Source organism: Onychomys torridus, chromosome 3 (genome assembly GCF_903995425.1).
Source record: "Onychomys torridus chromosome 3, mOncTor1.1, whole genome shotgun sequence".
Lineage (NCBI taxonomy): Eukaryota > Metazoa > Chordata > Mammalia > Rodentia > Cricetidae > Onychomys > Onychomys torridus.
This window is the reverse complement of record NC_050445.1, coordinates 135912450-136186089: the sequence shown is the minus strand read 5'-3', so window position 1 is coordinate 136186089 and position 273640 is coordinate 135912450. Positions and strand designations below refer to the sequence as shown.

The 273640-nt window shown below is 49.2% G+C and overlaps 1 protein-coding gene, 1 non-coding gene and 1 pseudogene across 9 annotated transcripts; 2 read left to right on the top strand and 1 right to left on the bottom strand.

The window, feature by feature from the left end:
* The first annotated feature begins 27717 nt into the window (after positions 1–27717).
* Positions 27718–27826, top strand: LOC118580940. Its single transcript, XR_004944597.1, has one exon. It is a non-coding gene; the product is annotated as a U6 spliceosomal RNA (small nuclear RNA).
* A 27806-nt stretch (positions 27827–55632) lies between these two features.
* On the top strand, positions 55633–260658 carry Mical3 (microtubule associated monooxygenase, calponin and LIM domain containing 3). Of its 8 annotated transcripts, none has more exons than XM_036180672.1 (33): positions 55633–56127; positions 102029–102082; positions 145200–145531; positions 147761–147968; positions 149776–149892; positions 150268–150369; positions 150785–150940; positions 151833–151933; positions 154233–154490; positions 154675–154790; positions 158140–158266; positions 159783–159879; positions 162896–163043; positions 165121–165317; positions 167382–167494; positions 167595–167657; positions 168564–168737; positions 182116–182302; positions 188599–188687; positions 189542–189629; positions 212335–212530; positions 219695–219945; positions 223362–223499; positions 227943–228053; positions 228853–228999; positions 229541–229623; positions 230630–232421; positions 232851–232945; positions 238400–238510; positions 239638–239731; positions 257192–257291; positions 257424–257497; positions 257580–260658. In XM_036180672.1, the coding sequence occupies exons 3-33, from the start codon at positions 145268–145270 to the stop codon at positions 257762–257764; spliced, it is 5982 nt and encodes a 1993-aa protein (XP_036036565.1). In that variant the 5' UTR covers positions 55633–56127; positions 102029–102082; positions 145200–145267; the 3' UTR covers positions 257765–260658. The 8 variants fall into 8 exon arrangements, with proteins under 8 accessions (XP_036036565.1, XP_036036568.1, XP_036036561.1 ...); XM_036180673.1 differs by lacking the exon at positions 55633–56127 and adding an exon at positions 57015–57190; XM_036180670.1 differs by lacking the exon at positions 55633–56127 and adding an exon at positions 71507–71602.
* LOC118580262 lies at positions 64788–66549 on the bottom strand (annotated as a pseudogene).
* Positions 260659–273640: the final 12982 nt, after the last annotated feature.

Genomic DNA, 273640 nt, shown 5'->3' with positions numbered 1-273640 from the left:
AGTATTGCAGGCAGTGGTGGCATATTACAGGTAAGCTCACCACACCCTCCTCTAATCCCTCAGGACAAAGGTTGATTATGGGGGCAATGTGAATGTGTGGGCAAGTTCAGCGTCCTCTTCTCTGGCAGCCAGGATCCAAGGGACCACAAAGAATAGAGGTAGAAAAACAGGAATCCCATGTTACCATAGCAAACAAGGAAATGCATGTGTACACAGGCTCCGACTGAAACCACCGTGTTATCACAGCCCGTGAAGCAAACAGGAGTGGGGGAAGGGCACACACTGTACCCCACCCCTGCTCTAGGGATGTCTAGAAGGGCCCCCATCTCTCTCTCATTTTCTGTCATTATGAACTTCTCCAGCTCCCCCTTGATCCCAGAGACACCATTTTCCTTTCCTAGGGAAGCGTTCTGTAGGCTTAAAGGAGCACACAGGCCTCTTCCTTACATCCTTTCCACCTGAGACCTAGCAGTCTAGAAACTGCTGTCTTCTATCTTTTCATCATTTTTGTTGCAATGAAATATACCCAAAGTAAATATAACAACTCTATCAAGATCCCTCCGGTGCAAAGAGAGTAATAACACGAAATCTCACCATTCAAAGTGAGTTTTAACATTTAATGACTGCACAGTCTATCTGTGAAATTATGTATAATTATGCCATGACCCCCCCCCCCACATACCTACCCGCAGCGTGTCATGGGAGTCTTTGTTAGCACTCTGTTGGATATTAGTAGTACCTACTACCTAAAACAAGAAATCAAGAATGCTGTTGTGTACACCATGATTTATGATTTCTGTGTTAGTGGTTCTCTGTAGCTAAGTGACAGTTGGAGACTCTTGGGCCTTGTGACCATGAAACTAGAAGGAAAATTCCAGAACTCTTCTCCTCTTCCGTTGAATGCTGATGGCCCCACTCATTTGTGCAGTACTTTCCAAATTAAGAAGCACTTTAACCTTTTTTTTTTTTTAAACAAGAAAGTTTCTCTAATTTTTTAAAACGTATTTATACTTTGTGTATGAGTACTCTGTATGTATACTAGCATGCCAGAAGAGGGCATCAGATCCTGTTATAGATGGTTGTCAGCCACCATGTGGTTGCTGGAAACTGAAGCCAGGTCCTCTGGAAGAGCAGTCAGTGCTCTTAACTGCTGAGCCATCTCTCCAGCCCCCATCTTATTTTACTTGATTGTCACCAAGTAAGTTGACCAACGGTAAAGTATGTAATCAACATTGCAATGATAGAATCATCGCTGGGTTAGTGTAGCGTGAGTGTGCACGAAGGTCTGTGTGTGCACCAGGGCCTGTTCACTGCACACTTACTCTCAGTTACGTCTTAAAGATGATATAATTTAGTCTCAAGTAGACTCAGTGATTTTATCAGATTTCTGTAGATAAGCCAAAGGGAATTTCATTCCAGTGTATCTGACTTTAAAGTCCCTGCTAGTGGGTGGGGATGTTGCTCAGTTTGTATCCTTTGCCTAGCATGTATGAAGCCCTGGACTTGATCTCCAGCATAGCATAAATCAGGCATGGTGATATACACCAGCACCCCAGCCCTGGGAAAATAGAGGCACAGGAAGACCCAGGAGTTCAAGGTCATCCTCAGCTACATAAAGAGTTTGAGGCTAGCCTGGGCTACATGAGAATTAATCTTTTTTTTTTTTTTTTTTTTTTTTTTGTCCCTTCTGTTCACCACTGCACCTTACCAACCATACAACCTCTTACACAACTTTGGGCAGCATCTTGCAAAACATTTTGCTATATACATATTGTGACATCACTTTTACAGGCACAGAAACAGAGGCCAGAGAGGTCTCCATAGAGGTCTCCTGAAGTCTCCAAGCCAGGATTCTAAGCATTCAGATTCTGTCCACTGCTGTCCCACCACACCATGCCAGCCTCCAGCCTGGAGTCAAAACTCATGTTCCCCGGATAGGCTAACTCTCCTCAGATCTTCAGAAATCCCTGGGACTGTGGTAGCATCTTCCTCTCCCATAGCTGCTGAGCACTTCATCATTAGCTAGAAAGGAGGCTGACGCCAGCGGCTCCCAAAGCAGATGCGTGTCCTCTTTCGTAGAGACTTTGCTGCGCTTCTCTCCCAGAACAGACTTGCTCTTCTTGCTTTTCCTAGAGGAAGGAGAGCTTGTTCTTAAGGACACGAAACTGGAGCTGGTGGAAGAAGATTGAACGAGAGGCAGGAGAACCATTTAAATACAGGGTGGGTGGAAGACACAGCAGGGATTAAACCGCGTCTTCCTGATGTGTAGGCAGGTTTGGTTTGTGGAGGTCATTAGGCAATCAAAATTAATATTTTCCCCTATAGAGATAACAATTTTCCTTTATAAGGTACTCCTTGCTGGAATGAGCTCAAAGGACTTCACGATGCTGGTTAATTACCCTACCCAACGAACAATTTGAAAAGCAGGAGGAAAAGGGAGAGGTAATTATTCCCATTTTACAGGTTAGGAGACTGAGCTATGCGAGAGTGCTACCTTGCTCAAAACCAGAGCTGAAAAGAGCAGGCCAGCCTCCTACAAGTACCCTTCCATCTCCCATGTGGACGCAGGTTTCCTGTTGGTACATATCCTCTTGAGGAAGGACAGCCCACTTACTGGTCAAAAGAACTACAGCTCCCAGCAGACACTGAGAGGGGCCAGGGCTGTGCCCCGAGTGCCCATTCCAGATTCCCAAATATGGAGAAGGACTGGGCTTTGGACAAGGAGCAGCACCATCACCCTTGAGAAAGGGGGGAGGATGAGGTAAGTTTGAAATATTTAACTCTATCTCTTCGGTGTCTGCCCGGTGTTTGGAATGTAGCAGCCTGAATCCTGATGCTGTAAATCTTTTGGGAAGATCTCCCTTGAGTCAAGCAGTCCCTTCCATTGCAATTTTCTCTGGGGAGATGTGTGAGGAGAGGGCCCCTTGCAGGACATCAGATGCCCGATGTGAGCAGCTCAGAAAGGAAACCCCAGGAAGACCTGCCTGCCTCACAGGAGAATTCCAGAGGCGGGGGCTGCTGGTACCCAGTCTGATCCAAAGACTAGGCCAGGGAGGGCCAGGGTTACTCATTTACTGCCTGGGAGGCTGTGGAGCCTGCCTGGTGGGAAAGGTTCAAAAGCACTATTTCTCCCACTGCCATGCGCATGCTGTGAGCAAACACTAAGGAACACACTCACCTGGCATGGATGCACTGGCGCCTACCAGCAGGCGGCAAACAGAAACCAGAGCTCTGCCTTCCTTCAGGAGGCTTAGTAGAGTCTGGGACAAGAGGGTGGATGGAACAGAGGGAAGGAAAAGACAGTGCGTGGCGGTGTGGCATGTGTGCCTTCCAGCCACTGTGTATCGACCAAGCACCTACCATGAGCCAGGCACTCTGCTAAGCCACTTGGGACATAGTAGAGTAGGCGTCAAAAGGAAAGGCTCCTCCTGTGCCTATAGCTGTCTTCTGGCAACCCTGACGGCTGGGGCAGAGCTCTGGAGTGGAAGCACCAGTTAGCAGTGCAGAGCCCGGGGTGAAGGTGAACAAGGAGAGTCCGATGCTGCTGAGAAAGAGTTTGGGGTCAAGTGGCACATGGCCTCAGAGTGACAAGGACCTTTCCTCTGGGTGCCGTAGGAAGCCACGGTTGTTTCTGTTTGATTGGGTTTGTGGTGTCCGACCCAGCCTTGCGAGGGCCAGGCTTCCTCACCAGCCTTTGAGTGTGTCACACGGCTTCTCAATATCTAGCCGAGGCTGGCCACAAACTCACAGTCCTCCTGCCTCCGACTCCCCAACACTGGGATTACAGATGTGTGCTGTGCTGTCCTCACTGAGTTCATTGTTCTGAAGCAGCGGTTCAGGGTCACCTGTGCTGGCTGAGTAAAGGCGACTTTCAAAGGAGCTCAGAGAAAGGATGTGCGGTGTCTCAGAGCTGGGCTGGCAAGGAAGGCCTAGCTGCAGTCCAGTGGGCATGGCGCTAAAGATCAGTGGTCCTTGACCTTCCTAACGCTGCGACCCTCTAATACAGTTCCTCGTGTTGTGGTGACCCCAACCATAAAGTTATTTTCGTTGTTACTTCATAACTGTAATTGCGCTACTGTAATGAATTGAAATGTAAATATCGGATATTTCCAATGATCTCAGGTGACCCCTGTGAAAAGGCCATTCAGCCCCCCGAAGGATCACAACTCATAAATTGAGAACTACTGCTCTAAGAGAGATATTCCAGTTAGGAGGAACTTCTGAAGCAAGGGGTAAAGTCAGGATGGCATAAGACATTTCCAGGTCTTTCATCTGCTCATGGTGGGGGTAGTGGATGTTAAGCTTGAAAAAGAGAAGATAAGAAACGTTTTTGAAGCCTTTATATTGAAAGACCCTGGGTCCCAGGCCCATAATAATAAGACTTGAAAGGTCAGGGGCATTTTTTTTTTCATTAATTCAAATGTCTAGTCTGAGAACCTGGTCTCCAGCTGGCATTCGACCTTGTCCCCAAGAGATCTGTTGCTTTGTTTTTGAGTCTCAGAGCAAAACCAAGGTGTCCACATTGCACAGCTCCCGGGACTACCATTTGCTTTGCACAGGAAAGGCCGTTCCTGTGCATGCTAGAATCCACAAGGTGAGTGGCACCACTGTGTGAGATAAAGTATCATTCCTGCCAAAGCACAGAGTGTGGCTGGAGAGATGGCTCATCGATTAAGAACACTTACTGCTCTTGCAGAGGATCCAGGTTGGGTTACCAGCACCCATATCAGGTGTCTTACAACCACCTACAGCTCCAGTGCCAGGAGATCTGACACATTCTGACCTCCTCCGGCACCCATATGCATGTGCTGCACACAAACTACTGCAGGCACGTATACACACAAATAATAAATCTTTTTTTTAAAAAGCACATCGTGCTTTCATAGCCTGTTCTTCACCCCCAGATTAAAGTCCAACCAACAGGACGTAAAACGAGGAATCAGGCCCACGATGGAATGGGAGATAAGCGAAAGGGAGCCGGAAAGCTTCGGAGTCAGATGATGACCCTGAACCAGAGAAAGACATATCTTGGGTCCCCCAGCCCCTGGTGGTGTGGATAAACTGAAGTCCACATTAAGCACTTCGCCAAATGTTTCTCCTTTTAGCTGAATTCTGGGAAACAAAGGTGCCACTCCAACAGGCCCAAGCAGTCCACATCCAAAAACAAATGACCATCTTCTCTGTGCCTTCCTTTTCTCCTAACCCTCAGCGTGCCGAGAAAGGAGCATTTATGGATAAGGACAGCATGTTTCCCCAGGAAAAGGCCGGCACGGAGAGCTGGTATTTACACGTTCATGGCCAAACTGGATCCCATGCAAATTCTCAATAACAGGAAGTAGCAGTGGGACAGACATTCCCTCGGATTATCATACTGAGGTTCCTATTCCCTCCAACATGGTAGAGAGAGCCATGATGTTTAGCAGTGGGTACGCCCAACTTCTACTTCCCTTACAGTCACTACATTTAGAAGGTGCTGCCCTTCACTTCATGCACCAAATACTACTGGCATATAGACAAGCCCTACCCGCTTACAGATGCCTGTCTTTTGTTTTGTTTTGTTTTTCAAGACAGGGTTTCTCTGTGTAGTTTGGGTGCCTGTCCTGAATCTCGCTCTGTAGACCAGGTTGACCTCGAACTCACAGAGATCCGCCTGGCTCTGCCTTCTGAGTACTGGGATTAAAGGCGTGCGCCACCGCCGCCTGTCTTTTAAGAACTGGTGACCACCTCCCTGACCTGAAGAACACAGAATCCTGGGTCTTCTGATCTTCCTGAGGGACAGAGTACGTGTCTCATGACCGCTGAGCATCTCTGCCCACCTGCCTTCTCCCAGCCCCAGTACCACGCCCTGAAGCTCAGTCTTGGGCCGGGGTTCTAGGATGTCAGACATCTTCCATCAAGGAAAGCAGCCACGGGTTAGTGACGGGTTAGTGATGTCACTGGTTAGTGACAGTCTTTCAAGGACAGTCTTTCCTCCTGTTCTGAAGGCAGCTTGTCTGTCTTATTCCTGCACCTTCCGGTCTTATTTCTCGCCACTCCTCCTCCTCCTCATACCCAAGGTCTAGTCTTGAAGCTCACTGTGTTTTCCCAATGGCCCACTCTGATTTCTCTGAACGTAGGACTTTGAGTGAATTGTTTCTTCTTCCTGGAAGACTTCCCTGCTTCCTAGAACACTTCCTTAGACCTTCCTGTTATGCTCTGAATCTGAAGTGTCCCCCAAAGCCCCAAGTGTTCACAGATCTGTGGTGCCCTTGGGACATGGTGGAATCTTCAGGAAGGGGACTCTCCTTGGAGAAAGTTACGTCATTAGAGATTGTCTTAGTTAGGGTTGCTATTGCTGTGGCAAAACACCGTGACCAATGCAACTTGGGCAGGAAAGGGTTTATTCAGCTTATGCCTCCACATCACAGTTCATCATCAAAGGAAGCCAGGACAGGAACTTAAGCGGGACAGGAACCTGGAGGCAGGAGCTGCTGCAGGCGAGCTGCTTATTGATTTGCTCCTCGTGCCTTGCTCAGCCTGCTTTCTTATAGAACCCAGAACCACCAATCCAGGGATGCCACCACCCACAATGGGTTGGGCCCTCCCTGACCAATCACCAATTAAAAAAAAATGCCTATAGCTGGGCCTTAGGAAGGCATTTTCTCAATTGAGGTTGCCAGTGGGTCAATTTGACATAAAACTAGCCGGCACAGGGGGATGTACTTTGAAGGGGCTGTTGGAGACCCAGGCCTTTCCTCCTCTTCCCCTCTGGGTTTGTTGGCCTCCAGAGGGTGAGCAGTTTTCTTCCACATGTATCTACCATGATGTTCTGCTTCGCCACAGGCCTAAAGGCAATGGATGAGTAACCATTCATTCATGAAAGAAACCATGAACCAAAATAAATCTTTCCTCCACTTGTGTAAGGGAGGGGCACATGCGTATGCACACACACGTAAAAGCGAGAGGTCTGCACTGTGTGGCTTTCGAAACCACTCTCCACTTTATTTTCCAATACAGAGTCTCTTCACTAAAGGTGGAGTTCAGTCACTCAGCTGGACTGGCTGCCCAGCAAGTCCTCGGGATCTTCTGTCTCCGCTGCCCATGCTTTCGGCGTTTGCTTGGCTGGGTTTTTGACGTGGGTGCTGGGCCTGGGACCCAGGTCCTCACGCTTACATGGCAAACACTTTCCTGACAAAGTCTCCCCACTAAGCCCTTTCCTTCCTTGTTTTAAAGGAAAGGAACTGTTTACCTCAGGGATAGTGTCATGTTAACAAGAACCTGACCAGCATGTGTCCAGAGTTCCACTCAGTTATCACTTGCAGGGGGAGTTCCCGGATGTCTCCCGCCGCTGCCGTCCCACGTGGATTAGGTGCTCTCGGGTCTGTGTTCCTTTTTGCTTTTCTGTTCAGGTCTTTGTTGCTTGTTGTTTTGTCTTGTTTGTCTCACTGGTTTATTGCTGTTGCTCTTGTTTCTTCTTCCTCCTCCTCCTTTTAGAGGACTTATTATGTTTGGAGACATGGCCTCATAGCCCAGGCTGACCTGGAACACACATCCTTCTGCTCTACTTACTGAGGGCCTGGGATTAAAGGCATGTGTGATGATTTACAAGAAAATGGCCCCTAAAGGGAGACCATTTTTATTAGGAGGTGTGGCTTTGTTGGAGTAGGTGTGGTCTTGTTGGAGGAAGTGTGTCACTGTGGAAATGGGCTTTTTTTTTTTTTTTTTTTTTTTTTTGGGTTTTTCGAGACAGGGTTTCTCTGTAGCTTTGGAGCCCCTCCTGGACTAGCTCTGTAGACCAGGCTGGCCTCAAACTCACAGAGATCCACCTGCCTCTGCCTCCCGAGTGCTGGGATTACAGGCATGCGCCACCACCGCCTGGCTGGGAAGTGGGCTTTGAGGTCTCACATATGCTCAAGCCATGCCCAGTGAGATGTAAAATTCTCAGCTACTTCTCCAGCACCATGTCTGCCTGCATGCCACCATACTCCCAACTGCCATGTTCCCTGCTATGATGATAATGGACTGAACCTCTGAAACTGTTTTCCTTTATAAGAATTGCTGTGGTCATAGTGTCTCTTCACAGCAATAGAAACCCTAAGTAAGACAGCATGTGTCACCAGGCCCACTCTGTACACCTAGAGCACCCCCTACTTAATTATATCGCAGTAACCACCAATTCTTAAGTGAATTTTTACTAAACTATTAACTCCTTTGGGGTTCAGCTGTACATGTTATTTCTGTATTTCTAACTTCTGACCCATAGAGGGAGTATGTGAATATGGTTTTTTTTTTAAGCTTTTATTTTATAAGTATGGGTGTTTTGCCTGTGTGTGTTGGTACACTGTATGCATGCCTGGTAACCAAAGAGACCAGGAGAGGGAGTCTGATTCCCCTACAACTGGAGTTATAGACTGTTATGAGCTGCCATATGGGTGCTGGGAATTGAACCCTGGTCTTCCAGAAGAGCAGTCAGTGCTTTTAACCTCTGAGCCCTCTCTCCAGACCCTAGGTCTGTGGGTGTTTATTGAATGAATGAGAAGAATCGCCTGGCTTGATGCGTAACCAGGCCTCTTGAAGCAGAGAAATATCGTGGTGTGGATTCCAGCCTGTCACCTGACTCAAAACACCTAGAAACTTACCTTCTCCACACATGCTCTCCAGCCCCTCTACTTCCCTCAACTCCTTCCCTTCCTCATCCACATCCTGTCTATCCCAGGCTCCTCCTGGGTTCTTATTTGGCTAAGAGAACCTACCAAAGTAGCCTTTCGAAGAGAGAGCACACTGTGTTCTTGGATGCAGCTTCCTTTCAGCCTCTTCCTAAGGCAGGAGGATGTGGGTGGCCTGCATTCTCTCTAAACCTCAGATCAGCCTCCTCCCTCAACCTCAGGAAGGGAGCAGAGGTGAAAACTTGATTCAGTTTGAAACACAGGGCCAGGGCCGGTGTCAACAAAACAGAGAGGAGGAGAATTGGTACTTAGCTGGGAGGCCTGAGGACAGACAACCAAGGCTGAGACTAAGAAGAACCTCCTGTGATTCCGGCAGTGTTTAAATAGATTTCCACAGCAGAGAATGTCTGCTTGAAGCTAATGTGCGACCCCCAAGAATCACTTCCTGCCCTGGAATTCTACGCCGGAGGCCAGATGTGGCCTTCCTGAGACCCAGCTTCCATTGGCGCTATTTGGATCTGCAGTGAATTAGCTAGCCCGAAAGGAGGAGAAAGCAAGGCTCCCAAAGGCAGCCATTCACTAGGTCAGGACGACCTGCAGCACCTCCTCAGCCCTAGGCAGCACAGAACAATGGTCTCCAGTGTGCAGAGTGGCCTAGGTTAAGTGGGCAGTCTCAGTGGTCCAGGACTCTCAGCAGACGGGCACATCAGGACTCAGAGGAGCCGAGGCTCCCAATGCCTTTGTGCCAGCTGCTCCATCTTCGATGCTAACCCTGACTACTACTCACTGAACTATGGGCCACCCTTAATCACTTTGTTTTTCTTGTTTGTTGTCCTTTTTTTGTTGTTTTTTTTTGGGGGGGGGTGTTTGTTTGTTTTTTGTTTTTGAGACAGGGTTTCTCTGTAGCTTTTGGAGCCCATCCTGGACTAGCTCTGTAGACCAAGCTGGCCTCGAACTCACAGAGATCCACCTGCCTCTGCCTCCCGAGTGCTGGGATTACAGGTGTGTGCCACCACTGCCAGGCATGTTTTCCTCTTTTGAGATAGGGGCTTGCTATGCTCTTGCCCTAGCTGATCCTGACCCCCTGAGCTGAAACAATCCTTCCGGCAGCCCCAGCAGTCAGAGGCTCAATGGGCTTCTCCTTCTAAAAATGTTAGAGATAGTCTGGACTGAGCTTCATTCAGAGAGGACCAAATTCTTCTTCTTTTTTTTCCAAGACAGGGTTTCTCTGTAGCTTTGGAGGCTGTCCTGGAACGCACTTTGTAGACCAGGCTGGCCTCGAACTCACAGAAATCCACCTGCCTCTGCCTCCCAAGTGCTGGGATTACAGGCGTGTGCCACCACTGCCCAGCAGGACCAAATTCTTGATGTCCGTCAGACACACAGATACGGCACATACTGTGCTCCCTCTGCAGACCCACATATGAGGATCTCAAGGTGTCCTTTCTTCTGGCTAGGCCAGGAGCAAGTAAGGGCTGGCAGGGCTAGGCAAAGAAAACGGGCTTGGAGGGGAGAATGTGGGGGTGGTGTAGAGAGCCCTAGGTCTGGGGCCAGAGCATCCAGGTTCTTTTTCTACTTCGCATTGATCAAACTACTGACACTGTAATTCTCAGGTTCTTTATTTGAAGAAAAGGAAGGGCTGGGACCTGGGACTACGGGGTTGGAACAGAGCTTTGAGGATGTCACTGACCACTCTTAACTTCACTGGGTTACAAGGATAAAATGTAGCCACTGCTCAAATAGAACCTTGATAATATAGAGTGCCATCCATATACAGAAAAGTTGCATAAAATCTTTAAGTTTTCGTATAATTGAATCTCCAAACCAATCAGCATGTTTTATGGATATTCACACCACCACCACCACCACCACCACCCATTTTCTCTTCCTCTCCTGTCTCTATCTCAGAGATTCTCAACTTGTGGGTCGTGACCCCTCTGAGGAGTAGAACCACCCTTTCACAGGGGTCACCTAAGACCATCGGAAAACACAAATATTTACACTACAATTTATTACAGTAGCAAAATTACAGTTATGAAGTAGCAACAAAAATAATTTTATGGTTGGGGGGTCACCACAACATGAGGAACTGTATTAAAGGGTCACAGCATCAGGAAGGTTGGGAACCACTGCTCTATCTGGAGTGGGACTAGAATCCAGGGCCTCTTTCGTGTTAGGTAAATGCTGTACCAACTTTATAGGTCTTCTCAAGGTATACACTTTTTGCTACTTAAATGGCCCAGCCTGAGGTTTCCTATGATTCTCCTTGGTCAAATCACTCAGCCTCTTCAAAACTCTGACAAGATTCCCATCTAATCCCTACCTGCCTCAGTGGCTGCCTACCACTGAGTTCTAGGTGTGTGATGGGAACAACCTCAGACCCATTTTTTTTTTTTTTAATAAGTCCAATTCTTCCTGGACCTTTGCAAACAAACTCCAAGTCCCAGACTGAGAATGCTCAGCACGACCTCTCCTACCCAGCCCTTAGGCCGGCGTGCCAAAAGCACATGGACTCTGCCATGTCCTCAGCAGGCCACTGCTACGCAGAACGCAGGAGGCGCCAGAGGAATGCAGATGGTCCCCTGCCTGCCCCCCCCATTTATTTTTCTCTGCAATTCACAAGCTGACTGGCCTGACCTCACCCTGTGAGATGCCATAGAGATTAGCTAACTAATGATAGTGACTCCGTGGGGACATTGGTTTGTTAATATTTAACAGATACAGCGGAGAGGGCAGTGACCCTGGAAGGCAGTGACAAAAGGCTCTGAACATCCTGGACCGTCAGGTATCCTGTTGCACACCCTGGGTGGGAGGCCTGCCCTCCATTCGCTGAGCTTCCCCAACCCTGCACTCCACTCTTGGCAAGGCACAACCCAGCATGCAGCCTGGAGGCTCAGCCCCACCCTACCATCCAATACACATATTGCCCCTCTACTGGGGATTCTAGACCGCTGAGGATTCTGGGAGAGCTAGAGGCCACCATCACTGCTTTGGATCCTACTCCCCATTCCCAGAGCCTGGGAATATGGAAGATATAGGAAAATGGCGAGCAATGGTCACTGGCAATGAATAAATCAATGCAAAAGACCTATGCCAGCTGCAGCCCACTCGGAGAGTCAGCATAGCCTTGAATTATTCTGTTTATACTGAATACAAATGGATAGTTTGAACTTAATTTAGTAGCTTGGGCTGCAGTTGCAGGCCATTCATGAGGACAAATGCATGGCGCAGTTTTTGCCCCTCAAGATTCTTTCAAAGCCTTGGCACTACTCCACACCAAGCTTTGCTATTTCCCTGGATAGCCTCACTGTCTAAACAGACCAATTATTCACAAACTATGGAACACAACCCATTAGTGTGTTATGAAGCTAGAGGGTTGTAGCAGCACTGTTTATTAAAGAAACAGAATAGGAATATGTCAGAGTACTTCACCTAAAAGAAGTGTGGTTTGGATCTAAATTATTTACTTAAATGATACGCATTGTGTAACACACGCTAGTATCATTTCAATGATATATACACATGTAATAGATCATAATGTAAACTACATTTTTTATTGTGCATCATAATAAAAATTTCAAGTATATATAATGAGATTGTTTGCCTTACAAGGGAAGAAAATTCTGACACTTGGGGACATTATAGTAAGTGAAATCAGTCAGCTACAAAAAGTAAATATTATTCAATACTATTTATATGAGACTCCTAGAATAGCCGAATCATCAAGAAATTCATAGAATTCCATGGGCTGGGGGTGGTGTCGGGAGCAGAGTTTCAAGGTTTTTGTTTTTTGTGTTTTGTTTTTGTTTGTTTGATTTTTGGGGTTTGTTGTTGTTGTTGTTGTTGTTGTTTTTGGCTTTTCGAGACAGGGTTTCTCTGTAGCTTTTGAGGCTGTCCTAGAACTTGCTTTGTAGACCAGGCTGGCCTTGAACTCACAGAGATCCACCTGCCTCTGCCTCCCGAGTGCTGGGATTACAGGCGTGCACCGCCGCCTCCACCACCACCCGGCTGAGTTTCAGGTTTTATGAGGAAAGAACTCTATGGTGGATGGTGATAATGGTCACACTGGTGATGGTGGGAATACTTTTTTTGTGGTGAGTGGGGAACAGAATCCTATCGTATTGACCAAACTCAACTTGAGCTCACTATGTAGTTCAGGCTGGCCTTGAACTTGTTCTCCTCCTGCCTCTGGCTCCCAAGTGCTCAGACTATAAGCACCTGCCGCAACACTCAGCCCCACATTTTTTTATTCCAGCACCCCAGGTCTGAGGCTGTGTAGAAAACAGTGAACACTGTATCTGAGGAGCCATCTCTCCACCACACACTTAATATTCTTAATGCCCTTAATACAGTGGACTGTTTCACTCTTAAAGGTTAAGACGGCAAAATGTCACGTGCTTTATTGTTGTTTTGTCGAGATGGAGTCTCATTACATAGCCTTGACTGGCCTGCAGCAGAGAGAGATCAGTCTTCCTCGGCCTCCTGAGTACTGGGATTAAAGGTGTGTGCCACCACGCCTGGCTGCTAGGTGCATTTTACCACAATTTAAGTGTAGGAGAAGCCTCCAGGGACTTTAATGTCATTTAAACTGACCTTCATCTCCCCTCACACCCATTCTCCAGTCTAATCCTAGGCCTGCTCATTGGCAGGAACTCTCTCCCAGTGCTCTCTCTCTCTCTCTCTCTCTCTCTCTCTCTCTCTCTCGCTCTCTCTCTCTCTCTCTCTCTCTCTCTCTCTCTCTCTCTCTCTCTCTCTCTCTCTCTCTCACACACACACTCTCTCTCTCTCACACACACACTCTCTCTCTCTCTCTCACACACACACACTCTCTCTCTCTCACACACACACACTCTCTCTCTCTCACACACACACACTCTCTCTCTCACACACACACACACACTCTCTCTCTCTCTCTCTCTCACACACACACACACACACACACACTCACACACACAGAGCAGCATTTCTGCTCTTTCCCTGCTCTCTAGGTCAGCTCCCCTCCACAACTCTGAGTCTTGCCCCTCTAGCCCCCTCTGAATTGGGAGGGACATTCCTAAAACTCCAATCTGACCTTAACACTGAACAAGGCAGGCATGGCGATGTGGCTTCCCGTTGCTATGCCTCCCCTCCCTGTCCTCCTGAGTGGGGGACACATACCCCAAACTTACTTCTCGCAATCCGTTAAGCTGTAGACCTGAGCATGGTGGTGAACACCTGTAATCCCAGCACTTGGGAGGGAGGTCAGCGCCACGCAGCAGACCTAGAGCAGTGGGAGGCTGGTAGACAGACAGGAGGCTGCTGTCTGAATGGGTCGATTTCACAGGTTTTGAGACTCAAACCTGCAAACAGTTCTCAACAGCACGTCTCAATCAGAGCTTGAAGGAGGGTCTATCCAGGGGGTCAGACTGCATGTGTTCGCATAAGACACAACGGTTTATAGCCCCTTGGCGTATTTATTTCTTACTTGGCAAACTCCGTGGCGAGAAAAGTAAGCAGGAAAACCATCTACAGTATCAATGGGGAAAGTGTGCTTTGCGCAGAGTCTGAAAGTTAGCAAGTGTGCATGTCTCTCTCACACTCATTTGACCTCTCTCTCATACTCCATCTAACCCACTGGATGGGAAGTATCAGAATAATTAAACCTAAGATCAAAACATGTCAGAAACCAGCAAGCCCATACATTTCCTGACTTCTGCAGTGCCCGACTAAGGTCCTGGGTCACAGGTCCTTTATAAATTCTTATTTATTTATTTATTTGTTTGTTTGTTTGTTTGTTTGTTTATTATGTATACAGTGCTCTGTCTGCATGTGTCCCTGCAGGCCAAAAGAGGGCACCAGATCTCATTACAGATGGTTGTGAACCACCATGTGATTGTTGGGAATTGAACTCAGGACCTCTGGAAGAGCAGTCGGTGCTCTTAACCACTGAGCCGTCTCCAGCCCCCTTTGTAAATTTAACTAGCTCCATTACAGCTCTATTCTCTCTATGCCACAGTTTCTAGTAAAAGAAAGAAAATGAAATAACTTGAAAGACCAGGGCTTAACAAGACATCCCAATCGATACCTTCTTACGTTGACCCTGAGTCTCTGGAGTTGAGCACAAAGCCCAGTTTGCTTTGTATTTGCCTCTCGATAGAGATTAAAAAAAAAAAAAAAAAAAAAAAAAGCAAAAAAATCCATGAGTACCATGTATATCCCTTCTGCATCTAAAAACGCAGAGGAAAAGACGAATTTTTTCCCATCCCCTGTCTGCCCTCCTGACTGCATTTTGAAAAAGATCTCTTCCTAGTATTCAGCCACTTGTCACTGTTGCTTGTTTACAGACTGTCTCCAGTAGTTCCCAATCACTTTTTTTTTTAACCTTTAAAGCCCAAGTTGGATGCGGGTCAGCACCAGAAAGATTCTGGATCAAAACCAAGCGTAGAGGAAGGTGACTTGTCCAGGAGCTCATTTCAATGCATCCCAGGCACAGCCCAGCACGAGGGGCATGTTCACAGAGCTGGTGCCCTGGGGCCGTGGGCTACTGCATACGGGAAAGTGCTCCGGGTGCCCCTCCTCAGCCCACACACCACCTACACTTGCTCCCATCTCCATCTGGATCAGCGAGGTGTTGACAGTAGCCTCTGGGGAAGGTGAAGCTGGCCCAAGCCTAAAGCTCTGACTTCAGAGACACAGACAAAGCCCATGTACTCACAAGTCCTGGCCTTTCTAGAACTCTCCAGACCCCAAAACTCTGTTCTCCTTTGCCATAAAATCACCAAACTTGGGTTGGGGATTGCTCTCTGGGAAAAAAAAAAAAAAAAAAAAACACCAAACTACTCACGTCTCCAAATCATAATAAAAGTTCTTTTTTTTTTTTTTTTTTTTTTTTCGAGACAGGGTTTCTCTGTGTAGCTTTCGCACCTTTCCTGGAACTCACTCTGTAGACCAGGCTGGCCTCGAACTCACAGAGATCCGCCTGCCTCTGTCTCCCGAGTGCTGGGATTAAAGGCGTGCGCCACCAACGCCTGTTTTTTTTTTTTTTTTTTTTAAGATTTATTTATTTATTATTATGTATATAGTGTTCTGTCTGCACATATCGCTGCATGCCAGAAGAGGGCGCCAGATCTCATTACAGATGGTTGTGAGCCACCATGTGGTTGCTGGGAATTGAACTTAGGACCTTTGGAAGAGCAGCCAGTGCTCTTAACCTCTGAGCTATTTCTCCATCCCCAATAAAAGATCTTTTGACAGGTGCCATGTCCAAATTTTTTTATTTTAAAACTGTGACCAGTGAATTCACGCTTTCCAGCCAGCAGTGGCCCCCCTGCTTGCTTCAACCTGCAATCCTAGCTTGTGCCTCCTCCCTTCCTACCTTATGATGTCATCGTGCTCATTAGTGGACAAATACCCCACTGAGCTCTTAGCACATGTTTCTAACTTAGTGGGCATGTGTGTTAGCTTCTTCACTCAGAGCAAAGATTCAGTGAATGGCTCATGCAAGTGCACGGACAGCCACCTAGTGAGTTCCTTGACTGCCCTGTCATCATCATAAGCATTTTAGCATCTTCCTGATCATTACTCTGTATATATGTGTGTAAAGTCTATGTCCATCAGCGCTTTGTGTACAAACGTGATGTTTTCCAGCCTCCCAAAAATGTGCCTCACAGCCAGGCAGTGGTGGTGCGAGCCTTTAATCCAGCACTCAGGAGGCAGAGGTCGGTGACATCGGTGAGTTCGAGGCTAGCCTGGCCTACATAGCAAGTTCCAGGACAGCCTAGAGGCACCATAGTCAGCTTCTCTCTGTTTGAGGAGCCTGTCTTTAGCGTCTCTTTCTGATGACCATGGCACCTTTTTCTGCACCCTTGACAAACATTCCCAGGTGGCAGGAGCCAACACTGTAGGAGGAAGTTGGGCATGAGTCTAAGGGCCCATGGGAACAGTACCTGCTTCCTACCCAGGGATGGTACCAAGGATGGCCTAGCATCTGAAGCATTTGACTGGTAGGAAAGGGAGAAATAATTACTAAATTCCATCCTATGGAAAGAGGCATTGCTAAGAAAAATCAGTGCTGGGCTGGAGCCAAGGGGTCCTTCTTTTTCTACCTCTCCTTCTTCTTTTTAAATAGTACTAGTTAGTGCCTTGGTGACTGGAGATTACAGACTGTTTGACTTGACAAGAGCCTGCAGATGAAAGCTAAGGGAAGCAAACACAAGACTTGGAAATCCAGCACGGCTAGAAGGCATAGATAAAAAGCTGCTCCCCACAAATGCAGCCCCAGATGAAGAGAAGGTAAACAGATGATGCCAGCCAGGATCGTCCAAGGAAACAAGAAAGAGTTCTATAAATATAACCAGAAAGAAAATATTTGTCTTAGCTGATGAGATCACCACTCGTGGCTCATAAGAGGGATCTTTTGTTGCTCCCTTAATTGAAGCTTGGAAAAGAGCAGAAATCAGACAACTAGCCCACAAGGTTCCAGTGAGTCGGCCCAGGTTAAATTAGATGCAGATGGAGTCATTCAGGCTCGATACCATCAATCTGGACTTTGGCCTGTGTTTGTGTGGACATGTTGGCTCCCATTCTTCCCATCTACTCCTTCCCAGCACCCACCTGGCTAGTATCTCACACTAGGAAATGGGGACAAAAACAGGAAGAGGCAGATGGCCATGGGCTGGACACAGACCTAGGGGAGGGGAAAGGCCTCACATTCTCCACAACTTCCTCGATGGGTACTTACCACAGCACACGAGTCAGGAGTGTTGGAGGTGCCCACAAATATTCAGTGCCTGCCATGTGCCAAGTTAGAGTCCTGGACAGTGGTAATAGACAGAACCCAGCTTCAAGAACCTTGCATTCAAGAGTTCAAGGTGCGGGCCCAGGGTGTTGCTGGAGAGAGATGACGTACATAATGACTACATGAGGTAATCTTATGCTGATAAATGCTGCACAGAGAATTAAGTACAGATAAGTGACTGGGGATCCTCTAGCTCAGAAGTCAGGGCCAGCTGCCGGAACATCTGGCACCTGAAAGCTGAAGATGCAACAGGGTAAGATCGGGACCACAGATAAGGCAACCACACAGGGGACCAAGAGGGCAGAGAGAAGCGCCGCAAACAGGAAGGGCCTGTTTTATAGGGCCTTGTGGGCCATGGGAAAGAGTCTGTTGGATGTCCTTAGGGGAAGAATGCGATGATGCAAGAGCTGCTTTAGAAACACAGGAGCTGGGTGCTGTAGAGAATGACAGCAACCCCAGCATTCCAGATGACGAGGTGGAAAAATCGAAAGTTCAAGACCAGCCTGGGCTAGACACTGTGAAGAAGAAGGTGGAGGAGGAGGGAAGGGGAAGAGGAGGAGGAGGAAGAGGAAGAAGAAAAAGAAAGAGAAGGAGAAATAATAATAATAATAATAATAATAATAATAATAATAATAATAATAAAGGAAAGCTTCCTTCCCTTAGCCTGCTTTGTATTGGATGCAAGACTAGACGCTGGAATCCCTGGAAAGGGCCCTGGTCCAAGGAAGAAGGTCGGAGGGGTAGGTAGGAGTGCAGTCACAGCCCATCAGTAAATAAATGCAGAATGGGAGTAAAATGAAGACTCAAAATAGAGCTCTGTGAGAGTTAAGAGGGGCGGAAGCTTCCGGGTTGATGTTTGTGTGTTTGCTTCACAGCGCCCTTCTACCTCCAGACATTCCACAATTTCAGTTACCTGTGGTTGGAAATTACTAAATGGAAGATGCCCGAAGTCAATAATTCATAAGTTTGTAATTGCTGGCCACTCTGAGCAGCATGATGAGATCTCATACAGGCTCCCCTGTCCCTCCCAGGAAGTAGGGCTGCCCTTGGGGTGGGACACCTATGGGTGGCCTTCTACAGAGGCTAGTGGGAGCCAGGATTGCCACTGCGATTGGAAGAGCAGGCTCTGGGAACCCATCCATCCCACCACCGGGAGCCACCGTCACCTGTATCCTCTGACCCGTCTCCATCACGTGTCCTACCCCAGGGTTGCTTTCATGAGCCACCTGCTCTATCTGAAGAGAGTCCATCTATGTCTTCGGTGGAAAGAGCAGCTAGAGCCCTCAGGAGGCTTCCTTTCTCTGGGAGTACCAGCAGTTCACAGACCTGCCTCTTCCTAGCATCATAGAGCTACAGCAAAGAGCTAAAGGAGATGTTCTGGCAGAAACATAAGCAAAAAGAACATGGTGATCTGGCCACATCTTTTCTCCACTCAGGATAAGCCCATTCTTTTTTTTTTTTTTTTAACTTTTTTGTTTGATGTTGTTGCTTTTCTAGACAGGGTTTCTCTGCACAACCCTGGCTGTCCTGGAACTCACTTTGTAGACCAGGCTGGCCTCACAGAGATCCAACCGCCTCTGCCTCCCACTACTCACTTGGTAAGAAAAGAAATTCTGTAGGAGTGCTGGGATTAAAATGTGAGCCCCCCTCCCATGCCCGGTAAAGAGTTTTACTTTTGGGGGTGGGGGGTGGGGAGGGGCGGGATAAGCCCATTCTTACTCCTTCCATAGCAGAACAGTCTGTTTGGTTACTAATAATTATCCCTCATATACAACTCTGAGGCTTCTTCCTCTGAGGCCTTGGGGACCCACCCCAGCAGGAGACCTGTGTGTGGCAGGCTGAGGAGAGGGACTCCAAACACGAGCTCTTCAGGACACACTGGAAAGAAGGAGCCAAGGCTTGAACTGAACTGGCAAAGTGAATTCCAAGCCCGGAACTGCTGGTGCAGCTACTTCCCTAAAAGGCAACTCAAACCCTGTCCTGCCTGCCTTTCTTGGGATCTGGCCCCCTGCCATCACGCTGCTGCTACCAAGACCTCTTCCTACTCGGTGGGGGCGGGATTCCTCTCATCCCCTCTCTCAGTTCAGTCCCTCGACTCCCCCTTGACTGCTCGCCACCCACTCATGATAAGACAGAATCAGAAAACCCTTCCAGTCAAACTCTAGAAAGGAAAAAAATGTGCCCTGTTGCATCCAGTATGAAGCCCATGGCTTCAGGCTCTGTGTTAGTCTCCTGGACTCAGCTCCCCAAAGCTTCATTCCAGCCCAGGACACTTCAGAAGCTAAACTGCAGTGGTGGGGTGTGATCTCAGGATGTCCTCGGTCATTCCTGGACTCTCAGATCTCTTGGATGTGAGATGAATTGAGGCTGAGTCTTTAGAGCAGTCCATCAGAGCCCTAAAGGAAAAAGCGGCTCCAAGGCACTGTAGGTCTCAAAGTCCATGCCCCTCTGAAAAGCGGACTCACAAGCAGGAAAAGGAGAGATGAAGGGCAGCGCTGCCATGGCTGAGGCCTCTGGAGACACGGGGGGGGGGGGGGAGAGGGCTGGGGGGGGATAAGGACATGAACCCCATAAAAGTGAACCGATGATGACTGCCTGGGATGTGAGAGGGGACTGGAGGGGAAGTCTGTTACAGGACAGATAAAAATTGGGTCTTTGAGAAAGCTACGTGAGGAGCAGCCAGCTAACAGCGGCAGTGAGCTGGGCCTGGCCTGCTGAGCCACCTACAGAGCCGTGTGTGTGTGTGTGTGTGTGTGTGTGTGTGTGTGTGTATGTGTGTGTGTGTGTGTATGTGTGTGTGTGTATATGTGTGTATGTGTGTGTATGTGTGTGTATGTGTGTGTGCGCGCGCGCACACTTTTAAACAGGAGAATTCTCCCCTGATCAGGAACTGCTCTAGTTTTGGGGTGTCTGCAGAAAAAAACTGTGCTCTTGGGCCCTCCTGGATCTGACCTAGAACTTGCTTCCTAAGTCTTTTTCTTTTCTTTCTTTTTAAAAATGACCTTTTTATTCTTTGAGAATTTCATACAATGTATTTTGATAATATTCATTCCCTCTGCCAACTCCTCCCGGATCCACCCCCACTTCCCTACCCACCCAACTCCATGTTCTCCTTTTCTTTTCCTTTTTAAGCTCACCAAGTCCAATTTATGCTGTCCAATTTTTTTTTCTGGCTCTTTACAGTTTATTGCATGAAGGAGTTATACTAGTCTCAACTATAAGTGAATCCCGAATGGTCCAATTATACAATCTGTGAAGTTTTTGACTTGTTTTTAAGCATATGACAAGACAGAGGGAATTGCAAGAAACCCTCTGAGGCTTCAGCATGCCACCAGCGGTGGTGGCGCACACCTGTAAACCCAGCACTCGGGAGGCAGAGGCAGGTGGATCTCTGTGAGTTCAAGGCCAGCCTGGTCTACAAAGCGAGTTTCAGGACAGCCTCCAAAGCTACAGAGAAACCCTGTCTCGAAAAACCACACAGAAAAAAACCGAACCATGAGCCTTCAGCGGGTGGTCCAAATTCTACCAGGAGCTAGCATGTTTAAGACCAGGCTGGGCAGCCTGTAGCCGGACTGTCTCTGTATCTTGGATGCTCAGTGGCAAGACCATGGTGGGCAGACTTCTTACACACCTTCACTGCTGGCTTTGTGTCACAGTCACCCCGATCCCTGGGCACTAGTCGGGCAGCTGCCATGTCTCTGTTGAATCCTCAGTGCCAGCAGGAAGCAGGTCCTTCCTCCCCATTACTGGCTTCCACAAGGGGGTTGGAAGATAAGTTAGAGGTTCGAAATGGCAAGCACACACTCTGATTCCCTTCCCTTGGTGGAAAGACTTGGTAGGAACAGGCAGGATGGGGATGTCAGACTGAAGTGAGGGGCTCCAGGAAGAGGCTGCTGAGCTTGGCAGCACCTCAGTCATGGGGCTCCCTGGATTCCTAAATGCATTCACTACTACACAGTAGAGATCTGAGATCTATATTTATTCCATACTCTGAGGCCCTGACGGAAACGTCGCTTGTTTATCCTCAAGAGTGTATTTACAGTTCAAACACACACACACACACACACACACACACACACACACACACACACACACACTTTCTCTTTAATAAAATCAACACGAGATGTGACCAACAGAGCAAAGAAAGAACAAGGGATACATGGCTATTAATACCATGGAAAATAAATGTTCTTTTTGTCTTTTGTTAGTATATTTCAGTTATACATGATGAGTTTCATCATGACCTGTCCATACATGTGTACAATGAACTCTGATCACATTTGCTCACCCCACACCTTCTTGTGTCCCCTCCCACTTCTTTCTTCTCAGTTAGTCCCCCTGAAATGAAGGTTCTTTATTTCAAAGAGCTGGGGGTGTTGTTATGTTTGCAGTGCTAGGGATTGAACATATGGTCTCACACTTGCTAGACAAGGTTTTACCACTGGGGAATACGGAAGCCCCATTGCAACATGTTGTGAAGCCTTGTTCCCTGAGGACCCTTGAAGTAAATTCATCTCCTTTTCATTGTAGGAATGTTTATCTAATTATGACCCAATTGCAAGCCTTCCTAAAGGCAACTGAGATATATCTTCAGTTCAGTTTGCTCTTTTTTAAAAATTTTAATTGTGTATGTGTGTGTATGAGTTCAGAGGTCAAGAGCGTGTAGCTCAGTTGTAGAACTAACATATGTGAGGGATTTGCTTTGCAAAATAAATACATAATAAGAGTTGAGTGATTATGCATAAATTTGACTATAAAAACAGGGCATACAAATGATTTTGAAAGCTAGTATGGTGTTGCCCATCTTGGGAGGTGGAGGCAGAAGGATCAGAAATCCAAGGCCATCCTCAGCTACATAATGAGTTCAAGGCTAGCCTGGGCTACAGAAGACGCTATCTCAGAAAACAAAGGCAAACAAAAATGGTAATTTTGAGGTTTGTTCACTTTCTCACCTCTGAATAAAGGACAAAAAGGGGGAGGTGGCTGTTTCTTTGCAAGCACAAGAACCTAACTCGATCTCCAGGACCCACGTACTGCAGCCACAAGCCAGACATGGGCACACACCACTAATCCCAGTACTTGGGAGGCAGAGGCAGGCAGATTCTGTGAGTTTGAGACAGCCTGGTCTACATAGCAAGTTCCAAAGGTAGACAGACACTTGGTGGCAATAGCAGCATGGGGAACGGCTACAAGTATCTTCTTGGTCCTCAAGGGCCAGGTAGCTCTGCCTGTCTCAAGCAAAAGTAGGACAAAGATTGTCCTCTAATCTACACAGACAGACAGACAGACACACACACACACACACACACACACACACACACACCACAAAGTTTGTCCCCCAGAAAAGTGACTTTGGACATTGTCATGCCTGGGGTGTGGTTCTGTTGTAGAGGGCTCACTTAGCACTTTTTGGTACTGTGTCCCCCCACCCCACTACTGCAAATAATAAAATGCACCAAGTATCATGACATCTGACAAGTAATAGGGGTGGAAAATGGGTGTCTTCCAGGAAGACAAGCACCATCTACCACTTTAAAAATAGTCATCAATGTGTTACATCTGTACTGACTGGTTTCTGTGAACTTCACACAAACCTAGACATATCGGAAGAGGGGATTTTAACTGAGCAAATGCCCCCACTGGATTGGCTTGTAGGGAAGTCTTTGGGGGCACTTTCTTGGTTCATGATTGAAGTGGGAGGATCCAGCTCACTGCAGGTGCTGCCATCCCTGGGCAGGTGGTCCTGGGTTGTAGGAGAGCAGGCCCAGCAAGCCAGGAAGCAGCATGCCTCCACTGGTCTCTGCTTCAGTCCCTGCCTTGACTTCCCTCAATAGACTGTGATTCGGGATAAAAAAGTTAAATAAAGCCTTTCTTCCTCAAGTTGCTTTTGGTCACAGTGTTTCTCACAGCAACAGGAGCCCTAACTAAGACAACATCTGCCACTTAATTTATATAATAACACTTCATAGTGGGTTTTTGTTTTTGTGTAGGCCAGGCCTGCCCCTCACTATGTAGCCTAGGATAACCTTGAACTCCTGATCCTCCCGCCTCCACCAAGAGCTGGTCCCCCTCTCTCAGGCAGGAGGAGTATTTTGTAGAGAAGTAGGAACGAACTTTCAGGAAGGGATTAGCCCTGACCCCAGCCAGCCGGAGAGTCCTCAAACTGTGCTGGCCCGTGGCTCTGGCATGCACACCTTGTTGAACTTCCCTTGAAGAGACCCTCTTCCCATCCCTCTCCTGTACCCCAAACCGCGAACCCCCCTAGCAGTCCCCACAAAGGAACGAGTGGATCGCCCCCCAGGATGCCCAGTCTGGCTCCTGGCTGTGAGAATAGGAGAGCCGGAAGGAGGGCTGGCTGCTGAGGAGAGGGCCCAGGGACCACATCTGGGGACGGGCGTCCTGGCAGCGGGCTTTGGTCCTGTCCTTGGCCTCCATTCCACCATGCTCTTCTCCTTGGCACAGTCACAGGCTTTCAGTGTCCTAGGACCAAATCTTCGCACGGCTGACTCAGGGAAGAGAGTGAGGGAGAGGCTGAGACAGAGCAGCTGCTCGGCTCTTACCATATTTGAAGCTGAATGATTCTCCTGGGCATGACTAAAACCTGTCACACAGAGCTAGAGTGTGGTCCGTGGGACTGTGCTTGCCTAACATGCAAGAAGCCCTGGCCCAAAAGCCCCGGCCCACGGGTAGCACCAGAAAGAAAGGCCAACTTTGGAGCACTCTTTGTCTGATGTGTTCTCAAGGAACACAATAAACTACCTCCCCCCCCCCCACACACACACACACACACACTCCTGGACTGTTGACACCCACAGCATCCTCTGTGGTCCACACACATGCTTCTGTTTGCTTGGTCGTCAAAACCTCAGCTTTCACCTCGAAAGGAATAAGAAAGAGTTTATTCTGGAGCCAAATTTCAGTGACTGTGACCCAGCAACACGTTTAGGTCTCTGCAAACACAGTGTTCCAACATGAGGGCAGTTTCTTGGAGTTGTTTTTTTTTTTTTTTTTTTTTTTTTGTTTAAAGATTTATTTAGTTATATATTTTATGTATGAGTACTCTGTCTGCATGTACATCTGCGCGACAGTGGAGGGCATTGGAATCCCATTATAGATGGTTGTGAGCTACCAGGTGAGTGTTGGGAATTGAACTCAGGTCCTCAGAAGAGTAGACAGTGCTCTTACCTGCCAAATCATCTCTCCAGCCACACATGGAGTTTTTATAGTAACAACAAAGACAGTTATAAATCAAGGCATTTTAAAAATACATCAGTGGAGGCTGGAGAGATAGCTCATCAGTTAAGAGGGGACCTGGGTTCAATTCCTAGCATCTACAGGCAGCTCACAGTTGTCTGTAACTCCAGTTCCGGGGAATCTGATGCCTTCACATTGACATACATGTAAGCAAAACACCAATGCACATGAAATAAAAACAAAATTTAAAATGCACTGGTGGAAGAATTAGGTGGGCGGTTCCCAGGGGATGAGGGCATCTTGTCCACAAGCTTCTCATGTCACCCAACAGTGTGACATGACTTCCAACAGTAGAGGATAGGTTTTCTTAAGTTAATGTATTTTAAAGGTTTTTAATCTGTTTATCAGGATGTTAGGGCTGACACAGAGATGGACAAGAAATTATTCTTTGGGGCTAAAGATGCCCAGGAAAAATTGAAATTAGGATATCAGGTAAGCAACATTCCCAAATCTTCCATCATCATTGAAAGTTTTATCAGTTGATCAGCCTGTGTAAATAGTTTCTTTCCTGGGGGTTCTCATTCACAGTTGATTGGTTGGTTGTTGTTTAGTTTAATTTCTTTTCTTTTAAAAAATATATTGATTTTTTAATGATGTGTATGAATGTGTGTGTATGTGTGCGTGTGCGTGTGCGTGTGTGTGTGTGTGTGTGTGTGTGTGTGTGTGTGTGTGTGTGTGTGTAACCATGTATGAATATGTACAAGTGAGTGCAGATACAAGAAAGAGCCAGAAGAGGGCACCAGAGTCTCTAGAACAGTGGTTCTCAACCTGTGGGTCAAGACCCCTTTGAAGGTTTCATATCAGATATTTACAATATGATTCATAACAGTAGTAAAATTATAGTTATGAAGTAGTAACTAAATCATTTATTTGTGGTGGGGGTCACCACAACATAAGGAACTGTATCAAAGGGTCAAGCAGTATTAGAGCTAGTTACAAGTGCTTGTGAGCTGCAGGAAGTAGGTGCTGGGGACTGAGCCTAGGTCCTCTGGAAGAGCAGTGCTTGATCATAACCAATGAACTGTCCCTCCAGCATTTGGTTTGATTTTTTGAAGTAGGGTCTTGTTGTACCTTGGCCTCTCTCCATCTTTCTTCCTCTACCTCCTCATTGCTGAGCTTAACCAGTCTATGTGTTTCCCTGAATTGTCCGAAACAACACACCCCCCCCCACCATGCCCAAACACAAAACAAGTGTGTCTACACTATCACAATTCCTGAAAGAACCATGAGCATTTTAACCAAATAAGTAGTGTACAAGATGTTAGATGCATACATTAACACCACCACCACCCAGAAACAATCCGAGGCTCTAGAAGTGATTACAGCCTCTGTCTCTGCTCTCAACTTCAATTCCATCCTCCTGTCTTCCCATAATGTGTGCGTTTCTCAAGAGGAAAGTTACCCACTAAGATCAAACTTCACACACCATAACTTTTAAAAAGCTTGGGGATGTAGCTGAATGGTACAGAGAAAGGAAGGGGGGGCTGAAGTCTCTCTAACCTTCCACACCCCAGGGTAAAATCTTCCTCAGCCCTTCCCATAGAGCCCTGATGCCTGCTTAGTTGTTCCCAGCGGTTCCTCCCACCCACAGAGCCATCTCAGCTAATGTGGTAAGAGTCATTGTCTGCCCATATTGCCCCAGACTACCTCAGCTGTACTTCATCATCAAGAGGTCCATAGAAATGCGGCCTTACAAAGACTAGATTGTTTGTGGCCTTGGGTTTGTTTTGGGGTTTTGTTGTTGTTGTTTGTTTTGTTTTTTGGAGGGGTGGTATTTGTTTGTTTGTTTATAACATGTATGCCTACAGGCCAGAAGAGGGCACCAGATCTCATTACAGATGCTTGTGAGCCACCATGTGATTGCTGGGAATTGAACTCAGGACCTCTGGAAGAGCAGCCAGTGCTCTTAACCTCTGAGCCATCTCTCCAGCCCTTGTTTGTTTGTTTTAAAGCAAACAGGAGCTGGGGAAAGAGCTCAGCAGTGGCGCACTTGACCAACCTGTAAAAGATTACCCATCTCAGCACTGCAAAACTAAGAACAACAAAGGGCCAGTCTTAAATGTCCAAATGAAGCCTTGGGTAATAGTGAGGGGGGAGAGGCACTGAGTCTATTATTTCTCAAGGGCACCAGTGGGAAGGCAGCATTCATTAAGATGTGGATATTTGGGTGTAACGTAAAAACTAGTGGCCTTACATTGCAGACATCTAAGATGGTTTTGAAATATAGAAGCAGCAGGGCCTGGCAGAACAGGTCTGTAATCAAAGCCACTCAGGAGGCTGAGGTGGGAGGTTTGAAAGTTCAAGGCCAATCTAGGGTACAGAGTAAGCTGAAGGCTAGCCCAGGCAGCTTAGTGAGACCCTGTCTCAAAAGTTCAAAGAGCTGGTAATGTAGCTCCATGGTTTTGCTCGGCCTATGCAAGACCCTGGACTCAGTTCCCAGTACCACAAAAGAGCGAGTGATGGGAGAGGTGAGGTGGGGCAGAAGCGGGAGGAAAAAAGGCAAAAAGAAAGAAAGTGAAAAAGAAGCATACGAACAACAACAAACGAACAATAAAGGCGCCATTGCTCGATCCTTGCTTGATCCCCGAGGAGCTGTATTCTATATAATGTTGGTTAGCAAACTCCAGCCATGGCCAAATCCTGGTTTAGTGTGGTCTGCAAGTTTCTGCTTAAAAAGTCAAAAGCAGAGTAGTATTTCATGACATGTGAAAATTATAGCAATTCCCAATTTCAGTGTGAATATGTAATATTTTAGTGGAGCACAGCCACGCCCCTTTATTTACAGTTCCGTGGTCCCTTGTGCAAGATGCAAGTGTCAGGTGGTGGTAACAGAGGCTGTACACCTCTCAAAGCCTAAAATAGTCACTGTCTGGCCCCTTACCAGGACTATTTCCTAACTCTGCTCCCAAACACTGCTTTTTAGGCCTTTAATATCTTTAGGATGGGTGTGTATCATTCTTGCCTTTCTAGAAACAGAAGCCTGAAACCAGAGGACCTATTCCACAGAGGGGGCTTAATGTTCTCTCACACAAAAGAAGTATGGTGCACTTGCTTCGGCAGCACATGTATTCAAAGGGGAACAGTACAGAGAAAATTAGCATGGCCCCTGTGCAAGGAAGACAGCAGCAAAAGAAGTATGGCTCTGGATGGTGGCACATGCTTTGGATCCCAGCACTTGGGAAGCAGAGGCATGAAGAGCTCTGAGTTTGATACCAGTTTGGTCGACATATGGAGTTCCAGGCCAGCAAAAGCTACATGATGAAACTCTATCTTATAGAAGAAGAAGAAGAAGAAGAAGAAGAAGAAGAAGAAGAAGAAGAAGAAGACGAAGGAAGGAAGGAAGGAAGGAAGGAAGGAAGGAAAGAAGGAAGGAAGGAAGAAAAGAAGGAAGGAAGGAAGGAAGGAAGGAAGGAAGGAAGGAAGAAAAGAAGGAAGGAAGAAAGGAAGGAAGGAAGGAAGGAAGGAAGGTGGATGAGCTAGGGAGCTGGCTTCCTTGGGAAAGTTGTTGCTGGTCAAGCATGAGGACTTTAGTTCGATCCACAGTGCCCACATAAAAAGCCAGTGATATCAGTGTACCCACAGTCCCACTCTGGGGTGGGCTGGCCAACTGGTCTGGTCAAATTGGTGAGTTCCAGGTTCAGTGAGAGGTCTAATCTCAGAGCGTAAAGTGTAGGTGGCTCAGAGGTAGAAATATTTGCCATGCAAGCAAGCCTGATGCCCTGAATTTGATCTCACAATAAAAAAAAAAAATGCATCGGGATGGTGCATGCCTGTCATCACTGTACTGAAGAGGCAGAGATAGGCAGAACTCTGGGGCTTACTGCCAGCCAGCCTAGTCTATTTGGCAAACTCCAGGCCAGTAGGAGACACTATCTCAAAAAAAAAAAAAAAAAAAAAAAAAGGCCAACATCCTAGGTTTACATTTAGCCTCCACACACTCACATGATCAAAAAGGGGTAAAAGGAAAAAGAAAAAAGAAAGAAAGAAACTAGTTTATGGTAGGATGCCTATTTATTTATTTATTATTTTATTATTTATTTATTTATTTATTTATTTATTTATTTATTTGTCGGAGCTGAGGACGGAACCCAGGGCCTTGCACTTGCTAGGCAAGCGCTCTACCACTGAGCTAAAATCCCTAATCCCTATGTATTTATTTAGATTTCCACCTAAATAAAACCAGGGTCCCATTAGGAAGGCAGAGAAAACAGTAGGTGAGAATTAGGAAACCAGCTGTCCACACCCTGAGACATAGCCTTTCCACTGCACATTGTGCAGTAGTTTATAGGTGGAGATTTTTGTCTGGACCTCCAGTCAACTCTATCCCTCCAGCCACTCCCAAATAACCATAGAGAGTTATTATTATTATTAAAAATGCTTGGCCAGTAGCTTAGGCTTGTTACTGACTTAGCTCTTGCAACTTAAATTAACCCATATTTTTTATCTACCCTCTGCCATGTGGCAGTACCTTCTTCCAGCACGGCATGTTCATCTCCTGCTTCATCTTCATCTCGCTCGTGACTCCCCAGACTCTGCCCTTCTTCTCCCCAGAGTCCTCCTAGTCCAGCTCTCCCGCCCAATCTCTTCCTGCCCAGCCACAGGCCAGTCGGTTCTTTACTAACCAGTGAGAGTAATACATATTTACAGGGTACAAAGACTGTTCCACAGCAATAGTTTCCTTTAAACACAGGAGCTCTGTCAAGTACCATTTGCCCTTTTCCAGCCTAGGTCTCACTCAGCTTCCTCAAGTGTAGCACTTGACAGAGCAGGTTTGGTGTCGAGTGAGGCCTGTAGGCTCCACAGCTTCCCCGTGGAACCATGAGGAAATTGGAATTCGGCGGCCCACAAGCTCATGCTCGTTTCCGGCAGAAGTGGCAGAACTCAGGCCCAGATCTCTAGCCCCAGGTCCCTCTGCTTCCCTCTCACATACAATACCAGAACAGCCCATTTGGACCACAATATTCACTTCTGTGGGGAACAGCACCATCCTTCCCCTTCATAAAAACTAATAGCAGAGAGTCGGGGTGGAGAAACCAAGGTGGTCTATAGTCTTGTCAGGTCAGGTGCCAACCCAGACAATGGTGGTAGCACTGAGCAGGCTCGGGACTGTCATTCTTAACTGCAAATGTTTTATTTTCTTTTATGTATCTGAGAGCTTTGCCTGTGTGTATGTAAGTGCACCGTGCGTATGCAGTGCCTGTGGGGGCCAGAAGACAATATTGGATCCCTAGAAGTGGAGTCACAGGGATAGAAACCACCTGGCGTGAGGGCTGGGAACTGAACCCAGGTCTTCTGGAAGAGCAACAGTGCTCTTAACCAGGGAGCCATCTTTCCCCACCTGAAATTGAACTGCAGTCTCCTGTGTGACAGGAAGGGACACTAACTTCTGTGCCACTAAGGAGTGAGCTCTAACATACTTGTGTATTGAAAATGGACCATCATAACTTTATTCTCACAATTTTCTTTTTCTTTTATCCACATTGGATATATTTTTTATAATTAAGTTAACCTTTTAAGTCAATCTAAAATTTCTTCACTATTTTCATCATGGGCCTTTTGATCTGATTTAGCATCTAGAAGCATCACATTATTTTGTTGATATGTCACAGGCATTTGTTTATTAATTGTTGCTGTGGAATAATCCTTCTGTACACTGTGTGAATATAGGTTTGGTTTAATAAACAAGCTGACTGGCCAATAGATGAACAGGATAAAGTTAGTCAGGGAAGCCAAACTGAGAATGATGGGAGGAAGACGGATGGAGTCAGAGGAGTCATCAGCCAGACAAAGAATGAGTCAGACACACAAAATGGGATAGAAGTAAATGCCACAATCTTCGGGACAGCACATAGATTAATAGAAGTGGGTTAAGTTGTAAGAGCTGGTTAGAAACAAGCCTGAGCTATTGGCTGAGCATTTATAATTAATATTAATGCTCAGTGTAGTTATTAGGAAGTGGCTGCTGGGACACAGAGAAACTCTGCCTACAAATTGCTGCCTTGATGAGCCCTTGGGTTAACCCTCTCATGCAGAGAATGAACCAGCTGTGGTTAGGATCCCTGCCACAATGATGGGAAAAGGCGAAAGCCATTATATCTTTTCATTTTCCAAAGCACCCTTCTAACCAATAGGTAAATGGGTGATCTATTCCTTGAGTTTTCTGCTAACTCACTGGCAAGGGTAGTCAGTACGTGAATGGATAACATAATTGTCCCATCAAGAGCAGTAGTCTTAGCCAGGTGGTGGTGGCACACACCTTTAATCCCAGCACTCAGGAGGCAGAAGCAGGTAGATCTGGTCTATATAGTGAGTTCCAGGACAGCCAGAGCTACACAGAGAGAAACCCTATCTCAAAACATCTCCCTCACCACCCCTAAAAAAAAGAGGTAATCTTGGGCTGGAGAGATGGCTCAATGGTTAAGAACACTGGCTGTTCTTCCAGAGGACCTGGGCTCAATTCCCAGCACCCACATAGCAGCTCATAATTGTCTGTAACTCCAGTTCCAGGAGATTCGACACCCTCACACAGACATACATGCAGGCAAAACACCAATGCACATAAAATTAAAAAAAAAAAAAAAAAAAAAAAGAGCAGTAGTCTTGGGAATAAACGTGTGACATTTCTCTGTAGCAGGAATCTTAAAAGTTCTTATTAATGAAATCAAACCTGAGGCCAGTTATTGGGGTGAATGCTGGAAGATCAGAGAGACAGAACAAGCCACAACTACCTCACCTTGCCAGTTTCTCAGCTGATCCTATTTCCTCAGACTGGAAACCTCTGTGTCCTCCTCCGGAATCAATCTCAGCTGAACTGTGCTGCTCAAAGCCTGAAAGCTTAACCAGCCAAATGCTTCTAGTTTCTGGTCTTCACGCCTTATATGTCTTTTCTGGTTTCTGCCATCACTCCCTGGGATTAAAGGCTCATTTTCTGGGATTAAAGGTGTGAGTCACCATACCTGGCTATTTCCAATGTGACCTTGAACTCACAGAGATCCGCCTGGCTCTGCCTCCCGAGTGCTGGAATTAAAGGTGTGTGCCACCACTGCCCAGCCCTTATTTGGTTTTTATGAGATAGGGGTTTCTCTGAGTAACTTCCCTAGACTAGGCTGACCTTGAACTCACAGAGATCTGTCTGCCTCTGCCTCCAGAGTGCTGGGATTAAAGGTGTGTGCCCACCACTGCTCAGCTGAAGAAACAATTGTAAACTGACCGATATGTGTACTGGAAACCAAACTCGGATCCTCTGGAAGAACAGCTGGCCATCTCTTCAGCTTCCCAATCTACATTTTGGTTTATTGTTGGCCACCAGAACCAACTGCTGATTCAAATCTAGCAGCTATTTGGTTTCTTGCCCTAAATTAATTGGGAACCTCTGGAGACTCCTATAGAATCAATGTAGACATGAGAGTTGAAGGAACCAGATATGAACCTCTTAATTCAGTAATTAGTCTTTCTAAAGGGCGGGAAATTAAAGACCAGAGTAATCAAGCCACTGCACAGGTCCTGCGCCAGCTGGGCTGTATGCCTGAGTCAAGGTTTCCATCAACAGTACCACCATATGCCAGCTTGGGAGACCCTGAGCACAGAGTAATTGCCATTTGTTCCTTGTCAATTGAGACATTCTGGACATGGGCAGAGGCCCCAAGATCCCTAACTGGGTGAGAAAAAAATCCATCTCTCTGTCACGTGAGATGCAAGGACTAATTCACTCTAGGCTAAGAAAGGAGGAAGTTCAGGTTGGCCAGGCTGCATTGTTGCAAACAAGATTAATGGAACCTAGCAAGTCTCACTGTTCCATGTGCCCTTATCCTGAAACAAGACCAGCATGCAACACTCCCGTGTGCCTCCCATCCGAGGGGAAAGGGTATCGCTTGATCTGGGGGTGTCCTGACATATAGCATAACAACCACTCTAACCCAGCGCCTGTCATGTGAATTTAACCCGTTCTGCTGAAGCATTTAACTCTCCATATCCAAATTCTACTTCTAAGATGGGTCTTAAATCCTTGATCTCTACCATTTCTACTGTCTTTGGGTCTTTTCCAGGAGTCTCTTTGTGCTTCTCTGTGGCCCTCTAGGGACCTTCAGTAGTGGTTCAGTTAGGAGGGGCTGCAGATCAAACAAAGATAGAGCCAGCCTACCAGATGGATCCAGATATGTCCATTCCCAGTCCTTAATGCCTGGGGCTGGGGCTTAGTTCAGAGGTAGAGCACTTGCCTGGCAAGTGTAAATCCCTGGATTTGCTCCTTAGCTCTGGAAGACAAAACCCATCGTAAGTCTTGTTTGAAAGGACCTCGAAGTTGCCACAAGACACTCCAAGGCCAAGTTCTCAACACAGAGGGCAGGGATAAGCGAAAAAGACGGAGACAGAATGAGGGAGAAGGGAAGAGAAACACAGACAGGGAAGAAAAGGGGACCAGGAGTGGGGGAGGAGTATTTGCCCCAGAGGGACAGAGGACTGCCTCTGGATAGAGAGGAGACAGACGTGGTTAATAGGAAAATGGCGGTTCATAAAGGAAAAAGAGGAAACCCCATGTTAGGATGTGTTTAATTTTGACTGGACATGTTAATCAGGGTAGTCAGAAGGGGGCTTTGATTGCAGGACTTGAATACTTTGACAGCTGGACCTTGGTGTCAGCCTCAGGAGGAGGAAGTGGCCAAATAAGGGAACAGACCTTAGTGGCTAGCTTAGGAATGTGCTCTATTGGTTTTTAGCAAGGCCAGGGGGATGGGGGAAGGGCAAGGCCTGCCAGAACCACGTTTGCCATGCTTGGGCTTGCTAGAGTCCCTTGACTGTTGACTCCATCTGCTTTAACTATGGTTCTGGGGAGAGGGTTACATTGTTGGCAATCTTGTCTCAGGTCTACAGACCCTTTTCGGAGAGATACCTACAGAATAAGGCATTGTCTATCAATTGTAGGCTATGGTCCATCCCACATAAGACTACCCAGGGTCTGGGCTCCCCAGTAGGTAGGACTTGGAACAGAGATATTTGTCTGAACTGCTAAGAGCCTCCTGTTTATAGATGTTCTCACAGTTTTAAAGTAAACAGGTGTCTACTTTAACAGTCTGAGGCTCATTCTTGGGTAGTGTTTATCCAGCTCATCACTGGGTATCCTTTACCTCTTATCCATTTGTTCAGCTCCCTAATGTTCCATGCCTAGTTACTCAAACTCAGAACGTTTGTTATCACCATAATTAAGAGGTTCATGGCTCTTTCAGTTTTAGGGTTTCCCAGATACCCTTATCACTTTCCAATTGCTTTATCCCTCCTTCCCTTGGTTCATGTTGACCAATCTATGGTGGTTTGAAAGAAAAGGGAGTGGCACTATTAGGAGGTGTGGCTTTGTTGGAGTGGGGTGTGGCCTTGTTGGAGGAAGTGTGTCACTATGAAGGGGGACTTTAAGGTCTCATATATGCTCAAGTCACACCCAGTATCACAGATCACTTCCTGTTGTCTGCCAATCAAGATGGAGGACTCTCAGCTCCAGCCAATGTCTGCCTGCATACCATCATGTCCCATCATGATGATAATGGACTCAACCTCTGAAACTGTAAGACAGCCACTCCATTAAATGTTTTCCTTTATAAGAGTTGCCATGATCATGGTGTCTCTTCACAGCAATAGAAACTGTCCTTTAACTCGAGCATAATGGGTCCTGCCTTTATTCTGCAGTTCATATGGCAGTCTCAGTGGTCAGGAACACTTGACAGGAGTTTTCTCTGCTAAGCTGAAGCTTGTCCAGATCTTCTGGTTGGTACTGATAGACCTTGAACTTCAAGGGTAGGACCCAAGTAAAAAGTCCCCTAAATATGATGACAAAGTGGGAGATATGGCCAGCATACAGTTTTTCAAGAATCAGTCTATACATTTCATTGTGGGAGGTACAGTTCCTCTACCTATATTTTGTAGACTACATAATATCTCATAATTGGGATGATCCCATGTCCCTTCCAGAAGCTGTTCTAATCCTGAGAAGGGCTACAAGGAGACATTTGGTCCAGGGGAGGCAGGTCTCTAAGACGAGCATTGTTATGTGTGCCTTAAGGTTTGATTCATTCTTTCTACTCCCCCAGGTGAAGGGGGGATGCCATGGAGTATGACCACATCACATTTAAACTTCCTGTGGTTCCCTGTAATGTCTTAGAAGTAAAATGGCTGCCATTGTGTAAATCTGTCTTTTTTACAAGAACAAATTGTTGTACTGTTATTTTTTTAAGCAGCACAATGTTATTCATTAAGCGACACTATTTACTGTGAGAGAAAAGCCATGAGGTACAACAAAACCCACTATAAGAGTTTATTAGGGGAAGGGGAACAGAAGGGGCCTTCTGTTAGGCCTATGGAAAGGTTGTGCAGGAAGAGAGAGTAGGGATAGACGGAACCTGCTTTTTATAGGTTCCCTCTGCACATGTGCATATGCGCTTACGTAGCTACGCTATGCATGTGCATAGATTGAGTGATCACACTGCACGCAAATTATGTGATCATGCAGCGCACCAATTACATAGGATGTAAGGCCCTGGGATGACTAAGCCTATTGCTTGGCTACTGGACAGTGCATGTGTGGTCATGTAACTGGGAGAGTAGCTAAGAATTCTAACAGGTACCCTCTATTCTAAGGTTACCTAGGTGATTTTGCCAGCAGTAGCAGTTGGGAGAGAGTCCTCTTTAGAGTCTGTATTTGGAAATTTTCGTTTTTTGGGGGAAACTCCTTCCCAAAAGAGTTCTATTTCTCAAATAATCAAAACTGCCCTTGTAATTACCCCCCTTCCTTCCCAAGGGGACCTCATCTCAGCCCAGGTATAGAAGCTAGGACTCAGAAACTGGCTCTTCCAAGGGCTTCATGTCTTCCTTGGAGTTCCTCACTCCAACACTAGTGAGTAGACCGTCTGCAGATCTAATCACCCCTTGTCCTACCGGAATTTTTAAAGGAGTAGAAACCTTTTGGGGACTGCTGTTTAGAGGGGAGGGGAATTTGTCTATGTCCTTTGTACACTGTTCTAATTCCTTCCTGAAGCCAGAAGAGGGATTGAAAGGGGTTGTGAGTCTTGCCTCCTCTTCATTCCAGTTTCTTGTGATCTGACCTCTCAGCCTTAAGTGAATTCTAACGTGAGTTCAGAGGAAGTTCAAGAGTCCCTAGATCTTTCTGCCCTCCATTTTGTGGAACATAAAAAGGTGGCAAACAAGACAGAGGCTCCCAGGACCTTTTATCTGGATCTTCTTTGTCCTTTTAAAGATGGGGTGCATAGGTTCTGTTGCTGTGACAAAACACGATGAGCAAAGCAATTTATGGAAGACAGAGCTTTAATCCTGGCTTATGGCTGCAGAGGGAAAAGAGTCCATCAGTGGATAGACAAGGCAGCAAGTGGCAGGCACGGGAGCCAGAGCAGTAAGCAGAGAATCACATCCTCAACTACAAGCTTGAAGCAGAAAGCATATCGGAAGTGGGACAAGGCTGTAAACACCCAAAGCCTGGCCCCAGTGACGTACTTCCTCCAAACAAGGCTCTACCTCCCAAAGGTTCCACAACCTCCCCAGTGTTGCCAACTAGGGACCAAGTGTTCAAACATCTTAGCCTGTGGAGGACATTTCTCAAATTAGCACACAGGATCTCACTATGTAGCTCTGGCTGGTCCCAGCTGCCGCTGCCTCCCGTTTACTGTTTTTTTTTTTTTAATATTTATTTATTATGAATACAGAAGAGAGCACCAGATCTCATTACAGGTGGTTGTGAGCCACCATGTGGTTGCTGGGAATTGAACTCAGGACCTCTGGTAGAACAGTCAGTGCTCTTAACCTCTAAGCCATCTCTCCAGCCTCCGTGTGCTGTTATTGAAGATGTACACCTCCACATCAGACTCTCCCAGGTCACTTTTTGAAAGGGAAGGGTATTAACTCCTTCATCACACAGAGCATACTGTTTCTCCCTGAGAGGATGGGATTTTATCACTAACAGAAAGAATTGGGTATGCCTGGCGTACCCAGTCTTCTGAACCAGCATAGCCCCCATGCTCCACCAAAGCTGTCCCATCTCCTGTTGCCTCTAAGTAAGTGTTGCTAACTCTTACTCACTGTAAGCCCCTAGAGCTAGTGCCAGAGTTACCATTAGGAACCTAAAGAATGTGCAAGGCCAGCATTCGGTCCCCAGGGTAGGAGAAAAAAAGGAACTAAATAAACATTGACAAGGCTGATTGGAACTCTTGAACTTCCTCTGAACTCACGTTAGAATTCACTTAAGGCTGAGAAGTGAAACGGAACCGTTTCCAGAAATCACAACCCAAGACTCACAGTATGGGGATGGGAGTGTGACACCTGGAAGAGCTGATTGCGCATTCCGAGAGACAGACAGACAGACAAATCCTGGTCAGAAACTGGCAGGTGGAAAAGGGCACAAAGGTCACAGGCCCCAGAGTGCAGGGGTTCCACTGCAGTCCTGGCCTGGCTGTGGACCGAACCATCCCTGTAGCAGACAAAGGACATAATAGAGAAAGAAATGGAAATTGTAATCCCTTTAGTTTAGGTTAGAACTTGATAGACAGAACGTATAGATAGATAGATAGATAGACAGACAGACAGATAGATAGATAGATAGATAGATAGATAAACAGACAGACAGACAGATAGATAGATAGATGGATAGATAGATAGATAGATAAACAAACAAACCAAAACAAAAAAACAAATAAGAAACAGACAAAAACTAGGGAGGGTCTCCTGCAGCCCGGGCTGACTTTGAATGGGCTGTGTGGCTCAGGATAATCTCCTGGGTGCTAGGATCTCCGATGTGTGCCATCACACCCTGCTGAGACAGAGAAATGTCATCTTGCTTACAGCAGTGTCACCATTTATGGAAGAATGAATCAAACACCAGACAATTTGAATATACAAATTTAACTGGGGCCCAGGAATCAGCAGAACTAGGTGTCAGTTTGCTCTTGGACCAGGCTTCCAGGACTGACCAATCCCACTCCTGACACCATCCTTCCTAATCCCTAGGGACCAGTCACAGACAGAGAGCCATGGGCAAGGGGGAGGGCAGCAGGTAGGGGCACAGGCCTAAACTGAACATTTTGTTATCAATTCCTCTGTGTGTCAGAAAAGGACACTGGGCTGGGGTCATCACTCCCTATTAGCAAGCATGGGGCCCTGGGTTCAAACCCAGCCCTGCAACAAAACCAAGTAAATAAAAACAGAGACCCCCTACATACTTCAACCTCCAAAGTTCCAAAACAGCCCGTCCTCCACCCTTTATCTCATCAAGGGAGGAATGCTTTCAACAGTCTGCAAAGCAGAAAACCGGACTCTTGCGCTGATGAGTGGAGCAGAGGCATGAGGCAGATTACAGCTGTGGGCAGCATTGCCTGACAGCTGCTGGACCACGGGTGTCTGCGTCCCAGGATGACCTTCCCAGGAGGGACAGAGAGAAGGCTTGTTAGGAGGGCGGTCACAAAGGGAGGGGTGGAGTGAGAGAGAGGGAACTGCTGGGAAAGGCTGAGGCAGAGGTACAGATAGATGGGAAGAGCGGCTGTGTGTGTGAGGCAGGCGGGGGCCATCAAGCGGGGCTGTAGGGATTTTGTGCTTTCCTTTATATATAAATAAATTTATTTATTTAAAGATGGAGATCTATGTTGCCTAGGATAGCCTTGAGCTCCTCATCTTAAAGCAATCTTGTTGCCTCAGCTTCCAGAATAGCTGAGACTATCAACACATGCCACAATGCTAGGTAATATTTTGTTCTTGATCTTGAGAAAAAAAGGAAGCATCTTAAGTATAGGACCCCACTTAACATAAAAAAAAAAAAATGGACCAACTGTCTTGGTGAGGATGTTGAGAAAATAGGAAGCAGGAGAGAGACCAATGCTCAAGCTCTGAGAGCGTCCTCCTCTTCGTGGGCTTCAGAATTCATCTCAGTCACCTTGTCTAGATAATCCCTCGAAGGTGTGCCCAGAGTCTTCTCTCTTTAGTCTAGGTCTTGGCAAACTAAGGATAACCACTGGTAGCTTTTAAGGCAGCTTCTGGGAAGTGAGGTGAAGGGACAGAGCAGGGGCAGCGCCATGGTCAGAAGCCTGCAGAGGTGGGTGGAAAGGCATGTAAGCCAGACTTCCCAGGCTAGCCAAAAGTCATGGCGCTGATGGAAAGAAGGCGCAGGAGAGGACCTTTAGGACTGACTATTGAAGCACTCAGGAGGCAGAAGCAGCTGTGAGTTCGAGGCCAGCCTGGCCTTCAGAGTGTGTTCCAGCACAGCCAGGGCTGTTACACAGAGAAACCCTGTCTCGAAAAACAACAACAAAAAGAATGATTTGTCAGTCTGCGGGGGAGAGAAAAACCTCAGCTGCACAGCTGGGATAGTGGGGGAAGGTTGGTTAACATGATCTAAATCTGATGGAATTTCAGAAGGCCTTCCTTTAGTCTGCTTTCTTTCTGAGGTGTTTGTCCCCATAATAACCAGAGTTCTCGTAGGGAATGAACCTCATCCCCCACCCCCTCCATATATATATACATACATACATACCACATCCGTACCAGAAATACTGTTTATTGCTAGAGAAAAACCATGCTCAGCCCAAAAATGCAGACACAGAATGCCTCCTCTTCACAAGTACATCAATTTATCACTCTGTGGTGCAGCTGGAGAAACTGAGGCCCTTGCTGTGGAATGGAGGCCTTCTGGCCTGTGGCTTGGGGAGCTAGGTCTTCCTCTGGCTTCAGGAAGCCATAAGGTGGAATGAGCAGGGACCTGCTTCATGCCTCTGAGGAACAGGGCAGCTGCAGCAACAGCAGGAGTCAGCAAGGAGCCCACGGGCCTGTGGGATGAAGTCAGCCTCTGTCCTGGGTCCTGGCTCCCTGCCACCAGCTAGCTCAGTTCTTCCTTCATTAGAATGGGGAGTGTCAACAGCTGGCCAATCAGACAAGGACTGCAGACTGAGGGGAAGGAGAGAAGTGGAAAGAGCTGTCCTGGAACCCTGAGGGGGAGCAAAGACCCTGTGTGCTTAGGCAGAGCCAAAGAAAATACTGGAAGTGGTTGTTCTGTTTGTTCTATGACAACATGCTTCCACCTTTCAGTATCCTAAAAGTAAAGTCCACGAGAGCAGGTATATTAGTTTGTCTATAGACTCACACTCTTATGCTTCTTTGTAAGTACATGTGCCACCTAATTGCATGTGTGTTATCTATATGCACTCATGTATAACAGCGCTGATGCACACCCATACCCACAAGAATGTCCACCAGCCAACAGGCAATGGTACAGATAGATCTGGGTGTGTGTAGATGTGTTAGGGCAGCAGAGGGGTTGGGTGCGGGGGACAAACTACAAGCTGAGCTATGTGTCAGTCCCACCTTGACAGTGTTTGATCCAGACACCACAGGTGACCACAGACTCCTCCTGCTTGTTGGTAGGCTTCCAACTGCCTGGTGACAGCTATAATGCCACCAGCCAGTCTTCCTCATAGTCCCTCACTGTTAATAAAAGGAGGAGGCGAGCCCCATTCGCCATCTGTGGTTGGTTCCTAAGCTCAGAGCTCTGCTCAGAGGAGGCAGTGGGACAGTGCAAAGGTGAAGGCACTGGTAACCTGAGCCACTGCCCCAGAGCTCCCCATTCAGATCTTTGATTTAAGCACTTTTGAAGCAGAGCCAATTTTCCTGCATAGGTCCATTGCAAAGCACACAGCTCTTGCCCACTCCCATTGCTATCTCAAATTCTGTACTGCAATCAAGTTGGCCTGCCATAGTTGGAGAGCCCCTGCTCTATCGCTTGGCTTGCTGGTGCCCTTGTTCCAGAATGCACCTGTCCACCCTGACCATCATTCCAAACAACAATCCCTTTCCTCCAGGTAGCCTTGGCAGATGGAGAGCAGGCTCACCCTCCCTGGTGTCCTGGTTCTGTCAGTGGCAGTAAGGCACCAGCTGAGACACAGTGACCGGATGCCACCCTTTGGTAGCTCTCGGGGAGTTCTTTCCAGAGACTGGGGTGATGCGGGATTCTTGACTCTGCATTAGAAAAGAATTTCACAGCATGAAGTAGAGTTGACTTTTCTTATGAAGAGAATTGCTGTTGTTGGCTTAGTTTCCAACAGATTTAAGCACAGCGGTTAACAGAAACAATTAAAGATAAGTCGCACTCAAGGAGAGGGGCTCCCAAGAGAGAGGTTTGCTCGATTCTCTTTCCAATAATCTTACAAGAAATTTTGTTAGACTCTAAACTTAGATGTTAAAGAGTTGCTAAGAAACTTAAGTGAGGATGATAGGGTGTTTCCTGAGTACATTGGATGGAATTACATCTGCATGAGGTACCACCCAGTATCACAGACTGCAGGAAAAGATTTTTTTTTTCTTTTCTAGACGGGGTTTCTCTATGTAACAGATTCGGCTGTCCTAGACTAGGCTGACCTCAAATTCACAAAGATCTGCCTACCTCTGCCTCCTGAGTGCCTGCCTCTGCTCCTGAGTGCTGAGGTTAAAGGTGTGTGCCACCACCACCCAGCATAAGTTAAGATATTTTCATTGTCAATAGTAGTTTGCCCTTGTTTGGAAATTTCCAGAACATATCTGGGAAAGGAAGAAGGTCGTGTACACTCATCATGCTCCACTGATACTTTAGTATTCTTATTAGAATTATGTTTGTTTGATCTTACTTTGTGTTTGAAAAACAGTCTCACTGTGTAGATCTGGCAGGCGTGGGGCTCACTATGTTGACCGGGTGGACTGGAGTTTGTACCCATCCTTCTGCTACTGACTCCTGAGTGCTGGGATTACAAACATTCACTATCACATTCAGCTGAAACTATTTCTAGATAGGAAGAACAGTATCTTTTTTTGTAGGCAACCTTCACAACAACTTGAGCCAGAGTTTTGGACTCTCAGCTGGCAGGGGACAAGACAAAGAGTTTCTCTCCCTTCCCATAGCCCTTAATCTCTCTCTCTCTCTCTCTCTCTCTCTCTCTCTCTCTCTCTCTCTCTCTCTCTCGCCTCGGCTCCTGTTTACAGGACTCTCACCACTGGCCATCTGGGCTCACAGAAGTGTAGCTTTCTTGGACATGTGCCCATCTCCTGGAGCAGATAATGAACTCAGCTTCCTCACCAACCCTGCCTGTGTCGATCAGAGGCCCTGCTACTACTACCTTCTCAGGCCTAGAAAGTATCCAGTCTGTGTTGACTAGTTTCTGAGATTCAGTACCATCCCTTTAAAAGGCTGTGTGGGCCTTTTAATAAAACAACTCACAAAACACTCCCCACCCCGACATCTGTGCCCATGGCCAGCTTATAATCAACAGTCTACTGAGTTTCTCTTTCTTCTTCAGAGTGCCTCAGGAGGATGAGCCTAGCACTTCTTAAGGTCTTTACTCCTAGGAAAGCATGATAAAAGCTTTGGTTCTTCTTTTGATAGCTTCTTTGGCTTTTATTTATTTATTTATTTATTTATTTATTTATTTATTAAGATGGAGTCTCACTATGTCACCCTGGTACATTGGCCTGGGACTTGCAATCAGAAACAAAAAAATCTGAATGCACCCCACATAAGATCATTAAGTCCGGCCTCTGGTCCATGAGGGAACATGAATAGTCCATAGGCACAGAAGCACGTGCTGGCCAGTATCATAGGCTATGACTTTCTGGCTTATTGCTTCAAACCACGGAGCTTCCTACAATAGAGGATTTATCCAGTTGTAGCTGAACCTGTGCTCAAGGAAGGACAGAACAGACTCCAGACTGTGTGGGAAGCTGTATGGGGGATGGAGTTCCCAGACACACCCTCTGTTTCTCTCTGCCCTTGAGCTTAGGCCTGTCTAACAGCAACAGAAGCCTTATTCCAGGCTCAGACCTGTCCCTTCCACCCTGGCCTGGACAAAGCCCTGGGCAGGGCTGTGTCCCAACCCTCTCTCCACCTGCCATGAGATGTCTTCATTAGAGAGCTCATTACTGGGCTTGGTGGTACACGCCTATAATCCCAGCACTTGGGAGGTAGAGGCAGGAGGATCAGAAGCTCCAGGTTATCCTTGGCCTGCTTAGGCTGCATTTTGTTTACAGAAAAAAGAGGTAGGGGACTCTATCAAATACCTTCCTGCAGGTGACAGTCAATGTCATGCCCTCCAACAGCAACTGGACCCCTAGTTTTACAATACTGTGGGGAGGGGGTTTCTAACAAAGCCAAGCCAAGATGGAGGAAGCAGGATGAAGCGAAGGGACAGGGAGGTGTTCATAGACTCTTAAAGCTAAGAATGTTAAAATTCATTGATTAAAAAAAAAGATATTTACCCTCTGAGAATTTTAGGAAAACGAAGAGCATGTAGGTTTGGGGAGGAAATTAATTGCTAAGTGGCATAAAAACAGGCCATTACCACCCCAAAGAGATGTGTGAGTCACCCAAAGGACTTGGTCTAGTGTCTTTCATTCCAGCTCCCAGAGCCAAGTATATGTGGGAGCAGCTTGGGCAACAGCTTGAAGAGCCTCCTAGTTCAGGAGCCGGGAGGCTGTAACAGAGCAGGTCTGTGTGTCTCTAGGGAACAGGGGAGTGATGGAAAGAGGTGGGCAGAGGAAACCCGGTACCACCTGGCATCTTGCTGCAGAAAAGGCCGAGCCCAGGCTGTACTTCGGACTCTTGCTGATGTGATGAGATTCACACTGAAGGACAGTATCAGAGCACACATCTAGAGTTAGGAGTTTGAACTGAGTCCCCACAGAATCACCCAAAGCAGTGGCTCCTACATCCCGAGTAAATGAAATAAATGAAGGCCAGCTGATGTGACTTCTGAGCACGGTGTCCCACAACAGAGGAAAGAGAGCCCAGGTTGAAAAGGAAGCAACCCAGCCGGGCGGTGGTGGCATACATCTTTAATGCCAGCACTCGGGAGGCAGAGGCAGGCGGATCTTTGTGAGTTCGAGGCCAGCCTGGTCTACAGAGCAAGATGCAGGAAAGGTGCAAAGCTACAAAGAGAAACCCTGACTTGAAAAAACAAAAACAAAAACAAGCAAACAAATAGAAAAGGAGCAACCTTCTGCAATGTAAATGGGGTTAAGACACAACCCGTTCTGAAAAGATGAACACCTCTAAATGCATGTGGTGCTGGCACCCACCGCTACTGCAGGCCAAGTTCAGGCTACACTGAAGAGCAGCGGTTCTCAACCTTCCTAACACTTCGACCCTTTAATACAGTTCCTCATGCTGTGGTGACCCCCAACCACAAAATTATTTTCGTTGCTACTTCATAACTGTAATTTTGCTTCTGTTATGAATGTTAATATAAATATATGATATGCATGATATCTGATATGCAACCCCTATGAAAGAGTTATTGGACCCCAAAGAGGTCGAGACCCACAGGCTGAAAACAGCTGTGTAAAGAGCTGACCTGTACTTTCAGAAATATGACTAAAAAACTGATCAGGAAATTCCTTCTACCAGAACCCACTTCTTACCCATAAAGAAAGAAAGATGGGGTATGGGGATAGGGTGGAGGGGTGGAAACATTCCAGTTCTACTTGTAAGAATGTCTGCTTACTCACAACACAATGAATTCTTAACACAATGAATACCTACTGTGGATAAATATTCTAGTATTGTTGGCATTGACAATAAAGAAAGTTGTTCCTGTGGGAAGGGAAAGGTCAGCCCTATGTACAGGTACACACTTGTACTACTTCGTGAGAGAATAAGAGTCTAACATCACATTTCTCTCTTTGTCCAGACTGAGTAGCAAAGATTTACATTTAATGCCCCGGGACTGGTGAGTTGGCTCAGTGGGTAAAAGAGCTTGCCACTTATGCCTGATGACCTGAGATCAATTTGTGGACTCACGACAGAAAACTCTGGGAAGTTGTCCTCTGACAGACAGACACACACACACACACACACACACACACACACACACACACACACACACACGGTGGGAGGTTATGATTTTTAAATACTTATTTACTTTATTATTTTTTGTGTGTTTGAGTGTTTTGCCTGCATGTGTGTTTGTACTCCACATGTGTGCCTGGTGCCTGCTGAAGTCAGAAGAGGGTGTCAGATCCCCTGGGACTAGAGTTCACAGATAGCTGTGAACTACCATGTGCAGAAGTCAATCCCGAGTCCCCTGCAAGAGCAACAAGCGCTCTTAAACACTGAGCCAACCCTCTAGTCCAATAAATAAAAATTTTAATAAATACATTTTGTACCCTGGGTATTGAAGTCAGGCAAGCACTCTATGACTGAACTATATCTATCCAGCCCTCAGGCATTCTTTTAAGGAAATTAAACTCTGAAAATAACATAGTAGATATCTCTGTAATTAAACATTGAATTTTTGCATAGTTTTACTTTGTGGGAGAAAAATATCATAAAATTTTATAGACAGTTTGTCCATTCCATTGTGATAAATTTAGTTCTCAAGTTTAGTCTGTTATCTAAAACTGCCTGACATTAGTCTTTTTTTGGTTTGGTTTGGTTTGGTTTGGTTTGGTTTGGTTTGGTTTGGTTTGGTTTGGTTTTTCAAGACAGGGTTTCTCTGTGTAGCTGTGGCTGTCCTGGAACTTGCTCTGTAGACCAGGCTGGCCTTGAACTCATCGAGATCTGCCTGTCTCTGCCTCCATAGTGCTGGGATTAAGGTGTGCGCTACCAGTGCCTGGCCCTTTTTCTTTTTTTAGTGACCTTAGCCTTATATTGAATATGGTTTTAACATTCAGAACTTGAATCAGAAGAGAATTTATGAAGGTTCTATTACTTGTAACATCACATTACCTCCTAGCAATTCTGCAAGAGCCTTCAGCTCTTGTCAAGAGGCCAACCTGGGCTCAAAAAAGGAGGGAGGTAGGGAATGTAGCTCAGTAAGTAGTGTGTTGGCCTAATAACGTCCTTGTTGGGCCTGGCCTAGTTTCTAGAAGCCAGTTTTCAAGATTGAAAAGCAATAGTTTCTTTCTTCACCATGTCACACTTCTTTCTTCTTGTTCCTGGAGAACTAGTGATTTCTTGAAGGGCTCAAGGCTACGTAGGACCAAGGTTGCACCCACTTCCGGCCTGACCTGTGTGCCTCCTTGCTTACCATCTTTTCCTCCCAGGGAACTGGGATGCCAGCTCCTGTTACGTTTTACCTTGGCAGATGGTCTGTGACTCAGGCATATCCCTCTGCCTCTTACCCTAGAAAGGTCTATTAATCTAGTGATTTTGTCTAGTAGCGCCCTCATCCTCCCATCTGAGCCCAGACCTTCCTGATAACAGCTTTCTTTATTAAATTATCAGATCAGAGGTAAACACTGAAATAAGAACAAGGATGACTGGAGTTATTGCTCAGGGTAGAGCCTGCACTCAGTGCTCAGTTTGTATGAGGCCCTGGGTTCAGTTTATACACACACACACACACACACACACACACACACACACACACACAGAGAGAGAGAGAGAGACAGAGAGAGAGACAGAGAGACAGACAAAGAGACAGAGAAAGACAGAGACAGAGAGTCAGAGAGAGTGTTAGAGACACAGAGACAGAGAGAGAGTTAGAGACAGACAGACAGAGAGTTTAATACCAGAGGATAACCAAGGGTGTAGTAATGTAAGCCTTAGTCTCAGTGATGGCGATGGGGTTAAGGCCATCCCTTAAGTCAATGTGGAAGAAATGGCAAGCTCCAGCTTTCCTGCTTTGTTATGGGACCTGGATAAGCTCACCACTTCCTCAAAAGTTCCCTCCCTAAAACCTGTTCTACTGTTCTTGCTTACTGAGGATATTTAAACACTAAGGAGACACTGAGTTTTTTGAATAAGCCAACGACAAACCTACAAACAAGTCCCTGTATTCCAGAGGGTTTGCAAGACACAGGGTGGGTATTCCAAACATATGAGAATGGCTGTACATTTCCAGGATTGGGTAGAAAGCGGGAGAGAGAAGGGTTAGAAAGCATAGAAGTCTTCAAAGGCCAATTGGATGGAGTGATGTCTACCTGCTACCCCACTACTCGGGAGACTGAAAAAAAGAGACTTCATTTGATTTTTGAGACAGGGTTTCTCTATGTAGCCCTGGCTGTCCTAGAACTCACTTTGTAGACCAGGCTGTCCCTGAACTCATAGAGACCCACCTGCCTCTGCCTCTAAATGCTAATATTAAAGATGTGTGTCACCATTGCCTGGCCAAGGGATTTTTTTTTAAAGGTATGGTCTTATTATGTAGCCCTGGCAGGCCAGGAACTTGCTGTGTAGCCCACATTGTCCTTGAACTCAGAGATCTGCCTGTCTTTGCCTTCCAAGTCCTGGGAGTGTGAACTGCCATACTTCAAGCAGAAGGATCTTGACTTGGAGGTCAACCTGAGCTACATAGTGAGACCCTGTCTCAGAAACAGGGGAAGAAGGAATGTAACTCAGTTTGCCTAATGATTTCCCCATATGTCCTGCATATGAAATGTAAATTATGAATTGTCACATGTTATGTATTTGTCTTGGTTAGGGTTACTATTGCTGTGATGAAACACCATGACCGCAGCTACTTGGGGAGGAATTTCTTAGGCTTACACTTCCTTTTCACTGCTCATCGTTGAAGGAAGCCAGAACAGGAACTTAAGCAGGGTGGGAACCTGGAGGCAGGAGCTGATGCAGAGGCCATGGCGGGCTGCTGCTTACTTGCTGCTCGCAATGGCTTGCTCAATCTGCTTTCATATAGAGCTGATCCACCAATCTGGGGTGACCCCACCCATAATGGGCTGGGCCCTCCCCCATCAATCACTAATGAAGAAAATGCCCTACAGGTTTGCCTACTGCCTGATCTTATAGAGGCATTTTCTTAATTGAGGCTCCCTCCTCTCAAATGACTTCAGCTTGTGTCAACTTGACAGAAAACTAGCCAGCACAATGTTATATATCACTTTAAATAATGGTTTTGTTTAGAGTTAGATCTCAGATCCTATCCACAACAGCTCCCAATGTCTACCCTGTTAACACATAAACCAGCATGGTGGCATACACCAGGAATCATACAACTTAGGAGGTAGAGGCCTCAAGAATAGAAATGTTCAAGGTCATCCTTGGGGAGTTCAAGGACAGCCTGGGCTAGAGAGCCTGTCCCCAGAAGAAGTTTATTCCCTTTGACCCAGTATTCTCCTAGGATTCCATCACAAAGAAATGTGTGCAAACATGGGCAAGAATTAATGGGCAGTGGGGGTGGAGAACGGTATTCCTGTTCATCTGTCATCAAAAATTGGAAACAAATATCTACTAGGAGAGAAATTATGCACAGGGATACAAGACATAATGTTGTGGATATTGCTCTGTGTAAATAAAGTTCTGATTGGCCAGTGGCCAGGCAGGAAGTATAGGTGGGACAAGAGAGAAGAAAGAGAATTCTGGGATGTAGAAGACTGGAGGAGACACCGCCAGCCGCCACCATGAGAAGCAACATGTAAAGACACTGGTAAGCCACAAGCCATGTGGCAAAGTATAGATTAACAGAAATGGGTTAATTTAAGATAGAAAAGGTAGATAACAAGCAGCCTACCATGGCCATACAGCTTGTAAGCAATATAAGTTTCTGTGTGTTTACTTGTTTGGGTCTGAGCGACTGTGGGACTGGCGGGTGAGAGAGATTTGTCCTGACTGTGGGCCAGGCAGGAAAACTCTAACTACAACATAACTCCACCTGAAAGCTTAATATTTTAGGAACAGCAGCAAAGCCCAGGCAGGACAAGCCGGTGTGAAGCAGAGTTGGGCTTTATGTAGACTTTAAGCACAGAGTTGAGAGAAATAAAGAGGTCCTTGTCCTTCTCTTAGTCATTCATGAGATTTGGATGGGTTTTGAAGCTGTTCTCTTTAAAGGGTTACCAGGGGAGCTAAGTGAAATGATAGGGTGGTTCCCAAGGGGCAGGATTGTGATGGAGACACACACACACACACACACACACACACACACACACACACACACACAAACAGACCACAGGGATGCTGGTAGCTACGGCATCTTCATCAGAGACCGAGTTAATAGTCTTGCTTGTGATGTTTCAGAGGAGGTCTGGGAAAAGACTGAGGCCTGTGGAGGTCTGAATGGGAATGTCCCCACAGGCTCTGGCGTTTGAATACATGTCCTGACTTGCTGGTACTATTTGGATAGGTTTAGGAGGTGTGGCCTTCCTGGAGGAAGTATGTCACTGGGAGTAGGCTTTGAGGTTTCAGTTCACTGTGTCTGCTTCCTGCTTGAGGTATGACATGCAAACCTGCTGTTCCCGCCGCCATGACTCTGCCATGATGGCCTCATATCCTACCTGGAACCATAAACCCAAATAATTCCTTCCTCTATAAGTCGCCTTGGTCATGATATTTTAACACAGCAGCAGGAAAGTAAAGATAAGACCCCATCCAAAATCATATATATTCAGGACTCAGGCCTGGTTTGTTGTCGTTATGAGAGGAATGTTAAAATATCTCTGTGTTGGCAACTTCACAGAAATGTTGATTGCATCAGAACTTTTGATTCTCAGCTGGCAAGAGACTTCAGTCAGATTCCAAGGTGAGGGGCTCCCTTCCCTTGCTATGCTCCCATAAATTTCTCCATCTTCCTATCCTGCCTCATATAAAATGTGATATGTAAAATATGGTGAACATATATAAAAAATAAAAATATATGTATATATAAAGATATATAAAATAGAAAATAAATATAAAGATATATAAAATATATAAATATAAAGATATATAAAATATATAAATATAAAGATATATAAAATAAAAAGTAACAGCTTGTGCGGGGCCAGTGCTTAGTGGTGGATCATGCTTAGCTTACAGAGGCCCTGGGTTCTGTCCCCCAAAATGAACCACAAATAACATATAAAATAACTGAGATAGGTGCTGAGATAGTTCAGCAGTTAGGAGCACATGCTGCTCTTACACAGTTCAGTTCTGAGCATCCACACCAGGCATCTTTGCAACTGACAGTAACTCCAGTTCCAGGGGAATCTGACATCTCTGGCCTCCACAGGCACCTGCACTATTATGTACATATCCACATCCAGACACACACAGGCACACAACACTATTTTAAAATGACAAAAATAAATCTTCACTAGATAAATAAAATAATGTTTAAAAATAATTTTTAAAGAAGCCAGACAGTGGTGGTACATGCATTTTTTCCTTGCATTTGGGAGGAAAAGGCAGATGGATCTCTGAGTTTGAGGCCAGCCTGGTCTACAGAATGAGTTCCAAGACAGCCAGAGATACACAGAGAAACCCTATCTCAAACAAATAAGTAAATGAAAGAATGAATGAATGAATGAATGAATGAATAAATAAATAAATAAATAAATAGAAACAAAAGAATCTTTAAAGAAAGGGACTTTTTTTCTACAGGTATTTTAAACTAAAACCAAAATATGATGTGTGTGTGTGTGTGTGTGTGTGTGTGTGCACATTCACATGTAGTCAAATATATAGTCTTATCGAAATGTAGTTCAAATATAGAAAGCTAGAGAAATGACCAGAGGAAGTGTGATTTTTTTTTTTTTTTGAGGAAATGTGACTATTATCTTTGGCTTTCTCTGGGTAGAAGTATCATGAATGATCTCTCTCTCCTCACGGTGTAGTCTTGGCTGTCCTGGAATTCCTATGTGGACCAGGCTGACCTTGAATTTGCTGTGGTGGTCCTGTGGCAGCCTCCCGAGTGCTAGAACACTGATGTGCACTACCATTCCCAGCTGCTCCCTCCATCACCACTACCACCACCACCACCACCACCCCCATGCTACACACATACACTTTTTCTTTTTCTTTTCTTAATTTACTTATTTATTATGTATTCAGAGGAGGGCACCAGATCTCATTACAGATGGTTGTGAGCCACCATGTGGTTGCTGGGAATTGAACTCAGGACTTCTGGAAGAGCAATCGGTGCTCTTAACCTCTGAGCCATCTCTCCAGCCCTCAAACTTTTTCTTTTTCTTTTCCTTTTCCTTTTCCTTTTTCCTTTTCCTTTTCCTTTTCTTTTTCTTTTTCTTTTAAAAAGACAGGGCTTTATGAAACTTGGGTTAGCCTTAAACTCACTGGATAGGTAGCTGAGGATAACTTTGAACTCCTGATCCTCCTGCCTCTACCTTCCAAGTGCTGGTTTTACAGGTATTCACTACTATGCTTAGCTTTTTTTTCTATATTTCCCAAATTTTCTTAGATAAGTATTTATTTATTTTAGAGGAAAGACAGGGTCTCACTATGTATCCCTGGTTGGCCTGGGACTTGCTGTGTAGACTAGACTGACCCTGGATTCATAGAGATCTGCTTGCCTTTCTCCCAAGTGCCGGGATTAAAGGCATATGACACCACTCCTGGCTCAAATTTAATTAAAAAATAATAAAGTAAATAGATGAAATTCATAAGGAAAGGGAGAAAAATGTTCATAGACTCTAGTGTTTCAGGGAGTTTCCTCAACATTCTCTAGGGCCCCTGGACGGCTCAACCGGCAGGGCATCTCCAGGAGGTATTCAATCCATATCGGTAGGAATTCTAGGATTATCATTTCCCCTGCTGTATAAAAGTGACTCACTCATGAGCAAGTCACTTCTTGTTTGTGCTCTTAGGCTTTTAATCTGTAATTAGTAAATGTAAAGTTTTATAGGCTGACAAGAGGATTAAGGGCAGAATCAAGAAAGGCCTTTATTATGATGCATTGCCAGACCGTAATAAAAACAGGCTCCCTTCCCTCACGCTAGACCTGGAGCTAAGCACCTGCTTATTCCCAGAGAGAGCAGACACTGATGCGGAGTGGGGATCACCGGAGCCATGGCCCTGATCCTGTCAATGCCAAACTCACATTGACACCTATGGAAACACAGGGAACACTATGTGAAGATAAAACTGCCCAGTGGGGACACGAAGATCCTCTTTCTCACTGAGTCAAGGGTCAGTCCTCTTCAGAAAGAAAATTCTGCTGAACCATCTGCTTTCTCCAACGGAGCCTCAGCTGGGTGTAGTACTGAGGTCAGTGACCTTAAACACACAATTCTATGAGGCTCCTTTCCTCTCTGACTACAGTGTCACAACCATATTAAGTATGTGCTCATGGGAATGTGTTTAAAGCTGTCCCATCTTCCATTTAACTTATTTCAGGGTTTGGCAGACTTTTTTTCAGGTTCCATGAGCCATGGCAATTCAGGGAGTTGTTTGGGAGCCTGAAGGGGGCTCCAGCACCAAGGCATGTTCCCAGAACTGGAGAGAGGTATATGAGTTGAACCCTAGAAGGGGTTCTTCAATTGTAACCCACCTTCAGGGAGCCAGGTGCCACCATCCATGGACAACTGTCACCTCAGCCACTGCTCATCAAAGCCTCAAGACGGGAATGGATTTTGAATGCCCAAATCCTGAAAGTTGAAATCCTCAAAGATTAAAATTTCTAAAATGACAATCCTAGGTACATGTAATCCTATGACTTGGGAAGTAGAGGCAGGAAGATCAATCTGGTCTCAAAACCAACTCCTGCTGGCACACACTTTTAATGCCAGCACTAGAGGCAGAGGCAGGCAAACTTCTGAGTCTGAGGCCAGCCTGGTCTACAGAGTGAGATCCAGGCCAGTCAGGGCTACATAATGAGACTCTGTCTCAAAACAAAAATAAAAATAACTACAAAAAGAAGAGGAGGAGGAGGAGGAGGAGGAGGAGGAGGAGGAGAGGGAGGAAGGGAGGAAGGAAAGGAGGGAGGAAGGGAGGGAGGGAAGGAGAGAGAGAGAGAAAGAAAGAAAGGAAGGAAGGAAGGAAGGAAGGAAGGAAGGAAGGAAGGAAGGAAAGAAAGGTTGACTAGAGTCCCAGATGTTGAAATTCTGAAAGTCAGAACAATTCCTGGTAAAAAGGAGAGCTGTAGGAGAAGTATAGAAAACTGAATTCTGAGACTGAATCAGTGCATTCTCAGTGACACACGGGACAACTGTCAAGTTATTTACTTTCTTCCGACTTCCTGCCCGTTCTCACACCACTGTGCTACCTTAGCTGGTCTCAGTGACGTGCAATCTCAGCATTCAGGAGGCTGAGGCAGGAGAATGGTGAGTTTGGGGTCAGCCTCCAGAGCCCTGACTCAAGGAAAAGAAAAGGACAAGAGGTTGGGGATTTAACTCAATGGTAGAGCACTTGCCTAGCAAGTGCAAAGCCCTGGGTTCGATCCTCAGCTCCGGAAAATAAATAAATAAATATTTTTTTAAAAAAAGAAAGAAAAGAAAAGGATAAAACCACTCCTTATAGGAGAATAAGAAGAATTTGACAAGCTTCCGGCAGCTGATACAGGGCTTCCTTTGCATATGACCGTCAGTAAATGGTGAACTGCTATAAGTCAGGCTTTTGACTGTCAAAGCAGAAAGGCCTCTTACTTTCCCCAACAAATTTACATAGAAGAACTAGCTCCTGCTCCGATTTGGCCAAAACTGTCCCCACTGTTTTTATCAGATGCAAAGAATTCCTGTCCCATAGATCTGAAAATTCTGAAATTTATGTACTCAATTACATATTAATGACTATATAGCAAATCACTTTATAAATTTGAGTTTGAAGGTTTGGTGAATTTTGTAGAAAAAAAGAAAGGGAAGATTTCAAATGAAGCTCCAAACCATAACAAACAATTCAGAATTAGGTATGAGCAAGCATTTGGCAAGTGGATTTCAGGTGTTACCAATAAAGGTTATTTTTGTTTTGTTTTGTTTTTTTGTCCCATTCAGCCCAATGCATTTGGTGGAGAGTCAGTTGGTTGAGGAAAGAGCTATGAAAACCACATGTAAACAAGCACTTGCAAAGCAGAGCAAGAAAATTCAAGTTTGAGATAGCCTGGACAGCACAGGTTCTGTCTTTAAAAAAAACAACAAAAAACAGAAAAAAAATAATCCAGATATGCTGGAGTGCCTCCAGCACTCAGGAGGCAGAGGCAGGTGGATCTCTGTGAGTTCGAATCCAGCCTGGTCTACAGAGTGAGTTCCAGGACAGCCAGGACTACACAAAGAAACCCTGTCTCAGGAAAAAAGAAAGAAAGAAAAAAAGGATCATTTATCTACATTGGCTTTCCACCCAGCTGATGGAATTCCAGGAGCTTTTAATGAATTAAAAGCTGCATTAGCCTAAAGAAGCCAGCCAAGTGTCTAGCTGGTTGGAAAATAATTATGTGCACAGTAGGACAAGAAGCCACTTAAGCAATACTACTGCTGTTCAATCACCAGCTTTGCTTCTGCCAAATCTGTGGTCTGTATATGAGAGCATGTGGAATGGATGCCATATGCCCAATACAACACAGAAGCAGGCCCAGGAGCGAGGAACATTCAGTAGGGAATGCTCCCATCAGGGTGCATAAAAATCATAGAGGAATTTTCAAAAGAGCCATGCCACGTGGAAAATGGATGGGGTGGATAATCCCGGGAGATTCATGCATCACCAAGACACAGGACATATAGTTAATGATCGTGGAAGTCAGCCAGCTTTTGTGGACTACTTTCATGAAATAGCCCCTGATCTATGTTTAACTATTTTTATTAATTTTTTTTTTATTTTGTGGAGAGTGTGGGGATGTCAGAGGACTTGGGGTTCCAGTCTTTCCGTTTACCACGTGGGTCCTGGAAGTCAAACTCAGGTCGTCAGTCTTGGCAACTAGTGTCTCTCCTTGCTGGACCCTCACAAGCCCCTTGATCTATTCTCTCTTTGTTTTTGTGTTTTATCTGAGTGGGTGTTTTGCCTGCATATATATCTGTGCACTATGTGCATGCCATTGTCCATGGAGGCTAGAAGTGGGCCTTGGATTCCCTGGAACTGGAATTACAGATGGTTATTAGCCACAGTGTAGGTGCTAGGGATCAAACCTAGCTCCTCTGGAAGAGCAGTCAGTGCTCTTAACCACTGAGCCTTTGCCCAAGTCCTGTGATCTACTAATAGTTTGTTTGTTTGTTTGTTTTGGAGACAGGGTCTCATTGTTTAGGTCTGGCTGTCCTGGAATTCACTAATGTAGACCAGGCTGGCCTTGAACTCAAAGAGAACCACCTGCTTCTGTCTCCCAAGTGCTCAGATTAAAGGCACACACCACTCTAACAGGCTTGATCTATTCTTGAAGTACACTTTTTTATTCATCCAATTTGTTTTTAGTAATTTTTTTTTCTCTTCTTCCCATGGTTGGATATAGGACCTTATATACCTACTAGGTAAGCACCCCACCAATTGAATTACCCCCTCAGTACCTCACTTAAAAGATTTTCTCCTGCCAGGCGGTGGTGGCCTTTAATCCCAGCACTCAGGAGGCAGAGGCAGGAGGATCTCTGTGAGTTCAAGGCTAGTCTGGTCTACAGAGTGAGTTCCAGGAAAGGTTCCAAAGCTTCACAGAGAAACCCTGTCTTGAAAAACCAAATATATATATTCTCCCTAGCATTTTATTGTTGTTTTGTTTGTTTGAGGGTCATGAGTTCAAACTCACCCTTAATTATTAATACAGGGCAAGTTTAAGGCCAGCCATGTGTATTTTATTGAGACCCTGCCTTTTTAAAACGGAAAGAAGAAAAAGAAATTGAATTCTTTTCTAGAATAATTATATTGTTAAGGTGTTAATATTTCAGGGTTTTAGAATTTAGAGGTATTTTTGTCACTAAGGATTATGACCTTTGGGATTGTGTCTTTGGGGATCATAGCCTACATTCACCACCATCATGATCATAATAGTAACAAGAACAACTTAGTTTGATAAGCTTTTTCTAAGACATCTTTGTGTCTTCATATTATAGCTCAGAGAGTTTAAGTGACCCGTTCATCACCATCCTTTGCCTGGTCCTTGCTCTAGCTCCCCCAGCTCACCCGCAGCTGTCCCCGCTGGGAATTCTGTTTTCAAGAACGAACCTAGCAAACATTCCGCTCTGTGTACAGCAGGCTCCTCCAGGACAGGAAGCCTCCCGATAGTGCTGGAATTTCTAATCCTTAACATGTCCCTATGCGTGTTGACTGGTGAGGGAGAAGAGGAAAAAGACCGCAGCTGTGGTGTGGTTTGGGTTTGGGTCTAAAGAACGGGTTATCTGGGACTTCATTTCATTTGGGTCACTTGAGGCTCAACCGATGCCCAGGAGAGAGGCCAACGCGTCATCACTTATCCGTTCGTTACCTTTTCTCTACAGCCTTCCTCAGCCACCAGGGCAGGCGCCTGCTCCTGGTTACCGTGGCAACCGAGAGGAGCCCTAGCCAGTTCTGCTACTGCACTGACTTCTGCAGCCCTAGCTGAGATGCAGCGCTGAGGACCGACAGACGGTGATAGACCCCTAATTCTTTATCTCTTCCTCGCTGCTCTGGACCCCGAGAGAACGAGGGAAGGCATAAGGATGAAAGGAGGGTGCCTTGGGGCCTCCGGATGAGAGCCTTTGCTGGGATTCTAGCTGGAAGGTGGAGCCGCCACACTTAGGATGCACGCAGCTACAGCATCAGCACCTGTGTCCTGAGGACCAGCCAATCTGGGCAGGCAAGCTCTCACCGGCCAGGCAGATGCGGATGTGAAGCCCCGGTCCGTAAGTACCATCAAATCTCCCCCTGGGTGTGCAAATCTCTTAAAGGAAAAGGTTTTGTGTCTTGACACCTTAAAAAAAAAATCACGTCTTTCTATTGTTTATGCTTTTCCTTGCCTTTCAGACATATATGAGATTCTTGGAACAAATCTGTCTGCCTGTAAACGCGTTGCTCTCTTAACCAGTGGGAGCTACACCCCAGTATCCCTGTCTCCTCTTACTGCATAACGCCCCACCGGCTGATAACCGCGTACCCTAAGCATACGCCCCAAAGACTGAGAAACACAGCCCTCAGTTTCTCAGTCAATACCGTCCCATTATCTTTATGCTCCTACCCCGCCCCCACCCCAATCAAAGAAATAACATCCTTAGGCAAGCCGGTGGTATGCCAGATGTCAGAGGACTGCCCCGGGATCCCCGAGACACCGTGTCCTTTCTGCGTGCTCAATGTGAATCCATTAGCTCATCGACAGGAGACAATTGTTACACTCAGAGGGACATTTATTTCCGTCCAGTAGAGGGCGCCGGCGCTCGCCTACAGAGCTCGGTAAACAGGCCGGAGATGCGGTCCCCACACCCGTCCGCGTGCACGTGCCCCTGGCTGCGGAGGACCCGGCGCAAGTCAGCCTCTGCGATCGTTAACAAAGGGATGGTTATGTTGGTCCCCTCCCTGGAAGGCAAGGGAAGGGCAAAAAGACTTCCGGAGCACGGCGTTCGTTTCAGAAGCGAATGAGCGTGTTTCCAGGGCAAAGTACTTTCTGTATATCCATCAAACGTCCTCTCCTTCCCGGTCAACCCCTCCTCCCCCAGCCCCTAGTCCTTTCTTACTGCTGTAGCGCTGTGATGAAGTGTTTACAATCTGCCGTGTTAGGAAGACAGGGGGAGACCTAGTTGTAATGAACGGTAACCGACTGCTTCGCGGCTGGCCCCTGCAGAAGTCCGCCCGAGCTGCGTGTTGGAACACCTGCCGGGGTGTCCTGCCCGGGACATTCTGACTTAGCTTCCAGGTGGTTCTAAAGCACCGAGGTTGCCCGCCACCATTCTGATGGGGATGACGTATTTCCAGGTGAACTCGGCACTGGCTTAGCCTCTCAAACACGCTGCTGTTGGAGGGCGGGGGTATATTATTATTATTGTGATGTGCGACTAGCCACCATGTGGAAGAGAGCGGGCAGCATCTTTGACTCCCTGGGGCAGCTGAGGGTGAAAGGGGTGTTTCAAAGGAGGGAGGGCGCACCTCTCTCAAAACGGGCTCCTTCGAGGAGGAAAATGTTCTGACCTATATTCCAGACCAAGGGGAAAAGGAACTGTGTGGGCCTTTGTGGGACTGTAGAGGGAAAACTGCAAGGGTCAGTAGAAATGGATTCCACGCCTGTGTGCTAATCAGAGTCACACCCGTGACTGCTCCCCTCCGCCGCTGGAAGGAGAATGAGGTGGGGTGGGGCGTGGTGATTTGGGAGGTGGACGCAAGAGGATCATGGGTTGAAGGCCATCTTCAGCTACATAGCAAGTTTGAGGCCAGCCTGGGCTACATTAGACCTTGAAGAAAGAAGGGAGAGTGTGGCTGGGAGGCGGGTGGTATCCCACGCCCTTAATCCCAGCATTTGGGAGGCAGAGCTAGGCGGATCTCTGTGAGTTCGAGGCTAGCCTGGGCTACAGAGTGAGTTCCTGGACAGGCACAAAGCTACACAGAGAAACCCTGTCTCAAAAAACCAAAGAGAGAGGAAGAGAGAGAGAGAGAGAGAAGAAAGAGAGGGAAGGCAGGAATATGGTAGCCATTTGAACAAAGGAAAAAGCAAATAAAATGACCTAGAAATTAGTCTTAATCCTTTTCAAGACTGAACTCATTACAACTTTAAATCCCTCCTACACCTAAGGGAAATCTTAAAAATGGCCTTTCCCTGAGAACTGAACACTAGGGCAACATCCTCTTCACACACACTCTTGCAGACCAGGAAGCAAAAAGCCTCTTCGTAAGTTTGCATTCTAAAGCTACCTCATGAATATTCATAAGTCATAAATGCTGGGAAGCAGGTGGGAGGCAGAAACTGCACAGCCAGGTCCCCTAGGCCTGCAGTGCTCACTGGTTGGTTAGGTAAGGCCCTGACTCCAGGCCTGAAAGGTCAGGATTTTGTTTTGTTTTGTTTTGTTTTGTTTTTGTTTTTGTTTTTCGAGACAGGGTGTCTCTGTGTAGCTTTGTGCCTTCGCTGGAACTCGCTTTGTAGACCAGGCTGGCCTGGAACTCTCTGTCTCCAGAGTGCTGGGATTAAAGGTGTGTGCCACCACTGTCCGGCAAGGTCAGGATTGTTAATAGTCTGTGAAGCCCAGGCAGCCATGGTGATGCCTGCACTTGAGAGACAGGCATAGGAAGGAGCAGGAGCTGTTCTCCGCTACACATTGGGTTCTAGGCTATCCTAGGCTATGTAAGATTCTCGGAAGCCAAAAACTAAACAAACAAACTGCAAAGTGTGACCTGGTGCTAGATTTTTCCCATCATAACTTCCTAAGTCTCTCTCATTAGTTTTGATTAGATTGAGAAAGGGTTAAAATCTTCACGGGGGGGGGGGGGGGGGGATGGGTGCAAAGACAGCCCTGCCTATTCGAAAAGCCTGGCCTCTGTCATTCACGTCATAGACTGGAAAGAGAATTAAGTAGCCACCCGCCCGTCTGGGATCAAGGGCCTCCTATGCCAGACTGAGGGGGCCAGGAAGGTCCCCACAGAGAATGGCCGCAGCTCTCCCACATACTGTACCAGATTGCTTTGTGGAGACTGCCTCCACTTACCCTGGGCCTCCTACAGGGTTTCCCCAGCACTCCCCCAGCACAGGGAGCTGTGGGCACCCTTTGCCTGGGCACCCCTGGGCTCTTCCGACAAGTTCTGTCGGAGAGGTGGCTCAGGGCGGCTTCTGCTAGCCAGCCCCAATACCCTTTTCTGATTGGTTCCCACAGAGCTGACCCACATCCCACCTCCCAAGGCAGGATACCAACATTACAAAGGCCGCCTGTCCACTGGACAGCTAAGCCGAGAACAGTCCATCTGGGTCTCATCTCTCACCAGCCCTTCCCACCACAGCCACCAAGACCTTCTCCCTGAAAATGACACAGCCACACACAGTGTCCAGTAACTCGGCTGCATGCATACCCCAGCCCACCCTCAGAAAGAGCTTCCTGAACGCGGGGGATGGGGACTTGGGTGCTTTATTAAAACCCAAGTTGATACTTTAGCAAACTAGATTGTCACTCATCAGTGGGCCAGAAAAGCAATTTGATCATAACCGGCATTTTAAAAAGAAAAATTATCCAAGTGTGTCACATATATGGAGAGGAGGTTTAATTGCCTGTAATGTGTGCATTGGTTTTGTGTTTATGCATGTGTGTGTTGTACGCTGAGTCATGAAGCATTTGTTTTATTTATTCTTGGAGTTAGGAACCACGTCCAGAGCCTTGCCCATGCTAAGCCACACCCCCGGGCATCAAGATTCAATTCTTTTCTTTCTTTTTTTCTTTTTCTTTTTTGGTTTTTTGAGACAGGATTTCTCTGTAGCTTTGGAGCCTGTCCTGGAACTCGCTTTGTAGACCAGGCTGGCCTCGAACTCACAGAGATCCACCTGCCTCTGCCTCCTGAGTGCTGGGATTACAGGCGTGAACCGCCACCGCCCGGCAATTCTTTATGTGGGTCACAGTCAAACAAACATTATGCTCATCCTCCGACAGTGAACAGTGAAGAAAGCTAGGACTGAATCTCACAATAAACTAGGAAGGAGTCAAATTCCAGAAGAGCTGACAAAAAATAGAATTAAATAATTTTGGATCTTTTTAGTGCTGGGAATTGAACCCAGGGCATTGCGCATGCTAAGCAAGCATTTGGCCACCGAGCGAAGGCTGACTCGGGCCTTTTGGAAGCCCAGTTCTGAGGGGCCTTTGTCCTGAGTATGCTGGTGTGAGAGCTGAGTTTAGAAGTGCCACAAGCCCGTCTGTGCACCACTCTTGACAGTGAGCCAACCCCTTTGCCTTGTTGTTCATGTTCGTGTGGAAGAGCTGAGCGCTGAACCACAGCTCTGAAAAGGCTAAGCATGGGCTCCACACCGAGCAACGTCTGGACTGAACAAACTTTTCGAAAGGCATTTGGAATCATGCAGAAAAGGAAAACCAGAACATTTCACGATATTTTTACACTTTCAGGACATTGCCTTTATTTAGGGAGGGACGCACATGTTCCACAGTGCTTGTGCAGAGATCAGAGGTCAACTTTTAGGAGTTAGTTCTCTCCTTCCACCATGTGGGCCTTGAGGATTGAAGTCAGGTTGTCAGGGTTGGCAGCAAGCACCTTCACTCCCTGGGTAGCCCTGGCTGTCCTGGAACTCACTTTGTAGACCAGGCTGGCCTTGAACTCACAGAGATCTGCCGGCCTCTGCCTCCCCAGTGCTGGGATTAAAGGAATGTACCGCTGGGTGGTGGTGGGACACAGAGCCAGGCAGATCTCTGTGAGTTCGAGGCCAGCCTGGGCTACCACGTGAGTATGTGCCACCACTGCCTAGCTAATGTTCTTATTTTTATTACAATTCTATGCATATCTACTCACTGTATGTTCTATTTATATGACATTCCACAAAATGACTAAATTTTAGTGAAAGAAAACATTAGCAATTGCCTAGGACTAAAGCTCTAGAGAATTTAATGATAAAAAGGCAGAAGGAGAATTGAAAGACATTAGAATTGTTCTTTTTTGTTTGTTTGTTTTTTAGACAGGGGTTTTTCTACATAGCCCTGGCTGCCCTGGAACTCTTTATGTAGACCAGGCTAACCTCAAATTCATGAAGATCTTCCTGCTTCTGCTTCCAGAGTGCAGGAACTAAAGGTGTGCTCTCCTGCTGATTAAAAGTTTTTAAGAACATTAACAAGAGGCTGAAGTAGGAGTATTGCCCCAAGTTTGAGACCAGTCGAGGATACAGACTGAAACCCTAGCTCAAGAGTGAAAAGTAACATCAAAACAAAATAAAAACCTTAACACACAATGTTATGGATGTTTCAGGGTAAGCCTCTCTCATCTGTTCTGGCTTGCTTTCTGCATGGGTCCAACTGGAAGGGAATACAACGTGACAATACATAGGGAAAGCCTGGGAACCACCCAGAGACAATATTTCAGAAAACAAAGTGAAGCCAAAGCCAAACCTGGGTGATTGGTGGCTCATATATGGAGCTCCAGTCCTTGAAGCTGGAGTAGGACCGTGTGTGTGTGTGTGTGTGTGTGTGTGTGTGTGTGTGTGTGTGTGTGTGTGTGTTGTGGGAGATTTGGCAGAGAGACGTTTTGAGATTCTATCAGGATCTACACAGAAGCAGCCATCTTTGGACTCGATCAGATGTCAGTTGCTCTGTTGTTTATGCTTCTGTGCTGTGGTGTACAAGAGAAAGTCAGAGGACAACTGTGAGAATTAGTTCTCTCCTTCCACCGTTTCCATCCTGGAGACTGACCTCAGGTCCCCAAGCTTGGTGAAAGGTGCCTTCAGTCATTTCATCTGACCTGGCCTCTTAAAAGGGGCCTTTGCCATGTCAGGCATAGGGTCAGGAGTGGTGACTGGCTGGCCTGTGCTGATGCGCTGTCCAGCGGACACTTTCCTTGGAACTTCCAGTCAGGGTTCTGTTTCCAGAGAACATGGGCAGACTCTCAGAGAGGCAAGGGACGCCTGGCCCCTGAGGCCGGTTGAACTCCATGCTCTCCTCCCTTCCCTCGCCTGCAGTAGTGTAAAGGAATGAAGGTCTGTGGCTGCATCCTGCAGGGTAAGGGCGGGCACTGATGCTCTCCATGCAAGCAGAGAGCTCTCTAAGCAAGGGGAAAGAATTTACTGAAGACTTGTAACCAGTGATGTCATTTGAGGACCGAAGAGGTCACATAATCTGGACAGATAGATATTTTTCCTCAACCCTTTTCTGTCCTGTCTTTTTGGGAGGGTGAGAGGCAGCTGCTCTGAAATTGTAACTGTTTTATTGTTATAAAAGTGCGCTCAGTCCTCAAACCTCTCCCCAAATGAAAAAGCACAATAAAAAGAAGATGATTTCTTTAATTATAGCCTTTTCCCCCTGCCACCTGGTGCGAGGGATGAACTTTAGGGCCTCTGGCATGGCGGGCCCTCACTGTACCTCTAAGCCACACCTCCAGCCCAAGAAGACGTCTGGACACTCAGTTCCCACCCACTGCACTGTTTACACAGCCGTGCCTGTGTTCACATTCCTTTGAACTGGTCTTCCTCCTCAGGTTAGATCCATACTTCACTTGAAAGCCCTTGGCCACGGAGTATGAGCCCAGCTCTTCTCTCCAAGCTGGAACTTCTACAGGTAAAGGGAGTCTCACTTCACAGATTACCTCTTGCAATCTACTTCTTTTGGGGAGGGGGCATTGAAATCCCCCCCCCTTCCACAGAATCTTTCAGTTCTCAGGGAAGCCTTCTCAACCCTGGGAGCAGCGCCCTTCACCTGACAGTAACTGTTTCAATCCACTGCTCACTCCCCGTTCATATGATCCGTCCTAGAAGTTAGACCTTCTGTCTCATTATCCTTGCCCCATCTGTCATTCCCAGACAAATGCCCTGTCAATCAGACACTGGGGCGTGGGGTGCTGGAGAGGTGGCTCAGCAGTAAGGAGCACTTGTTGCTCTTGCAGAGGACCTGGGTTCAGTTCTCAGCACCCACCTGGCAGCTGACAAGCACGCATAACTTCAGTTCTAGGGGATCCATCACCCCCTTTTGACCTCAGTGGGCACCAGGCACACAGTGGGGCATAGATACATCCATGCGAACGTGTATACACTTAAACTAATAAAACATTTCTTAAAGAGATGTTTCTGGCTGGGTGTTGGTGGCACATGCCTTTAATCCCAGCACTCGGGAGGCAGAGGCAGGCAGACCTTTGTGAGTTTGAGGCCAGCCTGGGCTACAGAGCGAGATCCAGGAAAGGCGCAAAGCTACACAGAGAAACCCTATCTCGAAAAACCAAAAAGAAAAGAAAAGAAAAATAAAAGAGAGAGAGAGATGTTTCTGTACTCACTGGAGCAGCTCTTTTCAGAAAAAACATCTGCTCAGAGAAACAACTGGTCCTGCAGATGTTTTCAGAAATGAAACATTTCTGACTTACAGAAGAAACCTCACTGAGGTAGAATATACCTTGAAAATGATACTTAGAAAGTGCTGGATGATCAAAACCTAGCATTCTTGGATGACTTGTAATTTGATTTAATAAGTTGAGGAATCTTACCAACTATGTTAAGCTCTTCCTTCTCTGGTCTGGAAGGATATTTGCAGTGTAGAGATGTAAATATTGTGATAAGGTGGGCATGTGACTTCAGAGAAATTCTAAACACTATATCCACCTAAATGAGAATGGATATGGTATTTGGACTCCTGCTGGAGGAGAGACTCTCAACCATTAAAGGCGAGGCTCACACCAAAATATAAGAAACAGACTGAAGGAAGACAGAGAGAATAGTGAGATATTTTGTTCATATTATTTATAAGATATTTAAATAGTGTTTTAGTTATTTCCTTTCACCTCCTAGCAAGTCTTGCAAGACAATATTAATTCTCATCAGCCCTGCTCTGAGTTTGTAAGGTGAAAGGAGAAAGCACATGGACAGACGCGTTTGTCACATCTATTACCTTACTGTCTTCTTCTGTCAGTTGACTTCTATTTTTAAAAATATTTATTTATTTATTTATTTGTTTGTTTGTTTGTTTATTTATTTATTTCATGTGTCTGGGTGCTTGGCTTGCATAGATGTTTATGCACCACATGCATGCCTGGTGTCTGCTGAGGCCAGAAGAGGTGTTGAATCCCCAGAACTGTAGTTACAGATGGTAGTGAACTGTCAAGTGGGTGCTGGGACTCAAACCTGGATCCTCTGGAAGAGCAACCAGTGTTCTTAACTGCTTAAGCCTGTGTGTTCTTTTAGAACAGCAGTAAGCACTGGTAACTGCTGGGCCATCTCTCCAAAAACCAGTTGACCTCATTTTTATATTGTGTTATTATATAAAATGTATATTTTGGTGGTTTGAATTTTTTTCTTTTTTAAATAGAGACTTTTTTTGGCTGACCATGTTTTACTTGATTTTATTTTTAGATTTGAACCTGTTTCAAAGAAATCATTCTGAGTTCTGTCAAATGCCATGAAAACATTTACTATAACAAATTTCTTGTGACTTTTAAAAAAAACACATTATCTTCAAGATTAGTATGTCAAAGGACAAGTTTGGGGCCAGTGGATGGCTCAGTGAGTAAAGGGTGCTTGCTGCCAAAGCCTGACGGCAATTCCAAGAACCCACATAATGGAGGGAAGAGAAATGATTCCCACAAGTTGTCCTCCGAGCTGTACTTGAGCACTACGGCATGCATCCCTTTCCCCCAGCAAAATAAATAAATGCAAAGAGGAAAAGGAAAATCCATCCCAGCCAGCCTATATTTTAATATGACATATCAGAGTGAAGCCCTGGCTGGTCTTGAACTCACAGATACCTACCTGCTTCTGCCTCCCCAGTGCTAAGATTAGAGGTGTGTGTCACTATGCCCAGACTTGCAAGCTTTTCAGATCAGGAAGTTGCCTGCCTAATTATAGCACAATCACCCGACACAGAAAAGCAATGCTAAATCAAGGATGTTGTCTGTCTCCTTAGAGCTAGTGAGCTGTGATGTTCACCTTTGGTAGGTCACATTTTTCACGAGTTTGACAGCTCTGAGGAATGTCTCCATTGAGCTTCTTCAGATCTTCATACAAAGCAACAGTTTCTGGTGAGTGAGCCAACCGCATCTGTACTTGGAATTCTTCTTTGGGAGTGTTAGCATTTTTTCACAATGGTAAAAAAATTAGATTTGAAGTACAAGGTACAATGTGACCACTTTGGAACTTGAGGGGATGTGTTCCTCGTAATTATAAGCTGTAAGGGGTTCTGTAGCTAGAGTTTTCCTGGTCCTGCCTGGCCCACGGTCAGGGGTCAGGACAAATCTCTCTCACCCACCAGTCCTGCAGCTGCTCAGACCCAACCAAGTAAACACACAGAGACTTGTATTTCTTACAAACTGTATGGCCGCAGCAGGCTTCTTGTTATCTGGTTCTTATATTTTAAATCAACCCATTTCTATTAATCTATAAGTTGCCATGTAGCTCGTGGCTTACTGGTATCTTAACATCTTCTCATGGCAGCAGCTGGCAGCATTTCTCTGCCTCAGCCTTCCACTTCCCAGAATTCTCTTCTCTGCTTCTCCTGCCTATACTTCCTGCCTAGCTACTGGCCAATCAGTGTTTTATTTATTAACCAATCAGAGCAACACATTTAACATACAGAACATCCCATAGCAGGGCTCCTTGTCATTGAGGTAGCTAATGAGAGAAAGCAATGGAAGGAGAGTCTCTGCATGCCCAAACTCAAGGAGGTCTGCAGAAGAAACTGGGCGAGACCTTTCCATGTGCTCAACTGCTTTGTCCAAATGCTGCAAGGTATCCTGAGACAGGATGCCGATGCATGGACTATTAGTAGTATAACAATAACTTCTTTTCCAGTATTGTTTCAGATCATTTAACTATTCCAATAATTTTGCGTTGTCTTTATCAGGACAGCATACCAAGGGAAAAATGTTTAAGGCTTATTAACTATGTATATATATGAATGACTGCTTCTTCTGCATGTAGGTATGTGCACCAATCTAAGTGCAGTGCCCATGGAGACCAGAAAAGGGTGTTGGATCTCCTAAAACTGGAGTTAACAGGTTTTTTTGTTTTGTTTTATTTTTGGTTTTTGTTTTGTTCTGTTTTGTTTTAGTGCCTTGTGGGTGTTGGGAACGCAATGAACCTAGGTCCTCTGGAAGAGTAGAAAGTGCCACTGAGCTTTGTCTCCAGCCCTAGCCAATAAGATTTAACATCTTCAACTACCATGTCAAAGGAGCAGGTTAAAAAAAAAAAATTAGCTACCGAATTTAAATCTGCATTTAATTGTTTACTGGCATTTGGGAATAATAACAATGATGATGATAATGATGATGATGATAAATAATCCCTTTTTAAAAAGCAGTCTGAATTTTTGGTTCAGTTTTGAAGGCTTTGTACGTGCTAAAGAGCTGTGGAGTTCCTTCCTACTTTAGTTACAAACGTCCCACAATGACCAAAAACGTCTCGTTAGTTTGTCAATCATGCTTGGAAGGTATATGTCTGCAACCTCACAGGCAGCAACCCCAGGTGGCAGTGCAGCCACAACCCCTGCAGGAAGGGGGCACTGCTGTCCACACAGCCCAGCTTGTGCTTCCTCCCAGACCATCACCACCACCACCCGGCGCCCCGCCCCCTTCCTCAGAAGGCGATGCTGTGGCTGGAGAAGGGCGACCAGCACCCCAGGTTGAGGTGTTCCATGGGAGTTCCTGCTGAACCCCGAGGCCACAGGGTGCATAGCAAGAGAGCAGCCCCCCCCATGGGACCCCTTAATGGACACCATGGAACCCCTTAATGTGTTTTTGTAGTTTTATTGAATTGTTTGTTTTTGAGACAGGGTCTATGGTGGCCCAGGCTAACTTTGACTTTGATCTTCCTGCCTCAGCCTTTCTTTTTTCTTTTCTTTCTTGTTTTTTTAAAAAAAGGTTTATTTATTTATTATGTATACAGTGTTCTGCCTACATATATGCTTGCAGGTCAGAAGAGGGCACCAGACCTCATTATGGATGGTTGTGAGCCACCAGTGGTTGTTGGGAATTGAACTCAGGACCTCTGGAAGAGCAGCCAGTGCTCTTAACTGCTGAGCCATCTCTCCAGCTGCCCCCACCCTGCCCTTTTCGAGTTCTGAGATTACAAGTCTGTGCCATTATGTTTTACTAATGTGCTACATTTTACACTTGATCTTATCCAAAAAGTGGACAGGCAATGTGTTTATTTTAATATTTTTATTGCATGTATTATTTTGTATATATGCACGGGCATGTCTGTGGAAGTCAGAAAAGAGCTTGCGGAAGTTGGTTCTCTCCTTCCACCATGAGTATTCAGAGGGATCAAACTCAGGTCCTCGGCGTCTCTCCTCACTGTGCCAGCTCTCCTACCCTCAGTGTTTCTGTTTAAAATGACGCTGTCCCAAGCAGGTAGAAACCCTTGATTGCTTCTCCCTCTCCTCACCAGGGTAGGTTTGCCTGTGGTTTCTAGATGAACACAGCATTTAGTCTGGACTGATACAGAGACTCAAAGAACCCAGGCACATGTGTGCCTGTGAATCTGTATACACAGCTATAGAACAATTTTCTGATACTGCAGCTGCACATAAAGATATACATCTGAGGCTGAGGATGTCTGTAGCTCAAAGTCAGAATCCTTGCCTGGTATGTACAAAACCCATGTTTCTATCTCAGCATCACTAAAAATAAAGACATCAATCCAGGAAACCTAAAAGCCCTGCTTAGTTTGTAGAACCTGTCGGAGACCTGCTGGAGCAGGCTTGGGAAGTCTTTCTCCCAGGCCAGTGGAACTCTAGGATTCTGTAGTAAGTGAGGTGGTGGCTCTAGGTTGCTTGGTGGCTTTGGCAACTGATTTCCCCTACACAGTCCCATCTTGGTTTTACCTGCAATTGCTATGTAGAACTTCTGACTATTGCAAAGCACACGCAGGCTGGTGAGTTCGAGGAACCCCTTCTCAGCTGTGAAAAGTGATGCAGACATAGACATATGATTTTGTCAAGTTGTATTTTCATTTCCTTTCTGCCTGCCACTAGGATAAAAAGCTTATAAAACAGGAATCAGAAAGTGAATGGTGTGTGTGTGTGTGTGTGTGTGTGTGTGTGTGTGTGTGTGTGTGGTAGGCAGATACCTGAGTTCAAGGCCAGCCTGGTCTACAGAGTGAGTTCCAGGTCTACATGTAGAAACTCTGTCTTGAAAAACAACAACAAAATGAAGAAGGAAAAGGAGGAGAAGAACATAATTAGCATAACCTGTATTTTTAGGGTTGTATTGGAACTGCCAGTGGGGCAGGATATTTTTACTAAAGACCTGGTTCTGGGGCAATGCACACTGCCCTTCGTCTTGGGCACAGAGCTCATTCCAGCTCCAAGCATGCTGGGTGGTGGGAGTACTTCCTCTTCCTCTGCTACATGGCAGAGACACAAGCTCACTGTAAGCACTTCTTACACCATAGCCCCTGAACCTGCTCAGATTTGCTATTCTGTTTTTCTTCCCTTGTTGCTTACAATTGTTGTCTAGTTGTTACACATTGTCAAAGGATTGTGAGGGAGTGGGAGATTGCAGTGGACAGAATGTACAATTTGGAAGTCCAGGCTCCATTTATATAATTTTGGAGGCCTCAGGATGGAGCCCAAGGCAATGTGTATGCTATGTAATTACTCTACCGCTAAGTTACAGCCCAAAGCTCTGGGTTTTCTCAGGCAGCGACTCAGAATGTACACCATGCTGGCCTGGAACTTTCGATCCTCCTGCCTCTGCCTCCCAAGCACAGGCAGCATTATTTAGCAGCTTTCTTAGCCTTGGCCAGGTTGGTCTGCTTTGTGAGCTGTTGTTTCCTGCCTTCCGTAGACGACCGTCTGCCAGTGCTCCTCACAATCTGCTTCGCCGTTCAAATGATTTCACAAGTATAGAAATGTGTTTGAAATTCTCTTGCCCTCTCTTCTCTTCCCGTCCTTGCTTCCTTTTCTCTCCCTTTCCCTCTCTTTTGCAGGGGATCAAACCGGGGGCTTCAAGCAAGCTAAGCATTCACTTACCACAGGACCCCCAGCCCTGGCATGATCTCATTAGAGTGTAGTTGATTTATGAAAATAGGAGACCGTGTTTGTCTTAGTTTGCTTTCGGTTGCTATGATAAAAACACCGTAACCAAAAGCTTCTTGAGGAAAATGTTCATTTCACTTGTAACTGGAGTCCATCATGAAGAGACACTGGGGCAGGAACTGACGTAGAGGACATGGAGGGGTGATGATTACTGGCTTGCTCCCTGTGTTGCTCAGCTTTCTTCCATACCCCAGGACCACTTGCCTGGGGGTGGCATTGCCCACAGTTGCCTGGACCCTCCTACATCAATCATTAATCAAGAAAATACCCTACAAACTTGCCTACAGGCCAATCTGATAGAGGTGCTTCCTTAGTTGAGATTCCCTCTTCCCAAGTAACTATGCATGTGTCGGCCCCCAGCTGCCACACACACAAGCACAGTGTTGCACTGCAGAATTACGAGGTTGGTGGCTACAGTCAGGCCTCTCTATGCCTTTGTACAGATGAGCTCCTCCACACTTGGTTTTTTTCTCTCAGGAATAATGGTATGACCAGAAATAACGGACTTCATAGCACTGATGTGGGGTTGGAAAGAAATGACGCACATAAACCTCTCCCAACAGTACCCAGCACTCAAGATACACTGTGTTTGTTCAGTTTCTTCACAGTTGTGACAGAAATCCCTGACATCCACAGTTTAAGGGATTCTTTTAATTCATGGCTTCCTATCTTTGGTTCCTGGCTCTGTTGACTTGGGGCCCCTGCTCACAGGCAGAAGACCATGGCAGTAGGGACATGTGCACCTCATGGTGGATAGGAAGCCGAAAGACAGGAAGAGGCCAGGGACAAGATAACTCCAAGGACTGGTTCCTAATGACCTACTTCAGCCAGTTAGGCCCGACCTCCTAAAGTTTCCAGCACCTCCCAAAATAGCATACCAGCTGGGGACCAAGCATCAGATACATGAGCCTTTCTGAAGGATACTTCTTATCTAAACCATAACAGTTAATAAACACAAGAAGTAGCAGCTGCTGGATCCTAGGGAGAGAGGATTATCTGGGTGCAGAAAACATGGAAAATTAGGGTCATGAGGGCACAAGGTAGAAATGTGCAGTTAGCCCATCCAGGAAGGCTACCTATCGGAACTGTACTTCTGGGTGTCTTTGGACAATAGCTGGAAGATAGGTTGTCTGGCTGTAAGTGGAACTCTTAGGAAAGGCATCCTTAATACCTTACAGTTTGGACACAGAGGAGTACAGGCTGAAAAATTCTGAAATAAAGGAAGTGGAGGGCCTGTGAGATAGCTCACCAGTAAAAAGCGTTTGTCACCAAGCCAAGGACTGGAGTTTGGTCCCCAGGACTCATGCTAGAAGGAGAAAACTGACTTCTAAAGGTTGTCCCCTGACCTCCAGCTCCCCACACCACCCCACCCCACCCCCTAAATAATAAGTTTAAAAAATGTAAATAGAGGGCAATTGGTCTGAGGCAGTCCTAGCTCTCTGGAGTAAAAGTCTAAAACGGAGCAGACAAGGCCTCCGGGAATGTTCTCCGGTCTTCAGCTAGACGCGGAGGGCGACTGAGAGCGGAGGTGTGCTTCAGACTCCAGGAACAAACTCTTCAGCAGGGCCCGAGGGTCATCAGCCCGTGGGATTTGCTGCTGAAGGCCGGAATCCTGCACAGTCCAGCAGGGCCAGTGAAGAATTAACTGAAGCTTCCTCGGCCTCTGGGAGCGCAGAGCTTAGGAGGCGCGGTCTACACACCCAGCTAGGAAGAATGCTCTTCCTTAACATATGTAAGGGCCTGGGAAGAATATTCGACCTGCTTTCCCGTAATAAGAGACTATATACAGCAATGTCTGTAAAGGTGTGGTGTCAGAAGGTCTACCCACTTCCAACCGAAGTTCTTTAAGATGCCTGGAATGGAAGAGATTAATAATCTGGTGCAAGGGAAGAGGAAGTAAGAGAAAGGCTTCCTAGAGGTCAAGTGTGGTCTAACACCCACATCGGATTGGAAAGGGAAATCAAGGCAGGGAGTTGGCGTTACCCGCTCAAAGTCATATAGAGATAGGATTCAATTCTCCGAAGTTTTCGTTAGCTTTCCCTCCGAAAATCTGACACTTCTCTATTCTGTCCCATCTGGATGAGATAGGGAAGAAAATTCTAGCTTTGTTTTGTGGCGGCTCCTGAGCGCAACAAACAAGTCCCCTTTAAGGGAGTCCTCCAGTCCCGGGTCTGGCCGGCTTTGATATGCCCCGGGTGTTATCCCGTTGGCCGTTTTGTGTAGCTTCTCGCCCCTTCCAAGATTCCCAGCCAATCACCTCTTTCCTCTCCTACTCCGTTGGGCTCTCAGGAATGTACCATATGGTCCGGGCCGAGGGGGGGAGAGAGCAGGAGGGAGGGAGTGGCAGCTATGCATTCCTTTACCTTCTGTTTGTGACCTGTGAGATTTTGATAGGACCGAGCCTGCAGGTGGCAACCCGGTCCCTAAGAACGAACTCTAAGAGCGAACTGCAGGAGCACCGAGCACGCGCGCCCCCGTCGGGGTCGGTGGTCTAGCCTGGAGGGCCGCAGCCCTCGCCCTCCCATGTGCCCGCCCCGCCCCGGCGGCGCCGCTCCTGCCGCCGCCGCTGCCGCTGCTGCTGCCGCGCCGGACGCTGCGGGCTAGCGCGCGGGGGCTGCGGCTGCGTGTCCCGGCGCGCGGCTGGGTGGCCCCGCCGGCCACGAGGGCACAGCAGCATGAAGCAGAGGTGAGTGCCGCGCTCCTGGGGAGCAGCCGCATCCCGCCCACGCTGCGCCTCGGTGTGCCGGGGGTCGGCGGCTGGCCCACGGCGGCTTTGGCGCGGGTGACCGCGGAGCCCCGATGCGTGGCTGGGGACATCCCTCCCGGGCAGCCCCGGGGCTCCGGCTCCGTTCTGTGCCTGGAGACTCTCTCTGGCAGACGGGTGCGTCCGGAGCGCTGGCCGAGCTGCGGCGCCGGCGAGGAAGCCCCTCTGCGCTTCCCGCGCTGCCGGGCGGGTGTCGGGTCCCTGACCTCCAGGAATCCGGTGCTAGGTCAGGTTGCGCCCCGGGGGAACTTAAGAGAGCTGTCTCGCTAGTAGGAGCGGGACTAAGCGGCTTGGACTGGGTGTGCCCAAGGCGGCTTTGTAGGGGCGAAGACCCAGCCTGGGGAGTGGGGCTGCGCTCCCCGATGTCCCTAGCCTGCAGCCCAGCAGGCGCAGTGTGTGGGTTGCTGAGGTCGTTATGGCAGGTGGCCATGAGGGAACTCTTGACATTTCCGTCTGGTGGTAGACTGAGTGGGGTGCAGGCAACCACCGAGGCCTCTTATCTCGGCGCCGTCCCCCTTCCTAACTGCCTTACAAAGTGACAACACTGTTGGAGGTCCCCCGGGGCACACTAGACATCTCTCGCTTAAGAATAACCTTGGAGAGCCCTACCCAGATATGGGTTTGTCTGGTGTTCTCAGCCAGCCAGCCGGCGTGATGGCCGATTGCAGGTTTCTGGCGTCTCTGCTTGGCAGGGATCGCATCATCCAGCTCTTTCACAATTGTTGCTGGGAAGAGGGGGTCCTTCAGGCGCCTCAGCGCAATTGGGGTCATGGGTCAGCCTTGTATCTTGGCTGATTTTTCTCCCGAGTCTGGAGACAAAGTTATTTCCAAGAATATACACCACATCCGTATTGCTTTGATTTTAGTGCTTAAGTCAGACATTAATTATGGCTTGTGTGAAATGGATTAATGCAGAGCAACGGAGATCATTTCAGACAGTCGTATTTGTTTATTTAAAGTGTGCCTTGGATGGAGAGAATAGCATTGAAATACCAGGACATCAGTGTGTTTGGGCCCTACTTGACTGTTTGCCACATATACAATCGTTTGGGTTGATGGTGAGAGAGAGTGAGATTTTATGATGAGGGAGACATCTTACAGATTGCTGCTGCCAGCAGGAATAATTTCACTCATGACCCCGCCACAAAGGATGCTGTTCATTGTGGTTGCCTTCTGTGAGCACGTTTCCCAAGGTCCTTTAAGAGGATATCGTAAATTTCATACGTGATTGCCACATGCACTCAGGTCCCTTATTTTAGCCTTACAGTGAGCTTTTCTTATGCTCCGGGTTGTAAAAAGCTTAAAGTATCTTTTAGTGGTCTGCTAAGTAGCATGAGTTGATTTCAGAATTACAGCCAAGACAATGTTCGGTGACTTGTTCTGCAAAGAGTCCTTTAGAACTTGGACCCAGTTCCTCAGAGCTCTTTTCTGTGTTTAGGATAGTGCCAACTTTTGAGAAGTCTAAAATGTGACTGCCAGCCGGTTGGGGCTTTCACCCTACCAGGGTGTTTGTATCCTGTGGTTTCTAGGTGTGGGAGAGAAAATAATGTAGGAAATATGCTTCACACAGTGCCGAGGACATAGTCAGTGTGCTTAGCAGAGTGTTGAGTGTGCCTGGTAGGTGTTCAGTAGGTCCTCTTTCATTGGAAAAGACCTGGGTGGGGATGGAGTTGGGCCTGGTGTCCTCCTGTCCCTGAACGGGGAGACCAGCTCCCCTCCCTCCCTCTCCCATTCTTGAATTCTAGACATTTTAATAGGAGGTTGTAAGTGAAACACTTCCGGACTGGGAGAAATTAAAGAAGGAAAGTTGAGATTTTCCACCTGTCTCATGTATTTTTTGGTTGTTGTTATCGTTTGTTGGTTGTTTTGTTTAGAGACAGGATCTCTTTCTGTGTATTCCAGTCTGGAGAATCGCCACACTCTCCAGCCTTCTGCCTGCGCTTCCTCTGTGCTGGCATTGCCACTACAGCTGTCTGACCCTCACCTCATGCTCATGTGTTCCTTTTTTTTTTTTTAAGATAGGGCCTCATATAATCTGGGCTAGCCTCGAACTCCTCATAGAGTCAAGGTTGACCTGCCTGATCCTGCTTTGTGGCAAGGGAGCTCCTGACCCTCCTGCCTCTACTTCATGAGTGCAGAGATAGCAGGTGTGACCCACCACATCCGGCAATATGTTGCATTTTAAATGTTTTTTTATTTTTATTTACAGGTGTGTATGAGCTTGTCTCTGTGTGTGCCACATGTGTGCAGGTGCCCTGGGAGGCCAGAAGAAGGGTGTTAGAGCCTCTGGAGTTGGAGTTACAGGTGCTTGTGAGCTGCCTGACAAGGCTGCTGGAAGCTGAACTCCAGTCTTCTGGAAGAGCAATGAATGTTCTTAACCACTGAGCCATCTTGCCAGATCCAGTGTTGCATTGTGAAAGTCAGGATGGTGCATGCCTTAGAAGAGATCTTAAGTACCACCCAGTAGGGGAGCTGACCCTTTCTTCCATCTGTTGATTACTCTGCCCACCTCAGACAGTGTTTCTCTGTGTAGCCTTGGCTGTCCTGGAACTAGCTCTGTAGACCAGACTGACCTCGAACTCACAGAGATCTACCTGCCTCTGCCTTCCTGGTGTTGATTACTCTTGTAGGTGAGGATTTTACTTGGTGGATTGACATGTCCAAGTGGAAGTAGAGTCATTACTTAATTTTCCCAGGCAGTGACATCTGAGAAGTGGCCAGGGCGGCTGAAGCTGGACCTGCAGGCCTGGGTAGCTCTCGTGGACTCTGCTCTGGGCTCGGCAGGGAGCCACTATTTACCTCCTCCCTTCTTGCCACTGGTCCTATGAGCAGATTAAAAGGCTATCAGAGCTAATGTACTTGGCGAAATAAGAACCATCATTGGTTTGTTTATGTTGCATGATATTGGGTGTGACATTTTTACAGAAGGTGGCTCTGGATTCAGTAACTGCTCTTTCTTTGAAGAGGTGAGTTCCTTTTCCTTCACTAGTTGACCCTCTGGAGGCAGGTGCTTGGGCCTCACTCAGCTAGGCAAGCCCTCTGTCACTGAGCCACACCCCCAGCCCCATGTTATTGATTGTGGACTGTAATGTAGTCAAATTATAGTACAGTTTCTCCCCAGTCTATAGATGAAGGAACAGGAGTGACGTGATTGGCCCCGAGTGCAAATCCATTGATCCTTGTATTGGATTTCTCGTGTTCTGTTCATTCCATTGATACCTGGGGAGGAAGACACGCTCGCACCGCTCTTGTATTTAGGCGCTGAAAGGTTTATGGCAGACTGTTGTACTTTTCTGATTGCTGGTAAGCCGCGTCGCTGCTCTTTGATTGCTGCTGGTTGTGCCTGGGCTGGGCGCACACCAGCTCTTTACTCCGCGTAGCTGTGTGTAACTCTTTCTAGGTATCCCCGTTTCATCGATGACGAACTAGGCGTTGAAGAGATCCCAGGGTAAGGAAGTGACAGAACGTCCTGGCTGAGAGCAGGGCTGGGGTCAGCGAAGGGTCATACTCTGGGGCGTGTCATCCCAGCCCCATGCTACAGTAGTGACTAATGGGGAGACTTTGGGGTTCTGACACCTGTCATTCTCTCCACCCCTACCTCCACTTTCTGCAGTGGACAGTCATTACCTTAGCGGAGAAAGAAAACGGAACTGAAAAAGCCATTTATCTTGGGAGAATGTGAAGTATTTAATAAAACCAGACAGGACGATTATTAGGACCACAGAGAGTAGAAGTGGTTCAGGGTGGGGGAAGTGATACTCTGACCCGCAGCCGGTCCTCAGTGCTCAGGCCTCTTCACCTTTTCACTGGTTGAAACTGTGGCATTGGAGACCTGGCGTTTTTGCTGAGGTCTGCAGAAAGGCAGGCACTTCTTTTCTGCTTTCTCTGGAAAGCTGAACACCTGCTTCCTTTCTGGTGTTTAGCTTCCGCAGATAACACAGCACATTATCCAGTTATGTGGGAATTGGAGGGGACGTCACTTGGAAATTTACCTAAAATCCACGGGGCGGACTTTCCCTCCCCTTCAGCCAACCCCTCTGTCATCTTTGGCTCCATTTTTCAGAGTCCTCTGAGGCAGGGGGATTGGGTGGGGTGGGGTGATGTCACACACCTGGATGCTTAGATACACCATTCGGCAGGACGATATTGCTGTTCCAGTGAGGCTCGGCCATACGTGATCAGCTGTTTTCTTCAGGGTGGGTCAGCTGTCTGAAGGCATACAGATGTGATACTGAAGACAGGGAAGCGGTTTCCTTTAGCCCTGCTGTTGAAAGACTTGTCTCCATTGGCTGCTTAGGTTTGCACAAGAGGATGGAAAGACGGTTGGCGTCTTAAAAAAATGAAAGGAAGGGATCATCTTAGTAAAGATTGGAGAAGGGGGGCTGTGGGCGTTACCTCAGGGAAAGCTGAGCAGGACGGGCCCTGGTGAGAGCGGTGGAGCCCTTTTGTGTTTGTCAAAGGCTTCTTCCCTCGTAGTGCCTGGCTCGGGGGGTTAGTCTGCCTGTGAAGTTGAGGAGAGGGGATGGTGGCCAGCAGAGGGGGCTTCTGCACAGGGAGGGTCTACAGGTGCTGTTACATTGTATATGTGATGAAAGATTCATACTGGTGAACTCTGGGAAGGGGACCACATGGCCAGTGACTAACTACTCACTGCCATTGGCTTCACCTTACTACTTTAAAATAGATGTGCAGGGCTATGGGCGTGGCCCCATGGTAGAGCACTTGAACCCCAGCACCATTTAAACTGACCAAGTTCTACTCTGTTTGATCCAATCTGCTCTCTCTTTCTTGCCTCCTCCTCTGGAGCCTAGGAAGGCTCTCCACCTTGGGAGCTTGGGAGAAGAGGGAAAGAGGAGAATACACCCCCTTCCCCTAGCTGCCCTGTGATTAGGGGTTTCAGGGTTCTGGAATGGGGAAGGGAGAGGTGGGGAGAGCAGCCTGCTGGAGCTGTTGGGCTAATGATAGTCCTGATCACATGATCATGGTGGCAGACACTGGAGAGCCCTGACTGAAGCCTGTGTCCTGAGTTCTCTGCAGAGTCCTAAGCCAGCCTCCGGGCCGCCAGTTGGAGTAGGATGCAGGGCTGTTACCGTCCCTCTAAGAGGGTAGTGGTCTCAGGATTTCCCTGCAGGCCTTTGGCTCTGCACCTGTGCCCTCACAGACTCCTGTGACTTCTTTGTGCAGTCCTGGCTGTTCTGGAACTCACTCTGTAGACCAGGTTGGCCTTGAACTCAGAGACCCACCTCTCTGCCTTCTGAGAGCTGGAATTAAAGGCATGCGCCTCCACCACCTGGCAACTCTTGTGACTTTTAAAAACCATAATCAGACTTCTCCCTAGAGTCACCTGACTGAAATGCCCTCAGGAGATGGGTTAGGTAGCATCAGGTTTACTCATTTATTTATTTTTGTTTGTTTGTTTGTTTTGGGACAGGGTCTCACTATGTCACCCCTGGCCTGGAACTTGCTATGTAGGCAGAGTCGACTTGAACTTAGAGATCCTCCTGCCTCTGCTGTCCAATTGAAGGTGTTGGGATTAAAGATATGTCCCTCCATGTCTGGCCATGTTTCTCTTAAGTGTTGCATTCTGGAGCATTTGGAGGACCGTACAGGGCAGTAGCAAGTTCTTCGGGGGCCATGGGCTGTGCTAGGAAGTGTTGAGTACAGCCTTGTTCCTATCTCTCCCTTCCTCTACTTTTTTTTTTTTTGGCCTGGTGTGAGTTTCTCTCTCTTAAATTTTCAGTGATTTTATTTTCTATTACCCTGTATGTGTGTGTATATAATGGTTAACGATGTATTGTGTGTGTGTGTGTGTGTGTGCGCGCGCGTGTGCGCGCGCGCGCTCGAGCCATGGCACACATGTAAAGGTAAGAGGGCAGCTTTGGGGAGCTGGTTCTTTTCTTTCACTGTGGATTCCTGGGATTGAACTCTAGCGATCAGGCTTGAGCCCCAAGCACTTTCATCCGCTAAGCCATCTCGCTGGCCCAGGAATGGATTTGCATTTCCAAGGCTCAAGCCCAAATCACTAGTCATTAACTAGTCATTATCTTAGTGGACGGACAGGGGGGGGGGGGGACGGGACACAGGCTGGGGAGCCTACTTCTGTATAATTAATTGGACCTTTAGAGTGGAGCCTTTGACCCAGGTAGGCCTTGACCAGTGGGATTCACTTATTTCCCTGTGAAGATTTGAATTCTGTCAATTTGTTTCTAAGACAGGTAGGCTGGTCTCAAAACCAGCCTTGCAGAGGTGGGGGGTGGGAGTCAACCTTGTGTCGTTGGTATTTTAAGTGCCTCTAAAAAGTGGGCCTGACGGTCCGTGACAGCAGAGTAGCCACCATAGTTAACGGCTTACCTTACCGAGTGCCCATACTCCGAGACTGCGCTTTATGTACACACACCGTTTCCCCCTGCCAGTTTTACAGTAAGTGTCCTTAGTGTTCAGAAAGGTCATATCCATAAACCCAGTAAATTGCATAAGCTGAGCCTGTAATTACCATCATATAACATGAACCATTGAGGAAGCAAAGGGAGAGGGATGGAAGAGGAAGTAGACAGTGGTAAGTTGAGTCAAGCCCTCGGGATTCTCTGAACGCTAGAGAAGGCGGAGTAAGGAGAACTCCTGGGCCTGTGTCACACTTAGAGCCAGAGAACAGAGAGGAGGAGGGAATTCCCCTAGGGCTTCAGGTGGTGACACACTCCCCCTTGACATATTTATTGAAGAACTGCAGAGGCTGCAGGAAGTTACCATATTTGTAAGGGGACAGCACAAAAGCAGTGAGCCATCCTGTATGCTGATACGTGATTTAATCGGTCAGGAACCCTGAACTTGGAGTGGCGAGCAGAGATACCCCTCTGCAGCGTGATACTCTCCCAGGCTGGGTTGCTTGTCTCTTGCACATTGCAGTGAGGCTTTCTAGACTTTACCTGCCCCCTGTGGTTGAGGCGGGGATGTTTGTATTTTGCCAACAGGGTTGGGCTGTTTCTGTAGCTCTTCCCCGAGGACCTTGGTTGCAGGAAGGGCTGGGCTACCTCCCCTTCCTGCAGACTAATATTGATTGGGTGTCCATCACCACTGGGGATCTGTTGGCTGGTCTTCTTGTCCTTGCCTAGCCACTGCTTGTCAAGATGAGCAGCAGGTACTCCAGTGGCAGGGCAGGCCTTCCTAGAGGACATGCTGCCGGCCACACCCTCTCCCAGGTGTTCTGATAATCCTCATGGTCACGGTTAGAACCATGTTAGTACTGCCAGATCTTCCTTGCGGCCATGATACAACACTGTTCTCGCTGTGACCTCGGAGGCTGCAAGTGTTTCAGACTCCTCTCCCAAGCCTCCACCTTTTGTTCATCTTTTGAGGTCACTTGCTCTGTTTTGGGGGCTGCTGTGGACAATGGCCTACTTGGATGTCTCGGTGCTGAGTGTGCTCAGTGAAATACAATTTTGCTTGTGTTTCGGTCTTCTGGTTTCCAAGACCTTTGGGCCACTGAGGTCCATTCCAGTGGAAGTGGCTTGTATATCCTGGACACAAGCCAAGCGTCTTCCAGCCTCTGCTTCTTGTGTACTGACTTGATGCCATTTGGTGAGCATCTGTGGTCTATGCTGTTTCTGAAGAGTTTTCTCTGACCAGTGGTCCCAGAGTGGTGCTCATAGGCCTCAAGGCGATGTATGGAATAATACGTCAATAAAATAAATAAAACAGTGCTTAAGTAGACTTCATCACAGTGACACAATTCTGTGACACAATTCCTTCTCTAGGAACGTGACGCATTGTCTGCATATGACTTTCAAGCATGCTGATCTTCCATCGTTGGTACAAGTGACTGCCTATCTTTTTGTTTTAGGTTTTGAAACAGTGTCTTGCTATGTGGCCAGGCTGGCCTTGAACTCAGCTTCAGAGGCCTGCGATGACAAGTGTGGGCCACCTCCCCTGCTTGCCTGGAACTTTCACCTGCCTTCACCTCTTTATCCCACTACTGTGTATGTAGCCGCAGGGGCCCAGAGGCCGCTGGCCATGGCCTCTGCAGCGCCCCTGGCCTGTCCTCTTGGCTCGCTGGTGTGCTGGAGCTAGGTGCCGTCATGGGCTGTCAGTCAGGGCGTATGCTGTGTTGGCAGGGGCTGGCCGCCCAGCTTGTGCTCATCCACTATTCATCAGCACGCCAGAAGTCGTCTGTGCCGTCTTCTCCAACTCTGCTGCCTCCTCGTGTGTTCCGTGTAGAGTGGCCTGCCTTCTGTTTATTTCCAGGTTATTTTGCAAGCTCTTGCGGGCTCTAAGATACTTGAGCCTATGCAAAAGGCAGGACAATCTGAGTGGCATCAATGGGTCCCCTGTAGTTAAGGAGACGGAAGGATTTGGCTGAAAAATGTTAGGCTGTGGGTTGGAAAGGGAGCCTCCTGGTGTCTGTTTTTTTTTCTTTTTAAAATTTTTTTAATTCATTTAATTACATACCAACCACAGATCCCTCTTCCCAATCTCCCCTCCCCATGTCTGTCTATTTTAGAAGTACCCTTTATATTCTGATCTTTTTCTTCTCCTTACACTAAGTACATACAGTTACGTGATGCCCACCGAATAGGTTGGGAGCATAAGGCTCGAAGAGGCCTAGGTGACTTGCCTGAGCTTTCTCAGCTCATACATAGTGGCTTTTAACTCAAAACTAGAGGCAGCGGATTGTGTGGTGGTTGAGAGGATAGGTTTTGAATCCAGACGAGAGCGTATGACCTCCTGTGTATTCCTTAACCCCTCTGGGTAGTAGATGGCAGGCCTCCGCTTCACGGTTACAGGCAGGCAGAATTCCACCAGGCGCGTGGTGGGCACACAGCGACTTTCATGCCTGTGCTTCTGAACTTGGAGTGCAGGCCTGGGACTCTGGGTTTCTTCCCAGGTAGGGAGCAACCTTGGGCAGCATGTGTGGGGTCAGGGTGTGCAGTGAGCCAGGAGCGGGTTTCTGTGCAGAGTCCTGGACAGGAAGCTTGAGCAGTACCGGCTTCAAGGAGGAACTCACCTGTCGCTGGGCCTTTCCTGCAGTCCCATCCAAGGTTGACTTCTCCAGCTCCCTTCTATTGTCTCCCACGCTTGCCGGCTCTCTCTGATTACTGTCTGCCTCGTTTCCTGCTGCTCAGCATTCTCTCTCCTCCTAATAATCTTTTCCACTTCCTGAAATCACATATTCATTAACTTATTGATCAGGCCTCTTGACCTGCCTCACTGTACTGGGTTTTAGGGCAAGGGCCTAAAGGTTTGTAGAAATGTGTATTGTCATTGTTCTTGAACCTGCTGGCTTCAGAAGATACAGTACTGACATAGACTGCGTGTGTGTGTGTGTGTGTGTGTGTGTGTGTGTGTGTGTGTGTGTGTGTGTGTAAAGGCAAAAATAGTGTGAGCCATTGATTGGGGAAAACAACGGTGATTATAGTATAAGCTTCTGAGAATCAGTTGTGTGTCCCGCCCAGGGTTGTTTAGGTGATACATGCATGGTCAGTTCTGTGTCATCTGAATTTCACAGGTGAGGGCATAGGAACACTAGCGTGTACTAAGGACACTCAGTACATGAAGGAGAGCTACCCCAGGTTTGAGCCTGCTCCACACTGACCCCTGGCCTACAGAGGAGATGTGATTCATATGCAGCCTAGGTCATGGATGTTTGTTTATGTGAAAAGAGGGTCCTTTAAAAAAAAATCTCTACCTTGTTTATAAAAATGCCTGCTTCCCCCCCCCCACTTTATAAATTTTTAAAATTGTTTTGAGATGTTTCACAGTGTTTTGACCATATTCGTCCCTACCCCAACACTCCTCTCATCCATCTCCCCTGCTCTTCCCACCCAACTTTGCCTTTTTTTTTCCTGCTCATCCAGAACATCTGTGCTGCACCCCTTCTAAGGCCCAGGGGTCATTGCTGAAGAAGGGGTGGAAAAAGCGTGAGATCCAGAGGCTGTGGGTGAACACAAGGAAACAGTGTCATCCAGACCCCACAGGGCAGCAGCCCTAGGAACTCACAGCTCACAACGGTTAGGACAGCATGCACAAGCTCAAGCCAGACCAAATCCAGCCCTGCAGAGGGGGGTGGGTGGTGGTGGGTGGCGGGTGGTGGTGGTGGATGTGAAGTCCGGCCCCTAGCCTGGGAGCTGTAGGCAGCTGATAGCTCCTGGAGAGGGTTTGTTAGTTTTAAGTGTTACCCCTGGAAGGTTGACCTCGCTCCAGCGTAAGGTCACCTATCCATGAATACATGGGCAGCACAGAGAAAAGGGTACATAATGTAAGCAGTAGCTTAGAGTTGAGAGCAAGCCGGGGACATCGTAGGTGGTGGGGGGCAGCCCTGCTCCCTGAGAGCCAAGCTCAGTCTCTTGAGCCTGAACCACTATGCTAGGCTCTGCCTGGGTGCTTGGGGGTGTGTAAGCTGCCCTCTTCTCCCGGTGGAAACTTGCAGCGTGCTTGGAGCAGCGATGAGGGTAGATGTAGGGTACAGTGCGAGCTGAAGAGAGCGAGCCAGGAACTCTTCCCAGAGCCTCGAAAGGCAGGCTAGTGGCCAGCTGAGAAGTCCTTATTAAAAGATGAGAAGGGCCGTGAGCAAGTGCTTGGAGTCAGTTTGTTCCCAGGGTCTGTGTATGCCTCCGCACATCTCATAGGCAGTGAGTCTATGGAGTCCATCTAGAATAACAGTTTGGAAGTCATATTGGAAGACAGGTAACAGGGTAGGAGAGATGGGGGAGCGGGATTGTTGTGGGAAGAGTCAGCACTCTTTCTGTGTGGGCTGGGAAGTCAGCATTTCACTTCTGGGAGCTGGGTCCTTTCTGAGGCAGCCTCTCAACTCTGCCTTTGTGATATTGTCTGACGTTGTCTCCAGATAGAGAGGCACCTGCTGACCAAAGACACCTTGTCTGTGTTCATCTTGGGGATACACTGGGCCTGCTTATAGGAATATGGATCATCCCCCAAAGTTGCACCACTCTGAGGTGCCATTTCAGTGTGGGTGATGACCTCCAGAATCGGCATCAGAGTCCCCGCCCCAGCCCACCTTCCACTTCTTCTATGCTGGAGTCGTTTCCCACCACACACAGCTGGAGCAGGAGTACCCACAGCTGGGAATCCCTCGCTTCCACAAGGGACTGTTATTAGGCCCAATCTTGTGAAGGTCTCGTGATGGTAATGGTTTTGCTCATACTCAAAGGACAGCCTTTCAGGGATATTGAGAGAGGCGTTGAAGATAATGCAGTACAGATGGGTGTGGCTACAGGCCACTGAAGCTGTTATTTATAAAATATGAATTTCATGTAACTTTCATCTGTTATAAAAGTGAATCTTGTTTTGACTTCCCCTGAATCATTTAAATCACATAAAAAAATTGTTAACTTGGAGGTTGGATTTGGCCACTGGTTTGCCCACCCCCAGCAGTAGGTAATAACTCAGATGTAACGTGACAAAGGACTGGGCCAGGATGTTGGCATTGAAGATAAAGAGGAAGGGACCTGATGCCAGAGACCTTTTGGAAAGAAGGTTTTGATTAGATAGCAGTGAGGAGGTGGAGGTGGATGGTGGTGGTGGTGGTGGTGGTGGTGGTGATGGTGGTGGTGGTGGAGCTTCTGGTTAAGTGTTCCCTGATCCCATTCAGTAAAGAGAACCAGGAAGCATGAGCCAATAGCGCGTGTGAGTGCGGAGAAAGCCCAGGGTAGCCAGCCCAGTGTCTGTGCTTCCAGGTGCTCGTCAGGGTGTGAACTGTCGATGTCTCCCTCCGCCCACACGCCTGCCATCTTGCCAGTCAGCTTCTTTGGCCGCCTTGGTTTCGGGCGCACGGGCAGGAGGTCCTGCTGTAGCTGTGTTGGGCCGGTGGGTATTGCGGCAAAATTGCCTGTGTAGAAGCTGCAGAAGCGGTTGGTCCTAGAGCGGGTCCCAGCCGCCTGGTACCTGGATGGACGTGTTAGGTTTCATCGGTCACGCTCTGCCCGGGTTGCCTGTACCTCTCTATTCTAAATGCTTCAGTGCAGAGTTATCAAAAATAAGACTCCATGTCCCACTGCCACAGTTCAGAGCACCAGGGCACTTGGCATCGACGGGGAACTGTAGCCCAACTGTTTTTGGAGCTAGTGCCCCACCCCCGGAGCTATTATTGCTAGATGACTGCTATACTCAGACAGTAACAGGCATTCGTCACGGGGATGTCTGCCTTAGATCCAACGGGGTTCTCCTGCATGCCAGCTGGGGCTACTCAGCGGTCCCCTGGGACCAGCAGTGGCCTGGAGGGAGAGCAGTGTGGGGCCAGAGGGTCACCTGTCTTTTGACCTGTCACTGGAGGGTCAGTGCTCTGCCTTTCCTCACGTAGCTTTGCTATCCCGCCAGCTTTGTGAGGACGCCCGTCTCCAACTGAACTACAGACACAGCACGTGAGATCTGTTGTCAGGGTAACACATCTTCCCTTTACTCTCCTTCATCTCAGACCGTGGAACATGATTTCTTCTAAGATGCATTCCCCCGCTGTAGATGTATCCTGCTTGTTAAATAAGAAACACAGAGCCAGTTGCAGAGTTAAAAACCACGAGGTCAGAGCCAAAGCAGAAAACCTTACCCTTCACTGCTTCTGCGGTTCCTCCTCTCCGCAAGAGACCTACTTCTCTGCGTCCTGTCTATTTAAAAACTTTCTGTTCTCCTCCCTCATTGGTTGTAAACCCAGCCACATGACCTCCTCGTCACTGCCTGTTTGTACAGACCTCCAGGTCTTCTATGGTTGGTATTGAAATTAAAGGCGTGTGTCTGCTATGCTGGCTATGTCCTTGAACACACAGAGATCCGCCTAGCTCTGCCTCCCAAGTGCTGGGATTAAGGGCGTGCCCCACTACTGCTCGGCTTCTGCTCTGGCTTGCTCTGACCTCAAGGCAACTTTATTGACATACAAATAAAATCACATTTCAATACAAATAAAATATCACTATACCCCGCCCCCAGCTTTATCTGGAAAATAAAATGAAAGGAAATTTCAGTAATTTACTTTGGAAATAAGGTGTGTGAGGGGATCCTGATATTTCTGACTTGGGCCAAAGTGATTTTCTCTATGCTACTTTTTAAAAAGACAGAAACCAGACTTGGAAGTGTTCAAATGCATGCCCCTTGGTTCCAGTGGGACGCGGTGAGTCTTGGTGTTCTGCTTGGGTGAGGGAGGAGAAAAGAAAGGGAAAGTTGTCATCTGAGTGTAAAGTGGATGACCCTCTGCGGTGAGCTGAATTCTGTCCCATCTAAACGCTCTTTGCCTTTGTAAATGTCTGAAGCCTTTGCAGATTGGCCAGGGCCCTTCTCAGGCCTGTTATTACTGGCCTCTTCAGAGCCGACTCTTGTTATCCAGGACATATGAAATGCCAAGTCAGGAGCTCCATCATCTCTAGTCTGGGCAGCCTCAGTGAGGGTGAAGGTGTGGTACCCACTGCATCTTCTGTACCCCCTTTTCCGATTCCTGATGAGAAATCCTGAGTCTGGTGCTAGGTGGAAAGCTCAGAAGTCACTGGATGGTTCTGCCTCCCATTCTCGGTCAGGGAAGGTGCCAGATGTGAGAGTAAAATCAGGCAGGTATGCTCTGGTGATGCAGCCTACAGTGCCCTTCACATGCTGCCTCCTCCACAGATGGGGCCCTGCACACCACTCAGGCAGGAGTGCTTGGTGATAGGGTTTGCCAAGCTACCCTGGCAAGCCTGCTTGTCCATGGAATCCACAAGACCACACACACACACACACACACACACACACACACACACACACACACACACACATTTAGCAGCATCAACTTAGCCTGAGACTTTGAGGGTGGAGGTAGTGGTGGGGAGGTTGTGGGCTCTATTTTCAGAGTCCACCATTCACTTTGGAAGTCAGTCTAACATGAAAGAGTAACTAGTGAACAGCAGGGAAGGTATGGAATCAGGTCACACTTGATGAGCATTCTGCTGCCCCCAAGGCCCCCCTGCTCAAGTGACTTAGGTCTGCTTTGGATATATGGCCCGCATGTCCCTGCATCTGGACCCTCACCTCTAGCAGAAACACCCTTTCCTAAGGTACTTCAAGACTAAAAACCTGAAAACCCTAAAAGCTCAGGCCAGTTTAAAAGTTTGCTGTAAAGTTGAGTGTATTGACCTGATTCTGTAATCCTAGCTACTACAGGAGGCAGGAGAATTGCTTGAACTCAGGACACAGACTAGGCTGGGCTGAGGCTGGAGAGATGGCACAGCGGTTAAGAACACTGGGTGCTCTTCTGAGGACCCAGGTTCAATTCCCAGCACCCACGTTGAAGCTCACAACTGTCTCTAACTCCAGTTCCAGGGGATCCAACATCCTCACACAGACACGTGCAGGCAAAAAGACCAATGCACATAAAAACAAATAAATTTAAAAAACAGGCTGGGCAATGTATTGCACAGGGGAAATAATCTTAGTATGATCTGATGTGGTGGCTGCATGCCTTTAATCCCAGCACTTGGGAGTGGGAGGCAGAGGCAGGTGGATGTCAGTGGGTTCAAGGGCAGCCTGATTTATATAGTGAATTCCAGGACAGCCAGGGCTGCATAGAGAGACCCAGTCTCAGAGACACACACATAACCCCCATTGCTTTCTCTGTTTCTCCAGAGTGCCTGCCACCAACTAGCATGGCAGCTAATTTATTTATGGGTGTTGAGAGGCTGTTCATAGTTTGGAGCTAGAGCAGAAGAACCCCTGGGCTTAGGTCTTGCTCTCACCATTTGAAGTGTGACCTTGGGGAGGTTACATAGCGCCTCTTGCTTGTCACTCATCTGTAAGAATAATGTGTAACTCGGCAGTTTTGCTAAGAGTGTGATTTGGTGTTGATAAATGCTCAATACAGCACCTAACATGGGGTTTGTGCCGTATAGGTGTTTGGTAAAGAGGGCCTTTTCTGTGTTTCTTCCTGTTAGTGTGGAAGCTTCACGAGGTCACCTGTCCTTTGCAGATCCTTTCCTGTCCTTAAGAACAGCCTTAAAGCAGGCACTGAGAACACAATGGGCTGTGGGGCTCAATGGCCTGGCAAGCAGAGCCCACTGGAGCGCTGTCTCTGTGCTGGTAGGGGCTGGGTGAGTTGGCTGCAAAGTGGGAGAAGAGACTGTGCATGGGTGTGAACGCAGCTCTCCAGCCTGGCTGGAGCAGCATCAGCGCGCTGGTTCCTACCCCTCCTTCGCACCTCTGGATGAAGCAATTCAGGCAAGTCCCGAGTCCAGGTTCACAGAAGAGGACTGAACAGGATGCTGGGTAGAGGTGTGGTGCCACAGACCAGCCTGGAGTAGCTCTCAAGGCGCTGTGTGTGTTAAACTTTTATGCTGAGTAGCAGATTTGGACTTTAGTATGTGTCATAACTTAATTTTGTTTGAATTTAGGGATGTCTGGGGCTAGAACAGGGACTTCCGTTTACTCCATGCTGAGAGACAGACTGACCATTTGCTTTCGCATTTTTTTAATTGTTTTTTAATCTTCTCCTAGCATCACCTGTAAATTGTACCCCTGGATTTCGAATACTTCAGTGGGTATTCCTGAAAATAGGAATATTTTCTGTAGTGGCTGTTCTTGGTTGTCAGTTTGAATATATCTGGAATTAACTAAAGTGACTGGGTACACCCCTGAGGGATTTTTTTCTTAATTAAGTCATTTGAAGTGGGAAGACCCACTTTTAATCCAGATGTTTTGAGGTGAGAAGATCCACCTTTAATCTGGGCCACACCTTCTGCTGGCCGCCTATATAAAGGACATGGAAGATGGAAGCTCGCTCTCTTCGCCTGCTTGCTCTCACTCTCCCTGGAAGTCCATTCCTTCACTGGCATCAGAGCCTGCTTCTTCACAATCCTGGCACATACTGAAGACCTGCTGAGACACCCAGCCTTGTGCACTAAGCAGCTAATTGGATTCTTGGACTTTCCATTGGTAAACAGCCATTGTTGGACTAGCTGGACCACAGCCTGTAAGCATTTTAATAAACTTCATATGTATGGACATACACATGGGAGAAATCACCTGGGAGAAGGTATTAGCCGGGGTTCTGTATAGAATATATATATCTATAAGTTGTTCCTCTCCAGACCTCTGGCTAATACCTTCTCCAGGATGACTTTTTCCCCCAGCGCAGGGAATGGAACCCAAGGCCTGGCACTTGCTTATGTAAACATTCTGCCTCCGAGCCCCACACAGCCCTGTAGCCATTCTTAAACAAGGCCGTGAAGGGTTTGGGGAAGGTGGGCTAGAGGCCAGGAAGGCAGATGTGGCATCCCCACCAGGTGGGCCTGGGGTGGGGAGGGAGCTTTGCCTTCTGCACACTGAGCATGGACCAAACTGGGAGGTGGTGTTTCAGCTAACACTGGATCATTTCTAGGACTATACAGACTGCTCTCCTCCCCCAGAAGACCATACCGCTCTGATCAGCACCTGAGACCCGCTCACCACCCCACCACTCACACCCCATGTTTCTCAGGTTCCTACACCTTCCCAGGTTTGTGGGTGATACCTCACCCCCATCACCTTCCAGGGATGCGATAGTTCTGTGAGCAGGAGTGGAGGGTGCCTCGGGTGCAGCAGCCTGTGGGTGAGGCTGGGAGGGGTGCTACAGGCTGCAGGCCTTTGGGCAACATGTGTGGCTGCAGCTAGATGATAAGGGAGGAGCAAGAGGTGGACATTCTGGGACAAAAAGGGTGGGTGTGACCAGAGCTTTAGGTGCTGTTATGTAAGCGTCCCCTTTACAGGCTGGTGGGCCACTCAGTCCTGTCGAAAGCTGGGTGGGGCTGGGTGGGGAGGAGGGCTACAGTACTCTTTTGGGAAGCAAACACTTCCGTCAACAAAGAAGAATTGTCCACTCCCTTTCACAGGCTTTGATGGTGGCTCTCAGTGTGGCTTATTGCCCTTGTCCCCTAGGTGTGGTTACATGGGGTAGTGTAACAGTAAACAGTAACAGGGTGGGTGTGACAAAAGGTGGTAGTGGCAGCTCTCTCTTCTGATGGGGGAGGGAGGTCCCATAGAACAACTGTGTCTTCACTTCCAAATTGCCCCTTCCTTTGTCTTCCAGAAGTATGCCATTGATAGTCAGTTCTGCCTGTGGGCAGACTCCCAGTGAGGGACTGGGCCGGGCTTCCCTCCTGATGATCCAGAGCCAGGACAGACGCTCTCAGAAATACACGGTGCCATCTGAGTGGTGGCATGAATCTGTGATTTTAGCACTAGGGGAGTGGAGGTGGGAGAATCAACCTTGGTCACATGAGCTGCTGTCTTTAAAAACCACAACATATATTTCTTCATGTCTACTAGGAAGCCACATACTTGGTTAGGAGACTAGACCTAATTTTAAGAGTGAGCTGAAGTAGGGCTGCTGTCTCTTTTAAGTCAAGGACTGTCTTAGCAAAAGTCACTGGATGGGGCTAAGGAGAGAGCTCAGTGCATAAAAGCCCTTACCACTGAAGGTGAGGACCAAAGTTCAAATCCCCAGAACCTATGTGAAGCTGGACTCCATGGTGTGTATCTGTAGAGCCATTGTTCCTTTGGCAAGATTGGAGTCATCTGCAGGAGTGCATGGGCCAGCTAGACTGCTGTGCATAGCTGAGCACAACAGAGAAAAGACTATGGTTGCAATCTGGTCATACACACACACACACACACACACACACACACACACACACACACACAGATTTCTTTAAAAAAAATCACTAGCTGTATTGGAGATTTCTTTATTGAATTCTCAGCACCCACATGGGGCTCACAACCTTCCCTAACTCCAGTTACACCCTCTTCTGGCCCCTGTAGGCACCTGGCACACACATGTGCAAACACTATATATAAATCAATATAAAAAACAAACAAACCAGGATTGGTACTGGAGAGTTTGCTTGCTCAGTGGTTAAGAGCACTGAGTGCCCTTCACAGAGGACCTGGGATCAATTCCCAGCACCCACACGGCAGCTCAAAACTACCTGTAACTCCAGTTTCAGGGGATCTGGTACCTACACAGACATACACATACATACAGGCAAAACACCAGTGCACATAAAAATAAATAAATCATCAAAAAAAACCCCAATAGTTTAACCATATATATTATTTAAATTATACAATTCAAATTCAGTGGTTTTCAGTGTATTTATAGCTGGACAGCATTTACTGTAACCAATTCTAAGGCTTTTTTATGATCCCCCAAAGCAGCCCCGAACTCTGCTTCTCCTTGACTTCCTATCTTCCAGATTTGCTGTCTGACATTCCTCACGAAGGGAGCCATACCGTTATATGTTTGTTAGTTTGTTTTTGTATTTTTTCACTCAGCCTGTTTTCAAGGCTTATCCATGTTCTTGTGAATATCAGAATTCTATTCTATTTACAACTGAGCAGTATTCTATAAAATTCACTTCTAGACCAAGCTGGCCATGAACTTGCAGCAGTAAAGGCTCTATTTCACATGAGGGTTTGTCTGTCCACATTATCTGTGTCAGTGGTTCTCAGCTTTCTTAATGCTCATGTTGTGGTGACACCAAACTATACAGTTATTTTTGTTGATACTTCATAACTGTAATTTTTGATACCTTTATGAATCGTAATGTAAATATTTTTGGAGATAGAGGTTTGCCAAAAGAGGTCGTGACCCACAGGTCTTTAAGAACCACTGGTTTTAATCCTTTAATCCCAGCACCCAGGTAGGTGGATCTCTGTGCATTCGAGGCCAGCCTGGTCTGCAGAGTGAGTTCCAGGATAGCCAGGGCTGTTACGTAGAGAAACCCTGTCTTGAAAAACAAAGGGGAGAGAGAGAGAGAACACGAACCATGGATCTTATGTATTGCACAGGTCAGCTCTACTCCTTGACCTCGTTATTAGGAATGCTCATGTATTTGAGTGGTTGTGTGACGTTCCTCCTGGCTGTGCAGACATAGGAGTGAAATTCCTGGGTTGCCTGGTAAGTCCCCGCTTAACATTGGGAAGAGCCGCCCAAGTGTAATTCCAAAGCACTACTGAAGAGGTCCAGTTTCTTCATATCTTTACTAACATTCACGGTTCCGCCTTTTCCTCCCTCGCTGGGCTCAAGCCACCTTCCCACTTATCTCCCAAGTACCTGGGACAATGGGGATGTGCCACTGTGCACAGCTCCTGCCTGCCTTTCTTAGTCTAGTCACCCAGAAGTATGAAATGAAGTGATGTCCTCCTGCATGTTGACTATTTAAAATAATTGGTTACCATTTTGTTGTTGAATTGTTGGAATTCTTTATATACTCTGAATGCAAGTTCTTTATGAAACATGCGGTTTGCAAACATTTTTTTCAATTCTGTGGGTTGTCCTTTCATTTTCTGGGTTGTGTTTAGGCCATGAGACATGTAAGTTTTTAATTTTGGTCAAGTCCAGCCTGCCTTTAGTTCTCCAAAAAGCCTACACTTACATGTTAGAGTTCAGGGTTTTCAAGTGTTTGCTGCACTGAAGTCAGGAGAGCTGAATGAATTAGCTTCAAACAGTCTCAGGCTTTCTAATCTCTAGAACTTGTTGACTTGGTCTTAGATTTGGGAAACGTAAAATCCCGTGCAAGCAGAACTGAGGTCATGTAGCTTCTGTAGCTTCTGAAGGCATTTTACTTACCATGTTCCCTGATGTGAACTGCTTCTGACTGAACACACTGACTGGGGCTCGGGACTCGGGATTCAGCTGGATTTGAGGCTGATGAGGTGTACTGAGGTGTGTGTGAGTCCAGACCTAGAGAACGGAGCTTTGCCATTGCCGGTGATTCCCATAGAACTCTCATGTCACCTGATGGGGATTTCAGCTTCCTTTGCTCAATAGAAAGCTTAGTAACAGTCAGTGCATCTGGGTTATGTGGACAAAGGACCAGAAAGTGTGAAACTGTCTGCTGTCCCCTCCTCCCACATACGTTAGCAGTCCAAAGAGAACATGTAACCGACACAGTGGCACTCTGCGGACTGTCATATTTGCTGCCCTCTTTGTACCACATGGCCTTCTACACTCACGAGTAGATCTTGTTTCCTGTGCAAGGTGGGGAGAACTGGGGGTGTTTGAGAGAGTCTGCTTGATGTCCAGGGTCAATGTAGCTCACTAGTGGGTGGGAATACTGGGTTCTTCTTTTGGGGCCGCCGTTGGGGTGACTTTTAAATGTGTTATTTCACAGCCTCGTTTTTCTTAGCTCTTTATCTCCATGCCCAAATTGGGATAAGTAAATGTGTTGGATTTTTTTCTTTGCATGTAATCTGAACAGGCAGCAGGGGTGGGGGAATGGGGGGTGGTGGGGGGTGGAGCTTGAGAATAAAATAGATGAGGACTGAGTAAGGAAAAGGGATGAATGTGAGTTCTGACTGTCTGAATACAAGGAGGCTGTAGGATTTATTAAATAGGAAGCTTGTGACAGTTGAAGTAAGTCCTAGGGACTGTGTGGTTCAGTAGTAGAATGTTTGACTAATATGCATGAGGTTCTAAGTTCCGTTCTTAGCACAAAATAAATTAAGAATTAATAAAATTGGGGGTTGGAGAGATGGTTCAGTGGTTAACAACACTTGCTGCTTTTGCAGGGGACCTGGATTTGGTTCCCAGCACCCACGTGGCTGCTCACAGCCACCTGTAACTCTAGCTCCAGGGCATTGGATGCCCTCTTTTGGGCTCTGTGGGCAGAAGGCACACATATGTTGTACATATGTACCTGCAGGCAAAACACTCATACACATTTAAAATAATTAAAAAATATCCTGAGGCTTGCTCATTTGGTGTTATCCTGGGGGCGTCAGACCTCGGGGATGACTTTTTGCAGGTATCATTTTGAGGCGAAGGGAGGGAAGCGGCTTCAGTCAAATGGGTGACAGAGTCACAATGGCACCCGAGACCCCGGAACTGAGGACCGTTTCCATATTGTTCCGTGATCACAAGGTCACTCTGAGAACGACGTTGGCCTCGGTGTTAGGCGCCTGCTGGGGACGTAATTTCATACCTTGAAGATAAATGTGACACGGTTAAGTTTGAAGACCCTAGACTCAGACTGCTGGAGCTTGGTTTCCTCTTCTGTCAACACTAGCTGCGTCAACACAGAGTTGATACCGATGACCACCCTGTGACGTTATTGTAAGGGCTCAGTGCGATCAGGGCCCAAAGAAGAGCATATGAGCTGGTGCTTATCACCGAGTAGATGCCCATGAAACGCTGCTGTTGGCTGTTAACAAGCAGACAAAGGATTAACATGGACACAGTCTTCCATGTTAATGGAATGAAGGTCATTGTGTCCTGTAGCAGTGCCGGCACTGGGCACAGAGTGTGAGAACCGCGGCGGCGCCACCACAGGCGTCTCTGGTTTGTTGAGCATCTGTGTATGATTCTGGTTTGTTGAGCACCTTTGTGGTAGGTCCTGTGTCATGGGCTTCCACGCATGTGGTTTTATTGAATTTCTGTAGCTGTGTGCAGGGCATGTCTCACCAGCCTTGTGAGGCGCATGCTCGGCATTGGACAGCTGCTCACGCCGCTTGCCTGGCTGCCTTCCTTGAGTGTGTTCTCCTGGAGCTTAGGAACAGGAACGTCATTCATTCCACCGAGCTGGGGAGCTTGGCTGCCTACATGAGGGGCCATAGCCTAGAACATTGACTCGCAAATGCTTCGACCCTTTAATAAGGTTCCTCATGTTGTGGTGACCCCCCACCATAACATTATTCCCGTTACTGTGTAATGTAATATCCGATATGCAGATGGTTTTAGTGACCCCTGTGAAAGAGTCTGTTGATCCCCCAAAGGGAACCCACAGGTTGAGAACCACTGGTCCAGAGGAAGGAGGGATTCTGAGTCTTCTTCAGTCATCTCTGGGGACAGTTACGCCTTCAGAAGGCCCTCACCCGTCCTTTGACAGGGCTCAGGGTCACCTCTCCACTTTACCCCACCCCAGGGTGGGGTGAGGTGGGCAGTGTGGCTTGTGGCTGTCACCCTCTTAACCCACCTCACTGTGCCCGTCTTGTGCCTGCGCATAGCTGCAGGGCCTGGTGACTGCCTGTGTCTAGACTCACGTAGGTGCTTGGTTAAGAATTCTCCAGAAGCAGGACTTCGGGAGGCTGTGATGCGGCGACATGCGGTCTTCCTCTCAGTGAGTCGTGTTTCTGGTTGTGGTTAGTCTTTTTAAGCTTTTCGAGACGACAATCTCCTGTAGTCCAGGTGACCTTTTGAACTGGATGTGTAGAGTATGGCTTTGAAGTCCTGGTCTTCCCTCCCTTCCTCCACCTTCCAAGTCTTGGGATCACAAGTGTGTTCTTCCATACTCAGTGAAACAAGGTCTTGATACTAGGCTGTCCTTGAACTGCTTCTGCCTCCTGAGGGCTGCAATTACAGGTAGGAGGCACCAGCCTTGGCTTCTAGTTTGTTTGTTTGTTTGTTTGTTTTTTAAAGTGAATATGCTCGTGGAGGTCAGAGGACATTTTAGGGAGGTTCTCTCCCTCTACCATATGGGTTCTGGAGATTGACTCATGTTATCAGGCTTAGCGGCAAGCTCCTGTACTTACGCTGAGCCATCCCACAGCCCTCTTTTCATGTCTTTGATGGCATCCTTTGAAGTACAACATTTACCCCTGCCACTTTCCAGTTTTTCCATGTGGTGATGCCCTGGGACGCTACCAGAAGGGAGGGGAGGGAGTGTCGATAACCTTTAAGCCCCCCACCCACATATTTCCCTGCTCCCTCTTGTACCAAGCCAGTTGGATAAGCCGTGGTTATACACCCCACAGGGAGTTAAGATTAAAAACCCAAAGCGGGCAGGTGTGGGTGGAGGCAGGGGAGCAGGGTCTGCCAAGAAGAATCAGGGCCTGCCAAGCCCGTTGTAGGCTTGGTACAGTCTGGCCTGGGCACCAGGTGAGCTTCAACGCAGCAGGGTGTGGTCTGCTGGGCATGTGCAGACTTAATGAGGGTGCCCTGCAGCAGGTATGTGGGGCTGGCGGGAGCTGCTGGGTGAGCATCGGCATGATAGGTTGCTTTGGTCCTGGCACTGCCAAAGGCTACATACGCGGACGGGTCAGGTTACTGTTGCTGTGGGAACCATGACCTTTGAATTTCCTGGCTTATGCCTGGAATTTTGCTTGCATAATGCTGCAACAGCTTGGGCTCCCCTCCCCTTCTCTCCCTTCTCTTTGGCATCTCCCCCCCCCCTTTTTTATAAAATCTCAGCAAATCATAGCTGTCTGCTCCTCCTCCTCCTCTTGTGGCAGACAGTCTTACCCACTTTCTTCCTGAAATGTGTCTACTGGGGCTCCAACCCGGGGCCCTGGATTGCCTAGCTGACACTTCTGGTCTCTTAATGAGACCTTTGGGAAGGGTGCGCCTCCCAGGAGCTGACAACAGGCTGGGTACCGTGCGTTTAGGGTGGGCTCGCTGTGCTCCCGTGCTGTGCTCCCGTGCTGTGCTCCCATGCTCTCCCAGTCTCTGTGCTTACTTGCCCTGCCCTGTGTACCTGCGGTGTGCCTGGAGCATGCCACCCAGCTGGCTTAGTTCATTCTCTCCAGACTTCAGTTTCCGCTTGGGTCCCACCCTCTCTGTGGAGCCTGCTGACACATCTTACCTCCAAGTTACAGTTTCCAGTGAGCTGTACCACTCAGGAGTAGCTTCAGGATATGTTTTCTTTCTTTCTTTTCTTTTTTTTTTTTTGAGCTGAGGATCGACCCCAGGGCCTTGTGCTTGCTAGGCAAGCACTCTACCACTGAGCTAAATCCTCAACCCCAGGATATGTTTTCTTAAAGGCTAACTAACAGTTTTAGCCATTGGTTTACATGTTAAATAGTCATTCATCAGTGTGTGTGTGTGTGTGTGTGTGTGTGTGTGTGTGTGTGTATTTTTATTTTATTTTATTCTTTTTTTTTTGTTTTGAGACAGGGTTTCGTTATGTAACCCTGGCTGTCCTGGTTCTCGCTCTGTAGACCAGGCTGGCCTCGAACTCACAGAGATCCGCCTACCTTTGCCTCTCAAGTGCTGGCATTAAAGGCGCACGCCACCACCGCCCGGCTATCAGTTTGTATTGAATGTGCTGAGTTAAATATGTCTTGTCTTCTCACTCTGGTTTTGTTTTCAGATGGAAGTTCATGTAGCCTCAGCTGGCTTTGAACTTCATGTCCTCCTGTCTCGGCTCCCTGAATGCTGGAACCAGAGGTGTGTGCCACTGTGCTCAGCCTTTTCTTTTCCTCTTTCTTTCCCTCGCTTCCCTCCTCTCCTCTGTCCTCCCTGGAGATGGGGGTCTCGTGATTTTACCCAGGCCAGTCTGGAACTCCTGGTTCAGGTAGTTCTCTATCCAGCCGTGGCCTTCCAAGTGCTTGGATGATAGGTGCCTGCCACTGTGCTCAGCAAGCATGTATTCGTGTCTCAAGGAAGAAGAAGGTGGCTTTTGGTGCGCTTAAGGACAGAAGAAAACAAATGTTTGTATCCAAGTCTTTGAGATGTCCGGCCTGGCTTCACATAGCCTCACCTGCTCTGCTGTCCTTGGCACTGAACTCCAGACCCACTGGCCTTTGTTCTAGGAAGGCCTGAGTCTGGCCTTACTGGGTGGCCTGTGCGTGTGTTTCCTTCTGCTTCCAACTGAAGTTTCTGCCTTCACCCAGCATAGCTCTGTCATGTCGGGCAAAGCCGCACTTCTGTGACCTTCTGCACCTGAGCCAAGGAGGACCCTCCAGACCCTTTCCTCCGTGTTTGTTGGTCTGTTCCTCACAGACCATGTCAGGGCACACAGTATGAACTCTGCTGATGGGGAAGGGTGTTTTTAAACTGACCGCTACCCCCTGTACCTCCCTTTTTGGATGTAAGGGTTTTGTTCACTTTGTGTGCTCAGATCCAACACAGTGCCTGTTATGCAGTGGATTCAATGGGTGCCAAACATGGACATTTTCTGTGAGACACACAGAGAAATGTAGAACAGCAGTTTAATTCTGTTGTTGTAGTTGGCCTGACACACGTAGGCTGTGAGGGATCACCTGAGGTGCCCCTGGAGATAAAATTCATCCATCTACGGCTCTCCACCCACCCCCACTTCACCCTTCCTTTGTCTGTTTTTGGCTTGTCTAAGAGTGATTTGAGGCAGCTAGAGTTTTTCATCCACGAGGAGGGCGAGGCAGATTGTGAGTCTGGCCTGTGGAATCCTAGACACTTGTTTTGGGACTCACTTTTGGGACACTCACTTTTTCCTAAACTCAGAGTCATTTGTGAGAGACAGCCTGGGTTTCTGGCAGAGCAGAGAGAAGTCAGCCCAGCTCCTCCTCTGTGTTCTCCACTCGGCTGCCTCTCTGGTCTCCTGAAGGCTGCTCCTGGGCTTAGCCTTCCTCTCTAGTCCCTGTTGCCTGCCTGTGAGAACCTGTCAGGAAAGAACCCCGGGGGCTTGGTGCAGTCATGTCTATGAAGGTGGGAAGAAGCTCTGTGTGGCCAGCACTGAATCACTAATCAGACTTTGCTGGGTTCACTCCGCCCTATTTGCCTCCTGCCGCCATGCTGTCAAAGATGCCAAAAGGAAGTGCGGTGGCCTCCCCATCCCTTCTGGCTCAGGAGCTCTGAACCCAGGCCTCAGACCCAGGTCCCGCATGGGCAGGGCCACCAAACTGCAGACAGCATCATGTCCCAGAAAGGCTGTCTGGGACCTCCCGTTCTGAGGCCTACTGTGCACTCCTGCATTCTCAGAGCTGTCCACACCCACGTCAGCCTGGGGAGGGCCTGTGAGGCTTTCTCTAGCAACTCCCTCCACTCTTGTTGACCAGTAACCAGGTGTGGGTGCCAGAGTTCTGAGTTCCAGATGTGCATACCCAGCCTCTTTCTCCATCCACTTTTCCAGTGAGCCCTTAACCAGCTGTGGAGTCACCCTGGGGTGTCATCCCTGCTCCCCAGCTCCCACTGGCTAGAGGTCCTTCTGAGGGTTCCACAAGGAAGTCTCTGTGGCTGGAGCTCTGTCCATTTTCTTACAGTGTCCGAGCATCCTATTTGCTCTTAGTTTTCCTTTTCACTTCTTAAGAAGCATCAGGTTCCAGTGCTAACATCACTTAATGCCGCTGGCCGTTCTTGTGGAGCTGGGGATGGCACGCAGGCCTGGCGGCTGCTGCAAAGACACCCCAGCACAGATTGCACCCCACCTCCATCTGTTTTACTTCGAGGACTGGTAGGTTTGTCTGACGTGGATATGGAGCTGCAGCACTCCGGAGCTTCCACAATTCTGCAGTGTCTCCTGGCTCCCCTGCCCTTTGCCCCCAGCACTCTGTTCTTTCAGTGACACACACAGGTCCAGACTTCAGGCCAAGGTCACCAAGGTCACTTCCTCTCCGCTCACTGTTCCTCACAGAGAACCTTGGTGACTGGGTCTGGGCTTGCTACCCTGTTTCTCTTCGTTTATTTGGAGTCTCTGCTCTCTTCCTTTCCTCTCCCCTTGGCTGAACCTGGCCGTACCCGACCTTCAGGGTCTCCTCAAATTTCTTCCTGTGGAACTTTGATTTATTTATTGTTTACAGTGATTCTGGGCTGGAACTCAGGGCCTGGCCTGGCCTATGTTGAGCAAGTGCTTAACCACTGAGCCACAGCCCCAGTCCATTCTGCCAATTTTTACAAGCATTTAAATTTTTTTTTTATGTTTCAGTTAAGATTATTAAGTGATTCTAACTAGTGGAAGCCTGTTGTCTAGCATATGTATCTGATCGGGACTAAGTTTTCTCCTTCTACTATGTAGGTCCTAGGGATCAAACTCAGCTTGTCAGGGTTGACAGCAAAGGCCATACTCACTGAGCCATCTCTCTGTCCCCCTGCATGTCTGTCTGGAACTGTTATCAAGAGGTGTCTGTCTGTTCCAGGCCTTCTCATGCTGTGGTGGTTAGTATGCTTGTGTGTGTGCAGGGGATTGGCCTAGGGGTCTACAGGGCAGGGTCATCATGTGTTACAGCTTGTGTGACCGGTGTCCTAAACATGTTTGTCCTGCTCACAGTATGTAGAAACACTGTCATGAGTAAAAAGCCCATGGGGAAAGGTTGGCTTCATAGTAGCTTTTGAGTGTTGGGCAGTCCTCCAGTCAGCCGGCTGTAAGGAATAGCTGTCTGTCCCAGAAAGATAAGAAATTGCTGATGGCAAAAAGAAGTTCTTCTGCCAAAAAAGGCTGGATTCCGTTGTGGTTATGCCTGTCTTCCCTGCGCGGTGGGTTGCGAACCCTACACTGTGACCTTTTTCTAGAAAAGTCCCCTGAGCGCTGTGTGTGGCAGTGCCTAGTAGTCACAGTGCTGGGTCATGCCTCAGGCCCTACTTCCTCATTCCACTGGGGGAGTTTTCCTGTTCAACTCATTCTTCTTTCTCTTCTAGTTTTCACGAGTATCTCCTGACCATCATACTTCCCTGGGTTAGTCAAACTGGGGAGCAGAGTGTCTTAGGAAAGGTGGAAGACATTGAGCTTGGAGTTAGAGCATCCTGTCAGACACATCTTTGAGGAGCTGGTGTTGGGACGAGCCTCCTGCGTGGGAGACACACTGCAGGGAGCAGGCTCATGGCATCTAGTTCACCCTTCACCCTGGCCTCCTTGGGAAGGCCGTGTCCCCTTCTCTGGACAGGAGTCCCACACTGGCTGATTGAGAAAGCACAGACTGCAGAGGTCAGACAGCTTGCTGGACTCCTGGCTCTGAAGCTGCCTAGCTGGACAAAATCAGCTTGCTAACTTTCTTCTCATCTGTAATTTGCAGACAACTGTAACTGCTCATTCCGTGGTTTCTGGATGAAGAGAGCAGACATAATTACAGAAGGCTATTTAGTGTATTGGTCCTAGACTTCCTGGGGTCAGGTTCCAGCAGGTTCACCCCTGTGTGACTTTGGGCAGGTTGCTGGATCTCTCCGTGTCTCCTTTCCTTTAGAACCATGCTGGCAATTGCCCGTGACTGTCGGTATTTGTAAAGGCCCAATGGACTGGGACACACACATGCTTCTTAATGCCCATCACGTGTAATAAGTGATTATTAAATGACAGGTGCTTTTTAAAGTTTTGTCTTATTTAGAGAGGGTCTCATGTAACCCAGGCTGGCCTCACGCTAGCTTCATAGCTGAAGATGACCTTGAACTCCTGGTCCTTCTGTCTCCGCCTGAGGGCTGAGATGGAGAGCTGAGACTATAAACACTACCATGTCTGGCTCAACAGCCGCTGTTGTAGGTACCACTGGTACCTTCACGACCTTCACCATCCTCGGATCTAGGGACGGGAGAGTAGGCACGGCACACCCCACATGTAGCAGGAAACCGCCCCAGAGTCAGGTAGAAGTGACTTGCCTAAAGCACTTCTTCTGATGTTGAAATTGTAATCACATTGTGCTAATTCCAGAATCTTAAAAGAACATCCTGGTATTTCTGGGTATAGTGTTGCATGCCTGTAATTCCAGTACTCCCTGAGGCAGAGGCAGGAAGGTCTCTGTGAATTCTTACCCAGCCTGATCTACATAGTGAGTTCCAGGCCAACCATGGCTACACAGTGAGCCCTTGTCTTCAAACAAACAAACAAACAAAACAGGTATTATGGAAATCCTTGCTGTCATACCTAAGCCAGGTGTGCTGGGCCTGTCTCATTACTCCCACCTCCAAGAGTCTGAGGTTAGGCAGTTGAGGCCCACGTGGGCTATGTGAGGAGATCCTGTCTCTAAAAAGCAGAGTCAAACAATCCATCATCTCTCAGGCACAAGAGGAGAGATCTCCGTCACCAGGTGCCCTGCCCCAGGATGTGGGGACAGGCCCACTGCTGGACTTGTCAAGGACTGCACACCCACACTGAGCCTCCCCTGTCTGCTTGCAGGCTATGGCAGGTCTTCTCTAGGCTCTTGACTTCTGTCTTATCCCTGTTTAGGCCGGCCACATTCAGCCAGGCTGTTCTCCTCAGGCTCTGCAGCCGAAGCCAGAGCCCATGGCCGCTCTTTCCAAAGGCCTCTGAGTCTGGAATTTATCTGTGTAGAGCAATTCTTTTTTTTTTTTTTTTTAATGAAACACAAGTCATTGAACCTTGTCCTTTGTAGATGAAGTGAGAGTTACTTTCTGAGGACTGGCTCAGACTAGAAACCAGCTGCTGTTCAGTGGCTGCAGTTCTCTGAAGGAACAGCTTATCTGTGAAGCACGTTCCCACTCACACAGCCTGTTGTCTGGGATCGTCGTGTGTTCTGTAGCGATGCGTGACAGCTGGCACAGGTTCAGGAGGCGTTATCTCTCAGAGAGTCAGAGTTGCATTGAGCTGATCCAGTTGACCCCCTCTCCCACTCAGCCATGGTTGGTAGTGTGTGTGGACATGTGCTTTGTGTGGAGACGGTGAGCAAAACCCAAACATGTAGGTATCCCAGACACATCCACTAGTTACCAGGGCAGATGGTCACATGGAGACCTGGTGCTAGCCCTGGTGTCCTGTGTAGTGATGTCTTAGGTTGGCAGCTGTTAGAGTGACTGCAGGATTGGGCTTAGGGGCTTATGCCTACCCAGAGTGTAATGGAGACGAAAATGCCATGCAAAGGACGTGATGGGAGGGTGATACTGAGGGACAGTGATAGCCCCAGGCAGCAAGCTGCCTTTCAAGGCTTTGCCATTGCAGGACTTCCTGCTTGAGCTGAAGTGGGGAGGCTGAGGTGGTGCTGTCCCCAGCTCTGTCCTTGTGAGATAGAATCCAGCCCCAGCAGTGATGATGCCATTTTCTTTACTCTTTCAGTAGATGTGGCCTGTGATTGGGAAGCTGGCTCACCTCCCTTGGCCAGAAGTGTGTAAACAGAGTCTCAGGATTTTAATTGTATATTATAAATACAGTAGAGTGGGGAGCATGCCCTTAAAATATGTCCCCAGGAAGCTTGTGCCTGTATGAGCCTGAGCTGTTTGCCTGGCTGGTTAAGAGGCCCTCATCTGAAGTCAAGAGCACACTGCCTCTAAAGGTGTTTTGCTTGGGTCTGGGTTTAGCTGAGTTGGCTTTCCGACCTCTCAGTGAGGCCTGGCTTTTCCCCAGGCACCAACCCTGGGATGATGGTGGCCTGCACTGCACTGTAGAGGTGGATGGGCCCAGGTGAGTGGACAGTTTTACCTGAGCACCTCGGGGTATCTGAGGTTTGCTTGTTGTCCTCATGGCTTGGGTTCCCACAGAGGGAATGTGGCCATGTGTGACAATTTGGATTTTGAGTGTCAAAAGGCGTCATCACTGGCTTGAGGCACTTTTGGAAGGTGATGTAACCTGGAGGCAGGGTGTTAGTCCTTGTAGTAGGAAATTAGGTCACTGGGGCCTGCTGGGTCCCTCAGCTTTCTGGCTGCCATGAGGTAAACGGATTTATTTCATCTTCCTCACACTAAAGCTGTCATGTCCTGAAGCACCACAGGATGGGGCCAAGTGGTTGTACATGCAAACCTTGGAAACCGTGAGCTAAAGAAGTGTTTCCTTCCTTTAGGTCGACTTTCTCAAGTGCTCTGTCACAGCGAAGGAAGGCTAACGCCATGGCAGGGTAAGGAATGGGTAAAATAGGCCCAGCACATGTTAACTGTCACTCCGCCTTATTGCTGGGGGAGGTGAGGGTTGCCTGAATTTCCTATGTTTGTATGCATTGTAGGAGAGCGAGATGACGTCACTAACATCTCAGCTGCCTTCCCATGTGCTGGTGTCCCCAGCAGAGTCTTCTCTAAAGCTGGTGCTCTTGGGAATGTCATGGATAATGCATTGGCTAGAGAATCGTGTGTGTGTGTGTGTGTGTGTGTGTGTGTGTGTGTGTGTGCGCGCGCGCGCACGCACGTGCAGCCAGGCTGCAGATGTGAGTGAGTGCAGCTGTGTGGTGTCTCCCCTCCCTTTTTCGGAGACAGAGTCTCTACATAGCCCTGGCTGTGCTGAAACTCACTATATAGACCAGGCTGACCCCAAATTCATAGAGATCTGCCTGCCTCTGCTTCCCAAGTGCTGGAATTAAAGGCGTGCGTATGATGCCTGGTTGATGGTATTCCCTTTTTAGCCTTGCCTTCCCCGTGCCGAGGTTCTGATCTGGTCCACCTTCATTCCATGCTCACACCTGCTGGGTTCCATGTTCTTGGGCACATCCTCTTGGCCTGGCTCTGGCCATGCTGCTGTGCCACTGTCCTCCCTGGCTCTGTGGGAACCACTGTCCTCCACAGCCCAGGGGACCCACTTCCCTGTCCCTTGCCTGTGTGTGAGCTGTCCTGGCCTCGGGGACCTGACTCACTTGGCATGCCATTGGCGCAGCACTTAGAAGGATGCTGCTGCTGTGCCGCAGCACTTAGGCCAATCTCCTCCTTGGCTGGGAGTGGTGCCTCACTCTGTGTGTGTCGTTCGGGGCTGTTTTACAGTGAGCATGGAGCGGAGACAGACACACGGTTGACAGACAGACTTGCCACTCCTGTAGTCAGCGGGGAAGGACTTGTGGTTTTGCCTCATTTCAAGTTCCTGCCCCTGTCTTTTAGTCTGTCCCAGTTGGAATGTTTACAAACAGGGTTGTGTGGATCTGAGCACTGCATCTTCGGGTGACCAGTGATGCTGGCTCCCTTTGCTTTGTGAAGGATAGTGAGGACCGGCCAGGTTGTGGGTGCAGTGAGATGGTGTGGTCTGAACCACCAGTTCAGAGGTGACTGGTGGAGCCGAGTGTGGCTAGGGCACAGACCTTCTGGCTTGTTTTCTCCTCCCTTCTGCTGCTCCTGAGTTGGGGTCACTTCCTATTATGTGGAGGCATGCTTGCCTCCTTTGGGAGCACCCTGGTGACCATATGGGGAAGGATTGCAGGAATGGGCTGTGTGCTGAGAAGAAGCATTCATTCACCTTTAGAGCTCTGGCCCCAAACTCAGAAATCTGCTTGCCTCTGCCTCCCTAGTGCTGGGATTAAAGGTGTGAGCTCCCACGTCTGGCTAGTTGTCTTGGTTAGGACAGAGGAGGGATGGATTTGGAGTTAGCAGCCATGTCAGGAGACAGGGAACAAAGTGAGTGAGAGGCTGGCTGGGCCTGTTCCACGCGGAGAAGGACCTCTCTGCCAAGGACTACTGCCCTGCTTCCCCGGGACTGCCCTACTCCCCCACGCCCTGGGAGTGCCAGGGCTGGCCAGCCCACTCTCGCCAGCCCCAGTAGGAAGAGATGCTGTGTGCGGTGAGTTTGGTCCTTCCTTTCTGGTACATTCTCATACCAAGACTGTCAGGGCCATGCCTGTCACCCAGTCACACCTCCTATCCTGTCCCACACAGCCCCTGTCTGCTTCGCCCCCGCCCCCTCTTCTCACCTTGGCTTCTTCATGCAGTCAGGCGCCTGCCTGGGTTTGGCCGAGCTCTGATCCACCTGCGCCCGTGGCCCTCTGTACTGGATAAAAGCTAACGCATCCGTGGAGCCCTGAGCCCTCCCAGCCTGGCGGCCCCCCTCACCAACCCCATTAGCTGTGGGGTACACACTGTCCCTTGTCCTGGTAGAGCCTCCCCTGGTAGACCCACAGCTTGCCTCCTCATTCCTCCGTGTGCCGACACTACTTTCCTGCCCCCGCCTTGCCCTCCTCCACAGCATGTGCGTGTGCACTTCTTGCTAGGTCCTGGGTGTGCTTATGTGCGTCTCAGCGCCTGAGAGCCGAGGCTCCAGGGTGACAGGGCGTCCACTGTTCTGCCCCTAACACACGACGTTTAGGAGGTGGACATGTTTGTTGAGTCCTTTTGCGTGTGTTGTGTGGTGTGTGCACGCGAGTGTGGGTATAAGGAGGCCAGAGCGGGACGTGGGGCATTGGGCTCTCTCACTCTCTGCCTCATTCTCTCGAGACAGGCTCTTTCACCGCACCTGGAGTCTGGCTGGTAGCCAGCAAGTCCCAGCAATGTTTCTGTCTGTGCCCCTCCACCCCACCCCACCCTGCCCTGTGTGGGGTTGCCGGATGTGTTTGGCCATGCCTAGCTGGAGATTTGAACTTACAACCTCATGCTTGTGTAGCAAATACTCTCTTCTGCTGGGCCATCTAGCTACCCCTGTTAGCGGCTTTTGTTGACTCTGTGTTGATCACATCCTAGGCACGCGCGCGCGCGCGCGTGCACACTCACACACACACACACACACACACACGCACACGCACACGCACACACACTCACTGTCTAGTGACAGTGAGCACTGCTGGAGCTGGAGGACTGAGGACTGCCTGGAGGAGTAGATTGCAGCAGCAGGCAGGAAAGGCCTGAAGACACTCGTCCTGCTGCGATGTCCCCTTCCTTCCCCGGCCCCAGGCTGGAACCCACATTTGAACCCGGAGCATCTGCTCACTGCTCTTGCTTTCCTTCTGCTTCTCCAGGAGAGAGTGGAGAGAAGGGAGGATTCGGCTTCCTTGGCTAACCCTGGGCCTTGCCCCCGAGGGCCTGTTACCACCGAATAGTCTCTCCTTTTCGTCTCTCTAGGTTTTCTCTCCCTTTATTTATCTTTAGTTTCTGTTCCGGAAGGATCCTGTTCACACACAGTTGCCGGCGTTTATTTCCTTAACCTATCCTCCCAGGGTGATGATAAGGTGGTGGGGTGAACTCAGGGTCTCACACACTCTAGGCAAGTGCTCCATCACAGAGCCACGCCCCTGCTTTGACCTCTCTGATTCTTTGCTTCCCCTCTTCCACTAGTGGACAGCTGCCGCAGGCACGAGCTCCTGGTGCGCCCCCTTTCATGTGCCCCTGGTGCACCCCCTTGGCACGTGCCCCTCGTGCGCCCCCCGTGGCACGTGCCCCTCGTACGTCCCCCCTTGGCACATGCCCCTCGTGCGCCCCCCTTGGCACGTGCCCCTCGTGTGCCCACCTTGGGGTCAGTCGCGCCTGCTGGCTGCAGTGTGCTTGTGCTGTGGCCCACTCCCCCAATGCTTGGCCAGAGTCCCCTCCGATTTTGTATTAAAGAGGGGAATGTGTTCCAGCTTCAGCAGATGTGGGTGAGGCTGAGGAGGCTGAGACACGCTGGAGAAGAAGACAGCCAGGCTGAGGCTCAGCCTTCTTCTTTCTTGTGTAATAGCCCCCAGTTATTGCTGACACTCTCTCCTCAGAGTGAGTTCAGCTCGATCTTTGTTTGAGAGCATTGCCTTTTGAGGAACAATGTATGGCCCACACAGCCTGAGACCCTAAAGTAACCTTGGCTGGGTGGAGTCCCAGCTGCTGAGTTGAGGACCTTAGGCCGGAGGAGGGTGGCAGGGCTTTTCTGCAGGAGATGACCGTGGAAGGCAAGCCACTGTACTGCACTGCAGACTGAGTACCCCTCACCTAGATGCTTTGGGACCAGAAGTGTCAGGTTACCTTATGGTCAGGTGTGGCTGCTGGATCTCCAGCTGTCTTATTTCTGTCTCCCAGGAAAACAGAAGACAGATGTCTTAGTTCCATTTTCTGTAATTTATAAAGAGTAGAAGTTGAAAACTGCATGTGGTGATGCACAGCCAAGAATCAGGAGTTCAAGGTTAGCTTCTGCTACACAGCAAGATCAAGACTAGCCTGGGATACAATGAGACCACCACCCCCCTCAAAAAAAAAAAAAAAAGAGTTTTTTGGTCTTGTTTTTGTTTGTTGTTTTGCTTTAATTTTGGTTCATGTTTCTGGAAGCCAAGAACCCTGGAAGTGGCATTGGTATTATCTCAGCATCTGGTGACAGCTTCCTGCCTTGTCATAACTATGAAGTCACTAATGCCACCATGGTGACACCAAGCTCTTGGGTTTATCTAGTCTCAGCTACCCGCTGATGGCTCTGCCTCAAGGCTCATGAGCTTCTGTGTCACAAGTTCAAACCATAGCAGGAAACAGATTTCTCTGGGAGATGTGGATGGTTCACATCTTTAAAGGATCTTTCTGGAAGGTATACCCATGTCTTCTGTCTTATAGCCAGTATCTATAGAACAGTCACATTAGCCTCAAGGAAGGCTGGGAAATGCCATTTTATAACTGAGTAAGTTGCTGAGCTGGAGTTCTCTTGTAGTGCTTGCTTCCTTGCTGAGGTTGGAGTGTTGAACATTGCCACTTCCTGCCCTGTGGGAATCCAGTTCTTCTTCCCCATGTCCTGGGGACCTGGAGAGGACCAAAGCATAAGGTCAATGCAGACCCACTGAGGCTGGCTGGCTTTACCCTATTCCTTTGTCCTCCTTCCTTGCAAAGGTCAGTTGGAAGCTGTAGGTGAGGTCTCCCTGGCCAGCAATGACAATGTCCCTCTGTTACTTCTATAACTGTACTGTGATCTGTGAGAACAGGTGTCTTAGTTAGGTTTCTATTGCCATGAAGACACACCATGACCACAACAACTCTTATAAAGGAAAACATTTCATTGGGGTATCTCACTTACAGTTCAGAGGTGTAGTCCATTATCAACATGGTGGGAAGCATGGCAGCATGCAGTCAGACATGCTGCTGGAGAAGTGGCTGAGAGTTCTTACATATTGACCCACAGGCAACAGGAAGTGGTCTAGGACACCGGACAATGTCTTGAGCATATATGAGACCTCAAAGCCTGCCTCCACAGTGACACACTTCCTTCAACAAGACCACACCTACTCCAACAAAACCATACCTCCTAATAGTGCCACTCCCCTTAGGGGCCATTTTCTTTCAAATCACCATATTCTACTCTTTGGTCCCCAAAGACTTGTAGCTATATCATAATGCAAAAATGCATTCAGTCCAAAAAGTCCCCATAGTCTTTAACAGTCTCAAACTTATTTAAAAGTCTTAAGTTCTCTGCTGAGATTCCTACAATCCCTTAACTGTAATCTCCTGTAAAATCAAAATAAAAAAGCAGATCACATACTTCCAATGTGTAATGACACAGGATATACATTACCATTCTAAAACATAGGGAAGGGAGCATAGTGAGGAAATACTGGACCAAAGCAAGACCAAAAACCAGCTGGGCAAACTCCAAACTCTGCATCTCCATGTCTGATGTCAAAACTCTGTTCATATCTCCAACTTTATTCAGCTTTGTTGACTACAACACAATTCTTTCTTTGGGCCGGTTCCACTCCCTGTTAGCAGCTCTCTTTGGCAGGTATCCTATGGCTCTGGCATCTCTAATGTCTTGGAGACTCCAAGGCAATCCAGTCTTCAACTCACAGCTTCATGCAATGGCCTCTCTACTAGACCTCCATTCAGGGACACCCCCCGACACATGCCTGGCCTCAGTGGCTTTCCTTATTTGTGGAGGCAAATTCCATAACCTCTTCCTTCAATCCTTAACTCCAGAACTATGTGGATGAAGTTGCCAAGTTCTGTTGCTTACTGGGGCTGGAACATGGCCCCCTCCCTTCCCTTGCTCAATGACAACTTCACCGACTTTCTGTTTTCAGTGGTTACCATCACTGCCATATTGGATGTATTGGAACTCACACCATACAGGCTGGTCTCAAACTCAGACATCTGCCAGCCTCTGCCTTCCCAGTGCTGGGACTAAAAGAGTGCACCATCACACCCAGCTCCAGGCTTTTCTTTAGTTCCTTTTCACAAGCTGGAAACAGCTGGGTGGGATCTTCCCCTGACGTCACCACTCCCTTTATTCCATTTCTTAATTGTTTATCTCCAGCTTCATCCCACTTCCTGGTGCTCCTTTTCTCTTCAAATTTTACATTTTTCCTGCTCCTTTTCATTAGAAATCTGTATGAGAGTGACCACTGATAACCATACAACAGTCAATACTATGCTGTTTTGGGATCTTGCCCTGAGATCACTGTTCCCTTTAGTCCATTTCTTAATCTGTTTATCTCCTTGAACACAGGACTTCGCTCCATTCCACTTCCCGGTGCTCTTTTTCTCTTCAGCTTTCTCCTCCTTTTCATTATACATCTTTAAAGCATGAACACTGGTAACCACACAACAGAGTCAGTACTAGGCTGCTTTGAGATTTCCTCTGCCAATGGAATTAATTGTAAGCGTTTTTTGTCCTTAATTACATCATCATCCTGGTTTGGTGCCGTGACTCGGATACACCAACTGAGGACCTGCTGACTGCTGCTGCTTGCCGCCTCCTCCCCCATCCAGCGAGACCGCAAAACCGTGAGCGCACGCGCGCCCCTCGCCTCCACTAGACCCCTATACAGCTACCCTGCTACCGCCATGATCCTTCACAGTGAGTCAGCCGTTCTTGCAGCTGTAGTCTGAGCTATATTCTTTGTGACAGACAAGGGGGTTGTCCTCGGGCTGTGCTGGCAACGGCAGGCACATTTTTGCTCCTGACGAGGAGAAAAATGTCATCTGGGGTCAACCGGGTGGACCAACGGCAGCGCAGCTGCAGCTCTTCCCATCCCTTGATGAAGAGGAGGGAGACTTGAGCTGATTTTTAAGATCTCTCTTCGGGCACGCTCGCCGGCCAGCCACCAGCAGCACCCTTTTAACCAACATTAATCCAAATCTCTTCACTTTAGCCTCAGGCAGACTCTTTGGACAAAGGTGAAAAGCAGCCACTTTCTTCACCAAAGTATCACATGAATGATCTCTAGGCCACATACTAAAATTCTTCACCTCTGAAACCTCTTGAGCCAGTCCCTCCCCCTCCCCCCCAGTTCAAATCATTCTCAACACCATTGTCTTCCATGCTCCTACTACTATGGCCCATTAAACAATGCTTAAAGCATTCCACTACTTTCCCAGCCCAAAGTACCAAAGTCCAAACAAAAACATGGTCAGGGCCTATCACAGCAATACCCCAGTCCTGGTACCAACTTCTGTCTTAGTCAGGGTTTCTATTGCTGTGAAGACACCACGATCATGACAGCTCTTACAAAGGAAGACATTTCACTGGGGTGTCTCTGTTACAGTTTAGAGGTTTAGTCCATTATTGCCGAGGTGAGAAGCATGGCCGCATGCTGGCCGACATGTTGCTGGAAAAGGAGCTGCGAGTTTTTACATCTTGACCCATAGACAACAGGAAGTGGTCTATTTCACTGGGCATGGCTTGAGCATATGTGAGACCTCAAAGCCTTCCTCCACTGTGACACACTTCCTCCAACAAGGTCATACCTACTCCAGTAAGCCCACATTCCTAATAGTGCCACTCCGTTTGGGGCCATTTCCTTCAAACCACCACGCCAGGTACTACTGGAAACACTGGAACCCTTCTTCACGCTCCTTTTGTTCTGTTTTGCCCATGAACTGTTTGCAAATACCATTTAATGGCCTACAATACAGATTTATGACTAAACTGAAATTACTCTTCTCCCTGGACCCTGGGCCTTAGGAAACATGGGCTGTGAACCTGCTCAGTGAGCAAGCCAGCGACCTTAACAGTCTCCAGTGCAAACCTTCTATGACCTTAGCCTGGGGCTTCCAAACCTGAATCTGTTTCCACTCCCTGCCTCAATACATTGAGGTGCAGAGAAATAGACCTGTCAAGAGAAACTTGGGGTTCTGGTTTGCCTTCAGGAACAGTGCCCTGGATTGGCCTGAAAGAGCACCCATCTTGAGACTTAAGACATGCTTGGGTGAGCTAGATGACATGCTGGGGTATGGACAGGAGTGTGGGTGTGTGCTGGTTCTCAGTGGGGCCCTGGGGCACACCGTCCCCATGCTTTAGTTTCCTCAGAGGTGGAGAGGGGGTCGGGCTGGCGTGCTTGACAGCATGCTGGGTGGATAGGGTTGGGCTAGACCAGCGAATGGCGGCCGCTCTTGACAGTCTTTCCATTCTTCGCTGCTGCTTTTCTACCCCGAGTTAGGGAGAATTTGGAGGTGCTGGCAGGGGAAAGCTAGTCACTCATAGTGTTCATTTCTCAGAGATTACCTTGTGCTAGACATTCTGTGTGGATTAAATCATCGCCATTTATCCCAAGAAGAACCAGAGAGGCTGAGTGGTTTATTACCGTCACACAGCTTCCACATAGCTACAGAAAAGGATCTGAATCCACTTCTGGTTGACTCAGAGCTTTTGGCCTTAATCATATGGGATTTTTGCCTCTTTCTCATTCAATCAAATGTTCCAGGCACAGTGTCAAGAGCTAAAGATAACAGCAGTAAGCAAACCAGGCAAGAATTCCTACCCCATGGAGCTTGCATCCTAGCACAGGAGAATCCCTCCTCCCTTTACCAGATTCTTCTATCACATTGTTTTAATCCCGTAGTTGATATAAATATCACAGCCTTTCTCCAGGTCCATAGGGGTCTCCGCCCACGTCCACTTGTCCCAGAGAGCATCAGGATGGCTCACACACCCTGGGCTGTCCTGTGGGGTGTGGTTGTTTACCAGCCATCAAGAGAATGGGGCTGCTTGGCCGTCCCAGCATCCCAGATTTAGCTTTCAAGGTGGGGGGTCCAGGGCTGGCTGTGAGCTGTTCTTGGGCTTATTTAGCAAGTTCCCTTGCTGGTGCTTTTCATCTGGAGTTGGGCCTGGGCCTTGTGGATGGAGGACAAGGTCAGCTGTGTGTTTTTGTTGGTGTTGGGGTCAGTCGGTGCCTGGAGACTGGTACTTTCCTTTGACTCTTGGTCAGAGGAAGGGATGGGCCCGAAGAGTACTTCCTGCCGTCCTGAGTTCGAGGCCTATTGAAGGAGAGCTGTAGGTTTGATGTCGCCTCTAGTGTTCTGACGTTGGGGATTGACAGGACCTGTCATAGTTGTCACCGCTAGCTGTGTATCAGGCACTGGCCCAGATTTTCACGTGTTACTCCCTTCCTCTGAGGCTTTTTGTTTGTTTGTTTAATTTTTGTTTTATGCGTATGGGTGCTTTGCCAGCATATGTGTCTGTGTACCGTGTATATATAGTACCTGCAGAGGCCAAAAGAGAGTTTTGGATCTGGAACTGGAGTTATAGGCCTCTCTGTGTATGGGTGCTGGGAAGTGAACCTGGGTCCTCGGGAAGTGCGCTTGACCACTGAACCATCTCTCCAGCCCTCAGATTATCTTTTGCCATTGGGAAAATAGGTTAAGAAATCCCCTCTAGAGCCGGGTGGTGGTGGCGCACGCCTTTAATCCCAGCACTTGGGAAGCAGAGCCAGGTGGATCTCTGTGAGTTCGAGGCCAGCCTGGTCTACAGAGTGAGATCCAGGACTGGCTCCAAAACAACACAGAGAAACCCTGTCTCTAAAAAACCAAACCAAAACAAAGAAGTCCCCTCAAGTCACATGTGTAGAAAGGCTCACCCTCTGTCCAGAGCTTCAGAGTCCCCTCTTGCTAATCAGCCGGCGCTCTCTCTAGCCCTCCACTGGGCCACCCAGAGTGGTGATAGATAGATTTTTCTAACTTTGCAGCAAACCACAAAAACTTTAATTTTGTGACCTAATATTGGTTGATTGGTGAGCATCATTGTATTGCGTTCTTCTCTCCTCATTTTCTGTCTTCCCGTCCCCTGTGTGTGTCCCCTGTCCTTCCCTCAAAATGTCCCCAGGTCGGGCTAGTTCTGCCCTGAGGCCGGAACTGCAGCAGATTGGAACAGACTCTGGGGGTGGAGTGGAGTGGCACATTTGAGATGGAGGACTCCAGCTTGTCTTGGGTCTTAGTTTATTTTCTCTGTATACTACATGCCACAGACTGGCACAGTTCTGGAGGCCAGGAAGCCCCAAAGTATAGAACCCAGTCAGGGCCTTCTTGCTGCTGTATCATATGGCTGTAGGGCAAGCTGTTCAGGAGATACCAGTCCGAGGAAGCCAGCCCAACCCAGTTTCTTCTCAGTAACCCATTCTGTGACTGTGGCATTAAACTCGTTAGTGAGGGTGGAACCCTTAAAGCCCATTCCTTAGCCTTTGGTTTTGTTGGTTTGTTTTTGTGACAGTCCACACTGGCCTGAAACTGGTGATGCTCCTGCCTCAGCTTTTCCAGGTGCTGGTGTTATAAGCATGTAGCATCACGCCTGGCGCCTAATCCACCTCTCTGCTCTGACAGTGACTGCTAAGTTTCAGGGGTGTCAGAGGGGACTTTGCATCCCAGCCCCTGGTGCCGGGCTAACAAGGATGTGCAGGGAGGCTTGCTTAGTGAATCTTAGAGGAAAGCACAGCGTGGAAAGAGTCTGGAGAGAAGGGGCTGCAGGGGGTCTGGGGCATCTCCCTGCCTAGAGCAGCTGGTTCTGGGATGACGGGATTGGCCGCCTATGGAAGGCTGAATCCCAGCAGTCCAGTCCCGTGCCTTTACAGGAAGGAGAGGGGCTCTGGCCCTAGCACAGGGCGCGTGCAGGATTGTGGGGTCTGTGAGCCCCGGGACTCCCAGCCTTCCAGTCTGCTCTTCCTTGGGGTCACATGTCACCTAACCTCTTGGATACTATGTTTTTTGGCTCTTTCTTGCAGGGCACCCCTCGGAAATGTTCCGTTAGAATTTTCTAGAAGTGAATTACTATGGCTGCCTTACTACACCATAACAGAAAAGCATTTGACTTCATGACGACCTTTATCGATTGTTTTTTCCTTGGGTGGATTTGAGGCTGGCCTTGGACATTAGTAGGTTTTCTGTGCTGAGGTGTTCCACTGGTTGAGTAGATATTAGAAGTGTCAGGTGTGTATGTCGTGAGAGGACGTCGTGGACCCTCATCTGGGACCCTTGGGGAGGGGCTGCTGTATGTTCCCCCTGCTCTGCAGCTTGCTGAGACCTTCCCATTGCTCACCTCCGTTCCCAGTTCAGATGTGCAGCTGGATTTGGAGTAGGCAGGCTCTTTTCAGTGACAGTGCCCCTGCCTCAGATCTGTCTCTGAGTTCGGTACTCTGTCACGGTGCCACCTTGTCGCTTTATAGATTACACATTGCAGACTGCAGTGGTCTGAGCTCCTGTTTCTGTCGCTGAGGAACTAGCTGAATAAGGGTAGTGCCACCATCCGAGACAGTGCAGGAAGTGGCCCAGCCAGGAAGCCGAGAGAGAGCATCACTAGATGGTGAGGCCACTGCTCTGGCCTTTCTCCTGGGAGACTTGACACAGGGTGGAACCGATGATGGGGTTTCCTTTTCTGTTCATTGTGGGCAGTGAGGGATAAGGGCAGATAGCTCACAGAACAATCTGGCTGGTGGCCAGTTGTCTGTGGAGTCCATGGCTTTAAGCCTCTGTGCCATTGGGTGGTGGAGTAGTTGACTTTCCCTCTCTAAGACACTGTTCCTTTGGCCTATGGGCACCATGGCGGAAGTGCCGAGGAGGAGAAACCTGCTCTCCTCATGGTGGCTGGGAAGCAGAGATGGGAAGGGGCTAAGGTCCCAACGTCCCCTCCAAGGACATGCCTTCAGTGACCTAACTTATTCCAACAGGTCCCACCTCCTAATAGTTCCGTAGATCGGTGACCGCTAAGCCTTCAACACATGGTCATCCAAGATCCAAACTCTTAATAAGCAGTGTAACAATGGGTACTTTGCATCTTGCCTTAGCTTGGCTTCGTTTCTTGCCAGTTTTTCTTAACATGAAATTATCCCATCTATCTTTCACCTCTGGGCTTTTTCTTTTCCATTCCTGTAAACCTTTCTTTGTTTCTCCATTGCTGGTTGTGTAGCTGGGTGGCTGGCCCCCGGTGTCCTCCTCCTTCTCTGGCTGCTTCCTCCTTTCTCTCCTCCATCTCTTTTTTCTCCTCCCCCCAGATTTCTCCTTCTGTCTATTCCCTCTGCCTGCCAGCCCCGCCCATCCCTTCTCCTGCCTTGCTATTGGCCAGTTCTTGTATTAGACCATCAGGTGTTTTACACAGGCACAGTAACACAGCTTCACATAAGCAAAAGTAACACACCCTAAAATAATATTCTACTACATTTCTCGTTTGTCCATCCCTTCCGTGTGTGTCTCCCCCCCCCCCATGCCCTGGATGATGAGCTTTCATGCTTCCTGTCCCCAAGGTGACTTCCCTCCCTCCTTGCTTCCCAGCGACCCTCCACCCCATACTTCTCTACGTTCTGCTCGTCGTCCTAATTTCCCCACTCACTCGTGTCTTTTCTGTTCCGGACCTCTTCGGTAGTAGTTTGAAGTACTTGAGCCCCTTGTCAGGCTGTGACAGGAGCATAGCCCACAGGCTTGTTAGAATGGAGCATTGCATCATCCTCTGGGGCCTCTGGAACCGACTGCACTGGGCAGGACACGCTGTGAGTGTCCAGCACTGCCTGTGCGGTTGTCCTGGGCTCTACTCATTTCCCACGGTTTACATTGAGTTAAATGAGGTTTCTTCAGTTTCTTCTTGTTATTTTATCTCCCCTCCCCCCCCAGAGCTGAGGGCTGAACCCAGGGCCTTGTGCTTGCTAGGCAAGCGCTCTACCACTGAGCTAACTCCCCAACCCCAAAGATTTTCTGTTTTTATTTTATGTGCATTGGTATCTTGCCATGGGTGTCCAGGTCCCCTACAGACAGTTGTGAGCTGCCATGTGGGTGCTGGAAATTGAACCTGGGTCCTCTGGAAGACCTCTTAACCACTGAGCCATCATTCTAGCCCCCCCAGTTTCTTCTTATACAGATTCCTTTTCTTTAGGTCTCTGCATCCAGGGTGGCCTTGGTACAGGGCAGGCACCAATGAATACCTGCAGATCAGCAATCACCGTTGATTTTTTTAAAAATCTGTTGAAGCATAGGAGAAATTGAATGACAGATAATGGTGTGTGCTCATGGGAGACAACAAAGAGTTCACTACATTTGAGTTTACCGAGCGAGGCTGTGTTGGAAGGGGCCTAGGCGCTAGGACTGGCCAGCCCCCGAGTCTCCATTGCATCATGACCCTGGGAGGTAATGGTCTTCTCTGAACTGTAATTTAATTTCCTGACCTTCAAAGTGAGGATAGCCCTATATTTAGAGTGTTATTCTGAAGACAGAAGTGAGCTAATGCAGATAGAGCACGCGGCAGTGTCTGGCACATAAGTACTCTGTAAGTGGTCGCTGATGAATGTATTCATGCACTTGGCCATAACTGATATTTTCAGGTATCTCAATTGGACCTTGTTAATCTTTGTGATACCTTCTGTTTTATAAAGGGAACAGAACAGAGGCATCCTCTGATGTCATGCTCCATCTCTCTCCGTGTATTGTTTCCTAGTTTCCAGGATGGGTAATAAGCTTCAGGGGAGCAGGGTCCCGGGACCTGTATGATCACACATCTTGGGGAGCGTGTAGTCTGGGTAGCAGGTAGTAAATGCAGTCTGGCTGCTGTGTGAAGACCTGGGAGAGCTGGAATGTGACCGAGGGAGAACACACCTTGCCAAGCCCCATCCCCCCACCCCCCACAGTGTTTTGGCAAGTCCTCCCTCTCCCCCCCCCCCCCCCCCCCCCCCCAGAGCTGGCACAGAAGTGGTGCTGTAGTTCTTAGGTGTTGGACGCCAGGAGAGGGATGAGGGGAGGATTTGACAATTATCAATGAGTTTCTACCCCAGTGGCAAGTGGAGGAGGAGGATGGGCTGGTACTGGCCACCCCAGAGGCCTGTGGTTCGTGTATCTACATGGTATAACGCATTGATGACTTGAGAGCAGTGTGGTATCAGTGGCAGAAGACACGGTGTATGCCGATGAACTCATGTGCGTTGCGTGGTGCGTGCGTGAAGACAAATGGTTATACAACTGGCTGGCTGTCAATTCCTTTGTCTAGGTTTTTTTTTTTTTTTTAAATCCACATTATTTACATGGAATCCATTTCCTTTGCTGTGTCTAAATCTGTTAAGTCACGTTAATTAAAATCTTCTAATTCTCTTCAGAGTATCAAGGTCCCTGTACTTCCAGGTTTAGAGTGACAGGTCCACCTGTCACAGCCAGGATGACCGGCCCCACTGCAGTCTACTGTGGTGATGACAGCTGCACATTTGTAGAACTGTGAGCTTTAATGAAAGGAGTGCCACATGGTACAGTTTTAGAGCAGTGTTTCTCAGCCTCTGAATGCTGTGACCCTTTAATACGTACAGTTCTTCGTGTTGTGATGACCCCCAGTCCTAGGATTGTTTCCATTGCTACTGCGTAACGGTAACCTTGCTACCATTATGAGTCATAACGTGAACGTCTGATATATCGGATAGCTGATATGGAACCCCTGCGAAAAGGCCAGTTCATCCTCCCGGGGGGGGGGGGGGGGGGGGGGTCGCAGCCCACAGGTTGAGAACCCCTTGTCTAGAGCAAGCCAGCACCAAGCTTCCTCCCTCCTCAGAGAACCATGCTGTAGAAAGAGGTGCCACGTTGTGTGGCTGGAATTCCAGCCATCCTGGCTGCTGACCGACTGCTGTCTTGGTGGGTAGAACGTCACCTGTAAAGTACAAGCTACAACAATGTCAGTCATGCTGGGGGCTGGCCAGATTACAAGCTCCGAACCTTGACGGACAGCAGGCATTCCACACTCGACTTCTCTACAGTCGCGTTGCTGCTTGCCTTGGGAAATTAAAGTGTTCCTTCCCCCTACTTTTGGTCCGGCTTCTCAGTCTACACTCTGAAGTGTGAGGTGTGGGGAGGCAATGCTGCCGCTCTTGCGGCCCCACCTTCCAGTTCAGTGTCAGGATCCCACTGGTGAGCACCGGCGGGAGAGGAGAGGGAGGGGCCTTCCCTGGGGAGGAGAGCAGGAAAAACCAGAGGCTAAAAATAGGCAGCTGTGAGAACCTGGGACTGCTCCCTCGGACCAGACGTGTACCTCCCATGATGGCTGAGCTCTGTGCACGGTGTTTGGGAGTCCTTGTTAAATAAATGCCGCTGTCGCCCTAAATGTAAGCTTTTACTGTGCGCCCCATATATCACAGTCTGCTGACTTTGGATGTGTGTTACCCAGTCATCTGAGGATGCAGGTGTGTGTGATGTCCCCGTGCGTGTGCCCACATGTGCATGCAGTGGGTATGTCTGCATGTGTGTGGCACTTTGGAGGCCTTGCTGAATCTTTCACACATGCATTTGTAGCACATGGGACCCTCTTAGGGTCAAGTGAAAGCGTTCGCTGGGCTGCGTTTTGGGCAGTGAGTGGGCAGCCTGGGTCACGGGTCTACACAGGGGGCCATGTGCTAGAACATAGGATTGGGGCGAGCTGTGCTGGCTGGTCTAGAAAGGTGTTGACCTACTGGCTGCCTCCTTTTCCCACTCTTCCTTTAAGAGTAGAAGGGTTTTTCCCACTGAGCTAAGGAAAGTCAGATCTTCCTACCTTTCCAGGCTTAAAGCAAGATAAATGGACCTGCTCTGGCCGAAATGCAAGAGTTCCTTCTGTGCCTTCCGAGCATCTAGAGAACTCTCTGAGGACAGTTCATTATGGCGCTAGATGACACCTGTTTTCAGGGATTTGCACCCCACCAGCCTCCAAATGATCCCGCGTTCTCTCTTAACTTTCACATCTGGTGTGTCCCTCTGTGCGTCTGTCTTTTCCCAGAACCTGAGAACGTCCTGCTCTTGGGCAAGCTGCCCCTGGCTCTGCTTTGCCCTGCCTTGTCTTCTGGTGGGCCGACCCCCCGTGCTGAGCAATGGTTAAGCGCCTGAGCTGTGCTTGGCCTGGGTGACTCATCCCATTCCTGTTATCTTGGCCCGCTCGCTAAATATAACCTCCCTTTTCTCTCAGCCCTTCCTTCTCCCATCTCTGGGCAGAAAAATTGCCTTGTTTGTGGTCTTTGATGTGGTGGTCTAGGCGGAAGCATTCTTGGTGGCGTGGAGGGCTCCTGCCGCTGTCACCAGGCTGGTGTGGAGGAGACTTCAGTTCTCAGGACCCTGTCTCTTGGGGCAGTGGGCAGCCAAATCTCAGGGTACAGCTCCTCCGGGACTGGTGCCAGTTCTTTGTGAGACTCGGCTGTTGTTTTATTTGGGAGTATCCTGGGGATCAGTAAGAAGGGGTGGTCTTAATGTGGGCTCTTCTTTCCTTTTAGGGGAGTTTGTTATATTCACAGGGCCCCAGGGGGTAAGGATTAGAGAGCTCACAGCACGTCAGTCCTGCCTGTCAGGGAAGGGGCTCCACCCCAGCTGGTGAACTTCAGCTTGGGCTCAGAGCCCCAGGTGTCCTTTCTTCAAGCGTTTCATGTGTGTGGGTGGATGGGGCACAGTGAGCACAGGTCTTGGATGGTTTCAGGCAGGAGCCCTGTGCTCCAGTCTAGCTGCATTACTGGTCCAGTTGAGCCAGGGAAGGGGCCTCCCCTGCAGGGAGACAACTTTGAAAAGGCAACGGCAGAGCCAGGAGTATGAGAGGGAGCCAGGTCTGTCCTTTTGGGAGCTATGGAGAATTATGGTCCACAGCAGCCAGCCCTGAAGGGTATCACTGTCACCTTTGTCTAGCCAGGAATAAATGTTAGATTATAGAGTTATTGTCCCTGTCTTTTTTTATTTTTAAGACAGAGTCTCAATTATGTAGCCCCGGTTGTCCTGGATCTTTCTACATAGACTGGGCTGGCCTCGAACTGAAACCTGTCCTCCTCTTCCTCCCAAGTGCTGGAATTAAAGCCACGAACCACACCCAGCTATATACTACCTTAATTTTGCTCCTGTTAACCTAATTTTTATCATTGTCTGTTTGTATTGAGTCAGTCTTGCTCAGGCTGGTAGAGAACTCATTTAGCTCAGGGTGACCTCAAACTCTCGATTCTCCTGCCTCAGCATCCTGAGCACCAGGAGGACTACAGGTATAGACTACCACACCCAGCTAGTCTTGTTATGTATTTAAAAAAAAATCATACAGTGCGTGAGTGAGACATATTTTTACTTGATAGCATTTCATACAGATTGCATGTAGAAAGTTTGGGGCGCACAGAGGTGCCCAGTGTTATTTTGTACATAAGCAACACAAGCAATGATAGCCGTAGAGCTGTTAAGAGAATCCTGTTCTTGTCTACCCCCTCCACCTCCCATCAATCACTGGGGTGCCACCCCCCCACAAGCCCACTGTCAGCGATGCAGTTCTCAGGGCTGAGGGTGCAACACCTGCCTAACTTCCATGTTCCTTGGGTTCGGTCTCCAGTACTGCAAACAAAACAAAACAAAATTCAAAAGAATTTATCCTGTAGGCTTCCTCCTGGGTCTTCGGTGGCCAGTGTGGGCCTATCTGTGTCTTGAACCTTGTTCTCTTCGGATTCGCTGTTTCATATCCAGGAGTCTGGCTGCATGTCCGCTGGGCAGACCGCGTAGAGTGTTTTGCTGAGCAGAGGATGGGTCGCTTTGTGCCCCCCTCCACTTTTATAATAGTCTTTGGCCGTGGGGGACAGGGATCAGCATGGCTTTGCTCTTATAAATATATTGTATTGGCTCCCTGCTGCCCCCCCCCACTTCATATTCCAACCTCGGCCACACGGCTTCATTCATAAGATTGCCAGTATTTTCTGGAGGAGAGTAAACTGCAAATCATTGGCCAAGTCCCAAGAACCTCCAGCCCCGATACCCCAGTGGAAACCGAACCTGTGGATTGGCTACATTCTCTTCCTTTTCCTCCCCCTCCCGTTGATGCTTGGAACCCCTGTTGAAAACACACCTGCACACACGAACACACACACTTTCCTGAAACGCTGGCTCTTTGCCTGGCAAGGAGCACTGGGAAAGATGTCACTGTCTGCCTCCTGGAACAAAGGCCTCCACTGTCCCCGGCAGTGGGGGGAGGGGACAGGTACATTCCCCAATGGCCTGGGACACACACCCAGGGCATTTTAGGCTTCTGATTTTCTTTTCCCTTAGCGAGCTCTTCCCCGCTGCTTCTCAGTTTTCTTCTACAGTTTCACACAGAAACGGGGGGAAAGAAAATGCCTGCCTTACACCTGCACTGCTCTTTGCCACTGGACAATGGCAGAGCCTTGTTCATAGACAAAACCTGTTCCACCTCGTCCGTGGTGATTGGTGGCTGATGATGTCATGGCGTAAAACTCAGCCTCATTGTTCTGTCTGTGGGAAGGCCCCCAGAAGCAGGCAGCCGAGCTCTTGTTCTTTTGTTCCCTTCAATTGATCTCCTCAGCTGAGGTGGGAAAGGTGGGAACCGAGCCTGCTGCCTCCCTTGACCATCCACACAGCCTGCTGCCTCCCTTGACTGTTCATCCACACAGCCTGCTGCCTCCCTTGACCATCCACATAGCCTGTTACCTCCCTTGACTGTTCATCCACACAGCCTGCTGCCTCCCTTGATTCATCCACACAGCCTGCTGCCTCCCTTGATTCATCCACACAGCCTGCTGCCTCCCTTGATTCATCCACACAGCCTGCTGCCTCCCTTGACCATCCACACAGCCTGCTGCCTCCCTTGACCGTCCACACAGCCTGCTGCCTCCCTTGACCGTCCACACAGCCTGCTGCCTCCCTTAACTGTTCATCCACACAGCCTGCTGCCTCCCTTGACTGTTCATCCACACAGCCTGCTACCTCCCTTGATTCATCCACACAGCCTGCTGCCTCCCTTGATTCATCCACACAGCCTGCTGCCTCCCTTGATTCATCCACACACCCTGCTGCCTCCCTTGATTCATCCACACAGCCTGCTGCCTCCCTTGACCGTCCACACAGCCTGCTGCCTCCCTTGACCATCCACACAGCCTGCTGCCTCCCTTGACCATCCACACAGCCTGCTGCCTCCCTTGACCATCCACACAGCCTGCTGCCTCCCTTGACTGTTCATCCACACAGCCTGCTGCCTCCCTTGACTGTTCATCCACACAGCCTGCTACCTCCCTTGATTCATCCACACAGCCTGCTGCCTCCCTTGATTCATCCACACAGCCTGCTGCCTCCCTTGACCGTCCACACAGCCTGCTGCCTCCCTTGACCGTCCACACAGCCTGCTGCCTCCCTTGACCGTCCACACAGCCTGCTGCCTCCCTTGACCATCCACACAGCCTGCTGCCTCCCTTGACCATCCACACAGCCTGCTGCCTCCCTTGACCGTCCACACAGCCTGCTGCCTCCCTTGACCGTTCATCCACACAGCCTGGACCTAGATTGGGCATTCCTCAGATGGGGAAAGAGCTAGAGAGACATTGCTTGCCCTAAGACTTCATCAACCTTTGCACCTAGGAGATGTTGACCTGTCTGCTTTAAGAGGAGGAAGGCCTTTTGAAAGAAGCCACATCCCAAGAAAGGATAGGGAGAGGTGTTGATATAGGAAAATAAATAATAGTCTCAAAAGTGTTCTTTCTGTGAGGGAGGGATGCTGGGCCTGGACGGAAGGCTTTGTGTATGCTAGGCTAGCGAGTACTGCTGAGTTACACCCCCAGCTTTCTTGCTTTTGTTTTTTGAGACTAGATCTCCAATTTGCCCAGATGGGCCTTGAACTTGTGGTCTTTCCTGCATCACTAGGCCCTATGGAACATTTTTCATGTGGTGCCTTGTAAATGCTAGGAGGTTCTTTCCCTATCAGTGTCCACAGAGGTGAACTTTAGCACAATGCTGAGGGTGTGCTATGGCCTCCCACTTGAAGGGCCTCAGCAGCAGAAGTCCCTTGGAGCTCTCTGCACGGACTCTTCATCACTGGGCTCCCTGGGGCACAGAAGGGAGAGTTGGGCTGCTGGTGACCTGCAGAGCCGGCCTGTTCTTACTCTCTCATAGCAGCGCCTGTAAGGTCCTTCCAGACTGTCCGGTTGGCATCATGGCTTTGGGACTGCCGAGTCACCAGCTGTCATTCTCTGAATCTGCTCAGGTCATCTGGAAACCAAACTGGGGTGAGGTCTCCTCAGGCTTTTCTGTAGCAGAGAGCACCTGTGGCTGTACCCCATAGCTCTTTTGTTCTTGTGCTGGTGGCAGTCTACAGACTTGGTGAGGTCTCTGATCATTATCCCTTCCTGATCATGAATGAGCACTCAGTCCTAATTGATGGGTAACTGTCAAAGCCAGCCATGCCAATCAAGTAGAAGATGGGCGTCTATCTGACAGGCGGCCCTGTTGGCAGGGCAGAGTCCCTCCTAACCCTCAGGCTGACCTTGGTGGCACCAGGCTATATTTCCCTTCCTTGGGTACCCACAACTTTGATTTGCTTGGCAGAAGAAGGTCTAGAGCTGGCCTGGCGGCCATGGCCCCGCGCTACATGATCTTCCCCCACCCACATGGGTTACATGGGTGTAGCACTTCCTGGTAAACATACAATCACTGGGCTATCTTTGGATGTGTTGTGGCGTAGCTTCACCTCAAAAGAGACAGGATGGTAACAACTGGTTCACTTCTTCCTGAACAAAAACACCCAAACCCAAACCGTACACGGCAGTTTCTTGAATTCTTTGGAATATTGCTCACAGTCGGCCAGGCAGTTCTCGTATGTTGCTGTTGTTTTCTCCTTGGAGAAAGTAGAGATTTGCTGAGTAGGTGGTGACATGTAGGCTGGTGGAGGCCACCTAAGGGTGCGTGAGCTGAGCCTCCAACCTCTCAGCTGAATGTGCGCCCTATCTTTTCCCACCTTCTAAGCCTGGGAGCTGTTAGAGCTAGTTGGAGTGGAAGGGGATGCGTAGACCACGTCACCACAGAGATTCAGATTTGTGTGGGATCTGATCTCTAGAGTGTTTCTACAGTTTATGATGATTCGAACAAACTTCACGTCCCACCGTGAAAGCTGACCAGGTACCTGTAACTCAAATTCTCTCACCCCTCCCAGTGGATGTCCCCTAGCTGTGGCGTGTACAAAGCAAGGTGGCGGTTTGGAGCGGTCGCTCCATGGAGGAGCACTGTCTAGCATGTGAGAGATCTTAGGTTCTATCACTAGCATAAATCAAACAAGGAGGCGTGCAAGAACACGGTGATTCCTTTGCAAAGTGAGAAATGTTTCTGTGTTAAACGGTGACCACTGGTGTCTAACATGACATTTGAAGCTCATCCTAGCATGTTACGATTTCTGTCTTTGCTGGAGAGCCCCACCCCACCTGGGGAGAACCCAGCTGAAGGCTCTCCTAAGGAAGGACCTTTCTAACCACCTGGTTCCTCCTCTAAGCTTGGGGTCCATTTCTCCAGAAAAATGGGATGAGAAAGTGCTGAAGACCTTGACTCGGCATCTTGCTGGCTGTCACCAGCCGATAGACAGGCAGGCCCCACAGCCCTGCGGCTGGTGTCCACTGTTGCTGATGTTAATGCCTTGTCCCTGCCTAATTGCGGAGTTTCTCGGGTATACAGTCTTTGGAGTCTCAAGGCTAATGTGGGCCAGAGAAAAGTGCTGTGGCACAGCTGTGAGCCTTTGTCCCCCCAAGCACACAAGATGAAAACAAGAACCGTGTGGGACGGGGTCCCCTGGTGTTGACCGAGCCAGCGCATGCTGGCTGTGATCCAGTGGGTGATAGGGTCCTCAGCTTTGCCCGCCTCTACCCTTTGGGCTCATCTTGATGGCTCAGCCTCTCTGGGGAGGGATGGGAACAGTGCAGGGTCAGCTGCCTTAGGAGTGGACGGGGGTTTGGGCTTACAGTGCATAGCTTACCTACTTTGAATAAACCCTTCTCAGGGGACATTTGGCCCCAGTCTGCCCTGTGATGAAGGATTCACAGCGTTTCCTGCAGGGAGTGTGGCACAGACCCTGAAAATGTTCTTTGGTTGATGAAGACACTGCCTGATTTCCTCCAGCCTGCGCTCTGGGCTCCTCTTCTGACCCCGTCTCAGGCTGCCCTTGTTTTCCTGTATACATCTTTAGGTTTATGCCGTTGCTGTGTCTTTCTTTATGACGGCTGCTTTTTCTTCCTTTACCCTCCTTCTATTTGCCATTATGCTCATGGAGCTAGTCTCTCCCTGTTCCTTTGGAGGGCATCTCAGCGGATCAGCTCTCTTTGTTACACTGCTCAGGTTTTTTTCCATGCATTAGAAATACTGCTTTGGAAATCCTCTTCAGTTGGCCCAGGGAGAGCAGGCACTAAAGTGGAAGGAAGCTGATTGGTACTTTGGGAGAATCCGGCTTTAGTACTCCACTTGCCAGAGTTATGGAGTCCAGAGGCCATTGCTGAGGGTCCCAGGCATATCTGACCTGAGAGCCACACAGCACGGTGGCTCTGGTGCCATGATACTAGGATCCTCAGTGCACACACCTGACCCGTGTGAGGGCTCAGGGGGCCGGCATGTGTCGTTCAGTTGGGCCTGGAGTAGAGCAGTCTCCTGCAGTCAGCTGCCGTCGCGGACAGGCTTGCTTGCTACAGAGGACCGCGGTTGCTTTAGTGTAGTGCAAAATAGGAGCCTTCTTTCCCAGATTCTCCCCCAGATGAAATGACCTCTCATTTTTTCAGCGTGGAAAGCAGTGTATGTTTGGCTCTTCCAGACATGGTTGGGTCACCCTGCAGAAGGAGACAGATGACTTCTTCATATGATGCTCAAGTCAGACTACTCACGGCTCATTCTGCCCGTGTAGAGACCCTAACCCTAACTTGTAGTCAGGACCACACTGGATTTGGTGACTCTGGCTCCCTACTGGAGCCCTCCTCTGAACTATAAATCATGACACAGGGAGTGGAGAGCTTGCTAGGCAGGAAGCATGTATCCTGCTTGCTGTTTATAAGGCACACACCCCTGGCTCTGGTCAGAAGCCACACCCCACTGGGCTCCCAGATGTCTTGCCAGTTTGAATGCCAAGTAGTCCTGGGTCAGTTCTTCCTTAGTATGTGAGGTCTAGTGTGGATTCTGTTCATGCATGCTGCTGGCCGGTCCTTAGATGTTGTGTTTGGGATACAGAAGGAGCCTGCCTGCCTGCCTTTTATGCGATTGTGTAATGTGTGTTCTGTAGAGTATGCAGATCCTTGACTTTGAGCAATATTTTAAGTTTTGTGTGTGTGTGTGTGTGTGTGTGTGTGCGCGCGTGCGCACACGCACGCACATGTGAAAATGCATGCCCCCTTGGAGATCAGAAGAGGGATAGGATCCCCTGGAACTGGAGTTACAGGCAACAGTGAGCACCAGATGTGGGTGCTTGGAACAGAACTCAAGCTTTTAACCACTGAGCCATCTTTTCCATTACAAACAGGATAGGTGAGGAGAGGCACGCCTGTGAAATCTTAGGGATGGACAGCTTATTACTGGAATCAGTCCTTCTGTAGCCATGGGAGGAGTTGGGGAATTGGGTCTCTAGATGGAGAGGTTGGGAGTGTAGAGGAGTTCTTAGTCTGGGGAGGCATTGGCCTGGGCCAGAGAGCAAGACTTCTGTGTGTAGGTTTTCCTTTTTCTTTTTGTTTTTTTGAGACAGGGTTGCACTCTATGTAGCTTTGGAGCCTGTATTGGAACTCACTCCATAGACCAGGCTGGCCTCAGACTCACAGAGATCTGCCTGCCTCTGCCTCCCAAGTGCTGGGACTAAAGGTGTGCGCCACTACCGACGGGCTCAGTTTGTAGTTTTGAAGTTTTGTTTATTCTTAATCTTCAAATAAATGGAGTTGTACAGTATGGTCCTTTTGTGTCTGTTCTCTCATGGGACATGAATCTGTGTATTTCATTTGCATTGCTCTGTGTCAAAGTGCAGTGGGCCCTCCGTACCCTTGAGTTGTGCCTCAGTACTGAATATGCAGACTTAGTCGTTCCTTAGACAAGACACCATAGCAACTGTTTGCATGATATAAACATCATCTTGTGCCACAAGTTGTCTAGAGTTGTTTTAAAATATATGGAGTGAAGCTGAGGATGTAGCTCAACTGATAGACTGTTTGCAGCATGCAGGCAGTCATGGATTCAAACTCCACCACCCCATAAGCTGACTGGTGGTGTCTTAGGAGGTGGAGGCAGGAGGATGACAAGTTCAGGGTTATCTCATTTACACAGCCAGTTTGTGGCCAGCCTGGGCTGTGTTAGGCCCTGACTCAAATTGAGCGGATGGATGGATGGATGGATGGATGGATGGATGGATGAATTAATAAATGAATAAATAAAACATTTGGGATGCTTTGCAGAGATTATCTGCATATATTGTGCCATGGGGCAAAAGGGACTTGGATATCCTTTGTGGATACCAAAAGACACCTATATTTACCACCACCACCACCACCCCCCTATAATACTCTGTTTTATGGTGTATTTGCACTGTACCTAACCGATTGGATTGCTGTTGGGTTCTTTGCAGTTTTGGAGTCCTAGAAACCACGGTAGCATGAGCGTTCCTGTGGCCAGCCTCTCGGTCAGTGTCGACCTGCCTTCTCTCCCTCTCTGCCCCGAGCCGTAAAGTTATTCTGTCTTCATTTGCTTTTGTTGTTGTTCTTATTTTTTGTTTTGTCTTTGAGACAACCTTCTGTTGTGTGACCACTGGCCTGGTACTCACTGTGTAGCCTCAGGCTGGCCTCCTGAGTGCCGGAATTACAGGCCTGCACCATCACGCCTGGCTCACATTCATCTCTCTTGCCTGTATCAACAAGAAGGGAATTGCTCTCTTAGGTGGGTGTGTGGTTAGCGTCAGAACCACCGCTCAGCAGTTTCCCAGAGTGGTTCTGGCACTCAGTGTCTGCGTTCTGGTTGTCCTCTCTCCGTACCTGCTCTGGGGATTGACAGGTTTTAATTTTTGTCACTTTCACAAATCTGTAATAGTGTTTCATGGTTCGGATTGACATTTCCTGATGACTGATGTGGAGTACCATTCGTTCATGTGTGTCGATGGCTTAACTTTTATGCCTTTAGCCTGTTTTCTACTTGTATGGACATGACCAGAATAGCATTCTTCAGTCACCAAAAGGTGCTCATTGGTGAGTGAAGAATGGATAAACAGGATGCACTGTTGGCCGCGGTGGAATAATATTCAGCCACAAAAAGGGAAGGAATGCAAGAAAACATGCCAAGTCAAAGGAACCAGGCATAAAAGGGCAAATAGAGAGGCTGGGAAGATGGCTCATCAGTTAAGAACCCACTGGTCTTGCAGAGGGCCCCAAATTTGGTTCCTTGCACTCAGTTCAGGTGGCTCCCAACCACCCAGCGTAACTCCAGCTCCGGGGGATCTGATGCCTCTGGCCTCCACCTGCACACATATACACATAGCCACTCATAGATACAAGTACTCATAATTAAAAATAATAAATAATAATTTCACATACAGGCAATACCTAGAATGGTCAAATTCATGGAAACAGAAAGCAGAATAGAGATTTCCATGTGCTGGAGAGATGAGGGGAATGGAAGTCTTTGTTTCTTGGGACCATATAGGTTCTGTTGGGGGTGATGAAAAGTTCTGGAAATAGGTGACAGTCTCACCTGCAACATGGCCTCTGATGTGCATTTAAAAATGGTTAAAACAATAGCTTTCTTACTACAGAAGGTAAACAAGCTGGACAGCCACCCACAGGAAGGGCCTGCATCGAGGAACGTGTGCCAGAGTTCAGGAGGTGGCGCAGGCAGCAAGGATAGAGAGGGGAGTGAGGAAGAGGGAGTGGGGATGTATCTGCCTCCTCACAGCGCCCAGTGCAGGTGCACAGGCAGCTCACAGTGTTGCTGGGATCAAGAAGTAGCTGGACTTGGAGATGTTACCATCCTTGAGTGTGACCAAGGCAGATCTGGAGAGAGTCCAGTTGGGATGTTCTGCTTCAGAGTCAGTCCTCTGTCTCCTGCCACTGTGGTGTCTGGTGGCCATGGCAGCAACTACTGCAAATGCTTCCTTCTCCTCCTCCAGTTCTTCCTCCCCCTTTTAAAATCTATTTGTTTGTTTTATGTGTATGGATGTTTTTGCAAATGTACTCCTGTGCACCACATGTGTGTCTGCTGTCCATGAACATCAGAAGAGGCCTCAGATCCCCTGGAACTGGAGTTACAGAGGGGCTCTGAGCCCATGTGGGTGCTGGGAATTGATCCCTGGTCTTCTGGAAGAGCAGCCAGTCCTCTTAACCACTGAACCATCTCTCTGGTCCTCACTGTGGTCTCATGGTTGACCTTACTGGAGTCCTATCGCCCCTCTGGGGAGCACCTTTCCATGTGCACAAAAGAGCAAGGGCCTCCTCCAGGGGGGAGGGCAAATGGATGAGTCACTGTGCCTTGGTCCTCGGTCCTGAGCCGTTGGCTGTACGTTGGGTCTATCGGCCAGTTCAGGGTTTGATGGCACCACCCTTCCTTGTTGCTTCGGCTACACTTGTACGTGCAATCAAACTGAGGGCTTGCGCCGGAGTCAGCTTCAGGATAGGAGACATCTGTGAGGCCCTGCAGCCACGTGGCTGCATCCGTTAAGATGCCTACACCTCATGCTGAAGTTCAAAGCATTTTTCCATAAATTTCACTGTTCTTCTTTGATCCGTCATTTAGCAAATTACGGGGTTGGGGATTCACAGCCTATTGCTCTTCCTGTGCCTGAGAAAATATCCAGCTGTTGTTGGCAGGAAGGGACATTGCCCATTTCAGGCCTTAACTGACTGCCCTGAGTTTGGTACCTTGGCTCTAACCTCTCGTGGTGGAGAGATCTGTGCAACACTCGGATTGTGGAGGAGGGCGCAGGTAGGCGGAAGCAGATGGTACAGGGTTCTGTTTCTTTTTCCATCTGAGAGAAGGTCTCCCTGCGTAGCCCAGCCTGTCCTTGCATCATAAAGGTTCTTCCTCGGCCTTCCCAGTGCTGGGGTTACAGGTACAGGGCACTCGGCCCAGCCTAGGGGATGCTTTCTTTTTATCTGAGAAGCTGTTTTTTTTTGTTGTTTTTTTTTTAAACCAGTAGTTAATTTTTGGAAGATTGCATCAGGCTGGCGAGATAGCTCCGCGGTACTGGCTGCCAAAGTGCAGTCCTCGGATGCACACGGGAAAGAACCGACCCCAGCAAGTTGTCCTCTGATCTTCCCCTTGGCCTAAAAGCAAGGCACTCCGGTGCTGTAGGGCCTGGGGGCTAATTACCTGGCTTGCTGTGTTCGGTCCCGTGACTCTTTTTCACCATTGTTCAGAGCTACTGCGCTATAGATGCCAGGTGGCAGGTGTGTAGGATATTTGGTTAAACTGAGTTCTCACAGGTAGGCTTTTCTCCGAGTCCGAGGGGATGGTGTATCCTGTGGGTGTGCAGTTTTAATGTATTCCCAGCATCTGCTTCCTTTCCCACTGTTTATCCAGACGATTGAAATGGAGTGACATCTTTGTCCTGGCGTCCCACCGATGCCTCAGTGGCTTGCAGCGGCGAGGATAGCAACTATGCACCAGTGGCTGCTTGCCACCCTTTCTCTCTGAGCAGCTGTCTCGATGGCAGAACTTCACTGTTGCCCGCACGTTCTTTCCACTTGCAGGGTGGGATGTCAGGGTGGAAACTAGATTGAGGAGAGGCAAGCAGAGTCTGAGGGGATGCCCTTTCTCATCTGCCAGCCTGTGCTGATGACTCCTGGGCTCTGGTCCCACCCTACTGGGTCCTCTGGGGCTTCTTGAGGTGTCTTCAGAAACACGGGGTCACTTACTTAAGACCTTTGATAGTAATACCCTATGCCAGTAGCTTTCATGTGGGGGTCAAATACTGAGTTGAACAGAATGCACCCTTTTCCCCCCAAATGAGTAGTAGTTCTGAAGGGGTCTGTTAAATCTGTGCCTGAACTGGGTTAGGCACACTCAGGTCAGCTTGCCCATCTCTGGAACAGTTTTCTGGCTGGGTCCTTGGTGTAAGTGTTGATGCTGTCCAGGGGCTCGTGGGAGGCAAGTGGAGAGGGTGTCTTCTTGGGAGTGAGACTTGCACAGGCCACAATAGCTGGGGGTGGTGTGTGTGTGTGTGTGTGTGTGTGTGTGTGTGTGTGTGTGTGTCTCACAGCAGCAAGTGACTCTTCCTAACATCTTCTGAGAACACATGTGTGCTCCTAGACTTTAGATTAGTCCTGGGGCAAACCTGAGTGTTTGCCCCCTCTGGACCAGAGTCGGCAGTAGTCCTGCTATAGTAAGTTGGAGATTTGGAAAACCAGGTGGTGAGTCACCCCAAATGAGGCCACTGGTCATCCGTGTTGGCATTTTAGGACAGGGCAGACACAGAATGTAACCTGTTGGCTCTTCAGGGTCTGTGGCAGCTAATCTTGGTGGTAGTGAAGTGAGTCCCCTATAAAAACTTGGGAGGTATCTGGCTTTGAGCCCAGAACGGTTGGAATTTTAGAGCTCAAAGAGTTCATGGTGGCTGGCTTCTGGCAACTGGATTTTAAGAGAGAAGAAATGCAAGTTTGGGTTATCCTTCAATGTGGTCCTGGAGAAGGTGTGTGTTGGGGGAATCATCCTGTAGTAGGGTCACCGGGCAGAAAGGGAAATGTTGTGGGCTGTGCATTTGCCAGACCTGGCTGCAGCAAGCCGGGGGTGTCACTGTGGCCATGAGTTCAGCAGCACTACAGTCCCATAGGAATGAGAGAGTGGGAGAGGGTTGGCCCTGACCAGCACTTGGTACAGAGGAAACTTCTGCTTCACTGGCCAAATTGTGTCTAAAGCTCATACTTTTCTTCTAATTGGAAGGGAGACCAGGATTTGGGTACCCGACCTTTGTTGTAGCTAGAACTGAGTTAATTCAGTTTGGAAGCCGTGGGTGTCACAGAGCATGTGGCTTTGCTGAGGAACAGAGGCCTGCCTCTGGTGAGCTCTCTGCCCTGCCAGCTTCTTTCTCCCCTGGCCCTCCCTTCCCAGATGTTTGCTTGTGTTGGCTTTTTCTTGCTTCATCCTCTGCATCTCCAAGAAGCTCATAGAACATCTGGATAGCTCCCCCCGCCCCCCTGTATCTCTAGTGTCTGAAAAGTGTAGATATTGTCCTGAACTGTCAGTTGAAAACAATAGTCCTTTTCTTAATTAGGGCACATCCAGAGATGCCTCGAGGAACTCAGATTTAGCTACTTCCCTGTCCTCTTGTTCCCTAAATCAAGTTAATAGCAAATTAATCATCATGCAAATGTGTTTCCTCCTCTAATAATTCTGTGACATCTGACACTGTCTCCCAGAAAACCTTTCCTTTTTCTCCCACTCCTTTCTGGCACCGACTTTTCTACAGAATCTGTGTTAAGAACAAATGTAAACACAACCTCTTCCTGCTAACCAGAGCCATGTTCACCGGCAGACACAGAGATGTGACCCCAGAGCTATGGCGGGTGATGAGAGTGTGGCCTCCGTCACTGGGAGAGGAAACACCGGATGAGCCTGCCTGGCAGGTGGTGGGTGGCCTTGAATCCTGAGCAGGGGTCTCTGGTGAGCAAGGAGGAGGGCGCATTTGGCTCAGGACAGCCAGCACAGGTGTGAGGTATACCCCAGAGAATGTGACCGAAGAAAACTGTATGCTTGGAAGCATAGGACATTGGCTAGTACTGGGGCTTGGTGGGTCTTTAACTTGGCTAAGAATCCAAATGGTTCCCTGAAGTCAGTGGAGGACAGAGATGGGGAAAGAGTGGACACTCTGGCATTATGTGGTGCTGGTTGGAGGGGGGTTAAGGTGCTGTTCCGACAGTTCACACTGGAAGTCTTGAGGGCTTCACCAGTGACAGTTCACACTACCAGTCTTGAGGACTTCACCAATGACAGTTCACACTAGCAGTCTTGACTTCACCAATGACAGTTCACACTAGCAGTCTTGAGGACTTCACCAATGACAATTCACACTAGCAGTCTTGATTACTTCACCAATGACAGTTCACACTAGCAGTCTTGACTTCACCAATGACAGTTCACACTAGCAGTCTTGACTTCACCAATGACAGTTCACACTAGCAGTCTTGATTACTTCACCAATGACAATTCACATTAGCAGTCTTGAGGACTTCACCAATGACAGTTCACACTAGCAGTCTTGATTACTTCACCAATGACAGTTCACACTAGCAGTCTCAAGGACTTCACCAACAAAAGGGTTGAGACTTTATGAAGTGGAGGCCCAGAAAGCAGTTGCAGGGAGGAGCAGAGACCGAGGTGACTGTTTCCAGCTGGTGGGGGGAGGAAGATGTGTGTGACTGAGAGGTGTTTGCTTTGGGGCTTCTCTGTGGGGTGTCTACATAGATGTACTTTAAAGCATTTGGTTTTCAGGAGCGTTGTCAAAAGGATGCAACTCCGGGTCATACGTTTTATTAAGAGCAGCAGATGAAAGAATTCGGGCCATCTGAGCCTCTGGGTAATGGGAGTTGTAGGGAGAGGAGCCGGAGGCCCTGAGCTCACAGAGCAGGGGCGGGAGCTTCCAGGAAAAGCCATAGAGAGGGCACGAGGAGGGCACGAGGGAGCTAATGACTGAGCCTTTCTCAGAAAGCTGTTGTCAGCCTCAGTGGAGTGGTGGAGACGGAAGCCAGAGTGCAGGGGAGTGATGGGATGAAGACTGAAGGGTTGTCTGGAGGCATGGTGTTAGGAAGCGGTGACAAGAGCAGATCTGGGAGCCTGATCTCTCAGGAGGCCCAGCAGTGGAAAAGGAGAGGCCAGTGGCCCAGAGCGGGTAGGGAGAAGGGAACCCCGGCATGTTAGCTGAGAGGGTCGCCGGCATGGGAAGCCATTTAGAATGTGTAGCGGATGGGTGAGGTTGCATGCTATTTGAGTGTTCTTAACACGCAGAAGCTGGGGGAAAACATGGTAGAGATGACATCACATTCCCAGGAGAAAGAGGGGATGAACTGTACACTTTTGACTGTCTTCTCTGAGGTATGTGTGGGGGCTGGAGAGCAGGGAGCCCTGAGTCCACTTCCCTAGAGAGAAAGGGGAAAGCCCACAATACTTGTGTGGAAGAGGTGAAGTCATGGGAGAGTGGGGTGGAGGTGAGGAAGGAGGAGGCTACGTGAGACCTAGAGCCAGGTGCCAGGTCAGAAGAAACAGGTGGGGGGCTGGGGGGCAGGGAAGGACCATTGGTTGCATAGAGCCCCCACCTGGGATCAGAGATCGTGAACCTGAGGCCCCTTCACTCAGCACTGCTGGCACTGGTTATTATTTGTCTGTGTCCATTCCACTGCAGAAACTGGTGGCCCAGGTATTAGCTGTCTCATTTCTCACCGTGTCAGAAGCAGAATTGTGAGATGCACAGTAACCCTTCTGCCCTTCTGCCTTAATGGAGAAACAATGCCATTCACGCACCCCTGGCTGATGGCAGTGTAGTGGTTTTCTGACCATTTGGAATTAGAACTATTATGGGTCTGTCTTAGTTAGGGTTTCTATTGCTGTGAAGAGACACCATGACCACGGCCACACTTATAAAGGAAGAGATTTAATTGGGGATGCCTTACAGTTTCAGACGTTTAGTCCATTGTCATCATGGTGGGAAGTATGGTGTCGTGCAGACAGACATGGTGCTAGAGGAGGAGCTGAGAGTTCTATATTTTGATCCAAAGGTAGCAGGAGAGCGCCACACTGGGCATAGCTTGAGTGTGTAAGACCTCAAAGCCCGCCCCCACAGTGACACACTTCCTCCAACAAAGCCACACCCACTCCAACCAGCCACACCTGATAGTGCCACTCCTGTGGGCCAAGCACTCAGACTCATGAGTCTGTGGAGGCCATTCCTGTTCAGACCACTCACCACGTGGGAAGCCAGCTTGTGTTTCACAGCACGTTTCTTTTCTGGAAGTAGGTTCTTTCCAGAGGGGCAGTTGTTCTGAGATGATTGCCTGTTGAAGCAGAACTGCCCCTAGCTCCTGCTTCTGTCCTGCTCTCTTTCCTCTCTCCCCTCAAGCCATCCTCCTTAAATTTCAGGCAGGAACAGGGTCTGAGCTGGTAAGGGGGCCTGCCTGGCGGAATCCTTCTTTCTCCTCATGGGATTCCTGGTTCTCTGTGTATGCCTCCCAACCTGGTGGTATGGGCTTACAGGCACTTCACCCACTTCCATTTAACATAGCACCTGCCCTGTGACCTTGTAGGTTTCTAGACCCTGGCACTTGGCAGCAGGCTGGAGAAGCGATCAAGTCCTGGTCGATGGGTGCTGCTTAGGCCAGCAGCTGTACCAGGCATAATGACACAGCCCGCATTGGGGCCTGGGAGCTGCAGAACAGCACACAAGGAACATTATAGCATGTCAAATCAGGGTGTGTACTTTGGAGAAAACCAGGAAAATGGCACACAATGTGTGGTATCTGGTTGTGGTGGTAGTGGCACTGGCGGCAATGATCCCAGGCCTTATACATGCTAGCCGTTGGCTCTTCCACTGAGCGACATCTCCAGTGTGGTGGGGGATGTCAGAACTGAGAGCAGGCTGTTGGGGTAGAGTGTCCACTATGTAAGAAGTTCACACCCCGAGAGGCAAAGAGTCATTTCTCTGTTCACTGCTGTATTATTTCCAGAGCCTAGAGAAGTGCTGGGCTGCTAACAGGTGATATTGTTATATATAATGTTTATATGTATTTATATACATTTACACATCTACATATTCAGTACACACACACACACACACACACACACACACACACACACACACACACAAAAGTGAGTAGATCTGGGAAGATCATCTCCAGACAAAAGAGCAGCAAATGCAGAGACTCCTTCCTACATGTGAAGTAGCATGAAGGCCTGTGGGGGGCAGGGAGAGCTGGGGCTCAGCAGGAAGGGGAGGACCTGGCTGGGCTCCTTGAGGCTTTCCTGAGGGTCTGTGCGGTAATGCTAAGATGGGGCTCCTGCTTTGTCCGCTCTGCTTGCTGGTGAGCACGCAGCGGAGTGTTCTAGAGGCTGCCTAGTAGTGATGTTGCAACAGCTGAAATGCAGTGTCAGATCAAGAATCCAGCTGTCCTGGAGGACATGGGAATGGAGGGGAGGGGCTGGGGGGAAGGTGGGGTGGGGGCGGGAGGGGGGAGGACAGGGGAACCCATGGCTGCTGATGTATAAAATTAAAACACATAATAATAATAATACTAATACTACTACTACTACTACTACTACTAATAATAATAATAATAAAAGACTCCAGCTGTCCTCTTAGACCCACGGTAAGAGATCTGCAGAGATGTCAACGTTACTTTCCTGTTTTAGAAAATAATCGTATTCCATATATATAATAGATTGCTGCTCTAAAATATTGGCTTCCCAGTTGCAGGTTCATGAATAGCAAATATTGATCAGCATGACGGCTTAGGAAAAACTAGGCTTGAGCCCGGCTGTTGGATTTGATAGTATGAAAGTCGTTCAGGACCACTGCTGTTTCTGTGCAGTAACAGGGATGTAGGTTCAGAAGAGAGTGGGAGAAGAAGAAGGCTATGACTGTACACACAGACAGCTTGAAGGGAGCTTTGCTGTAACAGGACTAGAGTGAGCGAATTACCAGGGATGGGGCAAAGCGGAGGGTTTTGGTTTTTCGAGACAGGGTTTCTCTGTGTAGCTTTGTGCCTTTCCTGGAACTCACTCGGTAGCCCAGGCTGGCCTCGAACTCACAGAGATCCACCTGAAAGCTGAGTCTTTAAGATCTGAGGGCTTACATCGATGGGAGTGGTCCCCCTGGGGTGGAGGAATTGATGTAGGAGGCAGTGTGAGATGCTCGGGTGCTCAGGTGGAGCATGGCCTCAGATAAGCACATACATGATTGCTCCTTCATTATCATGGAGGCAGAGGAGACAGACATAACCACTGATTAATGGCATAAGCTCATAGACAAAACAGTCATGTCCAGAAAAATGGTTGAAAGAGCTGGGGAGAATGTGCAGACAGCTGTCCTGTGACAGTAACTGACTCTGATCTGGATGCCTTCAAGGTAAGTTTTAGACTGTGGGGTGAAGAGTCAATGGGTTTTCTACATAGAAACGGCATCCTTGAGAAGTTAGCATTTCAGAGGGCGCAGTGATGGCGGGCTGCTTCACAAGGTAGAGCATGAGATAGCTACTAGGCTAAGTCTCTCAGATGCTTCCCGCCCTTGACCGTGGGATATTTTCAGATTCCATAGTGGTCTTAGCAGGCAGACTAGAACACTGAGAACCCCTAGATTCCAGTGGAATGTATTCTAAACCCTTGGTTGCAGGAGAGAGAGGTGATTTTAAGGCAGCCCTTTGTCAAGTTCACAGCATTTTTCTGAGAGCTCCATGGTGGCCTTTAGGAGATATTTATGTCTCTGGACTGCTGGAGCATGGCAGCTGTGGCCCTTGGAGTCTGCCCATCAGTACCTCTATGTACTTAGCCACTTGACAGCTCATCATTCCACAGTACTTAATGAAGTGCCTACTGTGTGCCTGGAGCAAGGGCATAGTACAGGGCAGATAGGAGCTGGCCATGTGGGGAAGGAAACACTTGGAATTCTATATTCCCTGCGCTCCCTCCCCGCTCAATGACGCTTTCTACCCAGTCACCCTCCCACGTCTCAGCCTGTATGGGAGCAACACTCTCGGGTTAGTAGGACCAGAAAATGCTGGCCTTTGTATCGACCTGTGATTCAGCCATGTGCAGTTGGTAGAAGGGGGCTGATTTTCATCTGTCCTGCCTGCCTTGAGTTCCTACAATGAAGCGGGGTGGGGCGTAGAGTCTGCTGAAAAACGCAGCCAGGTTAACCCTGTTTTAACTGCTTGGCCTTTCAGCAGCCAAGAGGGAGCGTTCCTAGGAAACCAGGTTTCTCTTGCTTCCATTTATGAAGGCTCCATTTCTAAAGAGCCGGATGCTGTGATAAACTGATAGGAAGAACCCTGGATTGCATACCCTTGCTCAGTGTACTTGACACTGCATTTCTCCTGATAGCCAAGTGTTTGTCATCTAGCAGCTGCAGCTGCCTGTCCCCTGGAGGACCCTGAGCACACACTGTGCTGAGCTTTCATTTCTAAAGTGGTTTTCAGAATGGCGCAGGCTGTAGGTTCTAGGCAGTCCCGACCCAAACAAGACTATACTGTCCTTTGGAATCTTTATTTTTATTCCATATGTACCATGTGTGTGCCTGGGTGCAGGAGGAGAACAGAAGAGGGGTTAAATCTGGAACTGGAGTTACAGGTGATTGTCAGTCAGCTCCTATGTGACGGCTTGGAGTTCAGCCTGGGCCACTTTGAACCACCAACCGCTCTGTCTAGCCCCAAACTTCTGGAAGCTACAGTTTACCAAGAACAAAATGAAGGTGATAGGGCTGGAGAGACGGCCCGCTTGCCAGGAAGGAGCCAGAGTTCAGGTCGCACAGAACTCACTTAAGTGCTGGTGGGTGTGGTGGCTTGCCTGTGACTCGGCATCAGAATACAGAGACAGAAGAGATCTCTGGAGGAGCTGCCTATCGGGACTAGCCTTGTTGGGGAGTTTGATTGTGAGACCCTGTCTCACAGAATGAGGTGGACGAGCGAGGGAGGGCTTCTGCATCAGCCTTGGGCCTCTGTGACATCAGGTAGCCATTCAGCATTACCATTACTGTGGTGACTTCGGATCTATTTGCCCAGTGAAAGGATGGCCGAACTCAGGCGGCTGTCATCCCTTCAGTCTTCCCCTGACCTGCCATCACCACACCGTCTGGGTAGAGCCAGCAGAGAGGCAGAGCATGACAGAACAAGGGCAATTTGAAATGTTTCTCTCCCCTCACACCCACCATGTCCACACTATTTCAGTTGTAGAGGGCAGCCATTGTGCACACTGCATTGGACTTTTATATAGGGGAGCCATTGGTGCAGACCTTTTTGCTGCCGAGACTTCACTGTGATGGTTAAGCTTTATCGTCAGCCTGACTCAGATTAGACTCGCTAAGGAGACAAACCTCTATATGTGGTATTTCCAAAGAGCTTTAACTGGGGCAAGGAGACCCTGGCTGTAGGCAGGACCATTGCACTGACTGGCATCAGAGTCCAGAGGGAATGAGGGAGCAGGTCTCCAGCGTTCACCTCCTGACCTTTCCAGAGGAGAGACAGCTGAGCCGCAGGCTGCCGCTGTCTTTCCCACCCTGACAGGCTGTGTCCTTTGCACCATGAACCACAATAAACCTTCCCTTGACAGGCCGCTTCTTGTCAGGCATCTGGTCGCAGCCTGAGAGAGGCAATCAATACACTTTGAGCTGCTAGGTGATAGATAGCAGTGCCGTGGCTGGCTGTGCCCCGCTGTGTGCCTGTACATTAAATACTTTATATTCCTTACCTCAGTTTCTTCAAAACTGGGGTTCTTTTCATTTTACGGATCAGAAAACTGCAAGGTTGCAAAACCTGTAAACATTTCTTCTTGATTACTTGTTTACCATTGACAGTGTTGGGAGTGGCTGTGGGTTTTTTAGGTGTTTGCTTCAGTTCTGAATGCTTCTCATGCGTGCGTGCATGCGTGCGTGCGTGCGTGCGTGCGAGTACAGCAGAACCCCTGGCAGAAATCAGTTTGGTTTTGGCTTACTTCATTTCTCTGCTGCTTAAGTACTCTTTGCTTTCTCAGTAAAATAGGTTGTTGGCAGAGAAGCAATAAAAAAAGTTAGAAAAGTTACAACAGAGATTAAGGCCATTCTTGCAGAATTAGAGACTTTAAGGGAACCCAGAGGTCACAGTACATACCATGCTCAATAGAGAAGACACAGGAAAACAATTGCTCAGCGTGATCACTAGTGAGGGAGGACACAGTACACACCATGCTCACTAGAGATGATATAGTAAACACAGTTCTCATTAGAGAACACACAGTACACACCATGCTCACCAGTGAGGACACAGTGCACACCGTGCTCACTAGTGAGGACATAGTACACACAGTGATTGGTAGTGAAAATTGAAAGCTTTTGCTGCTAACTCAGGATCCAGGCTCAGCTGCCACTCACTGCTTCTGTTTAGTGGAATGTTACAAGTTAGCTAGATCAGTTTGGTAAGAAAAGGTGTCCACACCAAGAAGGTGGCATCACCGCTGTTGGTAGGTAATAGGATCTTACGCTTCAGAGACCCCAGAGATTCCATCCACAAATCCCATGAGAACTAATTAATGAAGGACTCAGGAAAGTCAGCCTGCACAGGTCAATTGCATCTCTATGCCCTACAGGGAATGATCTGAGGAAATTACAAAACAGTTCCATTTACAGTAGTTTCAAGAAGAATAAAATACTTGGTGCTGAAGAGATGGCTCAGAGGTTAAGAGCACTGGCTGCTCTTCCATAGGTCATGAGTTCAATTCCCAGCAACCACATGGTAGCTCACAACCATCTATAATGAGATCTGGTGCCCTCTTCTGTTGTGTAGGCATACATGTAGCCAGAACACTGTATATGTAATAAATAAATAAGCCTTTAAAAAAGAACAAAATAACTTGAGAATTAACCAAGAAAATAAATATCTTATACAACAAAAACCCCAAAATATTACTGAAAGAGAGTAAACATAAGCGAGAATACATTCCACATTCTTGTGTTGAAAAATTTAAGATGTCAGCATTATCCAAATACAAACAAAAAGCTAAAATTCTTACCAAATTTTTAGGGGCCCTGAATATCTTAAAACAATATTTGAAAGAGGAAAACCCTTGGGGACTCAGGTTTCCTGATTTCAGGAATTAATACAGGGCTACAAGCCAGGCCTGGTGACACACACACTTGTAATCCCAGTACCGGCAGATGGACTTAAAGACCAGCCTGGGCACATGAGAGTTTGAGATCAGCCCGAGCTAAACAGGACCGGCTCAAAACAAGCTGACGACGTGGCTCAGGGGTCTGATTGCCTTGCAGGCATGAGGACCTGGGTTCCTTCCTCAGAGCCCACCACGTCAAAACAGGCCACAGTGGTTTGCAGCTGGAACCCTAGCACCAGAGTTCTCTAGCCAGCCAGTCTAGGCAAATCCACGCAACTCCCATACCACCCGCCTCTATAACTTCCTGTTTTCCTCCCCTCCTCTGTAACTCCCTGTCCCCTGCCCTCAGGGACTGGCAGCCACAATTCTATTCCTGTTTCTGATTCTCACTATCCTAAATAGCTAACTTAAGAGGACTCAGAGCATTCGCCTTTGATCGTGTCATGGTTACAAGAAGGGTCTCACTGTAACCCAGCCCAGGCTGGCCTTGAACTCCTTATATAGCTGAGCCTCACTTTAAACTCCTAACCCTCCTGCCTCTATCTCCCAAGTGCTGGGATTTAATTGAATAGTGCGTGCGTGCGTGCGTGCGTGCGTGCGTGCGCGTGTGTGTGTGTGTACACATACGTGTACATGTGTATTGTATATACACACTTGCTTTCTTTCTTTCAGATATACATCTAGAGTTGAGGTCGTTACATTATAAAATAGTTCTGTTTCTGATTCTTTGAAGAACCTCCATACTATTAAATTTTGGCTTGCTTCCTTAGAACCGAAGCTTTACCTAAGAGCTGTGACTGAGTAGCTGAGGACAGTTACAGAAGACAGGGACCCAAACCCAGAGGATTTTGAGTCAGGCCTCTGGCTGCTCGTAAGGCCAGAGCTTTGCTGTCTGTCTGTGCCCTGGCAGTCCAGCCACTTGGCTGCAGGAAGGCCATTTGAGAACACAGCCACCCTGGTGATTTGGGTGCTGTTTCAGGGGCAAATCCCAGAGATGCTCAATAATCAGAAATGTAATTCATCTGCATTTCCTCCTAACAGTGTTCCAAGGCAAGCGTCCCTGTTCACCTGCTCCCAAGATCTGTTGGGATGCCTTAGTACCCACAGAGTGGGCCAGGGAAAGGCTTCCTAGATGGCCCTTGAGCTCAAGAATTGTACACCTGCTGATACAGGTGTGTGAGGTGGGCCTCTATTTTCTTATATTCTGGTTTTCTTCCTTTTCCTATTTCTATAAATCGTTCCCCTCCCCCACCTCCTCCTCCCTACCATCTGTTCTAAGAGCTGGGAGTCAGGGCAGCCTTTCCTGTCATGAATGAAAAGCACAAGGCTGTTCCCTGTGCTCTTCCAGGCGTCTCCCCTGTGCTCTCCTCCACAGCCAGGAATGTGTAAAGGGCCGAGTCAGCAGTCAGCTGAGACAAAACCAGGGTGTTGTTGCTGACAGACCCACACAGATGCTCTGGAAACCTGAAAACCTGGCCTGGTTGTTTCCTCTTCCACAGGCCCCTCACTTCCCTTGCTGCTGTCTGCCGTACCTTGGCCTTTCCATCCCCAGGAGCTCCAGCACTTTCTGGCCAGGTTTCCTGGTCTCTAGGTTCCTGTGATTATGAGTGTTGATTTCCCAGAATGCTTGGAAGGGTGGCACACTAGGTAAGGAGAAGCCAGGAAGTCTATGATGCAGCTTTGACCTTCAGGATGGGGGAAGTGACGCCTAACAGGATGGGCCCTTCTGCCATTCTTCCTGGCCATTCTCAGTGTTAGTCACAGTGCTGGGCAAGTGCCCTGGGGAGTGAGACAGTCCCGGTGCAGCACAGCATAGGTGTGTAGATGGGCTGGACAGTGCAGCACAGCATAGGTGTATAGATGGGCTGGACAGTCCCGGTGCAGCACAGCATAGGTGTATGGATGGGCTGGACAGTCCCGGTGCAGCACTGCATAGGTGTATAGATGGGCTGGACAGTCCCGGTGCAGCACAGCATAGGTGTATAGATGGGCTAGACAGTGCAGCACAGCATAGGTATATGGATGGGCTGGACAGTCCCGGTGCAGCACAGCATAGGTGTATGGATGGACTGGACAGTCCCGGTGCAGCACAGCATAGGTGTATGGATGGGCTGGACAGTCCCGGTGCAGCACAGCATAGGTGTATAGATGGGCTGGACAGTCCCGGTGCAGCACAGCATAGGTGTATGGATGGGCTGGACAGTGCAGCACAGCATAGGTGTATGGATGGGCTGGACAGTCCCGGTGCAGCACAGCATAGGTGTATGGATGGGCTGGACAGTCCCGATGCAGCACTGCATAGGTGTATAGATGGGCTGGACAGTGCTGGCCGCCCTGGGCCGTCTTCCTGCTGTGCTCGCCTGGCTCACAGAGACGAAAGGGGAGGCAGCCCAAGGGACTCTGTCTTGGGTAGTCTTACCCGGGTGCCTGTTGCATTGTTCTGAGAACCAGCCCTCTTCTGTTTAGACGGTGTCATTAGTGCCCGGCAGGTCATGATCCCTTAGCCAGGGCACCTAATGCTTGCCTGCGGAGCAGACACTGCACCCTTTGGGGAACTGGGCTGAGGCTGTGCATTAGCATTTCCACTCCAGTGGCCACTGGGATGTTGTTGATGAAAGTGGTCAGGCCTGATGGAATTGGATGGGGGAATGCCCCGTGGTGGTCAGCAGCTCTGGGGAAGGCAGAGTTTACTTCCGAGTAGGCTGTACCCAAGCAAGGGATGTCAGCTCAGGTGGCTAGAGCTGTTCTTTGGAGAGAAATATCCAAGATGATCGTTGAGGGAAAGTATGGGCACAGGGCAGCGCTTCAGCTGGGAAAGGCTTGAGAAGTGTGATGGGAGCCGGTGTGGGGGTCCACACACACCTTTAATTATTTGTTTTGTTTTGTTTTTGAGACAGGGTTTCTCTGTGTAGCTTTGCACCTTTCCTGGATCTCACTCTGTAACCCAGGCTGGCCTCAAACTCACAGAGATCCACCTGCCTCTGCCTCCCGAGTGCTGGGATTAAAGGCGTGCGCCACCACCACCCGGCCTCACACACACCTTTAATCCCAGCACTCGGGAGGCAGAGGCAGGTGGATCTCTGTGAGTTTGAGGCTAGCCTGGGCTAGAGTGAGTTCCAGGACAGCCAGAGCTACACAGTGAGATCCTGCCTCAAAATAAAATAAAATAAGTAAAAAGAAGAAATATGTAGTGTGGAATCTTGACTATGCTGGATATGGTTCTGAGTGCATTGCATTCTGGCAGGAGGTAATCAGTGGCTGCCAGTTAGGAACAGAGGAAAACCATGTGCATTCTGGCACGGGTAATCCGGCCAGGTGTGCTCCAAACTTGGGGAATGTTGCACTGTAACTCCAGTGGTGTTAGCTGTTTGTGAACACAGGTAGGGTGTGGGGTTGGGGTTGGAAGGGGCAGGGCACTGCCCGCCCCCTGGAGCCTGGTTACAGTCGGTTGCTGTCCCTTGCCTCCCTTTCTTCCGCCTCGTCATAAAGATGTCTGGATTTTTCCGCTCTTAACAAGTTAGTTTTTTGTTTTTTGTTTTTTTGTTTTTTTTTTTTTTTTTTGACTAACTACCATTTCTAAGTCTGGGCTTGTAAGAAAAGAATGGACTCTTTATGACCTTCAAAATGTTTTCTTACTGCCATGACCTAAAATAAACCGTTATTTAGGGGAGACCAGAGGATGGTTCCGATTAATTCCAGCATTTCTTTTATTTGTTTTTGTATTTCTTCTTCATTTGTGGTGCTAAGGATGGAGCCCGGAGCCTTTGACAGGTTACTGCTCTGCCCTGAGCCACACCCCTAGATAATGCATTCTTCTTTTTTCAATCCCGTACTCTTGGCCACATGGATATCAAGACAGGCCGTACTTATTAGCAATGTGGCTTTTAATATCCAGAGCCAGGAAGGCTGCTGAGTACGTCACCGTTTTGTGGTAAGAAGCCAAGCCAGTGTGTGTGTTAAGAGTCACCGTCTTACACTCTCTGGCTTGTCCTCTCTCCTGGGAAGCAGGAGGGGAAACGCCGGTCCCTGTACTTCCCACCCCCTCCTACGGAACTCAAGACATGTCACAGGGGTTTCGATGTAATCCCACGAAGCTTTAGCAGGATGTGTAGAAAAGCGGAGTGTCCCCCGCTTCCCTGAGCATTGCCTGGTGATTTGTCCAAAGAAACAGCTTCACTCAGTGTCAGGGTCATCCCTGTCTAGAATCTGGGGTCTGTCCCTGAGAATTGGTTCCATCAGCACCAACAGCCTGGGGGTTCCCACCAGCACGCCTGGGGGCTCCCACCACGGGAGTCCGTTCATTGGAGAGTGCTGCTCCTTGCCCCTGAGTAGTGAATCCAGTGCATCTCCGCAGATCCTCCCGTTACCCCACCCCAGAGTAAGGTGTCTTCATAGCAAGGCTCCACCCAGGCTCCTTTATCCCAGAGGTGATGAGTGGGGTGTTCTGACTGGAGCGCTCCAAGAGTGCCGTGGCCAGAATTGTCCTAGCGTTAGACTCGGAGGACTTCAGAGATCCAAGAGGTGGCAGGTCATCAGTCCTTCCTCCTCACACGTTCCGAAACGGGAACTCAAAGCCACGGGAGGGAGACTGACTTCCCGAGGGTCACGGCGCAGCCAGTGCAGACTCGCCTGGGGTGGGACTGACGCCCTGCTCCCTTTGTTCTTTGTCTCTGGATAGTAGTTCCAATAAAACATGACAGAAAGGAGATCGGGGGAGGAGTGGGTGCAGACGTATATAAGGGTTCTGTTTCCCACCTGCTCAAATGTCTGCACAGGAATGGGGAGACTGGTGGTGGCCATTTCTGATATTCTGGTATGGATAACAGCGTTATTCTAAAATATGAATTTGGAAATGTGGTGGCTGTAAACCCACCCCACATGTACCTTGTGTAGTGGAAAGCTTTGGGATTCTTATGTGTCAAGGGACTCTGATGTGTCTGTCCTGTGCTGACACAATCCTTTGGCTTTCTTCAGCCTTCTTTGTACTAGTTCTTGTGGTCGTCTTTGAAGAGGGCGTCTTCCTGCTGGCCTCTCTGTCAGACCAGCATAGCTCAGCTCTTGTGCAGAGTCCTGGGTCCTTCTTGCTCATAGGCTGTCCCATTGTGTGCCCTCTGCTTAAATATGTCCATTCCTACCATGTGTCAGTGGCTCCTAAACCCGATCTCCCTCCTCAACCACTCAGACTTTAAGGCTAGTCATACTAGTACTTCCTTTAGTGGGCTCAAGACAGTGAGCTCATCAGCCAGCCACACAAAGGGGTGCTTATGGTTTTAATCTTTTGGCTTGCTGTAGTTTCCCAGATTCCAAGTGGCCTCTATCAGCACACTGGGACTCACTCTTGACCCTCACAGGACAGCTGGAGTGACCTCCCTGCCCAGGCCTGCATACCCTCCTTGCCTAGCTGAAAGCCTCGGCAGTCCCTGAATAGGCCATTGTGATATGTCTTTATGCTCATGTTGCCTACCAGACTGTCGGCTCCCCAACACCCTGTGTGGTGCCTGGACATGTTTTCAGTGCATGTCTGTCAAGGTCATGAGTGGTATCCGTCTCTGGGAAGGAGCATGTCTCCAGAGGGATCTCATCAACACAGAGATGCTAACCATTTTCTTGTTCTTCCTTGTTTCCTGTTAGACTAAGGTGACAGTGCCAGGTGATCAGCAGCCACCGCCCCCTCAGGGTCGTGCCAAGAGCAGGAGAGCATGGAGGAGAGGAAGCAGGAGACAACGAACCAAGCTCACGTCCTCTTTGACCGGTTTGTCCAGGCCACGACCTGCAAGGGGACCCTCAGGGCCTTCCAGGAGCTCTGTGACCACCTGGAGCTGAAGCCCAAAGACTACCGCTCCTTCTACCCCAAGCTCAAGTCCAAGCTCAACTACTGGAAGGCCAAAGCCCTCTGGGCCAAGCTGGACAAGCGGGGCAGTCACAAAGACTACAAAAAGGGAAAAGCATGCACCAACACAAAGGTGAGCCTGGCGGTTCCTAGAACATGGGGTCGTCAGCACAGGGACTTCAGCTAGCTTCCAGGAGGGCTTGAGGAGAGGAGGGCAGGGCAGAGAGCAAGGCTGAAGAGCCCAGCTGAAGGGGTTAAACTTGGTCCAAACTTTGTTTCCTGTGTTCATTTGATGCTTCCCTTACCAGACCCTGAGCATATTCATGTATTCTCTTATTGAACACACAAAGCTTGAGAGCAGGTAGATAGAAGGTTTCTATTTTTCTGAAGCCTTCCCCCTCCAGCCTCACACTGTAGGAGGATGCAGGTCCCTTAGCAGGGACCGACACAGCCAGGCCCCTATGAGAATACTCTCTGAATGGGACTTCATGGGTCCTGGCCTGGCATCTTTTCCAGTCATCTTTCCATATTCAGCTCCTGGTAAGGATTTGTCACAAGTGTCAGGCTTCTTCCCATCTGAGGTCTGAAGGTTGACCGTAATTCACAAACAAGGGCCTTGTGAATGGAAGTATTAGTACTGCTGTCCTCCCAGTGTGGGAAAATAGAGTTTCCGCAAGAGGAGCTTGGATGGAAACCTGAGATGTGCACTCACCTGAGTGGGAGAAGGGTGAGAAGTGTGCACTCACGTGAGCCGGGATAGGTGTGAGGAAGTGAAAGGGCCGGAGGCAGTCTCTGCCTTGCTCTTTGAAGAACTCTTGTGGGAAGTCTAGGGAAAGTTAGTAAACAAATTTCCGACAGTTCAGGGCTGTTATTTCGGCCTTTTGTGACTTTTAATTTATCCTGTGGGACACCTCGAGGCCCGTCCCATGGTGAAGTTTGAAGATTTGAAGGCACGATTCTCGTGAGTCACTAGTAGACTTTAATTTAAAATAAAAGGAGGGGCCTACGGGGAGCTCACAGGTAGACTACTCAGCACCCCTCTTCTAACCCCAAAATCTCTCTCTCACACACTGAGTGAGTGAGAGAGAGCGCGCACAAAAAATGAAGAAAAAGAACACAGAGTCAAAGCATTGTGTATCTTCCTTCTGTGCATAAAGCACGGGCTGTTTAAGGTCAGTGTTTGTCCTGCCCCAAGGTGCTTAGAGCATTTCCCTGAGCTTTCAGTCTAGAAATGACTTTAACCCACTTCAGGGGCTGGAGAGATGGCTCAGCAGTTAAGAGCACTGGCTGTTCTTGCAGAGGACTGGAGTTGGGATCCCAGCACACATACTGGGTGTCTCACAGTCATAACTCTAGCTGTAAGAGATCTGACACCTTCTTCTGACCTCTTTGGGCACCTGCAATGCCTATACATACAGACAGACAGAAATAAATATATTTTAAAACAAGGCAAAGCAAAATTCCAGTGCCAGGATATCCAAATGTCTCTTCTGACCTCTGCTGAACGAGTTCAACAGATGATGTACACACATACACTCAAGCTCACACACATACACTCAGGTTCACACACATATCTCAGGCTCACATACACACACTCAGACTCACATACATACATACACTCAGGCTTATACACATACATTCAGATTCACATACATGCACTCAGGCTCACATACATGCACTCAGGCTCACATATCCACACATAAAAATAAGCAAACAGGGGCTGGAGAGATGGCTCAGAGGTTAAGAGCACTGACTGCTCTTCCAGAGGTCCTGAGTTCAATTCCCAGCACCCACATGGTGGCTCACAACCATCTGTAATGAGATCTGGCGCCCTCTTCTGGCCTGCAGGGATACATGCAGACAGAACACTGTATGCATAATAAATAAATAAATCTTAAAAAAAAAATAAACAAACAAATATTTAAAAACAAAACAAAAAACAAATTCTCCCATACATGAACCTTTGAGTCTTGAAAGTTGCCTCCTGGGAGGCATTTGCATGGTAGAACCAGACTTGCTTGCCTGGATGTAGCTAATCATCTTACATTTGGACAGCCTGTGACTTAAGGACTTCCTAAGGGTTCTGTTTTGATGAAAGATGAGATGCGATTTTCATACTGTTTGTTGAGATGATGACCCACTCAAGTCTTGCTGATCTTGAATCCTCCAGGCTGCTCCAGGCAGACATGGTAGTGTTTCCTTCTTCGCTGTGCTCAGCCATCACGGGCGTTTTCTCTAGGCCATTGCAAGGGCTCTGTTCTCCTAGGCAGGTATCCTGAAGTATGGCCCTAGGGGTGACAGTTAATAGGAAGTGTGTTTTGAGAGGTGTGGCCTCTGCCCTGACAGCACCTGTGTTTTCCAGTGTCTCATCATTGGAGCTGGCCCCTGTGGTCTTCGCACAGCCATCGACTTGTCCTTGCTGGGAGCCAAGGTAGTTGTTATCGAGAAGCGTGATGCCTTCTCCCGAAACAATGTCTTGCATCTGTGGCCCTTCACCATACACGATCTTCGAGGGCTGGGTGCCAAGAAATTCTATGGCAAGTTCTGTGCTGGAGCCATCGACCACATCAGTGAGTACCACCAACTCTTCCTGCTCCCTTGTTCAGTGCACAGAGACAGGTAGGTGACCCGAGGGCTTCCTCGTCAGCCAGGATGTGCACCTTCCACTAGTGTTCTAGAATCTAGGCTTCTTAACCTCAAGTGGGTCTCTTGTGCAAAAGCAAGTTAGAGTTTGACTTAAAGATTCTTAGTTCGGGGCCAGGCAGCATGGTGGTGGCACACGCCCCTTATCCCAGCACTCAGGAGGCAGAGGTAGGCAGATCTCTGAGTTTGAGGATAACCTGGTCTACTGAGCAAGTTCTGGGACAGCCAGGGATACACACAGAGAAACTCCAAACACACACACACACACACACACACACACACACACACACACACACACACACACACTCGTTGTTGGGTCTTGGGACCCTTGCTAAGTACTCACGGTGTGTGCAGTAGAAGAGGAAGGGTGGGCATTGGAAATAGGGTGGACAGTTTGGATTTCAACCCTCTGGTGGTTCTTAGTTCCGTGAAAGGAGTGCACAGGCTTAGGTTCTGTGTTGCAATCTTGTATACCCTCTACTAATGCAGGAAAACAGTGCCATGGGGACACAGACGTGGGAAACACACACAAAGAAGTAAGAGTCATAGCTTGGACACAAATGCCAAGTCTGCAGTGCCAGTCTGTGTTCTGGTGATAAATGAAGTCAGAGCCTTGTATTTGTCTCAAGATGGTCTTGTTTTCACGAAGTGGCGTATCTGAAACCAGTTCGGAACAGTGTCTGCATCATAAGCTGGAGAAGTCTTTTTACTGTCATTAATTAGTCTAGGGAGATGTTAGTAAGGAGCATTTGTTCTGAGCTCCTCCATCTGTGACCTGAAAATACATTTAGCCATTAGAGCTTTCACTGTTTGAAGTGGTTATACCAATTTATCCAACACTAGCTGGCGGCTGCCACATTCCACTGGCAAGAGGAGGTGCTCAGCCCATCTGCTAGGCTGTAATTTGTAAAGCATCTTGGAACCCACAGTTGTCTGCAGAAATAAAGTGTGTGCTAGCCCAGGCCTCAGTGAGTCTTCGGGAGGGTGACTCAGAAGGGCAAGGATACGGTCAGCTGAGGAGGATGACTTACCAGGGGATTTGCAAGTGCTCATAGCTCATTAGTCACAGGCTGCAGGTAAATTTGACCTTAAGAGAGGACCAAGGGTCGTTGACTCACTGGATTTGTGGTCCTTATCTGTGGCCAGATTTATTTTAGGGCAGAGGCATCTTGACCAGGGACGGGATTTCTGTTTCATTGTAACCTCTCATTGATGCCAGATCTAGTAGGATTCATCAAATATGCTTATTACTGTGATAATGAGCAGGATTCAGGCCTTTTGGACCTCAGTTTCCACAACTGTACGTCACTGGTGGTGGGAAACAGTAAGAGATAGGGTGGGGTTGTGGTTTCTTTGGTGTATCTGGGAGGAGCATGTGAGGCCAGCAGGGGCTTAGGTTGGAGGACATGCTATGGCATCCTACCTGTGGGCTCGCCTCTCCTGTGCTGGCAGCAAGTGGGTGCTGCTGAAAACAGTGGACCCTCTGTCATCAAATTAGGTTATTCGGAATACCCGGCTCCAGAAGTGGGGTGGCCTAGTGTATCCAGAATGTTTCTTCCACTGTTTGATGTTACCTTTACAACGTGGAGGAAGAAAGAGAACTTCTGAGACATGTCTCTGCTGAGACAGCCTTTGGGAACCTAAGCAGACATGGACGGATGGGAGCCTGAGGGTTGGCACCACAAGGCCCTCCCCCTCCTGCCCCCTTGCGATCAAATTTTTATGTTCTTCTAGGTATCCGTCAGCTCCAGCTAATCCTCTTGAAAGTAGCTTTGATCTTAGGCATTGAAATCCATGTGAATGTGGAATTCCAAGGACTTGTTCAGCCTCCCGAGGACCAAGAGAATGAACGTGAGTTGGACTGGACAGAGGAAGGCATGAGGGCCCTGAGTGGGTGAGAACAGATGAGATCATGGGAGGAACCAGAAGGACTTGCAGGTGGTTTTCAGTGCTGACTAAAGGGGCTTTGTTCATGCAACCTGGGCTTTTGAGGACTTTTGGCTTGCCCAAGAGGCCTTTGACATGGTATTGGGCGTGGCTGACATTTGTATTATAGGAAATGCAAAGGTAAAGAAAGCGTCTTTGTGAGTTCTTGTCAAAACTTTCTGCGCAAGGCTGCCCCCTTATTCTATGACATGTAGTACTTCGAATTGGGACGCCGTGTGATCTGTGTGTCTGGGTGTGACTTCCTCTAGGGTGTGACTTCATTTTGCTTTTGGTCCACAGGGATAGGATGGAGAGCATTGGTGCACCCCAAAACTCATCCTGTATCAGAATACGAATTTGAAGTGATCATTGGTGGGGATGGGCGTAGGAACACCCTGGAAGGTACTGGCTTTGGCCTGTTCTCTCTTGCCTGACTTATCACAGATTGGAGGCTGACCTGTCCCCAGAGACCACAGCCCTAAGAATTTGCATGTGTGCTCCCCAGTCAGTGCCTGCGAGGGGTATTTCTCACAGAACACTAAGAGACAAGCTGTGCAGAGAAGTATCGGTACCACAGCTTTTAGTCTATGCACGAATATGCCAGGCACACAGCACCCCTCCATTTTAAGGGTAACCTTTAGTACTGAGCAGGTAATCTGGTCAGATGGATTTCACATTGTCTGTGATGTGGGAGGGGACTTCCTGCTTGAGTTCTTCTTGAGTTCCATCCCTGTTAGGTGAGCTACCCACTTTCTCTGATTCTGGCCCCCCATATTCTCTCATTTGAAGTCCTTATCCCTGCTCTCTTTCCCTCTAGGATTTCGTCGGAAAGAATTTCGGGGCAAGCTAGCCATTGCCATTACGGCAAATTTCATTAACCGAAACACAACCGCAGAGGCCAAAGTAGAGGAGATCAGTGGTGTGGCTTTTATATTCAACCAAAAGTTTTTCCAGGAGCTGAGAGAAGCCACAGGTTGGTGTCAGGGCCTGCAGAGCCCCAGAGGTTGTTGGTGTGGATGGCCATGGATGCCACTTCTGTGCCCTTCGCCCTCTGTTCCTCTGCCCCTCCCATCCCGTGTTCTTAGCATGTTTCCACACTGTGGCTTTCATGGGTCAGTCTCAGCACAGTGACTAGGCTGCTCTGAGATTGGTTTTTGTTGGTTTTCCCTTCTGCCAACTCATCCCAGCTCCTTCCCCCACCCTACCAGCTAGGTTCTCTGCTGGATGAGCAGGCTTCCCACTGGCTGGTTTCGTTGACATCGTGACCTTTGCTATCACGCCGGCCTCTGGGGTCATCTGAGCTCACGAGCAACCATTGCTGGACGGGCATGGGATTGTGGGTGACTGTTTTCTGATGGATTGAGTTAGATACGTTGCTGCAATGAAACAGAAAAGTATCTTTATTCTGATTTCTAGAGCTTGATTTCTTTCCATTCCACGTGTCTTTCAGGTTAACTGAATAAAACATTCAGTATTTCTCTCTCTGCATTTAGGTGTCTATCCTGTTAGAAGTCTAGGCGAAGCCTCCAGCTTCCTTGGTGATTATCAAAGAGGTTTCACCTATCACATAACCCATCCCGTCTTGTAGATTGGCCAGCCTCTGCTTTACTTTTCCCATTTTCATGTTCTGTTTACTGTTGGTTATTGTTTTTAGGATAACCTAGGATATTGAGTGAGTTATAGGGCTGCACAAAAGAAAGCCAACCTCGCGATTTCCATGCCCTGTGCAGGAAGTGAGGATCTGAGCCTAGACAGCTTTCCTGCCCGGTGCTCGTCAGCGCTTTCTCTGAGCCCCAGACCCAGCCTTGTGGGCTCCATAGTGTCCCGTCCTCCCGATTTCTCACCCATCTGTCTTCTGGTTGCAGGTATTGACTTAGAGAACATCGTCTACTACAAAGATGACACACACTACTTTGTCATGACGGCCAAAAAGCAGAGTTTACTGGACAAAGGGGTGATACTGCATGTGAGCAATGGATTTCTTTCAGTTAGCATCTTTGTGGAACTACTTGATATGATCCCTAAGAAGAATTTTAGTCTGATGGGTTTTTCCTGTAAGGGACTGGAAATGACACTGAACACATCTGGAAACCCATGCTATTTATTAGTTTAACTTAAAAATATTTTTATTATGGAAGATTGAAGTTATAAACAGGAGGAAGGCAGAATGGGCCTGTGTGGCCATGATTATCGTTAGCTTTAATAGTCACCAACATGGCCAGATTGTTTCAACAAGCCCAACTCCTTCCTCCCCCCGTCCTGCTCTTCAACCAATGTAGACCAACTGTTAGACGTCACGTCCTGCATAATTAGCCAGTTTAACTTTAGGTAGCCTGGTTTATAGTTACATTGAATCCCATACATGACAATCATTGATCATACACCCTCCCACACCTACGGGGACTGAACCGAGGGCCTTGTGCATGCTGAGCAAGAACTCTGCCACTGAGATACATCCCTGGACTTTGTTTCAAAGAACTATTTCCTTCGAGACAGGCTCTTATATAAGTAGCTCGGGCTGGCCTTGAAATAACACCATAGCCCCAGGCAAGCCTTGAAAGTGTAGCCATCCTGCTCTAGCTTCTGAGTAGCTGAGATGATATGCCTGCACCACCAGGGCCCACATTAGTGGGTCCTCTTTTGGGGGCCAGAATGGCAAGCGTTGAACCCTGAAGCAAGCACTTGGTGTTTATAATAGCCTGACAGTGACTCAGGTTTTATTGCAAATGTGGTTACGAGAGGTCCAGGGAACACTGACCTGACCAGATCAGGGTATATTTAAGGCTCTAACTAACAGCAAAGGCCTGGTGTCTATCTTTAGCCAGTTCCAGCTCAGCCCTTTTTCTGGATGACTAATTTTATGATATACCCTGAGCCGTGGACCTGAAATCTAAATCACAGGCTAGCCGGTCCCTTAAGGAGCATGGAGGTCATCTCACTTGGTCTCGTAGATCTGGATGTGAGAATCACTTTCTCCATGTGATGAATGGATAGAAGAAGCCTCAGACCAAGCCCTGTGCAGTTCCCACCAGTCCCAGAGCTGACTCTTAGGGAGCTCTTTGTGTCTGCAGGGTGCTAACACATCAGGCCCTTAGAATGAGTCACACTATGGCTTTATCTATAGCAGACTGGGGAGTGAGCTGACAAGCACGTGCTTGGGACACAGTCTCCTTTCCACCGTGAACCTCGTGTCTGCATCTCAGCATGGCAGCCCTGTGTGTGTAGGGAACAGCAAGACAAAGCTCTTGGTACAGAGTTCCCTGCCAAATAAAAGCAAGGCGCGTTCAGCTGGATGCTTTATAAAGCTGGCTGGTTCATTATCTGGGGCTCTTCTGTTGCTGTTAGTACTGCAGTCAGGACGCCTGAGGACAGAGTTAAGACTCCAACCAGCCATCCATGCAGATCTGGGTTATCAGTTAGAACTGAATAAGAACAGTCTGGAATGCTGAGGTCTGATTTACTTTGCCTCTATATTTTTGTAGTGTAAGGGGTTTATGCTGCTAAATACTAAAGCCGTTGTGGCTACTTAACATTGAGCAAACAGAATTTCCAGGACTGACTTGAGTGTTTGTGTTTTGGCTTTTGACAGCTTATGGCTGTAACTGAGTACCCACAGGCCCCACTTTAGGGGGACAGACTTGACTCTGCACAGGAACCTCCAAAGTAAAGGAAGAGTTTCTCGGTTCTCTGCATAGAAAGCAGTGGTTTTCACGGAGCCTTGCAGAATCCTCAGATGATTTAGAAATCTCTAGTTCTCTCAGTGTGTTCCCTCCCATCCATCGTCCAGGACCTGCTCTCGCTCCACACCACACTTCTCTTTGCACTAAAGTTTTCAGATTTCCTTTAGGTGTAATAAATCGGAATTTCTTGCTGCCAAAAGCCGACAGACACCCAGATTAAAGTGATTGTAGGAAATACCAGACTTTAAAATGCCTTTTCAGTTTATAAGGTGCTGTTATGTGGCTATTTTACTTGATAATTGTAACAGCTCTGAGATAGATGACCTTTGCTGCTATCGAGTTGGAAAACCAGGTCCATTAGGCAAAGCTGATTCATTTTTAACCAATACCACCCCAATCCCTGTTCTTTTTAATTGATGTAAATGATTTGGTTTAGGTATGTAAAAACATCTTAGGGAGGAAAATGCCAAGAGACAAGGTCATGCTTGATGTTCGTTGTGGGGTTATAGCTGGCCAGTTGGGCAGCTACCCACTACACATCCCCATCTGGGCTTCTCCATCTCAGCCTCTGCTCTCCCTGGACAGGACTACACAGACACGGAGCTGTTGCTTTCCCGGGAGAATGTGGACCAGGAGGCCCTGCTGAACTATGCCCGGGAGGCTGCAGACTTCTCTACCCAGCAACAACTGCCTTCTCTGGATTTTGCCATCAATCACTACGGGCAGCCTGATGTGGCCATGTTTGACTTTACCTGTATGTACGCCTCTGAAAATGCAGCCTTGGTACGGGAACAAAATGGACACCAGTTACTAGTAGCTCTGGTTGGGGACAGCCTTCTGGAGGTGAGTACTGAAAGGGGCAGAGGCCCTGGTAACTAGGAGATAGTGATGAGCGAGTCTGAGTGTTCAGAGACTCCTTACAAGAATTGCTCCTTAGAGGAGAAAGGTGACGATGGGCCCCGGGACACTGGTTTACTTCCCTCTTTTAGAAGCTGAGTTACTTTAACTCTGTGTATCTCTTTTTCAGCCCTTCTGGCCAATGGGAACAGGAATAGCCCGGGGCTTTCTGGCTGCTATGGACTCTGCCTGGATGGTACGAAGCTGGTCTCTGGGCACCAGCCCCTTGGAAGTCCTGGCAGAGAGGTAAAGGGAAGAAGCCATAGGTGCCTCCTACAGGACTGGGGAATGGGCCTGCTTACTGCTCAGCCGATTGCGACTTCTTCCTCTTGTTTGCTTGTTCTTTTTACAAGAACATCGGGTAGAGAAGGGCAAGCTTCTGTCTTATAAAGTCACAGGCACTTCAAGGTGATCTGCCCAAGCTGCTCTTCTCATAATCCTCCTCAGACAGTGTCTCCTGTTGGCATGTGGTGTCTGCGTCTTTGTGCGCCACTGACTGGTCCTGACTCCTTTCCACTAATGACATGTGCAAATGCACAGGAGTAGCATGCTGTCGTCCATGTTCTGTAAGCCAGCGTGGCAGTGGGAACATGCTAGCTGTGGTCATCAGAAGTGGCTAGCTGAAAGGAAAACCCCTACATGCTTGTAAACATTTCTTGAACCGCTGGAGGTCAGGTGTTTTGAAGCAGATGATTGTAAGTGAGGCAGGGACCTTACTTGCTGTTTACCCTGACCAGGAGAAACAGAAATGTGAGATTTCCTAGATGAAAACATTATTCTCTGATAATTGATATTATTACTTTTCTATTGTGTGACAAAACATCATGACCAAGACAGCTTAGAGAAGAAAAAGTTTATTTGGGGGCTTACAGTTTCAGAGGGCCATCATGATGACCAGATTGGGGAGCATGGCAGCAGGCAGGCAGGCATGGTGCTGGAGCAGTAGCTGAGAGCTCACATCCAATCCATAGGTCTGAAACAGAGAGAGAGCTAAGCCCACTCACAGTGACACACCTCCTCCAACAAGGCCACACCTCCTAGTCCTTCCCAAACAGTCCCGCCAACTGGGGAACAAGTATTCAGGCGTAAGAGTCTTTGGGGGCCGTTCTCATTTAAACCACCACATTTCAGCCTCTAGTCCTCATAATCTTGTGGCCACATTGTAATACAAAATGCATTTAGTCCAACTTCAGAAATCCCCATAGTATCTCACAATCTAAACACTTTAAAAGTCCACAGTCTCTTCTGAGATTCAAGGCAGTCTCTCAGTTGTAAGCCTCTATAAAATCAAAGGGCAAATCACATACTCCCAACATACACTGGCACAGAATATGCATTACCATTCCAACCTGGTAGAACGGGGATAGAATGAGGAAATGCTGGGCCCCAACAAGACTGAACCCCACAGGGTAAACTCCAAATCCTGTTGCCCCGCATCTGATGTCAGAGGGATTAGAAGGCTGTGTCCTTGCCTGCAACACACTGCTCTCTCTGGATGGTTCCTCTCCCTGGGCCACTCCCCCGGGCAGACCTCCCAGGGTTCTGTCACTTCCAACATCCTGGGATCTCCAGCACAATGCAGGCTTCACCTTGACAATTTCACCCAGTGGCCCCTCAGAGCCTCCTTGCAGGAACTCCCCTGCCTTAGCCTGGCCTCAGCCGCTGTTCCTAACCTCAGAGGAAGATTCCACAACACCTCTACTCATGTGTCCTCGTGACTCTAAACTTGAGGGTCTAAACCCTGAGCCTTGCAGCTGGTATTTCCAAGTTTGGCTGCCCACCTGGGATGGAGCTGGCCCCTTCTTGGGTTACATTTGCATGAACTTTGACTTGTTACTTTTAGGAACAGAAAATTCCTTAGGCCTTTTCCTTTCGTTAGCTGCAGGGCTAGCTGGGTGGGACCTTGCCCCTTGGGCACCACTCCCTTTTTCTTTTTCTTTTTCTTTTTTTTTTTAACCATTTCACACCAGGCCTCTCAGTATCTCCTTTAGCACCAGCCTTGGTGCCAGCATTAAATTTTCTTATGTTCTCAAACTGTACGTCTTGTATTTCTTTTGCCCGGTTGCTCTCTTTCGTTGTAGACCTGCATAAGAACAGTCTCTAATGTGACAGTTAATATTAGGCTATCTTGAATTTTTTTTTTTCCAGTAAAATTAGTTCAAAACACTTCAATTTACCCTCAGGCAGATTCTTAGGACTAGGCCAAAAGCAGCCACCTTTTTTTTGCCAAAATATCACAGGAATGGCTTTTAGCCCAGCTGCTACTGTTACTCCCCTGTGAACCCTCGAGCTGGGTTAGTCCATATTGCTCTCTGCACTGTTGTCTTCTAAGCCCCTACTAGGATGGGCGCTAAGCGGTGCTTACAGTGTTCAGCTGCTTTCCTAGTCTAGAGTCCCAAAGCCTTCCATACTTCCCCCAAAATTAGCATAGTCAGGCAGGTCACAACAATACCCATTCCTGGTCCTAACTTCTGTCTTAGGGTTACTACTGTTGTGATGAAATACCATGACCAGTGTGCATCGTGGGGAGGAAAGGGATTATTTGGCTTACACTTCCACATCACTGATCATCATCAAAGTCAGGACAGGAACTCAAGCAGGGCAGGAACCTGGAGGTAGGAGCTGATGCAGGGGCCAATGAGTGCTGCCTACTGGCTTGCTCTTCGTGTCTGCTCAGCCTGCTTTCTTACAGAACCACCAGCTCAGGGTGGCACCACCCACAATAGGGTGAGCCCTCCCTATCCCTAACTAAGAAATGTCCTACAGGCTTGCCTACAGCCTGATCTAATTAGAAGCATTTTCTTAATTGAGATTCACTGCTGTTAGATGACTCTAGCTTGTGTCAAGTTGACATAAAAACCAGCCAGCACATCCTGTCATTTTAAATCTTTAATGTAAGGCATGCATCTGGATATAAAAAGCCTTTTTTTTTTTTTGTTTTTGTTTTTTGGGTTTTTTGTTTTGTTTTGTTTTGTGTTTTGAAATAAGAGTCTCCCTCCCCTGTAGTCCTAGCTGGCCTTGAACTCAAAGCACTCTCCTACCTGAGTGTCCCATGTGCTAGAATTATGGATATGAGCTACCACATCTACCACCTCAGTACCACCATCCTGGGGTCCAGATCTCCAGCATGTGACCTTTGGGGAAGTAGGCACAGCACGGACAGACTCAGTGAGGAGTAACAGACTTTTATGCTGACAGAGAAGATGTTTTGGAAGTGCCCTCCATTCTTTATATTAAATACTCTGCTATTGAGGGGAGGTTCAGCAAAGATGATTCCGTGTGGATAGGACTCAGGACAAGACAGACTGTGCATTCCAGTAACCCACACAAGCCGGCCACATGTTCCTTTTGAATTTCTTAGATGTCATAGTAGATATTGGCACACTACAGGATAGCCTTCTAAGCTAGCCACCACCCACAGCATTGCCCCTGCTCTTCCTTTCGGACCTTTCCATGGAGTCACTGAGTTCTGGTCTGGAGGGAAGAGCTGAGATCAGTTTGGTTAAATAGATTCATCAGGGATGATGGTTTGCTGACTTGTCCGGTAATTTGGTGCTTGTCACTACTGTGAGCACACTGTTGTATGTCGTTGCAGGGAAAGCATTTATAGGTTGTTGCCTCAGACCACCCCTGAGAATGTGAGCAAAAACTTCAGCCAATATAGCATCGACCCTGTCACTAGGTATCCCAATATCAACATCAACTTCCTCCGGCCAAGCCAGGTAAGAGCATTCTTACTGTTATGTACTCCTAGGCCCATGTTCTGGATGCTCATAGCTCTGATCAATAGACCAGATAGGAATGTATATAACTATGTTTGTTATTATACGATATATATTCCAACAGGAATGCGTGTAGCTATGTTTGTTATTATACAGTATATATTATACAGCATATATTATACAGTATATATGCTTGTTATTATATAGTATATATGCTTGTTATTATACAGTATACATTCCAACAGGAATGTGTGTAGCTATGTTTGTTATTATATAGTATATATTATACAGTATATATGCTTGTTATTATATAGTATATATTATACAGTATATATGCTTGTTATTATACAGTATACATTCCAACAGGAATGTGTGTAGTTATGTTTGTTATTATACAGTATATATGCTTGTTATTGTACAGTATACATTCCAACAGGAATGTGTGTAGCTATGTTTGTTAGCACACACTAACCCAAGTTGGTATCTCTGTTGTTGAAAGTAGATATTATTTCCCATTACCACATTCAGCAGCTAGGGCACAGAGGGCCAGTCTTTCCTTCTTTTTCTTTATTGGTTGGTCAGTTGTTTTGAGTTTGGGGTGGGGTTGGGGAGACTTACTACATAGCCCAGGCTGGCTTTGAACTTGTGATAATCCTCTTGGGTCAGCTTCCCAGATGCTGGAGGTAGAGTCGTGAGCCACTGTGTCTGGCTAAGTGGAGTTTTTTAGTGGCTTGTAAATCAGAAATGACGAAAACAAAAGACCTGGAATGTTACCCTCCACCTCCCCATTCAGGCCACACAGAGTAGGGCAAAGGGTACCGGCTGGTTCAGTAGTCGGGAAGCATGACGTCACCGACAGCATCCCCACCCATCACCTGAGACTCAGCAGGTTGTGGGCTTTCTCTGAACCTAGTTCTTCACCTGAGAAGTGCAGTTGGTAACCTATGCCGACTCACGGCATCACTGTCAGACCAATGCAATTGTGCTCTCAATAGAGCTTTGAAAGGGCAAGGCGCTCTCTACAAGTAGAAGGCACTGTTGTTAGTGTCAGCCTAGATTTTGTACTGGCCTCTGCTGTGACATCTAACAGAGCACAACAGTCCTGAGGAGCAGGACACATTAGGAGGTAGCCTCCTTTGCACGTTCACCTGTACCGTAGAGGATTTTCTTCTATGCCGTCTGCCCGATGTCTGCAGGCTCTGTGAATGTGTTTGAACAGTGTCTATGAATACTCTGAGGGTGGGCAGCATCAGATCAGAGGGACTGCTGTGGCCAACGGGCTTCTGTCAGCACAGCAGCTTACCTCATTCCGCTAAAGCTCCAAGGCCTCGTGGAGAATCTAAGCTTACCATGGAGCATATAGCTCTGCTTAGCCATGCAAGACCATAACCTCACTCCCAGCACTACCAGAAAGTAAAAACAAAAATCCAGACTTTACCACCAGCTTGCTTCTTTTAAGTGGGGACTTGTTATTCTGGGTTTCATTTTCCTTTTCAACCTTTGAACTTTGTGCCAGGTGCGCCATTTATACGATAGTGGAGAGACAAAAGATATTCATCTGGAAATGGAGAGCCTGGTGAATTCCCGAACCACTCCCAAGCTGACTCGGAATGGTGAGTTCTGACAATGGTCTAACCTGTTCAAAGAAGTCTGCACTCATCCATCAAGCTGTTGCGTGACCACAGTGCTATCAAAGGCCCTGGGCTGTAGCCAGTGGCTTTACCCTCTGGGGATATTAGGTTGCTGCCAGGGTGTATTTTTATGTCATGACTGAGGTAGGTTTGCTAGTGGCAGGCACCTAGTGGATAGAACTCAGGAATGTTGCTTACACTCTTTGGGATGCACAAAATGACCCTCACATACACAGAAAGGTATTGTGGTCTAAGGTAGTACAGGAGGATAGAGGTAAATTATTGTTTCATGAACTTTTCCTAGGGAGATAGAAACAAATGTCTGATTGTCCCAGATGGGGAACCAACAAAAGTAATAAATAATAACCAACAAAAGTAAAAAGTCCACTCAAGTGTAGCCCTGTGAACCAGTGAGTTCATAAGCATACCTGCAGGAACATGGATGACCCCCAGATGTCCACATCACTGAAGTCTCACTCCTATGTAGATGATGACTTCTCCATAGCTGTGTGGATGGAGGCTTCCCTTCAGTTAGTTCTGTGCTTTCTCTATGCTCCAGCACCTCCTGAGACTGTGTGCAGCCAGAACAGCATCATGTAAAGCTGAGGTGTTTCCCTCCTGTGAGGGGACATCAATAGCCCTGACCTTAAGGGTCGCTTGCCACTTACCACTCTGTTGAAGATGGTAATGCTCTTAAACTTGGAAGACAGTGTCCCACAGCAGTCAGTTACAGATCCTGGAGAGGGTGAGAAAGAATGTGCACACAAGCTCCCGGGTACCCGTACACACACTCTAGTTTTGGGAGAGAGCATGCGGTGGCCTTTCTCCTGGGTCCTGAGACAGCACCATCATGCTGTGGCAGACATGAAGGTTGTTATGCCCAGATCACAGGGACCCCCAAAAGACCACCACAGAGACCAAATCCTGCATGTAAAAGCAAAGAGCCTTTATTTCAAACTCTGAGCTTGGTCTCTCTGTCTGTCCAGTGCAGCAGTGAGAACAGAGAGCCCTGAGCTCAGGTAGGGCAGAGTTTTTATCACAGCAGAGGTTGGGGTGAGGGGATTTCCTGGGTCCAGGACCCTGATTGGCTGACAATTGTCTAGGGATATCTGTAAAACAAAAAATAGTGTGTGCTAGACTCAAGAGCATCTGGCCACCTTATCTAATGGTTGAAATGTTTGGGATGTCAGGTACTTCTTTACCCCGGGATGGATCCCTGGGTGGTATCAGCTTAAGGCTTTTCCTGGATCTGGGTGTTGCCTGCCAGTAAGCCTGTCAGAGAAGCTATGTCTAGGCCCCTAAGCCTGTCATGGCTGCTGTGTGGTCAAGGTGTTTTGGGGCCCTCCACAAACGTCATTCTGTGTTTTGTGCGTATTGAAGGACTGCTGGAGATTTTCTAAGGAGAGTGGCATTGAGCACAACTCATCAGGCGCATTAGAGCGGACTGAGCAGGGAAAGATGCATGGTGCCCGGAAACTGTTCAGGAAATAGCTCAGTAGTCAGTCTGTGGTAAAGGCCAGAATCTGGGGCTGAGGCGGTGAGCCACAGTAGAACCTGGACTTTGGGGCCAGATACCAGCAGGTCTTAGTCCAAGCTGTGTCTTCTGTAGTGCTTGTGGCTTTGAGCAGATTAGTTAGACCCTCAGAACCTCTCTGACCTGGGAGGAACGACATCGCTCTTGGGTTGCAGTCAGGAGGTCTCTGGCATAGCATTGGCCACAGTGCTCTGCATGCTGTGGGTGGAAACAGCAGCTGTTTTGTCTTTATTGTTAGTAGGAAAAGTCCGAAGCACCACGTGGATAAGCATGGACGGTTAATTGTCCTGAGAGGTACCAGGTAGATAGGTGTGGTTTTGCTGCATCAGTCCAAACAAGGAGGTGAGGAGGCTGGAAAGGTTTGAGTTCTATCTTGGACAGTTTAATAACATGGTCGTGAGATGTCAGGGTAGATGTGAAAACCAGCAGGCAGTTTGTGACATCCTCTTCTTCTCCCCTGGGGTGTCAGCCCTTGAGAGCAGAGACTGTATCTCTCTCTCACCACAACCGTGTTCACCTACGCATCTTCAGTCAGTCACCTACGCATGTCAATAGACATGGGGCGGGTGGATGTGCGGACATGGGAAACATCCGAGCGGGTCAATAGCAAGGCCAAGAGATGGCCCAGAAGTGCTCCATTTGTTGTCTCAGACCATGCTGGCACTGTGAAGGACTTAGCAAGACTCTAGTCATAGGCGTTTTTTAAATCATCTGTCCACAAATCACCAAGCGACTTGATGCAAAGCGAAGTCCTAGCTGCCTTGGGAACAGGAACATGCTGCTCAAACTCGGTTCAGTGCTCGAAGACTCCTCAGGGTGAAGACATGTCAGCGAGTCACATGCCTCGTCGTTGGCTCCACGTGTGATCCTTTATAACACAGGTTGCTCACCTGAGTCGGGGGAACTGTCCTGGTCTGGAATATTTGGCCTTGTCATTCTTAGCCTACAGAGTCTCTTCACTTGGCGCTCAGTCAGGACCTTAGGAAGTGAGACTGAGGCTTTGTTTGCTTTTGGTTTAAGGTACCACAGAGGAAACCTTTTCTAATCTAATCTCCCGGTGTTGCTGTGGAGGAAAGGCTTCCTCAGCCTGTTGCCAGGCAACTCTCCAGGGACATCTTGACTCTGTTGCCAGTGAGGTATCAGCTTAGGAGGTGGCACTTTGCCATGCACTTGTTTCCAGGAGTGGTGCCGGAACATGGCTTCCGTGTGGCAGGTCCTTGTCACCTGCTCCGAGGTATCTCTCTGGGGCATTAACCCTGGAATCAGATAGGTTGGTGCCTAAAAGTGTGCCAGCATGATACTAGTGGTATGAACTCGTGCCTCACTGCTTCCTTCCAAAAATAGCACTGACATTTTGTCCCCACCCTCGAGAGTTTTCCAAACTGGCTATGTATACTGCAAGGAGGCTGCTATTGTCAGCATTACTAGGTAAGCATACTGCAATAACTATTTTTATTGTTTTAGAGTCCGTAGCTCGTTCAAGCAAACTGCTGGGATGGTGCCAAAGGCAGACAGACGGCTATGCAGGGGTAAATGTGACAGATCTCACCACGTCTTGGAAAAGCGGCCTGGCCCTGTGTGCAATCATCCACAGATACCGCCCTGATCTGATGTAAGTCATGACCAATTTTGTGTTTCATTTTATATTCACCCAGGATCCAGAGCCCCTTATGTAAATTGTATGCTTTTTCCTAGTATGGGTTGCATGGTAAAATGTTTTCTCCAGAAGGCCAGGATTTTTACTGACTTGTATTTAAAACTCAATTCCCAAAAAAGTTAGCTTTAAAAATGATAGCATGCCGAAGGTCAAAAACTGGTTTTAACACCCACCTGGGCCTGTTAACTTTGCACAAAGGAAAACTCTGTTTATTGGCCCCGGGTTGAACTCTTCAGTTTTGGCTAGCTCTCTCTCAGATGCTATTGATCACAAGGGAAACCTGGCGAGAACACTTGGCTAGTTCAACCCAATAGAAAACAACAGATACGTACCTGATTTATGATGGTCTCGGGCGTTTTCTCTGTTAAAGAGTGTGCTTTTGCTGGTGTGCTCCTGAGCATCAGGAGATGTCATCTTACCTTCTACCCTCTGACAGCCATTTTTCACTCCTCTGTCTACAGAATCAGTACAGAGTGGCCTTGGGTCAGCCGCTCAAACAAGGCACTCAGGACACCCGCCCACCCCCAGGCTCTTGTTACTATGGAAGCCAAACAGAATGAGAGGCAGCAGAAGCTGGGGGGTTTCTTGGCTGCCTTCTTTTTTATCATTAGGTCCACTCAAGGGTTCAGGTTTTGCCTGTTGTTTTAATGCTTGGCTAAAAGACATAGTCCCTGTTCTGTGATATTAGCAAGCTAATGATGCAAGAGGTAATAAAACCAGCCTCGCGTGGTGCAGATTAACAGCGAGGACCATGTGTAAGGCTCTGGGTTCGATCCCCGGTACCACAAAACGAAACCACTGTGGCCAGGCTTGCCTGTGATCTCAGCCTTGGGCGGCTTAAGGAAAAGAGTTGAGTTTCAGATCAAAACTGTCTCCTAAAATGAATAAATAAATACAGAGAGGTGGGGGCGTAGCCTTTGCCCAGCAGACACCCACCAGGCTTTAGTTCGATTCCCAGGCAAAATGAAAAGAAGGGGTACATTTCTGATGTAAAATAAATGACCTCTGAAGCTCATCCAAAAGTTGGTTAAAAAAAAATAAACCTAAATGAAAGTAGTGTTTTGTCACTTGTACCAGAGAAGAAGGCTGAGGAGAGAGGACAGCCATGTAGCATGGCAATGTTTCTGAAGCTGGGGCGGGGGTGGGGGCCAGTTCCATCTCAAAGGGACAGCAAGGAAGAGGAGGAGGTAGTGAGGCAGCTGGGGGTGGGATGGAGTATGGGTAGAGTCCTGTTAGAACACCCTACAGTGGCCTGGAGAAGGCCTGAGGGTGGTCAGAGAGCAGGGGTGTATGGTTCAGCACTGCTGGGACTCTTCAAGGTGAGTGTTCGTGGTTTAATGGGCTTAATCTAAGAGAAAAATAATTTGTTTTTAATGGGAAAAAAAATCCCACGAGGTCAGTAGGTTAATGCAAAGGATGCCAGGATGGTGAAGTCAGCTGAGAAAGCCATCCTCTGAGTAGTGAGCGCAAAACCTGGGGCGGTGGGGGGGGGGTGGGCCATTGTTTATCACTGGGGATGGCTGGGAAAGCTCAGAGATTCAGCAGTGACAAACCTCTGAAGAAGGTTTTAGAATTTCCCCTCAGGAGAAAGCTTAGTAGAATTTACTGGAACTGTTAGGGCAAGCAGCAGTCCCAGGACATCGGGAACTCTATCCAGATAGGGTTATGTCACTGTTGGACATTAGTTTCCTGTGTATTTGTGGCCAGGCACATACTAAATAGCTCCCATCCAAGCTTACATTATAGTAAGGAGTTGGTGTCCCTGGAAGATGCAAGTTGTCTCTCTCCCCCCTCCCCGTTCCTCTAGATGGGTAGATCTCTAATCATTTCCCCACCAAAGGTGTTGTGCATTTCCCTAGTCAGGAGGGAAGAATGGGGGTCGAGAAAAGCCCATCTGCTCCCGGATGCAGGGATGACACCGGATCCCTGATCTTAGCCCGAGGACTGAGAAACGGCAGTGGCACCCAGTACTGTGTCTGGATGGAGGGCAGTGAGTCCAGCTTGACCCACCTCTCCTTGTCATGCTTCTCAGAGACTTTGATTCTTTGGATGAGCAGAATGTGGAGAAGAATAACCAGCTGGCCTTTGACATTGCTGAGAAGGAGCTGGGCATCTCTCCCATCATGACAGGCAAGGAGATGGCTTCAGTGGCAGAGCCCGACAAGCTGTCCATGGTGATGTACCTCACGCAGTTCTACGAGATGTTCAAGGACTCACTGTCCTCCAGCGGTAAGGACCCGAGGCTCAGGGTCTTGGCCTCCTGCTGCCTGGTCAGCAGGGAAGTCTCTAGAACCTTACTTCACATGTTCCTTCTCAGCACTGTGTTCTTAGACCTATGCTGTTTTCAACATCGTTCTCACTTTACCCATAAGTATGCAAAACTGATCTGTCCAAAGCTTTTTTCCTTGACTCCGCCTCCTCCCCCTAGCCTCTCTCAGACCCATCCCTTCTGCAAAAGTGGCTCCTGATGAACTTGGAAGTTCGTTGTAATACTGCTTCTCTTTGTGGCACTCTGCCCAGACCGCCCTGTGCCATTGCAAAGAATCTTCCCAACCCAAGTTCTTTTCTTGTTCCTCACCCCTTTGTGTATTTTTTCATTTTTTTTTAGTTTGTGTGTCCGTGTGCGTGCGTGTGTGCGGTTGCTCCTAGGGTCTCATGAACATCAGACAAAGCTCCTTACACCAGAGCTACGTGCCTAGGCCTGTTTCTCGTCTTGTAGACTTGCTTTTTCTCCAGTCAGCCTCTGCAGTGATGTCTCTTGGATGCTCTCTCACGGTCACAGTGTCTGTGATGCTGTGTTCTGCTGGATCCCCAGTAACTCGCCCCTCTCTGGCTTCCCATGCATCATCTCCCTCTTAGAGATTCCCAGATGTTTCCTTGGTCCTCAGCCTGCTGCCTCGGCCAGCACTCAGTAGGCTACAAAAGTCTTCCTGTGCAACTTGTTCTGCTTTCCTTTCCTGTCGCTGTGATGAAAACCCTGACTGAAAGCACATTGGAGGAGGGTGGGGGTGAGGGGGGGGGGGGGCACACAGGGCAGTTACTTGGCTTTCACTTCCAGGTCACAGTCCATCATTAAGGGAGGTCAGGGTGGGGACTCAAGCAGGAACCATGGAGGAACACTGTTTGCTGATTTACTCTGGTTCATTCGCTCACGGGCTTATGGTTAGCCAGCTCTACAGCCCAGGGCCACCTGCCTAGGGACAGTACCACCTACGGTGGGGCCGGGTCCTCCTGTATCAGTGGATAATCAGGACAATCCCCCCAGGCCAATTTGATCTAGGCAGTTTATCCAGTCACGTTTCCTCTCAGACGACACTAGGTTACATCAGGTTGACAATTGAAGCTACCTAGGACACTACTTACCGTCACGGAAGCATAGTGCTTCAGAGTGTTGGCCACAGTGTCCACCTGGGTGTTGTTCCAGCATTTCCACTTTGCAACTTCGGACAGATTGCTAAATTTCCTTCAGTCTCCCTGTATGTGAAAAGAGAGTGATGCATATAATGATGCTGTTTCGTGCTAAGAATGGCAAGTGAGCGTTGAATAAATGTTAGTGATTCATTATTGTTTCTAATTACCATTCTCAGAATTGCTATTAGTATAATATTAGATGGCTCAGTGGGTCAAGGTGCTTACCACCAGATAGTAAGAGCCTGAACCTGAGTTCAGTCCCTGGAAGCCCACAGATGGGCAGGAGGAGAAAACTGACTCCACAAAGCTGCCCTCGGACCCAGCACATGCTTGGGGCGTGTGCCTCCCCCCCCATAATAACAATACTAAGTTAGAATCCACAGTTAATGGTACCCCCTCCTCACAGCATCTTCAAGCCCATGTACCCTTGTCGGTGCCTGTGTCTTTCTCTAGTTGGATATGCATTTCTTACAACACAAACCCTGAACCCCTCTTCAGACACAGCTAAGAACAGAGCCTCTGCAGCCCCCCCCAAACTGACAGCCCCGTGTCTCATCCCTCTCAACCCTCCACCCCAACCTGAAGTTTTCTTTATCAAAATTGATCTTTGCCGGTCTGCTGTGATAGTCACAGGCAGAACCCTTTCCAGAGTGGAAGTGTAAGGAGTGGGGTTGGTTTTGTGGATGTGGATGGAAGAGAGAGTGTTCAGGCCGAAGCATGTGTCTCCTTTCTGATGTTTTCTGTGGCTGTGCGTGCCCTGTCTTAGATGGTAGCTCCTCGAGGCTGTGAGCTTCCTTCCGCCAGTTCCCCATATGGGAGCGTGGTTCCGGTCAGGGCTTTGTGGCGCTGTCCTAGGTAAACATTGCTCACTCCTGTCCACAGACACATTGGACCTGAATGCAGAGGAGAAAGCCGTCCTGATAGCCAGCACCAAATCCCCCATCTCCTTCCTGAGCAAGCTTGGACAGACCATCTCTCGGAAGCGTTCTCCCAAGGTATGTGCACAGCAGAGTCACGTTAATAGTGGCTGCAGAGCTAATGAATGGCAAAGGAAGGGGACCAGGCTAACGCTGTCTGTGTCTTCTCGTGGTGCAGGATAAAAAGGAAAAGGATTCGGATGGGGCTGGAAAGAGGAGAAAAACCAGTCAGTCAGAGGAGGTAAGATTCATCTTGGTTTGTCAGAACTGATTGCTCTGAATTATCCTTTTTGGTTTAAGGGTGTGTGTGTATATGTGTGTGTGTGTGTGTGTGTGTGTGTGTGTGTGTGTGTGTGTGTGTACACATTCGTGTTCCTGTGTGAGTTTATGTGCATCATGTATGTGCAGGTACCTGTGGAGACTGGAGGGCATGGGGTTCCCTAGAACTAGAGTTACAGGTGGTTGTGAGCTGCCACATGGGTGCTGGGAATTGAACCTGGGTCCTCTGCAAGAGCAGTAAGCACTCTTAACCACTGAGCCATCTCTTTGGCCACCTAGTTTAAGTTGTTAATTCTCAAATTGGTATTGCTAGATCTCTTTTGTTTGTTTATTTATTTTTAAGATTTATTTATTACACAGTGTTCTGTCTGCATGTATCCTTGCAGGCCAGAAGAGGGCACCAAATCTCACTACAGATGGTTGTGAGCCACCATGTGGGTGCTGGGAATTGAACTCAGGACCTCTGGAAGAGCAGTCAGTGCTCTTAACCTCTGAGCCATCTCTCCAGCCCCGGTATTGCTAGATCTTTACATCGTCATCTGTTATGAGGGTTTCTCTGTGCTCTTGCCTCTGTTTTACTTTCCAGAAACTAGCAGGTTATGTGCAACACATGTGCTCAGGCTTTCTCTCTGTGGAATCACACATTTGGCAAAGCAAAGTGGCTTTGCTGAGATCTGGTGATGCCAGCACAGGTCCGTGTGCCCTGTGGTGCCCTGCATCCTGGCACCTTGCTAACTCTGCACATCAGAACTTTGCAGAGTGCTGTTAAGCAACCTAAAGATGCCGTTCAGTTCCTGCCCACACGCCGAGAGAAGAGCATCGGCATCTTTGTGACCCGTCCTGATCTTGGGTGCTTTCTGTCGGGCAGGAGGAGCCTCCCCGGAGCTACCGAGGAGAGAGGCCCACGCTGGTGAGCACCCTGACGGACAGGCGAATGGATGCTGCCATTGGGAACCAGAACAAAGTAAAGTATATGGCAACCCAGCTGCTGGCGAAGTTCGAAGAGAATGCACCTGCGCAGTCCACCGGTATAAGGAGACAGGTAAGCTCAGCTTCCAGACGGCCATGCCACAGAGCCTGGCACTAGGGGGCCAGGTGTGCTCTGGTCTGAGTCTTACACATTCAGGCTGTGTTGGCTTCACCTCCAGTCTCAGTAGTCTGTGACCAGAATCAGTAGAGAGATCTAAAAATTCCTTGTTTGGATGACTATAAACGCATGTTTATGTTTACACACATACCTACTGAGTTGTAAAGGAAGCTTGTAGCTGGCATGGTGGTGTCAAAGCAAGGCTTGGGAAACCGTGGCAAGAAGATTCTGTGTTCAAGGCTAACTGGAGCTTCATGATGATACACTATCTCAAGAAAAGAAAAAGAAGAATATGACTCATTGAAGGAACTCTGAAAAGTATAATAGAGGTGATTAAGGCACCTACAATTCTATTAATTTTGCCACATTTCTTTCTGGGCTTTTTCTCAGGACATTCTTGTTTTCATGGTGGAGACCATTCCGAGGACACACTTCCTTAGATTCCGCCTTGTGTTTTTGCCCGTGGCCTACTCCTGTGTCTTCTCAGCTCATAGGCATCTGGGAGAGTGTGTGTACACTGTGCTAGTCACTGTCTCTAACTGTGGTGGATGTGTTAGTTGTTCTCCTTTGATAAGATATGAAGGTATCCATCCTTCCTTCTGTGAGCTAAGATTCTGTTCCGGGAATGTGAGCCATTTAGGTGGAGACTTATGGAGACATAAGTCACATGTCAGAGTCCGGCAGCACCTGGCCTGGAGTGTCCAGGTCACGTCTTGTCTCTCCCTTGCTCTGCAGATGTCACTAAGCCTCTTTAAAGAGAAGGGGCTCACGTTTTGACATCTCTCTGAAATGGGTTATGACGCTCCCCGATACCGAAAGAGCACCAGGACGGGGCACATTCTCTTTCTTCATCTTCTCTGTGCTCACAGACCATAACTCCCGTGGACCCGGAAGCAGCCATGAGTTTGCTTCTCATACCGGGCTTGGGGCTAATGTCTACACTCCTATCTTTCCTGAAGTGTTGCAGCAGGGATGGTAGCATTCCCTGGAGCAATGGGGGTGGGCTGCTGCACTCTGCCAGCCCCACGTCAGGAGGCCAGAGCGCCCTCCAGTGGAAAGTCGCCTCTGTAAGAAGTTTGCCTTCCTCTCTGTGAGGGGATTAGTTTTCCAAATCAGATAGTCCTCTAGACCCCAGAGAATTCAGTTTGGTAATAGGGTAACAAGAATCACAGCTGGCCGGGCGGTGGTGGCGTCTTTAATCCCAGCACTCGGGAGGCAGAGGCAGGCAGATCTCTGTGAGTTTGATGCCAGCCTGGGCTACAGAGCGAGATCCAGGACAGGCACCAAAACTACACAGAAAAACCCTGTCTCAACCAAAAAAAAAAAAAAAAAAAAACCATCACAGCTTGGTTTCCTCTCCTCACCCACTCCTTTTATCCCTCCCTGTGTTTGTACTTGCTTTTGGTTTGGGGGAGGCTACTGTCTTTCCTTTATTAATGTAACTTTTTAAGAGTTAACTTAGCCTGCCCACCCCTCACAGTGTATGGACAGATGTCTGTCCTCCACAGGTACCTTTTTCTGTCTTCTCCTTGTTTAATGTATTTTATTTTGTTTTATCTCCATGTCCTGCCCCTACTCACACGTGGCCTGTGTGTGTGTGTCATAGCCGACACAAAGGCGTGGGCTCAGCCAGCCGTCCTGCTGCCTGCCTGAGCAGGGTCGCCCTGCTCCCATCCCCCAGTGGAAACAGGTAAAAGAATTGCTAGGTTTTAGCACGGCCGCTTCTGGCTTTCCACCCCGCCTCTGCTCCTGGCCTGCCTGAAAAGCTAGCTCGCCCAGGCAGGAAGGCGCTGCGCTGCGCAACTCGTCTTTGGGAAACATTTGACAGACCATGCTGGTCTGATTCTGTGGTTGCATTTACTCCCTGGGGTTCGAGGCACCCCTTAGGAAGGCTGTTAACTCGGTATTGAAGGCAGCTGGCGTCATGTGGGAAGGTGTCAGGGTACTTGAGTCTTTGGGGCTTTGCTCTTGTGATGTTCCTGCCAGATTGGCCTTTTTTTTTTTAAATTTCATTTATTTATTTATTATGTATACAGTGTTCTGTTTGCATGTATGCCTGCAGGCCAGAAGAGGGTGCCAGATCTCATTACAGATGGTTGTGAGCCACCATGTGGGTTGCTGGGAATTGAACTTGGGACCTCTGGAAGGGCAGTCAGTGCTCTTAACCTCTGAGCCATCTCTCCAGCCTATTAGTAGCCTGTTTCTATGTGACTTGTGTCATGCCTGAGAATGGGTTTGTGCTTTTCGTGTGAGACAGGAGATATACCTGCGAAAGTAGTCATGAGCTGTGGACTTGTTTCTTTCAGACCTATACAAAAATTTATGTTTATGGGTTGAGTTTTTTGGCTTTTGGTTTTTTCCTCCTTGTAATTTTGTCCACATCTTTTAGTGGGGGCTTAGGAACTATGGCTGCAGCTCAGTGGGGAACATTTGCCTAGCTTCATGAGGCCCGGGGCTCCATCCCTAGTGCCACCCCAAAACAACACACAAAAAACTTCTGGGGAATTTCCACCAAACCTTTTCACGACTCCTGGAAAACTGCTTATCATGACAGTCGAGGACAGGAGGGACCCACGCCTCAGGCAGAGGAGACTGGTCAGTGGGTGGGAAGCAGCTTCCCATGAGTCCCTACTGTTGTGGTTGGGCAGTTCATTGCTGGGCAGGGTACTGGATGAGCATGTGTCACTTGGCTTGGGTAGGGTGAGCTGATTGATCCTGGGTTCTCTTAGCTTCTCCGACGGCCAGCCTCACCAGCTCTGGTGCCTGGAAGTGCTGGGGAATGATGGAGTGGGTGTTACAGAAATTGCATTTTGAAGAAAATGCTCCTTTCTAACCTTGTAATGATATACACGTGGGAGGCAGGGCCCAGGAAGGAAGAGAAAGAATGTTGGAGCAATGTCCAAACTCACAACAGAAGCCAGACTTCCTGCCTCAGTAGGAGTCACTTCATAGAGGGAGGCCTTCTGAAAGATGTCATCAAGAATTTGTTTGTTTTTATCCTTTGCTCAAAGTCTGGATGGAAGGGAATAGGTGAACTCCAAACCAGAAGTTTGGAAGTGTGAAGTCTTACTCTTCCCAGAGAAGGCCCGAGAGAGAACAGAACAGCAGGAAGGTCGGTGTCACCTGCAGGTGGGGACGTGGGTGGCTTTGTGTGTGGCCTGTGATGGTGCAGCTTTGATAGGCTTCTGGGAACGAGAGGACAGTGTGTGGGGCTCAGAGAGCCTGGTGGGTGTTCACCTCTGTCCTGGTGAAAATCAGTCTGGAAGCCTGAAAGGTCGCCTGGAACGTGGTTATACCAGGCTATTCACGAAGCCCAGTAGCTCATAGCATTAAGCCAAGGCCTGTGTAGACACTGGTTCTTTCTCCTGCCTGTTGAGCTTGTCGCCTTCAGTGAAGCACTGGTAGCTGTAGCAGACGGCGTGGAAGATGGTGTGAGCCTTGGTAGCCTTGAGCAGCGGAAATGCTTTAGATCAGTAAGTGCTTTAGGAGATGGGGATGACAGACTTCAGGGCCTATATAGGTGGCACTGACACACTGTACCCCACCTTTTGTTCCGGTGGAATGTCGAATACTCATAAATCCATCATTTTTCAACTCTACCTCATGGGTTTGGCCCTCTAGATGTATCTCCTGGAAGCTAGAGATGTGTTTAGACACTCCCAAGAATGGGAACTCAGAGCCCGAGTGCCTGGGCTGCTGCCGCCTGGCCACTCACCTCCGGCAGACACCACCTCACTGTGACTCACTGTGTGTGTCTCTTGAAGTGGCTCCTACTGAGACGGGAGGCGTGGCAGGTGTGGCATCCTTGGCAGAGTTGGCACGAGGCCCTGTTCCGACTTAGGTCATCGTGCAGAGGGTGGTAAATGGCTCACAGTGCTGCTGGCCAGTGGTTTCGTGCTGTTCTTTCCAGTGTAAACACTGCAGCTCGCCCTTTGCTCTCCCCTTTTCCTTTTGATCTCAAAAGTACGTCCTGCAGATAAACTGCACATGAGCCAGCCTGGGTTTGGAAGCAGATTGTCATGGGAGGTGGGAACACACAGTGGAGATGTTTCTCTGACCTTAGAGCTGCCCCAGGCCTCCCCACCCCACCCTCTTCCTGGTACAGCAGACTGGGTAAAGGAAGCCGAGGATCTTCTGGAAGGTACCAGAGAGGTCCAGGGTAATGTATGGCTGTGTCTCAAATATGGAGAAGTATCTTTCTTGAACCATGAGCCGACCCATAGAGAAAGACATATATGGTACAGGCAGAACAAGGGATGAGCATTCAGTTAGGGCTTAATTTGCAGAGCCTGTTTCCTGGCATTTCCTTGTAGTTTTCAGAACTCTGGCATGTGAGTGAGGGGCTTAAGAAAGCGAGCCATTGATGGGACATGGCCACAGACGGCTTGGGGGAAACATGCTCTGCCCTGGTGTGACCTGGTGTGCAGAGGTCATGTGCTATCCTAGGTGGGCCCATCTGCCTTTCCTCTCTGCTTACGATCAGATCCATTTCTGTGCCCCAACTTCTCTGATAAAGCCCTTGCCCCTTGGCATTGGAGAGCATCACTCCCAAGTTCTCACCAGCTGTGAGGTTTAAGTCTCCGTCCAGCATGAAAGACAAAGGATTGTGATGGACCACCCCTGAACACGGTGTGAGGTTCTGTGGAGGGTGGATGGTCAAGGAAGGGGCCTCTGGGGATGCTTTGCAAATATGCAAATACTCCTCACCCCTCCCAGGAGCAATCTCCACGAGGCCCATTTCAATGTCTTCTTTCTTGTTTGTGTCTGTTGGTGTAAAAGCGACAGGAAAAGGAGCGTGCTCGGACCTGCCCCAAAAAAGTGATCACTCTCTCTCCTCCCCCTACTCCACCTTCCTGCCGGGCTCGAAGTGTTCAGCAGGTGATCCTCTGCATGCTGTATGTCCTGTCTGTACTCCTACTTACGCTGTGCATGTAGGGAACCACCTCAGTAACCCCTTTTCTCAAGGATAAGTTTTTAAAAGATCACACGTAGCAAAAGCGGCCTTCATTACTACAATTGAACTATTCCTGTTGGGACCTCAGGATAGGTCCCTCTGCATTCAAATCCTGCATGTTCTGGTCTGGTCCCTATGTTTGGAGGACAGCCAGAAACCTATACTCATCTCAGATCCAAGGCCCATCAGCCCCAAGAAGTACACGTTTTTGTAGGACCTCACTGACAGTAGCCATGTGTCTTTTGCTGTCTTATTCGGTGCAGTTAAGATGTGCACAAGAAAGCTTCGTATGGCCTACCTGCATGGGTTTGGTTCCTTGTGACGCTGACAGCCTGTTCTCTGACTCATACAGCTTCTTCTAACCAACCCAGCCACCTTTTCACACTCCAGGCAGATCACTGAAGAGCTGCATTGAGAGCCGCCAGCCACGTGGCTGTTGTCCCACACAAACATGTTTATGGTGGACACACCTATGTAGTGTGCACAGAGAATGGCCTGCTGACCTTTGAGCTGAAACCCTATGAAATAACAGGGCAAGGCTGGTGAAAGGATATTTTCATAATGAAGGTAACCTACCTAAAAGATGACCATTAATGATGCATCTGGTGTTACAGACAGGCCTTCCTCACGCCCCCCCCCCCCCGGCCTAAGAACTGAGACATGGTGGCTGTTGTGACTGCCCAGGGTCTTCTAAATAAGAGCTCAAAGTTTTGAGCATTTGTTCTGACCCACACAGTATTTCAGCCAGTTCTCACAGTAACTGTGGGGCAGGGGCCACCATCGTCTCAACTTACAGTCTGAGGAATAGGGTGGAGAGGCCAAGGAGTTATGCAAGACTACAGGTGAGCAACGGTCCTGAACTGAAGGGAGCCGTGAGAAGTCTGGAGGCAGGCTCTGGGCTCCTGCTGCCTGTGGCAACACGTCGAGGGTACTGGAGGAGGGCAGCCACCGGAGACATTGGCTTCCATTTCCCACGAACGTCGCCAGTTATCCTTAGTGTGCATCATGGTCTTCCTGTCCCCATACTTACCAACTTAGTTCTTCCCTCCGTTCACTGAAGCAGCCCCGTGCCTGTCCTAGGGTTTTTCCGGATCCCACACTATCTGTTAACTGAGAGTGCTTCCCCGCAGTAAACTGTGCCTTGCTCCCATGTTCCAACTTAGGGACTCCTCCCCACCCTGGCATTTCCTCTAATGCTGTCACGGTCCTTTGTTCATCCAATTTCCATCTCCCCACCTTCCTTTCTGAGGTCTTGCTGTGGAACGCTTCCCTGCCAACCTGCCTTTCACTGCATGCCTCCAATCTTACGCCACTGTGTGAAAGACACGTTTGTTCCACCTTCGTACTAACCGTAGTTCTTTGTCTGTGGAGGGGCCTCATTGGAGGCAGGTGGAAGGCCATACAGGACATTCCATGGCCCCGGCCATGGAATTGGATACAGGAGGGATTGTGGATAGTTGGTTGGGGAAGTCTGGGGGTGGGGATATTCTTGCCTAAATTTCCCACCGTTACCTGGTAGGTCCAAATAGAGTTGGGATGGAGCTTAAGTTTCTACTTTGTTGCCAACAGATGTACAGGGATCTTCATGCTGGCAGCCGTGGCAAGCAGAATCCCCACCATGAGAGGGTAAAAAAGCATGAGCCTGTGGCACGGGATGCTGAGAGCCGACAGCCGGGCACGCTGTGTGGTGGGGCAGAGGGAAGGGAGCATGGAGACCAGTCCTTTCTCCCTGCTTTTTGCACACTTCCCACTCAGCCAAGGGCCAGAACTCTCCTCCGCGAAGGGCGTCGACCCACACAGGAGCATTCATGGCGGAGTGTCTGTCTAAAGCATTCAGACTGGTTGCTCATCCTGGTGCTCTTGTTGTGACACTGGGCCTTAGTGGGTTTCCAGTTTGTTCTCCAGTCCCATTCACAGACCTCATCGCTTCTACCCCCACAGTAGACGTGAGTGGTCCAAGGGCTTTGAAAATCCGGGAGAACTGGGAGAGGGAAGCCTTGGAGCAGACACACAGTAGATTGGACAGTCCTGGCTCTTGAAATAGAAATGCAAGGAAGTGAGACTCTTGCCAGAGTTTGGGGAAGAAGGCAGTGACGGGGCGGGGGTGCATAATGAGAAGCTGTAGGTGATTTCTTCTGAAAAACTCCAGAGGTGTCATCACAGGTCAGAATGGGCCATTGTGCCATTTGGTTTTCAACGAACGTGATGATAAAGCCCCTAGCCTACTTACTCATGAAGACTTTTGCATTAATCCTATCCTTAAAAATCTCCAGTGAGCTGGTGATCTTGCAGCTCGTTGGTCATGTCACAGATGCCCTCTCCCTGCCTTTGCTCTCTGAGAACTGCATCGAGGACTAAGCAGCAGGTCATGTCACACCTAGGGTCCTTAGCAAGCAGATGTTAGCACCATCTTCTCTGCCCTTAGACCTAACTACCTGCAGGACGGGATTAGAGAGAAGTGGGATTGGGCTGGAGGTGGCCGACCTCCCTGCCCTCCTCATCACCAGCTATGCTGGGGTGGCTGACCTCCCTGCCCTCCCTGTCACCAGCTCTGCTTTACTGCTGCTTGGTAGGGGAGCTGGTGTGGACATTCATAGCCTCCTCCTTCTTCCCAGACCCTACCATGGTCCTGTCTGTATCAACAAGGGAGCAGGGTAGGTAGTGCCCTACATTCTGGAGAACGCACACTTAATGAGGTGTTGATGGTTTTTAATAAACAACATCTGAAAAGGAAGCAGGAAGTATGTTTGGTAAAAGGGAGCTTGGCAGGAAACTGCGTGAGGTCCAGGACTGTGGTGCCCAGCGGGGAGAGTCATAGCCAAAGTGGCAATACGGCATACAGGGATTTGGTGTGGGGCTCAGGCTAGATGCTGGGGGTACTGCTTACTTCTCTCCCGGTCTTCTCCCCACTCCATACCGCTGTTCATGCACGGCCTCACTCTAGCTCAGCCCCCCACTTGGACTGTCCCACATCACAGCAGGGTGGTCACTTACCTCATTCCTTTTCATGACGTTAGCAGTCCACAGAGCTGTTGCTCCTGTACTGGGTTCAGATGGCTGACACCATCCAAGTGCTGAACCCAGGGCCAGGAAACTGGCTGGATATCTGGAGCAGAGGGTAGGGAATTCCCAGATACCTGCCGCTCTGCCTGTCACTGCCGTGACACTGAAGGACCAACCCAAATGGGGGTGCAGCGGGTCTCCTTGGAGCTGGGCAGTAGCCCTATCCTTCCTGTCCTGTAAGGGTTTGATCCTGAATGTGGTGGGAAATGAAGAAGCAATTGTCAAGGTTATCAGTTGCCTTCTCTCTGCCAGCTGCGTGGGCTCAGCACTGAGGAAGACCCTGGACATTTGCTGCACCAGCTGAAACCAGTCTCAGAAAGACAGGGGCATTTAGATCTAGTCCCCGGATCACTGCTTGCCATTTGTCTGGCTCCTTAGCAAGCAGAACTGCCCTGAGCACTGATCTTAGAAGGAACGTACCTGAGTTCTGGCCATAGAGAGGCCTGGAGAAGGCCTTGGGCACTCTCCATGGGACAAGAGCATCTCTGCCCTAGCCGAGGATGCTGAGGTTCCCAGCCCTGCCCTTTGCACTGTCAGGAGAGAACTGGAATGGGTGTGAGATCTCTCTGCCAAGGAGCAATCCCTCCAGGTCAGCGAGGGCTCTAGGAGAGGCCGGCGTCGCCTGTCTAATAGGAGTGATAACTGCAGGGGGGGTAACCTGGCACCGAGCCAGGGTGCCTGAGGCCTTCATCGGCGCATAGTACAGAGCCAGGCTCCAGAGACGGTTAAGCATGGGGAGGAGCAAGTGGGAAGCAGATGGGAGCCATAGGTGAATTGCGTTTGCTTCTGGGAACTACAAGGCCTGCTCTCTTTACCAGTAGACAGCTAAAGAGCCAAACGGTCTGAAAGCCTCCTTTCCTGTGTTTGAGGTATGACTTTTAACATGTCCTGTGCTCTTTTTCTCCACCTTGTATTTTATAGCCAGAGCCCGAGCCTTCACGTCGATTTTTTGTTGACCAGTGGGAGCTCTCCCGTAGCCTCCGCTCCTCCACCCGCCCTGCCTCTCCCTCCTCTGACTCCCTCCGACAGGTAGCATGGCCTGGCCTTGGCAAAACCGTGTTCTCCTGCAGCCTCTGCTCGCTCTGCCTCCACAGGTGTCACCCACCTGAGGGAGGCTAGGAGGTCTCCGCCTTTGCCTGGCTCCTCAGAAGCTGTGTGTACACGCTCGTGTGCACGTGGCAGGGGTGTGTGTGTGTGTGTTGCCACAGACGCCTATATTAAAGAGGCCACTAGCTTTCTTTGAGTGTTTCACACATCACAGCCTGTCCAAGTGAACCCACTGTTAAGCTGTGTCCAACATTGATAACATTTTTCAACCTTTGGCTGAAGACTGTGTTTTTTCGTAGTCACATGCTACAGAATTTGAACCGTTTCATCACTAACTTTTCCTGAGTAAAATAGTGAGCACGCAGCATTCTTGGTGCTTCTTCATGTGTGGCGTGAAGCCTGCTTTTCCCCAGTGACTTCCATCCGGTTCCAAGGAGCTTGTTAGGGATCGGAGGCTCTGTTGTCTTTGCCTGCCAGCGTATGCCATGTGTATGCGCACCCGCGCTCGCACACATGCGGGCGTGCGGAAGCTTGTGCATGTGTGTGGTGTGCAGTGGGCTAAGCCTAATGGTTGCTACACTTTGACTCCCTTCTGAGAGTGGGGAAGAAGAAAACCCATCTGCTTTCCATGCCAGAAACAAACAGAACTTGAGTCGTCACCTCTCTGGGGGATGCTTGTCAAGAGTTGCTACATCACCAAGAACTGACAAATACCTCTGCATGCGCAGCCGCTGGTGGCTGCTGAGGCGATGGTTTCTGGCCCTGAGAGAGAGGTCCCGAGTGCACACAGTAGGGCTAGGAGTACAGTGTGCTGGCACTTCGCCATCTGCTCTCCAGAATGAATGGAGACGATGTGACTTTGCTTTGAGGGCAGCTCTCAGATGAGATCTCTTCTCTCATTTCTGCTGTCCTCTACCGGGTGTCTGCCTGTCTCAGGCCTGTCCTTCTGCAGGCCCCTAATCTAAGAGACTGGAACTGGCAGGTAAAACCAATCCTAGGGAATCTCTTTAGTTGAAGTGGAGAAGGAAATGGTTGCTCAGTTCCAGCCGGGCTTTAGCTGAGCCTAGTGAGAAGTGTTCACTCAAGTGTGTCTGTTCCCAGACTTAGAGAGTTGGCCCCGAGAACCTGGACATGCTGCTGCTTGGGCCAGCAGCTCTTTTACATGTGGCTCCGCAGGTTTGTCCCTTGAAGTCACTTACCGGGGGATGTTGCCATCTTTGGGATAACTGCATCTGGATCAGATGGTGACAAACTCTCCCATTTGTCTGGGAGCATCCTTTATTTCCTGCTGTGAGAGTGTAGCACCCTCTGTCTCCATCCAGAGTCCTGGCTCCTAGGTCTCTAAAAGACTACCCACAAAACTATAGTCCCAGGCCGGGATCCAGGCTGGGCCACAAGGTATCAGGCCTCTGTAAGCAGGGTGGCTCACCATGCAGACATGGGCATTTTTCCTGTTCCTTTCTTCAGCATTGCCAAAAGGGGGACTGCGTTAATTTGATTTGTGTGATTTGGGGGAAGAGGTTAGACTGTCTCGCTGTTTATGTAGTCCAGGCCAGCCCTGAATCCATGGCAATCCTCCTGCCTTAGCCTCCCAAGTGCTAGGATTACAAATGTGTGCCACCGTACTCTGCTCTGGGTTTTGTCTTCTTTTGTCATTGTTCATCATATATATATATATATATATATATATATATATATATATATATATGAATGTTCTTTATTAACAGATAATTCACATAGTATACAATTTTCCTGTTTGCACAATTTGATAGACTAGCATCCTCATGGCCCATGACACCATCACCACTTCCTTTTTTAGAACATTGCTGTCTTCAATTTCTTTCTTTCCTTTTTTTTTTTTTTTTTTGAATGCCAAATGCCATTTACTGAAGGAGAGAGGAGGTCTTAATTACAGGCTTACAGCACAATGGGAGAACCCTGGAGGGCAGAAGTTCACTTCTGATGTTTTATAATCTTGCATCTAAGCTGTTAATGCCCAATATGCAGGATACACAGACAAGGAGCTTCCCTTAAGCATTCAGGAGGGTGGAATCTCTCAGGGAATTAGCATAGGGAGGATATCGAGGTCAAGGTCAGCAAGCAAGGCAACAGTTACCCAAAACAGGGGCCAAGGACCTACAGTTCCCCCCCCTTTTACTAAAAAATGAGCTTCTGACTTAGGTTGCATGGAACGTCAGCAGGTCAGCTTACTCATCATGGAGACACCTGTCCAGGCCACACAGTCGCTCTGTCTTAGGTCAATGAGTGCCCCCCCAGGCATTGCCCATCTCTGAATACTCATTATCATACAGGCTCAATCGTGTGAGAACTGCAGAGTTAACTGTTGCCAAAGATCTCTAAGTGGTGCTGGGCTTGCAATCTGTATGTTCGACACAGAAAAGACCAAAAGTCTTAACCCACCCATAGCTGGTAGGCTAAAGGGAACTGAGACATTCCCTTCCTTAATGAGCCTTACTGCAAATTGGAGTCCTTGTAAGATGGTATCTCAAAAGCAAATGGAACTTGAGTTTGTAAATTTATAACTTTCAAAGCCAATCGAAATGTATATAACTATTGATTTAAATTTGTCAAGCCCGATAGAATGAAAGATTAATTAACTGTGGTAGCTACTTTTGTTGCCAGGGTCTCCACTGTGCTAGCTGTAGTAACCAGTTATGAAATGGCAATCCCAGAAACAGTAGTTGTTATAACTGTTATATAAACTGTTATAACAGCAACAACGGCAGCAGTGATATCAAATTCTCTTCTGGAGTGTGTGGGTATCCACTGACATGGACACAGTCATTGTTCATCTTTAAGAACAATTCTTCCAGGGTGAAAGGAGCCGCTTCCTTCAGGGTGTAGCATGTGACTTGATGTCCCACCTGATCTGGGAGAATTCTAGCCTCCGCGTATGGGTAGATAAGCACTGTCTTTCTGCTCCCAACCCCCACCCCCCATCAGTGGGGAAGTGACCAGAGGAGGCTTCTTCCCAGAGTGATCAGCTGTATGGAGCAGACACTGTGGGTCCGGCTATGAGGCAGGGGGTCACCAGCAATGCCAGAACTCTTCACACCTGTTGCTCACATGGGACATTAACCTTTGCCAGAGTCTGCCTGGTTTCTTTCTCAGCCTGAGGTAGTCACCTCATTCACAGAGCCCCTTGGGCCCTTTCCTGGCTCTGGACACTATAACCACCTTCCTGATGTTGACTCCTCACACTCTGAGGGTCCAGGTCCAGGCCCCTCTTTCTCCTCCACGTTCACTTCCGTTTTGCCCTCTACCTCCCTGTCTCCAGAACTGGACTCTTGGAGAAACATGAAGGACCAAGTTCTTCCTGTGGAACACTGTCTCCACGACTGCTGCTCGTGTGTGCTGACCACCGTGTGGATGCTGGCACCAGCGTTTTGCTCACTGCCCAGTTTCTGCTTGTGGGCACTATGTTGGCATGGTTTGCTGTGGCACTGTGTATTCATTTTACACCTCTCAAAGATTTTTTTCCCTGTCTCCTTAATTTAATTTTTTTCCTTCTCATTTCCCTTCATTTTGATCATTCTGTAATCTTCAACCAATAGAAGTATATAAAGATGTACACGGGCGGAGTGAGCTCATTGGCTGAGCAGATAGCCAATCAGCTTCAAAGGAAAGAGCAACCCAAAACCCTTCTAGACAAGAAGGAACTGGTAAGAGATATTCCAGGGGCACTGTCTCTAGCCACGACATGGTGATGAGCAGCCCTCACCTGCTCTGAGGGCCTTGCTGATTTCTGTAGCCATGTGGATTACTATGTGGCAGCTTTGTTGAGGTGGTCTTGATTTTGGTGACTAAATTTCTAGAAATGTGGTAAATATTTAGAACATGCTGTGGAAAAGTGCTTTTCTCTTTAAAGATAGTCCCTCCGGGATTCAGGGGATGCGCACATGTGTGTGCACACATGAACACCAAGTGTATGTATATTTATTCTATCCTCCAAGCAGACAGTTGGTTTGATTGTTAAGAAATTCTGAAGCTTTGGACTCTTCATCACATCTCTTAGTTCCTGACCATCACAGGATCAGACCCTGGCTTGTACCGAGGGTCCTCGGGAGAGGCTTGTGGGGTAAAGCTACCACAAGAGCTGCTCTGTGGGAAAGCCACCAAGACAGCATTTGTAGTCATTGGATACCCACGGTCTGTGTCCATGGGACCCGCGTCGTCAACACCACGGAGGGCGTGTGTGGCCCTGGGAGAGGCCACACAGCCTGATCTGCTCCTCTACCCACTCCACAGGGCTCCATAAAGAAAGAGTTCCCACAGAACTTGGGGGGCAGTGACACATGCTACTTCTGCCAAAAGCGAGTCTACGTGATGGAGAGGCTGAGCGCCGAGGGCAAGTTCTTCCATCGAAGCTGCTTCAAGTGCGAATACTGCGCCACCACGCTGCGCCTCTCCGCGTACGCCTACGACATAGAGGGCGGTGAGTGCATTGGTCAAGTCAGCAGCTTAGTGGGACGCCACTTTCTCCTCCTGAGCCAGACCTTTGGGCCCTCACTGCATTCCTCTCTATACTAACCTTCTCAGCTCTCTTTCCCTTTTTTTTCAAGTCTCAGGCTGGGGGTGGGGCGTGAGGGTTGTTTGATTTCTCTGTGTAGCCCTGGCTGCCCTGGAACTCACTCTGTAGCCCAGGCTGGCCTCGAACTCCAAGATCGGCCTGTCTCTGCTTCCCGAGTGCTGGGATTAAAGGTGTGTGCCACCACCACCCAGCAAGTAATTCTGAGACTCTTTAAAAATATTTTTCCGGTCACCAAACTGTTACAGCTCAGCCAAGGAGGTGATAAAATGGTGGCACAGATGTCGTCCCCCACATTTCATGCGCTCACTTTCTTGCCTCACATGAGACTGTGGCATCTAAAGGGGGCACAGTTAGGGTTCCTAGAACTCATGTTTCTTGCCTAAGGTTGGTAACAGCCACCAGAGTGGATCCAGGCTTCTGCCTTACAGAGCAGATTGTAATGCCAAGCTTTGACCTCCCTCTGGCATGAGCCTTTCCTGGCTTGGGGCCCAGTTCTGCTGGTTAACTGTGGAAAGACCTTAGGTGGCAAACTGTGCCAACGATAACAACCAACTTGTCATCCAAAGATTCTTTTTTTTTAATAATTTATTTTTATTTTATGTGCATTGGTGTTTTGCCTGCCTGTATGTCTGTGTGAGGGCATCAGGGCCTCTAGAACTGGAGTTACAGACAGTTGTGAGCTGCCATGTGGGTGCTGGGAATCGAACCCGGGTCCTCTGGAAGAACAGTCAGTGCTCTTAACTGCTGAGCCATCTCTCCAGCCCCCCACCCCTAACCCCAACCCCACCCCTGAAGATTCTTAAGGGAATGGAAATGGGTGGCCAAAGGCATTTATGACTCCTGCTGCCATCCCTGCAGGATGCTGAGGGACTCGTGGGACATGGTTTAATTTAAGAGCAATAAACCTAGGTGAAACTCAGTCCTCACAGGGTTGATAGTCAGCCTGTGTGTCAGTAGGTGGTCTGTGGACTGTGAAGGGACCAGAAGGTGATGGCAGAGGGAGCCCGTATTAAGTCACCCCTGTCATAAGAGCAAAACACAGACAGCCATGGCTCTGTCACAGAGAAGGCAGGAGCAAGTGGTGAACTCAGCGTGATCTTCCTGCACTAGCAGAGGCACTGCCCGGGAAGAGCTGAAAGGGTCACCTGGGTGAGCAAGGCAACTGTTGGTATTGAGTTTTGGGTTCCACTCTCACACGTCATTTCTCTGAGGACAGCACCTTTGACTCCAGGGAGAGGGATTGGCAGGGGGGGCCCCACCTCAGAACGGTCCTTGATACTTAGGTTATTTTAGTCTTTTACCTTGGATGTGCCTGGAAAGAAGATCCCTCATTCTCTTGAGGGTATGGATGAAGTGTGAGTGTACCTCTTGGAACTTCTCAGGTTGTGTTCATCAACTTCTGTCGATGTGACAAAATGCTTAAGATAATCAACTCATATAGAAAAGAATCTCATTTTGGCTCCTAGGTGAAGGTTATGGTCTGTGGCCTCTGGTCTGCTGCTCTCTGGCTGTGACTCGGTAGCACATGGCGGGGGTGTACAGCAGAGCAAACGTGCTCACCTCATTACCGGGAAGCCAAAGAGAGAAGAAGGGACCAGAGTCCAGTCCTTTGAAGACACACCCCCAGCAACCTACTCCCAGTAGCTGAAGACCAGCCTTCATTTAACACTCGGGCTGGCACATTCGATGGGAACGATACACACAGTTCACACAAGGCAAAGCACACTGATCACATCTCCGCCCCCTAAGTTCACAATGGCGCCACAGGATCTTGCTTGAGCTGCCCCCTCCCTTAAATACACTTTCCTAGTCATGTTGCAGTGGGCTAATTGGCCTTCCTGTCCCCACACGTTCTCTCCTCCAAGGTCTCCCCAGACCATGACGTGGCCACTGAGTTGCGGTCCTACCTCTGGCTACAGTTGTGCCACAGTGATTACTGCTTCCTCCTCCTGCACCACGTGTCTTCTGCTCCGTCCAACAAGTGCTCATCTCCCTTGACTGGAGACCCAGGGTCCATGGTACCCGAGCCATTAAATGATGGAGACAGTGGAGTAAACGCCGGTTCGCCTGGGCCTGCCTGACAGATACCTGTGTCTCCCTTTCCATCACTCAGATTGTCAAGATGGCTTAATCTAGACACTCCGTGGTCTGTCGTTTTATTGAATCCTCTATACCTCGTGATTAATTCACAGTGTTAGCCTGGCTGGCTTTCCTGAGACAGGAGCCATAGTGCAGTGGCAGGCCGTGCGGGCTCTGGAGCCAGATTCCTGCCTGAGGTGCTCTTTGTGGGCATTTTGGCAGGCAGCTTGGCCTGACTGTGCCTCACCCATGGAAGGATAGTAACAGTCCCTACGTGCCTCACTGGGTTGTGTGAGCACTGAATGAATGGATAGATGTAAAGCAGTTAAAATCATGTCTGGAACACAGTAAATGTTAGGTAAAAATTAGTCTGTTATTTTTTTTTTTTTTTTAGTTCATTTAGCAAAAGTAATTAAGTTGATGGGTTGGGGATTTAGCTCAGTGGTAAAGCGCTTGCCTAGCAAGCACAAGGTCCTGGGTTCGACCCTCAGCTCAAAAGAAAAAGACGCCGGGCGGTGGTGGTGCATGCCTTTAATCCCAGCACTCGGGAAGCAGAGCCAGGCAGATCTCTATGAGTTTGAGGCCAGCCTGATCTCTAAAGCGAGTTCCAGGAAAGGCGCAAAGCTACACAGAGAAACCCTGTCTCGAAAAACCAAAAAAAAAAAAAAAAAAAAAAGTAATTAAGTTGAGTTTGGGGAAAAAAATAAGAAACTACATTAAAACTAGATATAGTGGCACAATACCTGTGACCCCAGCACTTGAGAGGTGGAGACAAGGAAGATCGGGGGCTCAGGGTCAGGTGGGCTACATGAGTCCGTACCTCCAACACATGCCGCGTGCCTGTGTGGTGAACCATTTCACTCTCCAAGGCAGGGGTTCTGTTCCTTTGCTGTGGGAGAAGGGAGCCCAGGAGGCCAGAGTCCAAATGGCTGCCGCGAGGTTGGCTTTACCTGAGAGCTCTCTTCAGCTGCGCCTTTGCACCATGAACTACCTTCCTAGAGGAGACAGTTTTCTGGAATGTTCCCAGAAGTTCCCTTTGGGCTAGGATCTGAGCCTGCTTTCTGAAACTTAAACCCTTGTATTTAGTTGTAATATGGAGCGGGACTCCAGAGCTGGTCAGCTGGGAGTAGAGTTTGTGATCTGAGTTTCTAACTTAGTAGGCAAAGTACGCTGAAAATGTTGGTGAGTAGTGTTCTTGTAGTGAGCCTCAGGCCAGTGAGATGGCTCAGCATGGTGCCTGTGACCAAGCTGATATCCTGAGTTTAAGTCCTGGAGACCCACATTGTGGAAGCAGAGAACCATTGAGGGCAAGTTGCTCACTGATCACATGTGCCCTCCCTTGCCTGCCTACACAGACACACACAAGAAATAAATAAAAAAAGTAAAAAGTTTTTAAAATTTTAACAATATACAAGCTTCATGATAAAAGTCAAGTCACTACAAGTGTAAACTTTAGAGTTATGTCTTCCTTCTAAATACTCTCAGAGCTGGAGCTGGAAAGATAGCTCAGTGGTTAAGAGCACTGGCTGCTCTTCAGAGAACTCAGGTTCAATTCCCGGCACCCACATGGTGGCTCACAAATACAAAACATAGAGGATGATCCAAGTCCTAATATATTTTAGCTTCTGTTTACTGGGGGGGGGGGGGGGGGCTTCCCGAAAGAACAGAGTGGATTATTACAGAATATCTGAAAAGAATCGTGGATAAGCTAAAAATAAAACAAACAAAGGAAAAATATCACATAAATAAACTCTGCTCACCTGTCGAGAGGCAGACAGTGAAATGATGGCCTTTGCCCGTCACGTGGCCCCCACAGTGCCAGGTCTCGAAGTCGTGGCTGAGTGCCAGCAGCTGGTAAGAAATCTGTTTAGGGAAATGTGACAATTTGTGACTATTATCTGAAGTCTGTAAAATTCACTGCGATTTCTTTTTCATCATCAGCTTTAAATCTAAACTATCCAGTTACAGTCATTATTAAAGGCTTGGTTGTTAGCTGAGGGGTATTTGGAAGGCAGCTAGCTCATGAAGCCTCCGGTTTCATCAATGGATTAATTCACAGATGGATAAATAAGTTAGTGGCATTGTTGGGTTATGATGGAAACTTTGGGAGGTGGAGTCTGGCTGAAAACTGTGGTCACAAGGATGAACCCTGGGAAGATATAACTTGTCCCAGCCTCTTCCCCCTTCCCCATGCTTTCTCTGCTTCCTGACATCTTGAAAGGAGCATCTCTTTCCCCTCCACCTGCTCTCCGCCATGATGCCCTACAGATCAGCAAAGCCTAAAGCAATGAGACCAAGTAACCTCGGACTGAGACCTGTAAAATCATGAGCCAAATAAGTATTTCTTCCTTTAAATTGTGTTCCTGGGTATTTTGACACATTGACTTAACATAGTAAGAAATGCAGATAAAGGAAAAGTCAACCACTTTATAAAATGAAGAAAATATGTAGAGGTTGCAGATGGCTCAGTGGGTATGACCTCTTGTTTTGCAGGCATGAGCTATTAAAAGACTATCTAAAATTCGATTAGGATTTCATAGAGGTGAGAACTAGTGGCCGGCTGCTCTGCTTCTCTGATCTTTCAGGTTTCACCCTGATATCTGGCTCTGGGTTTTCTATTAATGAGACTATCTAAGATTCGAACAACAATAAGGATTGGAGTTTGAGTCCCCAGTACCCACATAAAAATGCCGGGCATGGTTGCACATCTCTGTAACCCCCCCAGCATGGGGAAGCAAAGACAGGCAGACCCTGAGGGCTCCCCTGGCGGGTAGCTGAAATGGCAAGCTTCCAATTCAGTGAGAGACCCGTCTCACGGCAATAAAACAGGAAGTTTTAGAGGGAATACACGCATGCGCCTGTGTTGACCCCATTCTTGGCAAATGGTGAGGGAAAGCAGGCAGCTCCTGAGGCAGCCATTTTCAGGACTAGGCCGATGCTGAAGAGCTTTGACACCTCAAGTTAGAGAAGAGATTCGGGTTGTTTGACTCTTGGTTTATTCTAGCACACTTGTGTTGAAAAGGGAAATGGGTCTTTCCAGTGGTTTTTTTGGGCCTCACTCGCCTCAGGAGATAACATCACTTTAGGTAAGACCCAGTAAATAGGTGTAGACAGGGCCAAAAGTCCTAGGAAATCATGGTTAGCCTTGGTTATACTGAAGCAAACGCCTGAGTTTCACTCTGTTTATTTGGTCTGTTTATGATCCACCCACTGGGTGTGTGTGTGTGTGTGTGTGTGTGTGTGTGTGTGTGTGAGAGAGAGAGAGAGAGAGAGAGAGAGAGAGAGAGAGAGAGAGAGAGAGACGTGTGCATGTGCACAAGCATGCATACCACACCCCATGTGTAAAGATCAGAGAACAGCTTTGGGGAGTCAGTTATCTCCATCCACCCGGCGCGGTCTCCCTTGCTGTTTCTGCTGCTGCCCTGCATACTCCGGGGTAGCTGACCCACGAGCTCCCGGCCGATTCTCATGTCTCCGCCGCCTGTCTGTCCATAGGAATGCTGGGATTGCAGATCCCCACCACCACGTCCTGCTCTTTGCGTGGGTCCTAGGCACTGAAGTCAATTTGTCCTGCTTGTGCACAGCTGGCTCCTTCACCTCGCGGCCATCTCTCGCCCCGCGTGTTATTTTTAGCACACTCTAGGGTTGCAGCCTGCTTTGGACTGGCCGAGGCTAGTGACAAGGAGTGCGGGAGTCCGTGTAGTGGAGGAGAGCAGAGACAGTTCTGTCAGGGTTAGTGACTGGCACCGCCCTAGCCCTTGAGGCCTTCCTGCCTCCACCCTGCACTTGTATCCATGCTTGCCCTCCCCAGAAATGCCGCTGCGCTTCTCATGTGACCATGTCTTTGTCCTCGCACACTACTACTTTGTTTGCTGACTCTGTCACGCAAGCCTCACATCTTTGCTCTGGGCACTGATTGGTGGTGGCTCAGCAACCTTCACACACCCAAAGGGAAAGACCTCTGCATCAGACGCAGGGAAAGAAGGCTGGGGCTGGCCTTTCTGGATTGTGGGGGGAGTTGGGAGCTGTCTGGGGTAGGAGTTATGCAACAGCATCCTGTGGCCAGCCAGCCAAGTTCGCCATTGTGGCATATCGCTCACTCCTCTTCTTTCGGTCCACAGGCAAATTCTACTGTAAGCCGCACTACTGTTACCGACTGTCTGGCTCTGCGCAAAGGAAGAGGCCAGCAGTGGCCGCTCTGTCTGGAAAGGTAACTTCCTGTGAGTGGGACTGTCCCATGAGCGGGCTTGAGAGGAACTGCAGTTGGCTGGGTGCAGACAAGCCAGGTTTACAAGCCTCTAGGGGTGCCACTCTCAGAGACTGCCCCCGGCCTTATTCTGAGCAGAAAGGCGCCCTGCTGCTCGCCGCCGTAACTAACTGTTCCTTCCCAGAGGTCAGAGCTCTTTTGCTTGTAGCTGGAGAATAGGCAGCCTCAGGAGCCCCTCCCTTTCCTCAGGCCCACAGCCCAGGCCTCTGAGGGCCAACTCCTGCTCTCCATCCTGAGGAGACCAGACTGCCATAGCCGCTCGACCTGATGCCCTTTGACCTCTGCTTCCATGAGTTAGTATCTGAGCCCTTGACTTTTTCTGCTTCAACGAGAGTGGTCTGTTCTTGTTTTGTCAAGGTGCCCTGAGTAATCCCTTCACTTCATGGCAGCGCTTCGGCAGCATCCTGCGGAGGGATGGTGGGAAGAGGTGGACAGTGGCCTTTTGCATCCATGGAGTCCATCCTGGGTCCCATGCATGGAGGGAAAATACTTCTGTACTGGATCTGTGCAGACTCTTAGACCTTCTGAGCAGTACAGTATAATAACCCTTTACTCTGCCAGTAGTTACATTGTTAGGTAAGTCATCCAGAGAGCATTTAAAGGTGACAAGAGGATGCATATATATGTCAGGGCATCACAGATTTTGATATCTAAGAGGATCAAAAGACTTCTTTCTGAGGAAGGCCTCTTCTCTGAGGAATCCAGTAGAAAGTGTAGCCAGTCTCGGGGGTCACTGCCTGCTGAGTCCGAAGGTTGCAGTTCGAGTCACTGTTCTTTTTTCCTATGGACTCTTCTAGGACGCCAAAGGACCCCTGCAGGATGCCCCCGCTGCAGATGCAAATGGACTGGCCAGCGTTGCCGCCAGCGCAGCTGAGAGAACGCCAGGTAGCCCCACTTCCTTATTTGGCTGGGTGGTGCATCACTCCCTCGGCCTCTGTGACAAGGCCAAGGGGATGAGTCAGCACCTCCAAAGCAACATTTCTTCAATTGGGCATCAAGTGGCCCAGAACCCCCTGGACTCCTTTTTCATGTGTCAGCTGCTGGCCTTCGGGGTCCCCTTCCTCTACGGCCTGTCCGAGGTTCTGGTGCAGATTGGAGGGGAGTTCCACTGGCAGACTGTGAGCCAGTGATGGTGCAGTCTGGTAAGTGGGCTTACCCCACACTCCCAAGGCACACCAAGGTACTTGGTGCAGACCCCGTAGGTAAACAGAAACCCACAAGAGGCTGCTATGTCATTGACCCAGGGAGAGCCCAGAGCCATGGGCTTCTGCTGTGTGACTTCTGGGTAGGGCCTGTTTCACATCTCAGAGAAAACTGTGGCCCACAGTCTGAATGTGTTCACTGTAACTTGAAGTTTTTGCATCCCGTTCCCCAGCTCTGTGTCCAGATCGTCCATGTGACAAGGACCACCCTCTCCTAATCACTTTAGGCATCTGAGTTTCCAGAGAGAGTCAAGACCCCTTGTCCCTCTCTCTTAACCACTTCCTGTGTCAAGAGCTCAGCAGTACCATCCTACCTCACACCTCAGAAAACATGCCATCTCTGTCCATTGCAGGGTAGAATGGGGAGTGTCAGGAACATGAGGCCTGTAGAGAATTGTCTTGGTTTGGGTTTTTTTTTCTTCCTTATAATTGTTGTAAAACTAGCCACAGTTCTGTATACTGCTGAGAGGTCCTGAGTCCCCTGTGGTGGCCCCAGGTGTCTCTCATGGGTTGCTCTTTATGTGTGTCACACATTTTCTCTTGTTTACAACAAGTATATATATATTTTTTTATTTTATATTTTATTTTTTGTGTGGGGTATTTGAGATAGATTCTCACTATGTAGCCCTGGCTAGAACTGGATGTATAGACCAGGCTGGCCTCAAATTCATGGAGATCTACCTTCCTCTGCTTCCCAAGTGCTGGGATTACACTATGCCCAGCAGCAAATACATCTTCCACAGCCAGGTACAGACTCAAATAAAAATGAAAGATGATCAGCCAATGCCAGAACCCACTGAGGAGCTTATGTATACTTTCCATGATGGAGGAGTATTTTCTTAGCTTTGAAATAGAGCTGCTCCTGTTGATCAAGTAAGGAGTGGACACAGCCTTTGGGCACTGGTATCAGAGGAGGGAGAATGTGCCTGGGGCTTGGCAGGTGCACTGTGGGGGTCGGGGCTTATGTGAAGCCTCCAAGGCACAGAAACCTCAGCCATGTCTAGTGAGCCTGACTGCCGCTTTCTGTGTTCCCTTCTCACGCTCTGAGGAAGCAGAAGCTTTTAGATGCTCTCGTGGTGGGACTCATAGTTTATCACCAGACTTAAGCCAGGCGTGAGTTTGAGCCCTGTGAAGTCTGTCAGCCCTTGGTAGTATTTCTCAGGAGTTGACACTCCAGAGCACGTGCTGGCAGAGAAAACTACGCTGGCCCCAGACACAACTTTGGCTTTACACTGGAATGTGCATGTGATCGGGTGGCAGGCCCGCCTCGTCAGCTTGCCAAGGAGCCTGGCTGCTCAGTCAAAGTTCCGCTCTCCCCACGGGTGAAGGGTGCAAGAGCGTTCTTTGAAAAAGAATTATCAGTGGCTTGGCTAACTCTCTTGACTTGTTCATTTTGCCTCTCTGCCTGTCCAAGGAAAGCATAATGGGTTTCATATTTTTAGGGCACTCGAAAGAATTAAGGGATCCATAATTAAGGAGAAGAATGCTTTATAAAACACTGAGAAAATGGCATTTGCCAGTGTGATGAAGGAATCAGGACAACAGAGAGATGCCCTGAGGTAGAACAGGCTTTCAGAACAGCAGGAGAGGGTGACAGGACGTCCCAAAGTATCCCAGGCTGACTGTCCAAAGGGAGCGAGGCTGGCTCTGTACCCTACCCCAGAGACTCCCTGCAATGTGAGGCCGGGCTCATGGTTTGGAAATCACAGCCCTGAGTCCTGAACATGCTCAGATCTGTAGCACTTGCCCTTGAAAAGGACTGAGAAGGGGGACAGAATTCTGAGGGACATTTTAGAGTTGCCATGCAATAGGTTTCTGTTTCTTCTGTGGTGGAAATACCTTCCTTGAATCCCACACTAGCTTTGAGTGCTTGACTAAATGTCCTCCCAAAGGTTCAGACAGAGCCCAGTGCCTCAGGCTCCCAGAATGTGTCACAGAAGGGTTCTTAACCTGGTCCCTGTTCTGTCACATGGGGCTGCCCGTGCTCCCCAGAACCCACCGTGGAGGAGGAGCAGGAAGTGCCAGGCTGTGGCCAGCGGCCCTGCATGCCTGCCTGGGCCTGCATACCTTCACTTCCTTCACTCTGCTCTCTTCTTCCCCTTAGGCAAGAATTAGTCCTGTTGCAAAAACAAACAGCCAGAAAAATACTCCCACATAACAGTATAACCCACCGTAACCTGCATAGGCCCGACTTAACGCATTGTCTTCCTCTGGTAACCTTGTCTCCCGCTGCTGCTTGACCCGCTGTTTGAGACACTGTTGATAGAATTTCTGTTTGTAATGTGCTTTAAATATAGAACTCCTCCTTCTGTTCTCAAACCTGTAACTGCTTTGTTTCCAAGCCACCTCTTCTCACTGCTACAGATCCGTGGGCCTGGCACAGATTTCCTTACCCTGGCCTCACGGTACCTGCCTGGAGTTTAGGAAGCGTCTAGACAACAAAGAAAAACCAGGATGGGATGGCTGTTTCTCTTAGATGTGAGCCCTTGGTTGCAAGTGGTTCCTTTTTTGGTTAGAGGAATCCCATTACACAGAACTAAAAGTGAGGCACAGGGCATGTGGGTGGGAAGGGGAAGAGAGCCCTTCTCCCAGTGCCCAGTGTCTAGAACATGTGCAGTGCTGAGGACAGAGAGCGGGTGGGAGGAGCGTGCTCCCCAGTCACCTTGTGAGGAAGAGTGTCTTTCCTGAAGAAGCTATAGTTACAAGTGGCAGTAGCCTGTTCCCTGGCCCCAGACACTCTTTACATGGTACATGGTACCCATTGGCTTCCACGGGTAGATCTCTGTGGGCTATTAGGAAACACAGGCACTGCCCACACTAGCCAGAATAGCCACATGCTACAAAGAATGCCACTCTGCCTGATATGGAGGTCAGGGATCCTCTCATGGCTTCCTAGGGCCTTGTCCCTTCTAAGCCTGCTGTAAAACCCAGCAAAGGGGACACTCTGAAACAGCTGCCTGCCTCCCCAACCCAACCAGTAGAGCCAAAGCCAAGCAGTGGACTGAGTGAACATTCGTGTATGCAAACTCTCTATGTATGTATATCCGTGTATCTATATGTGTATGCGTTTAAGTTCAGTGTATAGGTAGATACTATTTATATATACTGTGCCCTAAATGATAACAGTGAGACTGTTTTTAAAGTTACTTGTTGATCTGAAAGCCATAGGAGCTTTTTCTGGAAGCTTGCCCTGGCTTGACCCCAGCCTAGTCAGCATTCCAAGGGAGCTCATCAGCGAGGCACAGTCCTATGTGGAGGCATAGACCTGGGGCTAGGTCTCTCAGAAGATGGGTGGTACAGACCCCTAAACTCAGGTAATCGGTTTTCCTCATCAGCCAGGCAGTAGTCTTGCTAGTAGGGGGACCAGAGAGTCAGACTCCTAACTTCCATCATGTCAACCTGGGGGCTCTGCCAGCTCCACTGGCATGGTGTTGCTACCCCTGTCTTAGCGTTTCCTGTGCCTGGCTGCTTCCTGCAGCACAGTGGGATCGCCTTAGGCCCTCTGTGCCACTGAAAACGGGCCAGTGAAGTAAGGGGTTCACTTTTAACCACGCTACCATTCTCTTGGGGTGAGGCAGGAGGTGGGCAGGAGACAATGCCCAAAGCTAAGGTACATAGAAGCCAGAGTGGAGGATTAGCTGTGCCAAGGAACACTTTGCCTGTCCTCTCTGACCTTCCCTAAAGCTTTTAATTTGCCCTTGTTTTTAATCTGTGCTATTGTGAGTTTTTTGGTGTGTTGCTTTGTGAGTTTTTTATTTAATTGTGTAACTTTGTTTTTGCCAATTACTGTGAAACCAAGGTGTTGTGCTTTAAGGTTTTTTTGGTTTTGGGGGGGGGGGTTTGGTTTTTGTTTGTTTTTTTTTTTTTTAACAAATGTTACATTCTTATTTAAGAGAATAAATTCCAAACAATCTTCAGGTTTCTGAGTTTTTCTTTTCTTTCTCTTCTTCCTGATGGGAGCATGGGAAAGGGGAAGCTCAGGCAGGTGTTGGGCATGCGCTGTAGGAGCCACTGTTCCTTAGGGCCCTCACTTACGCTGAGCGTAGGGAGAGCATGGATGGCTAAGGGGACCAAGGGGACCAGGTTGTCCACAGAGTATAGAGTCCTGTTAAAGGAAGGACCTTGTGCAGGGTGTGGTACGATGCAGGGTGTTTGGCTCTGCGGCAACTGTAAATAAAGAACAGTAAGAGCCCCTCACCCACGTGTCCCCTGTTTAGTGAGCCATCCGAGGGACCTCAGGCTAGGCAGATAGATGAAGGATAAATTTCCACACCCAAGTCTGCCAAGGAGACATAGATAGCACCAGGTGCTGTCCTCAGAACTGGGACCAGTTAGATGTCTTCCCTCTCTGTAGATGAGCTTGCTCAGGTGGTGACTGGGATCCTTGACAGGTCACACTGGGATCCTTGACAGGTCACACTGGGACCCTTGACAGGTCACACTGGGACCCTTGACAGGTCACACTGGGATCCTTGACAGGTCACACTGGGATCCTTGACAGGTCACACTGGGACCCTTGACAGGTCACACTGGGATCCTTGACAGGTCACACTGGGACCCTTTCTCCTTGCTCCACAGCTGGAGTCTCTCCTCAGCTGTCTTAGGAGGGACCTGGCTCCTGAGTTCTGTTGCCCAGTGTCGTGGGACCGTCCTCAAGCCTGGAGAGGCCAGCCTGCCCTACTCACACGCTACTGCTAACCAAGGAATAGGAACACTTACACCCATCAGCATGCCAGCCATGGGAGCACAGGCCAAGAGGGACCGAAAATGGGCACCTTGTTGGGTGAAGTACTCTGTACTGAGTTTACCCTGTTGGGAAGCCTGGGTGTTGTTCCTTGTTGACATCTGTCCACCCAGCAGCCCCTGGGAAGTTGAGGAACATTAGGCTTCTCTGTGGAGTGGTGCATTGGGCCAGGGCCCTCCCTGGCACACTGACATGCTCCTTTCTCCCTGAAATAGTGTTCCTGTGCTTTTGAAAGGAAGAGAGAGATGGCAGGTACAACGACTGGCCAGGAGCCAGTGATAGGGAGAGGCAGTATACATGTGTATGATCTTCAGACTCTAACCATTAGCTGCCCTCACCATCCCAGACCTAGTCGGAAGGGGAAGAAGGCCATTGCCGGTATCACCATGAGCTGATCTGCCCAATAGTTGATGCGACTCTGTGCCAGCCCTTGTAGAGATCCTGGAAAATCTCCAAGGGAACTCAGTTTACTTCTGAAACATCTTGAAATTGTTCTTTTTTTCCTTATACATTCCCTAAGAGTTTTTCAAATTAAGACACCCCCTGGCACAGAGGCTGAGCACAGGCATGAACGGAGGACAGATTGTACAAGTTGGCCACTCTCTTTTGTCATGATGAAATGGAGGTCAGGATGGGGCCCTGCAGGATCTGAACCCCACATGCGGCCCTCTAGAGTGTGAATAAGAAGAATCCACTCAGTACCTCACTTCAAAGCAGGGAGTTTTAGAAAGACTGGATTCCAGCTCTTTCCAGAAAACTCCAGAACCCAGGAGGCCAAGCATGGCCTTTCCTCACAGCTCACATGCAGCCAAGCATCTAGCAAGTGTCAACAAGTAGATAAGTCATAAAGAGTGGGGTAGGAGCCCTGCTGACATTCAGACCCAGGCTGCGTCATGCTTGCTGGGTGCACCTGTCCCCACCCAGGTGTTTACCAGATGTGGGCAGGCCTCCTGCTTCACAATCTCACTCATTGTCTCCTGTGACATAGTTCCAGAGGGTGTAGGGTGATTGTGCAAAACACCGCTGTACACCTGAAGAGGGGAGGCGGGCCTCTAGGCATAAGGAGCAACCTTCAATTACTTCCGGGTGTTACCAGCCACGTGTTCACCATCTCCCTTTCACTTCCTCTGGGCCATCTTTTTCTCAGCTTTGCACAAGTGGTTTGTAAACATTTTTTTTAAAGTGCCTGAGGTCATTTAGTGAGTCTTTAAGGACAGTTGGCAAGTGGTTAAGTTGCTGTCAACATTGAAGCCTTAAGTCACGATGACTAAACTCAGCCTTGCCTTTGGTTTTTCTCCCCTCAACGTGGTTGCTCAAAATTCAGGCAGAATATTCTCCAACCGTGAATGTCTACTCCCTTCTCAGGTGGTAGTAGGGTAGGTTTAGGGAAACTTAAAGGAATGCAGGGCTGCGGGTCTGACCTGCTCCGGACTCTGGGGCATGCTGGGATAATTGCCGGTGGGGTCTGTAGAGATGGAGTCAGGGTTTCTATTGGCCTCTTCTTGGCCTCTTCTGTTTCTCCGCTTTACCTTTTTTCTGTCCTTAGTTCTTTTTGTTTGTACGTTTATCGTGTTCAATTGCCCACCGTGACCTGTAAGTGACTGCCTTCCTCCTTTTGTGACTCGGTGAGACACCAGGAATAATAGTCCCTCTTCGTCACAAATACTGCATAGGAAATGTAGCCTGATTCCTCGCATGTTGTCACCTGTGATTTTTCATCCTTAGTTAATTTCGTTCAGTTGTCCCTGTTACCAGAACCCACTGTCCTTGTACCTTTGAGACTCTAAGGCTGGCTGGCTGGTAGGGTGAACACTCGTTGTTAGCATACCTCTTCAGAGGCTCGTTCTTTGAGAAGGGTAACCTTGGTGACAGGTGCTCCTCCATATAAAAATAATTACAGTGCTGGGACTCAGTGGGCCTTGCTTTTCTTCAATGAACACATGACAGGTATTCATAGAAAGTTCTAGGAGAATCCCCTTGGCATTCAGGATCTGCTCCAATTGGAAATGAGAGTTGTGATTCGGACTAACTGGAACCTTGGAAAAGGGAGCACATCTCTGAGAAGCAACATCGGCGTCTTGAAAGGAGATTATGACAGCCTGTGTGTGCTTGTTCCCTTCTTTTCTAGAACTGCCAGAATCTAGAAAAACAGGCTAGAGAGACAGCTGTGCGGGTTCTTTTCCACCTTCCGCCACCTGGGGACCAGGCTGGTGGGTCTGTTCAGAAGGCAAATGCTCTCCCCTAGAGTCGGTTCTGATGAGAAGGACTGAGCTGTCAGCTTCCTTCTGGAGGTTCATCTTTTTGGGGAGTTGACACTGGGACACAGGAAGAAAAGTGGTTCCCGGCAGTCCTAGCATGAGTCTGTGGACTCTCCGGAATCAGCCATACTACTGTGGGGGAGGGGACTGACTAACGGTGCACAAGGCCAAAGCCACAGTCTTCCTGTTTGTACACTGCCAGGAGCCTGGAGCAGTCTTTGGGTTCGGGTTCCGCACCCCCTAGCAAAGGGGTGCCTATATTTGCAGCTTTCCTGCTGAAAGATGGTCCTCAGAAGCCCTGGAGAAAATTTGGAGGTGTGTTGACCCCTGGTGTCTTCCTCCACGATTAACACTGTTCGGTGTACCTGTCACACTGGGTCACAGAAAACAAAGTCGGAGGCTAGAGACACAGCTGAGTGACAGAGTAATTGTTTAGTGGTGGAGGCCCTAGAGCCCATCCCCAGTACCATCAAAAATTCAATGAAGATAAAAAAGATAGAAAAGAAAATGATCACTAAACCAGACGTGGTGGCGTATGTCTGTAATCTAGCATTCAGGAAGTGGAGGTAAGAGGATTGCTGTGACTTTGAGGCCAGCCTGGGCTACACGGCCAGCACTACACCAACTGTGTAGCAAAACTCTATCTCAAAAAGTGAAAGTAAAATGAGGTAGAGGGATAGGAATGCACATAAAGGTGACGGCAGCGCCATGGCTAGGCGCTGTCTGGATAGTTTATGTATGCTCACTAAGCCCTACACTGGTCTGTAGGCACAGAAGCAGGGCCGTGTAGCCAAGGAACCATGATCAGGATGTGCCTGTGTGCCCACTGTGTACGCAGCTTCCCTTTGTCCCCACCCTGTCATCTCACACTCTGGTCACATGAGGCAAGAGCTTTGCACAGGGATTTCTGGGAAGGCGTGGATGCCGCCCCCACCCCCACCCCGTAAGTCAGCAAGGATGTATTTCTTTATTACAGGAAATACATGGGTCTCGTTTCTTTTTCTTTCTTTCTTTTTTTTTTTTTTTAGCAGTGATTCCCAGCACTGGGAAGTCAGAAGACAAAAGAACAAAGGTTTACTGATGTGTAAAACTGAGGAAGGGAAGGATCAGAGCTGTTGGTTACCTGTGAGTGTGAGGAGGAGTCATGTCAAATACTCAAGCCCAAGGCTGTAGAATTTGCAGTAACTGGAACAGTGTGCAGCCCAGGGGAAGCCTGTCACGCCAGCAGGCTTGTGACCTGTTGGCTTCACTTCTGGTTCTCTGCCTCTCATTCGACTTCTCCAGGGCTGGGGATGGAACCTAAAACTTTACCCATGCTGGACAAGTGGTACCCATGTACCCTCCTGTTTAAAAAGTTCCAGTGATGGTTTACAACTACCATTCAGTCCTTAAGAAACATTACTCTCCCTGGTCTGTGTGCTGTTGGAGTACAGGGAAGGAGGGCCATGTTTCTGTACTGAACGTTTGAGGCAAATCACCTGTGGCAAGAGAAAAAGAGGATTCTCTTTTTTTCAGGTGGTGGGTGTAGTACCTCTCCCTCCAGGGCTGCTGTCTCATCACAGCTCCAGCTGTCACCTGACTCCCAAGTGGTCAGGATACCTCTCCCCAGAGTTGCAAAACTCACGTTTTGGTGCTGAAATCCGGGACCAAACCCAGAGTTACTTACGTACACTGGGCATTGCCCTTTATGTCTCCTGCTCTCTAAGGACATACTCTGCCATAGAATCACACCCCAGCCTCGGGGAATTAGTCTCTTTAGGCTTGAACCAGTTTGGGTTCATAGTACTTAATGTGACCATCTGCTCAATGTTGGGCTGGGTGTCCATGTTATCCCGGTGAGCAGCTTTGGTTTTATCCTGTTGGATGATATATGGCTGGGCATAGGATGTTTTCAGGAAGTCTCCTGAACATGTACAGGCATGGCCTTGCCCTCACCTTGGAAAGACGTGCCACAACAGAGAACCTCAGAGCTCCTAGGCAGAATGGACTTAGGAAACGGAGGAGCAGCTGAGAATACATAGAGAAAGATGTGTTTATTCACGCCAGTCCCTCCTGGATGTGGTGAGAGGGCCTGTTATAAATATGGGGACTCTCCATTCATCACCAGGCTCGTGGCACTCCTGAGAGATGGTAGAGAAAGGAGACCAGTTGACTAGATCCATCTTCCAGTCCCTGGAATTCCTCCTCTGGCTTCCCACACAAGCCAGACCTAGACAAAGGGTAGTAGTGTTTGAGTGAGGTGAGGTGGGGTGGGGCTGCAGGTGGTCAGAGGTCCAGACATCTTTTGTAGGTGCTTGGGTCATGGTCTTGGTGTGCTGCGTTGGACTGCTGTGTGCATTGGTCTCTGGTGTCTCTGGACACAAGCCAAAGGCTCTTTCTTAAGCATGGCAGGCCTCCGTTGACTGCTCCTCATTTCTTGTCTTTCCGTTAGTTGGATGACGTGGGTCAGCACAGTAGGGGAGGATCCCTGAGCTCACTCTTGTTCTTGCTGCACACCCCAAACTAGATGGCTTGGTGGACCTGTATTTATGAGGTTAGAGGTCATTTGAGAGCGCTGCTAAGCCAGGGTTCCTCAAGCTCAGCACTGTGGACATTTGGCCTGGTTAGTTCTTTGGGGGCCCATCTTGTACACTGCAGTATCTCTGGCTTCTCCCATTAGAGGCCAGTAGCATCCTCTTGCCTAAGTTGGAATGACCAGTGTCTGTAGATGGTTACCAGTTGATCCCTGAGGAAGAAGTCAGGTTGTGAACTACCTATGAGGACAAGCCATCAATGATAGTCCACCTTGGAGAAGGCTGAGGACAAGAGGAGGTGGGAATAAGGAAGGTAGACATAGAATGGAACCATCCACAGCAGGGCCTCTGGATTGACCGCCCACTCCTAGGTGAAGCATGAGCATATTTTCCAATCAGAGCCCTGCACTGATACTGTGTACTAAAGGATACACACAGCACACTTCAGTTAGAAACCAAAACGGAACTGCTGCTGCACTTCTCCTGAACCCCAATAGGTTATCCCTGCACCTACAGAATGTGTTCATCCCCAGTGTGACCACAGCCTCAAAGGCTACAGTTCTCCAAGCAGAACAAGCGTAGGTCTGAAGACAGTGCCTTCGTCCACTCCACCTTCGGCCGTGACCTTCCTGCACCGTTTCCCATCTGTGGGGGAAGCGGGGAGAGAAGCTCCCTGCTCCTCTCTCCTATAAGTCTCCTGTAAAAAAGCAAGGAGCTAAATAAAATAAGTCCTGATTGTCTAGAAGCATCTCAGGGTATCAAGTGTGATTATCATTGGTAAAGATTCTAGAAAGTGGCAGAAAAGCTGCATAAGAATCTAGATTGGTTCTACTGGCTCGCTAATGTGTTCCCTCCAGGGTCTAGGCAGCCTGTGGGGTTAGGCAGGGTTGCCCAGTGGGGTGTATTCCTCGCCAGAAGACAGAGACATGTCAGTGCAGGACTGTCGTCTACAACACAGTGAGCCAGGGGTATTGAGCTGCACTGGATGCCAGCTCTTTGGGAGACAGTTAAATTTGGGCAAGTGTTTGACTAAATCTGGCCTTGCTTCTTCAGCCTGCATGGATAGAATGTGAAGTCACCAGCTGATTCTGTGATGCCAAGAGTGTAAACAATTCCTAATAGGGTTTACATTAAACTAGATCTATCTGTGTTTGACCTGGGGGGAGCCCGGTACGGTACCTGCCATTCTAGCAGATATAGGATGACTCACTGTTCTGAGACCTCTGTGAGTCTGTCCTTGCTCTGTACGCAACTCTCGTGCCCCAGGTCACCTCCTGGCCCATTTGCCAGAGCTGGGGGTTCCTCTTTAGAGTCAGTACATGAGTGAGTTACAGCTGTAGTGCCCGCTCCTCTCCTTCTGTGTAGCATTCACAGGACAGGCCCCTCCAAAGCCTGAGTCACTGCACTGTTGGTTCCTTGGCCTGAGATTTTAGAGTCTGTTTGCTTGTCTGAAACCTAGACACTAACAGTTCTCTCCCAGGCCAACCCCGGTGACCTTCTAATCACAGAAAACAGAAACATAACTGATAACGCATGCATATCAAGTGGAAGTCGTGGGTGTTGCTGGAAGAGGTTTTAATTCCTTTCCAAATAGAAACTCGGCTCGAGAATGCTGAGTATGAAATGCTGTGTCTTTAAAGGGGAACAAAAGGGAAAAGAGAGGTGTTGGAACCTATTTCAGAGTCTTTCGTTGACCTATCCGTTAACCCCAGGATGTTAGAAGTCAGTTTCATAAATCCAAACCGAATCTACTCTGGGACTATGTATAGCTGTCAACATGTGCACTATGGCAGAACCAGCCTTTGACATGGACTGGGGGCAGTCAAAAGTGCCCTGTTATGGTGTTGCTCAGGGTGGAAGACTTGCCTAATGGGCACCACAGAAAGCTTGACCAAGTAAATGAACCTGGCATCCTGGGAAAAGCCCATCCGCACAGACTTCCTTTTTCCTTGGTCATGGATCTGCCCTTCCACCGTCTCCTGCTGTTACTATTGGTCCAGCTTCTTTCTAGTATGCAAACTGCCCCCTGGAACTAACTCACTGTGGCAGACGAAGCAGTTAAATGTGTTCATTAAAGGGCTGAGTGTCCCCTGAGCCGTTAGCAACTCTGTCAGACCTGCTCTTTCCCTGGGACCCACTTTTCCCCCAGTGCCCTCTGTACTATCTAATGGCCTTGCCCTTCTCCAGGGCATGGTGTTTGCATTGCTTCCTGGTGTCCGTGCACCACTGTGTGAGCTACTTCAAAGGCCGCCTTAAGTTCCTGTCAGGACGGGGAAACTGAGCCCACAGTCTAATTGATTGTGAAGCGCTCTTTTGCTCAGTCCTAGGATTAGAACTTGTTCCTTGGTCAGATTGACCTATCCATTAATCCCAAGATGTTAGAAATCAGTTTCATGAATCAAAACCAAATCTACTCTGGGCCTATATAGCTAGCTAGCTACATGTGCACTATGGCAGAACCAGCCTTTGACATGGACTGGGGGTGTCAAAAATGCCCTAGTCATGGGTAAAAATATCAGTATCAGACCTCATGTCCTCATAGGCACCAGGAGCAACAGAAGTGGCCAGACCCCCCCACCCCCCCAGCGGGGCCTGTGGTTTGGGGCCCACCCCATCTGTGAGTGGGAGAGTAACAGGGATGAGAGCCTCTGACAGGGTGAGTTAGAGCCGCTCACAGAATGGGCTTGGACAGAATTGGGAAGCAGGAGGGAAGGGCTGGCCTTGGCCTGCATGTTGAGCAGGCCTTCCCTCCCTGGGGATGTGCAGATCTCAGTGGGTCTCGTGTTGAACTGGTTTGGGAGGCAAAGACAGCATGCAGAGCCCTCTACTTGAATTACTGTTTTTAAGTTCCTACCTGAGTTTCGTGAAGGTGGGCACCAGCTAAGGAAGGGAAAGAGCTCAGGGTAGGATGCAGTCCTCATCAGATTTGAGAGCAAACACTTCCAATTCCTGGTGTTTCGACCTCCCCCATCCAACATCCACCAAACGTGTGGTCCTTTTGTAGTCTGACCTAGCTAATGGATCGAGTTGAGATTTATCTGGGAGCTACCACAACACGTGAGGAGCATCCTTTCAAGGGAGCTTCCTGATACACACGCGGAGTGTTATTGATGGAGGAAAGTCGGCTCTAGACTTAGAAAGGTGCCTCTTTGCCTTCCTCAGATATAGTGATGTGTACCAGCGTTTCTTTTCCCGTTGGCCAGATACTGTAATCATGATGGGAAAGACTACTCATCATTTCTCAAGCTTAAGCCCCATGAGACCATGCAGACAGAGAGCTCCTCAGCCCCCAACAGCAGCTGGTGATGGGGAGAGGTAGGAACTGAGTGCCCTCAACATTCTCGAGATGGCACATTCCAGCCTGCGGCATCCCTGTGGCTTCCCTGGGTACGCTGCTGATTTATTCCCTGTGGGGTTCCTCACTCGGCCTCTCCATCATTTGTATTTAACTCAGAATTTTCCAGCTCCTTTGGTAATCACATATCTCCAAAACATCTGAGTTTCCCCTTGGATCCAGAAGGTCTACTTCTCTCAGTGCCCCATATAAAAACAGTTTCCCAGTCAGACATAGGGGCTGGGATGAAGCCCAGTTATCAGTGTTTGCCTAACATAGAAGAAACCTGGGTTCCGCCCCCAGCACCACATTAAAACTGGGCATGGTGGTGCACACCTGTTGTAATCCTAGCATTTGGGAGGTAGAGATGAGAGGACCAGAGGTCTAAGGTCATCCTCAGCTGCATATTTTAAGGCCAGCCTGGGATACATGAGTCTGGTTTTTGTTTTGTTTTATGCCAATCCTGGTGATAAACATCTTTAATCCCAGCAGTAGGGAGGCAAGCAGATTTCTAGGTTAGCTTGCTCTGCAAAGCAAGTTCCAGGACACCCAGGCTTACAGAGTAAGACATTACTTCAACAAAAAGATAAATAAATAAAAATAAAACCACAGTCTTTCCATCAAATGCAATGGCCCATGCCTGTAGTCCCAGGCCTCAGGAGGCTGAAGCTGGGAAATGGACAGTTTGAGGTCAGCCTGGGCTATATGTAGCAAGATTTTTGTCTCACAGAATCAAAGCAAACAAAATGCAGTTACCCCAAATGAAGAATTCATGTATAAAGGGTAGTTAAAACAGACTTCCTTAAGTTGGGGATTTAGTTCAGTGGTAGAGCGCTTGCCTAGCAAGTGCAAGGCCCTGGGTTCGGTTCCTCAGCTCTGGAAAAAAAAAAAAAAAAAAGCCTTCCTTGCCAAATATGATGGCACACACCATTAATAACATTACTCAAGAGGCAGAGGTAGGCAGATCTCCGAGTTGGAAGCTTGCCTGGTCTTTATAACTAGTTCAAGACAGCCAGGGCTTTAAAAACAAAAATCCATCCTTGAATGAGAATGTAGGTATGTGATGGAGTGCTCACCTACCAAGTATAAGGCCCTGGATTCCACCCCCAGTATCACCTTCCCCCAAACCATTCCATGCTGTACTGGGTGAGTGGAAACGTGCTAGCTTTAAAACACTTGCTGGGCAGTTAGTCTTAACATCACTGAGACCTGGAACCCTTCATGTCATACACTGGTCCAAATTCTAGAACCTTATAAGCATAAACATAACGAGTGGAAAATCATGTACCAAGAAACTATCACACACAGAGTTACGGAAGCTATCAAACAAAGTGTCCTTAAGCAATGCATATGAAGTAAATATAAATCGTAAATGCATTTTGTTATCATCCCAAGATAATTAATTATATGTGAACCAAAAACAGACAGACAATGAACCCTACATCTGGGACATTTCTGGTCTTAGTATTTTATAGAAGCGACATTCAGCCCATTGTTGCAATAGAGGCTTACGAGGTCACAGCTCAGCGGCTATGGTAGATGGCATCTTGTCCTGCCTGATGTGGGAGGTAGCTCAGCAAACACTTATCCCTCTGCCTGCCTCTCAGAAGCACCACTGGCTTTGGAGGGTAGCTGTGCACAGAAGTCGCTTTGCTGGGCCAGTGCCTGGGAAGTTTTCTCTTCCACTGACAGCTTCAATGCTTGCACTCTTGGGATCAGAAAGTAGCTGTGACAGGTAAAAAAAAGTGTGAGTTCGCCGGGCGGCGGTGGTGATGCACGTCTTTAATCCCAGCACTCGGGAGGCAGAGCCAGGCGGATCTCTGTGAGTTCGAGGCCAGCCTGGTCTACAGAGCGAGTTCCAGGACAGGCACCAGAACTACACAGAGAGACCTTGTCTCAACCCTTCCCCCCAAATGTGAGCTCATCAGGCAGCTCATGTGGCAGATAAGTGCAGACTAAACAGGAACAGAGGGAGCCGGTCCACACCACAGTTAACAATGGAGGGCCTCTGCCTTGAGCCCTCTCCTCCCAAGAACACAGAGGAACACTGGCCACCTGCGTGGTGAAGAAGTCCCAGGCAGTGAGTGACCGTCTTTTATTACAGGACTGTAGGCCAAGATGCTGCCCCGTGTGGGCTGCTGTTGGCTCTGTGGTTCAGATAGCTAAGCAGGACCCCTATGTAGGCAGCTTAGCCCAAAACAAGAAAGGGGGTGAACTGATGTCCAAGTTGATTCTTTACTGTATGTGACCAGCCCAGCACAGCTGGTCACTGGAGCCTAGCTGCAGCTTGTTACTGATGGCTTTTGATTTTGTTTTGCTTTGATAGGGAATCTTTTATTTTAATTTTATCTCTCACACACACACACACACACACACACCATATTACCCACACTGTCTCCCAAGATTGCATAGTCTCAAGGTAATCCTCCTGCCCAGCCTCCCAAGCATCTGGGACCAGAAACCCATGGTAGCACACATGGCTGTCTCTGCAGGTTTGTATTCCAGAGGAGACAGAGCCCAGGAGCCAGGCTGCATTCTATGACCACACCGTGGTTCTCTTCTAGAATGATCACACTTCAGATGGCTTGATCTGTAAATCCCAGTGTATGAGGAGGCATGAGAGAATACCGTACATTTCCTACTGGAGCTGGGAGAGAATGGAAATGGAGTCCCTTCTGACGGAACAGGGAGGAAGCGAAACTGAGGTGTAGGTCCCATTGAGGCCTTGCAATGATGGAGGCGTGGTGAGTTCAGGCATCCAGCTTCTCTGGTGCCTGTGACCAGTGTCACCCTGGATAGAGTCTAGACTATGCTGTTAGCCAGGTAGCTTTTTCTGCAGGAGTTCCTGCCCTTAACATCTCTCCAGACACCTGGTAGTTCAGACCATGTGGATACACATTCAGAGGGCCTTGGAGCGGCTAGCTCATGGTTTTGAAAGAAAAGTCTCAGCCCAGATCTCCAGCAAGTTTTGATAAAAAGGAACAGAGGGTGTTGGAGATGGGTCTCGTTGGCAGGAGAATGCTTTCTATTGACCAGACTCTGAGTTCAATCTTTAGCACCAAAACAGAAAAAAGAAATGAGACTTACTTGAATGGCAAAGTAGCAGGCCAGTGTATCACAGACGGACCAATCTTTTCAGGCCAGTGTATCACAGACGGACCAATCTTTTCAAAGCACAGGGCCACTTCTTAACATGGTTCCAGCTGACATCCTGAGTCAGCCGTCCCTCCTAGAAGCTGTGTGACACTGTATTCCATCAGAAAGCAGGCTCCTCTGGTGCAGCGACCCAGTGTGCTGGCTGTGACACTGCTTGCTGGGGGTGGAGCGGCATCTGTGAAGATGGATAGAGTTGCTGGATGGATGAACAGATCCCGGCATTACTTTAGGTGGAGCAGGATGACACCAAGGAAGACCTGTCTTGGTTCCCTGTACCTTGTCCCTATATCTCATCAAACTCAGCTTTTATTGAGGTTTTCCCAGCAGAAAAAAAAAGTTAAAACATAAAATAGAACAGTTACCAAAGCACAGAAGGGGAGAGAGATAAGGTAGAGACACTAGGTCACCAGTACCCATGAGGCCGGAGGGACTGGCCAAGTGTTCTACAGCCAGGATGTCACCATGGTTTACACCACATTATCTCATTGGAAAGTAACTGGAAGAGAAGGGTCCAAAAGGTCCCCACACACAGGCTAAATGTTTGAGATGGTAGAAATTACTCATTGTTTATAGTGTGGAGAGATCATACTGTACCCCATAAATAGGTGCAGTTGTTAATGGTGTATTGGTGAAGTTTAACTAGAAGGAAAAGGAATTGGGAAAGGGGGCCAGAAATGAACTCAAGACGGAGGAAGAGAAAGCCTCCAGATGTCTTGTGTGGTACCCGCAGGTGCCCCTGTGGCCCTGGGAACAGCACACTGAAGCCTGTCTGCAGCCCCGCACTCCGTGTGAATCAGACAGCCACAATTAAAAGATTCTGGCAGCTCTTGCACATCAGCTGAGAGCAGGTTGTCCTGTAAGCAAGGCTGCTTGGGGGATGATGGATGGTACTCCTGTGGGCAGTGACTGTTCCAAAACAGAGCCTCAGGTCAGGCCCAGGGCCTTTTTCCTATTTAGGATGCAACCAGATCCTGGGAGCTCTTTCTTTTGGTATGCATGAGGCTGTAATTGGCCTCCTTGTGACCCGAGATCAGCTTGTCCTGACTTAGAGACAGCCTTGGAACTGATTCCAGGCCTTTCATTACACTTCTCGTGCGAAGTCCCTGCGTGGTGGCCACTCTTAGGAAGAGTGATGTGGAGGGCAGGTGGCCAGCTCTCCTGACAAGGAAGGTTCTGCCTTACCTTCTGGGGTCAGCCCCTGCCAGCTTGTTTAGAGATCCAGTCTCAGCGTGTGACTCGGGCACTCCTGGCCCAGGCAGTCCTCCTGCCTCAGCCTAACTGGCTGGCAAGCTGTGAAGTGTTTTAAATGCCAGTGTTGCCTGCTGGTGACTTTCATCCCTTGTCTCCTGCAGTTCCTTCTTCCAGGGGCTTATATGTGTTGATGGGAGGGGATGTTCTAGTCTCAAGATGATGTCACCACCACCACAAAGGCCTACACCACTCTTCTGTGTTCCTCGCATCTGCCTGTCTGATAGCTCCTGGGTCAGTGAGTCAGGACAGAGAATCAAGGATGTTCATCTCCTTGATTCATGACACTGTGCTTGCTAAGGCACTCAAGGCTGTGAGCTGGAAATGTGCATCCCACTTTGGCATTCTGAGAGTGTTGGGTACCTACCGTACACTCTGAATGTCATCTTGCCTTTGGGAAAACTGAGCCTCCATGAAACCTAATACTTGGGATTCCCCGCCTAAGAAGTCCCTTGCCTCGGGTGAGCTAGATAGAACTCTGTGCTCGGCACTGGGCAGAGACAGCGCCCCTCCCTCCATCTTATTGTTTCTGGGTGGGTGGATGAGTTGGTTGGTTGATTTTGAGGCAGGGTCTCTGGCCCAAGCCAGCCTGCACTCCCTATAAAGGCAAGAATTACCTTGAATTTCTGGTCTGCTACCACACCTGGTTTCTCTGCTGTTTGGACTGAACCCTGGGGCCTCATGAATGCTCAGCAAGCGGTCTTCCAGCTGAGCTGCATTCCCAGCCCTTTACTTCTCCCTGACTTTGTCCTTTGTTTTTGTTTATTTTGCTTTGTGTTTTGTTTTTTTCTGGTTTTTTTGTTGTTGTTTTGTTTTGTTTTGTTTTGTTTTGTTTTGTTTTGTTTTGAGGCAGGGTCTCACTATGTAGCCTGGTTGGCCTTGAACTCACAGAGCTCTGCCTGCCTCTGCTTTCCAAGTGCTGGGATTAAAGGCCTGCACTGTAACACCCAGCTTCACCTTCATTTTTGTTTGATGGTTCTGCTTTTGAGAGAGGGTCTTGCTGTGTAGCCCGAGCTCAGTGCTCCTGCCTCGGCCTCCTGGGTGCTGGGATTATAAGTGCCAGCCACGACGTCAGGCCTTCACCCTTACTTTTGCAAACTCTCCAGTAAGATACTTGGGGTTAGCAGAGCGTTCGCTCTTCCTCTGGCGCCCGAGGTGTGAGTGGTCAGAACAGTTCCGACTCTGGCCTGCTTCTTTTTGTTGTTCGTAGCTTCCTCCCCAGAGCCTCGGGCTCTGGGCTTGGAGTGCCAAGTTCTGGTGCTTGATGATCCATTCATCTGCAGTTTGGATACTCTCAAGAGAAATAACAGCGGGCAGGGGACAGAATGCCTGCCATGCCAGACTCTGGCTTCTCTGTTTCTAGACGTTGTCTCGTATAAAGAACCAGAGGGCGACAATACAGTGAAGCCTCAAAAGGGAGGGATGACTGGGACTCTCCAAGTCCAGGGACAGCATGGCGGTCACTTGAATTACTGCTGTCCTCCTAAAGTTCAAGCCTTAGTCCCACCGCCACAAGCTGTGTGACCTCAGGCACCGAGGTGTCTGCAGACTTCAGTTACTCAGTTTACAAAGTGAGGTGCCAGCCCTGCAGAGTGTTTTACTAAAGCCAGTTGACTACATAGTCCTTCAGCAGACCTGAATACCCAGGACACGACGCTGCTGCCTTAGATACTCTCATGGCTCCACGAGCATGCGTCTGTTGTAGTACTTCATAACGTACACCTGACATGCTGTCCACAAGTCTATGGAAGAATGGAAAGGGTTTTCATCCGCCATCTTTCCTGAGGTTCTAAGAGTTCCCAGCACACCACAAATGTGACTTTGCTTTGCTTCTCCAGTGTCTCCACATGGATGTCTGCTCACTCCACCTTGAACTTGCTGGGGTTAGAACAGATGAACTGGGGTTAGAACAGAGGGTTAGTTTGTCTTCCCCTCTAGAAGAAATACTGGTGTTGTTCCATATTAGTTCCTGGGAGGCTTATTCCATGTAAGAGCAGTTGTCAGGCTCATGCTGAGAAAGTACCACTGAGTGTGGTCAGAGAGTCCTCGGCTTGCTTGCCGGTGTTTATCATGCGAAGCCGGGGGGGGGGGGGGGGGGGGTGTTGATGAGGAAAGAAAGATCGGATGAAGCAGCGCCTGGGAGCCTGTGCCCTCCTGAGGCCTGGGCAGCCAGCTTTGCTCTGGAGAATGAATGGGATCTACTTGCCTAGCTGCTGCCCATCTCTTGTAGTCTGTGCACGTAGCTCCCCGACACCCGCATGAGCCGTGTGTGTAGCTTATACTTTCAAGGCTGTAAACTTAGTGAAAATGGAGCAGGGTATTTAAAGTGATGCGCTCTCTCTCTCCGAGGGTGAGCAGACTAGTAGAGGTAAACGCAGGGATGTGTGGTCAGATCCCATCAGAACACTCTTGCCTGGATTAGCAAACTTAGCGTCAGATCTTGCTCCTCAGTAAAGATTCTCTGGTCCCCTTGGATGCTGCTACTGTAGGAGAACCTAGAGAGTGCAGCAGACGTGCTGACCGAACCCTGTACCTGCCTGTATTTGTAGAAAAACCCTCCCGTGCCGTGGCAAAAGAGTTGAAAACACAGGCTGGGGCTGTAGGTCAGTTTTTGCCCATCATGCATGAGGCCCTGCGTTCAATCCCCAGTATCAACTGAACCAGCTAGGGTGGCACATGCCTCTAATCCCCGCACTTGGGAGACAGGAGGATCATCCTTGGCTGTAGTGAATTTGAGGCTAGCCTGGGCTAGAGACCCTGTCTCAGAAAAAAAAAAAAAAAAAAAAAAGCTGTACACAACGGAAGTGCCAGCCCTCAAAGCATTTCCTGTACAGCTAGTCAGGATACCAGAGCTGCTCAACTGTTTCAGGTCTGCCTGAGAAGACACCTGTCATCCCCAATTGGGTTGGTGTGGGACTGCATGCAAAACCTCCGGTATTATCTGTTGGCACTTAGAACCGCAGGAACCTGTGGTCATTCCTGACCCTCTCTCACCTGGGCTCTGTCTTTGCTGTTTGAAAACAAAACAGAATACCAACTTCATTTATTATTGTTGTGTGTATGTGCGGCGTGGGGGATGTGCCACGATGCACATACAGAGGGCAGAGGACAGCTTCATGGAATCGGTCCTCTCCTTCCACCTCTGCCTGTGTTCTGGATGGAATTCACGTCATCAGGATGCTGTGAAGAGTGCTTTACCCGCTTTGCCAGCCTGCTCCTGCCTTTTCTTTTGTATCTTAAAGCACAAGTGTGTGTGCATCTAGCCCAGGCTGCCACCTCTCCCTTCTGTCTCTATTGGGTGACCGAGTTTATGGTCCAGGGTGAAGTGGAGATCAACTCCTGGGTGTGACCGCGCACCACAGGGATGCACCAACGTTACTGGGCATCGGGTATGTGTTTTCATCCGTATTTGCAGAATGCTGCCTTGTGGGAGAAGAAGGTGCTAGCTGATATGCTGGGGTCCAGAGTTGGCACCCTCACATCCATACCAGCCATAGGAAGCAGGCATCATCCTGTCCACAGACCAGGGTATGACTTTGAGAAGATTGCAGTTTTTCTAAGATCTTTCTTCCGTGTTCACCTCTATAGAGGCAGTGGGACCTGGGAGAATGGAGCCTAAAAATGAGGCCGACTAAAATCTCATGCAATAGCCAACTTTATTCAGAGCATCAGACGATTTATACTCTGAGGGTTAAGAAAAGTCACATAAGTAAGTTCTCATGAGTTCAAACTGTATACCATCACAAGGTCAAATTGCACATAGGAAACACAGGAAAAACACATACGATTTTCCATAGAAGCATATAAACAATAACAGTAGCCAGTTGTGAGGAGTGATCGGAAGTAAACTCACTTCTACCTCTTACCCTTGAGAGGGGCACACACGAAGACACATTCTAAGAACAATTCCTTGTTTTGAAGAAACTAAGGTCACAAGACTCTTGTCTTGTTTCTTGGCATTTTCTCACAAGCATTCAGAATTCTTCTTGCATGACTCCATTATTGGACCATGTTCCGACACTGCCAGTCCCTGGTGGAGTCAGGGTCAGACCTGGGTTTATCTGGGTGTACCTGTGTGGTGTCATGGTACAGCAGGCACACTGTGGAATAAACAAGGGGCCTCTGACCAGGGCTGGGTGGGCAAAGAGTGTCAGAGAGGAACCGTGGTAGTTAAGAAATGAGACAGGGCACCTGCTGTAGATTGAAGGCAACTAAAGACAGGGAGGCTTTATATGTAATGTTTGAAGTTCTCAAAACACTGTTGAGTATATGGTGTTACTCAAAAATACTTAGAAGCAAGATATGCCAGAGGAATGACAGCATTCCAAAAGGACTTGCTGGTGACCCCAGTCATTCTAACTGACAAACAGAGACCACTGACAGAGGCTCCGGTCCCTGAGTGAAAGAGTGTTGGGGGCAGAGCACTGTGTGATTCCCAAGTCTCACCTCAGCTGAACGTTCACAGGGAAAGTGTACTTGTGTGCTGCTAAGGTGATAGGCACACCTGCCCCACACCCGCCCCACACTGCCAAGCCTGACTCCATTCTCCGCTGAACAGCCGTGTGGAGGGCTCAGCACCACCTTTGTGGCCTGCTTTGCTCTACAGAATCTTTACCATATGCGTGGCGGCAGGACACAGGCAGATGCTATGTAGCCTGCAGGTCTGCAGGACACCTTAGCAGAGTGCTGCCAGACTTCAATCCATCTTGGAGTGGGCCACTAGAAGTACAACACCCTCTCTGTGAATCTCTTAATTCACTGGTGATGAGACCCACCAGAAGGCCCTGCACAGACCCTTTCCCCCAAACCAGTCACTGTCACCTGTTAGGTGGCAACTTTCCATCCTGACTTGACAGGAAGTAGATGAGGGTGTGTGGTCTCTGTGCTTCCTACTTGGGGAAGTGTTGCCCTACCTCCCAGCCTCATTTCCCACCCTCAGGCCAGTCCACAGCCCTTCGGCTTTCAGTCACCCATGTTCTGACTTCCCGGAGGACTATGTATCTTTTCTGAGAAATGGGTTATGGCTGTCCAATGGTCAACGTTCCCTTTCATCCAGCACCAGCTCCCGTCATCCACTGCTGGAGTTCCGCGTCTGCGCTTCATCCTCAAAGCTTGCCTGTTTGCCTTTCCTACAGGTTCCAGCATGAATGGCCTGGAGGAACCCAGCATTGCCAAGAGGCTGAGAGGCACCCCTGAGAGGATCGAGCTGGAGAACTACCGCCCATCTGTGAGGCAGGTAGAGGAGCTGGAGGAGGTGCCCGAAGAGACACAGGCCGAGCATAACCTGAGCAGTGTACTAGACAAGGGCACCGAAGAGGATGCGGCCAGCAGGTCAGCCCATGCCCATGGTTTGCCTGGCTACCGGGGGTCCCTGGGGCAGTGGGTCTCTGGATTCAGCTGGCAGCAAAAGAGCTTGATGGGCTAGGGGATTTGAACCAGTTTGATTGGGTTGGAATCGTGGGGTTTTTTTGCTTCTCGGCTGTGAAGTAGGCAAGTCCTTCTGTTTCTTCATCTATGACATAATACCACTAGTGTCTTCCTCAGAATCAGCGTGAAGGTTAAGGAAAAGATAGGAACACTGTTTAAAACAGTCCTTAGCATGTCTAAGCATTTGGAGTTTCCTCCGTATGCTGCTGACCATGTATGTGTTCCTGAGAGGCACAGATGGGGGCCATGCGTGTTGTCCCCTGGTAGGGGAGGAAACTGATGTAACTGAGACAGGACCCGAAATTCCAGCTCAGACTTCCTAGGTCCAGGCCCTGAGTCGTTCCTGTTCTCCCTGCCTCCCTGCGATATGTTCTCCCTACAGCCTCAAGGTCAGACACCGTTGCTGTGTGACCCTGTAAGTCTACAGCAGTGTAGGTAGCCTTCACTAGGTGGAGCAGGGTTGGAAAGGGTCACAATCTGTAAGATGTCCTGAATGCAGCCCGCTCCCCTAACACTTGGTGACTCCTTGGAAAGGTAACAGAAACAGTAAGTCACGATCGTGATCCACCAGCGGTTGCTTCCAAGTGCGTTTAGCTGACTAGTGTCTTCAGGACCAAGCATGCATCCTCTTACCCAGCAGTTGAACCTGTATATGATGCTTTCGTGGCCCAGAGTCTTTTGTGTCAGTAGAGGTGGGAGAGAACAGGATGACGAGGAGGGCAGAGTCCATATAAGCCAGACTCTTTCACAGGCTCCTATGACAGAGCTGAGACCCCAGATCCAGAATGTTGAGTTAGAGGTAATGAGCAGATATATGGTGCTAGATAAGGCAGCCTCTCTTTAACAGCCCAAGACTGTCTCCCAGAATGCATTTCTGAGCAGAGATCTTTCAGCTGCATCCTAGCAGAAAGATCTGGGACGAGCACTATGAGGAACTGTTGGGCTGGCCCCACAGACAGCTCCCCTGCACACTCAAGAGACAGCCCCTTGTTGGCACAGTTCTAGAGTCTTCACTGACCTCTGGCCACAGTCATATAACTGTAGTACATCCAGAGTGCCTGTAGGGACACCCCCCCACTCCTGCCCTCGGGTGCAGGAGAGCCATCTTGTTCTTATTGCCAGCCCCACAGCTCTGCCAAGCACATTGATAAGCCCTTGAGCAGAGCAGGTGGCTTAACCTTGGGATAAGTGGGGGTCAAATATGAAATCAGCATCTGTCTAATACAAAATGCCTGTTTAAAGTCTATTAAGGAGGGGGGGCACAGAGGAGCTTAGGTATGGTGTGATTCGGTGGGAGCACCTTTACCTTGCATGTTCAAAACGTGGCTTCTATCTTTGACAGTGTGAACATAAAGATGAAAGATCTTTTATAAAAATGGAAAAAAAATCATAATAAACCCATATCAAATGCTTCATGAAGTGAGGGACCTCAGAGCAGGAGTTACGGATTTTGCCTCACTTCCCTAGGAAGTGGTAGGTGCCTGAAACAGATGTGTTCTATCCATCTTCCCTATAGCACCAAGTTCAGGTTCAGTCAGCTACATTTGCAGCTTTCAGCCTCCTTAGTGAGGTTAGCCTTGATCGTGAGAACTGACCTCTTTTAAAAATCACCTTATTGCTGGGCGGTGGTGGTGCACACCTTTGTGTTTTTGAGGCCCACCTGGACTACAGAGTGAGTTCCAGGAAAGGCTCAAAGCTACACAGAGAAACCCTACCTCGGAAAAAAAAGAAAGAAAGAAAGAAAAGAAAAGAAAAAAAAAATCATCTTGTCCAAGCTGAGAATAGTGGTACATGCCTGTAATCTTAGAGGCGAGGAGATCAAGAGTTCAAGGCCAGTTTGGTTTACCTGAGAAGGAAGAATGAATGAGTGAATGAATGCGTAAGTGCATGCATGAATGAATTTTCCAGTCCAGCCCAGGAGCTTGTTCTCCCCCAATTCAGAGAGATTCCATGGCTGTGGAATCAGACCTATACCAAGTCCAGCTCTACCACCCACTGACTGCAGGCAAACCACTTGTGCCGTGTGCCTCAGTTTCCCCATCTGAAAAGGCCATTGTGTGTCCTGAGTTTATCATGAATGAATGCCAGGCACCCAGTGGTCACCAGGCTGGTGTCAGCAGTAACTGTCACTACTCACACATCCCATTACAGCTCAGCAACCCTCTCTCGTGGAGTACGCCAGGGATGCAGGTGGTTTCCATCACCAGGGGGGTTAAGAGCCAGAACCTGATTGGTTCAAGCTTACACTGCCCTGGGTACTGCTTATCTGCATCTCTGTATCATAGCTACCTATGTAAAAGGTAGCTGGGCCGAGAGGCCATTCTGCTGTTCTGGGAAGGTCACTCATTCATTCATTCATTCATTCTTCCTTCTCATGTAACCCAAGTTGGCCTCGAACTCTTGATCTTCCTGACTGAGAACCTTCCTTTTAACAGTAAGGCTGGTATCAGGAGACAAGCTTTGGAAACTGGTTTGCAGGGTGTCTGAGGTCTGCAGGGTCAGCAGACATCCTGGGAGATTTTTATAATCACCTCTGTGATTTAGTTCACATGGTGCCTGCAGGTGCTAAACCTCGTCATAGACCCGGGACAAGGTCTCATCCATCAGCTTTCTAAGTTCTCCTTGCAGACTTCTGGAAGTCTCCATGAGGCTGTGTGTGTGTGTGTGTGTGTGTGTGTGTGTGTGTGTGTGTGTGTGTGTGTGTGTGTGTTGGGGGATGTAGATGAGGGAGAACTGACCCCATGTTTAGGAAGGTGGCCTGTGTACAGCCCAGCTACTGTGTCCCTTACTGCCTGCTCTCCATTACCTCTAAAGAATACTCAGAGGCTGAAGAGAGGACTCAGTGGTTGAGAACACTTGTTGCTTTTGCAGAGGACCCAAGTTCGATTCCCAGCACCCACCTGGTGGCTCACAGCCTTCTGTAACTCCAGTTCCAGGGGATCTGACACCCTCTCCTGATCTCTGAAGGCACCAGGCATGCATGTGGTACACAGACATACAAAACGTTCATACACATAAGAAACTGATAAATCTAAAAAATGAAGTCGGTGAGCCCCTGGAATAAACCGGTGACTTTCGCAGATGCGACAGTCGAGTTTCAGGGGACTCACCAAGGTTGATGTCACCAGCAGAGCAACAAGAGAAGTCACTCTAAGCAGACCGGGAATGAACAGGAGTCTCTGTCTGCCCCTTTCTTCCAGCTTCAGCCCCTTTTCCAACAGAGGCAGTAAGGAATGCCAGCCCTGGCAGATGCGCATGCGCGATTTCCAGTGGGTGAATGTAGAGAACAATGTGTGCCTTCTCTAGCCCCCTGCCTGGCAGCAGAGTGTTGTCAGGGTCACTGAAACCCAGGGATGTGTCAGAGCAGACTGGAATCGCTGACTAGCAGCTTAACCTGAGTCAAAGCCATTTGTTTCCTGTTTCCCTCCAGTCACAATGGGAAGGAGCTGAGGATGTAGTTCAGTCAGTGGAGTGCTCGCCTAACATACACGGAGCCCTGGATTGAATCCCCAGCACAGGAGCATATGGTTTTGTGCTCTTGTAATCCTGGTATTCAGGAGGTGGAGGTGGAAAGATGGGAAGTTCGAGGTCATCCTTGCTACATAGCAAATTTGAGGTCAGCCTGTACTACATGAAGTCCAGAAGAAGGAAAGAGAAGGAGGAAGAGAGGGGACCCTAGGGAGCTTGACCTAGAACTCCATAAGATCCATCTTGGAGCCATGTGCCTGGACCAAATTCATGGGGAATAGCACCCTGGCAGCTGCTGGCACTGAATCACACTGTGGGGTTCTGGGGGAAGAACTGAAGAGCCTGGGCACACTGCTGAAGTCCTGATTCCCTTCTGTCTTCATTAGGCATGCTCAGCTGGAAGACCGGCTGTGCTGAAGAGCAGCCACGGGGCCAAGGGAGGGAGTCCAGAGGGAATGCCTGAAATAGGAAAGACCGCTGACCATTGAAGCGCCCTGGGCTTCAGGGATTGAACCCGTGGCTCATGCATGCTAGGCGAGCACTCTGTACTGAATTATACACCCAGTCCTCATTTTTTTAACCTTATTTTGAGATGGGGTCTCACTCATTGGCCTAGGCCATTTAAATTCACTATGTAACCCAGGCGGGCCTTGAACCCGTTACTCTCCCACTCCAGCCTCCCACCCATTTTCCAGGCCCAGCTGGGAAGGTGGTGATTAGACACCTGGTCCCCATCTTCTTAGGGGACTGTATCCCTTCACTAGAGGGAAGTAAGTTGGATGCTTTTGTTGAATTTTTTCCTCTGTATGGATCTTCCTCACCTAAAATGTGTCCATTGCAGTAGTCCACTGAGGGTACTCCAGCTCAGCAGGCTAAGACCTGAGGTTCAGGTGCCTGCGTCAACAGGGGGGGTCTAAAGCGAGCCTTGAGGCTGAGGGTGTAGTTCAATGTGCAGTACATGCAGGCATGCTCGAGGCCCCAGATTTACACCTTGAGTCTTGGGCTGCCCTCATGGCCCTATGGTCCTCTGATAGAAGTAGCTGGAAAGATGTTTGTTCTGGCTCAGCGGGTTTCTCTCTGTCCTCTCTGCAGTTAGGGAGGCTGCTATGCAGGAGCAAATAGACATGCCTCTTGCAAATGCTTCTGCTCACAGCTGGTAGAGGAAAGTTAGGACTGACCTTTCCACGCCTGCTGTCATGCTCTCTCACACCCCTGCGCTGTCATAAAACTATCTGGAGGGCCACGGATCGCCATCATGGGCTTCCTAGTCATCATCACAGAGAGATGTGTTCATCACCCGAATTATGCCCGGTACAGCCATCCTAATAACATGACACGGTGAGGTCAGGCTGCACTCGGGCCCCTCCCTTGAGCATCCAGGCACGGTCCCTCCCAGCCTGTCTAGACAAGCCACTGGGCACACTGAACTAGTGAAAACACCTAAGTGGAGAGACATGAGCAGTAGAAATAACGGTGGGGAATGTTCAGAAGTCAGGTGCCATGCTTTGCATGCTGTCCTTTTATTTCCCTCTTTTCTTGTGGTTGGGGTTTGTTTGTTTGTTTGTTTGTTTGTTTTTTCAGGCATAGTCTCACTCTGTAGCCATGGCTGGCCTGGAACTTGTGCAAACCAGGCTAGCCTCCAACATGCAGTGACCCTCACCTCTGCTTCCCAAGTTCCAGCATTACAGGCATGCACCACCACACCTGGCCAGATGTTCACACTTTAAGCCACCTCCTCCCGGGTCTCTTCCACACCACCCCCCCAACACACCCCTTACGGCATGGGAGGGCTTTCCTGGGTCACCTTTGCCATCCCCAGTGGGCAGTGAGCACGGTGCACAGAGACTCAGTCTACTTCAGCTGAGGGAGTGTGTCTATTGGCTGAGCTATAGCGGGTCTCAGGGTGTTCTTTAAGTGATCCATGGCCGTACACACCTATAACCCCGTCACTGAAGAGGACTGAGGATTCAGGTCAGCCTGGACTATATGATGGGACCCGTCTCAAGGAAAAAAAAAAAAAGAATTCATGAATGAATGGCTGAGTGATTGTGGAAGTGAATTAACAGTGTGAGAGTAGTGAGTCCCTGGGGTTGGGGATTTAGCTCAGTGATAGAGCACTTGCCTAGTAAGCACAAGGCCCTGGGTTCAGTCCTCAGCTCCAGAAAAAAAAAAAAAAAAAGAATAGTGAGTCCGAGATCCCTAGCCTTCACCACATAACTGTTAGGCAGGCATCACGTGGCCTACCTGCTGAGGACCACAGCTCCATGAAGCTCAGCCACTTGAGAAGGACTCAGAACCTTCTAGAAGCTGTCGTGCTCATGGCTAGGGTCCGTGACAGTGGAGGAAGGGTCCTTAATGACCAACTAGGGGGAACAGAGGCAGAGTGGAAGGGAGTGTTCACAGCCTGCAATAGAGATGTCAGCGTGCCCCTGTGAGACGTTAACCAGCAGACAAGAGGGATGCATTCTCCTCACACGTACAGGAGTTTACTAGAAGCACCAGGAGGCTCAGCTGCTTGAGAGGGACTCAGAACTTTCTGGAAGCTATCATGCTTATGGCTAGGGCCTATTCACAGTGTGGGGAAAGACGCATAGGTTTAGGACTCTGGCCAAGGAAAGACTGTCTCATGGAGAGTCCAGGAAGCTTCTGTTTGTTCTGCTCCTGTGGAGTAGGGACAGCATTCCTGTGCTGTTTCTACATGTGATGTCACATTCGCTCAGACCTGGACCTTTGGAGCTTTTATTTGGACTCCATTATGTACATAGTAATTTTTGATAGTCCATGTGGTCAATCTAGTCTTCAGGTCAACCTAAGGCCCCCTTTCCCTGGGGGAAAAAAAGTCTTTTGGCTTTTTTCCTAGAGTACTGGTCCCTATGTTCCGACTGAGCGTGACCAGATGTCACCCTAGACCCCCCATCAGACAGAGCTCAGGAAGCGAGCACCATTGCCCGCATTCCCGCCTGGCTTCGGTTCCCGTGTACAAAGGGGCTCTGGGAGTGAATTTTGTCTTTGCAGAAGTTGTTGGATGTAACACCGCTCTCAGCCCAAGCCGAGCTGGCCTCGTGCTGTGACGGGAACAGATGAGAACGAGGGTGACCTCAGGAGCTGGGGCCTTTGGTACAGTCCCTACCATACCTGTGCTGGATGTGGGGCCTTCGCTACCCTTCGCCTGTGTGGCGTGCTGCACAGAGGGTTTCACCTTGAACACACACACACTGACTTCTGCCTGCCGGTTCAGCCTCTTGGGGCTTCTTCCCCATCTCTACCCACCCATGGTTCTCACGGGAATCTTCTAGCCAATTTGCATAGAGTCTAATTGAGTTCTCCAGCCAAACAACGGCACGCAAGGATCTTCTCTCCGATTTTGGTGTGCCATGAGTAGCCAGTGTCCCACAAGCCAGGTTGCTCCTTGGGCGGGTCTGTCATCCTGCCCCGTTAGTGCGTTCCTTCCTGTTCTTTCCCTGGCTGGGAAGGGTACCAGCCTAGCCTGCTTCCTCTTCCTTGCTTTATTGCGAACTACTCCTTGTGGCAGTGGCTTTGAACCTTCCTCTCCACATGTCGCCATCCCCTCACTCAGGCTCTGTGGTTACTTCTCCTCAGCAGTTCCGAGTCGGAGATGGAGGAGGAGGAAGAGGAGGATGAGGACGATCAGCTCCCCACCTCCGATCTGGGCGGGGTTCCCTGGAAGGAGGCAGTAAGGATTCATGCCCTCCTGAAGGGAAGGAGTGAAGAGGAGCTAGAGGCCTCCAAGAACTTCGAGCCTGAGGAAGATGAGGAAGAGGAGGAGGAATATGAAGAGGAGGAGGAGGAGGAAGAATATGACGAAGAGGAAGAGGAGGAGTCCAGTGAAGGTCAGAATCGTCTCTAGTCCTGACCTCATCCCCACTCCTATCCTCTGGGCTGTGTTTCTGGTATGTTTGTAAGAGGTACCGTGGACGTTAGAGTCTGGATGCTCCATCAGGACCTGAGGTTTTCTGGCCCTCGCTCCTTCCAGACCTTAGGTAGGATGCAGTGTCTGGTAGACTGAGAAAATGTCTCCTGTCTACATTCGTATTTTTAACTGGAGTGGGAGGCAAGGCTCATCTGAGGACTATGTCCACATTAGGTGACTTCCATTTTTCATTTTGTCTTTTATCTCTTTTATCCCCTTCGGTTTCATGCAGAGAACTTTACTTTAGTAAGACAAAGTTAGCTCCTTTGAGGCATCACCTCTTGTGCTGGAGAGCAGGCGTCTGTGATCTTGGGTGCACACTAGACTGGCTCCAGCCACGTAGTCAGTAACCGTCGGGGCCTGGGGAGTATGTTCAGTCTTTGAGTTTCCTCTCATTCCAGTTGCTTCTGAAACTCCTCTTGCATTGGGCTTGAGATTTTTCTCTTCTGCCCCTTGCCTGGCTGTGACCTTAAGACATAAGGAACTTGGCTGGGTAGAGGGCATCCTCTTTTCCTGGCTGCAGAGGGTCTGTGGATGGTAAGGAAGGAGCCAGGACTGTGGAGATCTGACTCTCCAAGGAGAGCCATGCTCACTTCCCAGGGGACCCAGAGCCAAAGGGAGGATCAAGCACTTGTTCCTCTAGCCCTGCATTGGAGTTAGGGAGTTAGGGGTTGGATTCCTGACAGCGTGGACGGACACAGAGAACTAGCTCTCAGTGGCAACACTGCCTCCTACTCAGCTCTGCTTGTCCTTGGATTCTGTGTGCTCGCTGCCCAGGACCATCTCAGTGTGCTCGGGGTCAGTAGGACACTGGTGATGTTTAGGCATCTTCCCTAGAGAGCATCATCTCTCACCCTCCTGCACTGACTCCACTGAAGGCCAGAGTGGGTTCTAGGCAGATGCACTCAGTTCCAGGAGACACAAGAAGGAATGTGCTGGAAAGAGACTGGACTAGCCAGAGCATGGTTTTTCTGTTCCGTCACGTCTGCCTCACCATGCTGGCGAGTTTCCGTGTGCTCACACTCATCAGAGTGAGTCCATCCCCTTCACGGCTCCCACAGGGAAGGGTACTCTGTTCACATCATTTGAGATGCCATTATTTCTATGTGAGGATGATGAATACTTAGCAGCTTTTAGTCCCAACACGACTCTTGGGAGAGTTGGCACACCTTCCCTTCGGGAAAACTTGACTTCCCTGGGTATTCCTTTGTCCCCAGCCTGCCTTGCCTCTTTGGGGCAGCACACCTGGATGCCTGTGTGGACAGTGACAGGACACTCTTGCGTGCAGCTGGGATAACTCTGCTCTCTGTTCTCTTTCCTCCATTCCCTTCTCCTCTTATCCCCCTGTGGGGCTCTTGGTGCTGTCCATGGGTGTCTGGCTCCCCCTGCTGTAGAAGGGGAGTATTGCCCCTGGGACAGAGAACTCCTGCAAGGCCAGTGGCTCCAGCATCTCTCAAAAGAAGAAGAAATGGGTACAAGTGAAGGTACCCGCTTTGCCCCCTGCCCATCTCCACCCCAGCTCCCAAGCAGCCATCTAAAATGCACCTCCAAGAGCAGGTCCCACATGGAAAGGTCTTTTTCGTAAAGCTGCTCTCAAAGGCTTTGGGCATGCCTGGCTGGCCACCTGGCCCCGACAACCTCCACAGACAAAGCACAGACTAGCACATGAGTCATCAGATTCCCAGCAGACCAGGAACAGGGTCTGTGGAATGGGGCCACACCTCTGTCCCTGCAGCTTTTGCTCTGAGTTCCCTTTATCCAGTTAAACCTCGCTGCCTGGCCCCATCTCTCAGTCTCACCTCAGGGTCTCCATGCTGCTGATGCCTTCCCAACACACACACACACACACACACACACACACACACACACACACACACACACACACCACGAGGCTGCATGTGTTGGCCGAAGGCAGAGCCGTGCTCAGAAAAAAAGGCTCAACTCTTCCCTCTGTTGCTTAGAAGCCAAAGAAAGGACCAGAGGACCAGCCTTTTTCTCTGCCTCACCCTCCCTGGTCCTGACACACCTAAGCTGTCAGTGACTTTGCCGTGAAACAGCCCTCGCCAGCACCATCTGGGCAGATTGTCTTTGGGGATGGGCTGTGAGTCTCTGGAGACCAGTAAGAGTCTGGGGGCCAACTCTACATCACTGTACAATTTATTGTCCACGCTTGTGCTTTGCGCCAAGTCACATCCTCATTCCTTTGTTACAGAGTTGTCCTGGTAGTGGCGGTATCCAATTAAGGGTGTCAGGGACAGGGAGCATATACTCCCAGAAGGAAGCTGGCTTCTGGCAGAAGCCCCAGCGTCCTTCACATCGGTGGCACCTGCTCTTACTGCCTGAATAGCTTGGACTCCCTGCCTCAGTACCCACCCCCATGCTCCTTAGTTACTGGCTGTCCCTTTATCTTAACCCTACTGTGTGGCATGATCCAAGCACTAATGAGAAGTCCTGCAGGGTAAGGGCTGCATGTGAATTGCCCAGGCTCTGCCAGCGAGAGCATATGAAGGAGCCCTGGTGAGTGTTGATCTCATGCCCAGAGGGCTCGGAGGGGCTTCCGGTGGGGTTTGTAAGAAAGGAGGGGCTTTCCCCACAGTAGGGCAGGGGTATTGGCCTCACTTCCTGTCTGAATGCTGGAGTTCAGGACTTCACAGGACAGATCTCTGCTTCCTCTCCTAACGGCCATCCCCACCCTCCAATGCTGACCACCTGCCCCATGTCAGCACCACAGTGCCAGCATGCAGCATGTGGTCTCTGGCCAAAGAACATTTTCTCTCCAGCATCAGCTTTACTGCAGAGGGTAAAAACTAAAATCCCAGCAAAGCACATATCTGTCCTGGTTAGTTGGCTGGCTCCAGGCAGAGTGGCACCATCCTCACCCACCTGTGAAAGCCAGGAAGGGTGCTCTTGAGCTCATGCTGTGCTAGCTAACAGCTGAGTCCTTGCGCCCCTGCAGTGGTGGTCTTAAAAGGTGAGGGTCATTTGCCCTGTTCCATCCTGGGCAGTGTGGGCCTCAAATTCATTCCATGATGGAAGGGGAAAATTCCTTCTGCATTTGGAGGTGGAGTGTGTGAATCTCACTGAACCAAGAAGTGTATATGAAGCCCAAAATGACTAAATCAAACCAAATTAATAGAACGTGTGTGTGTGTGTGTGTGTGTGTGTGTGTGTGTGTGTGTGTGTGTGTGTACACCTCTTTCTGATTCAAACTGGTCTTGGCAAACACTGTAATTCTTTCTTTCCTTTCCTGTGGTGTCTCACCCCCTCCTTCCCTTCACTGTCCACTTTTCCCTCTGTCCTCCCTGTCTTCTCCTTCCTGGGGACCTGGCATCCTAGCCGGGAACAACAGGCTGCAGCAGATCATAACCGCAGCGGATCCCTTGGCGATCCAGGCTGATGTGCACTGGACACACATCCGTGAGAGAGAGGCGGAGGAGAGGATGCTCCCAACCTCTGAGTCCTCCACTTCTAGAGGTAACTGCTTTGAGCCCCAGAGTCCGGGGTGCATCCTGAGCACCCATTCCTAGACCCTCCCACGGCTGCAGAGGCCCTGTCTGCTGGGGGACCACTGTCCTTGGCTCTCATTCAAAGATACGTAAAGTTGTCTGTGAGTTATGAGCTTGCCGGTTCTCTCTACTGATGCGAAATAGAAAAGTGAACCTGATTCAGAAGACCCTAGACTTTGCTGTCCTGTGTTTCTCAGCAGGACATTCTTTAGCCCTCTCCAGAGTGTGTTGGCAGAGTGGGTGTCGCCTGGGTGTGTGGCAGGACCAGAGAAGGGGGCGTATTTAGAGGTGCAAGTAAGGAGAGGTGCATCTGGGGGACTTCTGGGGTCTCTGTGCCACTGTCAACTCCAAGTTCTAGGTGAAGGGGTCTGTGTTTCCCACTAAGGGGAAAATGTGTTTTATTCTGGCTTCTTTCTTGTTTGTTTGTTTGTTTGTTTGTTTGTTTGTTTGAAAGAAACAGGGTCTTACTATGTATCCCTGGCTAGCCTGGAACTTGCTGTGTAGACCTGGCTGGCCTCAGATTCACAGAGACACACCCTTTTCTGCCTTCTAAGTACTAGGATTAAAGATGTGCACCGCTGTACCTGACCCTCTCCGACCCCCCTTTTCTTTCTGTTCTTTCTTTCTTCCTTTCTTATTTTTTGGACAGTCTCACCAAGCTAGCCAGGCTGGCCTTGAACTCAAGATCCTCCTGCCTCAGCCTCCAGAGTGGCTGGCACCACCATGTCTTGCCTCTGGCTTCTTCTAGGGAGTAGCTATAAAAAGAAAGCAAAGCCCGTTTAGAGGGGTGGTGACTGTATGCTGTTCTCTTTGGTCATCTTTCTTCCATGTAGGGACCCTTGGTGGCATCACCATTTCTGGCTCAGGTGGTGCCACCCAGGGCTACTCGTCCTGTAAGGCTCTAGAAGATCACTGTGTCCATGGGAAGCGTGGGCCTTCGTGTGACGTTTCAGTCCTCTAGGACATCAAGATGAACCGCATGATGGGGACAAGGACAACTGGGCTGTCCTAGCCAGGGCTGACCTCCCTGGAGTTCCATCTTCTCTCCTTGTCCCAAATACCCATCGCATGGGCTACCATCAGACCACACACGTACACACCCTGTGTCAGTGCCGATGGCCCTCTGCCTTCCGACGACGTCTTGGTTTCTCATCCTCTGTTTTGACTTGTAGGACTGACTTCAGCTCTCCCTGCTGTGACCCTACCAGTTTTTAACTCTGTGTTTATCATCTGTTTTAAATTCAGCGACCGGCCTTCCCTCCGTACGCCGTGCAGCAGTACAGGCCTGGCTGGAGACTGTCTCCGGAGGTAGTCTGGTGATATGTGACACCCCCACCCCGTTCATTATAACCTCTTTCTCTAGGCAGCTCCGCTGGCATCTTAACTCTAGGACTCAGCTCCTGTCGCTGGTGCATGCGAGGGCAGAGCCAGTGGGCGGGGCTCGTGCACGCTTAGACAGGCAGCCCATATGCATGGACCGGAAGTGCCTCCCCCTCCCCAGGCAGACTGGAGACCCACAGTGGAGACAGGATGGAGTCACGCCTTATTAAAAATTACCATGAGCAGTTAGATAGGAAAGCCAAGGTGAAAGGAAGCTTTTTTGGTTGGTTGTTTGGTTGGTTTGGGGTTTTTCGAAACAGGGTTTCTCTGTGTAGCTCCGGCTGTCCTGGAACTTACTCTATAGACCAGGCTGGCCTCGAACTCACAGAGATCCGCCTGCCTCTGCCTCCTGAGTGCCTTTTTTTTTTAAAGGAAGCTTTTTATGCTGAAGTTTTAGACCTATAGAAATGAGCTTGGGTAGCAGATGGATGGTACTGTTCTGCAGAACCACCAGTGTGTCAGAGGAGCAGTCAGAACGGGCATTCATGGAACGGTTGCCTAAGAGGAGAGGCGAGGGCTGGTGGGTGCTGCTGAGATACTGCCAGGTGGTACCTGAGCTGGGTTCCAAACTACACTACAGCGTCTCGGTACGCAGGCCAGAGGTGACCCGAGAGGCCTCAGTTGTCCTTTGCTTCACTGGAAACCTGCTTCTCAAGGAGAGGGGTGCCTGGCTTTTGGGGTAGGGCAGTCCCTCCCACTGCAGGGTGTCTAGTCTTCTGCTCTCTCTGCCTAACCCCAGGAGCCCCCAAAAAGGAGATAGCACCCCCCTCCGGTTGAGAACCAGTGTCCTGCCAGTCACTTCTAGGACCAGTAGGGACGATGCTTGTGGACCTATCACCATTGTCCTCTGAAGCAGCTGAAAGTAGACATATGTGGTGAGGGGGTCCACAGGTGAGAGAGGACTCGGAGTCTAGTGTGGCTAACCCTGAGTTATCGCCCTTTGAGCTAGAGGAAGGAGGAACAGTGAGACGGAGCAGAAAGGATGTCCTAGCAGGCAGCTGAAATAAATGGCCACTCGCAGCTTCCGTAGTGTGTGGCTCCTTCCTCACTGTGTGGCCGCTTCCAGCACAGTGCTCCATCTTAACAAGAATTCCATCCTTCAGTTCCATCGCTCTAGCTGTGTCTCCTCACACGTCCGCTGCCGCTGCTGTGCAATAGCCCTCTGAGTGTTGCTTTTGGTGTGTGTGACCCATCATTTCTTTCAAGGTGTTCCGAGGAGTGTAGGGTCCCCACACTTCCGACTCTACAGCAGATGTTTCTTAGTAGGAAAACTGGGAAGGACCAAGAGACCAGGACCAGGGCAGGCTGGTTGGAGGCCGGGCCAGCCTGGGGAACCAGGTCTCCTCTGTGCCGCGTCCAGCTTTCTTGCCGGAGAGAATGTGGTTACCACCTCAATGCCAGGCACTCAAGCAAGCACGTTGTGCACAAAGGCCCCCTGGAATTGTCCCAGATTCTGTTTCCAGAGGCTTCTTATTCCCCGACATGGCAGAGTGCAGTGACAGACTCGCCATCCAAGTACAAAGCGGGGCCCAAGGGTGTTGTTCAGTGGGTGTTTGTGTCTCCGAAATCACGTTCACACATTCTCTGGTGAACATCTTCATGAGTGGCCCAAAGCAGCATGACCACCTGAAGGCTTTAGACCTGTGGGAATCCTTGAGCAGTTTTTCTCCAGTGTTTATCTCAACAAATGCTGTCACCATACGAGAGTGCCTTGGCATTGGTGGCTCATCCCCTCTTGGACGGCAGGAGGTGAAGTTAACTGTGCAGCCACTGCTTCCTAAACCCAGGCCTGTCGTCCTGCTCCAGATTTGTTTGCCATGGTTCTCCAGGTTCAAGTTTGAAAAGTTCATCTGGGCCTGGTGGCGCACGCCTTTAGTCCCAGCACTCAGGAGGTAGAGACAGGCAGATCTCTGAGTTCAAGGCCAGCCTGATCTATGTAGCAAGTTCCAAGCCAGCCGGAACTACATAGTGAGACCCTGTTTTAAAACAAAACAAACAAACAAACATAAAAAGTTCTTCATAGATTTGGACTATCGTCATCTTATGAATTACATGTTAAAAGAAAGTGTACAATGTAGGGAATTAAAACTCACAGAACTGCCTCCTCCTATGCCAGGAAGTAGAGTTCCCAGAATCTTCACGGTGCCGCTTCCTACCCACGGTCCCCTCCCAAGGAGCCTTTCAAGCTTTGTCGTCACCTGAGCTCAGTGCTGACTTGGGCCAGAGCCAGTGGGTTGGCCTGACCTCTCCCCAGTCAGCTCAGCTTTGAGAAAATCCACATGTGCTTTGATGCCTTACTCCATGTCAATCAAAAGCTGACAGCGTCCCCAGCGGTCCCCTGCACTGGCTGCAGATCCTCTGCAGGCACAGGCTAGGGCCAGGTGCTGTAAAGCTCAGAGGCTGTCTGCCTCAGTAGAGGAAGTGGAGGGGAGCCTTACTTTATTTTGCAGCCCTGTAGAGTCATGCTTGAGTCCAGAAAGAGAGCTTTACATATCCCCTTAGGTCCACCGTCTTGCTTTAACCAAGTCCTCTAAGTTAGCTCAAGAAAAGCATCCACCGATACATGTGCCAGTGTGACTAAAGGGCGGAGCCCACTGTGCGTCACTTGACACCCAGACCTAAGCTTTGTCACTCAGAGGTGGCCATGAGGACCCCTTGGCTGCCCCAAAATGAGGAGTCACTGCCTCGTGACACATGGAATGGCCGGCACTGGGCCTGTTTTTTAAGTACTATTTAAAGCTGCCTGGGGCCCCACAGCATCCCTTGATTATGACCGACTTGAGGATCTCGTAGCAGCAGCCTTGGAGGAAAAGGTGGTGCCTCCAGGCCAGAAGCTGCCTTCTGCTTCCACTTGGCCCTACTAGAGTGGAGAAGTGGCCGTGGTACCCACACTGCTTATAGAGCACACTCCATATCTGTCCAGGGGCCTCCCTTCTCCGCGTGGCCTGCGCATCACTGCTGTCTTGCGCCCTGCACAGTTATTTGTCTGTCTCCCCTTTTCTTCCTGTCCGTGAATGTCTCTGCTTTCCAGCCCCTCTGGATGAGAATGACCTAGAAGAGGACGTGGACTCTGAGCCCGCCGAGACGGAAGGGGAAGCTGCAGAGGATGGGGACCCTGGAGACACTGGTGCTGAACTGGATGGTACGGGGCCCAGCCTCCCCTCTGTACCTCTGTGACCTCCTGTTACACATGGGGAACAGAACCAGCGTGGGTGGAACCCACAGAAGATACTTTACAGCAAAAGCTTAGGGGGACAGCTGCAGGGGGGCAACTCTGGGGAAAGAAAAGGGGAAATGAGCCCCGGGCACCCCCAGAAGGGTTTTGGTGGTTGTTTGCCTTCTGTGGCAGCCTCTGGTGTCGGGGTCACTGTGTTTTACAAGTAGACAAATGGGTTGGGGAGATGGCACGGTGGACAAAGGACAGACAGGACCTCCTGGTTCAGCTACCTAACACCATTGTAAACGCTGCCGGCAGGGAGGAGGGAGGAGAGAACCGACCTCAGGGGCTCACTGGCCAACCAGTTAGCTGAAAGGCAAGCTCCAGGTTTAATACAGCCTTGTCTCAAAAAGATGAGGTGAAGAGCAATGGAAGCCACCCAGGGTCAACCACTGGCTTTCACACAGGTGAGGATAGGAGCGCAGGCGCGCACACACACACACACACACACACACACACACACACACACACACACACACACCAAAAGCAAAAGCACCACGGGTTTCCACAAACCCCACACTCAGAAGGCAGGATGGATGCTTTGCGTCAGATTTGCCTCAGGTAAGAGGCTCGGTTTTCAGGGGCGGCCGCACCTGGTTTAGACCTCATGCCACAGTGGAACACCCCATGGAGCAATTCTCTAAGGAAGCAGGACACAGAAAAGGAACAGGGCCGGGGCTCAATGTGTGTAACAAACAGTCTGTATCTCACCTACTTCCCCCAGATCAGCACTGGTCTGATGACATCCCTTCCGACGCCGAATCAGAACTCCGCTTACAACGTCAGGCCAAGGTGAAAGCCGAGCTGGAGCTGAGAGTGTCAGAGACCAAGGAGGAGAAGCCTCCTGCTACACCAAAGCCAGAGGAGAGAGGTAGGGCAGGAGGAAGGACTCCCAGAATGCCAGAGACCACGGGCATGCTGGTAATCCCACTTGAGGCCTTCAGAATAGAGCCTGTTGTGCCTAGCCCGGTGGGTGGCCTGGAGCCCCAACCATCCCTGTTCTGGTCCTTGCCTGTCTGAGACCACAGATCTCTACAGACAGCCGCTGCCAGTGGTCCCTTCCCTTGGGTTGTTTGGGAGCATGGGAAGAATAAAGACATTACAAAGCTCGAGACTCAGACCGTAACCACCATACACACTGACCAGCGTGCCAGCTATAACGGAGCATGCAGGGGACGGGCAGCGCCTTCCTTGAGTCCCTTCCCTTGGTTCCTTTGTTTTCTTTTGGGATAACCTGAGGGCAGACCGGAACACAGTACGCATTAGCCTGCCTGAGTCCTGCTCTCCTGCCTCAGCAAGGGGCTGGCTGTAGTGTGAAACCCTCCTTGGATCTGGCTGCTCCCTATTCCTAGTATATGTGGAATGGAAGTGACTTCATTCCTATTATAAACACCCATGTCCCTCCTTTTCAGGTGCTTCCCAGGTCTCCAGCCCCAGCCAGTCACCTCAGAAACAAGATGTTCTGTTCTCCCCAGCCCACAGCCCTGGGGAAGAGGTAGGTAGCGCTGGGGACAGGGCAGTCAGTCAGTGGGACCTTGAGACCTTCAGGAGACATGGCTCCATCCTAGGTGTAAGCTCCACAAAGAGAGATAAAGCAGCCCTATAGCTATCTCACTTTGTGAGCTTCTAAAGATGTAACTGCTAGGTAAGACTGTTGACGAGGTGCGGGCTTCAGGTGCTACCTCAGACCTTGTGGATGGGCAAGTTTTTGTTTGTTTAATATTTGGCAAGTCTATTTTTAAGTTTGATGCATTGATATTTATGCATCTATAGAGGTTTATAATGGGTACGCTTTTCCCTTATTTTAAAATAAAGTGTAACTGTTTAAATGAAAAACATGCCTCTAGATTGTCAGAACCACTTTAGAGAATGACATATAAATGTGTCATGCTAATGTCTGAGGTTCTTAGTCTGGGAAGTACCATGTGCAGGGCAGACCAGGAAGGAATCAAAGCCCAGGCCTTGGTCTCTGGGGCTCCAGGCAACATGGCACAGTGCAGTAATTGACCTGAGAAGTGAGAAGCACTGGTTTGGGAATTGTGTGCGTCTCACAGTTCCTCGGAGGGACAGTGTGGCTGGAGAGGGTCTGTGTGCATCTCCACGGTCCCTCGGAGGGACAGTGTGGCTGGAGAGGAGAACAGTACTAAGTAATGGCTTTAGGCCCTCTCAAACATTAGCCCTCGGGGACTCTGAGCTCTGGTTATTGTGGGTTGTGATGAAAGCCAAATTCATTAGTGTCCTTGGCCAGTGTTCATGTGAGTGGACCAAGAACCAAAGATGTATGTGAGATGAGCCAACCCTGAAAGCTCAGACTGTCCAAGCCGAGTGGAGAGGTTTTGAAATGGTAACCCGTGGCACAGAAAGTGAGGAAGGTTCCCCTGCAGCTCTTTGAACACTAGTCGGAAGGATGGAGAGGATTTTACCTCAGTCAAGGTAGGCCCCTTGAGTGAGGCTCCCTGAGGGAAGAAGGTGCTGACTGCTGTTCTCTTCTTTCTGTGTAGGGGGCCCAGGCCCCTCTTGTCTCTGTCGCCACCAAGACAAAGTCCCCCGAGGAGCCCCTCCTCCCTGCACCTCTACTCCCCAGGGAAAAGCCCAAAGCTGAAGCCCCCACAGATGAGAAAACTGCTCACTCGCCCATCCGATCACAGCCCGTGGCCCTGCCAGAAGCCAGGACACCTACCTCACCCACCAGCTTACAGCCAGAGTCTCTGCTGGGCCCTCCGACACCTCCCTCCACCCAGCCCCCCATCTGTTCCCAACCTCAGCCTTCCTCCGATGCCTCCATACCGTCACCCACCGAGTCCCCCATACGCTTTCAGCCGGTTCCAGCCAAAACATCCACACCCCTGACCCCACTCCCTGTGAAGAGCCAAGGAGACCCCAAAGACAGACTAAGTGGCCCTCTGGCTGTGGAGGAGGCCCTGAAGCGGAGTGATCTGGTGGAGGAGTTCTGGATGAAGAGCGCCGAGATCCGCCGCAGCCTGGGCCTCACCCCTGTGGACCGGAGCAAGGCGTCAGAGCCCAGCCTCCCCTCACCCCCCTTTAAGCCAGTATCCCTAAAGTCCTACTCCGTTGACAAGGCCCCTCAGGAAGAGGATCTCTGCCTTCTGAAACCTCCACCTGTTCCCAAAAGGTTGGGCCTGCCAAAGTCAGCTGGTGACCAGCCCCCACTGCTGACCCCAAAGTCGCCCTCTGACAAGGAGCTGAGGAGCAACCGGGAGGAGCGTAGGGACCTCTCCAGCAGCTCAGGCCTGGGCCTCCATGGCAGCTCCTCCAACATGAAGACCTTGGGCAGCCAGAGCTTCAACACCTCGGACTCCACCATGCTCACCCCGCCTTCTAGCCCACCCCCACCCCCACCTCCCAATGAGGAGCCTGCAACCCTGCGCAGGAAGCCCCATCAGACTTTTGAGCACAGGGAGGCCTCGATTATCCCCCCTCCCCTTCCTGCCTCATTCATGCGGCCCCCAAGGGAGCCCACCCAGCCCCCCAGAGAGGAGGTTCGGAAGTCCTTTGTGGAGAGCGTGGATGAGATCCCCTTTGCTGATGATGTGGAGGACACTTACGATGATAAGACTGAGGACTCGAGTCTGCAGGAGAAGTTCTTCACACCCCCTTCCTGCTGGTCCCGGTCGGAGAAGCTCCCGGCCAAGGAGAATGGGCGGCTCCCTCCCCTGGACCGTGATGTGCAGCCACAGAAAAGGGGACTGCCTCTGGTCTCCGCAGAAGCCAAGGAGCTGGCCGAGGAGCGCATGCGAGCCCGGGAGAAGTCTGTGAAGAGCCAAGCACTTCGAGATGCCATGGCCAAACAGCTGAGCAGGATGCAGGCCATGGAGATGGCAGCCTCCAGGTCCCGCACAGCGCCATCCCAGGGCAAGGAACTGGAGTCCGCCAAGCGCTCAGGCCTCCGAGCCTCCCAGGAGCCCACTGTGAAGCATGAAGCTACTAGTGAGGAGATCCTCTCCCCTCCGTCAGACTCAGGGGGCCCTGATGGCTCTGTCACCTCATCTGAGGGCTCTAGTGGGAAGAGCAAGAAGAGGTCATCCCTCTTCTCCCCGCGCAGGAACAAGAAAGAGAAGAAATCCAAAGGAGAAGGCCGACTCCCGGAGAAACCCAGCCTGGGCCTCCCCGAGGAAGGGGCTGCTAAGCCCAAGTCCCTGTGGAAGGCGGTCTTTTCTGGATACAAGAAGGACAAAAAGAAGAAGGGCCATGAGAGGTCCTGCCCCAGCACCCCGTCCAGCGGGGCCACAGTGGACTCCGGCCAGCGCCGGGCATCTCCGATCGTGAGAACAGGTACGCATGGCCAAGGGACGCACACAGGACAGGCATGGGGAGTACCTCCCCAGTCTTTCAGTTCACAAAAGATCCACTTTCCTATGCTGCTCCTGCAAGGGTTCTTAAGAAGGAGAACAAGCCCTTCACACCTCAGCCTGATCCACTGCACGGAATAATGTTAATGCCAATGTGAAACTAGGTAGGGTAGATTCCTGTTGGTACCCTTCCGAAAGGCCCGTGACCCCACACATGGGCCTGATTTTGAGTGGAGCAGAGTCTCGCCAAGGGGTCTTGAACAGGTTTCTGGAATGACATCTGTTTGGTGTTGGCCCATCGCCTCTGGGGACAAGCCTGTGTCCTTGTGTAGGAGGGGAGTCTGACTTCCTGCTGCATGATTTTGGGAGGGTACTGCCTGCTGTCTTCACTTGACCTCTTCTCACCCTGCAGAGCTCCAGCTCCGGCGCCAGCTGAGTTTCTCAGAGGACTCAGACCTGTCCAGTGACGACATCCTTGAAAGGTCTTCCCAGAAGTCCAAGCGAGAGGTGGGTACGCCCAGTCCCCGAAGGGCCTCAGAGACCTGATGAACACATCAGTTTATGTAATTTTACTTTATGTGCGTTTGTGTGAAGGTGTCAGATCTCCTGGAACGGGAGGTACAGACAGTTGTGAGCTGCCATGTGGGTGCTGGGAATTGAACCCAGGTCCTCTTGGAAGAGCAGCCAGTGCTTCCAACCCCTGAACCATCATCTCTCCAGCCCCCAAAGCATCAATTTAGTCTCTGGTAGAGAAGCAGACGGTGAAAGCCAGTCTAAAGCTGCGGTGCAGAGCCAAAGCCTGCTCTGGTCTCCTAGCAGATAGACATTGGAGTGCTGTGCCAGCTCACAGCCAGCAGCAAACGCCACAGAGTGGTCTCTCAGGCCTTTGAAATACGCAGCTGAGGATATTGCCTCAGTCTGAAGAGACCAGGGTACTCTGTTGGTTAGCAGCCTGCCGTTACACTGTGAGCAGTGTCCGCCAGGGCCAGACTGTGGGAGCAGAGCTGAGATACTGCTTGGAGTCGTACAAGCCTAGACTGGGCACCAGGCATGGGAAGGAGGTAGACCGGGCTCCCTCAGGAAGAGCCTGGCCAAGCTAACTGCCCGGTGCATTTGTTAGATAGAGGACTTGTTCTGTTTTGGGAATTGACCCTGAAGCAGCACTGATTGAAAGCGTTGGTGCCCAGTCATCCACTGGCGCATGGGCACCCACCTCGTACCTTTTTGATGTGACGTCTCAAGGCTTGGACTTAAGCAGCTCCCTCTGTCAATAGCCTTGAGCTGCAGACCAGCCAGGGCAGGCTGGGGGAGCTCTGCACCCCACGTGTGTCTGTTCATTGAGCTGGTATCCCTCTGACACAGGTCCATCCTCCAGCCTGTCTCGGTTCCTCTTTGAATAACTCAGCAGACTAGAAAAAGTCAGTTTATTCTTACCTCCTTCTGCATTCATCTGCATTCTCATCTCATTCTATATCCTCTCCCCGGGCGTGATGATGGCTTTCTCTACTGTCCTAGTCACCAAGAAGCACGGACCTCTCTTCCGTCTCCGTCTTCAGCCAGGCCTCACTTCTTACACCATGAGTCTGAATGCAGTGGGGGGGGGGGCTATGTGCTTTCCATGGGGGTTCAGTCCAATGTGTTACTGCTGAGCATGCCCCTCTGAGGTCTTCCAGGCAGTGATGCTGGCACTGGACCAGAGATAGTGTGTGGATGTGCACATGAGTTTCAAAGCTCATCCCAGCATGGGGGCAGGTGCTGTCTTAGGATCCCTGAAGGAGCCTGAGCAGAAGAGAATGTGGCCCTAAGTCCCCTTTGTCTCCATGGTGAGTGTGCTCATGTTGAGACACCTGGTGTCACATTGGTCAGATCTTCCCTCTCTGGCTGCCACTGTGGTCAGGTCATTCCGCTTCTCCATGAGTTAATGAAACATCTTGCCACAGTGGGGAGCTCCAGGTGCCCCCTCTGGCTATGCCAAATCCCTCATCTTGGTGTAGCCACCCAATGACCACAAGTATGAAGAGCCCAGGAACTCATTTCCGTAGTTATGTGAACAACTGACAGCCGCCATTCACAGATTCCTAGATCTTGTGTACCAAGGTGGACTCCACAAGGACAAGGTCATTCTCTGATGGTCACATAGGGAATGATGAGGACAAGCAGGGCCTGTGCAGTGGCAATCATGGGTCACTGAGTGAGGGCAGGGCACAGTGTTTCTTAAAATATGGAACCCACTGGGCATAGCGATTCGGTGCAACCCTAACGCTCAGGAGGCTGAGGCGGGATTGCACAAATTCAAGGCCAGCCCTGGCTACCTGGCGAGTTCTGGGCCACCCAGAGATACATAGCAAGGTCCAAAGGTGGTGGGGAGACACATCCGGAACCTACAGTGGGGACAAACTAGAGCAAAACAACCATAAGAGTACAAAGATACTTTGAAACTGTTGATGGCATTGATGGTGAATGGCAGACTAATGTGTAACTTTAAAAAATGCCATCCGTCATCAAGTTGATGTCCAGTTCCTAGCAGGTGGCACTACGGGCATTGTTGGGCAGATGTGTCTCTTCTGAGGAAGAAGTACATCCCAAAGCTTTTAGGGACTGGGTCTGTGACGTCTAAAAACAGGCTGTGTAAAGACCACACCCTGAAGCATGGCGCCGTGCTACTACCATCTGAGAGTCGAGGTGAAGGGTGTTCCAGCATCGTTGGCTTCCTCCTTCTGGGTTTCTGGGTTTGAGGTTTATTCGCAAGTGTCAGGATCAAGGGGACCGAGATTGAAAATGGGCTTTTGCTCGCCCAGAAAAGGAAGCCTCCAGCCACAGTGCAGTGTAGGTGGAAGCCAGTCCTTCCTGTCTCACAGACCCAAGCCCGAGTCAGCACCTGAAACAAGTGCCTGGGTTTGGTTGCCATAGTGATGCACAGGCACATAAAACCAAAACTTTGATTTTCCCTAAAGGTCTGTTATCCAGAAATAAATCATGCAGGGTTTGCGTGTTTCTCTTCATATGTGTGCAAGCACATGTATGTAACATGTGTGTGGAAAGCTAGAGACAGCCTTGAGTGTCACTCCTCTGGTGTCTGTTTAGCTTTTAATGTGTGCATGTGTGGCAGAGTTTATCGTGTAGGCTAGACTGGATCCACGCGCCTCCACCTCCCGGCTCTGAGATTACAAGCATACCCCACCAAGCCAGGCTTTTTACGCAGGGTTTATGGCTCAAACCCTACAGACGGTCTTCCTGCTTGCAAAACAAGTACGTTACTAACAGATTTATCTCCCCAGCCAATCCAGGTTTTTCTAAAATCCCGCCAACAAGAGCTAACTCTTGAGGGCCCATTTCCCTTGCTTCCCTACGACGTAAGTGCAGGCTGCCCAGGTTCTTCTTTGTCAGTGAGGACACCAGGGCCTGCCCGGCACTCTACCAGCCCCTCATCCTGCTCTATACCCCCGCCACAGCCAGCTAGCCGTGCCCTCAGCCCAACTCTCCCAGTTTACCCAAGTGTGTTGTGATTCACCTCCCTATCACTGCCACTGCCAAGTTGGTACCAGTCCCAGCAGTGGGTGAGTTAATGAAGGCAGCAGCCACAGACAGATCCAGGTGTCGGCGCCGCTCTTGAAGTGTGTCTGTGTAGGCCACTGGGGACCTCGCCTGTACTCTTCCTTCTTAAATTGCCCTGTTCTGCATGAGGACTTCACTCACAATTTCCTTTGTCGGGGAGAGGATGCCTGGGCTCAGAGCTGAACGCCGCAGATCCGTTCCCCAGCCAGCATGCTTGTGGAATCCTGTGTGGGTCCCCCAATGGGCCACCCTCAGCATCCCTCTGTCCTTCATACCACTAAATTCCAGTTGCCTCCATGCCTGAGTTCACAGGGACCCTTTAGGCCTTTCATCCGACCCATGTGAAGACCACAGAAGCAAAGGATACTGGGCCGTTCTGGTCAGTGTGTGAAGTGCAGAGGTTTCCACGGCCACCTGAACACTGGTACTTGCTCTGCGTCACGGTGGTTTGACACCTTGGTTCTCTTCACGGGGTCTAATTCTGAAAGAGCAAAGTTTGCCTGGTCCCAGGACGGCTGGATATCACACTGTGACCTTTGGGGCCCTGCTTGAGAACACTGCCAGGCTCGAGAACATGTCAAAAGAGTGTGCAGGGCCAGCGCCCACTTCCCGCCTCCAGCTTCCATTCATGCCAAGTGTTCAGCGGCAGGAAAGGGAAGGGGGGCCGCTGTGGGTGAAGAGGGCCCAGTAGTCAGCACACATTTCAACAACCTGGGGCTCAACAGGAAACAGACATGCTGTTTCTGGGCATGCTGTTCTGTGAATAGGAAAGTGAGCCACAGCTTTGTTTAACAGTGGGGTTCAGTGAGACTCAGCCGATAGGGTCTGTACACCCAGGTTCCTTCTTGTTCGGCCTTGTGTGACATTGTGAGAAGTGATCATTGTGATTGAGTCTTGTGTTTGTTTTAAACCTCTAACTGATTTTGTTCCATTTGTGTATTCTGTTTTCATATTTTAATCATCATTATCATTACTGTTCTGTTTTGTTTTCCGTTGCCATCCCCTTAAAAGTCGATTTATGTACCACACGCCTTGGCATTCAGGAGAGCCTATTCATCAAAGGTAGTGTCTCGTTCCCACTGGCTGGTCCTCGTTGCATGCCTGTCTGTGATTAACCACTTGGACAGCCCTGTTGGGCCCTGCGGCCACGTCCTCACTAACTGTCATACGTGCATGCAGCTGTCACAGTCAGACCTTGTTGAGTTGTGTCACGGAAAGAGGAGGGGACAGTCACTCTTCCCGTGGCTGGAGTGCATGTCATCATGGGAGGGGGCAGAGCTGCCCCTGTGGGTCTGGGTAGCCCAGCCAGGGGTGGTCATCACCTCCACTCTGAACCATCAGGGCGCTGGGATGCTGGGATGCTCCATGCAGACCGCCTTCTGCCTGTTCACTTGACATACTACTGTCATTGCGTTCCTTGAGGGGAGATGATAAGTCTGGACCCAGGTTGAACATAGACGTCTCCTTCACAGTCAAAAAGGTCTCCTGGTGTTTTTAGAGGAAATAAGGAGGGTCTCACAAAAGAGGACAATCCCCCACTCGTGCTTCTCAGTGGCTGCCCAGTGTGTCCTATCACTGAATGCTTAGAGTGTGGTGGACCATGTGTACACAGGTTCCTAGGACATCCGTCACTGTCTGCATGGGACTTGTCCAGGGGCCTCCTCCAAGCTCAGAGGCTCTACCCCAGCTACCCTGCCTTTTCCTTTTTCAACCTGTGTTAGTCTAGATTCACCAAGATTTCAAATGGAGGCATCCATGTCCTCTCCCCTTCAGATGTTAGCTACTAAGACCCTGGAGAAAGTAATCTCAAACAAGGGAAGAAAAGAGCCTGCACTTTCCAAACCTTTTCTTGTTCCTGTCTGCCTCAGAAATAGGAGGCCTGGGGAAACATTGTACTGTGGTGTTTTTGTTTTGATCATCACAGTGCCTTAAACAACCAGACACACCAAGTGGTGGTATCGCATGCCTTCGATCCCGGCACTCAGGAGACAGAGGCAGGTGGATCTTTGTGAGTTCGAGGCCAGCCTGGTCTACAGAGCAAGTTCCAGGACAGCCAGGGCTACACAGAGACACCCTGTCTTGAAAAAAACAAACAAACAAACACAAACCACAGACACGTTATATGGCGATGATGACCCAGTGCCAAAGGAGAGTGTCTGTCTGAGGTCTAATCTGTTAACACTCATTCCACATTAACCCTTTTGTCCCCGTCACAGAGGCAAAGTGTCTTACATTGAGGTCTCTAGCCTAGCCTCAGGAGAGGGCGTCTGCACCTGCCATGCCCAGCTGGCTGTCAGGCAGCAGCCCCCTCATAGGGGACAGTCCTCATACCCTTGCCAGCTTGCCACCCAAACCAGGCTCCACCTGCATGCAGCCGGCTCAGGAGCTCTCTCTTGCCCTCTCCAGCCCAGAACCTACACAGAGGAGGAGCTGAGTGCCAAGCTGACTCGGCGTGTGCAGAAGGCAGCGCGGAGACAGGCCAAGCAGGAGGAGCTGAAGCGATTACACCGAGCCCAGGTACACGCCGGCAGTGGGGCACCACTTGCGGGTGGAAGGAAGTGAGGTAGCATCATCCCGGGCCCCCACAGCGCCTCATCTACATCAAGGAAGGTGAAGAAGCCAGGGCAGAAGCAGAGGCGGCGTTCATGGCTTCCAGATGACAACCTCCAAGTACTCCAGCTTCATGCTCTACAGAGGCCCCGCCCTTGTGGCACTGTCTGTAAAAAGGAAGATCCGTGCTTTGAGTTTCCTGGAAGCCTTAGTCTAGAGTGGATGTAGAATCAGCAGGTTCACTTTGTAACCATAGTGTCAGGGGTCAGTCTGTGGCCCTGACCTCTGCTCGGAATAGTCTGCGATTTTATAGGGAAAGCTCAGAAGGACCTCTGGTTGTCAGTCTCCATCTTCAGGCTTCACGGCCTAAACCAATGCCTCTCAACCTTGGGGTCATGACCTCTTCATAAGGGTGGCCTAAGACCATCGGAATTTACATTATGATTCATAACAATAGAGAAATTACAGTTATGAAGTAACAATGAAATAATTTTATGGTTGGAAGTCACCACAACATGAGGCACTGTCTTAAAGGGTCATAGCAGTAGGAAGGTTCAGAAACACTGTCCTAGACTGTTTAGACTCTTCTAACTTATCGAAACGGGACTTCTAATCACTTGATCCAGTGTGGGTTTTTTTGTTTGTTTGTTTTTTTAAAGCTTTATTTATTTATTATGTATACAGTGTTCTGTGTACATGTGTGCATGCAGGCCAGAAAAGGGCGCCAGATCTCATTACAGATGGTTGTGAGCCACCATGTGGTTGCTGGGAATTGAACTCAGGACCTCTGGAAGAACAGTCGGTGCTCTTAACCTCTGAGCCATCTCTCCAGCCCCCTTGATCCAGTGTTTTAAGTCTTCTTACTGTAAAGGTTTAATGAAATCATTTTGAAATGCTTTTGGACTATTCTGGGGAAAGGTAACAAGCCCCAGGATCCATCTGCATGCACTGGCACACCACACTGACCGAAATGCCCCTTTCAACATCTTGGCAATGCTTCTGTCTCTCCCTCTGTGGGTCTGCGGCTTGGTTCTCCTCCTGGAAACGGGAGGTGAGGAAAGGCTGGGAGGAGCTGACACTCTGTCTCTCGGTAGATCATCCAGCGGCAGCTGGAGCAGGTGGAGGAGAAGCAGCGGCAGCTGGAAGAGAGGGGCGTCGCCGTGGAGAAGGCTCTGCGAGGAGAAGCAGGTACCGTCTGGCCTCCTCCGTGAGGAGGCTTGTTCGCAAGGAGACAGCCTCCCTTCCTTCTGGGGACGAGCCGGTTGGGCATCACATCTTCTGGAATTCAGCTCCTTCTCTATCAGGGTTTTCCGAGTTCTTGGCATCATCAAGGTCCGGTGCTGATCTATGTTTGGACAGCCCAGACACCCAGGCCTGCTCCCCAGCCCATTTCTCAGCTTGCTGTTGCCATGCAGAACAAAATCTCAGGCCCTGTCACCTGTTGGTGGCAAGCCCTGGGTTTTCTCTTCCTCTCCCTCCTTCTCCTCCTCCTTCTCCTTCTCCCTACCATTTTCTCTAAAAGAAAATATCAGGGAATGAGAGAGATTGTCCCTCAAGGAACCATCACAGAACTGCACTGAACAGGCCTCAGCCTGCTCTCCCGAGTCTTTCCCTGTCCTCGATTCCCTGGGTTCCCTCCAGCCCAAGCTGCACAGCCACAGAGCCTGCATCCTCTCCCGTGTGGGGCTTCTGGCTGCCCTTGCATCCGATTTCCCTGGGTGAGCCCAGGCTTGTGTCCACCAAAGGCCGGTTACTAAGAGTGGTGTCACAGAGGCTTGGACCTGTGATAAGCTCTTTTGGCATAAGCATGGGAATCTGTTACAGGGGCTACGTGGTTGGAGCCTGCCTGGCTTGGCACAGGTGGGTACTGAGAAGATGAGGTATCTGAGCTGTCCCTGGGTCCAAGGTCAGCCCAGCCTCAGGCATGGAATGATCGACCTCTGTTTCCTCAAGATCCAGTCCCTGGATGGGGACCCTCTTATCTCTGCAGGTCTGCAGGTGGCCACTGGCCTATGGGTTCAGCATTCATAGAGGGAAGGGCAGGGCCTCTGGTTTTTCCTTCTAGACACAGGAAAGCAAGCTGGACACCTCCTGGACAGGCAAGCTAAAGAGCCAGTGGGAGGTCAGACAGGGCCAGCCATTGCCTCAGACCACGTGGTCTAGCCTCGGGTGTGGGCCTGGTGTCAGAGATCCAATTTGTAACTGGAGTTCCCAATAGAGGAGTCAGGGCAGGCACAGAAGCAAACCTTCCTTCAGATGACCCTCAGGTGAAGACGTGTGTCAGCTCAGTGATGACCCTCAGGTGAAGACGTGTCCTGAGAGAGAAGGAGGAGGATGTGGATGTTTTGGGGTTTGTGCCTCACCTGATGCTGGACCTAACGCTTGGAGCCCATGCTACTGAAGGAGTACAGAAGCCTAAGTCACTTCGTATCCAGCAAGTTAAGAAGACCGGTTCCCATGCCAAGCGGTGAAGAAGAGACTCACCCACACATTTTTCTTGGCTTACCAGTGAGCCTGTGTCTCCGCCAGCCTGCAGGTCTCCCCCTGCCCCTCTTCCTCTAACTGTCTTGTCAGCGCAGCCTGAGCACTGGCATGGGCTAGCCCTCCCTCTGGAGATCCCTGGCTACAGAGCTGTAAAGCCCTGTCCTCTCCGCTACTCTCTCCATGCACAAAAGTCCAGAAGGGAACCTGCAGCATGCCTCACCTGTATCCAGATTACGTCAACTGAGGGACAGCCGTGTCCCTCAGCAATAGCTGGCAATCCTGTCTAGGTGCATGAGCTCATGTCACAGAGTTTCCCAAAAGTGCCCTGACCCCCACTCACGAGGTTCAGAGGCTCAAGGAGATAGCCGGTTCGGTTGATGGTTTCTGGAAAGTGCTTACGGTTCCAGTCAACTAGAGTCTGTTCCTATTCCTCACCACCACTTCTGTAAAAACTGTCACTCCAGGTGCCACCAGTGAGCCAGAAAATGATACCATTGTAAATGGACAGAGAGGCCAGAGAGATGGCTCAGCATGTAAGATCACATACTGCTCTTACAGAGGACCGGAGTTCGGTTCCCAGCACCCACACACCAGGCGGCTCACAACAATCTGTAACTCCAGCTCCAGGGGAGCTGTCTCTCTCTTCTGGACTTGACAGACATAGGTACTCACATGTACACACACACACACACCCCGAATTTCTCCTAACTTAGTGATTTTCAACTTGCTTTGGCAGGAGAGTCCATTGCACACAACCGCTACTTGAGGCCTAAAACCCAAAAGAATTCAATTATTTTCAATGTCTTTTAAAGATTGAAAGACCACGCACACACAAACTGGAAAGTCCACGTCCCAGTGAGAGCTGCAGACGTTCGGAAGCCTCGGTTCCTCCTCGACCAGTGCTGAGGGCATCCCCACAGGACCACGTGGTTGCTCTAAATAGAGCCTTCTCCTTTCAGCAGCTCACCAGGAAACCCACGGTCTCTGCAAACCTGACAGGTGCTCACAAAGAGCAGCTGACAACAATTCATATTCTTTATACAACAAAATCAAGTGTAGGGACTGGGGAGATGGCTCAGCACTTAAGAGTGCTTGGTGGCCTTGCAGGGGACCTGAGTTTTGCTCCCAGCATCCACGACTGCTCACAACCGTCTGTAACTTCAGTCCCAGGGGATCCAACACCCTCCGCAGACACCAGGCATGCATGTGGTACAAGTACATGCAGGCAAAACACCCATACACATAAAATAAGTCTCTAAAAAAATTATAAGCAAGAAGCTCCCAAACATAAAGAGAAACCCCAAATATGCTAATATATGCTGGCATGATATGTCAGCCGTCTGAAGGACTGTACCAGCAGTATGCTCTGAAGCCATCATCTCCCAAGCCACACCCTTCGCGCATATCCCTACATCGATCGGTACATGATCTCTGTCATTGCCAGCGGGACTTGAATTACCTTCTTACTAATATATTTATGAGAAGTGCAAAACTCTTGGACACAAAGCAAAAGAATCTTAGACCTGAGAGCCCACAAAAGCAGCCTTACTGGAGGTCTCGAGTGTGGCAGAAGTTGGCACACGAGCATGGTGTGCACTAGTCTTTTAAAGTTCAAAGTCACTGTGGACCAGGTATCTGGGAGACCCCTGGAACCTCTCTTGAAGAGCCCTAGGGCTCCTGACTGTAGGCAGATCTTTGCACAACCCCCTGAACCAGAGGGTGAAACTGCCTCCAAAGGTCCACATCCACCTGTGATGCATTTGTATTTCCAAATACATTCGTTTCCTTTCCTTACACTTAACACTCCACGCCCAGGGCTGGTCTAGTGTCAGTTCCCAGCGGCCTTGTCCCTTCCTGGCAGAGAGCGCCTTGGAGACTGAATGTGCCTGGCCCCAGCACCGGTCTCTCGTCCCTCATCCCGTTCCACTTGGCCTTCTCACTTACCTGGCTGAGCAAGGAACACGGCAGCTTCTAGCAGCACCACTCAGCTCCTCCCCGGGCTCTGGCAAGCTGGCCAGAACCTGCCATCCTGTCTCACGTGGTGGTTTCAAGCCTCCATTGATGTCAAAGGGGTCCCTCTTAGTTAGCCAGGATGGCCTTCCTAGAAGAGACCTGGTCTGGAGTTGCCAGCAGTTAACCTGCATTTGTTGAAGACTTCTGTGTGTACAGGCTGCGCGGATTAGCTCCGGAGCCCTGGAGACTAGGGCAAGGCTGAGACTTGTGGGCTTCTTGTCCTGGAACCCGAGGGGAGCATCTCTGTTTCTAGAACTCTGACTCAAGCTTAGAACCACTGGACTAGCTTGAACACGAGCTGGAACGCCACCAGAAGGAACTTAGCTTTCAGACATAGTCATCCTTGAAAGAGAAGGTTGTGGTTGCTGGGATCAGCATCCAGATTGTGAGGTTAGAGAAAGACAGACATTTTGGTGTGCTCTGGGCCCCTTTATAATTCTGGACCCTAAAAACTGCCAGCTGGGGACCCACCTACTGCCAGCCCCCTCTGTGTGCCATAGGCACACTAAGACAGGACACGGCTGGACAGCTCCAGGAGCTGAAAAGCTAGAAAGGCCTGTGGCCGGCAGCCTCAGCGTCTAGGGTGGGAATTCTGCCAATGTCCCGGCTCATCTCTTATCTTGAAAGAAAAGGCTCTCTGAAGATGGGGGACCTTCATCTCAAGCCCATTCAGCGAAGGAAAGCATGCTCACCACTAATGGAGTCGCTTGCAAGTTCCTTGGTTTCCAGGGCTTTCTTTTTTCTCCCTTAACATTCACCTCTTGAAAGCCTTAGCCTGGAGCCTTTAGTATTCAGAAACTAAGTAAGAACAGCCCCGGGTCTGCCCTTAAAACTTTCTTAAATCACGGGTAATGTTGCCATCCAGCATGGTTGGCATTCACAGTAAAGCTTGAATCCTTGCTGAGTCGAGGTGTGAACAGGAATCTCCCTGATGTTGGCTGGCAACTCCATTCATAGTGGTGTTTGATTCACACACACACACACACACACACACACACACACACACACACTACCATGAGCTGCAGAGATGGCCTGTGTGTGCATGCCATGCTTTCTTGACATGCATGATTTCTAGCTGCTCCACTGGGTTCTCATGATATTTCTGCCTGTTTTCGTGTGTCATGCATTTGATAGCTTTTGGGTCGGGGTGGCAGCAGGGTCATCTTATCCAATAACTCTGTCTTCACCACTTCCTTGTTGTAGACTATTGGGGAGAGTCTAATTACAGTGGCCTCATCGACTTGCACCTGGGTGGTATGTATAGCGTCATCCACTGCCGGCACTAACCCCGAGACGCCCTTCCCTCCTGTTCTCCATCCCAGTCCTTGCTCACAACAGTGAGAAAAAAACCGGCCTGATAACCAAATGGCAAAGCACAAACCCTTTTCCAGACTCAGTGTCAGAATACTTGCCTAGAGTGCGCCAGAAGCCCTGGGCTCCATCCTCAGCACAACCAAAGCGCAGCAGCGGCTGGCGGGTCCTTTCTTCCATGTGTGCCACAGAGGGAGATGTAGGGTAGCTCCTGCTGCTTGAGGCTTTTCTACATTTTTATCTGGAACAAACAAAACCTATGCCCCCTGCTCCACCTGCCCTGCATCTGCACCCCAGTCCCCTCTGTGTTCTACTGCTGGGCAGCGGCTCATTCACACGCAAGTCCAGACGTCCATCCTGAATCTCAGCCCTTACTTACTGTGTGCAGGTTTCACATCCTCTGGGATACTCCCCACCCTCGGCACTTACAGTGCAAGAGTGGGCTGGGAGCCAAAGTCAGTGATAGAGCGCTTGCCTAGCGTGCCTAGGATTCCATCCGCAGCAGCTAGAGACGAAATATGTTTTAAAAATCTAAAAATAATGAACTCAGCTTCCATCCTTTTCACTTGGGAGTGTCCCGTAGTCCCTAGAGCACGAGAAAGGCTGGAGTATGCTGTCTAAGCCCAGAGTCACAAAACTTAGCACTTAGTTACGTCCATAATGTCCCTTCCTCCCCGTGCCCTGGGACTCACTTTGCACTGATCCACTGATCACTTGAGACTTACTGGACTTGCAGAGTCTCAGACAGCAGCCTACACCTTCTGGGTCAGAAACTCCACAGAGGAGGCCTGGGGGCTAGCCTTACAGACTTCCAGCTGATTCTGATGCCTCTAAAGCAGGAGAGCCCTCGCCATGTGGGGCTGAGTATTTGCTGTCATCCTGAACAAAGCTCAGCAGAGAAATGGCCGGTCTGGAGTCTTGCTCCTAGACTCTGAGCTGCCGTGTTTCCAGAAGAGCGAGTGTCCAGCCCCCGGTTGTCTGGTGTGGCAGGGCAGTGGCAGCTCTCTTCTTCTCGGTCAGGTGTTCTGATCTCTTCACCTGCCCCTGGGGCTTCCATGCCCCCTGGAAACAGAACTGGGGGGGAAGATCAACTTTTTCCACCCTTCCTGGCTACTCATGTAAAAACCACCAACATGGCTTCTCCAGTATGGGTGTTTGCTCCCAAGCCAGACAGCCTGGGTTCAATCTCAAGACCCACGGAGCAAAAGAACCAGCTCTCACAAGTCATCCTCTGGCATCCACACACTTGCCATGACGTACTGACCTTCAGCAACACACACAAACAACATAAATACATCTTTTTTCAAGTCAGGCCAAGCTAGGTATAGTGGTACATGCACACCTTTAATCCCAGCACTGGGAGGCAGAGGCAGGTGGATCTCTGTGAGTTCAAGGCCAGCCTGATCTACATGAGAGTTCCAGGCCGCCATAGCTACATAGTGAGACCCTGTGTGCAGTAGGTCATGCCTACAGTCTTAGCGCTGGGAAGCCTAAGGCAGGAGGATTCATAAGAGTTTGAAATCAGCCTAAGCTAATATGAGATTGTCTCAAAAAAAAAAAAATCCCCCAAACAAAAATATACAGAAATAAAAACCAGAGCTGGGAGACGAATCAGTCATCTCACTCAGTACCTGTCATATGAGCATGAGAATTTGAGTTCCATTCCCCAGTACTCACATTAAAAAAAAAAAAAAAGCCAGGCATGGTGATATACACTTGTAATCCCAGTGCTCGGTGAGCGGAGACAGAAAGGTTCCTGTAGCTGGCTGTCCAGCTAGTCTGAGCTCCAGGTTCAGTAAGAGACCCTGTCTCAAAAACTCAGGTGGTAGGCCGGTCCTTGATTAAAGGTACTTGCTGCTGAGCCTGATGCTCTGGGTTAAGTGTCTGAACCCACATGATAGAAAGAGCCAACTCCTGCAAAATATCCACTTTTGCTGTGGCATGTTCATACCACCTCACACAGTAAATTAATTAATATAATAATAACGGGCTACAGAGATGGCACAGTAGATTAGAGCACTTGCTGCTCATCCAGAGGACCCGGGTTCAATTCCATGTAAGGGCAGCTCACAACCACCTGTAGCTCCAGCTGTCAGGAATCTGACACTCTCTTCTGGCCTCCCTGGGCACCTGTACACATATGCACAGACAGGCACACATACACATAAATAAAAATAAATAAAATTTTAAAAAGAAAAATAAATGTAATAAAAAGTCATCTAAATAATGTGGTAAGTGACTGAGGAACACAGCTCCTACCAACCTCTTGCCTCCACACTCCCACAGTCACCTACACATGTCACTCACACACACACACACACACACACACACACACGTAAATAGAATAAAAGCCAGGCCTGGGGTGTACATGTGTACACATATGCAACATATACACAAACATGAGTAACATGAATCCAAAGCCAGGTAGGGCACTTGTTCAGCACGTGCCCAGAAGGCCAGTGCCTTCACTGGTCAGAAGGTAGGACCCGTGCTCCTGTGTAGCGGGCAGGAGTCGGTCTCTGCTCTCTTGGTCCCCAGTCTTATGCATCCAGGAGTCTCCTTGGCCACAGGCCCTTTTCAGTGTCTCCAGCTTCTGGAGGGTTGGGGGGCTCCCACCAATGGCTACTGATGCTGAAAAAGGGCTGATGCTTGCACCCCAGTTAACAGACCCCGCCTGGTCTAATGCCCTGTCTCCCTTCCTTGCCTAGTCCTAACAGCTCCCTAAGGAATGTTCGTGTCAGTTCTGAGGTCATCTCCACATGTGAAAAGATAATTTATGTTCAGGGCATTGTGGAGGGAGTGGTCTAGACCCACTTCCTGCCACGTCACCCACCCTCCTTGCTTGAGAGACTGGCTTCTGCAGCATAGCCTGTCCGTGTATGTCTTGACTGTTGTCTTTAACCCACTGCTCAGGTAAGGAAATGCAGTGGACCGTTGTCTGTGGCCCCAGACCCCAAACTCTAACCTTGGATATAGTGTGCCAGGGGGTTCTGGGGTGAAATGAAATGAGCAGAAAAAAGGACTCTTTAAAACCCCTCTCCCCGAGTCAGACACCGTCTGCCTGTGCTCCCCATTCCAGATCCTCTTTGCTTCTTGTCAACCATTCTGATTTGCCCACATCACCGGCCCCTCGTGGCTTTGGCTCACATGTAGGCAGAAACCACTAACCAAAGAAGAACGATGCACCCCTCTCTGATTGTGTACTCCAGCAAAAAGCAAGGGTCACCAGGCCCTCTCCAGAGAGGAAGACCTGGATGCCACAGTTGACCCTGTTCAAAGTCTACTGGGGTTTTCTCTTCAGACACATGCTTTAATACTCATTATTTGAGAAGTAATTGCCCTTTTGAAGTCTGGGTCTTGAAGTAGATAGAGAAGCTGGCTGGCCCTTTACCACACAGAAATGTCATTGGGGACCACAGCGTCAGTCTCACTGGAAACAGCTTTGAGCAGCTTGGAGTGTTGGGAACTCCATTCCTCACCTGAGATCCCCAGACCCGGATTCCTGTCCTGTGCTGGACCCGCTCACCACAGTACCTCAGTGGGGTCCTCACAGCTCTTAGCCTGCCACACAAAGGCTTGAGACCCACATTAGAAGTCTCTGCTGGGCACACTGGTCATCCCAGCACTCAAAAGGCAGAAGCGGGACAATTGAAATTAAAGCCCACTTGAACTAAAAAGAGACTGTTTTGGTTGGTTGGTTGGGTTGGGTGGGTGGGTGGGTGTTTTGCTTTATTTCAAGACAGGGTTTCTCTGTGTAGTTTTGGCGCCTTTCCTGGATCTCACTCTGTAGACCAAGCTGGCCTCGAACTCACAGAGATCTGCCTGGCTCTGCCTCCCGAGTGCTGGGATTAAAGGCATGTACCACCACTGCCCAACTGTTCATTTGTTCTTTAAGCCAATTTTGGGGTTGAGGATATGGCTTGGCTCAGAGGCCCGGATTCCCATGCACAATGCCACATGAAAAAAAAAAAGGTCTCTTATAGCCAAAGAAGTATAACAATTTACTTCCTTGACTAGCTGGACCTTGTAATGTGAGAAGAAGTCATTGAAGTGACCAATAGTGACCCGTGAGCCCAAGAGGAAGGGTCCTCACAATGCATAGCCCTTCCTGTCTTCCCGGGACATGTTAAGGTGCAGCACAGCCCACCCAGTCTTGTTGCACTAGAGCAGGGTGACTGGAAATCTAGAGACAACCAAGTCTTCTGAAAAGCTTAGATTAAAAATACATGTGAGTCAGGTGTGGCGACGCAGGTCTTTAATCCCAGTTCTCGGGAGACAGAGGCAGGCAGATCTCCGTGTGTTCAAGGCCAGCCTAGTTTACAGAGTGAGTTCCAAGACAGCCAGGGCTACAAAACCAAAATCACATGTGTAACTTCTAATATTATAGACTCATTTTATTTGTCTCAGGGGGAAATGAAAGACTTAGAAATGTATTATGAGATCTGGAAAGGGATCCTGTGGTCACCAGTAAGTTGGAGGGAGGCCTGCTGTTGGTCCCTTCCTAAGTGACTTTCTTCCATTTATTCCCTTTCGCTGGACATTGATAGAAACCTGCCTTTCTGGTCAAGCTGAACATTTAGCCTGGCTCAGTTTTTATTCAATACTTTGAAGTCTGTCTGTCTGTCTGTCTATGTCTGTGTGTGCGTGTGAACTCGGGTGCACACATATCCCCATGGATCTCAATTCTCACCTGTGTTTATCTACCTCACCAGCAGTTCTCCAGTCTAGAGGTTCATTCTGCACTAAGCTCTTTAGCACAAGGTGTCTCCTGGCCCTGTCACGTGCATGTCACCTGTGCCTGCTAGCCAGCAGCCTCACCCTGCCTGATGCTTACACACTGAAGCATGGCATCAGCTACCTGGATGCCTGACTAGGGCCTCGGTGCTCGTAATTGCAGTGGCTGGGGAGGAATCCCAGCTTGCCATGCAAAGCCTTGCTTATGCATGGTACTGGAAGGCAATGGTACTGACCAAATAGACTTGGGGTTGGGGAGTAAGAACAGTTGAGCATAATCTTGGTCAACAAAGACTACCAGTTTTATACAAGACAGAATTGAACATAAACAAGAAACATTCTTCATACACCAAGAAAGTCTTCACTCCTAGGAGGATGTTACTCAGCGTAGACCACTGGCATCAAGGCCCTGAGTTCTATCCCCAGCAACAAGAATAAAAAGAGGCCTGGCACATGCCTGTAATGTCAGAGCATCGAAGTGTAAGGCCAACCTGGGCTACATAAGACCCTGTCTTGAAAAGAGGGGAGAGAAAGGAAGGCTGGAGATGGAAGTTGTTAGAAGGTTTGCCTGGCATGCCTGGCATGCGCAGAACTCTGGGTTTGGTCCCCAGCACTGCACGAATGGATTGTGGTGACACAGTGTGCCCACAGTCTCAGCACTTGGGAGGTGGAGGCAGAAAGAGCGAAAGTTCAGGATCATTCTTGGCTGCATAGTAAGCTCCACATGAGACTCTCCCTGGATAACCAGTTAAGTAGGCATTGAGTCCATGCTGGGTCACTTGGCAGCAAATATATCACATTGCTTTGAAACAAGTGAGTAGCCAGGCAGCGGCTGCACAGAGCAGGCTGGAGTCCTGGTGACAAAGCGCAGCTGAGAAACATGCATGCTTCTCGCTGTCTCTGACACCTTCAGGGGCCACCAGAAGTGTCTCATGGTACAGAGAGGGCTTCCTGGAAGCTTAGCTGGAAAGGAGGACTCTATCCCTGGGCATCCTCGACTTTGTGGATGAAAGTTGCTGCAGTACATCTGGAAAGGAAGGTGTGGAAGCATGCCCACCCTACAGAAGGACCATGATTGACATCTGCAGGCTGCTTATTTAGACTGTGCACGCTCCCTGGGACAGCGCTTGGCTCATAAAAAGCCCCTTTTTCTCACAGTATCTCTGGACAGTATGGAGCGGGTGTGTCTGAAATGTGACAGGCTGGGACTTTGGGGTCTGACTGTCAAGGGCTTTCCAGTTTTAAGCCTATGGTAGTGCTCCTTTGTCTCAGGCACAGGAGAGTAGGGGATGTCCAAGATAGGTAGAGAGGTGAGGCCTGCCCCCAGATTTTTTCTCAGCTCCAAACCAGCTTCCTGATGACCCCTTTCTTTTTGTCCAATCAGGAATGCTTTCCTACCAAGGAGGGGAGTGGAGGCACATCTTTAATTCCAAGACTCAGGAGCCATAGGCAGGCAGATCTCTGTAGTTTGAGGCCAGCTTGGTCTACCTGAGTGAGTTCCAGGATAGCCAGGGCTACACAGAGAAACTCTGTCTCAAAAAGAAAAAAAAAAGAAAGAAAGAAAGAAATGCTTTCCTGCTTTGGGTTTTAAAGAAAATAGGGTAAGGGCTGGAGAGATGGCTCAGAGGTTAAGAGCACCAATTGCTCTTCCAGAGTTCAATTCCCAGCACCCACATAGTGGCTCACAACCATCTGTAATGAGATCTGGTGCCCTCTTCTGTGTACATAATAAATAAATAAATCTTTAAAAAAAAAAAAAAAGGAAGGAAGGAAGGAAGGAAGGAAAATAGGGTACTAGTCAGCACAGTGCTAGGCACAGGAGAGGTACTTCATAGGTTTGTTTGTTTGTTTGTTTGTTTGTTTGTTTGTTTGTTTTGAGAGAAGTTGTCATGTAGCCCAGGCTGGCCTCATGCTCACTGTGTAGTCAAGGATGCCCTTAACTTCTGACCCTCCTGCCTGTGTCTTGCAGGTGTTGAGTTACTGCTGGCGCCACCAGGCCCAGAGGGTAATTTCTCCCATGAATCATTCTCACCTTGCCCTTAAAAGAAGCCCATGGTCCTTTTAGGTATGTCTAGTTCCTTCTGGTGTTAGCAACGTCGTAGAGGGGAGTTAATGTAGCCAGGCAGGACTGAATGGCTGGATTAGAGATGGGAAGCCTTAAGCCACCCCCTGACAGCCCATGCTGCCCCATCTATGAGTAGACCAGATCTCTGTCTGAGCCCTCCATGGTGAGCACTTCCTTTCATGTAAAGGCAACATTAGCCCCTTCTCTGTCTCAGCCTTTCAGTTAGAGCTCTCAGTATTTTGAGCAATAAAAAGTCTAGAGTGTGTTTTATCTAAGTGTCATTGAGCGCCTAAGCTCAGTGTCTTGCAGCTCAGTGGTAGAGCACTTACCCAGCATGCTTGAGGCCTTAGGTTCATCCCCAGCAGCACAGAAAAAGGCAGGGAGGAGAGAAAAGATCCAGCAAACAAAGACATCTGTTTCTCACATGTCCATAAACAGAAAGAAAAATAAACACCATCAAAATTATTGCCCCCGTACTTTGCCCGCATGCTCCATTCAGAGTCTGATTTGGGATGGAATTTCTTGTTTGATTAGTTTTTCTGTTCCATTTCTTCTTTTTAAAATAGAACCTAGTGTGGTGGTATTGTGTTCCCCAAAATATTGTGCACTCTAATAAACTTATCTGGGGTCAGAACAGAACGGCCACAATATTAAACATAGAGATTAGGCAGTGGTAGCACATGCCTTTAATCCTAGCATTCCAGAGGCAGAGATCTGCCTGGATCTCTGTGAGTTCAAAGCCACACTGGAAACAGCCAGGCATAGTGACTCACACCTTTAATTCCAGGAAGTGATGGCAGAAAGCAAAAAGGTATATAAGGCGTGAAAACCAGGAACTAGAGTTGGTTAAGCTTTTAGGATTTTGAACAACAGTTCAGCCTGAGATTCATTCTGGATGAGAACTCAAAGGCTTCCAGTCTGAGGAAACAGGATCAGCTGAGGTGATCAGGCAAGGTGAGGTGGCTGTGGCTTGTTCTGTTTCTCTGATCATTCAGCGTTCACCCCAATACCTGACTCCTGGGTTTGTTTTTATTAATAAGACCTTTTAAGATTCATGCTACAACCTAGTAGATGGGTTGTTTTGTTTTGTTTTGTTTTGTTTTATTTTTTAACTTCTGTTCTCAATATTGTTATCTCAAACAATGTTCCATGTTGTAAACATTATACGAAGAACATGATCAAGATAAAAGGACCTAGGATCTATTGTGTGATATCCAGAAACTAGTGTTTGTATTTAGGTCTGTGTATGTATTTGTGTGTGTGTGTGTGTGTGTGTGTGTGTGTGTGTGTGTGTGTGTGTGTGTAGTTTTTATGTGTCCTGCAGTCAGTTCCAAATAACCACACACAGAGAGAATTATTATTAATTATAAATGCTCAGCCTATAGCTTTGGCTTTTCTCCAGCCAGCTCTTACAACTTAAATTAAAGCCGGGCAGTGGTGGTGCACGCCTTTAATCTCAGCACTCGGGAAGCAGAGACAGGTGAATCTCTGTGAGTTTGAGGCTAGCCTGGTCTACAAAGCAAGTTCCAGGAAAGACACCAAAACTACACAGAGAAACCCTGTCTCAGGAAAAAAAAAAAAAAAAAAAAAAAAAACAAAACTTAAATTAACCCAATTTTATTCATCTATGTGCTGCTCCAAGGCTCATATACTTCATCTATGAACTTCCCGTGTTGTTTCTTCAGAGTCTGGCTCAAGACTCCTCAGACTCTGCCCTTCTTCTTCTTTCCAGCATTCTCTCTACCCCGAAAATCCTACCTAGCTATCAGCCAGTGACTTTTTATTATCAATGAGTGCAACACACTTTCATAGTGTACAGAAGGATGATTCCACAGCGGGTGTGTGTGTATGTGTGTGTGCGTGTGTGCGTGCGTGCGTGCGTGCGCGCGTGCAGCCTGATTTTGGATGTACATTGCTTACGTATTTTGTCATTTGCCCCTTGCTAGTGAGTATGGATGCCACTACACCATTCTAGCAACATTGCTACCTGCTGGTGTCATTAGAGTCCCAGGAAGCGGCAGAGAGAGTTGACGGGATACTCAAGGGGTTTATCCAGGTGTCTGAGCTGCACAGACGTTATGCTTCGAAGCCAAGCAGGCTTGAGTAGGTCAGCTCTGTCAGAGCACATACTTGGAAAAGATGTGGGCATCATCAGCTCCTCATGGCCGTACCTGTAGAAATGGGATAAAAGCACCTCACACACTCTTGTCTGTGGCTCTGGTGTGGGGGTTGTACCCAAGTACTAGGTTTACTGTGCACAAAGTGCTTAGTAGGACAAGGCTTTAAAGGGAAAAGCAATTGTGGTCTCTACATGTATCCCACTGCAGTGTAGAACGGCCGGTCCAGCAGGAGCTTGATGTTTCAGCCAGAGCCCTGTTATCATCATGGCCACCTCCCTCCCAGTCCTCCCATGTCCCGAAGGCCTTACCTTCCTGGGGCTTCCTGTGTCCTGTGTGTGCTCCTGTGGTTCTGTGATGGTCCCTTGATCAGCTCCTCTCCCTCTTTGAATGGTGCTCAGGTCTCCCCCGGGTCTGTAGACGCCTCTGCACACCGTCTCCTCAGTTGCCCATCACCGCTCTAGCAGTAGTGTTGCTGTGAGGTGTTGACTGTCCTGTCGGCTCACCCCCTTTTGGTCTCACAGTCCACGGTGCGACACCATCCCTCAGCTGTGGGAGAACCAAAAGAAAAGGTGGTGGTTGGTTTTCCCTAGCCCATGGGAGGGATTAGAGGCAATTAGAGGTCATTTCTGGGTGTTCCTAGTCGTCCCTGCCCCCAACTCCACTGGTTCAGAATGCAAAGCAATGTATCTCCAGCCCTGCAAGACCCTGACTAGGATAAGATGCTGCTTGTGCAGACTCAGAGTATCTTTGTGTGGGCGTGATGGCCAAGGGTGACAGACCCTGCTTGCCCCTTAGAGTTACGGAAAAGCTAGCTGAACCTCCTGAAGCACACGTGCCCATGGTGACATCTGAATCCATTTAATGTAGATTTTGTTGGTCACCTCCTGCATACCCAGAAGCAGCGTTGGCTGCATATTTACAAAGTCTGTTGAATGGAGGGAGGCAGGTCTACCCAAGGCTTTTGGGTGCTCCTTAGGAAGGAGCCCAGGGCCACCGTATGACAATGTTCTGATGTCACTACATACGCCCTCATCAGCCACTGCTGCCTGCAACCTGGGCCTGCTCTTGTTCGATTTCTGTGCTTGAACAAAGGACTTAATTCATTCGTAGACTTTGTTTCCCTGTTTCTGCTTCTCCATTCTTGTGGATTTTTTTTTTCTTTTCTTCCTGTTGTTCCTTTCTCACTTTTTCTGTTTTTGTCCTCTGCTTGTTTTTATTTCACCCTCTCCCGGTCCCTCTCCACCTCCTCTCCCTCCCTCTTCCTCTTTTTGTCTTTCTCTGTTTCTTCTTCCTTGTTTGGTCCTTTTGAAGTTGAGCCCAGTGGCGGGACTCCACGGCGTAGACCTCTCTCCTTCTGCCCTTGCTGTGTCCAGGAAGGTAACGTAACCTCGCCCACTTATCCCCACTGCCTCTGAGGGGCCGCAGCCACCGTAGTCCAACAGGGAGCCAAGCCCAGCAGTTGCTCCTCTCTCTGACTTCAGAATGTCATGAGTATGTGGCAGTTTCTTACAAGGCACAGTATCCCTTTGACTATCTAAGGGAGGGGACCGAGGGAAGCCAAAGAGCCTGCGGGCTCCAGTGTCTGCAGGCTGCAGTTCTCCTGTGGTTCTGCCTACCATTGGTGCTTGGGGTCTTGGGGCCGGTAAGCTCAAGGCCAGCATCCAGAGGGCCAGGAACAGGGGGCGGGAACCCCCTGTGGCAGCAGTTTGTATTGGCAGAGTCAAGGAATACTGTCCTTACAAAGACTGGTCTACACAAACGCCCCCCCCCCCCAAGTTTTGTTGTTTTCCTCCAGAGCAACCACTAAAAACAAACTTCTTACCTTGTGTCTTGCTGAGTGTGTCTTGTTTGTTTTAAGTTTGTCTGATTTGAAGTCTGTTGTGGTGCTAAGATTGTCATTGGCAAGGCATGTGGGCAGGGGAAAGGGAGTGTGGCCATGACTAACCCCTGCTAACCTTTTCTCTGCTCTCCATGGTTCTCACATCTGACCACCTACCCCACCACATCCCCTTGCTCATCAGCTATGACTGAGCTCCAACATGGCTCATGAGTAGTGTCCCAGTGTCTCCCTGCCCCCCCGAACCCCCCCCCCCCCCCCCCCCCTGTGGAATTTGGGTCTTTACATGCTGGGAGGTGGGAAGGAGGGACAGACTTGGTACACTCGTGGCTTGCCACTCTGGACAGCTTGCATGCCTCAGGGCTTCATCTCCATGGCCACATGGGCACACTGTGCAGAGACGCTCCAGAAGGAATGCGTGGAACTGGGCTCTAGGCTGCTTTAAAGCCGAAGACCCAAGTCTATTGGAGCGGGGAAGGAGAGCTTGGGCCCCCAGACCTGTAGGCAGGCTCGACAGGCCAGGATGGAGGTGTCTATCTTTGAGAGTAGAGCTCAGGGCCAGGACCCCCCAGGTCAGGAGCAAGGGTGCATGTGTGCTTGGCACGGTCTGATACTAACCCTTGCGTGCGTCAGTTCTATGGTGGTCAGAAGTGTGGTCACTGGCTAAAGGCTTTTAGACTTAGGTCTGACATGTATCCAGCATAGAGTGAAAGCTTGGCCTTTGACTAGCGTGAGAGAGTTGGGAAGAAGCAGGCTATGACACAAGATCAGCACCTACCTGAGGATGCTATCCATATTCTTGTGTGAGGGCTGCTCAGGGCTGGACCATCCAACCAGGTTAGTGGAGGGGACTTAGAGGGTTCCAGTGTGACACCTCTTAACTCGAGGTCTGTGAATGAACTTCGGGAAGCCCTTAGAACACCCTGAATTCTGTAAAGAATTACTGCATGTTGGGATGGGAGTGTAGCTCAGTGGTGGGGCATTGCCTAGCACATATGAGGTTCTGTGTCCCATCCCCAGCACACAAAAATAATACTAACGGTTTATGTCCACGTGGGCAAAGAGCCACTGATACAGTGTGTTTACACGGCAAGGTCACGTGAGCAGCTCTGTACACTAAGCAGAAGGACTTTGTTATTTCCTGGGTGGTTTGATTCCTTCGCGAGTCCTTCTTCCATGCTCCTGCTGCATTTAAGCCTGGTGGTGTGACTACTGATGTGTCGGTGTCAGTCAAATGGTGGCTCAGGACAGCTCAAGTCAGCAGGTGACGGAAGAGCAGCCACCGCTACCCTCCTCAGCTCTGGGGTCTGCCACTGTTGTGCTTCGTGTCTGTCAGGCAGATTTTGCTGCAGTGTTTGTTGGGCTGCGTGCTAAGAAGGGGTATTTTAGGGCAGGGGATGTAGCTCAGTGCTAGAGCACTGGCCTGGCATGCATGTGTCTAGGTGAGTGCACAACAAAACAAAGAAACGGTATCTTCCTAGTCAGACTAGGAAGCAGAAGTGAAGTGTGAGGGGCCCCTGAAAGAGCCAGCTGCCCAGGAAGAAACGGGGTTAAAAGAAAGTCACTTAACAGCAAGGTGTAGAACGAGGCATGGTTGGCACACATACCTGTGATCTCAGAATGTGCAAGGACGGAGACAGGAGGATCAGGAGTTCGAGGCCAGCTTGGGTTCTCTGAAACCTTAAAGGCCAGGTGTAGTTTGTAAATATACTTCTGTTTAGTAGACTGTTTCCCTCCAAGGAGACCTAGTAGCGAGGGGAGAGCAAGTCATGTCACACGCAGGCACACCTGCATCACCGAGCGGGGACGTGTTAAGCTTGACGGAAGGAACAGTCACCCAGAACAAGGCCTGGGCAGGACTGATGGAAAGTCTAGGTCTGTCAGGCCCTGGGATGGACACAGTGCAATGGCCTGTCGTTCTCTGTCCCCTTCTCCCCGTCAGGGCTGTAGGCAAACTTTGGAGCTGGCTTGGGACTGTTCCAGCAGCATCTTGCTTGGCTCTTTGCACATTTGCCTCAGTGTGACAATCCTGGGCTGGGCAAACAGAGACCATCCCCTTTTCTGACCCTCAGTCTCTCACACAGGCATGGGCAAAAAAGATGACCCCAAGCTGATGCAGGAGTGGTTCAAGCTGGTGCAGGAGAAAAACGCCATGGTGCGCTACGAGTCGGAGCTGATGATTTTGTGAGTAAACTAAAATTTAGGAACCAGCTACAGGGGGTGCCAGCGTTTGGTGCGTCCCAGCAGGCACAGCTGTCCTAGCTTGGCAGGGTGAGAGAGCAGGTCCCCAAGTCACTGTTGCTGTCTCCGCCTCAGTGCCCGGGAGCTGGAGCTGGAAGACCGCCAGAGCCGGCTGCAGCAAGAGCTGCGGGAGCGCATGGCCGTGGAAGGTAAGTGGAGGGCACGTGAGTGGGAAGGTGACATGGGCCACTGTCCCAGGCCACACGCCTGATGCCTTCAGCCACTCGGCAGATCACCTGAAGACGGAGGAGGAGCTGTCAGAGGAGAAGAAGATCCTGAACGAGATGCTGGAGGTGGTGGAGCAGAGGGACTCGCTGGTGGTCCTGCTGGAAGAGCAGCGGTTACGGGAGAAGGAGGAGGACAAGGACCTGGAGGCCGCAATGCTGTGCAAGGGCTTCAGCCTGGACTGGTCCTGAGCCTGGCTACCGTGTTCGTTGATTGGCACCCACCTGACCCGGCTGCGTTCTCCCAAACCACCGGATCCAGGTTCAGAAGAGGCCTGGCATCCCTGGCAGGCAGCACACAGACACCTGTGCTGTGGGAAAACCCCAGGTGAGGGTTATCATCCGAGGTGACTCCATCACCTGGGAAAGGCCACTCGGACTTCCCATTCAGGAGGGAGGAGAAGGGTGTGTTTGAGGTGTGCCCCGGGGGAATCTCCTGCGGGTCCCTGAGGGCTTGCTGCCTGGCACCGCTCCTTCCTTCTGCTGGTAAGAGAGGGAAGTGGCTCCTCTTCAGAACCACAGCCACCACAGAGCACCTGAAGAGCAGAGCAGTCACTGCCCTGATGCTCCCCGAAGCACCACCAAAGAAGGTCCAGCGGTGTCTACGGAAAGGGCTGTGGATGGAGGAGATCAGCGGGGAGCGGCACCCATGGGGGTGATGCCTACCCTACCGCTGCAGGGGAAGCCAGACAGCAGGCAGGTTCATTATGCAAGTTAGAAGGGCGCAGGAGGGGTCTGTCCCCAGCCCCACCACACACTGGATTCCCAGTGGCCAAGGGCCCCAGGCCTCTCGCATGGGCGGTGGCCTGAGGCCCATGGATTGCTGTGTTTTGCTTTTAGTTCACAACCGTTTTGACACTGGAAAGTATTGACTTTGGGAGAGCGCTGAGGGAAGCCCTACATGCCGGCCTCCCCTCCCCCCATTGACAGACAGGCGCCATCCCTGGTCAGCACCCACATCAGTACCGGAGATGGCCCCCCCTGGCATTTCCCTGTGTTTGCACATTGAGACAGGACTGATAACCTGGCCAGACACTCAGCCATGTCGGACCCTTTTTGTCAATTAACTTATTTTTTTAATACTTGAAAGTAAGCAACTTCATTTTTATACCTTTACTAAAGACACTGATTGCCTGTCACCTGCGTGTAGGAGTGACCGGGAGGTCTTTGTATATCCCATGCAGCCTGATGCAAAACTGACCTGATTCTTGTTACATGCATCTATTTATTAGCCTTCTTAATAGTGTTACTGACCTGGTTGGCACCAGGGAGCAGCTCAAAGCCCTGTGGGTCCTTGCTCACAGCTTTTCTGTCCCCTCCTCCACCCAGCACCCTGTCCCTGCTGGCACTGGACTTCTACAAGAGAACTGCCTCTCTCTGAGGGTGCATTCGGCACCAGGTGGCCAGGCCTCAAGACAGACAGGCTGCTGTGGGCTATGCTGTTTGGATCGTGGCACTGTGGAACCCACTTTGTCCAGTTTTGCTGCCCAGGTTTTACCTCCTGTACATACGTTAACGGTTGAGGGTAGCCCCTCTTCACTCTTGCTGGGACCAAGTCAAGTGTGACCTTGTCCTTGGACTGGCAGATGACAGTGCCCTGGTCCAGCTAGACTGGAGAGTGTGTGTTGGTCTCCCCTTAACACACTGGCCACTCCAGTCTTCCCTGCCTGCACTAGGATTTTCTTGGCCTGGCAAGAGCCAATAAGCACCGTGTAACCAGCTCCATAAGCCAAGCTGTTCATTTCTTGTGGTTCACCCAGAGACCGGTGATGGGGGCCAGGGTGCTTCTCTCAAAACAGCAGCACATGGACCAGGGCATTGGTGCCACACCAATCTGGAAAAGGGCATGCCAGCTGGGCCTGGTGGGAGGGGCTGGTGCAGAAAACATGTCGTCTCTGGCAGCCTTCAAGGCTCCTAAGGCCGCTTAGCCAACGGCCCACACTCACCCTGGACTTCCTGTGGGAACCGCAGTGTGCCTCAACTTGAACACCCATCTAACTGCAGAGGAGCAGCTAGCTCACTCTTCACCTTGTGCAGAAGCTGCCATCTCTCCTGTGGAAATACAGATGTGCTGCTAGCAACCACCACAGCTCTGATGTCATCACTTCCTGGTCTCCACCACGGCAGTACTGCTATTTTTATTCTCTGTCTGAAACGGGGAGAGGAGGATGTTCTGGATTCCACTTTTCAACCACATTCTGCCAATCAGACTGGACTTTGGACAGGACGTTTATCGCCTGTGTGGCCTTCTCCTTAACTCTGTCTGCCTCCCCAGTGCCAGTGGCAATCCCGGGAAGGCCAGCCCTGTCATTCCTGCTAACCCAGAAGAAGGAAACCATTTCCAGAGTGACTCAAGAAGGATGCAGGGGCATGCTGCGCCCCCAGTGGCCTCACAGAGCACCAGGTGTTCCCTCCCACCTCTGTCCTGGTCAGCCATGATCTTGTTGATCTTTCCAAAGCACACGCTGCTTCCTGCAGTCACCAGAAGCAGGGCAGAAATCCACCAGCCTGGGAGACATCCCCCAGCTCTCCAGCCGTGACAGCATGAGGATGTGGGGTTTTCGTAGAGCACTTTTTTTCTGGCTCCCAGTTTTTAACCACTAGTTTGCAGTTGATTTCAGTGGTCTGGGGACATGTGTTCTCCACCTCTGGAAATGCATGCAGGTCTAGTCAGATGTTCTTCCCAGGGACTATGTCTTCACTTGAAGGCAGGGAAGAGAGGGATAGATACACACTTCATACGTACATAAGATGCTAGAGCGCATTTGAGTAAGCCCAAACTCAAGGCTACGTACATTGAGGCACCAGGCTCTACCCCTGAAGGGCAAGCAGAAGGTAGCTCCCTGCTCCCCAGTAAGAGCTGGGTCAAAACCCCAGGTTCTAGCCCAGCTCAGTTGATATCTTTGGGCATTTCCCCCCAGCAGCCATCCTTAAGATAATTTTGACCAGCAACTTTAAAGGATAAGACATTTTTCACTAGGACAGGAGAGGAAATGAGTTGGAGCGGGAGTGACAAGTATCAGGGGCTGGAATACAGCCCAGTGGTAGAGTGTGTGCTTAGCATGCATAAGGCCCACGGTTCAATCCCCAGTACCACATTTAAAAAAAGAAAAAACAAAACAAGCTTTTTTTGAGAGATGATAACATGACCCACAGAGGAAACGGTCTGTTTTATGCGCAATAAAGTTTTTTAAAAAAGAAATAAAGACTATTTCTGAAGCCTTTTTTCTTCTCTTGGCATTGAGCCAAGACACAGTTCCTTGTATCTAAGCCAGTCATTTGGCCAGCTTATAGGTGAGCGTATACAGACAGGGTTGCTCAAAGAATGTGGCTTTTCATTTGGTTGATGATTTCGAGCCCTGTGTGTTATCCTGACTCAGCCACCAGCAGCTAGCACTTAAGAAGTTCTCTGCAGCACCCTGCTTAATAAGAAGCGCTGAGTAATGCCAAGAAAGCCGGAGCCAGCCCCTTAAGGACTGCTGTTACAGCTGGGCATGGTGGCACAGGCCTTTAACCCCAGCACTCAGGAGGCAGAGGTAGGTGGAGCTCTGTGAGTTCAAGGCCAGTCTGGTCTACAGAGCGAGTTCGAAGACTACATGGAGAGACCCTGTTTTTAAAAAAGGAAGGAGGAGGAGGAGGAGGAACAACAAGAAAGACTGGTGTTGCTAAAATTCTTAAGGTTCCAATGTCAATCTAAGGCAGGATTCCACCAAAGTTACTCTGGGAAAGCAGTGTGTTCACTGAGGTTCATTACAGAACTGAAGTTACTTACAGGGGTGGGGGATTGTCCCCCCCAAAAAAACCCCCAAACACTGCACCTGGAAAGCCTCTAGCCAGCAGAGGTGAGGACTTCCTTGTGCCACCTAGATGGAGTCCCCTTCCCTAGACTTCCCCCACCTATGTAACTAGCCCCTCCCCCAGCCTACGTGCAAGTAAGACAGTTGTGTACAACAGGTCCAGTAGGTAAGAACTGGGTCGCCAGGTGAGGGTCATGTGACTCTTCCTACCCATCCAAGAGGTCATGACCCATCAACAAACCTAGCTGGGAGGAGCTTTTGCAAGGGGGTGAGACTGAACTCCACAAGATGGCCGTTACCAGAGGACAGTCACAATGGCTGGGTTACCAGTTATTTCAGAGACAGGGTCCACTGCCCAGGGCCTGTGTGTAATGAGAGGTGAAAAGCAGAAGGATAAGAACAGCCAGTTCAGGAGGGGCACACCCCAGACTCCAGCTCAGGAGGGGCATACTGAGACCCCAGACCCCAGCTCAGGAGGGACATACTGAGACCCCAGACCCCAGCTCAGGAGGGGCATACTTCCACCCCAGACTCCAGCTCAGGAGGGACATACTGAGACCCCAGACTCCAGCTCAGGAGGGGCATACTTCCACCCCAGACTCCAGCTCAGGAGGGGCATACTTCCACCCCAGACTCCAGCTCAGGAGGGACATACTGAGACCCCAGACCCCAGCTCAGGAGGGACATACTGAGACCCCAGACTCCAGCTCAGGAGGGGCATACTTCCACCCCAGACTCCAGCTCAGGAGGGGCATACTTCCACCCCAGACTCCAGCTCAGGAGGGGCATACTTCCACCCCAGACCCCAGCTCAGGAGGGACATACTGAGACCCCAGACCCCAGCTCAGGAGGGGCATACTGAGACCCCAGACCCCAGCTCAGGAGGGACATACTGAGACCCCAGACTCCAGCTCAGGAGGGACATACTGAGACCCCAGACTCCAGCTCAGGAGGGACACACCCCAGACTCCAGCTCAGGAGGGGCATACTTCCACCCCAGACTCCAGCTCAGGAGAGACACACCCCAGACTCCAGCTCAGGAGGGACATACCCCAGACTCCAGCTCAGGAGGGACACACCCCAGACTCCAGCTCAGGAGGGACACACCCCAGACTCCAGCTCAGGAGGGACATACTGAGACCCCAGACTCCAGCTCAGGAGGGGCATACTGAGACCCCAGACTCCAGCTCAGGAGGGACACACCCCAGACTCCAGCTCAGGAGGGGCACACTGTGACCCCCAGACTCCCAAGGAAAGCGAGAGCAGGGCTTTTTCTCTGTTGAAAGGAGAACCGGAGCTTCATGGGCACCTGGGTCCGGCCATCTTTTTTACCCCAGAGGCTTTCACATAATAAGATTGAGAAACAGGTGGGACATGACCACACTTTACAACAACCCCAGGTGGCAGGAAATGGTAGTTTTAGCCAGCCAGCCAGCCAGAAAGCTGTTCCTCTCATGAAACCACCATTCCACCAGCTCAGCTGACTCCTCTCAGGAGAGGGAGAAGAGAGCAGATCTCTGTCCCTCTAAGAAGGTGAGAGTAAGGATAGCATCCTCCTGGGTCTGCCACAGACCTTGGGTATGTGCCTTCCAGCTGAACAAGTCAGAGGTGGTAAAACGCACATCCGTGCAAACTGGGCTCCCCTCTCTACACTTGTCTCTTGCTGAAGAGGCAAGGTTTAGGGGAGGGTGTTAGGTGTAGAGGCTCCGGGAGAAGCCTTCAGACAAAGGGGCTCAGGCTCTGGAGAGCATGTGTTAGGGGCACCTCTCCTGGCAGCCACAGAAGCCGGAGAGCAGTGGGGGCCACCTCCCCCTGACCCAGGGGAAGGAAGAGCAAGTCGCCATATCTTTTGGAAGACAAACTCCAGAAAGGTGTTTTTCCCTATGGCGGCCTCCGAACAGAAGGCTCAGAAATACTCTGAGGGAATTCCATTCCATTCTTCCTCCCTCTTAGGAAAATAGATTTAACTACGAGGTATTAGTCATGATTCAGAGATCTATTTTCAGGCTACCTCTGTCTGGTCTCCCAGACTGCATTGTGGCTATATAATGTTTCCTAATCATTGGTAAGTAGCCAAGCACCTCCCAGTATGAGACGGCCCCTGGTGTGGACACCTTATGACCCATACTAGCTGTCTAATGGCCTAAAGAGGTCGAGAGGAGAAATGAGGGGAACAGAGGATACAGGGAAGAGAGAAAAGCTGTTAACCAAAAGTATCAATTCCACAGTTCTTACGGTTTATTTTCTTTTCAGTTTTGTGTATGTGTGGGTATGTGAATGTGAGCACAGGTGCCAGCAGCGGCCAGGCATCAGAGCCTCTGGAGCTGGAGTTACAGGCGATTGTAAGCTGCCTGACATGGCTGCCGGGAACTGAACCTGGGTCCTGTGTAAGGGCGGTGTGTGTTCTTAACCACAGAACCATCTCTCCAGCCCCACGATCCACAGTTCTCTACATACGTAGAATTTTGGGGCTGACATTTAAAACATTGGACCCTGGCTGGAAGGCGGCACCGCACTCAGGTGCATATGCCCTCACACAGACACATACAATTTAAAATAAGAGAAACAAGGGACAGGGGAGGTGGCTCAGTTGGTTAAGGGCACTTGGTGCTCTTGCAGAGGACCTGAGTTCGATTCCCAGCACCCACATGCTCAAAACCATCTGTAACTCCAGTTCCAGGGGATCTGACAGCCTCTTTCTGGCTTCCAAGGTCACCAGGCATGTTCTTGGTACACATACAGTATACATGCAAACACAAAAGTAAATCTTTTAAGTAAAAGTCTTTAAAACATTGAAACCATAAAATACCACGTGTTGGTTTCTGCAAGATTTAAAACATACACAGCTCAGGTGGTATGGTGCCTGTCTAGCACAAAGCCCAGCATATCATAAATCCAGGAATGGTGACATACACCTGTAATCCTGGTACTTGGAAAGTGGAAGCAAAAGAATCAGAAGTTGAAGTTCATCCTTGGGTACATAGCAAAGGTGAGGTCAGCCTGGATAGCCTGAGCCCCTGTCTCCAAGTAAAAAGAACAAAGAAACAAATAGAAATCATCACACGAACACATATCAAGACTGAAGTGTCTGTTATTAATCATCTAACCTTAACTCTACAGCAGCTAACTCAGAGGCCATCAGTATCCAGACATCCCTGGCCAGTCTCCAACCAAAACTGACACTCCCGGGGCTGGAGAGATGGCTCAGAGGTTAAGAGCACTGACTGCTTTTCCAGAGGTCCTGAGTTCAGTTCCCAGCAACCACATGGTGGCTCACAACCATCTGTAATGAGATCTGGCGCCCTCTTCTGGCCAGCAATCATACATGCTATATACATAATAAATAAAAATCTTTAAAACAAACAAACAAACAAACAAATAAAAACTGACACTCGCTTAGTTTCCCAGACCTTAGGCATCAGCCAGGAGAGAGGTGCCTCCCAACCACCCTAACCCCACCTCCCCACCCCATCTTCAAGGTCACGGTGGAATCTGAAACCTGTGGCTGGCCCTTTGCAGACCTCCCTAAACCCCTGGTCCTTCTCCAGGCTGTTATGAAGCTGAATCAAGCGCCACTCACCATTCTGAGAAATCTTCCAAAGAGATTCAGAGTGCTTGCTTTTCCCAGGACCTCAGCAGCCATACAGGAGCTATGATCAGGGTCCCAAGGAATTCCCATTACTGACTTGAACCCTGCTTTCAACAACATAGGGGGCCCAGCGTGGGAGAGGTCCCTTTATCTGTCTCTCTTTCTGGAGGATGAAAGAACATTGCAGCCACCAGGATGGCTCAGCCTTAGCAGAGTAAAAGCACTTGCTTTGTAACCCTGTTCAATCCTCAGACCTACGGTAGGAGGAAAGTTGACCTCTGACCTCCACACACTTGTCCCCCACACACTTGTCCCCCACACACCTTAAAAAATGCAAACTTAATTTGAAGGAATTTTTTACTTACTCTCTTTAAAATTTTATTCGCATATATTAATTATACTGAATGGGTTTTAGGATCTCATTTTCATTTATTTATTCATTCATTCATTTATTTATTTAGTGTATTTAATTGTGGGCCCATGGTTTAAAACCCCTTTTCCTCCAGGCCAATGGAGGCTTCACCCAGGCCCTTCCTCTCTTCTCTTACATCTGCTAATGATGATCCTAAGAATCCTCAGGAGGAAAATGGTTTGTAGGTCACTTGGCCGTGTGATGTGAAGAGCCCTGGGGAGCTGACTTGGCATCTGCCCAGTCTGGCTGCTACTCAACTGACTGATCTTGAACTTAGCTCTCCAAATCTGTTTCCTTCATCTGCCCAGTAAAGTGGTGCTGGGACAGAAAAGAACCAATGGTATTACGTACTCTGCCTGTCTCTCAGGCTTCTGAGTCACAGCCACATGCCAGTCCATCCCTGCTCAGAGCCCAACCCCAAAACTGTCCCTGCTCAGTTTCTAGGAATTCCTGACGACATGTGGATCCCAGGGCAGAGTGGGAGGGGAGGAAGGAAGCCAGGGTTGGACTGGATGTGGGAAAGTCCTGTACAAGAACACAGAACACAGAAATAGCACATCACAGCATTGTAACAGTAACAGAAACAAAGAGAGCATAATGGCTCACACCTGTAATACCAATACTCAGACTGAAGCAGGAGGATTGACGTGAAATCTAGGCCTGCCTGGGGCACAGACTGCTTTAGGCCAGCTTCAGCTACAAAGTAAGACCATGCCTTAACGTTTAAAATAATCACTAGGTGGTGTGGTGCACGCGCCTTCAATCCCAGCACTCTAGGACAGAGGCAGGCGGGTCTCTGAGTTCGAGCCTAGCTGGACTATAGAGGGAGTTCCAGGACAGCCAGAGCGCTTACACAGAGAAACCCTGTCTTGAAAAAAAACTAAGTAAATAAACAGAGCTGGCTTCAGAAAGAGTAGAACATTCTCTGGGGGCCATGATCAGACCCACTTTGGGGCAAATGTTGGGGTGCCTGGCTCTTTGGAAAAGTCACCCCATTCTTCTACTCCTTCCCCAGGAGTCTGTGTGAGCTGTGGCCAGACCCTAGGAGGAGACATTTATCTGGCCTTGGGAAGTTGGCCCTCCAGGTCTCTGCTCTTCCTTCCTTCAGCTGGGCGTCCTCACTAGTAACTGTTGGAGTAGATCCAAGAGTCCCAAGGGACAGCCAAGGGGCAAAACTTGGGAAACCCCAGGGACTTCTGACTTACAGGAGGTGCTGAGTCACAACAGCGCTGCACCTGTCTCGCCCTCCCGCAGCAGAGGACTGGGAGGGCCGCTCAGGTGTAAGTGACAGGAACTTTTTGGCTTTTAGCACCACAGACCTTGGTCCAGGATCTTCATCCAGCTTGTTTACTGTCCCTCACCTGTCTGTCTGGAGCTATAGACAGTATGGAAGGATGGCACGCTAGAAATGATGCGGGACACTGGCCCAGCCCCTGCACACGTTGGCCTTCCCGGTGGAAGGTCTCGGATGGGGATTCAGAGAGACACTTTGATGGATCACTGGGAGTATGGAGTTTATTTCACTTATTAGTAGGCCAACCGTGGTATCGCACACCTTTAACCTCAGCACTTGGGAAAGCAGAAGCAGAAGGAACTCTGAGTTGGAGGCCAACCTGGTCTACATAGTGAATTCCAGGCTAGCCATTGCTACATAATAAGACCTTGTCTCAAAATAAAATAAAAAAAAAAAAAAAAAAAAAAAAAGTTGTTAACGCCATGGAGGGACAGATTGGTGGGTATGGAGAAAAGCTCAGACTCTGTATCAGAGACAGACAGCATGTCAGGGGGCTTTGTAGAGAGGAAATCAGGGCCCACATGGCAAAAGTGGTAGTCTCTTAAGCCTTTCTGAGGCTGGGGATGTTTTCAGCACACAAGCCTGCCATCAGGCTCTGATTCCTATTCAGAGGCAAAGAAGGGGGGTGAGGAGCACGTGGTGTGGCCTGGGTGTGAACTCAGCTCTCATCCCCCTGGGTGAACGAACCTGGCACCCCAGAGTCTGTCAGCTAGGGACCCACACCCAGCACAGTGCCACAGTCAGGTACCTGTCAGTATCTAGGAGAGGGGAGAGCTATTGTGGGTCCTTGGCCTGAGTAGCACTGGACCCCAACATCCCACTCTTACACCCAGGCCAGACAGCCGCCCTGAGGCCAGCCACTGCTTCCCCGGCCCCCAGCACACTCCCTCAGCCCACCCTGCCCTGGGCACCTTGCTCTCATTTGTTGGTTTCCTAGCAACCTAGTGTCCGCTGAGCTTGGCCTGTCCCTTCCTGTGTCCCAAGACAGTCCTGGTGGCCTTGCCTGGGCCTGGGAGGATGCCGTGGTCTTGATGGGTGAGTTCTCATCGTCTTCCCTGAGCTGGTCTGGTTTTTCATCAGGAGCCCCTGCGTCCCGAGGCCGTCCCCAGTGAGCCATTAGAGGGGAACTAAGTTCGGAGGGTACTCTCACACGCCTGGACTCACTGACTTACACACGATTGTCTCTGTTTTGCCTCTTTGTGATGGGAGCAGGAGCTTGCTGTCCGTGTTTCACCCAGGTGAGAAGTGGCCAGGACAGAGGAAGCTTTGACACCGCCCCCCCCCCCAGGCCTAGGGGTGGTGGGTCTGCTGGAAATGTCCAGGTGTCAGCTGTGTGCAGGGAAGGAGAAGGCACTGGGGCTGTGGAGACAGTCAAACACCCAGTAGAAACGCTAATTACCAAGACAGGGTGAGGTGGAGTGGAGGTTGGGAGACTGCAGATGTCTGGAGCTCACTGGTTTTGCTGGGACTGAAGGACCGCGGGCAGCCAGGGACCTAAGGGGGAGAGTGCTCGGTGGAAGGCTCAGTGGTAGAGAAATTGCCTAGCCTTTGTGAGGCCTTGGTTCCAACACCTGCACTGCAGAAAGCAAGTCTCTCCAGGCTTCCATTTCTGGTCCTTCAAAAGACTAATTTACAGCCGGGCAGTGGTGGCACACGCCTTTGATCCCAGCTCTGGGGAGACAGAGGCAGGCAGATCTCTGAGTTCCGTGACAGCCTGGTCTACAGAACAAGTTCCAGGACAGCCAGAGCTACACAGAAAAACCCTGTTTTGGAAAAAAAAAAAAAAAAAAAAAAAAGACTCACTTACTAGCCACATCTAGTGGCCCACACCTGTAGTCCCAGCTTTAGGAGAGTGGAACCAGGAGGGTCTGTCTTTCACTGTTGATGACAAGGCCGAGAATTCCTTGAACTCTCATGTGAAAAAAGAGCTGACTCTGGCAAGCTGTGAATATGTATTGGATTACTTATAGAACGTGGTCCAGGTAGTTTGACAATGGATGGCTCACAACGGAAAGGTGGGGTATCTGGTAGTAGTTCAGCCTCTGGAGTAGCCCCAGGCTGGCCCTGAGTCCTAGAGGATTCCTGGAGAGCTGCTGGTACTTTGGAACCCCAAGAAATGAGTTCTGACAGGCAGAAGAACACAGGGCAAGCAGGCAAGGAGCAAAAGCTTCCTTATCCCATGTCCTTTCATGTGAGTTGACACCAGAAGGCGTGACTGAGATTTGGAATGAATCTTCCCACTTCAAATAATCCCACCACAGGCTTACCCAACATCTGGAGTTTTAGTTGATTCCAGATGTGGTCAAGTTGACAACCAAGATTAGTCATCATCCTCTGGCCTTTCACTACAATTTATTTATATACAAATATGAAATATATATAAGTAAATATATATTACAAAGGAGCAAATGTAAAATGTGTTCATGATCATGCTGGACTTTATATATGGAGTTCTTGGCCAGACTGAGACACAGTTTTTTTTTATGGTTTGTTTTTTGGTTTTTTGAGACAGGATTTCACTAGGTAGCTCTGGCTGTCCTGGAACTTGTCTGTAGACCAGGATGGCCTCCCACTCACAGAGATCTGCTTACCTCTGCCTCCTGAGTGCTGGAATTAAAGGTGTGTGAGATGGCAGTGGCACACACCTTTAATCCCACCATTTGGAGGGCAGAGGCAGGGGGATCTCTGTGAGTTTGAGGTCAGCCTGGTCTACAGAGCAAGATCCAGGACAGGCACCAAAACTACATGGAGAAACCCTGTCTTGAAAAACCAAAAACAAAAACAAAAACAAACAAAACAAAAACAGAAAAAGGCAGTAGTTCTTGGGCCCCTGCACATAGAGTCCTGTAGTCAAAATGTTTCTTGGGTCCTGCCCAGTCCCACGGTCCCACAGCAGTTTATAAAATAATCACTCAGAGGTTTAATATTATTTACAAACTGTATGGTCTATGTCAGGCCTCTTACTGGTTAGCTCTTATATCTTAAATTAGCCCACTTCTATTAATCTGTGTTGCCACATGTTTCATGGCTTACTGGTCTGCTGGCATGTTGTTCCTTGGGCGGGCAGGCTGGCGTCTCTCTGGACTCCTCCTTTCTTTTTCCTGTCTCTCTCTTTGGATTTCCCACCTCCCTCTAAGCTGCCTTGCCATAGTCCAAAGCAGCTTATTTATTAACCAATGGGAACAACATATATTCACAGCGTACAGAAAGACATCCCCCAGCAGAGTCCTGCCTTCTGACCCCCACTACCACCCCACACAGAGCTAGCAGGAGCCTGATAACAGGCTTACAGCTATATTCTATTAGCACTTTCTATATACTTTATTTCTTTATAGCATGCCTCTGAGGCACACTAAGATCTCCGTTGATAGGAAGGACACATAGAGAGAGGCTCATCTCTATTTGACTGATGGGAGAACTGAGCCTAGGCTGTTGAAGGATAGAACCCAGGCCACCAAAGGAGAGAGCTGTGAAAATCAATCTCCAAAGCTGGGTTCTTCTGCCCCCACACTCCTCCTGACACCTGGGGAGGGGTTTAGTGCTCTCTACCTGCTGCCCTCTACTTACCAGATGCATCTTGTCTAACCACACACTGACCCATGGGGACACTGCTCAATATTTGTACTGTCCCATCCAGGTGTGGCCTTCCTCATGGGTGTTACAACTCATGGAATCGAATCAAATGGAGTACTGGGATTATTCATGTAATTAAGCCCCTCTTCTCCTTCTCAAGTGCTTTCTAGCTGTTTGTGAGTTGTGTTCTTTGCACATCGAGTCCTAACTACCATGATCACCCTTGAGTAACCCTCATCTTGTTTTCCCCACATATGGAAATTATAAACACACAAACCATTAGAAAGGTATGTGGGGCTTTACAACCACACCCTGGTGCCAGGAATGTGCCTGGCCTCAAAATCACTGTGTAGTTGAATTTGATCCCCAGCATCCACTTCAAAAGCCAAGTATGAAGTAGCCATAGACATGGGGGTGTACACCTTTAATCCCATCACTCAGGAAGCAGAGGCAAGGTCCAGGTCAGTCAGAGCTGCACAGGGAGACCATGTCTCAAAAATCAATCAATCAATCAATCAATCAATCAATCAATAGATGAATGAATAAATAAAATAAAAGCCCTGTGTACTTCATTCAATCTGAGGCTCACTGGCCGGCCAGCCTACCCTGAACAGTAAGTAAGCCCCCATTCTGAGTGACACACCTTGTTTCAAAAACCAAGGTGGAGCTGGCAAGAATGGCCACAAGCCTAATGACCTGAGTTCCATCCCACAGGGTAAGAAATGACTCTCTAAGTTATTTCTCCAGCATCATGTGTGCCTGTGTGCCACCATACTCTCTGCCATGATGGTAATGAACTAGGCAAGCCCCCCATTTTTTTTTTTGTAATAGTTGCTTTTGGTCATTGTGTATGTCCTGGCTAGTTTTTTGGGTTTTTTGTGTTTCAAGACAGGGTTTTTTTCTGTGTAGCCCTGGCTGTCCTGGAATTTGCTCTGTATACCAGGCTGTCCTTGAACTCACAGAGATCACCTGGCTGCCCTCATTTATCCCCCAATGCTAGGTAGGATTAAAGGCATGCACCACCATCACCCAGCAGCATATCCTGGCTAGTTTCTTGTCATCGTGACACAAGCTGGAGTCATCTGAAAGGAGGAACCTCAATTGAGAAAATGCCTCCGTAAGATCCGGCTGTGGGTCAGTTTCTTAGTGACTGATGGGGGCGGGGTTCCAGCCCATTGTGGGTGGTGCCGTCCCTGGGCTGGTGGTCCTGGGTTCTGTAAGAAAGCAGGCTGAGCAAGCCATGATGATTGAGCCAGTGAGCAGCGCCTCTCTATGGCCTCTGCGTCAGCTCCTGCCTCCACATTCCCGCCCCGTTTGAGTTTCTGTCCTAACTTCCTTTAGTGCTAGACTATGGATATGGAAGCATAAGCCGCATAACCCTTTTCCTCCCCAGCTTGCTTTGGGTCATGGTGTTTCATCGTAGCAATAGTAAGCCGGACTAAGACAGTGTCTTTCACTGCAATAGAACAGTGACTAAGACTGGTGCCCGCAGGCTCCTAAGTTTGAATGCCTGGTCCCCAGTTGATAGAACCTTCTGGGGAAGACCAGTGACCTTGTTGGAGAAGGTGTGTCACTGAGGGTGGGCTTAAAGGTTTCAAAAGCCCACACCAAGCCCATTAGCTTTTGCTCTCAGCCTCCTGCTTGCGGATAAGGATGCAAGCTCTCAGCTACTGCTCCAGCGCCACGCCTGCCTGTTGTCATGCTCTCCACCATGATGGTCATAGGCGCTAACCCTCTGGAACCATGAACCCCAAATTAAATGCTTTCTTTTATGAGGTGTCTGGGTCGTACTGTTTTGTCCTGGCAATAGAAAAGTAAGTAAGACACAGCCAGATCCAGGGGAACACACACTTATGGGTGTACACTTGGGCTTTGTTTTTTATTACATAATGGATATAGACTCACACAATAGCATTACCTGGAGCCATGACTGGAAGGCCCGATTTGAACTGGTGCTCTGAGTCACCAAAGAAAGTGAAACTGCTTGTAGAGTTCTGTATCAGAGGGCAGAGAGATATACAATCCATCAAGCAAGGTTTGGCAACCAGAAGACCATAGTTCTAGGCTAGCTTTGGCTACATAGCAACCAACCTCTGTCTTAAGCACTCTCCCCCTACCCTGAAAAGTCAGTGATCTGAAGTGTGTTAAGCAAACGTGTTAAGTGTTATCTGAGTCGTGCTAAGGTTGGAAGGCTTCCCAGTTATAGGAATTTGCTAGAATTTGAACTCCTCCAAGCAAGGATATGCATCCAGATCCTGCAAACAACTTCTAGACTATGATTGGGTCTGTGTGATCCTAGACACATTTAGGGACAAAGAACATTTAGCTTGTGTGAGCCAGGTTCTGCTGGCTGGGTGGAGAGTGTGTGCCAGACAGCACAGAACCTTCCTCTTCTCCCACTCCAGCCCATCCCTATTCCTTTCTGCCATAAAAAGTATGGAGCTGGGACCACCAAGGTAATTGTTCCGTGATCTCAAATATCCAGGTGAGAAATTCCCCCTTCACACCAGTCCTCACTGTTCACACCAGTCCTCATTGTTCACACCAGTCCCCTCTGGAGGAAATATATTTATTTTAATGAAGCTGCTTCTGTTCAAAATTTCTCTAACATCCATGTCAAAAGTAGGGTGCTGTGTATACCTACAGTCCTATCATTGGAGAGGCAGAATGGAAGATTCCTAAGCTCACTGGCTAGCTGGCCTAGAGAAGTCAGTGAGCTCTGTGTTCAGGGAGAGATGGCGTTTCAAAAAAATAAGGTACAGAGTGATTGAGGAAGACACTGATCTCTGGCCTCCAGTGTCTCTCTCTCTCTCTCTCTCTCTCTCTCTCTCTCTCTCTCTCTCACACACACACACACACACACACACACACACACACATGCTCTCGAATTGGCACTCACATGCACAAGCAAACATTTACACACACACAAAAGAGCACCCCTGTAGCTGGGCAGCAGTGGCACATGCCCATTTAATCCCAGCACCACTTGGGAGGCAGAGGCAGGTGGATCTCTGTGAGTTCAAGGCCAGTCTGGTCTACAAAGCGAGTTCCAGGACAGGCTCCAAAGTTGCACAGAGAAACCCTCTCTTGAAAAGTAAAAAATAAAAAATAATAATTAAAAAAAAAAATCTCTGCCCTGTATTATGCTAATGTAACCATGTGACTTTTGGGGCTCACCTCCTTTGTCTTCTCAGATTCAGTTTCTCTGCTCAAAAACAGCAATTCTCTTGGTCCCGTTTACTTCCTCATACTTCCCAGAAATTCACTTTCTTCTTTCTCTTTCTCTTCTGTCAATGTCACGTGTCCTTTGGGGTTAATGGCACTGGGGCATCTCCGGACATGGGGACTAGCTAGCATTATCTGCTATCCACCTGACTCTTTCCATATTTTCATCCTTGCTGGC

Bases quoted from the DNA above. Each gene is read 5' to 3' on its own strand.
- Mical3 (XM_036180675.1), top strand. From the start codon at position 145,268: ATGGAGGAGAGGAAGCAGGAGACAACGAACCAAGCTCACGTCCTCTTT. The intron at 165,318-167,381 runs GTAAGGACCCGA...TCCTGTCCACAG, and splicing joins GGACTCACTGTCCTCCAGCG to ACACATTGGACCTGAATGCA. The intron at 239,732-257,191 runs GTACCGTCTGGC...TCTCTCACACAG, and splicing joins GGCTCTGCGAGGAGAAGCAG to GCATGGGCAAAAAAGATGAC.